Source organism: Paroedura picta, chromosome 3, assembly GCF_049243985.1.
Source record: "Paroedura picta isolate Pp20150507F chromosome 3, Ppicta_v3.0, whole genome shotgun sequence".
Lineage (NCBI taxonomy): Eukaryota > Metazoa > Chordata > Lepidosauria > Squamata > Gekkonidae > Paroedura > Paroedura picta.
This window is the reverse complement of record NC_135371.1, coordinates 64,308,521-64,568,197: the sequence shown is the minus strand read 5'-3', so window position 1 is coordinate 64,568,197 and position 259,677 is coordinate 64,308,521. Positions and strand designations below refer to the sequence as shown.

At 44.1% G+C, this 259,677-nt stretch overlaps 4 protein-coding genes, 1 long non-coding RNA gene and 1 pseudogene across 12 annotated transcripts in view; 2 read left to right on the top strand and 4 right to left on the bottom strand.

The window, feature by feature from the left end:
* GPX1 (glutathione peroxidase 1) overlaps nt 1-84 on the bottom strand; it is a 4,029-nt gene extending 3,945 nt beyond the window's left edge. Inside the window, exon 1 of the mRNA XM_077326052.1 lies at nt 1-84. This exon is cut by the window's left edge and continues 210 nt beyond it. Coding sequence (XP_077182167.1) covers nt 1-21 — 21 coding nt within the window. The 5' untranslated portion in view covers nt 22-84.
* Nucleotides 85-21,659: 21,575 nt separating this feature from the next.
* On the bottom strand, nt 21,660-57,466 carry RHOA (ras homolog family member A). Its single transcript, XM_077326051.1, has 5 exons — nt 57,288-57,466; nt 32,943-33,100; nt 28,354-28,474; nt 27,579-27,709; nt 21,660-22,900 (listed from the first exon to the last, which is right to left on the bottom strand). The coding sequence occupies exons 2-5, from the start codon at nt 33,096-33,098 to the stop codon at nt 22,727-22,729; spliced, it is 582 nt and encodes a 193-aa protein (XP_077182166.1). The 5' UTR covers nt 33,099-33,100; nt 57,288-57,466; the 3' UTR covers nt 21,660-22,726.
* On the top strand, nt 23,695-27,581 carry LOC143832144 (uncharacterized). Its single transcript, XR_013229111.1, has 4 exons — nt 23,695-24,422; nt 25,274-25,351; nt 25,992-26,116; nt 26,561-27,581. It is a non-coding gene; the product is annotated as an uncharacterized LOC143832144 (long non-coding RNA).
* A 288-nt stretch (nt 57,467-57,754) lies between the features above and the next one.
* TRAIP (TRAF interacting protein) lies at nt 57,755-115,589 on the bottom strand. Of its 7 annotated transcripts, none has more exons than XM_077326048.1 (16): nt 115,288-115,589; nt 114,044-114,150; nt 113,317-113,374; nt 110,197-110,280; nt 104,561-104,600; nt 102,447-102,574; nt 93,993-94,087; nt 90,298-90,411; nt 89,274-89,361; nt 88,071-88,160; nt 87,816-87,904; nt 86,813-86,968; nt 85,646-85,691; nt 83,210-83,335; nt 76,109-76,185; nt 57,755-57,806 (listed from the first exon to the last, which is right to left on the bottom strand). In XM_077326048.1, exons 2-16 carry the CDS (start codon nt 114,139-114,141, stop codon nt 57,770-57,772), a joined length of 1,326 nt encoding a protein of 441 aa, XP_077182163.1. In that variant the 5' UTR covers nt 114,142-114,150; nt 115,288-115,589; the 3' UTR covers nt 57,755-57,769. The 7 variants fall into 7 exon arrangements, with proteins under 7 accessions (XP_077182163.1, XP_077182165.1, XP_077182159.1 ...); XM_077326050.1 differs by lacking the exon at nt 57,755-57,806 and adding an exon at nt 74,539-75,071 and having other exon boundaries at nt 115,288-115,588; XM_077326044.1 differs by lacking the exons at nt 57,755-57,806; nt 76,109-76,185 and adding exons at nt 77,767-79,914; nt 80,956-81,006 and having other exon boundaries at nt 115,288-115,586.
* Nucleotides 115,590-120,697: 5,108 nt separating this feature from the next.
* Nucleotides 120,698-210,391, bottom strand: CAMKV (CaM kinase like vesicle associated). 2 transcript variants are annotated; one of them, XM_077326043.1, is made up of 12 exons: nt 210,055-210,391; nt 164,553-164,647; nt 144,094-144,201; nt 142,749-142,880; nt 141,456-141,530; nt 140,698-140,840; nt 140,236-140,352; nt 139,429-139,504; nt 139,068-139,204; nt 136,156-136,234; nt 128,761-128,848; nt 120,698-126,548 (listed from the first exon to the last, which is right to left on the bottom strand). In XM_077326043.1, the coding sequence occupies exons 3-12, from the start codon at nt 144,186-144,188 to the stop codon at nt 126,186-126,188; spliced, it is 1,305 nt and encodes a 434-aa protein (XP_077182158.1). In that variant the 5' UTR covers nt 144,189-144,201; nt 164,553-164,647; nt 210,055-210,391; the 3' UTR covers nt 120,698-126,185. The 2 variants fall into 2 exon arrangements, with proteins under 2 accessions (XP_077182158.1, XP_077182157.1); XM_077326042.1 differs by lacking the exon at nt 164,553-164,647 and having other exon boundaries at nt 210,055-210,390.
* LOC143834588 (U4 spliceosomal RNA) lies at nt 129,249-129,357 on the top strand (annotated as a pseudogene).
* Nucleotides 210,392-259,677: the final 49,286 nt, after the last annotated feature.

The following is a 259,677-nucleotide window of genomic DNA, read 5'->3' as shown; positions in this document are numbered from 1 at the left end:
AGACAGCGAAGAGACCGCCATCGTCCCGAACGAGAAGCAGAAAATGCGTAAGCAGCCGTACTCCGCCGCTTTTCAAGACGCCGAGCAAACTCCGCCCACTGCCCCCCCCCCGCCCTTTCTAGAAAGGGCTTCCAGGAAGCCCAGCTCTCCTGCTGCCTTCCGCCGGTTTGTGGTGTTTGGAGAGATTATCACGCGTCCCCCAACGACAGGCAGCTTGTATTGCAAACATGCAAATATCTGATCGCTATGGAGTCACCGGGTGAAAGCGGAACGGGCATTAACCAAACAAGAGTATCACACACACACACAAAACACAAGAACACAGTGGGATACATTACAAACACTTCAGAACAATATTTTAGAAATGAAAAGTTGGAAATCCCGCACTTTTATTAACTCTTACCAGGCCAAAAAGCCTCTGAACAGGCATTAAACAAGAGTATGGCAAAAAAACAACAACAGTGGGATGGATTACAGACACTGAAGAACAGTATTTTAGAAATAAAAAAGCTGAACTCTCACCCCTTTATTAACCTGTTCCAGGCCAAAATGCCTCCAGATCACCCAGAATGATAATTAATTAATGCCTCAAAAAACAGTGGAATGCATTACAGAGGCTTCAAAACAAGATTTTAGAAATGAAAAACTCAGAATTCTCACACCTTTCTTAACCCGTTCTGGTCCAAAATATCTCCAGAATAGGCTGGAACAGTACCCCAACAGTACAGCAAAAAACATCAGGATGCATTACAGACACTCAAGGACAATATTTTAGTAACTCCAACACGTTTATTAACCCTCTCCAGGCCAAAAAAGCCCTTAGAACACCCCAGAACAGACTGGCATGGGCATTAAACAAATCATGGCACCTCCAAAAAAACAAAACAAACAGTCCAGAACATATTGGAAATCGGAACATAGAAATATCATTCACATATTAACCTTTTCCAGGACAAAATGCCTCCAGAATGGGGGAAAAGGGAGGAAGTATTCCACAGTTAAGTGGCTGCACTCCAACCAGAGCAGAGGTTTCTGGAGAAGTGAGTAGTTGCTCATGGGCTCAGGAGAGGACAGAACAAACCCTGGGCCAACTAGAGGCTTCAGATTCATCGTGCCTCTCACTGACAAGCAAAGCCTCACAAAATTTGCTTGGCATGTAGGGAGGCATTCTGGGGAGAGATGCCACAACTAAGCATATGTTATGTTTGCCTTTAGAGTTCCAAAATATTGTTCAGCAGTACCTTTAACATGTTTCACTTTTTTTTGTTACTGTTGTTGTTGTTGTTAATGCCTGTTTCAAGGTGATCCTGAGGCATTTTAGCAGGATATAAAATGACCGGGTTCGGTAAACACAGACTCCAATTCTTCAAAACAGTTCTTTTTATTTAGCAACTCCAGCATAAAACTCCAAATACAGAACAGAGAAAAACAGGCATGCTCCAGCACTTTTATACACTTCAGACAGACTGCCAAAGCCCCTGATTGGTTCCAAGTGGAACAGTCTGATTGTACCTTAATAGGTCCACAGGACTGGTTAGTTTACAGTCTGGCAGAAGCCTTCGTTTTAATCTGCTGCCAAATGTCTACAGACATAACACAGCACTTCTGTTTTCATTTCTAAAATATTGTTCTCAAGTGTGTATAATTCATTCTGCTATTTTTGGTGGGACTAATTTGTTTAATCCCTGTTCTAAGGTGTTCTGGAGGTATTTTGGCTTTGAACGAGTTCATAAACATATGAGAGTTCTGCTTCTTCATGTCTAAAACATTGTTCTCAAATATTCAGCTCACTGGTTTTTATTATCTGTCTGTCTGTCATCACCCTCCCCGGAGGCTCAGGGCGGTTTACATGAAACAAACAATACAAGAAACAATCCATAATATATAAATACTATAACAATAATACTAATAACTGATAACTGTAATAGTGCAGTACTCTTGCTCGTTCAATGTTCATTCTAGCTGTTCCGTGGTGTTCTGGAGGCTTTTTGACCTGGTAATGGTTGATAAAGATGTGGGACTTCTGCCTTTTCATTTCTAAAGTATTGTTCTCAAGTGTCTGTAATGCATCCCATTGTTCTTTGTGGTACCCTTGTTTGCTTAATCCTTTTTCCGTACTGTTCTGGCTTTTACCCTGTTCTGAAATATTTTACAAATATTCCACTGAGGCGGTATCTCTCAGATTGTACAAGTGTCAGACAATTTTTTTTCCAGGAATAGTTTTGTCTTGGGATGGAGCAACATTTAGATTTATGGAATTTATTGTGCAATCCTAAGAACTGTTACACCACAATTGATTTAGACGATTGTAACTCAGTTTAAGATTGTGCTGTCAGACTCCAGACTTTCATATGTTGCCATTAGTCACATTTTAAGTATGTTAGTCTGGTTTATAGAGTATTTCAAAAATATGGTGTTTGAATCTTAATGTTAATCTTAATAAGATTGCACCATATTTACTTCAATTATTCCCCACTTTCCCCCAAGGGGAACCCCAAAGCAATTTACATCATTCTCTCCTCTGCCATTTTATCTTCACAACAACTCTGTGATATAGATTATGTCAAGAGAAAGTGTCCCAAGCTGCTTCCTTTTGGGAACTTCTCCCTGAGAAAAGTCTGTCCAAGTTTTAAAAATTGTATGGTAGCAATTTGCTCTGGTGAGTTGTGTGGAGAATGGCACTGAACCAAGGCAAACTGAGTTATATAGTGTCAAATCATAGCGACTGTGGCACCTGAGTGAGTTTCGCAAATTGCTTGGTAGCAAGTTTCCTGGTGGTTACTGAGGGGCTTCACTCCAATGAGTCACCTTCCCAAGGCAGGAGAGAGGGGAGTAAGGGTGGATTGAGAGGCCCTGTTCTTCCTTGTCATCTTGCATATTACTTAACAGAAACAATGTTGTACTTGCCTAACAATGGCCACTGAGATCTCAGAGGGTATGCATTTCTTAAAGGTACAGGCACTGCTTATATTATTTGGGGGAGATGCCCCCAGTGTACATTTTTTTAGCTTTCAAATTTTTCTGTCTGAGGCTCTGCTCAGTTTTGTAGAAAGAAATGTCTTTTCTATTATTAGATCCAGTATCTGGATTTAAGTAGCCACACATATGGCTGTGTGGGCAATTAGATATACCTACAAGGACTTTCAGAGGGGATCTCATTTCCCCTCCCTACTATTTCCTCTTTGCCTTCCCCGAAAACCCTTATAATCTCTCTCTTTTGTTTTATTTTCTCTTTCCCATCCACTTATCTTTATCCGTCTCACATTATTCAGCTTTTTATCGTTATCTTCTCTGGGAAAACTATGGTCTTGTTGCGTGGTGCTGACCACATCCCCACATTATGTCTTCTTTCCCTTCACCGGGCAACCTGCATATCCTCACCTTTACCTGTTTCCTTCTCTTCTTTTCACATACCAACCAACATACCTTTTATCTGCCTCCCATATTCAGCCACATTTATTTCATTCACATATACCCTGCTTTTCTTCACACTAGTGATTCAAAGTGATTTGCATCATTCTCTTCTCAATTTTTTCCTCACAGTAAATATGTGAGTAAGTTAGGGTAAGAGAGTGTGACCACTCCAAGTTCAGCTAGTGAGCTTCTGTGGCAGAATGATGAGTTTCTTTTAAACTAGTCTGAAACATTTATCCTTGTACAACACTGGATTTTGTGAGGTAGCTGCTGTTGCATTGTAATGATCAGCCAAGTCTTCATGAGTCATGGTAGGAAATTGCCTGATGATTGCTGCCAAGCCTAATGTCATGACTCCTCCCTCAAAGACCAAACTAGCTCTGGAAAAGGCCTTTTACAGACAGAAACCAAGGCTTCAGCTGGCAATACTGTTATGGATGCTTAACAATTGCCATGAAGATAATTTTTTCTTAAATCTACTGGTGTGGTGCTTCTATTTGGGGGGGGGGAGGTTTAAATTTCCAGTTATTTTTTTAGATGTCCAATTTTTCTAGAAACCTGGGTCATGCTTCAGGTTTGCAGAAATATCTGCATTGTCTTTTCATGGCTCCAGTATCTCAATTTAAGTATCTAGAGGTGTGGCCATGTTGAGAATTTGATATGTTGACTGATAATTTTTCAATATGTCACTTTTATGTATCTTTCAGCTTCTGCATGAAGATGAAATACTAAAATACTGAAATACTAAAAGCTGAGATCTGTGTGAATAATCTCTTCTTTTGAGATTGATTAGAATAGTCTATTCGCCACTTGATTACGTGTTTAAAATTATCCCTCATAATTATAAATTATACAAGTTAAGAATTTTTTAGGTATAACAGAAGAACATAAAGGAATCTTGTGGTACCTTAAAGACTAACATTTATTTGTCTGACCTCAAGCTCACCATGAGAGAATGGCAATACACAAATCCAGTAAATAAATAACAATTTTGTGGAATAGAGACTTCTTTAACAGAAAGCTGTCATTTATCGGTTATGTATGGCACCCATCTGTAACAGCGGGCTCGCTGTTATATAACAATTCGCTAAGGGCTAAGTGGGCAGAGAGTGGGCATGGCATGTCAGAGACAGGGCCCAGTGGGACGTGCTTAGCGCATTCTGATTGGGCCCTGCCTCAGACAGGTCATGCCCACTAGGGACTTTGGCCCAATCATTGGGTCAAAGTTCTCACCGGGCCTACCCACCCAGCCCAGCCAGGGGCAATCTGGAGACATCACTGCCAGTCTGCCCCTGACCACCTCAGGGAGAGGAGGTTGGTAGGGCTGCCGAGGGGGATGAAAACAGAGGCTTGGACAGGCTGCACGAACCCTTTTCGTCCCAAGGCTGTCCTAACTGTCACATCCAACTAACTTCTTTCCCTTTGCCTCAGAACCCTGATAGAGCTGGCAGGAGGCTGGTGAGTGCTCCCCCTCCCCCTCCCTTCAGGCCTGCTGCGAAGGAGCCTCTGACAGTCGATGACAGAGGGGAGGGAGGCGTTTCCGAGAGCAACGCAGGGGAGTCTGTGGGCAAGCGTGTGCTTTCCTTTGAGGGGGGGGAAGCTTTTCCCTTCTGCCAAACAGTTGGCTGACAGGGAGGCCACAGAAAAGCCCCTTCTCACTTAAAATACTGCTCTCTGCACATTTGAGACTTACTGCACAGTATTATTCTGCAGATGAAACTGCATGCTATTGTGGAGGTTATTTTGTCTCCTGTTACATCTGCACAACAACCCTGTGCAGTTGGCCTCAAGTCTTTCAATTCGACAACGACCTGTGTGGGAGGCCTTAAATGTTTCTTCTCCACAACAACCCTGTCCAAAGTAGACCTTTCTGCCTGGGGAACTGATCTTTATACTCTGCAGATGAGCTGTAATTCCAGGAGCTCTCCAGGCCCCGCCTGGTTGGCTACCCCTGGGTTGGAAATATTCCTGGAGGTTTGGAGGTGGGACTTCAAAATCATTCAGTGCCTCTGAGTCCGGCCTTCAAAGGAGCCATTTTTGCTTGCAGAGCTGATTATAATCTAGAGATGAGCAGCGATCTAGATACTATGGTAGAGGCTTGCAGACTGCAGTTGGGAAGGAGTGGTGTGGGTGTGTCCCTCCTGGGTTATGGGCTATGGCCAGCCCTTACCAGCAGCTGTTTGTATTCTGGGACGCAGACAGACAGACCAGTCCTGTGAGTCTGGAAAGTGCAGGAAGATCTAAATAAAGAATATTTACAGCTTGAAACTGTAAATAGTGAACAAGTCTGTGGTGCCAGACGATTGGAGGCGGGCAAATGTTGTCCCCATCTTCAAGAAAGGGAAAAAGGAGGATCCGGGTAATTATTGACCCGTCAGCTTGACATCTGTAGCTGGCAAAATTTTAGAACAAATAATCAAACACTCGGTCCTTGAGCAGCTGGAACTAAGAGCTGTGATCTCTAAGACTCAGCATGGGTTTGGCAAGATCAAGTCATGTCAGACCAACCTTATCTCTTTTTTTGAGAAAGTGACTACCTTGCTGGATCAGGGGAATGCCATAGTTTATCTGGATTTCAGTAAAGCTTTTGATAAGGTTCCACATTATATTCTTGTTCACAAGTTGGTAAAATGTGGTATGGGTCCTAATTCTGTCAGGTGGATCAATAACTGGTTAACAAATCGTACCCAGAGGGTACTTGTTGATGGTTCAGCATCTTCCTGGAAAAGAGTGACAAGTTGAGTACCCCAAGGATCTGTCCTGGGGCCTGTGTTGTTCAACATATTTATAAATGATTTGGATGAGGGATTAGAGGGGATACTTATTAAATATGCAGATGATACTGTCAGGGTTCGAGGGGTCCGCTCCTCTTCTTTGCTCCCCCACGGTGTCGGCAGACGGGAAGGCAGGTCAGAATAGCACTTGAGGCAGATAGTCGACGTCTCAGAATGGAGTCCACCGGGAAACCCGGGCTGAAACTCCCGGGCTCGTGATAGTTTCTTGCACTATCCCGAACCCCAGCTCACTGACGCCGACCTCTCCCATTAAGTAGCTTTCCTCCCTCGCATCCCCCGCCCATCGAACCCTTAAAGGAGAAGCTCTGGCGTCTTGCATCCATCGTTTCAATCTTGGGCGGCTCCTCGCTCCTCTCCGGTCCCCCAAGTGTAAACACTGCTCCTCGTTGGGGATTCCCCCCGCTGAGGACTCCCCTAGACCTGGCTCTGCAGGGTTGGATAAAGGTCCAGGTGATACGCCTCTCGTTGGTGAGTCCCCAGGTAGGAGCGGCGAAGTCGGAGAAACCCCGACAGATACTAAACTGGGAGGGGTAACAAACACAATTGAAGACAGCAACAGAATACAGGATGATCTTGATAGGCTCAAGAACTGGGCTAAACTGAATAAAATGAAGTTCAATAGGGACAAATGTAAAATTCTGCATTTAGGTAGTAAAAACCAAATACACCAATATAAGATGGGGGAGACTTGTCTTGGCAGTAGCATGTGCGAAAAGGATCTAGGAATCTTAGTAGACCATACATTGAACATGAGTCAGCAGTGTGACTCAGTGGCTAAAAAGGCAAATGGGATTTTGGGCTGTATCAAACGGAGTATCTATATATATGCTATACATGCTTAATTAGATTACAAAAATTGTCCCCACATTTTAGTTGGGTGAGCGTGGCCAATAGGAACTTCCATTGCACCTTGTCAAAAGCTTTTTCAGCGTCTAAAAACACAAAAGCCGCTTGGATATTCTTGGGATTTCTGTCCCTCCTTTCTTAATATCCTGATTATTCGACTCTTACCTAATAGCATGACCCAGGGCTTTTAGTTCAAGGTTAAATAAAAAGGGAGACTGAGGGAAAACTGCCTCCTTTAGGATGTAGAAAATGGTAGATGATTGGGCATTGTCAATTAGGGATAGCTCTGGATATTCAGATCTGACCCACAATAGAAATGCTGTTAAGAAATCCTTATCTATTGTTGTTCCTTTATATATTTCTGAAACAGCCTAGGAGGTGGGACGTGTGCAGCTGTCCAAGTTGGAATAGGACCAATCAGGGTGCAGCCAGCTTTGTCCTGGTTGGCCCAGCCCCTGCAGCTGCCACCCTCCGGCTCTGGACTCTAGCCTCTTTGCTCTCAGACGACTCAGTGTCTGGAGCCAGCAGCAGGTGAGAGGGCCCTGGGCAAAGGGTCGTGGTGGAGGGCTTGCTAACGAGGGCCTCCTGGCCTGCTGACAGCCTGCTAAGGAGCTCTGTTTTGGCCCTGCTAATGAGCTGCCCAGCCCCCGCCTGCCCCACTTGATTTGGCTGCAAGCTGCAGCCCAAAGCCATCTTAAGCTGCTTGGCCAGGGGCCAGGGGAGGGGGCCCTTTCAGGGCCCGTTATTAGGAATGGGCTTTGAAGCTAGTTATTATATATTTATTTATTTAATATATTTAAATTTTTTTAAAATGTCAGGTGATATGACCATATATAGTCATGTTGACCCCCCACCAGCTTGTTGTAGTGGTTGGAAGCATGAACTTCTAATACGGTGAGCTGGGTTTGATTCTTCACTCACCCACATGCAGCCAGCTGGATGACCTTGGACTCGCCACAGCACTGGCAAAGCTGTTCTGACCAAGCAGTAATATCAGGGCTCTCTTAGCCTAACCCACCTCACAGGGTGTCTGTTATGGAAAGAGGGAAAGGGAAGACAATTGTAAGCTGCTTTGAGACTCCTTCTGGTAAAGAAAAACGGCATATAAGAACCAACTCTTCTTCTTCCTCCCCAAAATGGTCAATGTTCAGCCTGGAGGGTGTGGGAAGGGGAGGAGCGCCAGCCGTACAAATCCTTGCCTGCTGAGGCTCATTGCTGTGGTAACAACTGGAGTCCAAAGAGGTAAGTACTCTAATTTTAACTTAACGGGGGGTGGGAGAGCACAGCCTGGCATAGGCCTGCTCTGGCCCATTTTCTGGAAATGGGGGGGGGAGAGTGATGGATTGGCATTGTCCTGTCTTGGCCCTGTTTCTGGCATTGGGGTGGGGGCAACTGAGTAGCATGGACCTGGCTCCAGCTCTGTTTCTGGCATTGGAGTGGATATGGACATGATAGAGGGGCACAGGCCTGCCCTGTTCCTGTTCCTGTTCCTGCAGGATCCCTTTTGGTGAAGAAGAGCAAACTGGTAGCCAGACCAGAGTGCAGGTATAGTTATGTTCAAATCATCTGATATATTTATGTGCTGTCATTTCCTGTGCTATGGAATGGCTTGATGATGCCACATCAGGTGGGAATATCTGGGTGATGTCACTTCTGGTGACATGTGACTTCTGTGGGCGTGGATTGTTGACATCTCTTCTGGGGCTTCTCAACAGTAAAGAGATTGAGAAAGGTTGTTAAGTGATATTAGGCTGGCAAGTCTTGGGGTTGCCATTAAACTCAAACTTCATTCCCCATTCTATTTGTTAACAAATCAGTATTTGTATACTGATTTACTGCCATTCACAGGTCTTGAAAATTGCGCTATAATCAGTTACATCACATCATGACTCTAAGTAGCCCTTCCTGGAAATTTACTCCCCACCCTTTATCTACCTATATGCAATGGTTGAGGAAATTACCTGAAGAAGTGTGTATACACAAAAAAGCTTATACCTTGAATAAAAATGTGTTGGTCTTAAAGGTGCCCCTGGACGCAAACATTAGATAACATTGTTAATTGCTAATATAATCACACACCTGGTTTGGTGACTCTAAGTGGAGGGGGGTTGAGGCCGAAAACCTAAGAAGATATTCCTGTTAATAACATTGATATGAAATATTGTATAGGATTGTTTTAATTTTGACCATTGTTTGTACAGCTATAAAACTCCAATAAAATCATCCATACTAAAATCCATACTAAAAATTAAAACAATGCCTTTGATCGCATTGGCTGAATTACATTTGAACTGCCTGGAGTGTTTTTGCAGCTTTGCTTTGATGTACACTTATGGGTCATGTGGAATTAATCCTGTTAGTGATTCACAAATGCAGAGTATAAAGAGGCGTAATCTTGTGCATGCAACCTTGAATGAGTAAGGCTGCCAAGTGGAAAAGGGAAGAAGTTTCAACACGTCAATTCCCTACTGTGCTGTTGTAACCATATTTGGCATGCCTTTCTCTTACGCCTGAAAAAAAAAGAGTGACGTTCCTGCTGTCATGACCTTTGCAAGCTGCTTGTTATATCAGCTTCTTCTCATGGAGTATGGCTGCCACACACCTTTCTTCCTGGTAGTACTCATGTAACTTTGACCCTAGCAATGCTCATGTAACTATGACAGCCATGTGACATGCAGAGGCTAAATGGTGAAACTTTTTGCTGCCATACAAGTTCTGTACCTTTTAAATGCCAGGTATACAGTCAGCAATGGACTTGTCAGGATAGTAACCTTGTTATATTTGAATGGCAAAGCACCTAAAACCTCTCAGGTATTTTGTTTTATTCCAGATATTGGTGGCCACAACTTCTCTTTCCACCTGTGTTGTTTACCGCCTAGCACTGACAATGGCTTTCTTCTCTGCCTGCAGCTTCCCTTGTGGCTAAAGAGGTTTGTTGTATAATTTAGCGATCCCCAACCTGTGGGCCGCGGACCACATGTGGTCCATCGACTAATTGGAGGTGGGCTGTGAAGGACGCCCTCTCCCCCCCCCCAGCCCTTTACTTCATCCCTTCCTGGCCCTTTACAACACACTTCGGGTGTCATTGTCTCCCATCACTCCCAGATGGGACTATCTCGTTGCAGAGAAACAAGCTCAGGGTTCCCATTGATTTGTCATTGTCATGAGTTAAAATTTCCATGAAAATAAAATGTTCCTTATATTCATTGTTGTGGCGTGACTGTATCTTACTTTGAAGGGATGTTTAAACATTATCATAGCGATCAGAGAGCGTTAGGGCAGTGGTTGAGAGTAGAGGAGTAAACTACCCCCCCCACCGGGCCTCAGTAAAATTGTCAAGCGTCGAGTGGTCCCCGGTGATAAAAAGGTTGGGGATCACTGGTGTAATTCACTAATGTGAAAGGTATTGTGTTCAAGTTCCAGACAAGGCCTATTCAGGGAAGGTCAGTTGCTGTACTTTTCTAATTAAACTTACTACCACTCGCTATGATGACAATCACTACCTTAGATAGCTTTAAATAAAGATCAGACAAAATCAAGAAAGTTTAATTTATCAATGGCTCCTTGTTACAGCAGATCAGGCTTTCTCAAATCTTGTGAAACCTTGGTGTTCTTGCCAGCCCTAAAAGGATTTCCTGAATGGGTGGGAGTTAATTAATTTTTATATATTTTTTAAAATTTGTTAAACATATATTGGATGATATGACCATATGTGGTCATGTTGACCCATTCTCCCCTTCCCAAAAGGCCAATGATAGGCCTAGAGGGGGTGGGAAGGGGAGGGGGACTGGGTGGACATGTATTCATCTATGCTTCCCAACCATATTCTGGACGATGGAACCACTTTTGGGGTTTCTTGAAGCCTGAAGAATGTTTCAGGGTTTCTGAATGGTAAAAACATTGAGAACAGCTGCACTAGATCAAGGACAATGGGGGACATTTAGTTTGGAGTTCAAGCTGCTGGGAAGCCTGATTTAAAAATGTGTTAATTTATTGGCATTTGATAGATTTCACAACTGACATCTCATCCTGTTTTGATGCCTTGCTACAGTGTCAGCATTTTTTTTTAAGTTATGGCTAAGGACCACAAAAGCTGGAAGTGACCTGAGTTGGTTTGGACCTCCAAGAGGGACTGCAATCTTAAAACCACCCGCGGCGCCGCGGGCACAGCGGACTAAATAAAGCAGTAAGGCCTTGGGGGGAGGAATTTCGCAACTCCTGATTCGCTCCTTCGAGTGTCAATCCTGGACCAAGGAGGCAATGGGGAGGCGCGCAAAGTGCGCCTCCCCATTGCCTCCTTTGCCGCCATTGCCTCCGCATTGATATGGCTGCCCTCGACCCTCACCCGCCGGTAAGCTCCCCTTGCCCGGCGAGGCCACTCTTCTTCTGTCTTTGGGGAGGGTGGGGGGGCGGAAGCTGGCCTTCTCTCGGCCTCGGGAGCGGCCTCACCCGGCGAGGCTGCTCCCGGGGCCAACAGAACGCCGTTTCTGTCTTTGGGGAGGGGGGGGCGGGAGCCGGTCTTCTGTCGGCCCCAGGAGCTGCCTCGCTGTAATAAAATGGGCTTTATTTCTAGTAGCTAAATAATGCCTCAGTGTGTCAGAATCCTCTGGTTTCTGCCATGATTGTAACAATTTGCTCTGAACATTTCTGTAACCATTTTGCTCTTTCAGTCTGGCTGTTAGATTTAGGCACTCACCTCAAGGTCACTGCTTGCTGCCCAGTTATCTCTCTTAGTGACGTTCCCAGACTGCACCTGGGCCTCTCGATATTATGACTTGCTTGCTTCTCTGAAACTAACGGTTGTGGAAGGGCGGGAAAACTGAGGGAATAAGCATGCTGGTTTGATTTGTAAGCACCAAAATTGTCTATGAACGTCCTGAGAGAACAGCTTGAATAAACAGCCATCTTGAAACACAGTGGTGTCTTATTTACAAGCTTGACACAGTGCCCAGTGTAGGAACAAGGGGGGGGGGTTGTTTCTGTATTTCCTGGAGGCCTCTGTCTGGCCCCCACTTAAAGTAAATGGGCTTTGATCTGACCCATGTAAACGCTGTGGTAAAAACGCATCTCTCTCTCTTAAGAAATAATTAGAATACTCCTTATCATTGCGGGTAATTTATATCTCCATTGGCAAAGTAAAGGTAAAGGTAAAGGTATCCCCTGTGCAAACACCGGATCATGTCTTATCCTTGGAGTGACGCCCTCCAGCGTTTTCATGGCAGACTCAATTCGGGGTGGTTTGCCAGTGCCTTCCCCAGTCATTACTGTTTGACCCCCCCAGCAAGCTGGATACTCATTTTATCAACCTTGGAAGGATGGAAGGCTGAGTCAACCTTGTGCCGGCTGCTGGGATCAAACTCCCAGCCTCATGGTCAGACAGCTTCAGACAGCATTTCTGCCGCTTACCACTCTGCACAAAGTATCTCAGTGCAATTTCTTAAACCTCTTTTTAAAAGTTTTAAGTTCTATCTAAATGAATATTGGATGTTTAAAAAATCAAAGCCATACAAAACAATTCCCATAATGTATCTTGTATACTGGAGCTGTGACTGAGTATCTCAGAATCCTGTTTATTCTACAACTAAATTTTCTTGCCATATTTTCTCTAGACAGTTGTATATGATGTTGGTTAGTTAGAGGAAGCTCTTTTTAAAAAAAACTACTTCCTCAGATCTAATTATTTCAGGCATAAAACCACTCTCTGCTAAGCCGTTGGTTAAATTGTTGCCCAAGAGTAAGTGGGAAGGTGGTGACACTGGTGCAACTGACTGAAGCTTTTCCAAGCAGGGTAAGGAACTTCACGCTGCAGATGTTTGTCTTCTCTTTCCTAACTGAGATGATATAATGTAACGTTGAAGGGTCCAAAAGGGAAAGAATTGAATCAAACAACTGCTTTTGAAAACCACGCATATTCATTATAGTGATGGGGAACCTTTTGTATTAGTATGATATGTACTGCCAATAGAAATTATTCTGTAAATCTCTTATAGACATGTTAAAATACTAGCCTTTGCAAGCACCAGTTAGAGATGCTTTGCTAGTAGGAATAGATGCTTTGTTAGCACATTCTTGTTCTGTTCAGCTTCTAGCTCAAGGGGCCTCTTTCTCTTTCTAAGACATAAGGCTGCAGGTGAACCGAGGGTCACTATCCTAGTGAGGGGCTCAATGTAAACATGAAGCCTCAGGCCTGGGAGTCTTCACAGAGAAGCTAATGGATAGATAAGCTAACAGCTCACCAGCTTATTAAAGACAAATAAACCCTCTTACTAAAAACAAGAGATGCCAACTTCACAAGAGACAGAAGACCCTCGGAGTGTCAGAATGGAATGCAGGTAGATTGATGATGCTGTATGGTATAGGAAAAGGTGTTGTTATAAGAAGACTAATGATGCCCTATGTTATGTTAAAAGGGTATATAAGATAAGGTAATTACATGTGTCAGTAGAAGATAGATACTAATGTCAATAGAAAATAGAAGATGGTAAGAGGCCTGGTATATGTCATGGCTCACTTTTGACTATGTGTTAATTATGTTAAGGTTTATGATTAATTAACAATGGATGGATTTTCTGTATAAATACAACTCATGGTAAATGCTCTGTACGGCATTCCATCTGAGCCCTTGGCAAAGACGGAACCCGTCCACATAGTTCTTGGCCCAATAAACTATGCTGTTTTTTTCTTTTGAGACCTTGCCTTTCTTCCTAATTGGGAACTGGGGAAGACAAAGGGGGCACAACAACGTCAGACAATGAAAAGACTATACTAATGAAGCATCTTTTGTTTTACCCTGTTGCCTCCACTGCTTGCACAATTCCAGGAGCTTCTGAAAAACCAAGACACACATTATAGTCTATCAATAGGTACCATGGCAGCTGTGGCAAGAATTGTTTGTGTTTATGTGCAGTTTAGCACAAAACATTTACTGGGGAGAGAGGAAAATCCCAATTAATTCAACTCTTAAATCAAGTTAGGCTTGCAGTCCTGAAAGTGGTATGTGGAAGTATTTGCTTAATGATTTTCAGTCTATGTGGCTTTCACCTTTAGAGCGTTATGAGTGGGAAAAGGTCTTTTTCATTGATACTTTGTGCATATTACCTGTAGTTTTGTACTCCCCTGCTTTCTGTTCCTTTGGCTTGTTTATCTCATTTACAGATGTATGCCCTGTTTTTCTTCAAAACAAAATGCCTTATAAATCAATATATCCAGTTCTGTATAACACTTGTAGAAAATATGATTGAGACAGGCAAAAAATGGAGTTGGGGACAGTTTTTTGTGGTTCTGGGATTTCTCTCCAGAGAAAGAAAAACAGAACATTGGGGGATTAATGCCCCCCCCCCATAACAATGTCAAAATATTTAAGACAAGAATGCCCATGGAACTTTCAGTGGCTTTTGGGCGTTGCTAGGCAGACACATCAATATCATCAAGTCCTCTAATCCTTTGTATTTGTAAAACAAAGCAAAGGAGAACAGAACAGGAATGAATTGGAAGGCTGAAAGGACTCTGGAAAATGTCCCACTCTCCTTCCATTATGTTGTAAAAATGTAAAAATTCTAGTAATGCTGAAACCACAGAGAAAAAAACATTGGGGAAAATTAAAATATATGCACTACTTAGTATCCTATCAAATCTAAACAAACTATACTGTTTTTACAACATAAAATGCATATTCTATGGTTGCCGCCTCTGGATTTGGAAATGCAAGGAGTTTTGGGGTGGAGTCTGAGGAGGGAAGGGACTCAGCAGGGTACAATAGACAGGAATCCACCTTCTAGAACAGCCATTTTCTCTTAGGCCGTTTCCACAATTTTGTTTTCTTAGAGTCTCCTTCATATTGTCTCTGGACATTGACTTCGCTTTTGCGCCTGACCACCTGCACATGTAGTTTCCAAATAGCAATACCAAGGGATTTGCTTTCTTTTCATGCTGTTCGCATTAACTTCGGAGCCACATGCTCCCATGTTTTTTTGGAGGTGTAGGGCGGGAAGCCCCACCCCCTTCCTTTTCCTCTCTTTTTGTTCTTTGCACAAGCATAATAATGCATATTCACTTTGTGATTTCTTTGTATCTGAGGAAGTGTAAATAAAACTTTGTTGGTCTTTCAGGTGCTACTAGAATATAAATTTGCACTTTAATGCTGAAATTATTGGGGGGAGGGGGAGAGCCTGCTAAGGAAGAAGGTGAAAAGGAGGTGGTGGGGAAATGAGCCAATTTCTGGCTTGCCCTATAAAAAGAAGGGCAGAAAAAAGGCAGGCTGAATTAAAAACTAGAACAAATGCCACAAATACTTGCAAGGAAGCCTGTGTGTGTGATAATCATAATTACGATCACGTGTCTTAACATAATCAGAAAGAAGGAAAAAACCCTACAAGAAATCGTGCCTTGGAAGCCCCACATCTAGTGCAATTATTGGGGGGGATTAGAGGGGTTCCTAAAAGTTCAAAACGCATATTAGGTGGTTATTCAAAGGTGATTTTAATCGCTAAATGGAGATAAGGGTTTTTATTTTGTGGACACATTAATTTCTAACTATCATGCATCTTAACGCAACCAGAAATAAATAAATAAAATGGTGGCAGGGTGCAGAGGGAATGAAACGGAAGCAGGTAGGTGGGTTCGCAAGTCCATAAAAGGGTGGTAAAAGAGGAGAGAAGCCATTTTGAATGCCAACCATTGGAACTCCAAAAAGCTTTCCTCTGGATCTGTGCCTGAGGAACCTGATTTTTGTGTGAAATCAATGAAATTCCATGCAGCTAGAGTGCTGCTGCAAAATTTTTGGTCACTGCAGAAATGACCCAAGGGAACAAGGGCTCCTTTTCTTTTCTGTGCCTACCCTCACAGAGGGAGAGAAGGTGGGAGAGTCAGCCAGCTCTGCACTTGTGAATTTTTTGCCAGGCCTGGGCACATCAATCTGCATGCCAACTCTAACAGGTGCATTTGTGCACATCTCAGTTGGGCCAAGCATCAATTTCCTTGGGTTATGTGACATCTTGCTTGTGCATGGCTTGTCTGGCCCAGGCATCACTCCCCCATGCTGCACCCAGGTTTTCTACACTATGCTGGACCAGCACAAAGTAGGGCAATTACCCACCAGGAAATTCCCCCGTCGCTATAAATTGCCAATTTACCCACAGAGCAGCCGCCAGGGGTAAGGAAGAAGGGAAAGTTGAACACACAGGAGCACATAAAGGTATGTTGGCTGGTGGTTGAAAAGGAGGAAAGAGGGCAGGAACAGAAATAGGCTAGGCTGCTAGGGGAATTGCCAGGGAAGGGAAAAACAGTTAGGAAAGGGTTTACAGTGATGGCTCCATAATGGTAAATTATATTAGGTTAATCTCAATATTGTAGTAGTATGACAGCAGTTCTGAAGTATATGATGAGAAATCCTAAAAATCTCAGAGGAACTATTTACATCAATTCTTTACCACCCCAAAGTTAATGTTTCTTTTCTATGGAACAATTTAATTTTTTTACTGGCAGGAAAACAGATGAGTCTAATAGTTCCTTCAAGACTAACAATACTTATTCCAGCTTAAGTTTTCATGGACTGGGGCCCAGTTCTTCAGGTGCAATGAGTGGGCCCTAATTAGACAGGCATTTTATGCAGATGTGGGGGGAAAAAACTGTCGGGCCCAGAGGTCATGAGATATTGAAAGCAGAGAGCAACATGTATCAAAACCATCTCACAATTCCCTATGTGGTAGGGGAAGATATGAACCTACCTGGCTTCCATCATCATCTTCCAAAGCCTTGGTTTGGCCACCCCACTTTCTGAGATGAGGCAGGTTGCAACCTGGGAGAGGGCTGTCTCAGTCACAGCACTGAAACAGCCTAGAGATTCACGTTCCCTTCTGTTGTGGTCTTCTACCAGGAGGTGGAGAGTTGTTTTGTGTGGCATCCCCTCAGTGCTCCTTCCTTTCTGACCTCTTTTTTAATTGTTTTGATACATATATTATTTTATTGTCCAGAATGTATATTTTAACTTGGCTTAATTTGAATAATGTGTTTGTGTTTGATTTCATTCCATTTTCATTAATGGTTTTTAAGATATAGCTGCCTTGGTGGCTGCGAGGCATGCAGCATGGGGCAGAGATACTGCCTTTGGCCACACCTAATTAATTTAGAACATCATTGGATTCTGACTTTAGCAGACAAGCTGGCCTGAATGAAGCCTGCAGGAGACAAAAAAGTAGCAAGTACGTAGCCTTCACATCAAGTTTGTTGGGTGATTACATCTTTCTGCCACAGGAGTGACAAGCTGCATTAGGTGGTGCAGATATGATGCTGCGTCATTTGTTTAGCGCACTGGAAACCTCAATATAGCATAGGACAGGAAGGAACAAGACAGAACTTAATCACATTCCAAAGTACATGGCTATAGTGATGCAACCAATAAGATACATTGGTTGCAAACTAGTGCCACCTTGCAAAAACTTAAATTACAAGAGCAGAAATATTATGCAACAGTTAACATACACTACTTCTAACGTATATAGCAAAATACTTCAAGAGCAGTACTTTTAAATAGCTTGATCAGTGTCCTTTTAGTTTCAGTGTATTCCTCCCTTTCTTTTTTGCACTTCAATCCGTAGTTGGTATCTACCATGATCAGAATCATCTACCATTCAAGACACTTGGCTAGCATTCTACTTGTTAACAAGTACTATATTATCTAAAGATGCTTTAGTATGCAGTCACGCATATGTACTAAATATTCCAAATCATATCTAACATTTAGACACCAGCTAGAGTGACAATGCTTTAGTAAGCAGTAATTATTTAATTAGCAAATGGGAAAGGCAATCTACTGCAACATTCTCAGTTCCAGAACTTGCCATTACAAATTATTATTAATTATTATTATTATTAATTAGTTTTATCTCCCGCCACTCCCCGTAGGCTCGTGGCGGGTCACAATAGTCTTATCCCCATTAAAATACCCATTAAAAGACTTTAAAACAATCCCAACATGGCGGACGCTCTCATTATTCCTATCCCCTGCTATCAGAGCGGCAGGGAGGGTGGGGAGGAGATCTAACTTACTAGGTCCGGGGAGTGGGGGAATGCTGGCACTCATTCGCTGACCCCAGCCTCAACCAAAAACCTGGTGGAAGAGCTCCGTCTTGCAGGCCCTGAGGAAAGCTGGTAAATCCCGCAGGGCCCGCAGCTCACCCGGGAGCTCATTCCACCAGGTAGGGGCCAGGACCGAAAAGGCCCTGGCCCTGGTTGAGGCCAGGCGCGCTTCTCTAGGGCCAGGAATCATCAGGAGGTTCTCCCCCGCTGAGCGTAAAGCCCTGCGGGGGATATAGGGTGGTAGGCGGTCCCTCAGGTATGTGGGTCCCAACCCGTGTATAGCCTTAAAGGTCTAAAGCAGTGGTCCCCAACCTTTATTAGGCTGGGGACCGGCAGGGCATCGGGCCGCGCCTGCGGGGACTGCGCCCGCACGGGCCACGCCCACGCTTCGGGCCGTGCCCGCGCATCGAGCCGCGCCCGGCCGCACCCGCGGATCGGGCCGCACCCGCGCAAGCTTGCGGCCTGGGAAGTTTTTTACTGCGGAGGGGGGGCGGGGAGAGAGAGCTGCGGCCCGGCGCCATGGCCTTTGCGGCCCGGCGGCGGGCCGCGGCCCGTAGGTTGGGGACCACTGGTCTAAAAGAGCTGGCATGCAATGACTTGGTCTATTGGAGGCACTTCAATAGAACAAGTCGAAACATTTAAGTATCTAGGTGTTACCTTCCAATATAACCAGAAATGGTGCTCCCACTGCCAACGAGCTATCAATCTGGCCAAATCCTCATCTTCCTTGATAAAACAGTTCTTTTTCTCTGCGAAAGGTAACCAATTTATTCCTGCAGCAATTAAAATTCTTAATGCCAAAGTAATGTCCCAGCTCCTGTTTGGATGCCCCTTATGGGTTCCTGCCTTTAACAAATCTATTGAGGGTGTTCAATCTGCTTTCTATAGGCAAATTGCAGGGGTTCCCAATTGTGTCTCCTACCATGCCATTTGCGCAGAATTTGGCCAAATTAGGGTAGAGACAAGGGCCTGGATAGCTACTTTTAAATTTTGGGTCAGACTATTTTTTAGAATATAAACTGGCAGCCTTTTAACTTGTCTAAAAAGTTACCCTCTTAAATTTCGATGGTTCCAAGCTATTGAACAAAAATTTGTCTCCCTTAGCATTGATCTGAACTCCCTACTACCTCTGGAAGAAAAAATTATCTTCCGGATTATTAAACAGAGAATACTAGACCATGAGCAGCAGGAACTCATAGCTACCCAGCCTCGAGTCTGCTCACCAGCATTCTTTGGCATCACTATGCAGAGAAATATTATGCCTACATATTTGCATCTTCTTGATGTCCCACCCCTGAGAAGAGCTTTTCTCCTGGCACGAGTGAATGCTTTCCCCTCAAAGGTCTTAGAGGGAAGATTCCACCGTATCCCATACCATGCGAGACTCTGTCCGTGTGGTTTTGGCTGCCCTGACTCTGTCTCACACATTGTGTTAGATTGCCCCTTATATGAGCAGTGTCGGGATGACAGCTTTGTTGCTTTGCTGGGAAACAAGCCTTCTGTAAGTAAATCTATGTCCTTGCAATTTCTGCTCTCTGACAAAGACCCAGAGATAACCATTTTAGTTGCCAGAGTTTTAACTAAGATGCTTTTATAATATGCTGCCTACCTTGTATTTTATCTTTTATAGTTTATTTAATCATGTTAAGATCTGTTTGGTTATATAACCCCATGGCCTATTTTATTATTTTGTTGACATTTTAAACCCTATTTTTATATGTCTTATACATATTTCATGCCAATAAAAGGTTACTGACTGACTGGCGTATAGCCGTAAAGGTCAAAACCAGAACCTTGAACCTGATCCGGGCAGCAAATGGCAACTAATGCAGCTGCCTCAGCACAGGCTGAATATGGGCCCTCCAAGGTGTACCAGTGAGGACCTGAGCAGCTGCGTTTTGCACTAGCTGGAGTTTCCGGATCAGAGACAAGGGTAGGCCGGCGTAGAGCGAGTTCAGAAATCTATTCTGGAGGTGACTGTCGCATGGATCACTGTAGCCAAGTGGTCAGGGGACAGGTAGGGCGTTAGTAGTCGGGCCTGGCGAAGATAGAAAAACACCTGACCCGCTACTCTCTTGACCTGAGCCTCCATAGTCAGGGAGGTATCGATGGTCACCCCCAGATTCCTGGCCTGGGGCGCAATGGTATTGATTTCCAAGGGGTCTAAGTGTGCAGTATCTCCCTCCCCTTATTGTTTGTTAAGCTTCATTCTAAAACAATCAGAACTGCTTCAACTGGAAATCCATCCCTGTCAAGTACGTATACCACAAACAACAGAACTCTTATTCATGTAGAAAGATGCCATAAGAAGCACCACATAGGCGCATGTAGTATTATAAACGGGTCACAAAGTTGCTCAACCAGTTGGACCAGCCCTTTCCCCACTTTGTTTGTGGAGGCAACACTAGGGATGTTGCAGGCATAAAAGAACAGTGCCATGATTACCTACTTGCCTTGTGGACTGTTTTATCAATTACATTTCTTCATGTACAAATAAGCGATTGTGTAACTGACAGCTTAGAGCTACATAGAACATAAAATGGGTAAGCAAGGTGAAATGTATCCTTATGGAGAGACGGAGTCATTATACATCAGAATAGAAGAAGCTGCACTTTACTCCCATGTGTTCAAAATCTTAAGTATAGGCTAGTCATTAGCAACCTTGTTCTTTTAAAGTGGAATGCCCAATAAGACGGGAACAGTACACCTTGTATTGAGCACCTGCAAATGGCTTTGAGTTATTCCAGCAGACACCTTGCCAATATCAATACAACCATAACATTCACTTTTTAAAATCCACATTTCTAGCTATAAAGGTAAAGGTATCCCCTGTACAAGCACCGAGTCATGTCTGACCCTTGGGGTGACGCCCTCTAGCGTTTTCTTGGCAGACTCAATTCGGGGTGGTTTGTCAGTGCCTTCCCCAGTCATGACCGTTTACCCCCCAGCAAGCTGGGTACTCATTTTACTGACCTCGGAAGGATGGAAGGCTGAGTCAACCTTGAGCCAGCTGCTGCGATTGAACTCCCAGCCTAATGGGCAGAGCTTTCAGACTGCATGTCTGCTGCCTTACCACTCTGTGCCACAAGAGGCTCTAGCTATAGGTTTAATTAATGCAAGTGGTTCATATGCATGAGTGAGCTTGATTCTCAAACTGACCTGTACTGTAACCCTGACTTTGTTTGGTACATTACTATTTTTCTGAAACTCTGCTGTGGTTATTCTTTTCTAGTAAAGGCAAAGCTTGGATCTTTTACCTTTGTTTGTTAGGCATCTTGCTAAGGAGGGCAACTGTTATGCTGTGAGCATTATTCTTTTTCTTTTAGACAAAAGGTCAGCCACTAGACATTGTGAGCAATTTACCTTTCTACATTTATTAGCTGAACTTTTTCACTCTGCAATTGTCACTGCTGGAACTTTGCTGTGATCAGATATACTGAAATGAACTGGACTGTTCTCAACCCTCAGAGCAGGTTTATAGTCTCAGAACCCTGCACAGTGAGGAACAAACACCAGAATACAGGGAACTTAGAAAACTGCCTTTATTCTATTAGTTGTTGGAAACAGGAAATACAGAAGAGAGTTTAGTTTGCTGCAGAACAGCAATAAGTTCACAGGATGGGAATTTGGCCAGCAGGTGGTAAGCAAGAGCTTGCATTATCAGACTGGAGCTGGGTCCAGCAAGGATTAATTTAAAGCTTCTGAAACATCCCCTTACAGTCAAGGTAACAGCTGCTTTCCCCTTGCTCCTGGAAGAGGTATAACATGAGGCTTCTGGGCATGGTTAGGTAATACAAATGAGCTGGACAAGTACAAATGGGAGGAGAGGGGACATCACTCTCCATTTGATTTTATTTGTAAATACACTCTTAAAAAACCCAGAACACCTTACGCAGAAGTTACAAGCAACAGTATTAGGAAATCCAATTATACAAAAAATACTACATCTAGGCTGGGGTATATAGATTTATTTTTGGTAACATACATTTAAGTGGCACTAATTACACAGTAACTATAAGGTAACTAACATGAAACCACAGAACTGTCACTTTCCATAGCTGGATGGGACTTTGGTCATTTCAGAGTCATCACATTTTTCAACTATCATTTTATACTTCAGAGCCTTGAAGCAGAAGGAAAATCAAACTTTCTGTTATGTGAAAACACTGAAGTTCCTCAGGGCCTCATCTGCAGCCATGTCTGTTGTACCTGAATAGGCTAGAACATGTTAGTTATGAAGTAGTTACAGCCCAATTCTCAGTGTTACCAGCTTTTTTCCCATTTCTAAAAAAGCAAGAAGTTAGAGAATTGTCTTGAATTAGCGCCTGGCATGTCCTGCAAGTGCAGAGAGAGATTTGTTAAAGGAATGTTGAAGTTAACTCTTGTGTGCACAGATGAACTTAATGTAGACCATTATAAAAAAGAAATCATGGTTGGTTTCTAAATACTGGTAGCAAGACTCGATTTTAAATCTCTTAAGTAAATTATAGATAAATGAAAAAAGGCTGGTAATCATACACTAAGATTAATAAACAGCACTTCAAAAATGTATTGAGTGTAGGGCGCTGCTTCAGCCGTCTTCCCCTGGCTGTGCTTTACAAGAGAAGGCAACCAGATTTTTTCTTGCCACGCCGGGCTTGTAAAGCAGCTCTAGTGGCCATTTCAAAAACTTCCCTCACACCGTCTTTGGTCTTTGCACTGCACTCCATGTATCCAAAAGCACCAATGCGGTTTGCCATATCCCTGCCCTCTTCAGGTTTGACTGGTTCCTGTACAAACACAAGAATAGCTCATTAACACAGCTGAACAGGAAATCAAACAGGGTAATTTCTTTTCTTTTTTCCCCATCTACTCTGTTCAGATACAAACTACTTATTCTGCTACAAATTTGAATGGAACAAGTTTTTAGCAAGGGAGTCCCTATAACTGAAGGATGTACACTTAACAGTAGTAGCTAGTAGGATTGAGTGTGTGGGCAACAACCGTCACCAACTGTTAAACCAACATTCTCTTTCCCTTTGTCACGTTAAAGAGAAAATACTAACATCCTTTTTTGTGGGAAAATAATGGAAAACACAGGAACAACTATTTACTGCCACGTTTATGGAGTTTACTGCTGATGCCGCTGTGCAGTTGTTAACAGAAGTATTATGTTGGTGATTTACATGAACTATTTTAATGGATTCTGTAAGTACAAAGATGGACATCAAACCTCATCACAAGTAGTGGGAAAGTCTAATTTTTCCATATTATAATGTTGCCTACCAAGGTTCCTCATGATAGGCAAGCCTACAAGTTTCCATATACAGTCAGTGGTGTCTGCCCAGTCTGTGAGATCCACTTGGAAGACTGAAAAGCTATGATCAGTTTTTTTCCAAGTACATATATAGTTAACTTCAGAGGCAATGAGAGTGGCTAGGAAATCCTATTTCCATTTAGGAAATCTCAAACCTGCCTTTTCAACAACAATATGAGAATGTACAGGGAACCCAGAATGGAGGCCAAATGAAACTAATTTATTATTCCCTGTGACTATTTCAATTTCAAAACATCAACATTTTATTATGCTATCAGCATAATTATGCTATATTATGCTATCTTAACACAGCCCGCGGCGCCGCGGACTGAATAAAGCTGTAAGGGCTTAGGAGGAGGAGTTAGGGCGGGCTCTGTCCAGGATGAGGAAGGGTGCCGATTGGCCCCTTCCTCCGGACAGACCATCGGCCAGGCCAATCGGCAGGTGCTTTTGGCCCGGCCGATTCCCGCCCTGCCGACAAGGGAGCAACTGTTGCTCCCTTGCCGGCGGCCTGACGCGGCGAGAGGCACGAAGCGCCTCCGCCGCGTCAGGCCGCCAGCCAGGGAGCCCCCGCAAGCCGCGCGCACCTGGACTTGCCGCTTCACTGGACTTGCCGCTTCACTCACCGCTGAGACGAGCGGCGGCCCCCCAGGCGACAGGATGCACCAGCGCGAAAACGCGTCCATGACAACCGGCAATCCCGGGTGGCGGCTGCCGCCCATAATTCTCACCGCCGGGGCCGCTGGCGCCCACTCGATGCCGACGCTGCCTCCACCGCTGGGGACGCAGCCAACATGCGCTGCGGCCCCACTGCCCGCCGCCATTTTTTCCCTCGCCGCGAAGACGAGCAGCGGCCCGCGGCGCTGAGAGGCGGCCGCGGCAACTGTAAGCACCAACCATGCGGGGAACACGCCGCGGGAAGATGCGCCGCAGCAAGACGCGGCGCCAGCCGCCGGCCAGCCGCTCCACCGACAACGGACCACCGCCTACCCATGGTACTGTGATCCCTACAACTGTGACCTGCCTCCCTCTGTCTTTTCTGTGCCAGGCCCCCCTCCCTTCCCCCAGGATCCCATGGCTGAGCACCATTACCCGCCCAAAGAGGAGCAAAGCTTGCCAAGTTCTTGGGGAACCCCCCCCCTTTCAGGCTATCACGGGCAGGTGGTCTGGCCAGAGGAGAAGCCGCCCAAGGTCCCTTCTCTAGGCAGGCGGTGTGGCATGGGAAGCCACCCTGTTGAACTTCTGCCTGCAAGTTGCTGCGGTAGGGATTCAAGCCGCACCGGGAACGGCCTGACGCCCGCTAGCGCCCGCTGTATTTCAAGTGCAGTGGGCTATATTACTAGTAAACATAATAAAGCATCAACTGCTCCTTTCTACAGCAAGCTGCAGAATGATGTGGGCTGATTATGCAAGGTCTACCTGATAATACCAATCCACAAGGGTAGCCTCTTCTTTGGCAGCAATTCTACCACTGTAGTTAACATGTGATGTTACTTTTAAACCAGAAGCGAGAGTGGCAGTTGTTATACCATAGTACACTGCTTTTCCTGTCTTCCATTACTGGGGGGTAGGGGAAGAAATCAGCCTTCTCCCACCAAAGGCAGAAAATTTCCCAAGGGTTCTAAGGTGTGGCAAGCAGGAGCCAAATAGCATCATATTTTCCAGGATGAGGAAATATACTATGACAGATGGGGTGTGGTGGCAAGGAAAGAAGAGGAAGGAAGGGCATGAGAAACAGAGTAGGAATAAACAGCCAGCCCTTAAAGCTGTCTTGTCAGTGTCATTCTAATTCAGTTGTCAAAAACATAACTTAAAGCTGTGAAATCTATTTCTGGTTTCTATTTAGGACGTCAGGTCAAAGTTCTCTTGCATTCTCTACCCATTTCCTGATAAGATGCAGCTGCAGAGAGATTCTCTCTTCAAGGTCTGGTATTATAGAGAAGATTCAACTAGATGTTTCAACACAGGTTACAAGAGTTTCACGGCACAGGTTTCTACTACCCTGATCTTTTAAGAGCCACAGTTCTTTACTTAGGTTAGACTAGATAATATATTTGAAAACACAGCACTGAAGGATAGCTTGGGAAGTGCTTCAACATGTAGTTATGGGGAAAATACTGTTAATTTTAACTTTAAAAGCTCACAAGAACAACCAGAGAAGGGTATATCATATAAAACATTATATTTGTAAGAAGAAACTTTTGTTTATAACCCACTTTTCACCATGAATCACAAGCACTGTATCCTGGGAAACATTACCAGTCTTTCTGACTCAAGGTAAAACAACTGAGTTAGAAATCTCTTTATGCTTTATTCTGCCCATAAAGCGAAGAATTAAGACACAGCTATCAAGCTTTAAAATTCTACCGTAAATGATCCTATCCCAAACCAACAGAATTTTAGCTTTGAATTCCAAAGACATTCTTCTGCTGATTTGAGATTCTGAAGAATCATAAAACAGTGCAGTTCTAAGCAAGTCTCTGTACACATAGTCATTGTATGTCATTATGCTACAAGTACAGTATAGACAAAGAGCACTCAAAAGAGGTTTTGAAACTTCTCAGGAATGCTGGACCTAAAAAACAATAGTCAGCATGGAAAGAAGAACCAGTGCAGATATTGGACCACTGGTAGAATGCCAGCTATTAACCGAAAAGACTGAAAACATTTCTACATACAGAACAAACTTGTAAGAATTTTTTACTACTGTAAAGACTGTAAAGCATCAAGACATGTTCATTTTTCAAGCAATTGAGAGCCAGTTTGGTGTAGTGGTTAGGAGTGTGGATTTCTAATCTGGCAAGCCAGGTTTGATTCCGCACTCCCTCACATGCAGCCAGCTGGGTGACCTTGGGCTCGCCATGGCACTGATAAAGCTGTTCTGACCGGGCAGTTATGTCAGGGCTCTCTCAACCTCACCCACCTCACAGGGTGTCTGTTATGGGGAGAGGAAAGGGAAGGCGACTGTAAGCCGCTTTGAGCCTCCTTCGGGTAGAGAAAAGCGGCATATAAGAACCAACTCTTCTTCTTCAATTAATATCTGAAGGCTTTTTTAGATACAAATATGTATACATTAAGTGGATCAGTGTTCTATGGAATGAATAAGATCTATGTTAATTTTTTTGGTGACCAGGTATCATGCCCTCACTGATGCCTCCTGGGCCCTCTGAGGCGTTGCCACACCAGAGTCAGCTGTTCCACATCCATCATCTGGGCAGCCAGTGTCGGCTGAAGATTCCTTCACACACACTGCAGAGCAAACAGGGAGTGAAAGGAAGGAGCTGGTCGTGTGCCCAGAGTCAGCCCCAGCACAGCCAGAGTCAGACAACAGCCCTGAGGAGTTGGTAGGGTGCTTGAGACAGAAGGGATGAGCAGTGGCCACGGAACGGTGAAGGAGCGCAAGGTTGCTGGCTCAATGCCAGTGTAGACCAGACACAGCAAATGCAGCTTCAGAGGTGAGTGATTGATGGTCCAGTTGGAATCACTCAGCTCATTAGCAGGGCTGCTTTTAGGCAGGGCTGCAGCAGTGTGTCGGTGTAGGTGCAATCTCTGCAGAAACCCTTCTGCTGGGCTTGGATTCCCTTGGATCTGCAAACTCCTGTGACTCCTATCGGCTTTCCTGACTTCTGGCATACGGTTCTTGACTACGTTCCCGGCAATTGGACTGGCTTTGACGAATATCTGCTTATCTGGATCCTGACCTGGGCTGTCCCTCGACTAATCTTCGCCTTGCCCCCGACTCTGTTTGCTTTGGTACGTAATGACCCGGACTGGACATTGACCTTGCTCTGGCATGGACTCAGGCTTGGCTCTGCAGCCCAGCCACCTCCCGCCCAGCTGCCACTGGGTGCGGCCAGATAGGGCAGCACACCAAGTTCCATCAGAAGACTCCCTCTTAAAAGCTGCTAAATCCTTATGTGACAATAAATCTCATTTCTAATAAAGATCAGCAAGAAATGCTCCAGAAATAAACATCTGTCTGAGATGAATAAATTAAGAAATATCTATTCATGATCTGGCCATAGTGAGTATGGCTAACAAAAATCCACATACTTAATAAGGTGCTGAGAGATTTTACCTTTCATAGGTATTTTCTTATAAGGAAAAAGAAGATTATGCAACAGACACAAAGTAAAATGTGTAAGACTTGCCTGCTTCATTTTGGCCAGTTCCCGTCTTGTGTGTTCATCATTTCTCAAATCCTTCTTATTGCCTACCAGGATGATGGGTACGTTGGGGCAAAAATGTTTTACCTCTGGAGTCCACTTTTCTGGAATGTTCTCTGAAGTACAATAAAATTAGATCATGACCAACATTCAACCAAAGCTTTTCAAACACACGTAATTACATTCTAGTAACAGAATCAAGAAATTTGCATCTGGAAACTTAACATTCCAACATAGTTAATATTAAGAAATGACACCTTAAAGAGCAGGATGAAGTATTATTTCACATTCTATGTGCTTAAGGTAAAGGTAAAGGTATCCCCTGTGCAAGCACTGGGTCATGTCTGACCCTTGGGGTGATGCCCTCTAGCATTTTCATGGCAGACTCAATACGGGGTGGTTTGCCAGTCCCCATTCTATGTGCTTACAACCACACAATTATTCTTAGTTCGAGGTCTAAAAATGCAGAATTATTTCTCATAGTGCAGACTTTATTATCTCTGTCACCTTCAGGAACAGGCTGGCTCCATGACAGAGGGTTTAGAACAAATATGTGGATATTTTCAGTAGGGTGGATACTGCTTGCTAGAGGCTGCACACTTTAAAAAGGAAATTTCCCATTAAAAATATGGTGTTCTGTCTCAATCAGGAACTAGTATTTCCACTGAAAAAGCATGTCTTGTGAAGTTGTAGCTTCCTGTAAGGTTTGGCTGACAACACAACAAGAAACATGGTATAGATTTAAGTTAAACCTACTTACCTAAACTATCAGGGCTATCAATTGAAAAACACATAAGTATAACATCAGTGTCTGGGTATGAAAGAGGCCTAAGTCGATCATAATCTTCTTGTCCTGCTGTATCCCATAAGGCCAACTCCACCTGCAGGAAGGGCAAGGGCAAGGGCAATAAGGCATCTGGATAAAGCTGTGCTGAACACACACAAATTTGGTCTGAAATGTGTACTTCCCCAAAGTCCTCCTTGCTTATGAATTATTTTGAGACCTGCTTTGTATGCCATCTTTCACAATGGCAGGAAGAACTGTGTGATGGAAAGGGCCTTTCCAGTAGAGGAAGCAAGCCCTTAGAATATCCTCTTTCAAGGGTATGAAAAACTCATTTTTACTGGTCTCCTGAAAGAATAATAAAACCTATTTGTTTAATACTTCATTGGTAAAAGTAACAAGTTTAAACATGTTATAGCTGGTCTGCTTTGAAAGCAACAAGCAATTGTTTCCCCCAAAGAACAGGAAATTATTGTTTGATGGTTTTAATACTGAATTGGAATAACATTATGGCAGTTTCCTCAAGTTAATAAATGTTGTAGATTTTTATATTTATATAAAAACAGCCATGGCAGTAACAGGATCACTGAAGGGCTCAGATGAAGACAGTCATTTGTGTCCTCTGGGTAGACTACCAAGAAGAAGATGAACAGCTTTATTATCAGCTCAGTTGAAAAGCTGTGTCCTAGTGAATGTTGACAACTACAGCAAGGTTACTCAGAAATGATGAGCAGCGTTATTTTCCCTCCCTCACCCCATACTTCCTGTGACATCTGAAGTGGGGGAATGTTTAGCTTTGTGTATGCCCTCCTTCACAATCCTCTAGAGGCACTGCAGAGAAAGGAATGGTTTGGTATCACACACGATATGGCAGAGTATAAATGGCATTATAAACCTAAACATAGAACAAAAGAAATTACAAGCTATCATTAAATTCGCTTTTTAAAGCTTCTAACTCCCTGTCCAAAAATTCAGTTTAACCAATTCCTGACATTCCTTTACGTACGATATTTAGGGCCACAAGCAACCTACTATAGATCATGTGCTTAGTAGAAATATCATTAAAAAAAAATTAATATGAAAGTGATCACTTTTTTGAAAGCAGAAAGGCAGAATAGTAACGTCAAATGTTCAGGTCTTAAATTTGAAAGGTGAAAGAAAACAGACTAAGACCAAGTTCAGGGCCACTTATTTCCAAGAAAAAATGAATATACCTCAGTAGTTCATAATAATATAAAGGTAAAGGTATCCCCTGTGCAAGCACCAGGTCATGTCTGACCCTTGGGGTGATATACAGACCATTAAATTGAAGTCATTCTTGACACATAAAAGTAGTGATTGGGGAAGAGTCCCCCATGGTTTGAGAAAACCAGCAAATATTTTGTATTTATACTCTTGTATTAAAAATTGGTATAGACGTTGCTAAATTGGCACTCCAGTAGAAGAAGAAGAAGAAGAAGAGTTGGTTCTTATATGCCTCTTTTCCCTACCCGAAGGAGGCTCAAAGCGTCTTACAGTCGCCTTCCCATTCCTCTCCCCACAACAGACACCCTGTGGGGTGGGTGAGGCTGAGAGAGCCCTGATATCACTGCTTGGTCAGACCAGTTTTATCAGTGCCATGGCGAGCCCAAGGTCACCCAGCTGGTTGCATGTGGGGGAGTGCAGAATCGAACCCGGCATGCCAGATTAGAAGGCCGCACTCCTAACCACTACACCAAACTGGCTCTCAACACGATATGGAAACATTTATTGTATATAGCCAAAGGCCATTTACATAGTACAATTAAAACAATATACTACAAATACGAATAAAATAATATTTCTCCAATAAAATTGTAAACATGGGCTACTGAGTTGCAATAAGAAACAAAATGGTGTATCAAGGTGGAGACTCCTGTAAAAATGCTCTGGCTCGGATCTTCCTGGCAGCCAAAGCGAAAAGTGCCACCCTATATGAGATATAGGGGTTGACATCTGATAACAGGTAACTTTGTTAAAATCAAAAATTGAATCTGAGTTTGGTAATAACTTGGCAAGGAATATGCCCCTGGGTTCGGAGTACAGGGGACAAGCCAAAACATAGTGGGGCAAGTCCTTCACAGATGGTTGTCCACATATACACAGGCATTGGGCTGTGAGTATTTGGAGATATCCCCCAGAGAACATGGCTGATGGCATCATTTCAAACCGCAAAGATGTTAGGGCCATTCTAAGTTTATGTGTTGTTATGTTTACTAAATATGATGCTCTAGAGTTGTCTTTTTAAATTGTTTTATACCATGAGGGGATAGTCACCGACCTGGAGCCAGACATCCTGGAATGTGAAGTCAAATGGGCCAGCATTCCAGTTGAACTATTCAAAATCTTAAAAGACGATGCAGTAAAAGTGCTACACTCAATATGCCAGCAAATCTGGAAAACTCAACAATGGCCACAGGATTGGAAAAGGTCAGTTTACATTCCAATTCCAAAGAAAGGCAATGCCAAATAATGTTCAAACTATCGCACCATTGCACTCATTTCTCATGCTAGCAAAGTTATGCTCAAAATCCTAGGCTCCAGCAATATGTGGACCGAGAATTTCCAGAAGTACAGGCAGGATTTCGAAGAGGCAGAGGAACTAGTGATCAAATTGCCAACATACGCTGGATCATGGAGAAAGCAAGGAAGTTCCAGAAGAACATCTACTTCTGCTTCATTGACTATGCTAAAGCCTTTGATTGTGTGGAGCACAACAAATTGTGGCAAGTTCTTAAAGAGATGGGAATACCAGAGCATCTTATCTGTCGCTTGAGAAACCTATATGCAGGTCAAGAAGCAACAGTGAGAACCGGGCATGGAACCACTGATTGGTTCAAAATTGAGAAAGAGTTCAGCAGGGCTGTATACTGTTGCCTTGCCTATTTAACTTGTATGCAGAACACATCATGAGAAAGGCGGGGTTAGAATTGGGATCAAGATTGCAGGGAGAAATATCAACAACCTCAGATATGCAGATGATACCACTCTAATGGCAGAAAGCGAAGAGGAACTAAAGAGCCTGTTGATGCGGGTTAAGGAGGAGAGTGTAAAAGTTGGCTTGAAACTCAACATCAAGAAAACTAAGATCATGGCATCCAGCCCTCTCAATTCCTGGCAAATAGATGGGGAAGAAATGGAGGTAGTGACAGATTTTATTTTCCTGGGCTCCAAGATCACTGCAGATGGGGATTGCAGCAAAGAAATTAAAAGACGCTTGCTCCTAGGGAGGAAAGCTATGGCAAACCTAGACAGCATCCTAAAAGCAGAGACATCACCCTGCCAACTAAAGTCCGTCTAGTCAAGGCTATGGTTTTCCCAGTTGCAATGTATGGCTGCGAAAGTTGGACCATAAGGAAGGCCGAGCGTCAAAAAATTGAGGCTTTTGAACTCTGGTGTTGGAGAAGACTCTTGCGAGTCCCTTGGACTGCAAGGTGAACAAACCGGTCAGTTCTAGGGATTAGCCCTGACTGCTCCTTAGAAGGCCAGATCCTGAAGATGAAACTCAAATACTTTAGCCACCTGATGAGAAGGAAGGACTCCCTGTAGAAGAGCCTAATGCTGGGAGTGATCGAGGGCAAAAGAAGAAGGGGACAACAGGGAATGAGGTGGCTGGATGGAGTCACTGAAGCAGTTGGTGCAAACTTAAATGGACTTTGAGGAGGGGTAGAGGACAGGAAGGCCTGGAGGATCATTGTTTGTGGGGTCGCGATGGTCGGACACGACTTCGCACCTAAAAACAACAACAATACCATGGGGCTGATTGTGATAGCAGAATTGAAGAGTGATCAATCAGTGAATCAGCTTTGAGCACCCAATCACATACATCAGAAATATTGGCTGATGTGTGCAGTAAGTCATCTGGTATGGTAAAGCGTGAAAGAATGGAGCTAAAAAAATCTGACCGAGTCCTGTCTTTGCTCAATAAGAGTTTAAAAGTTCGATGGATTAAAGAATCTGATTTGGTTGTTGTGTCTTTCTTCCAAGAATTCAGCTTAGCTAAGTGGGCACGGGCTTTGAGCAAGGGAAAACCAAACTCTGCCCTCATCAGGGCTGCAGGAGACCCTTTTGGAAGAGCCAGAATACGTCTGAAGAAAAAGTTCTGAATGGGCTCCAAGCTATTGATTATTTGTTCTTTCCAGTCCCAGATGTCGATACCATGTAATAGGTGAAGAATGACCTTGGCTACAAAGAGCTTTAGAGCTGCATCAACTAAAAACCTGAAACTCAACACAAATACTGGACACAATTACAGCGAGGAATGCTCAGATGGATTCTCTTGGGCAAGAGATGAGAGCATAGGGCTGTTTCTGGATTATTTTTTTCCATTTCTGCATCAGTTCCACATAATGTTTTATAGTGGTCACCTGTAGCTTTAAGATACTTCATTAGTATTAACATTCACTGCACTACAGAGACATGTAGCTTCTGAAAATTTCCCAAGCTACTTTGGTGAAGCAACTGCTCCATGCTGCTAACATTTTAAGTTAGGTTGTTCATAATACATCTAGCAGAAAAAAGTCAAGTGTATTAACAAGTTCACTCACCTGCTTCCCATCAACTTCAATATCTGCTACATAGTTTTCAAATACTGTGGGGACATAAACTTCAGGAAACTGGTCTTTACTAAATACAATGAGAAGACAAGTCTTGCCACAGGCACCATCACCCACTATGACCAGCTTTTTCCGAATGGCTGCCATAACTGCAAAAGAGAAAGTCTGATTAGCACATTTGGCTGCTTCACAATACATGATAAAGCTTGCAAATATAATTATGCAGCAATAAATCTGTCTAAATATAAGGAGTGACCTGCTTCCATTCATTAGAAATACTTTCTTCTGTCCATGACCATACAATGCAAGGTATACCCATATTTTAAAATGCTTCCTTACTCTTCACAATGTAAGTTAATCTCATGATCTTTGTAAGGCAGAGGTACATACAGAAGGCTGGCTCAATAAAACCAAGTGGTCAACTATGGGACAAATCTAGTCATGATTGTTGTAAGGTAAGTCCCCTTGAATAACCTGATATAGTTACCTCATCTGTATTCACAGGTTGAAAGAGACCAGACAGAACCATGATATTCAGTTATCATGGTATCATCAAGCAGCTTCTTGGCCATTATGTGGGGCACATTCCACATAATGGCCGAGGCAGCAGCTGGTGAGGGCTGGTGCCGAGCCCCACTGGCTGCCCTGCTACCACCACCCGTCTTCTGAGGCCATCCCCACTCTTCTGAGGGTGGGACCGGCCTTGCAAGATGGGTGGTGGCAGAGCACCGAGTGGGACTCAGTGTTGGGCCTCGCTGCTCTGCTGCTGCCCCCACTGCCACCCATATTCCAAGGCCATCCCCACTATCCTGAGGGTGGGGCTGGTTTTAGCACTGAGCAGGGCTCAGTGCTGGGCCTTGCTACTCTGCTGCCTCTGCCAGCTGTCTTTTGAGGTTCTCCAAGCTCTCCTGAGTGTGGGACTGGCGTTGAAAGATGGGCGGCAGCAGAAGATTGAGAGGGGCTCAGCACTGGTTCTTGCTGCTCTGCCGCCTCTGCTGGCCATTTCCTGAGGCCATCCCTGCTCTCCTGAGGCCTTGGAAGATGGGCAGCAGAACACCAAGCAGGGCTCAGTGCTGGCCTCCAAGGTACGCATGGCCACTACCTCCGCCTCCTCTGCCAGCCACCTCCCTGCCTCTTCTGGCATGCTCCCTGGGGCGGGAGTATGAATGTTACATCTGTAGCCATTTCCATTTCAGGCGGCATGCCAGAAGATGTGTTCCACATCAAGTAGTTACCAGAATTTCACATAGCATCGAATCTGGACATGACTGAGCTACAGGGAATATTTAGTAACAGAAAAAGTCTGAAGTACATAGATATGAACAGTCTTGGCTCCAAGTGCAGGCTAAGACAGCTCCTGGTTGTGACTGTATAAAAGCATAAACATTTAAAAGAGCTAACGGTTGCATTAGGCATACTCCTTAGCCATGCAGTAAGTAAAGGATAAATCAAGAGGAATACATTCCTATGTATTTGAATAACTATAGATATTCATGGGGTCTAAAGGTTTTTAAACAAGAGCTTTCCCTCTATCCCAGAAAAATAGAAATTTGGAAAAGAGGACTGAAGTTTGTTTAATCACATGTTAATTATGATTATATTTTATATAAAACATAGTACATTTAATAAAGTTTGGTAGAACTCAACAATTATAATCCTAACTATCCCAAATTCTATGTAAACTCAAATATAGGTCCAATTGGGCTCAAGACTCTCAACTGTGTAGAACGCCAGTGTAAGGTACCATTGATTTTATGTCTGGGAAAGATGTAAACCAGAAGAAATAACCAGCCTCCTGTGTGAACTAAAGTGTCTTATGTTTGCACATAAACTTGCACAAAATTACTGAATTCTCTCCTCAGGGAGATTACTCTTCCCCTCCTCCATCATTTTCTTCCTTCAGCGGGTACAGACTTAAAAGTTTCATCTGGTGTTTCTTTACTAACCTTCCTTCCCGTGTATATGTTTTGATTAGTTTATGTTTTTGTTTTTATATTACATATATATTCCAGAAACTTGTTTTAATGTTTTTGATTATTTGCTGGTTCGAAAATACTAAGATGGAAAAGCAGCTTAAAAATGTTCTGAATAAATAAAGTGTGTTGGATGCAGACTTCAATATGATCATTCAAGATATGAAAATATTTCTCCTAAGGACCAAGGGCTTGGCCAGCAACTTATGGAGGTCTTCCGCAGGCGGGCGGATGGGGCCGGAGTCACCCTGGATGGTGGGGCCAGAGGGTGGCTGGTTGGGCAAAGGTGGGTCACGGCATAGTGGCCACAGCGGTGGGTAGGAAGGGGTTGGCTAGGAGGTTTGTTGGGTGCCCTGTGGGCGGCCGAGCTGTTGGCGGAGCCTGAAGGCGCCCAGCGACATGCTGTCCTTGCAGGTGGCGGGGCTGAGGGCCCCGCAGCCATGCGGGCTGGAGCACGGCAGGGAAGGAGGCATGCGAGTGTGTTGCGGCCCATGACACAGCGAGTGTCATCGTTCTTCCTGTGGCTGCCGGGGCTGATGGCCCCATAACAGCGAGGGCTGGAGCATGACAGGAGGCATGGTGAGCGGGCATTGCACTCATGGCCCCAGACGTCACTGTGCAATCTGCTCTCTCCACACGCTGGCGGGCTGAGGGGTGCAAAGCTGTTTGGTCTGGGGCGAGGCGGGAGACGTCCTGACAGCCACGGAGATAGGGGGTCTTTGATGGTGGCGGGAGGTGGCCCTGTTTGTAAGGCAGGGCAGGGCAGGGCAGCAGTGGTGTTCCCGGCTGCCAGGCAGGGTCTGGGGGCGAGGGAGCCAGAGCACGTCGCAGTCAGCTTCTGGAGGCGGGTGCCACAGGGGCCGGCCCAATCCGTCCGTTCCCAGCTGGATTGGCCCATGCAGGCGGAAGCGCTGCTCGGACACCGGACGTGGTCCTAGACAGCGCTCCGCCCACATAGGCTTTTCACAAATATTAAGAGAACAATGACAAGGATTAGGTTACAATCCCACATTTTATAATCCAAGCAGATATGCTACACACTGTTCCTCTCACCCAAGATTTGATTACAACATGGATTTGTGATCACCTATAATATGAACAGACACTTCACCTGTTTCCCAATTCAAGTAACTATAATTCCTGGCAAAGCCACTATGGATCTGATTCTGAATTAGTAAGGTTGAAAAAATGGGTAGTTTGCATGAACTGAAACAAAACATTGGAACCTACCCTCAAGGTTTCTTTTCTTCAGTGGGACAAAGTCATCTAGAATAGTTAGCTCACACCTCCTCTAGCTCCAAGCAGGGCTGTGCAAATTTGATTGCAAGTCATTATTGGCTGAACTGAAGCTGATCACCCCAGTGATTGTATTGCCTAGCTCCAAAGTAATATTCTATTAATCTTGGTTGTTATTGGGAGGTTTTTTTTTGGGGGGGGGAGAAGAAGTGGATGACTTTGCCCCACTTAAGGGAAGAAGCCGGGGAGGTTCCAATGTTTCATTCTCCTTCAGTACAGAAAGTTTTCCAGAATGGTTATGTGCCCTAGCTGGATCCCTTGGTAGGAAAATGTTCTGCCTTATTATTCCAGGACCTGCAGAATCCATCTGGTCTATGTGATAGGGTTTGACAAAAGTTGAGAAGGTAGACCACATGGCAGTTCTACTAATTTCTTTCACTGGAGCCTTTGTAGAGAAGGCTCTTGAAGAGGCCACCACTTGGGTGGAACATGTAACAATGTTCTTAAAAGGTGGCAGCCCTGTGCTTCGTATCCCTTACTTATGCACAACCTGACTGAGAGTGCACTCATTGTCTTCAAGACTTTTCCCCCAGTGCTGAGCTGCTGTGAGACCAAAAAGAAAATCTATGAGTCTGAAGTTCTTTGCCCAATCCAAATAAACATAGAGCTCTGTGCACATTCAACTTATGCCAAGCCTTCTCCTTAGGATACACTGCTTTTGGACAGAATGATGGCAATATCAGATGCTGGTTAACGTGGAAAGCGGCATTTACTTTCAGTACAAAGGAAGGATCAGTCCTTAAAGCTACTGTGCCTTTGTAGAAAAATACATAGCTCCTTCCTCATTGACAAGGCTGCTAATCCTGAAACTCTTCTTGCTGATGTCATTGCACCAAGGTAGCAACTTTTCAAAACAGGAACCTCAGATATAATGATTTCAAGGGTTCAAACGATGCTTTTGTAAATGCTTGCTGCACCCTGGAAAGACTCTCAGTTTGGAAACCTGTGTCTGGCCAATGGGGCTGGCTTAGTCATGCCCCAGAGAAAATGCCTCACATGCCTGTTGGATGACAAATTTCACAGCCTCCATGTTGCTAGAGGTCAGGATAACAGACTGGACTCTGCACTAAGAGACCATGAACAACTGGAAGTCTCAATAGAGGAGATATGGACATTCCCACCAACTCCAAGAACCAACATTTCCTGATCAACATGGGGCTATAAAGATTATTTTGTTGATGACTGCTTATCAGAATTGACAGTAGAAAGATATATCACAGACCCCTTGGCCATGGATAATTTAGGGCAGAAATAATCCCAGGTCTTCTGTCCTGGGATCACAGAACCTCTACCAAACTGAGCCATCATCTGATGAAAAATACCTTGATTCAAGCTCTATTTCCCTGAGATCCCTTCTGCTTAACCAATCCTAGCCCACAGATGTAACAAATTTCCAGAGCAGTGAAATGACTCTTAATGATTGATTATATATATGCTGTTATCTTGTCATTCAAGGGGCTGGCAAGAGTGGGGGAGCCAGGGCAGATCATGCGTGCTCAATCTGCCATTTGCCGTGTTGGTGGGCAGGAGGCCAGTGAGTGGCAGGGCTGGCATGGAACATGTCTACCCAGCCTTTCCTGCCTTCCCTGTTAGGTTGGAGGCCAGCTAGCACAGCAGGGCCGCCATGCAGCACATCTGCTTACCATTGGCCAGGAGAACGGGGAGTGTGGGGCTGCAGTAGAGGGGGCATAGATGGCCATCCAGAGCTCCATCTCTTATCTCCTGCTGGCTCGTTTCCTTGGAAAGTGCTGAAGAGGAGGACATGGAGGCAAGGAAGAGTCACTGATTAGCCCTCAGTGGGGGAGAGTTCTCACCCCCATTAGGGGAATGCACCCTTGGTGAGGGCCAATCAGAGGCACATGTGATTGGAAGGATCTGATACTTTTTATGTGGTTTGATGTGTATGGATTCCCTCCTTGTGACTAGCACATTGGTAAATACCCTTGGTTAATTGGTAAAATTGGTAGATACCCAGTACAAGGAAGGCCTTGTACTGGAAGCGCTGATCCTGGAAGGCAAATTTGAGTATGAAACATGTATTGGGTTATCGACGTATGCTTCTCTGAGATCCAGGGATGTCAAGAAATCTTCTTGTATGAATTGTAAGGTAAACTGAAGCTATTCCACCAGGAATGTGTGCTTGTGAACACAACAATTTAGAGCAGCCTTTCTCAACTTTTTAACCTTTGAGGAATCCCTGAAGCATTCTTCAAGCTTTGAGAAACCCCAGAAAGTGGAGCGATTGTGCAGAATATGGTTGGGAATCATAGCTGTATAAATGCCCATCTGAGGTTCCTCCACTTCCCACTCCTCTCCAGGCCTTTCATTGGCCACTTTGGAGCCAGTCATATATGGTCATATCACCTGATAAATATTTAACAATTTTTTTAAAAATTCATTCCCGCCCATTCAGAAAACCCTTCTAGGGCCATCAAGAAATCACAGGATTTCATGAAACCCTAGTTAAGAAAACCTGATTTAGAGACTTTAAATTCAAAATCCCTATTCACTCCCCAGAACATAAAAAGGCCCAATTATCCACACTAGATATTGTTCTACTCTGGGAACCACAGGAGGAGAAAAATGATGGGGGGGGGGGAGAGGGAAGAAAACTATATGGTATCCATTCCTGATATCAAGAGAACCCATCGATCTGAAGTCAACCTGTCCCAGTTTTTGGAAAAGACTTGCAGACAGCTGAATGTCATAATCCTATGGTTCTGCCATGATTTATATTTGGAGTATGTCTGCCTAATCCTGCTTTGTTCACACTGGCATCTCTGTAACCATTTTTATGTAACCATTTTCTTGCTAGCTTTTAGAAGATAGGCGCTGTGGGAAACTACAAGGTCAGTCCCAGCCTGGGACTGTTATCTACATTCCTGGTTGGCCAAGTTCCCGGACCTTGCACCTGGGATGTCTCTTGTTATGTCTTAGCCTTGATACCCTGTTACCAACCACTCCTGGGGGGGGGGAGTCATGTGGGTCGTATAATGTATTATACAGGATAAGGCAGGTGGAGGTACTTGATCCAGATGCGGAGCCCCGCCGACAGGTGCGCCGTTTACAAGTGAGGTACGACGGCACCCCGGAGAAGCTGACCAATTTCATGATCCAGCTGCAGAGCTGCATGTTGGACTATGATTTTCTCTTTCGAGATGGGGCGGGCTGGGTTCATTTCGTTGGCGATGCCCTAGATGGGGTCGTGGTGGAGTGGTATGTGAGCCTCTTTGAGTACGTGGCCCCGGAAGTATGGGACTTAGATGTATTTCTCAAGGCTTTCTGGAAGCGTTTTGTGGATCCCTTGGCTGCAGATTTGGCTGTGGAAGAACTTCGTAATCTATACCAAGGGTCATTGATGGTGTCCAAGTACGCTGGGGAATTCAGACGCCTTGTGGCCCGAATCCCAGAATGGTTAGAAACGAATTGAGAGATCGAGGCAAGGATGTGAATTCTGGCGATGGTCGATGCCCGGGACGCTGGGGCAAAGGTGGCGAAGCACGCCAGCAGCCTGTGTAGGCGCCGAAGATGACTGGCCTGGATGTCACCGAGAGCACACCGCCAACAGAAAGGTCTGTGCCTGGGTTGTGGAGGCCAGGGGCATTTCTTGGTGGAATGTCCTTCACGGGTACAAGGAGTATTGGACTGTGGGTGTACCAAGACTTGGATAAATCCTCAAATGATATGGGCTTTAGAGGTGGGTTGGTACCATTGAAGCATCCCATCAGATTTGCCCAGATGGATGGGGAATTCTCCCTGGGAGGGGAGGCAATGGCTCGGATGGCTCCCATTCATTTGGAGATTGAAGAACACTGGGAGCGAATCCAGCCTGTGGTGGCCCCATGTCAATGGTATTGCCTTCTTTTTTTTCCTTAGTCTCCACCAGTACTTTATCTAGACCAGTGGTCCCCAACCTTTTCCAGGTTGAGGACCGCTTCTGGGGGTGGGGGAAAGCCGGCGGCTCCGCACATGCCCGTTTGCATCCGCCAGCATGCCGGCGGCCGCGCCTACCTCCCCCCCCCCCCACAGCAAGAAGTTAGCTGGGCTGCGAGCAAAGCAGGCGCTTTGGCGGCCGCTTCGCTCGTGACTTGGCGAACTTCTCGCTGCGGGGGGGGGGGGGAGGTAGGCGCAGCTGCTGGCAGCGCGGTACCAAGGCCTTTGCGGCCCGGCACCGGGCCATGGACCGGGGGGTTGGGGACCACTGATCTAGACTATCTTCATCAAATAGTAGTCTGCCTGAAAATAATTGTCAGTAGTCAGGGAAAGGACACACTGAAGACCCCCTGGATGGTCCTTTAAAAAGCCAGAATTAACAATCTGGGTGTTTGTACTGCCTCCAAGAGGTAGTTTAAAATATAGATCACATTTTGTAGCAGCTGCTATTAATATTCGGCTCCAAACAAACCTCAAAGAATTTTCTTGTAAGGAAGTGTCCTCTTCATACCACTCTCCTTCCTCCTTTTCAGATTCCATATAGATTTTCTCTTTCTCCCTTGCTGAGACGGAGCTCTTCCGCCAGGCGTTTGGTTGAGGACGGGGAAAGGGCACACCAAGTTTCAATCTGGGGTCCCACCCTATGGTTGGTTGCTATGGAAGATCTCACTACAAGAGAATTGTGGCTGGAGCGGCAGAGCAATGGGATTCTTTTGTGCTGTTCCTGTCATCTTGCTGGGGCTGGGGATGTTATATTGTTGATACTGATTCTTGTTTTTATTGTTTTATTGTGAGCGTCCTCGGGCTGGCAGTTGCCAAGAGAGGTGGGGTATAAATATTAAAATAAAGTGTATGAGGTAAGCTGCTGCCAGCTGCCAATGCTATGTTAGCATTCTAAATTAAAACCTAGTAAGCTTCTCACAGCAGTGCAATGTTCCAAATCTGAGTTTCCCAGATCCTAAGCTAAAAGTAATTACAACACTACACTGGCTTTCATGGGATGGCTGCTGTTGAACAAGAGCAAGTAGTTGGACATGGGTGAGTCTGACGGTTGATGTAATCTTCCTTCAAAGTCTGAAAGACTGGCTGTACTGTATAGTTGCTTAGGAATGGTCATTGAATGCATGAGTTTCTTAAAGCGGTTCATCCCTTTTTCCTTCTCTCTCCTGCTCTTCCACTAGGAAGGCTGCTAGCCATCAAATAATCAAAAGGAGGGGGAAAGGGCAAAATAAATAATAGGAAAGGGTATTTAGTGACAAAAGGGAACGAAAAGTTGTGCAAAGAATTAGAAAACTGAAAGCAGAATGATTCTCACCAGAGGATAGAAAGAGGAAGAAAAATTTGTTCACGCTTCACTGAATGAATGTTGAGAATCACCCCAACCAAGATATCCTCCATCTCAGAGGGAATCATAGAGTTGAAAGGGAAATCATGGGCCATCTAGTCCAACCCCCTGCACTATGCAGGACACTCACAACCCTTATCGCTCATCCACTGTACCTGCCACCCCCTTGAGCCTTCACAGAATCAGCCTCTCCGTCAGATGGCTATCCAGTCTCTGTTTAAAAATTTCCAAAGACTGAGAACCCACCACCTCCCAAGGAAGCCTGTTCCACTGAGAAACTGCTCTGTCAGGAACCTCTTGGTCTCCAAACCCCTCACCATCTTTGTTGCCCTCCTCTGGACACGCTCCAGTTTATCTACATCCCTCTTCAACTGGGGTGCCCAAAACTGAACACAGTACTCCAAGAGCAGAGTAAAGAAAAGCAAAGTACAGATTCCTAGTAAAAAAAATGATGCAACAAAATCTTATTCACTCTTTAAGGTGACTCAAGACTCCTATTTTATCTTAGCCTCCAAGTACGCCCCTGCACTTGTGTGCCACATCCCCCCAAAAACACCTATGGAAATCATATTTAATATATTTTAATAGTCATGAGTTTATAATTAATTTGGCTGCTTTAGTTTTGAAGTCACCAAAAGCCCTGATTTGTTTAAAGTAACTTTGAACTAACTACACATGAAGACAAGACCAGCTGATTAATACAGCAAAATGGTATTGAATTACCACTATGTACTCTGAAATGCTCAAGTAAATAGCAAAGGTTTTTATTTATTTCCAGCATTTATTCACTGCCTTTCTGCCCTCATCAGAGCTGCCAAGGTTGCTAACATTAGAAACTTTCATAAATTCTATTAGTATCATTGAAACCAAACCAAAACATATCATTAAAACCAAAGCAAAATACTCATACAAAAACATAAAACATACGGGTGCCAAAGACTTTATATCTAGTAGTTACCCACCTCACTTCAGAAAATAAGGGCATTTTGGAGCTAGGCTTCGAACAAAGAACTTAACTTTAAACAGTCCCATTTAATTTTTTCCCCTGAGCCTAAGAAGCTACCAGTCACAAAATGGGATTCATTGGGAAAAGCAAGGATTCCGAACCAGGGGTCCATAGACACCTTGGGGTCTGCAGGAGCTTTGGTGGGGGTCCATGGCCTTTCCCCTCTTGCCTTGATGGTTGTGGCCACAAACTAGGGAACCAGCCACTTACATTGCTCCCTGCTCCCAAATCTGAGCGAGTTCTCTCATGGTTTTTACACATGGGAGGGGGCAGAGCCTGCATGCTTACTCCTGCCTTAAACTGCCTTCTATATCCCCCCCAGAGCCTCTTGTGGCGCAGAGTGGTAAGGCAGCAGACATGCAGTCTGAAAGCTCTGCCCATGAGGCTGGGAGTTCAATCCCAGCAGCCGGCTCAAGGTTGACTCAGCCTTCCATCCTTCCAAGGTCGGTAAAATGAGTACCCAGCTTGCTGGGGGGTAAACGGTAATGACTGGGGAAGGCACTGGCAAGGCCACCCCATATTGAGTCTACCATGAAAACACTAGAGGGCATCACCCGAAGGGTCAGACATGACTCGGTGCTTGCACAGGGAATACCTTTACCTTATATCCCCCCCCCCCAGTGTGCTTGTTAAGATGGGTGGTGACATCACTTCAAGTGACACTGTCACGCGTGGCCAGTGACATCACTTCTGGGGCTCTTTGAAGCCTGAAAAGTTATTTCAGTGGCTCCCCCATGGTTGAAAGGTAGAAAAAGGCTGAATAAAGCCTTACAGAAAAGTCAGCTTGTACAAAATCCACAGTATTCCAGAGCAGGTTATAGTGTTTCAATGGGAAAATGCTTGTTTTGCTCTTTTCCCACCTCCAGCCCCATTCCATTGTAGCTTGCCCAGCAGGGGAGAAATATACAATTGCCTATGTATTTCTTGGAAGAGGTAAATAGCAGCTTTTATGTTTAGGGGAAGAACCAATAGCACTCTCTTCCTATCTAGAGCAAGGGTGTACGTCTGTAACACAGAGGAGAAGCAGATGGGAAATGGTTCTGGTACTGTTTTTGTTATGAGGAGCCAAGGGCATACATGCATGTACTGCTGCCACCTTCCCATAAAATTAAAAAAATACATGATAAGTGATTGAGGAAGGGATAGAGAGCCCTCTCCCATTGAAAAATGAGCCTTCGGGGAGGGCGGTATATAAATCTAAATAAATAAATAAATAAGGGACACACAGCTACTTTTGTTCACATATTAAGTGGCTGAGTGACTTTTTTTTTTTTAAGGGAGGAGAAAACTTCTTTTGCCTTAGCTCCCTGCAGTAAAAGCAACTACTGCAAGGGGACAACAAAAGTGGCAGAAGTCTCAAAATACAAGATCAGAGCAAAAAAAGTTCCACAATTAAACCAGATCTGACTAGGAATTGGTCTGGAAAACAGAGTTGCGTACCGGTTCCGGTAACTGTTGTTCACTGACGTCTTGTGTGCAGGCACACATTGGGACTGCGCACGTGCAGGACTGCCACTCGGATTAGTGGACGTCTTTTGCTAGTCTCCTCATATTTTCTTACTGCGGGGGGGATAGACCCGCAGTCTCTGGGGGATGCGTTCCAGATTACATGGACAGGGGTTCTTCATTACGCGTTTCCCCCGTTACCTCTTATCCCGAGGGTGTTGGCGAAAATGTCGGCGGACAACACGGACGCGATATTGATTGCCCCTTTTTGGCCCCGTCAGCCATGGTTTACCAGGCTGAATTTGATGGCCAACGGCATTCGGATCTGACTCCCGTTGGACCCTACCCTCCTGACTACTGGTTCCCAACCATGGCCAGATTTGTCCAGACTTCACCTCACGGCATGGAGGATCACACCATTAACGAGCCCCTCCCGGCTAGTGTGAGGGAGGTGTTGTTACAGTCCCGGAAAAGCTCTACTAGGTGTAGTTACGGGAATAAGTGGGCTAGGTTTGAACGTTGGTGTTTATCACGACATCTTTGCCCATTTACTTGTCCCTTGCCACAGGTCCTGTTGTACTTAAGGGAATTTAGCAAACTCTGGTCTGGCAGTTACTTTTGTCAAGACTCACTTGGCGGCGTTGGCTTCTTGCCATGTCGAGTTGCAGGGTACTTCATTATTTGCCCATAAATTATCCAAACATTTTCTCCGGGGTCTTACTAATTTGTTTCCTCCCCGTCGACCACCAATCCCGCAATGGTCTTTGGAGGTGGTCCTGCAGGCCTTAATGAGTCCTCCTTTTGAGCCTATGGGTTCCATCTCATTGGCTTTGCTATCCATGAAGGTAGCTTTTTTGATCAGGGTTACCTCCACAAGAAGAGTCAATGAACTAGCCTCGCTTAGGGTAGATTCCCCCTTCCTGAAGGTTTTCCCCTCCAGGGTTGTCCTCCATACAGATTGGCAGTTTTTACCTTATCTGGAAACATATTACACATCTGGGGCTCTTCCATGCTTCTGTATTCTACTATTCATTGTGGTCTGAAAGTAGCAGGTTCAGCAGACCTATTGCTTTAGGGCTGCAAATCCAAACTAATACACTGAAGAAAGGGGAGAAGGCAGCATTTCTTTACAGGACAGTATACTGTACAGTACTGTACACACAAAGAAGACCTCATGCTGCAGCTGTTGAAGTCTCACTTTCCGTTACCTAAGGCAGGCCTTCTCAACCTATCTTGATGGCCCTGGAAGGGTTTCCCAAATGGGTAGAAGTATTTAAAATTTATTAAAAATTTATCGTGTGATATGATAGAGGCATGGGTATGATAAAGGAATGGGTATGATAAAGGACCAAAATAGTAGGGACCTCACAGAAGCAAAAGAGATTTGAAAAAGGTGGCAAAATTATACAGAAGAACTATACAAGAGCAAACTTAACATCCCTGATAACCACGATGGGGTAGTTACTGACCTGGAGCCAGACATCCTGGAATGTGAAGTCAAATGGGCCTTAGGAAGTCTGAGCAACAATAAAGCTAGTGGTGGTGACAACATTCCAGTTGAACTATTCAAAATCTTAAAAGACGATGCAGTAAAAGTGCGACACTCAATATGCCAGCAAATTTGGAAAACTCAACAATGGCCACAGGATTGGAAAAGGTCAGTTTACATTCCAATCCCAAAGAGGGGCAATGCCAAATAATGTTCAAACTACCGCACCATTGCACTCATTTCTCATGCTAGCAAAGTTATGCTCAAAATCCTACAAGCTAGGCTCCAGCAATATGTGGACCGAGAACTTCCAGAAGTACAGGCAGGATTTCGAAGAGACAGAGGAACTAGAGATCAAATTGCCAACATACGCTGGATCATGGAGAAAGCTACGGAGTTCCAGAAGAACATCTACTTCTGCTTCATTGACTATGGTAAAACCTTTGATTGTGTGGAGCACCACAAATTGTGGCTAGTTCTTAAAGAGATGGGAATACTAGAGCATCTTATTAGTGTCTTGAGAAACCTATATGCAGGTTAAGAAGCAACAGTGAAAACCGGGCATGGAATCACTGATTGGTTCAAAATTGAGAAAGGAGTTCGGCAAGGCTGTATAATGTCACCTTGCCTATTTAACTTGTATGCGGAGCACATCATGAGAAAGGCGGGGTTAGATGAGTCACAAATTGGGATCAGGATTGCAGGGAGAAATATCAACAACCTCAGATATACAGATGATACCACTATAATGGCAGAACGTGAAGAGGAACTAAAGAGCCTTCTGATGCGGGTGAAGGAGGAGAGTGCAAAAGTTGGCTTGAAACTGAGCATCAAGAAAACAAAGATCATGGCATCCGGCACTCTCAATTCCTGGCAAATAGATGGGGAACAAATGTAGTGACAGATTTTATTTTCCTGGGCTCCAAGACGACTGCAGATGGGGACTGCGGCAAAGAAATTAAAAGACGCTTTCTCCTGGGGAGGAAAGCTATGGCAAATCTAGACAGCATGATAAAAAAAAAGGGAACAAATGGAGGTAGTGACAGATTTTAGGACAGCATGCTAAAAAGCAGAGACATCACCCTGCCAACAAAAGTGCGTCTAGTCAAGGCTATGGTATTCCCAGTTGCAATGTATGGCTGTGAAAGTTGGACCACAAGGAAGGCCGAGCGTCAAATAATTGAGGCTTTTGAACTCTGGTGCTGGAGAAGACTCTTGTGAGTCCCTTGGACGGCAAGGCGAACAAACCAGTCAATCCTAGAAGAGATCAGCCCTGACTGCTCCTTAGAAGGCCAGATCCTGAAGATGAAACACAAATACTTTGGCCACCTCAAAGGAAGGACTCCCTGGAGAAGAGCCTAATGCCGGGAGCAATTGAGGGCAAAAGAAGAAGGGGATGGCAGAGAATGAGGTGGCTGGATGGAATCACTGAACCAGTAGGTGCAAACTTAAATGGACTCTGGGGAATGGTAGAGGACAGGAAGGCCTGGAGGATCATTGTCCATGGGGTCGCGATGGGTCGGACACAACTTCGCACCTAGCAACAACAACAGACAGGGTCCCAAATCTACAGGGCTATGTGACTACATAGTAGCTTTTAAAGAATACTAGGAACATCAGATCACCTGCATCTAGGGATGATCCAGCATGCTTCACATTGGCTACATCTGTATGAAATTTTACTCACCATCTGTTCTCTCATCAGAAGCAATAAAGATAATCTCTTGTATTAACTCCAGGCAAGGGATTTCTTCACTTCATTTGGAGTCACATAAGGATATATCAATTTATTAGGAATAAGTCTTCCAGCACCAGCACCAATAAAGGACCATATATATGAGAATAACACCCAAAAAAGAGGAAAATGGGTATATTATACCCTAATTAAATCCTTTCAAATGCCCCACTTCCAGTACCACTGAATTTTATTAACCTTATCAAACCACTCCATGGTAATGAACTTTCAATGAACTGCAAGAACCCACATATTTTGTTTTGGTTTACCACATACTCCCATAGTTCAATTCTTCTGTGGAGCTCTTGTATTACAATGGGATACTGGATCAGGCAGTACAGAGTGCCGAGCAAAACCAATGTCACTGTGGCAATGCCAGTTCAACAAATCCAAGCCGAGGTTTTTTTGTTTGTTTGTTGCAAGCTTGCACAGCCAGTACATGTACTGAGTGCCCAGCTGAACAAGCGCCATTATTGCAATGCCAGTTCAATGAATTCAAGGTGTTTGTTTTCCAAACCCGGCATAACCAGTGCATGTACAGGGTGCTTAGATGTATCAGTGTAATGTAGTTGTTGTGTTGTTATGTGCGAAGTCGTGGGTGGCCCTGCACGGTATAGCTCATAGCTTCACTGAACTACGCAAGCCCCCTTGCCACAACAAGGCAGCGATCCTTGAAGGGGTAATGTAGTAGAGCCAAGCAAAACCCAGTGCCTTTCCTTAAATGAATTTTTCTCCAGTGAAAACAATGGAGGATGGAGACATCTTCTTTGGGCACTCTGTACATGCACTTACTGTACTAGGTTTGCAAAACACCCTTCCCCCAGGCTTGGATTTGTTGCACTGGCATTCCACAGTGGGACTGGTTCTGCTGGGCACTCTGTACATACACTGGTTTTGCTGGCCTTGGTACTCCCCCTTCAGTTTCTCTCGTTGGACATCAGTCTTTGGGTTTGGGGTTTTTTTTTGCTGTCCTCCCCCCACCCCCACGTCACTGGAAACATTGGAGGAGGTGGGCACCTTCTTTGGGGGTCCACAGAATTGGATCCCTTGGACTAATCTTTTTGAAACTTGAGGATCTTTTAAGGCAGTGGTCCCCAACCTGTGGGCCACGGCCCAGTGCCGGGCCGCGAAGGCCATGGCGCCGGGCCGTGGCTCCCTCTCCCCACCCCATCGCAGTAAAAAACTTCCCAGGCCGCAAGCTTGCGGCCCGGGAAGCCTCCTACTGCGGGAGGGCGGGGAGAGGGAATCAGGGCCAGGCCGCGCATCACGCATGCGCGGCCCGTGCAGGCACGGCCCGGGGGCGTGGCCCGTGCAGGTGCGGCCTGATGTGTGGGCGCGGCCCGCGCGCGGCCCGATGCCCTGCCAATCCCCAGCCTCAGAAAGGTTGGGGACCACTGTTTTAAGGAGCAGCACCAAAAGTTATGAAGAAATTTTGGTACCTCTGCCTCAAAAAATCCCCACCACCACCTCTGGATATTCCCAGATAAATTCTTCATCATTGAATATATTGGTAAAATAGGCTATAATGGAACTAGAAATTCCAATCAGATTGTCATAGATGATGTGGAACACATCATTTGTGACCAACTGGCCCTCGCTGGCCACTATGGCACCAAAGGCACATGAGGGATAGGCGGAGAAGCTGCTAGAGGGAAGGAGTGTCTGGTTCACAACCCCTGCCCCCTCTCCTGAGACGTTTAGGGCATGCACTTACCTGGCCAGAGAGCCTTGGAGCTGCCCGCTACCATGCACAACCTGTACGGGGCAGCCCTCCTCCACTGCCAATGCTGCCTCTCCACTGCCCTAGCTGGCGGCCAACTTTGCACCTCTGCTGGTGCTGCTATGGCCTCCAAGTAAACTTAGAAGCCTTTCTCCAACCTGTGGCTTTTCTACAGGAGGAAGACCAAATGAAATTGGAAGAAGTTTCTATTGGCTGGAGGATGCCTGAATTCTCCCTCTCACTGAACACAAGTAAGATGCCATATAAGAAAACGAGATATGTTTACTATGGAGATTACTGTTCAGAAATACCATTGTTAAAAGGTGTGTCACAGTGCCATCCAGGTTCAAGACACTAAAGCATATTAAACTACGCCAAGAAAAATGGGTTCAATACTGATGTGCAAATATATACATTATATAACAAAGCTAATAGCAGTGATTCTGGTACCCTTCCCTAGCAATACACCCTTCAAACAAACCACTGCTGATGGTCTGGGGCTACAGCAAGGGAGAATAAGCCAGAAGAAGGAATCAGCTCAACTACAGCCAATGGCTACAGAAAGAAAGGGGAATCAGAAAGTTCTCAATATACAAAAAGGGGATATAATGTAAGGCAATTCTGCCTTGTTGTTCCAGCCCCCATGTTATATGGCATATTGTTTTGGTGGGCTGCTTACTCTGAGCAGCAGCTTTCTGAGGAATAGGACAGTGCTAGGATAAAAAAGAAGCCTTGGGCCTGCCGTATTGTGCTTCAGGAAGTAGCAAGGCACTACACAGAGCTCTGCCCTTATTAACACTGAGCTCAATTTATGAGCTGGCGGTGGTGATTTTGCCAGCTATAACAAAGGGAGGGACCATGGCTCAGTGGCAGAACATCTCCTTAACATATAAGGTCCCAGGTTCAGTACCTAGAATCTTGATTTTAAAAGACTATGCAATAGGCATTGTGAAAGATCTCAGCCCAAGACCCTGAAGAGTTCTTGTTAGAGCAGACAACACTGATCTGACCCCCATAGAACTAGTTTTTTAATTTAAAGATTAATTCAGAATTACAAATTCTGTACACAATATAAGAATGTTCTTTCCCCCTGTTCTTGTACAGCATATACAGCAAACACAAATCATACCAACCCAATGTATGAAATTACGCTGGTAATTTCTTAAAAATGTGAGTAAATGGAAGAATGACTAGCAGAATCTTCTCAAGAGACATCTTCATAAGAAAAGTGTGTTCCAGTGATGTTTTCACAACCAGAAACTGTTCTGGGCTCTCTCAAAACATCTCAAGTTTAACTTGCAAAGAATAGAACAAAATTTGAGTACAGTGGCTTCTTTAAAACTAACAAAGTTTAATTCTAAATTATAAATTTCCATGTGCATGCACATGAACGCTTATACCCAGAATTAAGCTTTTTTGTTCTTAAGGTGTCATTGGACTCAAATTTTGTTCTACTGCTTTAGGTCAACATGACTACCCACCTGAATCTATCCTGCAAAGAATAAAACCAAGAAGCCATTTGTCAAACATCCAAAGAGTTTCCAACTCTGACAGAACACTGGAGCCATCCTTTTTCTAGCTGTGCAAGAAATATCACCTGTAACATCATCCTTGGAAATAGCAAAACACATTACCTGCATTACTTCCATACTCTGCATTTTCATTTCCATCCCATTAACTAACATTTTTCATTTACAGAGAAACTGTACTAATAATAAATGTAATAACTATTTTAAATGTCAACTGTTCAATTTTCTCCATTCAGCTCTGGAATGAAAACCTTTTCTGCAGTGAGGCACCCGGTATCAACGAGGGATCTCAGGCATGAAAAAGCAAAGAAGCATCAAATGCTGATTTTCCAAAATACTACAGGTAATTAATAAACACATCAATAACCATTTAAGAACTAATATTCAAAGCAGGAGTAAACCTGACCATTTTTACTAGCACTATCTGGGGGAAGCACGGGAGAGCTCCAAACAAAACATGGGATCTGTCACTTCAGTCACTTTCTTACCGGCACACCATACTGGCATATACCAGTTCACTTTCAGCCTGTTTGAAAGTATCTCAAAGCAGATCTCATTATGTGTGACATAGTCTACTAAACTACCACTACTGATTTAAATGCGGCTGCATGGGACCTCACTAGATCATCTTGGAGGGCCCATGTCCAGCCATTGCTGAGACAGCAGCATTGGTTGCTGGTTTGCTTCCGGGTCAAGTTCAAGGTATTGGTTTTGACCTTTAAGGCTATACGTGGCCTGAGTCCTATCTATCTGCAGGACTGCTAATCTCCTTATGTTTCCCACAGGGCACTTTGCTCTGAGGATATGAATTTGCTGATGGTCCCAGGCCCTCAGGAGGCACACCAGGCCTCAAACAGGGCTAGGGCCTTTTTGGTCCTGGCCCCCACCTGGTGGAATGAGCTCCTGGATGAGCTGAGGGCCCTGTCAGAGCTCTCTCAGTTCTGCAGGGCCTGCAAGACAGAACTCTTTCGCCAGGCTTTTGATTGAGGCCAGACTGCCTACCAGGTTAATAAGACCGGGTCCTCCCCCATCCTTGTGGAATCTGGATCCCCCCTGGGAGGCAATCATCGCCCCCCCCCCCCCCGATTTACATCTGACTAGATACACAAAAGGAAATAGATGAGTTGAGGAGTAGGGTCTAGAAAGGTTAGTTATTGTCACCATATTATGTTAGCAAGCTGACATAGCTTGCCATCTTATGGGGTTTTAGTGTTTTATTATGTCTGTAAACCACCACAAGCCGGCTGGTCCAGGAAGTGGCGGTATAGAAATCCAATAAATAAACAATTCAACAAGTAAGTAAATAAATGCCAAACAAATTTGGAATAAAAGCCTCACCAAAACAGGAGACAAAACAAGAAAGAAAAGTAAGTGCAAAAGGGAATCCAACCACAAACATATTACACTAGGGCAGCATTTTAAAACCATGGAGTAACCCCTGAAATATTTGTCAGACTTCGAGTAACCCCAGAAGTGAAGCCAGCTGACCATACTTCCCTGCCACACCCCTAGAAGTCCCATGCCTACAGGGTGCATAGCATCACTTAAGAAGTCAGTTTCATTTTTGTGTGTGCAGTGCATTGTCAGGGCAAAACAGGGAAACATTAATCTCAGCTGTCATAAAGCCCATCATACAATGCAACAATTCTCCTCAGGATAAATGATCTGAATAATTGATGCAGCGGTAAAAAAGGCGAATGCCATTTTGGGCTGTATCAACAGGGGCATCACATCAAAATCACAAGATGTCATAGTCCCATTGTATACGGCACTGGTCAGACCACACCTGGAGTACTGTGTGCAGTTCTGGAGGCCTCACTTCAAGAAGGATGTAGATAAAATTGAAAGGGTACAGAGGAGAGTGACGAAGATGATCTGGGGCCAAGGGAACAAGCCCTATGAAGATAGGTTGAGGGACTTGGGAATGTTCAGCCTGGAGAAAAGGAGGTTGAGAGGGGACATGATAGCCCTCTTTAAGTATTGTCACTTGGAGGAGGGCAGGATGCTGTTTCTGTTGGCTGCAGAGGAGAGGACACACAGTCATGGGTTTAAACTTCAAGCATAACGATATAGGCTAGATATCAGGAAAAAAAATTCACAGTCAGAGTAGTTCAGCAGTGGAATAGGCTGCCTAAGGAGGTGGTGAACTCCCCCTCACTGGCAGTCTTCAAGCAAAGGCTGGATACACACTTTTCTTGGATGCTTAGGGCTGATCCTGCGTTGAGCAGGGGGTTGGACTATATGGCCTGTATGACCCCTTCCAACTCTATGATTCTACTCTATGAATGGTTTGGAGCTCATTTGTAACTTTGGGAGATTCCCAGGCACCAACAGGAGGTTGTCAACCCTAGCAAGATCTCAGAATACCTTTTCCCAGGGTTGGAAATGGCTGCCAAGGCCAGGGGAAACCTGGGAAGGAATGTTTGTGCAGACTGTGCACAGTCCTTGCACTGAATCCACGTGTAGTATCTCTTGGCTAGGGATGCCAGCCTCCAGGTGGAACCTGTGGATTTTCTGGAATTACAGCCCATCTCCAGAGACCAGTTTCCCTGGAGAAAACGGCTGCTTTGGAGGGTAGACTCTGTGGTATTGGATGCAGTCCTGTATGAATATCTGAATCCCTTTGCTTGCAATAATCTTCCAGCCATTTTCTGCCAGCTATCTGAGAGGAAATTCTGGGAGGGAAGAAAAGGAACGAGCCAATGGAGATGTGTTTGCAGCAGATTCAGCTCTTCCTATTCATTTTCTATTGTGTGTAAATTCAACAAGGCTACCACAGACCAGACAGATGAGCAGAAAGCCACTCCGGTCTCCTGACTCCTCCCCAGGTTAGTTAATTTTCTAAATATATATATTCTTAATAAATTACCCCCCCCCCAAATGGAATAACCACTCTAGAGTAACTCTGGAGGTACTAGTAACCCAGGTTGTGTATGACTGCGCTAGGGAATGGAAGATCCAGGATACTAATACAGTATATTTAGCACATCACAGGGACACAGTGAAAGTCAAAATAGATTTAAACAAGACTGAACACTAAATGGAATTGGAACCTTACATGGAAATTTTTCAGGTCAAAGCCATTAGATTTTTAGCTACTTTTTAGAAAAACAGGAAAGGGCAAGTAATAACCCTACAGTACTCAATGCAAGACTGTGCCAAATACTGGAAATGAAACTGAGGGAGTTTAGCATGGTTTGTTAACAGCAAAAGAACAGCAACACAGTAGGTGAATAGTTGAGAAGAACTGCTACAGAGCAGGAAGTAAAATTTCATTTATTATCGTTGGCATTCTTATTTATTCAAAATCAGGACATACCACACTATGTGTAAAACATCCCATGTCGATTTACACTTAGTATCTACCGTATTTGCCGGCATATAAGACGACCCCCAACATTTCTACTCAAAATATAGAGTTTGTTATATACCCAGCCAGCCCCTGCATCTCCCTGTGACCGGCACTAGTGCGAGCTCTGTGTAGACAAGGGGCGGGCCGGAGCGCTGCTGCTTCCCGCTGAGCAGAACGGGCTGGTCACGCCGAAAAGGCTGGCACCCCTGTCTCGCTGCTGATGCTCGCTGCAGCAGTGCTGAATACCGCGCAATACTGGATGGTATGTAGAATGAGGTGGGCGGGCTTCGGGGGGCCACTATGGGCAGCTAAGTCTATCCCAACTGAAGTGCACCCGGCGTATAGGACGACCCCCCCACTTGGAGGCATGTTTTTCAGGGGGGGAAAGTAGTCTTATACGCCAGCAAATACAGTAAGCCACTAGACTTATTGTGAATTATCAAATCACTGGGAATTCCAGTTCATGAATAATCCCTACTGCAACATATCTGAAATTATGAATTTTAAAATGTAATGATGCCAATAAAGGTAACTGACTGAAGTGCAACTTCTTAATCTTTCCTATGTTTGAAACAATGTTTACACTGAATTTTGTACATATGCTGACTTTCTATCTGTGAGTGTGATGGGAGGGCAGGACTATAAGGCAGCAAACACAAAGCACTGCCATAGCAATTCCAGTCACAACAATATGGTTTGAGTTCTTCAGGAGTTTTGTTTGCTTGGAAAGCAAGATGGTAACAATAATAAAATCACATACAAGTTACCATTTTAAAAACATTTACAGTGATTACTAACACCCTCTATTAAAACCCAGACCGGGGTTGGTAAGGAGCCAGCTTTTCTCCTCTCCTTTGAGTGACAAGGCCAAACCATTCTTGGTGGATGTTATTTTAGGCCTTGACCACTGGCTTAGTGAAATAGATCCATTTTGCAGAGTCTGCAGAACCCAGGAGTGCATTCTACCAGGCTGGGACCAGGGCTGAAAAGGCCCTGGCCAAGGCCAATTTCACCTCCTGTTACTTCCTGTAGTGACATTTGACAATGCAGCCTTTCCCCTCCAACTTTAATGGATTTGGCCACAAGCTAGGGCAGTGGTCCCCAAACCCGCTGGGCCGCAGCTCCCTCTTCCCGCCCCCCCACAGCGAGAAGCTTGCCAGGCCGCGAGCAAATCGGCAAGCTTCTTGCTTGGGGGGGGGGGGAGAAGCTTGCCGGGCCGTAAGCTAATCAGCCGCTTTGCTTGCGGCCTGGAGGGGCGGGGAGAGGGAGCCGCGGCCGCCGGCTGCGTAAATGCACATGTGCGGATTTGCCGCGCCTGTGCGTTTGCACCCAGTGGGGGCGCAAACACGCACGCGCCCCTGCAGGACGCAAACGCGCATGCACGTTTGTGCCGGGGCTGCGTGTGCGCGCGGGGCCTGGGTCACCCTCTCTCCCCACCCCGTCACAGTGGTCCGCGGCCGCAGAAAGGTTGCGGACTGCTGAGCTAGGGAACTGGCCATCTCTGCCTAGAGGGGCTCCTCCACTGTCAAAAGGTTGAAAAAAGGCTGCTCAAGACTATTATTCCAGATATGATCCAGATGTGACCCAAACATCTTATGCCCAGACTATACCAGACAGGTACCAGCATGGATCTATTAATTTTTTATTAGCAAACATACCATAAGATACTTAAAAAGTATCACATAAAAAGGTCAACAATTCAACATTTTCATACTGCATTTATTATCTTCTATGACACCATTTCACAGTTTAATCCAAGCCACTTGTGAAGTAGGATGGTTAACTGGTCCAGGATATAGTAACTGGCCCGTAACAGTAGGCTTCCTAGATAATTCTGGATTGGAACTCAGGCTTTTACAATACTCTCTCAATTATCTCACACTAGTTCTCCATAAAAAAACATTTATTTAGAAGTTTCTGGCATATTTTAACCAGAGTCCTCACAAAGTCAAGATCATTCCAGGTGGCCTAATGTCATCCATTGTGCTCCAACCCTAATCTGGGTCACACACATACTTTTAGAAAGCCATTTAAACAAAAGTGTGTCCATAAATCACTTTACATTCTTACACTGAATGATATAAATGTAGCTATATAAATGTATAAATGTAGATCACCACCATCAGGAAATACTTAAAAAAGGATCCTCAAAACATGAATCATGATAAATAGTATGAATGTGACTAGTGCCTCTTTTAAGTCACTAAAGCAAAATAACCAGTTAGAAAGGGGGCTTTTTTTTAGTCATTTACCTTACAGTAATCTTTCAGTAACAACTGACTTCCGTCAGTCCTGCAGTGTTAGGTCAACTGGCTACCTCATAAGCACTTATCCTGAGAATGCTATTTCCAGGTCAGGTTTCTTCTTCAAATACACATGTCTCCACATTGACAAACAAAAAAATACAAGTGAGAGGATGGAAAATGAAACTTAAATCTGTAGCAGATTTAGGTTAGACAAGGGACTACTATTTAAAGTTATAACTATATAAATATATATATATAACTATATAATACTATATAAAGGTAAAGGTATCCCCTGTGCAAGCACCGGGTCATGTCTGACCCTTGGGATGAAGCCCTCTAGCGTTTTCATGGCAGAGTCAATACGGGGTGGTTTGCCAGTGCCTTCCCCAGTCATTACCATTTACCCCCCAGCAAGCTGGGTACTCATTTTACCGACCTCGGAAGGATGGAAGGCTGAGTCAACCTTGAGCCGGTTGCTGGGATTGAACTCCCAGCCTCATGGGCAGAGCTTTCAGACTGCATGTCTGTTGCCTTACCACTCTGCGCCACAAGAGGCTCTTATATAACTATATATAACTATAACTATAACTATATATATATATATATAAAACCCCAAAGCCATATATGAAACATTTTTAAAAGCGAAAGAACCAAGGATACACCACCACACTTGTGTGAAATATGTACATTTTACATTTATCTGCATATTTTTAAAAAACATTTTCCTATCCTCTCTTCTATTTTTTAAGAAATTACATGAGCAATAGGGGAGAAAAGAAACAGAACGAGCTCAAAGGCAGGGGAAAACTTCACTCGTCACTCGCCCCGATGAATGCAAGAAACTATATTTCAAACAAAATAACAGCTTAGAAAACAATGCCTTCCGAAGCCCAGGCCCACTTGGTGACCCACCTCTCTCTCCTCCCCATTACACCAGCAGCTCCTCAACTCCACCCAGAGGGTGCACAGGCGGCAGCCGAGGCACTTCCACGTTAGAGAAGCAGCAATATAACCCCCCGTCCACCGCTCACCAAGGCGAGGAAAGAAGGAGAACCTCCCCTCCCGCCGCCCACCCGCAGCTGAAGAACAGCGGAAAACTTCCATTCCCACCAGGAAGGGCCGCGGAGATTCCCGCTCCCTCAGCGGCCGCGGGCGGGCGGGGCAGGCCGCACAGGGAGCGGCCACGCAGGGCCAGACTCAGCCCCCCACCCTCCCCTCCGTCCTGCACGGGGCAGGGAAAGGGCCCCGACGGAGCTCGGCCGCTACCTGAAAGGGCTCCTTGCGCGTCTCCCTGGCGCCGCTTCCTTATTCTTCGACAGGCCCAAACTCCGGCAGCGGCTAAGAACGGAAACCGCTGAGGCGGGGCGGGAGGGGATGCGCGTTCACGCTCTCATACAAAACGCGACGTGCGCGTGCCCGCCCTCGCGTCCCAGCAGCCAATTGGCGCGCGGCGCGCGGAGGCCGCCGGGAAAGGGCGCTATAAAAGCCTGCAATCTATTTACGAACGAGCGCTGACTTTCCCCGGCAGTGCGGAGGCTGGGTGGGGCAGGCCGAGGGATGCGCGCGGGTAGCTGGACGCTCTCGGGCGGCTTGTGTGGCGGAGGCGCGGTGAGAGGCTCCCTGCCCCGCCCTGCCGGAGATCTTATGCGGCAGGTGGTCCTGAAAGGGCAGTGCCGGGTGCGCAGGGAGATGGCTGTCGCGGGCTGGCTAGAGGAACAAGCCGCGGTTCTTAAAAGGCTTCCAATGTTTCAGTCGCGTGAATTGTTGGTGTCAGGGAACCGACAGCTGCAGTGGGAAGATGAAGACTGATGATCACTCTCAGTGGACTTAAAAGTGGACGATCATATTCGGTTTTTTCGCTACAGTATTTAAGTGAATCGGTTGTGGGAACGCCGTAGAAATGTCGGCCGCGATGGTTATTTGATTACTGCAAACAGTGGTGGCATTGGCTTTATCCTATTGGCTGGGAGTATCTGGAAAGGAAGCTTAGCTTGCCTCCTGCCAAAATTAATCCCCAATTGAATATGTAGGAACAAGCCCAACTCTTTACATAAGTCTTTTTTATAAACTTCTAACATTATACTGAAATGATATATTCTCCCCACCTCTCAATGTCAAATTCAGTTTAACTGATGGACATACACAGGTTGCAGAACTAGTACTTAACAAGTATTCAAAAAATCATGGGATTGTTGGACAAATATGGCTTGAATAAATACAGGGAGGCAGAACAATGTTACAGAGGTCAAGGAGATGAAAAACAGATTTATTTCAAATGCTGATATAGTACTTCTGCACTACAGGTATCTAGGACATTTCACAACCATATAAAGTCCACATATCATAATCAAAGTACTAACAAATTAAAAAGCCAGTTGGGCACAAAAACAGCCAGCAGTACAGATGCCAATGTGGTATAGCAGTTCCCGTTTGGGAGATCCGGGTTTCAAATCGCCATAACTACCACAAGTAACAAAGTACCTTAAGTAACAAAATCAGTTAATTTGTTCTGTTTGCTTGCTAATTCTCCAGCTGTATTTTGGAGATTGTGACCTAGAAAAGATCATCATCACTTTAATATAGTTGACCATAAGGCCTTCTTGCCTACAGTTTTCAACTAAGCACTTTACCAATAGGTGCAACCCTAACACTGTCTTTGCGCACACTACTGTGTCATCAGCACAAAGTAGTATTGTTGTTGCTGATTCAGACAGGATTGCAGCATGGGAACATACCTTATTATTATCTATTTTTTAATATTTATATACCACCCTCCCTTATGAGAGGGTTTACAGCAGGGCCCTAAAATAATAATAAATTCTTCTGGGAGCTCATTCTACCAGGTGTGAGCCAGGATAGAAAAAGCCCTGGCTCTGGTCAAGGCCAGGCAAGCCTCCTTTCTTATTTAGAGGGATCATAAGTTCACATACATAAAAGTTAGATAACATTTGATATATGTCCTTAAAACTACATTGTAGTTGTGCTGTGGTGGGTTCATATAATTGGCAACTCAATCAGAGCAGCTTAGGGTCCATATCTAACTTATACCACAGGTAACTACAGAAATTGAATCAAAAGTTGCCTGCAAATCCATAGAAACACATGACCTTTAGGGACAGACATATATTTCTTTGCTAAATATTAAAGAACTACACAATATTGTAGATTTCTCATTCATAAATCCAGTTTGCTCTGGTCTATTTCCCTAAGCCCAATCTTTTAAGTCTCTGCAAAAGCCAGGATGCATATAATTGACATAGATAAAATGCTAATTTGATGTCTCCATTCTATTCTCTTTCTTATATTGCAGCTGTTTTCCAGGTCTCAGGAATTTTGCTCATCCAATTTATAACAGAAAACGTTGCTTCAAGCAATTTACTCCAAAGCCTTATTTATTTATTTATTTAAATTTATATACCGCCGTTCCCGATTGGGCTCACGGCGGTTCACATAATAAAAGAATAAAAACACAATAAAACCCATAAAAATCTGTAATTACAATTTCTAAAGGTGACAAGACGGCAAGCGAAAAACTAACTAAACTCACCTCTTGACCAGCTAGGGCCAGCCTTCTGACTGTCTTACTGGTGAGAGTGGGAAGACAGATCTATTTATTAACAGAAGGACATGGGGGATTTCAGACTGAATAGCGGGCCCTGCCCTGGCCTCAACCTTATGCCCGGCGGAAGAGTTCCGTCTTGCAGTCCCTGCCGAAAGTTGACAACTCCGACAGGGCCCTTAGCTCTTCTGGGAGCTCATTCCAGCAGGTTGGGGCCAGGACCAAAAAGACCCTGGCCCGGGTTGAGGCCAGGCAAGTGTCCCGAGGACCTGGGACTACCAGTAAGTTCATACCCGCAGAGCGAAGAGCCCTGCGGGGGGCATAAGCAACCAAGCAGTCCCGCAGGTAAACAGGACCCAGACCACATATAGCCTTAAAGGTCAAAAACAAGACCTTGAACTTGATCCGGGAACAAACTGGTAACCAGTGCAGATGTTGAAGCACGGGCTGAATATGGGCCCTCCATGATGTTCCAGTGAGGACCCTCGCAGCCACATTTTGTACCAGCTGTAACTTCCAGATCAAAGACAAGGGCAGGCCCACATATAGTGAGTTACAGTAGTCTAATCTGGAAGTGACTGTTGCATGGATCACTGTGGCCAAGTGGTCCGAGGGCCGGTAGGGCGCTAGTAGCCTAGCTCGGCGAAGATGGAAAAAAGCTGCCCGGGCTACTTTTGTGACCTGAGCCTCAATGGAAAGGGAGGCATCAAAGGTCACTCCCAAATTCCTGGCGACCAGTGCAGGTGTTAATTGCACCCCATCCAGGCATGGGAGATGCGCTTCCTGGTCCTGCCCTCTTCTCCCCAGCCATAGGACCTCCGTTTTGGAGGGGTTGAGTTTCAGGTGACTCTGCCTGAGCCATCCAGCCACTGCTTCCAAGCAACTGGCAAATGTTTTTTTGGGGGGGAGGGGGGGAATCCGGCCGTCCGGCCATCCATTAGGAAGTAGTGCTGGGGGTCATCCGCATATTGGTGGCATCCCAGCCCATAGCCCTGGACCAGCTGGGCTAGAGGTCACATATAGATGTTTAAAAAGTGTAGTGGAGAGTATTGCCCCCTGTGGAACCCCACATGGGAGCCCACAAGGGTCAGATAGCTGATCCCCTACTGCAACCCTCTGCGTCCGGTTCCGGAGAAAGGAGACCAGCCATTGCAGCGCAGTCCCCCTAATCCTGGTTCCGGCGAGGCGGTGAGCCAATATATCATGGCTGACCACATCAAATGCGGCTGACAGATCTAACAACACCGGTATGGTGGAGCCGTCCCAAACCAGCTAGCACAGGATATCATCCGTCTGGACGACCAGCGCAGTCTCCACCCTGTGGCCAGGACGGAAGCCAGACTGGTGGCAAGGGAGCAAAACTATCACAAGTAGTCAAAGTTACCTCATTTGGAGTTGATGAGGCAAAAAAATCTAGTGAAATACTGCTCCAAACTTGAGTAGAGATTTTTAAAAAGCTAATACTTTCCTAGAACTATCGCTTGTGACACTGACTGCCAAAATTCCTCTGAATTATTACTTTCAATGGCCATAATAACTGAACTCCAAGCTTTCTTTACAGCTTCACATTTTTTATTTAAAATACGGGCCTACATTTGGACTTTTAGATCACGATTCTTCCTATAATCCTGAATAATTTTTTGTTGTACCTTTTAAAATTGACTACATTCTTTATCGGACAAATAGTGTTTCTTTTTGTGATATTTAGTTTTATAGGACTTTGCCACAAAGGCAGATTTCAACAACAGCTGAAGTAATCACATTGGAAGTTAATCAAAACCTGTCAAATTTCAATACAAGAAAAATTATTAGACCTATAAGTTTATTAAATTTATTAGATACTTAGACTTAACTTGACTAGTCCAGGCAAGCCTGATACTGTCAGATCTTGGAAGCTAAGTAGGGTCAGACCTGATTAGCACCTTGGATGGGTGACTTCCAGGCAATATCAGGGTCATGACACAGGGTCACACAATAGGCAAAACCGCAACTGAACATGTCTTGCCTGGCTGCCAGACAATCTTGCATCTCATGGCTACATAACACACAATGCCATATATGATAAATAATACTAGACACTCTTTTTTTCACTACTGTGGACCAATGGGGCATGTAGTGCTTTTAGTATTTAAAGCACTTCACATGTTTTCTTTCTCTTGCAGACCAGTGTTATTATTTCCCCAAAGCTGTAGTCCTACAAGGAGCCACTGTATGGGACAATAATGTGAAAATTTTCTTCTAGCATATAATATTTTCTTTTCAAGGATTTTCTGTACTCTCCAAGGTTTAAAGTAGTCTGACCACCCCCATGTTTCCTTATTTTGCTACTTTCACCATTCTGGAACATTTTATTTACTACACTTCAACCGAACTTTCTTTCCAGGGAGATTCTGTGAATTAGAGAGAGGCAATTTTTGTCAAAACTGATTTCTGCCAAATATATATTTACATATTCTATCTTATACTTCCATAACAGCACAAAATTAGTACAAACCTAGAAAACAATTCATCCAGCTGATATAACAGGCTTGTGTAGATTTAAACAAAAAACCCAAGCATTTCATACAGATTCCCTGATGTCAAAAATTCAGTAATGAGGCATAAGGGAGGGAGTCAACAGCCTTAGCCCTACACATTTGCTGTACTTGATATAACAGACATATGACAACAGATTTTGGAGATGATCTAAGCAGGTTCATGCATTCAGGAGAGGGTGGTCTTCCAAGAAGACAAATTAGGTCCTTAAATTTAGCATCTTTAAAAGAATATCACTTCCACTAAGATTAGATTCATACCCTAAACACACAAAGATCCATAAAATTACTAACATTATTTTCTTCATCTTGATATTTTTTAAATAAGAGAATGACAAAGCTGTAACACCCTTAGGGTGTGATTCGGCATTCCTGACCTTTAGATTTTACAATTCTAATAGTAATTTTAAAAAAAGATGAAAGTGGTATATTAATACATCAGAACTTCAGAACTCATGAAGAAATGCATTGAGAGTTATTAAACTATTGAAAACTTCACCTAGTCTTGTCTTTCAGGACACTTTTAGGGACTTGAACTGGCCAATTACCTCAGTTTCCTTAGCTTTTAACCTTTAAGCTGTTCTTATTCTCATCCTTCTTCAATGGTGGTGCCCCAAACTGAACACAGTACTCTGAGGTCTAACTAGAGCAGAGTAAAGTGGTACCATCTCCTCACGCAATCTAGACACTATACTTAGAATAACAGAGTTGGAAGGGACCTCCTGGGTCATCATCTTTTGATACAGCCCAAAATTCCATTTGCCTTCTTAGCCACCAAGTCCCATAGCTGACTCATGTTCAGTGTATGGTCTATTAAGACCCCTAGATCCTTTCCCCCACATACTACTGCCAAGACAGGTCTCCCCCATCCTATAATGATGCATTTGATTTTGCTTCCTAAATGCAGTTCTTTACATTTATCACTATTGAAATTCATTTTAGCCCAATTTTCCAGCCTGTCAAGATCATCCTGTATCCTAATTCTGTCTTCTGTTCTGTTTGCTACCCCTGTTAGTTTAGTATTATCTGCAAATCTAATAAGCATCCCCTTTATTTCTTTATCAAAATCAATTATGAATATGTTGAAAAATACAGGGCCTAAGACAGAGCCTTGTCAGTCCTCTCCATTAGCAAGCACTCTCTGAGTATGATCTGCCAACGAGTTGATCTACCTAACAGTAATAGGATCCACATTTTACCAACTTGTCAACAAGAATATCATGTGAGAACTTATAAAAAGATTTACTGAAATAGAGATAAGCTATACCCAAAGCATTCCCCTGATCTAGAAAAGTAGTCACTTTCCCCAAAAAAAGAGTCTGACATTGTTCTTGAGAAAGCTGTGCTGACTCTTAATAATCACAGCCATCTGTTCTAGCTGCTCAAGGACTGACTGTTCAATGATTTGTTCTAAACTTTTGCCAGCTATAGTCATCAAGCTAACGGGTCAGTAGTTACCCGGATCCAACTTTTGCCCCTTCCTGAAGATGGGAACAACATTTGTCTATTTCCAGTTTTCTGACACTTCACTTGTTCTCCAAGAATTGTCAAAAGGTTCAGAAATTACATCCACAAGTTTTTTTAGCACCCTTAGATGCAATACATCAAGCCCAGAGGACTTAGTTTCATTTAAAGAAACTGTTTATAGACTACCCCTACAGTAATCCTAAGAGGAGGGTAGGAGACATCGATCTCCTTCTGTGTGTTGCCCCCCATTGTTCGTAGGGGTGGTTCGTGTGCCATGGGTTGTCGGTGTTCAGGTCCTGTCCATGAGTGCCTGCACACAGGTGATGTATGGCCTGGTTTGCTGGCAGGGCCATTCATCCCCAGGGTATGTTTTGCATGGCCTAGGAATAACAGCATCCAGGTGGAATGACAGTTCCTCTTCAGGCAACAGAGATCAGTTCCCCTGGAGAAAATGGCTGTATGGGTGGAGGACTCTGACATTGTACCCACTGGGGTCCAGGAGCCCCTTCTTGGCTATGGGATACTCTGCCAACAGGGAAAAGGCAGTCCAGTTTTGTCAGGACACTGAGCAGATGCCCTTGGACACCTCATAGAATCATATAGTTGGAAGAGACGTCCAAGGTCATCTAGTCCAACCCCCTGCACAATGCAGGAACTCACAACTATGTGCCTACCCACAGTGACCCCAAATGACCCCCCCAAACTCCGGATGGCAGCAGCGGGCTTTACGGCCTTCTGCCGGGCCCAGGGGCAGGTGGGCCTGGCAGAAGGCTCCGTGGGCAAGGGGAAGCCGGCTGGAGGACTTACCGCTAGGGAAGGCTTCTTCCTCTGAGCGGGGACTCCCCGGCCGGTCCGGGCGAGGCTGGGCCAACCAGCCAATGGGGAGCCGTGCGAATGCTTGCGCGTTCCAATTGGCCCCTCTGTCGTCAGTCTGGGGCCTGTCAGGATTTATGATCAATGATCCGTGTAACACCATGTTGGTTTATTGTGTGTTGTTTTAAGGATCTCTGTGTAACTCTGTTTATGCAACCCTAAGCTGCCTGCCTCAAGCTGTACTTTAGACTAGCAATTTCTGTTCTGTTCTGTGTTATCAGGAAGGTGTCAGGATCAGTCCCTCTGATCTCTGCCATGATTTGTGATTGACCTGAGAGACTCCATGTTGGTTTGCTGTGTGCTGTTTGAAGTAACCTTTTATAACCCTGAACTATTTTGTCACTGCCTTGTGTGTCCGCTTCACAACATGAAGCAGTGCTCCCATCTTGCAAATGTTTCTCTGTACTTTGTTATCAGGAAGGGAGGGCTGTTTGTCATCCAAGGCCAGACAGCTTGGCGAGGATCTGGAGGATGGCACCTGTGGGGAGGGGGGAACTTCTCTCCCTGGGAATGGGGGGGCATTTGGGCGGGAATGAACCATTGATAAGTGCTTGCTTTCCATGTATCAATCAGAATCGACTACTGACGTCGGAGTGTTCAGATCTACTTCCAATAAAGCTTTCTATTAATCCAGAAGCCTAGTTGTGAGTCTGTCTGCCTTTGACAGGGCCAAGGGGCCAATCGGAACGTGTGCTGTGCGCTCTTTCCGATTGGCCCCTTGGCCCCAGACTGACAATCAGAGGAGCCAATTGGAATGCGCAAATTGCCTTCCGATTGGTCCCTCCGCTTGTCAGTCTGGGGCCAAGGGGCCAATCATTTGCCCCTGTTTCCTATCCCGGACTAAGCCCAACCCACCCTCTCTTACTCGTTTATTTTTACCGTGGATCGGTATACAGATTTCTACCTGGACTCTGTCAAAACGGTCTCTAAATTATGTCTCCGTTTTCAATCCTTTCATCAGTGGCAAAAATGAGTCCCCCACAAAGTGGTATTAATAAATTCAGTATATTCAATGAGCTCGTATTGTTAATCTACTTGAAATATAATTAGGCGAAAAACGCTGTCATGGTGTGTGGAGAATCAAGCTCAGTCTCCAGAATCCAAAATTCTCTAAGTCCAGAATCCAGAGCTTACAGCCTTGACTGTCCACATCATGAGAGCATTTTTCACCAAATTATATTTCAAGTAGATTAACAATATGAGCACAGTGAGTGAATATATTTAATTTATCAATACCACTTTGTGGAGGACTCTTACCACTGATGAGAGGATTGAAAATGGAGAAATAATCTAGAGACTGTTTTGGCAGAGTCCAGGTGGAAATTATAACAATCAAGAGATAACAGAGACTCTTAAATTTTGATTAAGCCATTGAACAGATTCTTTTTTCCTTTATTGAGTTCACTAGTGAATAAGCCTGCTGCAGGCTTAATGCAGCGGGCGCTAGCCGGGCTGGCGAGGCGTACTGGGGTTGGGGCGGCTCGAGCTGCGGGGTGCGGTGCGGGGGCGCGGCCTACCTTGGCGGTGACCTCGCGGGGAGCGGAGGAGTTCTGTGGCCGGGTGGGGAGGCGTGGAGGCGGCCGGAGTGGCACAGGAGGGTGGGAGGGCGGGGCGCGGGGCAGCGGGCGGCGGCATAGCCGCGGCCGGCGTGGCTGCCGGCGTGACAGGGTGATGCCGGCAAGGGCCAGGCATGCTGGAGGCAGCGGCAGGGGTGCAGCAGCTGGCGGCTGGAGAGCGGGCCGCAAGGGAGCGGATGTCCAGGCCGCATGTCAGCGCGGGAATGGTGGCGGGCGGCATCAGGTAGGCAAGTGGGTCGGGAGGCGCTTTGCGCCTCCTGATTAGTGAGGGCAGCGGCAAGGGAGCAATTGCGAGCTGCGCTGTGCGCGGCTCCCAATTGGTCCCTTGGCGCCGGACTGACACTCGGAGGGGCCATTCGGCAGGCGCAAAGTGCCTGCAGTTTGGGCCCTCCGAGTGTCAGTCCGGGGGAAGGGGCCTATGGGCACCCTTCCTCATCATGGACAGGGGCCACCCTCAGGGCCCTTAACCGATCATTTAATCCGCTCCGCTAGGAGCGGGTTAAAGATAAAATCAACATTTCTGTCTGATGACTATCTGGCCTCTGCTTAAAAACTTCCAAGGAAGCCTGTTCCATTGAGGAACCGCTGTAACTGTCAAGAACTTCTTCAGGATGTTTAGTCCAGAATTCTTTTGCATTAATTTCAACCCATTGGTTCTGGTCCAAACCTCTGGGACAACAGAAAACAACTCTGCTCTCTCTTCTATATGACAGCCCTTCAAGTATTTGAAGATGGTTATCATATCACCTCTTAGTTGTTTTCTCTCCAGGCCAAACAGACCAGGCTCCCTAAACCTTTCCTCCTACAAGTTGGGCTCCAAACCCCTCACCATCTTCCTAGCCCTCCTCTGGACATGTTCCAGTTTCTCTAAATATTTCTTCAGTTTTGGTGCCCAAAACTGAACACAGTACTCCAAGTGAGGTCTTACCAGAGTGGAATGAAGTGGTAACATCACCTCACATGATCTGGACACTATATTTCTTTTAATACAGCCTCAAATTCCATTTCCCTTTTTAGCTACTGAGTCACACTGCTGACTCATGTTTAGTGTCTGTTCTACTAAGGACCCAGATTCTTTTCACATGTACTACTGCCAAGGCAAGTCTTGCCTGGCCTATAGTGATGCATTTGATTTTTCCTACCTAAAGAGAGCCAGTTTGGTGTAGTGATTAGGAGTGCGGACTTCTAATCTGGCATGCCAGGTTCGATTCTGCGCTCCCCCACATGCAGCCAGCTGGGTGACCTTGGGCTCGCCACAGCACTGATAAAACTGTTCTGACCAGGCAGTGATATCAGGGCTCTCTCAGCCTCACCCACCCCACAGGGTGTCTGTTGTGGGGACAGGAATGGGAAGGCGACTGTAAGCCGCTTTGAGCCTCCTTTGGGTAGGGAAAAGCGGCATATAAGAACCAACTCTTCTTCTATTGAAATTAATGTTAGCCCTGATTTCTAGCCTGTCCTGTCAAGATTATTTTGTATTCTGATTCTGTTTTCTGGTGTGTTTGCTACCTCTCCCAGTTTAGTGTAGCCTGTAAATTTAATAAGTGCCCCCTCTATTCCTTCATCCAAATAATTTATAAATATGTTTAACAAAGGGCCTAGGACAGATTCCCAAGACACTCCACTCGTTACTCCTCTCCAAGGAGATGACAAAGCATTTACATGCACCCTTTGGTTGCGATCTGTCAACCAGTTCTTGATCCACCTAGCAGTAATAGGATGCATGCTGCAATTTACCAACTGGTCAATCAGAATATCATGTGGAACCTTATCAAAAGCCTTACTGAAATCCAGGTAAACTATGTCCACAGCATTCCCTTGATCTAGCAAGGTAGTAACTTTCTAAAAAAAAAGAGATAAGGCTAGTCTGACATGGCTTGTTCTTGAGAAAGCCATGCTGACAATTAGTAATTACAGCCATCCGCTCTAGCTGCTAAAGGACCAACTGTTTGATGATGTGTTCTAAAATTTTACCATCTATAGATGTCAAGCTGATGGGTCAGTAATTACCTGGATCATCCTTTTTCCCCTTCTTAAAGATGGAGACAACCTTTGTCCAGCTCCAATCTTCTGGCACTTCACCTGTTCTCTTCCTATTGGTTGCATATCTCTCTCCCACTCAGAGCCAATCACCTCGTCTTAAAGTCATTGCGGGGCATAACATGGGTTTTACTATATGGAAAGTTTGGACGACTGAATGAGTTGTCTAGCTTTGAACTTGTAAAAGTATGAATGACTGATAGGAAACTTGAAGAAAACATGGTAGCCCACTACCACATGGTACAGCACCAAAGAAATAGTATAGAAAAACAAAAACTCCCATGGACAAGTAGATGAGATATGTGATTGGATCTCCTGACATCTTTAAATTTCTTCAAAAGCAATTGTGTGTGCCTATCCACTGTGTCACTCCCTTCCCCCTTTCTTTGCCAAGCAAGTTGTGAGTTAAATTTGCAGATGATATGAAACTGGGAGGGTAGCAAGCACACCAGAAGACAGAATCAGGATATAGGATGATCTTGACAGGCAGGAAAACGGGGCTAAAATGAAAAAAATGAATTCTAACAGTGAAAAATGTAAAATTCTACATTTAGGTAGAAAAAATCAAATGCATCACTATAAGATGGGTGAGACTATAAGATGGCATTAATATGTGTGAAAAGGATCTGGAGGTCAGTGGTTAGGAGTGCAGACTTCTAATCTGGCGAGCCAGGTTTGATTCCCCACTCCTCCACATGCAACCAGCTGGGTGACATTGGGCTCGCTAAGCACTGATAAAGCTCTTTCGATTTAGCAGTAATCTCAGGGCTTTCTCAGCTTCACCTACCTCACAGGTTGTCTGTTGTGGGGAGAGGATCAGGAAGGCGATTGTAAGCCACTTTGAGACTCCTTCGGGTTGAGAAAAATGGCATATAAGAACCAACTCTTCTTTCACTAAATTGGAAGTCACAATTAGTGCCAAGTTACAGGACTGAATCTCAATCTCTCACAATCTCCTTCTCCAGACATTTCATGCCATGCTATTATCAATCCTTAAAAGAAAGAAATCCTCATTTCTCAGTGTTCCTTCCGGTGCTTGTAACACAGGTAAACTATCTGGTTGACTTGTTGTCAGGCATGCACTTTTTCAAATAAAGAGAAAAGGCTGGATTGCCCCTTTCAGGATTGCCCCTCATTGAACTTAGCTGGGCTTACTTCTGAGTGAACACACTCCAAAAGCCATCTACCCACAAGGAAGCACTTGCTTCCCAAGTCTGGGATGCAGATTCTGCAAACAAGGTACAATTGCAGCTGAATGGAACTTGCTTTCAAGTGAGAGAGAATCTTTGTGGTTAACTTGAAAAGTTTGGAAGGTTTCTAAGACCAAAAAGGTTAAACAATCTCCCAATTCATATTGATTCAGGAGTAAATCCCACTTATCTTAATGTGGCTTACTCACAATAATCTGTCAAGGAGTGCTGGCCAAGCCCAGCACAAACACAAGCCCCAAATAAATCAGTGGGCCAAATCCAAGGAGGGAAAAAAGAAAAAGAAAAAGAAATGCTATATGTCCCAGATTGCTCTCTGTCTGTTTGTGTATATGTCCCAGATTGCTCTCTGTCTGTTTGTGTATATGTCCCAGATTGCTCTCTGTCTGTTTGTGTATATGTCCCAGATTGCTCTCTGTCTTTATTTCCTCCCTATCCCCCCAAGATATCAAGTTTGGTTTCCAAACAACAGAAATCTTCACTTATCAGTTAGTTTGAAAAAATCCATTGGGTATCTGGTATAAGGGGGAGAGGGTAGAAAAGAACTGAGAAAATAAATGCAGGGCCTTGAGAAGAAGATAAACAGAGGCTTTCTTGTAGCAATACAACAAAGTTTGAGTTCAGTGGCACCTTTAAGACCAATTTTTTAAAATTCAAGTTGTAAGCTTACATGTGCAGAGCATACTACTTCATTCAACCTGTTGGCTCATGATGGCTGACAATAAAATATGATGCAACAGATTAAAAAAACAATACATATAATATATATAAAAGCCTGTGATTCCCAAATCCCACAACAAATCCCACAACAAACCCCCCCACCTCCCCTGATTTGCCATGTATTTAGGGATCATAGTACAAGTAGGAGACACTAGAGGAGGACCAAGATCTTCTGCCCGCCTGGCCTCAACCAAATGCCTGGTAGAAAAGTTCTATCTTACAGGCCCCATGGAACTGGGTTAGTTCTGAAAGGGCCCTTAGCTCTTCTGAGAGCTCATTTCACCAGGCATGTTTGACACCAGGCAGATTTCATGTGGTCCAGGGATCACCAACCTATTTGAAACTGCACAGTGAAGAGCTGGGAGGAGGGGGGAATAGAGAGATAGGTGGTCCCTCAAATACACTAGCCCAGACTGTGAAAAGCCTTGAAGGTTAAAATCAAAACCTTGAACTTGACCTGGTATTCAATGGACAACAAATGCAGCTGCCTTAGCACTGGCTGGATATGGGCTCTCCAAGGTGTTCTAGTGAGAACCCTAGCAACTATATTTTGCACCAGCTGTAGTCTCCAAGTCAAGGCCAAGGGAAGGCCCGTGCAGGGTAAGGTGACCAGATTTTAACATTGGTAAAGCAGGACACCATTGACCGGGGGGGGGGTGTTTCTTGATTTAAAATTTGCTCTATATGGAATAACAAAAAGTTGCATAGAACGCAAAAATAGTACTGTAATATATATTTTTTAATTTCAACATAAGTACAATTTGCCAGGTACCAAAAGTGAGATTCCCAGCCAAGCGCGAGATTTCCAATTGCACTCCGTCCAGGCTGGGCAAATGAGCTTCCTGCTCTAGTTCTTTCCTACTGAACCACAGGAGTGGTGGTTTCCATTTCATTGTGTCTGAAGAGGTCTTCTGTGCACACAAAAGCTTAGACCTTGAATAAAACTTTGTTGGTTTTAAAAGTGCCACTGAACTCAAAACTTTGCTCTTTTGCTTCAGACCAACCCACCTGAATCTATCTTGGCATACTATTCAGCTATTTTCTAGATAGGCCACGAGATGGCACTAGGACCTCATTATCCAAAAGGGATATGGTACAATTTCTTATCCTCCTCCCCAACTGTGAATCCCTTTGAATGTGCTTGGTTTTATAATTCTCTGAACTGGATTTTTTAAAGGCCTATTCATAATTCACCACCATCTCCTTCTTAGTTCCTGTGGTCTTGCAGAGAACCATTTGCTATTCATTCATACCTCACATTTATAACCCTATCAAAGAACTGTACACATGTGGGTGTGTGTGTGTGCTATTTTCTTTTTTCCTCACAAACCTGGCTAAATTAGGTTAAGAGACAATGTCTGGCCAGGGCCTACCCAATGCATTTTATGGCCTCAAAAGAGCCCTACAGACAGTGGTCCTGACAAATGTGGCCATGAAATGCAGAATTACAACAAATAAATAGTAAATGTATTGTACACATACAATGGATATATGAAATTGTTACAAAAATTAAACTAGGGACTATAGAGCCAAGTAGAGTACAGAAAAACCAACGCACTAGTCAGAAATTGAGGTCACAGCAGATAGCCTTATCAAAATGGCAACTCTGTGTTGCATTGCAACACAGAAAGAGATTGGAAATAAAACTAGTATCATGCCTTTATACAGATCTATAGTGTAGCCACATTAGGAATGCTAGGTACAGTTCTTAATCAAATCACATTATTACAACACTGGCATGAGAGCTCAAAAAAAGCAGAGAACAATCAACCGTTACAGCTCCTTCCCCCCAAAGGCAGGTGAAAACATTTGGCAATTGTTAGTTTAGAATGTTTCCTTCCTGTATCTTTCATCTATGAGAGCAGCTTATACAATATAAGTAGCATTAAGAGCTCATAGAGCAATGCTTGTCTGCTCTTATAACTAGTATTCTACTAATTAAATTGACTGACAGGACAAATGGATTGATCCAGGGAATTCACTGCTTCAAGTTTGGTGATGGTTGCTGGTTAAAATTTATTTAAAAGGGAATTTGATAAATTCATGTAAGATAGAGCTATCTATGTCTGTAGGTAGACATGTAACCTTCATGTTCACGAGCAGTGTTATCTCTGAAAGTTACAAACAGGGAAGGATGCAGCTTTCATGCTCTGTAAACTTCTTAAAAAATTACCTCTTTCATTTTATTATATTTATATATCACTCTCCCCTGAGGCTCACAGCTGTTTACATAGAACGTAGAAACGATACAAGGAACTTAGATTTTCTAAATAGAATAGATAACCACAATAAACATTAATCACTGTAACAGAGGTAACTATAGCAGTACAAACAGGTCCCTAACCCTAACCCTCACAGCAACACCATAGAGGTCCCACATTTGGCCTATTCTCCATCAACTATAGTGGTTGCCAGGTGAATTCTGGATCAGGTTCTGGTAATTACCTTTAAGGCTATATGCAGTCAGGGCCCAGTGTACCTGAGGGACCGCCTCCCTGCCTAAGCCCCTCAAAGAGCTCTACACTCCGCCACCACCAACCAGCTAATAATCCCTGGCCCTAAAGAAGCCCGCCTCAACCAGGGCCAGAGCATTCTCTGTCCTGGCTCCACCTGGTGGAATGAGCTCCGGAAAGAGATCAGGACCCTGACAGAGCTAAAACCGTTCTGCAGGGCCTGAAAAAGGGAGCTCTTCCACCAACCAGAGGCAGGTTGAGGCAGAGCGGAACCGACAGCATCTACAGGGCCCCTGCTCCCTCCCTCCCAGAAACCCATTAATGCGTTTTATCTCTGGACCTGTTGCTGTGAGGACCCTGGCCGCTGCACTTTGGACCAGCTGTAGTTTCCAGATCAAGGCTAAGGGCAAGCCTACATAGAGTGAGGTGTAGAAGTACAGTCTGGAGGTGACCTTTCTGGGGCCAGGTAGGGCGCTAGTAGCCTGGCTTGGTGGAGATGGTAAAATGCCAGCTGTGCAACCTTTGTCACCTGGGCTTCTATTGTGAGGGAAGCATCCAGAATCACACTCAAGCTCCTGACAGAGTGAGCCATTGAGAGCTGCACCCCATCCATGGTAGGCAGACGCGCTTACTCACATGGGCCCTTCCCCCCCAGCCACAGCACCTCCATCTTTGAAGGATTGAGATTCAGACGACTCTGCTTGAAATGTCTCATCACTGCTTTCAGGCAGCTGGCTAATGCTTCTGGGGGAGAGTCAGGGCGGCCATCCATCAGGACAAGCTGGGTGTTATCTGTGTATTGATGACAACCCAGCCCAAACCTCCATACCAGTAGTGCAAGAAGGTGCATGAAGATGTTGAATAAGATAGGATAACTGCTCCGTGTGGGACTCCACAAGTAAGCTGTCGGCGGTCTGATGTTCTCTCTCCTATTACAACCCTCTGTCCACGACCCCGAAGGAAGGAGATCAGCCACTGAAGAGCTGTCCCTCGTATGCCGGTGTGGGTGAGGTGGCGAGCTAAGAGGTCATGGTCAACTGTGTCGAACGCTGCTGAGAGGTCTAGTAATAGCAGCAATGGAGGTCGTCCGTCAGGGCGACTAGCACTGTCTCTACCTCACGGCCAGGCTGGAAAGCTGACTGAGATGGGTCTAGGACCAAAGCTTCTTCCAGGAATGCTGTTAATTTATTTGCAACAGGCCTTTCTCCCACCTTCCCAAAAAACGCTAGGTGCAAGACGGGTTGGTAGTTGTCCGGCTCTTGTGGGTCTAAAGGTGTTTTTTTCAGTAGCGGGCATACTACTGCTTCTTTCAGTCCCTCTGGGAATTTTCCCATTGTGAAAGATAGGTTGATTATCTCCCAGGGAGCCCCTTGTATCAGATGTTTTTAGGAGCCACGATGGGCAGGGGTCTAAGTGGGCATGTGGTTGGCCTTGCTGCTGCTAGCATCCTGTCCACTTCTGTCAGTGTGAGCCATCTGAAGTCACTCAGTGTTTTCTCCAGAGATGGCCAAGGGGTGCAGGGAGGTCTCGGCAGAGTGTCGAGATTTTGTCTGTGAAATGACTCACAAATGCTGATATCCAATTGGCTACTGTTTTGCTGCCCTTCTACCAGGGCAGTTAGAGAGCAAACTATCCTAAACAATTGAACCAGGTGTAAGTCTGCAGACGTGATGGTAGCCGAGTAACAGCACAACTGGCAAAACTGTTTTAAAAAAAGAATATATGTACAAGGGTAGAGGGGAAGATGGGTGCCCTCCAAGATCTATGCCCCCCCCTCGGGATCTGGGATTTGGGACCTGAAGTAAACATCATCAGGACCTCCTCTCCACCCGCCAGTAGTAAGAGGGGGGGGGGGAAGTTGAGTTGCTGATCTCCACCATGTTGGTAATGCTGGTAATGTTATTGTTGTCTTTTAATGGTGTTTTAATGGGGATTTTAGGATGCTGTAACCCGCCACGAGCCGTAAGGGAGTGGCGGGAAACAAATATAATAATAACAAATAAATAATAATCATAATAATCATAATAATCATAATAATCATAATAATCATAATAATCATAATAATCATAATAATCATAATAATCATAATGAGAAAGTCCTGAAGGCTGAGTAGGCATAGTAGCAGCCAAAAAAGAAATTCAATCTTTTTTTACCTCCAATAACCAGATGCTACCGGAAGGAAAAAATCCTTGGGTGTGCATTGCAATAATAGTAAAATGTCCACCAATTGAAAGTATGTCCACCAAGTGGAAATCTAGTAATAAAGGCTCATACTGTAGAGGGTAGACTGAAGAGTGCCAGCTTCTCCTACCACCTTGATTTACACACCAATCCTTTCCAGTCTCTGCTTCTTCCAGCTTTCCTTTCTTGGGACATAGAATGATGCTTTCTCCCTCACTAGCGCCCTGCTTCGTTTGGACCTACCTTCTCCCATGCGTCCTTTCCCATGCTGGTATCGCCTAAGGAATCTCATGAATCTCCAATTTTTCTAGTGTTTTTAAAAAAACACCCTCTGTTTTAATCTTCTTGGGTAAAGTACTTTCTCAGTGGTATGAAACTGGTCACAGGATGCAGCAGGCAGTAGCTTGGCAACTGGTGGATTCAACCAAATTGTCAGCTCTTGGCACAGGATGAGGTGATGCACAAAAGGTATAATGGAGATAAAAACAGGTAGGCTGCCATGACTTTGGGAAAGGGTGGAGACACAGTATTGTTATGTCACAAAACCACTAGTGTCCCATCCACAGCCAATCAGAGTGGGGTGGGGAAGAGACAGTGCTAGTTACTTATAACTAGTCCTTAAGCAGAACCATATTTTTATACCCATTGAATCGTAAGAATTTAACTCTGCTTAGGACTCATCACAGATCAAACCTACAACGTTAACTTTCCTCTCCTGAGCTTTCTGACAGAACTCTCAGCCAGGTTGGTGGAACACACAGATAAATATATTCTAAGGTATTTTCGGGTTTGATAGGCAAGTTTATGGGAGAATTCTCCAACAGTCTAGGCTTGCTTAAAAGAAAGCAGAGCATTCGCTTCAACTTTTGAAACTTCATTTTTTCCTCTGATAAAGAAAAGTTAAACAATGCAATTTAGTGTGTCATTTGTCCCATGTTGGTAAGGGTTTCACCCCCTTGACCTCTCAGTGAAGCCTCAAAGACTGCAGGCAAATGCTCAAATACTCAGGTAAACAATATTAATGCTTCCCTCCCTCCTGAACCATGATTTCTCTCAGCTCTGTAAAAAATGGTTATTGCAAAATTTAAGGTTTGAGGCTAAATGGGAGTTGACAGTTTCCCCTTAGGAGAGATGAACCAATACTGAGGAAAACATGTAAGCCTGGGGGGGAAAAGGTAATGAAATTTTATTGGAAGTGAAATATGGGCCTGCCCTTGTCTCAGTAATTTCATTGCAACAGAAAATGCCTCTGGTTGTTGACTTAAGAATCAGCAGCAGATCCTGAATATCACATGCTTGTTTTATCTCAGTTCACCTTTATGCTACAATGCCACCTTATTACCCAATAAAAAAACAAAAGATAGGTGCAAAAGAGAGAAAAAAATGCAGAGGGTTTGTCCCAAAGCGATTCTTGCTCTGAACCACAAGAACCCAGGGAGGTACAGGATCAAAGATATAGGAATATGGCTCCTCACCAAAGCAGCTCTTTCAAATTGAGCTGTAGAAGAGGAACAGGCTTGCCTTTCTTTGGTCTCGACCTGCATGCAGTTTCCTACGGATCAAGCAAAAGGAAAGTATTTTAAGATTCAAAAGAAAGATCTAGAGAATGGGCAAATGTGAAACCCCAACCTATGAAATAATTAGAAATTAGTCTTAGAATATTTGGGGTGGGGCTGAGAGAAGACAATAACATCAGACTTAAGGCAACAGAAGTGTTCTGAAAGCACCAATTCATGTCTCAAACATGGTCCATTCTCTTAAGACATAGAAAGACAAATTCAGGATAGGATAGGCTACCCAGTGACACTGACAGCTCTTGCGGATTTAACTGCAGTGCCCAAGCATCCCACGTTACAAGCTCAGGTTTACAGAAGGCCTTTGAGGGGAAGGGAGCTTTTCATATGGATGTCCTTTTCCTCCTACTGAGCATGCTTAGGAGCATCTGGACATCAACTTGCAAACTCAGATTTAAGCCCATGTTCTGTAACAAAAACAGCTGAATTTGGCTTCTTGGCTTCCTACAGTAATTAATTCATTATCAAGAGTGGCAGAGGGGTAGATGGAGGGTTGATTTAGAATTGCCAATGAAACTGGGGTAAGATCCCATTATTCTGTTTCTAATTCCCTTGTAAAACTAAAATTGGTTAAGGGTCACCTTCCTTCAAGCAGCCGCATTCTTATAATTCCTGCCGCACCTGGATATGGCACAGACTGCACATGTACGACTATCAAGCTCATAGTAAGGATAGATACATCTTACTTATCTATTGGCATTCCTTGTACATAACCCTTGACTGAAAGATATTGATGTGACCATAGGTATGAATGGGTATTCTCAGGATAAGTTAACTGTTTTGTAGGATGAAAGTTTCAGAACTGGCCACCAGTTTCTCCCTGTTTCAAGGAAAGTCTAGGAATGCCACTGGAGTGCCAGGTTATCTCTGATTGTTCAGCTGTGTAGCTAAAATGGCATGAAACACATGTGTATTACAGCAAGCTCCTCAAGGAATTAATGGTAATGTAAACGGCTATTCCCATGTAGTACACGGTAAGAATTGCTTCTAAATGATTAGCAGGGAAAGGTGTCAAAACTACAAGTAAGTTGGTATTTTTATTTCAGGCTAACAGGATGCCACAGACTGTCCAATTGCTGATGGGAACACATTTTGTGATCTTTTAAGTCTTATAAATCTATTTTCCTGTCTGCCCCACCTAAACTTTTGGTAAGGGTTCTCTCAAGAAATATACCAGGTCATTTGATGAAAAACACAGATGCACCATTTGCTACTTCTAGTTGGTGTACAACAGCCAACTCTATTTCACCTTCAAGACCCAATGCAAGCAGATTTAGTGGGACCTGATTATCATTGGGAAGTAGACACATTAACAGACTGAGGTTTCTTCAAGGGGTTGCAAAATAAAATAATGGAATTTGCAGACTCCCAGGGGTTATAGCTATGGGAAGAGGGATTCTAGTTCCTCAGTACAACAGAAATCTTCCTTTGGAGGAAGGCTGCAAACCTTCTGTCACAGATGCTGATGCATATTTCACCATGTGTGCCTGTAAAGCCTCAGCATACAGCAATGCCTCGAAAGGCTTAAGTTTACATCCCTTCAATTTAACAAAAGAGGCAAAAATTATACAATATTTATTCAATGTGAGCAGACATGTTCAACTAGGAACTCTAAACAAAGCTTGCAAGATCTGTGACTAGTTTTTCATTTCATTGTAAAAACAGTGAATCTCTGGTTATAATGGGATGGCTTATAAAATTCCCGCAGGATGTGAAAGACTAAAGTCAGTATTACCTTCTGCCAAAATCTTTTAAGACAAAAAGAAAATATGAACAATGCCACAAACTAGACTTGCTTCAGACAGATAATATTTCTTCCAGGAAAACACACCCTCTCCATTATATGGAACAATCAAGCTGGGAACCTATTTGCTGTAGCTTAAAGCAAAGTCATAGCACTACGGTCCTATCATGGAGGAAAGATACTGAGTGTTATGCCCTAATTGTGAAGCACACCTGTCTATATTCTCTGATGGCAATGAAGCAAATAAGCAGAAAAAAGATACTTCCCTTATACTTTCACAGTGCTGTAACACAGGCAGAACACCAAGGACAAGAATCAATTGAAAAAATGGAACCAAGAGAGTAGGATGTTACGAGGTATAAGGGTATTTGTCTTTCAACAACCAGGTCACTGTTAATCTAAGGAGGGAAAAATATGGAGAGAAAAACTGCTGAATATCTGGAGCACTAGATGAGGTCTTCATGTTTGCTTCAGAAAGGATGGAGCAGGTTTGAGTTTAACCAAAAAACCTCCACAAAAAATAAAGATGTTTTCTCTCTTCACCTTAGGGGCAAGCTACCACTTGTCCTTGATTTATCTCTACATCCTAAAGGCTTCTTCTGCATTTGGGGGATTCCTTGTGACAGAAGTATATAAAGTCACTTGCAAAGAGGTCCACTCACCACTAACATTGGTTGGTGAGACAGGCAAGCTCACCCAGCTCACGTTAAATTTCAGCAGAGAAAACAGCCCAATTTTTTTCCGAGCAGGAAATCAAAGTTCTTGATGCCCTCAGAGGACCATGGCATATCTGATGTCACTGAGAATATCACAGAGTTCTATGTAATCCTCACCACAATTCCTACTTCATTTCACCTTACATGCCCTCCAGTCCATAGGAGACGCCATCCAACTCTGCCATGTGGTAGTGGGTTAGGGAAGCAAAGAGACAGAAAGGGACTGGAGGGCCACAAAATGAACCTCTGCTACAGCTGCTGCCACCACCATGCAAACTTAGCAGGACAACAGATAAAGTGCAGCGCGGGGGGGGGGGAATAGAAGCAGCAAGGATAGGGAAAATTCTTATCCTGCTCAGATTTCATATCCAAGCTAGTTAGGAGTTTTGTCTCATTTTGAAAACAGGCATACTGAGATACTTTCTGAAACACAAACCAGCATCAATATCTCAGATCACTGAGAGGAAGACAGAAATTCATTACTAATTATCAAGTAATCCCTCCAAAACAGCACAAAATGTGCTACAAATCTTGGCTACAGACCAGCTCAAGGAGATATGAAAGGTTTTGGCAGAAGGCATGATCTTGCACATGTATTGTTCGAAAAAGAACTACTCCAGTGTATGTCTGGAGCCACTTGTCAGATCACTCAAAGACTCCGTTTGATAGCTAAAGACAGAATTTCCTCCCCATAATGAAAGTTTGAAGGAATCCATGGAATAGATGCTCCTGTTGCAGGTGTGGTTTAAGGAAAGGATGACTCTAAGCCATCTCTGGGTCTTCAGTGGCGTGCTTTGGAGCTGATACTGCTGTTCAGGTTAAAGGAGCCAAATTCCCATAGTCCATCAGCTAGATAATACAAAATAGTCCTTCAGGATTCCATAGGATTCGGGAACCGAACTTTTTTAGCCTTTTCCCTGTAAACACTAGCAGCAAAGCAAGGCTGCTTTTCCATGCTCAATTTACAGGAAAATGTCACAAAAAACTCAAAGATGGGGGAGTGTAGTAGTTCTCAACATCCTGTGTTCTGTCCATTGTATTGGGGTCACCATGAGGCCTGCCTGCTGTGCTAGTTGATTCCAGGCTTCTGATCATTGTTTTTCTGCTAAAGAAATCCATGGTTACTTAAGGAAGTAGTCCAATTTTGCCTGACTAATGCCAGAAGCAGAAGCCGCTGCTATTGCTGGCTTAGAAACATTCTTTTTCTTGCCCTTCACAGGCAGGGGGCGAATCTCCGCATGGGTACTCTGAAACGAGATAGCTTAAGGAAACTAATGGCTGGATATTTCAGGAAAGCTGAAAGAGAACATTAACTGGAAACACCACCCCCATAACGCATCAAATACACAAATATGCATCTGAGCACTGACAACATTCTCTCCCTTATCCCAATCCTTCCTCTAAGGCCAAAGTGTTCAGCCCCCAGCTGGGGAAAAGAGACAAAACTTTTGTTGTTAATCTAGCCAAACATTCTTCAACCAGCCAGAGGCTCGCTGAGATATGTTAGAGGGCAAGTCCCTTGCCTAGTGTTATTTCTACCTGCCTGCAGCACCCTACAGCAGCGTCACCTCTGTGCAACCTTGCAGCTGCCAGCCCCACACATGGTCATCTTTAAACAGTTGCTGTCAACACTGCTCATTATGGGGAGAATAAGCCCTAAATGGCAATTATTCATTTCTGGCCTGTGCATTGAGGGAGGGGTGGAATCTTTACACATTAACATGGACACAGCTCTGTTGGAAAGAATATTTTCTGTGAAGCAAGTCTTCAATTGAAATTCTGCAGTCATGTTAAATATATATGCCTTTCTACAGAATTTGCTTCCAGTTCTCATAACAGGCTATTTGTTGTAAAAGCTGGGAGCTAGAACCAGCCTATGTCTATTTTTGATCAACTAGGAAATATATTTCCATAATTAAATAAGGGACTTCACAGTGGGAACAAGCTCATAACCTAATAATTCATTAGATAAAGTTGAAAGAATACACTGGTGTTGCAGGACGGTCTCCTCTCCATAACTACAGACCTTTTCAGCATGTTATAACATTTTGAATAAATATTGTTCCTTAGGGATTGTTGCAAACATTCATTTCTGCCCCCAGCTGTCCTTTACTGCCCAAATTCTAGCAATAAAAATCCCTTTATTGAAACTGGAATTTGTTTTAAGCAAATGCTACTTTCTGTCATTTATCCGTGTGAAAATATTGTTCAGCCTAGATTTAGCACCACTAAAAACTGCATTCAGATCAGTCTAGTTTTTTTCAGAATGGACTCTGGGAAAAGGATACAGGCTGTATGAATTTGGTTCTGCCTCCTAGGCCATCATAGCCCATTCTCACCTACAAAGCAAATAAATTCAGTAGCTATAAATGCAAACACGATCATGTCCTTTCTTGTAGAGAAAGTTATTCAGTGTAGAACACAGCACAAATGGTTAAATTGCTGATATGGGCAAACAAACAGTCAAAAGCCTGGTAGCCAGGATGATTTATATTAGCACTATCTTCAAAGCCTGTTCCTAAGAATGGGCCTTGAAAGGGTCCCCCCCCCCGGGCCCCCAGCTAGGCAGCTTAAGGTGGCTTTGGGCTGCAGCTTGCAGCCAGATCATGTGGGGCGGGGGCTGGCCAGCTCGTTGGCAGGCGTGGGACAGAGTTCATTAGCAGGCAGTCAGCAGGCTGGGAGGCCCTCGTTAGCAGGCTCTGCTTAGCAGGTCGGGAGGCCCTCATTAGTAGGTCCAGCCTAGTAGGCCCCCTCCACCACAACCCTTTACCCAGGGCCCTCTCCCTTTACCTGCTGCTGGCTCCAGGCACTGAGGTGCATCTGAGAGCAAATTGGCTAGAGTCCAGGGAAGGAGGGCGGGAGCTGCAGGGGTAGGGCTAAAACTGGCTGCACCCTGATTGGCTCTATTCCAACTTGGACAGCCGGACACGTTCCACCCCCCCCCCCCCAGGCTGCTTCACAAATATATAGAGAAACCATGGATAAGGATGGTCCAAAATCAGGCTTCTAAACTTTAAGCAGTAGAAGCACTGAGCTTCTCAGGTTACCTTCGAAAGTTCTGGCCATACTACCTGTGGGGATAGGGGGTGATCTATTCCTGGCCCTGCCCCCTTCAGCCATGTTGCTGGCTTGGTGCTCTGCCCTTCAACTGAAAAAAACACGCAGCTGCCTCTTCGTATAATGCAATCCATCTTTATTCTTTAGTTCTTCCAAACAGTTGGAATACACCAACTCTTGCCACCGGCTCCACTTCCAATTCACAACCCCCCCCCAGTGCTCTTCCATTTCCCTTTTATCTGTTCCTCACAACCCCACCCCTTGGTATTTAACCTGCGGGTCCCACCCCCTTCTCCAGCATCTTTCCTTTCAGGTTGCCACAACAAGTCGGAGATCCCGCAGGTGAAAAACCAAGGCTTTCTTTCCACGGGCACCGCCTACTCGTTTTCTCTATCTGGCCCTTCCCATGGGAGCTGGGCCTGGGGTGTCCTGCTTTAACCACCCCTCCCCACCTTACTTTCCACGGGCTGCCAGAGGCTGTCCTTCAAAAACGTCCTGCTGAATTCCAACAGACCTGCGTTTCAGGTAAGTGCCTTGCTCCTCTTCCCCATGTCGTCCCTGTGTTCCTGTCTTTTGCCTTATTTCCCACCCCCTCACCTGTATGCAATGGGGTTTTGTGTGGCGGTGCTTCTAAGTCTGGGCAGGGGTGCAGGTTAGGCATGATTCCTCTCCCCTGACCATCTGTGCTGGAGCCATTGTCCTTCTCTGTCTATTTTCCTTTCTTTTCGTTGGCCAGGCTCCAGCTCCGCCCCCACGTCACTGATCTTGCCGGCTCCTGGGAGCTGGACTAGAGTTGCTCCTGGCTTGAAGTCTCTCGGCTCGCCCTCCTGGGCCAGTCCCTTCTCCGCCTTGCCTGCTGTCTCAGCAACCCTGCCCGGACACTACCAAATTCTAATTGAAACCCACCAGCAATATGTCATAGCACTTCACTGAAGCTAAAATACTTGAAAATGGGGAACTCCCTGTACATCACCTTTTCCAGAAGTGAGGAAAAGACAAGAGCCAGCTTGGTGTAGTGGTTAGGAGCCGGGTTTGAATCTGCGCTTCCCCACATACTGTGTGACCTTGGGCTTGCCACAGCACTGAGAAAACTGCTTTTACCGAGCAGTAATATCCGGGCTCTCTCAGCCTCACCCACCTCACAGGGTATCTGTTGTGGGGAGAGGAATAGGAAGGAGATTGTAAGCCACTTTGAGACTCCTTTGGGTAGAGAAAAGTGGCATACAAGAACCAACTCTTCTTCTTCTGTTGCTGTAGCCCCTACAGAGCAGCCAGCTGATAAGTTATACACACCAAACGACAACACCATGAAAATAAACTGAAGCTCTGGTATACAAGAATTGTGCAAACAAAATAACCTGTTCTTCACAATACAGGTGATAGAGTTCCCCAAGGGAAAGATTCACATCTCTTAATCTAATTATATCATGTACACTACAGGAGTGGGTAGGGCTGCTGGTTATGATCAGACCCTTATCTACTTACTATTCCTATGTTCCTCGGTGGCATCAGCTGACTGGTCCCAGGTGGTCTCTTGGACAGAACTGAATTTCTGATGAAAGCAGGAAGGAAGTCTTCTAGATGCTCACCTTCTGCTTCAGCGGAACAGTTCTGAAAAGTTTAAAAGTTAGATCCATATTATTTCTTTTCTAACCATATGACAGAAAAATAGGGCCACCTAAAGACAAGGTAAGAGAGGGCTGCATACTCTGAGGACCCATTAAGTGTACACAAAAACAATTAGTCAATTACAAATTGTAATGGTACAAATGGTAAGCATGCACGGTCAAACCGAGAGAGTCAATGGGATTATAGAGCAGTACCTACGGTGCTATGTCTGTTATCAACAGGATGACTGGTCACGTTGGCTCCCATTGGCTGAATTCGCTTATAACAATGAGACCCATACATCTACCCAGATGACCCCGTTCCAAGCCGTCTATGGATATTGTGCCACCAACCGTTTCCCGGGTAGCCGCTGATCTAGACCAATTGCAAGTGCAACACCAGTTGTTGAGACACATGCTCCAGGAGGCACAAGACCGGTACAAGACCCAAGCAGATGCACACCGAATCACGGGGGCACCTATAGCTGTCGGTGACAAAGTTTGGCTGTCAACCCGGCACATCAAGACCAGTCGACCGTCCTAGATGCTCACTTCATAGGGCCATTTGAAGTGACCGAACAGGTCAACCCTGTGGCATTTCGTCTATGCCTACCCTGCACCTATCGTATGCACCCAGTGTTCCACCGCTCATTACTGCAACCCGCTCTGCCAGATAGCTCCCGGCCGGCCTTGTCAATCCCTCCTGCTCCTATGTTGGTTGAAGGAGCCGAGGAATATGAGGTCCGGCAAATCCTTGACTCCCGGCTGCGTCGGGGCGCCCTTCAGTATTTGGCAAACTGGGAGGGATACGGACCCGAAGAATGCACCTGGGAACCTGCTGACAGTGTACATGCTCCAGCATTGGTCAGGGACTTCCATTGCCACTACCCCGCCAAGCCAGGACCTGCCCCTGCGGAGAGGGGCCCTGGGAGGGGGGATGGGGTCATGGCCCCGTCTCCGGAGGGTGCCTCTGCACCAGCTCCCTCGGAGGAAGAAGTGGAGGAGCTGGAGCAAAGCAGCAGGGTGCTGCTTAGAGATGCAAGTCCTGATAGGGAGCCACAACCAGGTCCCAGCCAGACAAGTACCATCTCCTCTGCACCAGCATTACCTCAGCCTGCAGCAACACCCCTGAATAGCCCAGACTCATCTCCAGAGCGCAGGAGGGAATGCAGGAGGACAACGTTGGCAACACACAGGCAAAGTGCTCGGCTTAGACTAAAGCAACAGGCTAGGTTGGGCTCATTCATCGGAGGAAGGCTGAGTGCCAGGTGCAGCCACTTGGTGTGACAGCTCAGTTTGTTCTTAAGCATAGCAGAAGTGCTTCTTAGTGTGGATGCAACCTTGTGCACATGTCCATCCGTTGCCTTGACTGGTTCCCTGCTCACCAACACTTCGGCGAAGCTCTGTTTGACTGATTCCCGGCTTGACCCTTGCTTCACCCGACTATACTATGCTTTGATTGAATGCTCCACAGATTCCCGGCTTGACCATGGTAAAGATAAATGACAACTCTTTCGGTTCTCCTTTGGACTTCGTCATCTAACAATTCCCGATAAGACCCGGACTGGACTTTTGACTACTCTCTGGTACACGCTCTGAACTTGCTCGACTCGGTAACCGTGCTTGCCCTTGCACTAACCCTGCATGTGCCCGGCTAGGGCAGCACACAAGATAATTATGGGGTTGGAGCAGCTTTCCTATGAGGAAACACTGGAGAGCCTGGGAGTTTTCAGTCTATAAAAAAGATTACTGGAGACATGACAGAGGCTTATAACATTACAAATGGCATGAAGAAATTGGAGTTTTTTCTCCCTCTGCCGTTACACTAGAAATTGAGGGCACCCAATTAAATTCCTGGCAAAGTGGAGCAGAACAGACCAAATGGATACTGCTTCACTCAATAAGCAGTTAAACTGTGGAATTCACTGCCAGAGTGATGGCCAAGAGCATACATAGATTTAAAAAAGGATTACACAGATTCATGGAGAAGGGGCCCATCAATGGGTATCAGCCACTGCGACTGAAGGGAGTCTACATATCCAGCCCTGTAGACCAGAGGCAGGTGAGGGCTTTGGCTGCTGTATGAAATGTAATGCTGGACTATATGGACCATTAGTCTGATCCACCAGGCTCTTATGTTATGATAAAGGTAGGTTGGTTGGTGTGGTAGGGGGAGGAAAAAAGGCACCAGGAAAACAGGAGAGGCAGAGAGATTGGAGAAAGTGGAAGTCATGTGGGAAGGGAGATAAAGGAAAATCAGTAATCCCATAGAATCCTTATGGGTCCCCGGCTTGATTTTACTGAATTAGTATACCTCTGCTGTTGCTTTCAGAACTCTTGATAGATTTGTCACAGAGGCCCTGAAAAACACATACAAAAATGAATGCATCATCCCACCCACTTTTGAAAGTGTAATTTTTCTGTGAAAATTCAGGTATGAATTCAATATACCCTGGATTCTCAATTTTCACTTCTTAACCATGCAAATTTGGTTTTGTTCTGTACTCAGGGAAAACTGCTGCTCCCATCCTGTTTCTGATAGCCAGTGGAGTTGCCAGTTTGAATGACAAGCAAAAGAGGCAGTAGAGAGCTCCAGTGTTGTGTCCCAATAACACTGCTTGTCTATTTTTGAAGCTCTAATTACACTCCATTAATGAGATTAGTAAAGGCTCTCCCTTCATATTTTTGTACTCAGCTGGAACAGAGAAATAGCTTGTCAAAAGCAACATAAATTAGAAATGCTAGTTCAGCACAAGGCCGTAGGTTTAATATGCAACTAATACAACTTAAATGTTACTACCTTGTCCCTAATCAATACCATAAAAGGTACACCCAAAGAAAGAAAATACAAATTTCCATGGGGTGTATACAATAAACCATGAAAATTAACTGTCCAAATTGTTCAAAGCCAATTTTATTATTGCCCAAAGCATTCAAATGGGAAAAATCAAACTATGATCCAGCTGCAGTTCTGCTAGACAGACAGTCCTCCACTAAAATGGCCAGTTTCAATAGACCTTCATCTGTAGCGTGAACCAATAATAAGGACATTAGATTGAGCTCTGAAAAGCAATGAACTTCATAGCGCTCTGTCTCTAATCTGATAATGTGATCCTAAGTGGTACCCCTGTGAATGATTGCCCCTGCTATATACAGTTTTAAACTGGAATCCTACAGGTTGGGAATCATTTTAAAACATTTTTAAACATACTGGCATCTAATAATTTTAGCTAAATGATAATGAGATGGCAACCAAGTTGGGAGAAAGTTCAGCTTTTATGTACACCAGTCTTGGCATGTAGTAGCTTTTTTCACTCTTCTACAGCAATGAAAAAAACGTCTGGAGAAGATGTTCCAGCGGAAAGCAATGATCATAGAACAAGAAGTGGTTGGAAAATTGCTTGCAGCATGTGGGAAAACAGGAATGGTAGTCAGAAAAAGCACACTCCCAGGGCCAACAGAAGCAAAGAATATGACTCACGACTTTTTATCCAGCCTGAGCTTCTTGGCAGGAGCTGGAACTGTCTTATGAGGTTGGTGTTTTGGTGTCTCCACATCAAAGGTGGCATTCAGATTGATGTCATCACTGTGAGCTGGCCGATGGAGTCTTGGGTTGAGCAGATCCATAGGAGCTGGGCTGAAATGTTAAATTACACACAGACTACCACTAATGCATAGCACAAATAATTGGTACACTCTCAGGTGTGTTTATTTCAATGTCCAGATTAATTTGCATGCTCTACAACATTTAATTACATGCTCTACAACATAGCTCTGTATTGTGTCTTCTATTATCTGACAGCACAAAGACATACCTTTACATACCAATCTGTGTATAACTTGTGATGTTCAGTGACTGAGGGTCAGGGAAAATGGCAAATGCAATTGATTTGGTTATAGAGGATGGACTACTAAAACGTGATAAAAATTTTGAAACATTCACATCCCACCATTCAAGGTCATGTCAGTTACACTCAGCTTCTCAAGCCCAGAAGAAAACCATCATTTTGATCCTACACCGATCTGTACCACAGTAGAAAATGCTATTTGAGTCAAGGCTACCTTTGCCAAGACAAACCTTAAAGTTGCAATGAAGGATCCAGATTCACTTCAGTTGCCATGGCAACAAAAGTATTATCATGACTGACAAGGAGACAGAGCTGTCCAGCTACATCTTATTTGCCGAGGGGACTGCGGTGATGGGGATGGGGGAGAGAAGAATACTTCTTTCCTCTTGCTCATTGCAGTCCCTATGTGGCTGTTTGCCCATGTTGGTCCCACGGTTCTTTTCTTAGGTTTGGAAAGGATTGCTGAGAAAGAGGAATGCAGAAAAAACAACATCCATCAGCAACTTTCACTGATGGACCGCTGGATCTAACCCTCTACTTTTTGGGACTGCTCCGAAGCATTTAACCTACTGCTTCCACTGTACAGTACTGTTAATACAGTTTCTCTCTATTGCATCAATTCTTTGTAATGCAAACCTTTCAGAAACAAGCCGACTGAGTGCTTCACTGGTTACTGATGGAACTTTTAAGGTATCTTGCAGGATTTCCATCTTCTTCTTCAGACTCTAAAATAAAATTGAAAACCCCAATGATGGCATATGCTGAAACTCAGAAAAAGAGATTGCTCCCTCTCTCCATAATGAAGCAGATTAGAAAGTAAGCTGGACTCTGAGGTGGGAGAGCAAGGCAGGATAACTAAACACCTACTGCACTTTTAAGAAATGTTCTTACCATGATCTCTTTATCTGCATTTCGCAGATCTGCCTGGGTGCTTTTTAATTCCTCATTTGTTTTTTCTAACTCCAGAACAGTTTTCTGTAACTACAGATCAAATATTCAGTATCAGAAGACACAGTATGGGACACACTTATAACAAAGGTTTTACCCTCAATATTTGTAATGGATATGCTTAATAAAAGGATACTCTTACCTTTTATTAAGAGGTATTTTATTATTACTGTCACCTTTAAGTATTTGAAGGTAGATTTTTAAAAAGTTATTAAAGGCCTCTTAAGTACAGTATTTGCTGGTGTATAAGACTACTTTTCCCCCCTGAAAAACTTGCCTCCAAGTGGGGGGGTCGTCTTATACGCCGGGTGCACTTCAGTTGGGATAGACATAGAATCATAGAATCATATGGGAAGGGGCCATACAGACCATCTAGTCCAACCCCCTGCTCAACGCAGGATCAGCCCAAAGCATCCTAAAGCACCCAAGAAAAGTGTGTATCCAACCTTTGCTTGAAGACTGCCCGTGAGGGGGAGCTCACCACCTCCTTAGGCAGCCTATTCCACTGCTGAACTACTATACCTGCCCATAGTACTGTATTTTGAGTGGAAATGTTGGGGGGGTCATCTTATACGCCCAGTCGTCTTATACGCCGGCAAATACGGTAGTTAGCCTGACCAAGAACAGCTTCTTTGTGAAATATCTGTATTAGCTCCCATTCTCTCAAGCCACCTGCAGAAGGCTTTAAATCAACTCATCAATTTAGATGCCATGGAAGAGCTAATCAAAAGGATAATCCTTAAACTTTTACTCAGGCCTCGAAGATTCCTGCACTCACAGTACAATTTCCTGATACTAATACAGAATAATAAGTTCAACAGAAGAGATACAGATACTCTTTGATTTAGGATAATAAACTGCCCCTGGGCAATTCTCTGTGTATAATAATGTCCCCTTGGCTGTTTTGGTACTTATTATGGAGGAATCCATAAATCGCAAGCCGTGTTACTGCCTTACAGAACCAGATTTCTCAACATACTTTTTGTCACATATCAGTCCCAGGCAACTTCCCACTGGTTGCCCATATAGCTAATATAACTTTGGGCAACAACTCTGCTAAAAAGGATGTATTTAGGTGATGATTCTATATAAAAGTTCTACACAGGTGTTCCAGCAACTTATCTTCACAATAGCCACTCCCTTTACCTTGTGGTTTGCAGAAAACAACTCCCTTTTCAACTTCTCTATTTTCTCATTTGATGCTTTCCGAGACTCCTTTAGGTTCTCGTATTCCCTGGAAAGGACTCAAATTAGTCAACCTGTGAAACAGACTTCCAAGCAAGAAGTTCTTTGCTAGAGCTGGTAATCCAATTTAGAAGATGCTCAATTCACAGCTTAAGTGGTTGCAGAAGTTTCTATTACGCACACAAACATATTCAGAGTGAAAACCGCACCGAAGAAGCCAATACTGATTTGCACAGTGTTAGGAACACAGACACACTATAACGGAGGTGAAAAAAACATGTGTTTCGGGGGGAAGGGGGAAGAAGCAGAGCTTTGCCTTTTGGGGAGCAGTCACCAAAACAGCAGCAGTGATATTTTCATGTCAGAATGTAAAGAGTTTCAATGATGATCAGTCACATGCAATATTGTGCAGCCTTCTTACTGAAGTGATAGGCAATGCTCGCCTTAAAAAAAGGCTTCTGAAAATGTTTTACTGATGTTATAAAACAATACTCAAATTACTGATTGCCATGCAGGTACTTCATGCTGAAGCTCATTAATAAAAGTTGTGATTCCTCATTTGCTGTGAGATAACTGCCTGAACAAACTGTGAAATATACATGATATAAATAGAAAGACCTCTAACAAACACGGTAGGACTGGTGATTACACCACAGTTATTGCCACAGCTGCATGAAGACTCTGCTTTGCACAGGAGAAATATTCAGGGGCCACGCTACCAATCATGACAATCATCCGTCCCCTTGGTTTGCATCAAACAGTCACCTATTAAGTATGCCAGCAAAGCTCTGAAGGCTGTTTCCATAGCAATGAAGGTGTCAGTAGTGCAACAATCATAGACTTGTAGTGCTAAAATCTTCCATCTATGGCACTTTAATTATGTTTCATCATGCGTCAGTAACATAAACAACATGCCTTTTTCTGCCTTTTTCATTGGGGAAGTTCACATACAAACCCCCCTATCACCCCAGTTTTAAATACCTACTTTTTCAGTGAAATACAATAGACTGCAAGTTGCTCCACTGCTGCCTGCCCTGCTCCCATATCACGGATCATCTCCTCCACTTCTGGACGTTGGCCCTGCAGTAACAACTCAATCCTGGAAAGAAGAAAGAAAAATAAATTTAGGGATTTTTTATGGCACAGGGCAGTTGAATTCCACCAAACGCTAGAACAGTTTGATGTACATTGTGTATGAGAGGATAGTAAGGACTTTCCCTTCACTGCATCTGGGCTCAGATACACAGTAGTGTACTCCAGTTGTACAGAACTGGATTGCTCAAGTGGGCATTAAATAAAATCTCTGCAGCAAACAAAGTCAGGTGGGAGGCTGTTTGTAGCAAAGAGTATCAAGTACTCAGGTTTTGGGTTGGGAAGCAGACCTAATGGGCAACTGGAGCCACGATCCTGCCACTAACTGTTCTGTATGAATAGCATATATTTAGCTTGAAGACCAAGCAGAACATCAAAGGTTATGACATAAGGGGGCTCAACCGTATCCTATATATACTTGGATAATTCTCAGTCTATGGCATGCACAGAAACTGAGAAGGGGCTTAGAAGAAAGCATGGAGAGTCCCAAATCTATTTATGATCTTATCCTCCAGCTTCCTTTTTAAATGGTCATTATAAAATTATGGCAACTACTTTAGCATCAAGGTGACATGAAAATATATTAATATTGCTCAGACAAAATTTATTTTAAAGCACACCCATACTGAACGTTATTATGTTAACTAACATGAAATAGCAGCTAAAACAAAATTTGCAAATTTTCTTAGTTAAAAATATGTTTTTGTTAAAAGAACAAGAAAATAATATAAAAGGGACAAAAAGAAAAGGAGGGACTATGTAGCAAATCACCTCACCCCTACCAAAAAGCGTTGGGTATTACCTGATTACATGCTGGCCCTCTAATTGGCTCTCAGCGGGAGAGCCTTCCTCCACTGAGGGCCAATCAGAAGAAGAGTAGGGTTTTATATGCCACTTTTCTCTACCAGAAGTCTCAAAGCAGCTTACAATTGCCTTTCCTTTCTTCTCCCCACAATAGACACCCTGTGAGGTAGGTGAGGCTGAGAGAGCCCTGATATTACTGCTTGGTCAGCACAACTTTATCAGTGCTGTGATGAGCCCAAGGTCACCTGTATGTGGAGAAGCAGCAAATCAAACCTGGCTCACCGGATTAGAAGCCACTGCTTTTAACCAGCATACTAAGGTAGCTCAAGTATTATACATGAAAATTATTTAATCCTCCAGTTTCAAATCAGAGGCTCCTCTGCCCCCCTTCTCTGTGCCCATTCCAGAACCAGCCAGGAAAAGGGGGAACTGGCAGCAGGTAAGTGCCAAGCTGTGGCTGGCTGTCCACCCCCTCTGTGCTGCCCTCCTGGCTGCCAGGGGAGCCTGGGGCTGGCTGGCCACATACTCTGCTCCTCTTCCTGGCCCCAGGTAAAGGTAGGGAATCCCCTCTGCCCAGGCTCTGTGGCCAACCCCCTGGTTGCCAGGGGAAGGTGAAGAAGGCCTACTTCATATGCTTCTCAGTGGCTGCCCCACACTTTCTCACCTGCTCACTGCCAGCGAAGGGTGGAGAAGCCTGGATGTACGTGCTCTGCAGCACCTGCACAGCTCTTTCTGCCCTCCTGACTCCAAGGCCAGGGCGGCCAAGTCAGGAGACTTTTTTGGCTTATTCCACTTTTAAAGCAAGTTTTATTTTCTCCTTCTACCAACTGGGTGAAATTTTCCAATGAAGCTTGAATTGTTGGTGTTGTTAGGTGCGAAGTCATGTCCGACCCATCGCGACCCAATGGACAATGATCCTCCAGGTCTTCGTCCTCCACCATTCCCCAGAGTCCATTTAAGTTTGCACCGACTGCTTCAGTTTATCCATCCAGCCACCTCATTCTCTGTCATCCCCTTCTTCTTTTGCCAGCATTAGCCTCTTCTCCAGGAAGTCCTTCCTTCTCATGAGGTGGCCAAAGTATTTGAGTTTCAATCTTCAGGATCTGGCCTTCTAAGGAGCAGTCAGGGCTGATCTCCCCTAGGACTGACTGGTTTGTTCGCCTTGCAGTCCAAGGGACAATTCTTTGACGCTTGGCCTTCCTTATGGTCCAACTTTCGCAGCCACACGTTGCAACTGGGAATACCATAGCCTTGACTAGATGCATTTTTGTTGGCAGGGTAATGTCTCTGCTTTTTAGGATGCTGTCTAGATCTGCCATAGCTTTCCTCCCCAGGAGAAAGTGTCTTTTAATTTCTTCGCTGCAGTCCTCATCTGCAGTGATCCTGGAGCCCAGGAAAATAAAATCTGTCATTATCTCCATTTCTTCCCCATCTATTTGCCAGGAACTGAGAGGGCCGGGTGCCACGATCTTTGTTTTCTTGATGTTGAGTTTCAAGCCAACTTTTGCACTCTCCTCCTTCACCTGCATCAACAGGCTCTTTAGTTCCTCTTCACTTTCTGCCATTAGAGTGGTATCATCTGCATATCTGAGGTTGTTGATATTTCTCCCTGCAACTCTATAGACAGTGCCAAAAGAAGCTTGGCCACAAAGTATTTAACAATGCCATGTAAGGATGCGTACTTACCATTTTCATACTAGTGTTCTGGATTATCTGAAGATTTTTTTTGAGTCTGTTACTTCCTCTGCTGGAACTTGAATTGCTGTTTTTTCAAGGCAACGGCACCAAAACTGCAGGGAACCTAGTCCCTGCACTGAAGACTCCAGGAGTTTCAAGCAAATTGGATCAAAGAGTCCAATTATACCAGCCCTTGAACAAGGTGGACCGAAACCAGCCTACTTGTCTCTGTTATTTCCGGTGAGAAAGAAATCCATACTTTCCCCAAAACAAAGAAGCCAACAGCCAAATACACAAGAGCAACTACTGGCAAAAAACCTCCAAATGCAAACAGAAGCAACAGTCCCAACAGAACTTACATCAAACCAGAGAGTCCCAGTACAATCTCAACACAATGTGGCAAAGCCATCACAAGCAATGCCAAACAAGAGACTGGAAGCCAAAACAACTTCAGCGAGATACACTGTTGCAAGCCATCATGAATCATGAGGAAAGATGGGGTATAAATAAGGGACAATGCCAAACCACAGAAGCCAAACAGAACCTAGGGCTAGTATGGCAAGCCCAATACTACTTGCAAAATCTACCCCTCAAAGGACAAACCCTTTAGGAATTAACCTTTAGAAAGAAAAAATGCAAAGCAGTTAAAAGTTTTGAAACAAGCCAAGAAAAGGGAATCCAAACAAAACAGCACAAGACTTTAAAGCTCTTTTAAAACCAACACAAAATAAAACCAAGTATTAAAAAAATATTTAAAAATAATTCCTTGGAGAGATTTCCTATCTAGAGTAATTTTGGGATGAGGGCAGCAATATCTCTCCCATCATGGCACCGATTGGTTTAAATTCTTTGTCTGCATGTAGCACTTGCAGGATGTCAAGGAAGTAACATGCAGCAAGGGTAACATCTGACTTAAAATCATTAAGTGGTCACACATTGGTTCTTGACTTCCATTTACAGACATAGTAAATCCAAATATCAGTTTGAAAGTCATTTGTTAAAAGGCTTTAACTCTATTATAGTCCAGTCTTCCAGAAAGGTAAAAAGGTCACCAATGCAGTCAGCACACACACAAAAACAAAGGCAAGACAAAACCCATGTTCTAACCTCTCCATATTTTTCAGTTTATTTCGTAGTTTTCGAGCTTCTTCTTTTGCACTCTTAGTATCCTCTTGTTGCTGCTCCAGATACTTCATTTGTTTCTGAGAGAGAGAAGCACCATCAGTGCTTAGAAGGCAGCTCCATGGCAACCCGCTGCAGAACTCCAAACCATCCCCACCACTCTTGCTACTGGGATCAAGATAGTTTCAAAATCCCACACAGTTGAAATCATCCACCCCACTTTCCATATTGATACTGAAACTCCTCTGTGCTGATCATGAGACATGATCCATGACATCTTTATGGGAAATAATCAAAGTTACCATTCAAAAGTAAGGCAGGAAGCTCTTGGAAGAAAGGTCATAGTTTTTCTTTCCAGTAGCTGTTCTTTCTGATCCTATTTCTATCCCAATTTCTTTATTATTTATTTATTTATAAATGGATTTATATACCGCCATTCGCCAAAGGGTCTCATGGCGGTTCACAATAAAATATAAAATCAAAGTAAAATCACATAAAATCCCATAAATACCCCATTATTACAGTAAAAAGATGGCATTCCATTCTATAACTTTCCCAACTTGTTCAGAGAGAGATCGGATGTTAATTCTGTAAGAGAGAGAGGAGAGAAAGACTGGCCGATGGATTAGGGATCTTGGATGGAACCAGGGCTCTGCCCTGGCCTCAACCATATGCCTGGCGGAAAAGCTCTGTCTTACAGGCTCCGCGGAAAGATGGTAGTTCCCACAGGGCCCTTAGCTCCTCCGGGAGCTCATTCCAACAGGTTGGGGCCAGGTCTGAAAAGGCCCTGGCCGAGGCCAGGCGAAAGTCCTGGGGCCCCGGGACAGTCAGTAGATTCATACCCGCAGAGCGGAGAGCCCTGCGGGGGGCATAAGCAACCAAACGGTCCCGCAGGTAAGTAGGACCCAAGCCGCGTATGGCCTTAAAGGTTAATACCAACACCTTAAACTTGACCCGGAAAGAGACTGGTAACCAATGGAGATGACGGAGTACCGGCTGAATATGGCCCCACCAAGGTGTCCTAGTGAGGACCCTAGCTGCCGCATTTTGTACCAGCTGTAACTTCTGGATCAGAGTCAAGGGTAGGCCTGCGTAGAGCGAGTTACAGTAGTCTAGTCTGGAAGTGACCGTTGCATGGATCACAGTGGCTAGGTGTACCGAGGACAGGTAGGGCGCTAGTAGCCAGGCCTGGCGAAGATGAAAAAAAGCTGTCTGGGCTACTTTCATGACTTGAGCCTCCATAGACAGGGAGGCATCAAAAGTCACTCCCAAGTTCCTGACCACTGGTGTAGATGTTAATTGTCCACCATTTAGGCATGGGAGGCGTGCTTCCTGATCCTGCCCTATTAGTATATATAAAGTGATAAAAATACTTAAGGAACACCCACATTATCTACAAATGACTGCCGATGCAAGTGGCATAACCAACAGAAGCAGTGCAACATGGTAGGAATAAACATTAAAAAAATTATGTCTCCTCTTTTGCGAATGGGAAAATCACTCAAGTTCTCTTTACGCTGCTCATGAGTCACTCACTACCCTAATACAGTGTTTGAACAATTATTTGCAGATAACATGCCGTTCCTAGTCTTCATGAGGCAATTCCTTTAAATTATGCAATGGCAGCTTGCAGATACACGGAGACAAAAGAGTTTCCTTTATGGGACCTGCACAGATTCAACTGATCTGAAAGGGAGGGGGAAACCCACTTCAATAGGCTTGTGATTTCCTAGACTTTGATTGGGCTGGTCAGCTTAACACATACTTCAAAGGTTCATGACTACTTTCCCTCAGCACTGGAAACTAAGAAAGGAGCAATGCTGTTTGATCAGACTTCAGAGAAAAGACCTGTCAATAGCTGGAATATGTGCAAGAGGATATTAAAGCTCTACTCTGTACAGAAAGTGATGTATTCTAAACACATATCGCAACAGACCCTTCACCTTGTCACCTAAAATGTTTACAACCTGATGAGGGCTCAACCTTAGTGGCATTTGATGGTACCCTTTTTCTAATCATCCCCAGTTTTTACAGCTACTTTGCTTCTGCAAACTCAGTGGCAGCTAAACATTCAACACCTTGCAGTGAGATGCATCCCAAACATCCCATAATGCCATGGCAGCAGCGTAGTTTTAGCTTCTGTAATTGCTATAAATGTATAGCAAAAATCAAAAGTAAAAAATAAATCTATTAGTATATTTTATAGAATGACTGCAGGTATTAGAACTGATTTGATTAGTTCATATATAGGACAGAATAGTAATCATAGAAGCCATTTTAAGCAGAGAGGATTTGTCTCTGCTTAACAGGTATACCTCCCAGTGCCTTAGAAGAGCTGTGGCAGTATTTGCCGGATCTAGAAAAGTCTATGTGAAGAAGCACCGTTGGTTTCTTGTAAAAATACACTCAAAGCAAACAAAACCAATAGGCAAAAAGTTGTGTCTTTTTGAGATTTATTAAATGCAATCCTAAATAATTTTGCAACCAGAATGGAGTCCCAGGTATTCTATCCCGTTTTCCATTGCTTCTTCAGTGGTTGCAATTATAGCCTTAATATAACATCATATAACATCACCAGTATTACAGGTACAGGATATCATATAGGCAATAGCTCTTCAATAAAGGGGTCACTTCTTTAATCTTCAATTAATCTAGATTTCAGAAAGAAATATTAGAACAGGAGGGTAATGAAATTTCAAAAATCTACAAGCAGCTGTTAGAATGGAATATGGAAGACGAAAAAGTCAAAGAAGTAATGATTTCTTGGGCTAGGGATTTTGGCAACACGGTGAGTTTGGACACTTGGGAAAGGTTATGGAAGTTTGATATGCGATTCACCCCTTGTTACACTATTATAGAGAACATTTATAAAATGGTTTACTTTTGGCATCTTACTCCAGTTATATTAGCTAAATGGAATTAAAAAATAGGCGACAAATGTTGGAAATGTAAACAGGAGAGGGGTGACTTTTTTCACATATGGTGGGAATGTAAGAAAGCAAGATAGTATTGGGAGAATATACTTATGGAATTAAAAAAATGTTAAAATTTAATTTTGAAAAAGTTATTTCTATTGAACCTTTTGGAGGGCAGGGTCCACAAAGATCATAGTTTTATTTATGTACTAGTAATCAAGCCCGCTGTACTTAAAATACAGCAGGCGCTAAGCATGGGAGCCCCCGGCAGCCGAGCTCCGCACGACTGCCGGGGGCTCTCGTGGTTGGCGGCCTGACGGGGGAGAGGCGCAAAGCGCCTCTCGCTGCGTCAGGCCCCCGGGCAGGGAGCCCCTGCAGCCGCGCTCCACGCGACTGCTGGGGGCTCCCTTGGGCAGCGGCCTGGCGCGTCGGAGGCGCTTTGCACCTCCCGACGTGTCAGGCCGCCGGCAAAGGAGCAACTGCGAGCCGCGCTCTGCGCGGCTTGCACTTGCTTCCTTGTCAGCAGGGCGGGAATCGGCCGGGCCAATCGGCAGGTGCTTCGGGCCTGCCGATTGGCCCGGCCGATGGTCTGTCCGGAGGAAGGGGCCAATCGGCCGCCTTCCTCATCCCGGACCGAGCCCGCCCTAACTCCTCCCACAAAGCCTTTACGGCTTTATTCAGTCCGCGGCGCCACAGGCGCCGCGGACTGTGTTCAGACTAGGGGCAAAGCCCGTTGTCTCCAAGAATACAACGGGCGCTAGAGCATGGCAGTGGGAAGAGGAAGGGGAGGAGTTGTCCAGTCTGTAAGGGCATGGGGTTGAATGTGTGTTGTGTGGAAGGTTGTGGTGGCATGGTGGCAATTGAGGGCATGGGTGTGCAGATATGGGTGTCAAGAACCTGTGGTTTGGAATGTTCGTTGAATGTGGGAGAGGACTGACCTTTGGGAATTTTGGTATAGTGGTTACAGATGAGCTTTCCAGAGCCATGTCCTCAGATATGTGAAGGGAAAATCAGACTGGAGACTCTTCTTAGGGGAAGATTACATGGCAACCAATTCCTCCCAGTTCTGCGTAATTTCCCTTCTTGTGTGAATTAGGCCACATTCACCGAAATGCCCCTCTGCCCTAATACACATGGGGTAGTCACAGTATACAGGTGTCCACCCTGTTCCTTCTGTCTCCCATGTTTTCACTGTTGGTAAAATGTTATGTGCCCACATGCTTCTTTCATGGTTGGTCCTTAGAAGAATGGATTTTTGTACCTTATTGCTTACTACCCAAAGGAGTCTCAAAGCGGTTTACAAACACCTTTTCGATTCATCTCTCCACAATAGTCAACCTGTGAGGTATGTGGGGTTGTGAGAGATCTGAGAGAACTGGGAATGGGCCGCAGTGCCCCAGCAGGTCTCAGGTGTCTCAAAGCATTTTCCAATTGTCTTCCCTTTCTCTCCCCATAGCAGACTCCACATGAGGGAGGTGGGGTAGTGAGTCTCTCAGGGAAGCTGGCAACCCTAAGAGGAAGATTCTCTGTGCACAGCAGTCTTGACCTTAGTAAATTTTTTTATACTGTTTTTTTTAATTTGCCAGGCCAAGGTTATTTGCCAGGCCAATAAGTCATTTCAGTCACTATGTGTCCCCAGACATTTACTTGTTCTCTATTTACAGTGTCAGGCTGTAAATATTTATTTAGATCTTCCTGCACTTTCCAGACTCACAGGATTGATGCTGGTCTGCCTGTCTGCGCCCCAGAATACAAACAGTTGCTGGTAAGGGCTGGCCATAACCCATAGGCCAGGAGGGACACTCCTGCACCACTCCCTACCAACTGCAGGCAAAAATGGCTCATTTGAAGGCTGGACTCTGAGGCATTGTATGATTTTGAAGTCCCACCTCCTGAAACTCCAGGAATATTTCCAACCCAGGGGTAGCTAACCTACAGGTGTGGCCTGGAGAGCTCCTGGAATTACAACTCACCTGCAGAGTATAAAGATCAGCTCCCCATGCAGAAACTGCTACTTTGGACAGGGTTGTGGTAAAGAAGAAACATCTCAGGCTTCCCACACAGGTTGTTGTTGAATTGAAAGACTTGAGGCCTACTGCACAGGGTTGTTGTGCAGATAAACAGGAGACAAAAGAGCCAGTTTCCTCTGCAGAATAATGCTGTGCAGTGGCCTCAAATCTGCAGAGAGTTGCAAAGAAGAAAGACACGTGGCTTGGCTGTGTCTAACCTCCGGGCAGAGCAGTATTTTAAGCGAGAAGGGGATTTTCTGTGGCCTCCCTGTCAGCCAACTGTTTGGCAGAAGAGGAAAATCCCCCCCCCTCAAAAGGAAGGCCCTCAGGGCTCCCCTGCGTTGCTCTTGGAAAGGCCTCCTTCCCTCAGTCAGGGCCTGTCAGAGGTTCCTTCGCAGCAGGCCTGAAGGGGGGGAGGGGGAGCACACTGCAGCCTCCGGCCAGCTCTGTCAGGATTCTGAGGCCATTTGCAGTTGGACATGACAGTTAGGACAGCCTTGGAGTGAAAAGGGCTGGCGCAGCCTGTCCAAGCCTCTGTTCTCAACCCCTTGGCAGCCCTACTGACCTCCTCTCCCTGCAGTGGTCAGGAGCAGACTGGCAGCCAGACTGGACTGGGTGAATGGAATTTTGGTCTGCCCTGGTGAGGGGCCAATAGGAAGGTGCTTTGCGGCTCCTGATTGGGCTCTGAGTTTTTATTCTGGACAGGGCCCGCCCTAACTCCTCCCCAGGTGGCCTTACCCTTTTATTTAACTGCAGGAGCGGTTAAAGATGCTACTTCTGCAGCCAGAATTGTTTTTGCTTCTAAATGGAAGAGCCCTGATATTCCCTCAACTGAAGAGTGGTTAAGAAAACTGTCGGACTATGCTGAAGTTGCCAAATTGTCTGCCATCTACAAAGATCCCGATCTTGGAAAATATGCAAAGCAATGGACATTGTTTTGGAATTATATGAAAAAAAACTATCCAGACTTTGCGAAGATTTGTAAAATTTAACATAGCAACAGCAGGTTCTAAGCATAGTTATGTCACAGATTTAGGTTTACTATTTCATTTGTTAGGACTAGGAGAGAAGTCTTGAATGTATATTTGTATTTATTTGTGATTGAATGTTAGATTGATGAATTTATGGATTAGTGATGGGTATGGATATTTTGTTTGATATCACAATAAAATATTTGAATTGGGGAAAAAAATACCTAGGGCCCCTTTCTGGTTGCAAAATTATTCAGGATTGCATTTAATAAATCTCAAGAAGACACAACATTTTGCCTATTGATCTAGGAAAGTAGCAAATAAAATTCATTAAATTGCAGAATCCAACATCTGGGAAGGCTAGATTATAGAATCATAGAATAATAGAGTTTGAAGTGACCTCATGGGCCATCTAGTCCAACCCCCTGCATTATGCAGGAAGTAGAAATGAAGAGCACAAGTAACCTCTCCTTCTTCTAGCCTCCCTTCAAACTTGTATGCTAAAATGTCACATTGTTTAGGAGCCAACGCCGCGGGCGCCACGGACTAAATAAATCAATAAGGCGTTCTGGGGCGGGATGTGTCCGGGATGAGGAAGGGTCCGGATTGGACCCTTCCTCCGGACAGACAATCGGAGGGACAATCGGTTCCTCCGATTGCCAGCCCTGAGCAACTGCGAGCCGCGCTCAGCGCGGCTCGCAGTTGCTCCTTTGCCTCCCGACGCGTCAGGCCACCGGCAAAGGAGCACCCACCAGCCGCGCCTAGCGCGGCTGGCGGGTCCTCCCTCCACAGAGGCCTGGCCCGCCGGGAGGCACAAAGCGCTTCCCGGCGCGTCAGGCCGCCGCCTACCACTGCCGCCAACACTCCGCTCCCCCCCAACCAGCAAGCAGCCGCCGCAATAGGAACCTGGAGGACCGCCGCCTCAAGCTCCTCCATCGGGACTGCGAGATGCTTCAGGGTCGCCAGAAGAGCCTTGCTGCTGCGTCACATACACAGTGGCCCGGCTCCTGCGCCCAGCCTGAAGCCGGTGAGTTGGCCGCAAGGCCGGTGCGGCTGGGATAGCTTCCAGGCTGCCCGAAGTTCCCAGCGCTCTCTGTCCTCGCCACAGCTTTCCACAAGCGCCTGCTGCGCTCCGGCCGTGGCTGGACTACAAGTCCCAGCATGCATTGCGTCCCCGTGCAGTGCATGCCGGAAACAGGGAGGGGTGGGGGGACGAGCAGGGGGGAGGAAGGACCCAGCCATGTTGTCTGCAGCCCGGGAGCCCGGCCCTAGGTTGCCTGCGTGCCCTGTTGACCTTTTCCAGCTTTTGCGAAGCCGCCTGCTGAGGGTTTCCCGCAGCAGTCCCTGCCGCGACTCCTCCTCCTCCTCTGTGCATGCCTCCTGCCGCCAACACTCCGCCCCCCCCAACCAGCAAGCAGCCGCCGCAATAGGAACCTGGAGGATCGCCAACTCAACTCCATCGGGACTGCGAGTGCTCGCCACAGCTTTCCACAAGCGCCTGCTGCACTCCGGCGGTGGCTGGACTACCAGCCCCAGCATGCATTGCGTCCCCGTGCAATGCATGCCGGGAACAGGGAGGGGTGGGGGGATGAGCAGGGGGAAGGAAGCGCCCAGCCATGTTGTCTGCAGCCCGGGAGCCCGGCCCTAGGTTGCCTGCGCGCCCCGTTGACCTTTTCCAGCTTTTGCGAAGCTGCCTGCTGAGGGTTTCCCGCAGCAGTCCCTGCCGCGACTCCTCCTCCTCCTCTGTGCATGCCTCCTGCTCTATCGGCAGGTGAGCCCAGGCACACGAGGGGGACGGGGGGTGAGGCTCCTAGGGCCCGCTGTATTTAGCGTACAGCGGGCTTAACTTCTAGCTAAACAAATAAATCCTGACTCACTTGCCAATTCAGAAAATAGCATCTATATTTGTTTTTTGTTGACATCTAAGTGTAGAAACAAGCAGTTATGATCAACTTTTCATTCAAATTCCTTCCAATACATATATTAGTGGAGTAGTTTTCATGTAAATGTTTTCAACTTTCACACCAATAAATTATATTTTAGGTTCCCCTTTTCATGTACCATCATAACATTGTTCAGTGACATATCAACTGTCCTCCCATGAGGGTAGCTTGGTACTACATAGGTTGCATTTCAACTTAAGTTTTTAATTTCTTTATTTAGTTCTTAACTATGTCACTGAAAAGGTGACATTTGTTTCAACAGACCTCCAAGAACAGGAAAGTAGTACAGGGCATACTCTGCAGTTTTCAGGTTAGGTCAAGTTGGAGCAAATCCAGATGCACCTAGCGACTCTCTAAGAGGGAGGGTTTACTACCCTGGCTTCCAGTGGGTTTATACTTTGTATGCGCTACCAAATGTGAAGAGGCTTATTAGCCCTGGATGCTGATGTTGCAGATTAGAAGTGATATATACAAACTATTCAAGATATGAATGAACATATTATTTCTCACTTTGCTTTAGAAATATGGAAATAGTGATCTATTTACATCTGTACAGAAAACAAAACCCCAACTACTTTATTATAAGAAAAACTGGACATACCTTGAGAGTTGAACACAGCATTTCCATGTCAGATGCAGCTTTCTGAAGAGATTCAATGGTGGCATTCCGAAAATCCAGAGCTTCCCTCAATGAGTCCACAACAGACTGGCAATCCCGTTTCTCCTTTTCTGAAATAAAGCATCATACTTCTAATCTAACTGTCTGTAGGCCTGTGGATTAAGAGCAGGCATGCATTCCGAACTGTGAATGAAGCACACAGAACTTTCCAAGATTTAGTTTGGAACTCTGTCCAAGCCACTGGATCTGATCCATTAGAAAATCTTGTCACTAGCTCCACTAATCTTCAAGACTTCTTTTGGTTCCAGAGCAACTGTGTACTCTCTTTCAAAGTCAGTTCACTTGGCAGGACCAACTCTGAAAAACTAGCTGCCACTACTCTCTCAGTATCAAAACAAATTATTTTTTATTTTTATTTTAAATTCAGGCATATTGGGCTGGCTGTTCAGGGAGGCAGCATTATTCACAAGCTTAACATGCTTGGAAATCAAACTTTTGATGCCTGGCTTTGGAAGGTGCTATATTTTGTTCTTGCACTGTGAATTCCTGTGTGTCAAGTGCATACCTGGAAAAGCCTGTTGGGTGTTGCTGTGCACAGGAAGAGCACTGACAGGCTGAACCATTATTCTGCTATAGGGTTCTGCTTCTATTTTTGTCCCTTACTAGCACCACCACATTTGCTGCTGGGTGAAGTTCAAATAATCTTGGTTTAATCTCCGCAAAAAACACACTACTCCACAGTGTATGTATCTATAGCAGCCCTTTTCAACCTTTTTACAGAAGAGGAGTCCCTGAAATAATTTTTCAGGCTTCGAGACCCCTAGAAGTGATGTCCGCTGACCATGCCTTTGTGCTATGCCTCCTGGAAGTAGCATAACCACCCACACCCTTTGCCCTTCTTTTGTTCCCTCCCCCCATCTTTACTACTACTACAGTGGCTCTGCCTCGTGTAGGCTGGAAAGAATGGCCAGAACTGAGAAGACAGCCTGAACCCCGCATACTATGGCACAACCCACTCCCCCCCACCTTTGATTTTTACACCCACAGCCTATCCACTGAGCCCTCTGGGTGGCCTATTCTTTAGCTTGTGGCCAAGCCCATTTAGGCATAAGTGAAAAGGCCAAGGACCCCTGGGGTCCATAGGCCCCTGGTTGGGAATCCCTGATCTATAGTTTGATCAACCCTTTTCCAGCATTGCATGTAAGGTAAAATTAATGAGATACAACAATAAGCAAATACATTGTCCTTTGACCCTGACTAGGGCCCCCTAGAAACAAGTGTGAGGTTCAATGTGTTGCTTAATTGAGAATAGCACAACATTACTAATCACCGCTACTATTTCAAGGATGAACTAGAGCGAACACTTGGGGGCAAGTTAATCAAATTCCTCTTTGTTTTAGGTGGAATTTTTAAGCTTATTTTTGGTCCTTAATTCATACAGTTATGGAAAGGCAACAAAATCTTATCACGAACAAAGTTGTTCGGAAACAGAACCATCTCATGTTTTAATTTTTCTGTCATTCAAATGGAGTGACATTTTCTTTTCACTGCTTATGATCCAAATTTCAAGACAAGCTGCCTACAGACGCTGTTTTAATGCTATTAACAAAGTCTCCAGGGCTTTCTCACTTACCTGCTCCCATAAACCATTCCAAAAATTAAAGTTTACCATGCTCTTCACTGCAGTGGGACATTGGAAATATACGAGCAGTCAGACACATGGACTGTCATTTGCACATCTCGCCAAATCCCCTTCCCCTGTGCTTTCCAATATCCTGTTACTGCTTGGCTTCTCAATTGTATGCAACCCTGCGACAGTTTTCTACAACAGGACCACTGACATTAGGTAGATATGAATTTCTTAAGAGGCAGTAATTTTAAGCTTTCTGAATCTTCTAACCCAGCTCTTCATTGATCTCAACTTGCCACACAAAAGCCATATAGCTGAGCATAGCTATTTCACCCCTGATCAGCAAATGCCCCAAAACATTTCTGTCTGTGGGTGGAGCTTTATCTTCATTTCTCAATCTTAAACGTATCTAAAGAATAAAGCCACCAGACAAGCCTAGTCACTCCCAGAGCAAACTCCCACTCACCTTTCAAGGACAGCTGGGCTTTCACCCTGTCTAGTTTATTCTGAAATACAGCAGAGAACCAAATTAACTTGTACCGCAACTCAAATCTCCAGCATAATTCAGAAGTTCCACTAAATGACTCTCTGCAATCTTATACAAAAAGTCTTCACAGCCAGGAATGTCCAAATATGATAGACTATTAGCAGATGATCAACCAACAATAAATACAATGGTATTAATTTAGAACAGGATGTTTTTGCACACATACACAACAAATTTGGCAAAGCTTCAAAGCAGAACACTACAAGAGAAAATTCTGTTTTGTCTTACCCTTGTCATTCTTGTTTCTCACATTGTCATTTTGTTTTTGGTGAACAACTTTAGGAGTCTCACAGGGAAGACACTGTGGGAGAATTTCCATACCATTTTAACTTAACAAGGCAATAAAGCTGGGGATCCCGCCAGACAGAATTTAATTACCGATACTTCTCATTCATATTCGTAGCTAAAGAATAATGCAAAGGCATTCAATAGCATTACAAAATCAGCATTTGGATGGGTCATTTACACATGCTTTTGGACAAAGCAATAGTGAAAGGTTAGAGTCAGAATCAAACCAAAAGTTTTAGTAATCATTTAAATGATTTTGGATACAGATGTTTATTTGTAACAACAGCTGGTGAAAGGGCAATGATAAACAGATTAGAACCAAGCTGAGGAAAAGGTGCCAAGAAAGCACCTAAGGAATCTTAATAACAGCCGGCAATATTGAACACTGGAAAAGGGGAAAAAACAGCATACTAAAAGAAGAGATAGCATTTGTAGATACTAACAAGGACACAACATGGTAGATAGAGACTGGTAGAAAAAAGCTCTCTCTTTGGTAAAGTTCTGATTTATGTGGTGGGGAAAACATCCACTGCAGACTTGGTGAGAGAAGCATGAAAAAATCAAGGTCAGACAAGTTGGAAATCCACTAAAATTTAACATATGATCAAAAATGCTAATGGTGCTGAAGCTGTGCTAAGACATCATGACACCAAAACAGTGGCATTCACGAGAAACCCTAGAGCAATTGTGTAGATCTCTGGAATTTTACTGTCCTAAAGATGCTGACAAGCAAAAAAGTTCAGAAAACATGTATTCTGGAATTCCTTTATGGTAAATAAGGAATAGATGCCCAGTGAATGTAGAGTGAAATATAGCTGCAGAGATAGTTTGGCTATCTGTAGGGCTTGTATATTAAAACTGTTTTTTTTTTTAGGTCCCCTTTTTCTCTATATGACTGAAGAAGAGTCGGCTTTTATACCCTGCTTTTCACTACCAAAAGGAGCCTCAAAGCAGCTTATAATTGCCTTCCCGTCCTCCCCACAACAGATATTGAGAGTTCTGACAGAACCGCTTTGTGAGAACACTCTAACAGGACTGTGACTAGCCCAAGGTCACCCGGTTGGCTGCATGTGGAGGAGCCGAGAATCAAGCCTGGCTCTCCAGATTAGAGGCCACTGCTCTTAACCATGACACCACTGGCTCTCTTCTAATCCCAAGAATATCCACACATTCCCTCTCATTAAGGAAGGCAGTAGAGAGAGATGCGTTTTACAGGAATGCTAAAAATATAAAGCAGAGGAGAGTCCAAGCATTTACAGAAAGGGGAATACAAGACAGAGGGGAGCACAGCAGGCACCTGCCTCCATTTGTGTGCTTGGGTCAAGGATGAAGAATTGGAAGGGTTGATCCTGGAGTAAAATATGGCCAGGCTTTGGAATTACAGTAGCGTGGGAACAAAGTCTTTCTCAAGTCAATGCAGAGGTTGCAGCTACTGGGTACAGCCAAGGGTCTGAGAACCAAAAATAATGTCATGCCTGAATTAAGACTGGAGTCCAGTTTAGAAACTGGAATGGAACTAATGTTATGTAGGGCTGGCAGGAGGTCTGGGAAATACCAGCTTCCCCGCCGCTATTTGATGTCCATTGTCCTGTGTTCCTTGCAGGAAGTGAGGGATAAACATGCAGCAAATAAACCTATCACTCCTGTAGGACATGATATTTTACATGGGCAAAAAGTGGATAATGAAACGTTACTAGATATACTGATGGTTAGATGGATTCTTAGCATTCCTAATACCCTGCTGTAGGATGTTGCAACAGGAAACACACAGCATTTTCCAATATATTCTGGGGGGAAAAACGTGGTTTTCAACATTTGATATGTTAAAAGCTATTCTAGGTACCCTACATCCCTTTTCTTCAGTGTCCAGAAGTCTACTCATCAGCTACCCAAGTATACTAATGTTATCATTCAATTGTACAGACTTTCAACTTTCATTGTTAATACACTTCTCTTGTAGGCAAAGACCTGAAAAATCAAGAGCAAGTTTTTGCAGCAATGGGCTGGCATTTATCACTCCAAGATCTTTATCCACAATAGCTTTTCATTGGGGAATGTTTCAGCAACTGTTACAGGACTTCTTTGGAGGATTCGGCAGAAATAACAGGAGAACTACCACTGGAAAAAAGACTCTAATAGAATATAGGAAATGTGGAGGAAGAGCATTATTGACAAGATAATTGCTTTTTCCAGAGAGATCGTCTCTATACCTGGCCCACCGAAAGCTAATCTCTCTAACATGTTTAAAGCGATTCTTACACTAAGCAAAGCTTGGGTGCTTTGTGTTATTTTTTAAAGCCTCAAAGCTACCATGGCTATTCATGTATATAAGGATGGTTTTAGTTTCTTCTATATGAACATCAGTTTCATTTCTCATGGAACTATGACCAACATCACATAATTATGCATTTTATTTATATGTAAACACACACTCAAGAGGGATACCTGCAAGAATTAACGGAGGAAGGAAAACAGCATCCCTGCCAGCTCTCATTTCTTCTTCATGTACACCCCCCATCCTTTTTCTATCTCCTTCCCCCACATGTCCTGGCTACTGCTTCTTTCTCTTTACCCAGATGTCACCACTGCCTTAGGCTCCAATCCCCCAAAACCACTCTGCTGCTGGCTTTCCCTCTCTTCCTGTGAGCTGCTTCCCCCACCCACAGTACCTGGTTGCGTGGGGTTGCTAGGCAACTCTATAATGCCCAATATAATCTTGAAAGACCTCAACTCTGCTGGAAAATTTTCTGAAGTTGTGATTGTATGCTGAAGTCCACATACTACTACTTCTTTTGGAACAGTTATTCCGGAGAGTTTTCTGCAAACCTGGGGCTTCTCCCAGGTTTGTAAAAACATCTTTGCTTTCTGTACCTGGTTCCATTGTGCACACTTGTTTTGTCCTATATGCACATCCCCACTGTTGTCATGGCAATGCTAATAATGGCAACCACTGCAGGTACCTGCTTCCAACACAAGAGGGTAGAATTGTCCCATTACACTATGGGAAATTGAGTTCCTCCCTTGTAAGTGATTCTGACATAAAGGAAATAGCATTTTGCTAAGATTACATTATTGTCAAAAGAAGAGAACACATGTAGCTTTTCCACGCAGGATTTTTCATTGCCAGCTCATGGTACCAAATATTAACAGCCTGATTAAAAACATTCCTAGATTAAGTCTTTCTTAATTTCCACACAAAACTGTAACTGTAATTTTAAGGTACACATGTCTGCCATTTCTTCCTTTTAGAACCCACAGAGGTTCTTCCTGACATATTATACTTGCATTCATATACTCTACACTTCAGTTTGGGTATTTTGTTTAAATGCCTCTTCCTCTCTTTGAAGAGAAAAAGGCCTATAGTGGGAAATGGTGGATTAGACAAAATAATAGTAAAAGCATAACTAAATGCCAAGAGAAATGTAATGCAGAGTATGCTCTGTCAGCATATACTCTTAATAAATAGTAAGTGCAAAGATTACTTTCCCCCCTCTGAGTACAAATGAAAACATTTGATTCTCAGCAGAAAAAGTAAGTAATTTACTGGGGAACCCACAAACACCCCAATAAATGCATTCAAGGGATGCCATAAAGAGGAGGTGTGCGTAATTATCTTACATTTCCATATAAATTAGTTTTTTTTGTATATATAACACTTTTAGGAGAGGAGTCTTTTTCCTTAACAAGCAAATAAGGTAGTTTTTAGCACCCCTCCATACACACATCCTCAGCAGCTGAACAGAGCTATGCTCCATATCTCACTCTCCATTTGTATTTATTTTATTATATTTAAATGCTGCCCTCCCTTTTGCCTCAGGGCGGTTTACAGTGAAAACAGAGAATAGCAATGCAAGTATTGTATTGTATTTGCTTTGCTTCCTCTTCTTCTGTCCTGATTCTGCGAATCTCATTGAGGCACACCAGACCCTCGCCTCCTCCACTGCCCCATCCTACTAGCACCGCCACTGCCAGCTCTGTGAGGTGTGCCTCATTTGTGGCCTTCCAGACACACAGAAGTGACAGCAATTACCCTTTTCCCCTTTGCTCTTTCACTTGCTTCCAAGGCTCAGTTGCTTCCCAATTCACACACCGGCCTGCCTCCTCTCCCCCGCCAGCCTGTCCCTTCATCACCAATGCTTGCTGACCTGCAATCAAAGAAGGCAGGAGGGGACAAACACACCTCTCCTCTTTCTCCACCTTTGCTCTCATCTCCCCTACACTATTTAGCCCCACCCCAAGTCTTTTCCTTTCTGTTTCTAGATGGTTTCAACCACGTGTGCCCACCCATCCCTTCCCTAAGTAGCCTCCTGCCTTCCCTACCTCACACCAGTTGCTTGTGAGCTGAGTAAGAGCCCTGGACAGGTCAGTTTCTGCCTGTGGGCTGTCTAGGGTTGGGCACTTTGGTGTCCGAAGCGGCCGTTTGCGCCCGAAGCAACCAGCACCTCGGGGAGGAGGGGATGGCGGAACGCTGGTAGGTGCACACACGCACGCTCGCTGACATGCCACCTGTGCCTTCCCTCCCCTCCCCCCCGGTGGCGCTGGCTGCTTCAGGTGTGAACGGATGCTTCGGACACCGAAGCGCCCCACCCTAGGCTGTATGTTTGACACCCCTGTTAAAAAGCAACTGGAAATGAAAGGAATGCTATGAGAATTTTGAACAGCACCAGGACAACTGAACCTGTGTCATTGTCACAAGACACAGCAGCACCTGTTGGTTCTCACAAACCCTATGAGGGAGCGCTCTACTGAAGGCTTCCTCAGTAGTTGCTCTGGCCCTGAGAACACTCTTCCAAAACAAATTAGGGAGGCCCCCATCTCTCCTGTTTGTGACAGGAGAGAGGATTTAGAATCTCTTGATGGTTTCCACAGTCTGTTGGTTCTTAGGGGCAGGGCTCTTTTATGGATAGCACATGCAAGTTTTCTGCTGGAAGCTTCCATCATTTGATGTTTTAAACTTCATGATTCTTCTGGTTTGTAACCGGCTCTCTGCTTCTCATCCCAGTGGCTTGGAAGAAAGGTGAACTTCTAAATGGTCTCCATAAACAAATCAATGGTAGGTAGCTGCTTTCATTTCAGCCTATGTTTGTTTAAAACTGACAACACTGACCAGATCCATGGAGCCCACTCTCTGTGGGTTTACAGGAGATGGCCGACAAGGGCAGAATTAAGGAACACGTCAAGAAGCACCTTTGACCCCGCCTGAACCAACATCCCATATCTACTCGGAAGGGATGGTGATTAGTCCTAATTATGGCACTCAATTCTACCTGTAGACTTTCTGCATCGAGGCCTGACTGCTCCTCCAGGGCAACATCAAAGAACAGTTTGCTGATGATGTGTCTTTTGCCAACCTATGTGCAAAATGGAAAGAACAGGGGGATAAATGTGAGGAAAAACAAAACCTAAAAAAAACATGTAGCTAAGTGTGGAACTTTTCTCCAAGCACAAGGAACCTTCCTCCAGCTGAAAAGTTGCTGAACTTAAGTGAGCATAGTGAAAGCATAAAATTCAAAACATGCCACTATGTTGCAAGACAATGCAAATGCTGACTTTGCAGAAGATATGTCGAAACTGACATTCCTTAGACCTAAAACGGGGGAGCCTGATTTTACAGCAGAGGACTCAAAAGAAAGTCATTTGGTAGATCAGACGTATCCGGTCTAGCTCACTGAAGTGGCACACGATAGCAGACGATACCCTTCACATGGCTAATACCACTATGAAATCCTTTGGCTCATTATTCCACTAACAGACTTTCCAAATTTGCAGCCATCATTCCAACACTGAGCTTGGAATTCTGACAACAAAAAACCAACCAAGAGCACCTTGGAAATGAGTGCAGTTTGTTCTTTGGCAGCTTCAGCTCAGCAGCTGAGGCTGAGCTCATACTGTGCCAAATCCAACTATGTGCTGCTTACTTTATGGGGAAAAATCATTTAAAATTGAATTTGATCGTTCTTCCCACCTCCCCCATGCAGCCACAGCTTTGTGTTTTAAGTATTATATGCAGTCATGACACGAGCTAATTGCATAGTTACTGCTACGCAAGTTGTTATTTTGTGATAACTCCATGGTAACCCAGAGAAGCAAGAGGCTGTGAAGAATAGCAGGAATCAACAAGTCAGAAGAGCAATAAGGGGCAAGACCTGGCAGGGACTGGAAAAGACGGGAGCAAAATAATACAGCATCATGCAGCGTGGCACCTGCAAGCTGAGAATCCCTGGCAATTCAATATGGCAAATAAATCTTCAGAGGCTGACTGCAATTCTTACTGCATTAACACGATGACATGATCACTACCCCAAGAACCCGCTTAAGCAAGTCTGTCTTGTGAACAGTGGACATCGGACTTTCTCTAAGATTTGTAGATCCACAATCCTTACCTTCTACTGTATCACTGACTGCTTTTGAAAAAACAATTGCCTTGACACATGGAAGGTTGCTGCTGCCTAGGAAATTCATACTCAATACTAAGGAAAGCTAGCTTATGACTTGAATTCAATGATGAGGGTATGAACAGGACTTTGTATAATCCACACTGTGCCAAAGTCCTCAGAATTCTATAAGAAAAGTCTTTATTCTGCAGTTCCTTGTTCTCTTACATGATGCATTCTCACTTCTTTAGTGCTGAGGGTAAGCACAGAGCAGCATAGGGCACTAAAGTCCCATACTGAATCATGAGTAATCTTATATAGCTTCTACGATTTCAGCAAGTTTTGGTCACACATTTCTACCCAGAGCCAGTGTGGTGTAGCGGTTAGAGTTTAGGACTAGAGTCTGAGAGACCCAGGTTCAAATTCTACTACAGAAGCACGCTGGGTGACCTTGGGCCAGAAACACACTCTCAGCCTAATTGTGAGGGTAAAATGGAGGAGTGGAGAATGTTGTAAGATGCCTTCAGTTTCCATAGGGAGAAAAGTGGGCTATCTGTTCCACATAATATATTTCTGGTAAGGCCTTGGAGGAGAAGTGTGTCTCATGGCTTAAGTGCCACGCAGTGCTTAATATCCACTCAGGGCAGCTGTCCTGCCCTTAAGTACCTCCTCCTTTAACCGGCTTGCTTGTCTGTCTGTCCAGCAGCCAGCCAATCACCTTCCGTCCACCACTCCTGACCACCCCCCTCCTCCTTCTGCTTACCTCTGAAGCTCAGAGACTGCAGATCCCTGCTGCGTGAGTTGGTTCTTTTATGCCACTTTTCTCTACCTGGAGGAGTCTCAAAGTGGCTTACAGTCGCCTTCACTTTCCTCTCCCCACAACAGACACCCTGTGAGGCGGGTGAGGTTGAGAGAACCCTGATATCACTGCCCGGTCAGAACAGCTTTGTCAGTGCTGTGGTGAGCCGAAGGTCACCCAGCTGGTTGCATGTGGGGGAGCGCAGAATTGAACCCGGTTTGCCAGATTAGAAGTCTGCACTCCTAACCACTACACCAAACTGCATTAGACTTTTTAAAATCCTGAAACAACCCCGAAGTGATATTTTATATGGAACCACTACTAAAGTTATTCTGTAAGGTACAGGAAGAAAACGAAAAAAGGAATCAGTCGGCTTGGGGGTCAAGCACAAGCAAAAAAAAAAAAAAGCGGAAGGAAACAGCATGGGAGCAGGTATAAAAGCGGGGCTGAAAGGATAAAAGAGAAAAGTCTGAAGGAGAGCCCATTAGCATTAACCTTGACCATAGAGTAAGAAGACACAGAAGAGGAAAGGAAGATTAAGAAGGAAGCTGAACCAGCTCAGGCAAGTAAGTAGCAGAAGAACAACCCAGTCTATGGCCTATACACAGCATATGGCAAGATGTGATGACATTTGTGGGCTGTCAAAGATAATTGTTTTGCAGCAAAACACAAATTTGCTTTTTGGAAAAAATACACAGAATGTAACACAAAAACCAGACGCTTCAGTTTAAAAACTCCAAACTGAAATTAGACAATTCTTTAAAAAGTCCAAAGATTGGAACAAATGTGGAAAGCCAGAGTGTAGCAACAAATTTTAAAATGATCAAACGCAGCAGCTAACATAACAAAGCCACAACCTTACAGGGAAGATCCAAACATCAAGTCTGTAAAACTGAAACTGTGCTTAATTAAAATCAAAGGCTCCTTTAGCCAAGCAATCACCTAGCAAATACTCGCTAATATGTACCAATGAGAACCAATGGAAAAATCCCAGTTTAAGCCTTAATTTTAGTCACTAAGTGTATGACCCCAATAGACATGCTTGAGGGAGACAATTAGCAACCGATAAAATAAAATTATTAATGATTATTACAAATATGAATGATAATGTCACAATCTTATGATGCCCAGAACCTGCCTCTGTCCATTCAACTATACTAGCAATGTAACAACTGTAAAGCAGCTGATATGCTTACAATTATCTTCAGATTTACCTGAATTCTGCATTGTGGGCAAGTCCGATTTGGGGCAGTGTCAAACCACTGGAGGAGGCTAAGAGATCACAAGACCAGATATTGAGTTTAGATTAGGTATAAATAAATGTAAGGGTTTCTTAATTTAAGCCATAGATATCAAACAATAGACAACTAAATATATCACTCCAGCGCACAGTGCTTCATCTTTTTCCACATACACAATTTATAGATTAAAAAGTAGAATTATCCACCCTGCTCTAATAATTGCTTCCAGCAACTCAGAAAAACATCTTGAACAGACCCAACATAGACATCCCTAACAGAGCAACTTGAAAAACAAGGAGTGACTGACACAGTAAAGGAAGTTTTGGACTCCTTTCATAGAGACCAATATACCATCATAGCTAATATACCACCTCTTATAGTATTGATTCTACACAGACTTCATTTCTTATATTTATGTCTTAATGCAGAATTTTTTTCTTGTTTCAAGGTCCTAAAAAACTCCCTCTTATTAGGACTGGAATTCTAATCATCTTGTCATAATCCCAGAAGGCATATTCTTGCTTTCATGTTTATACTTTCTTGATCATCACTACTTCCCACAATGTCAGGCACTCAAACAGCATATATTAATAACTTTGATCATGCATAGTTTTGAGAAAGAGCAAGACCAAGTACAGTGGTACCAAGCCATTATTTCAAGGGCATTTCTTCAACACTGTTACCATCAATTTATACTCACCACAAATAGTGAAAAGTGTGTCCACAGTGAATTGCAGCCACATCCCTCTCATTGTCAAAGAAGTCAGAACAAATGGTACAATGGGCACGGATAGGCATCCTGTATAACTACAAAATCAAGAAAAACACCACAGTACAATGGTTGAACTCTTCTCTGTAAAAGGAAAAACAACCTTGAAATGGTTGCTAGTTAAAGAATGGATTCTAATCTGGAGAACTGGGTTTGATTCTCCATTCCTCCACATGCAGTCAGCTGGGTAACCTTGGGCTAGCCACAGTTCTCCTAGAAGTCTCTCAGTCCCACCTACCTTACAGGGTGTCTGTGTGGAGAAAAGTCTGTGTAAACTGCTTCGGGTAGGGAAAAGCAGGGTATAAAAAAACCCAACTCTTCTTCTTTAATATGGGAACAGAGGAACAACAGAATACCTGCATGCTAATCCTTCTCTTCCTTAGCATACTGACTGATATTTGATCAGTATACACAACAGAGTTTATACCAGCTTCAGAACTCTGCAGACCAGCTGGCTGGAGACTGGTGTCAAAATCACCGTAAGCAACATGCACAACCCTAGAAAATATATAATTGCTTTTCCCCAAAAGGATGCTCCAAAGGGATCAGAGCAGTGTACCTGTTAACTAAAGGCATGCCCAGGGATGACCAATAAGCTTCACAAGCTAGCCTGACACCACTACACCACCTAGTGCTCAAGCCACATGCAAAGGACACTCTCTACAAAAAGGATTTTTCTTCCCTAAAGAGAACAACCAGCCCTATGGCGGAGGGGGGAAGGGTCGGAAACCCTTCTCTCCCCAGAGTCATCCGTCGCCTTTGAAGCCCTTCCATCACCACAGCCACTCACCAGAGAGCGGGAAGCACTCACTAGCACTTTAAAATACACACCCCACAAACCCTCTCAGCATCGTGCACCTATTCACACACTCAGAACACATAAACTGCTCGCTGAGGACAAGGGGATCCCTGAACACCTACATGCGAGGAAGAAGTTAAGCATTTCCCATCAGCGCGCCTTCCCGCCTGGCTCGGCGTCCCCTGCCCACGTCTACCCGGCTAAGCCACTCCCCGAAGCACCGCGTCTCTGCTCCGCTTCCCGCCTTAGCCCATAGCCCAACCTTCTCCCAGTCTCAGGCGTAGCAGCAGGTAAGGACTAACCTCAGGTCCAATCCCATCGAGAAGTATAACCCCCCCCCCCCCCCCGGTCACTCAAGCCAGCCTCGCTAAATTACCGGATTCAAATTCGGTTCCTTTCGCAGCGCTTTCCGGTACAGACCGGAATTGACGTTCCCATGAAAAGCGCCCTAGCCGCGGGAGGAAAAGAAACTTCCGCCCGGCTATGTAGCTCGGGTCTTGTTTTGGGGACGGTGTTCGAAAGGGCTAGGCAAACATGCTGGCAGGGGCTCATAGTAGTTGCAGTTCATGGACGTCTGGCGAGGAACAGCTTGGCCAGCCCTGGGCTAGGCTGAAGAGAAGCAGGAGTGGTGCGCTCCGGCCCTCTGCCGGAATGTAAAAAGCAGTATTTGAATTACAATTATGTTTCCGTGCTTTGGAAATAAGTCTCCTTCCCCTTTGTGGGAGGGGAGCAGCCTGATTCACCCTGAAAGGATAGGTGATATTAGGAGGCAGGCATTTAAGAGTCAGTAACTTAAAGCCCAAGGGTCGGAAGAAGTTGTCGGGCAGAGGAGAGGCGGGAGAAAGTAACATTTACTGCAGTAGTCACGCGCGGGTGTAGTTGACGGTTCTTGCCGAATATTTCCCACTCTTTTCAGGGCACCTCTCCAGGAAACTTTTTTTTACTGAGTCTAGCGATAGCGATAGTATTTTCAGTGGGAGGGGGGAAGCGGGTCTGCTGAACGCCAAATGAAGGCGGTGGGGTGGAGATGCTCCTATTTGTGCCTCGTGTGTCAGTTGCCTGCCTGCCTCACAGAGGGTGAGCGGGGGGGGGGGGGGGGGTCGCTTGGTTTTTGTGTTTTAAAACCAACACCAAAAAAGCATATCCCTGTTCTTAGTCTGAGGAAGAATGAAAGCTCACGCTTTGAATAAATCTTTCTTGCTCTTAAAGATGCTACTGGACTCTGATTTTGTTGTCCCCTCCTTTCCTGTACTTGGCAGCAGCACTTTCTAGCCAGCTTTCAGGATGAGCAAGAAAAGAGACTGAGAGCTGACACTATTATAAAATTTGCACATGGGGTAGGAGACTAGCAGAACGTAGAGATGATTTTAAGGGCAGTGTGGGAAAGCATATCCATGGAAAAGGAGTATTTGTGGGCTTGCATGGCATATCACATTGGGATAAATTGGTACCAGGTGTGGAATTTTCCTTGTTAACATCAGGAGAGTCCTGCTGGATTGGACCAGTGCTTTATGCAGGGTGGCAAACAGGGCTGAGCCCTACACCCCACACCCTAATATTTCCTTCTGTCACTGGGGTGCAGATGTTTACTGCTTCTGACCATTTCTGCATGAGGAATCTGCCCCTGGACAGCCTTCAAATGTTGGCAGCTTTTAGAGCCCCCTCCACGTGATGTCACCTGCATCCTGTGGCTGTCCAGTAGCTGGGTCAAGTTTTGGCTATTTTAAATCACAATTAGGGGAATCACCAAAACTGGATTCACCACCCTAAATCCTGTGTATCATCGGTGAACAAACAGGGGCAAGCCCGTATGGAGAGGGAAAAGCACGATAGTCTCTGCAGTGTTGTCCTGCCCTCACACCTGCCCTCCCATCTCCATTTTCTGCTCAGAGTAATTTTATTTTAAATGGCACAGTCCACATTGCAGTGTGACCACAACCCTACATTTTCACAGGTGAAATGCAATCTTTAAAGAGTCCACAGTCTTTTTGGGATCAGGCAGGCAAAAACCACCCCATTTCTGTTTTCTGGAGGTAGGAAAGGGGTGGGGCGTGGGTGATCAAGCATTCTTCTCTTGATCGTACAGGGGTCTGAGCACCTTATTTTTAAGCCAAACATTAATACAAAGTATCATTTTGGGTGCCAGGGACCATGTTCAGTGTCTCAGAAATCCACCTGGACAGAAATAAAATCCAAAAGAACATGAATCCCAAAGGGGGGGGGCTGTTTTGTTCTGACATTTCTCCATAGCAATGCAGCAGTGTTGATTTTTTATTAGAAATGCATCTGGTTGTGGCATTACCACATAGCAATGTGGAAATGCCTTAAAAATAAATTTCAGGGCTTGGGGTGGGAGAGAACTGCTGTGCTATGATTTGTGGCTCGCTGTGGTTGACAAGCCAAGGAGCGAAGGGACAAGTTAGTGTTGCTTCCCCTTGCAACCTAGTCAGGAGGCAAAAAGCCACAATGGGGCAGAGGGAAAGTGTGGGAGGGGTTTCCTGTGAGGAGGACTGCAAATGCAAGGCTTACCATCCCGCATTTACAAGCAGGAGGCCACTCGTGTTTTAGCCCTATGTGTGGAAATAGTTGGAGGTTCCCTTTAATCACCATGACTAGCAGCCATTGCTGGACTTCTCCTCCATTAATCTATCTAAATCCCCCTTTCAAAGCCATCTGTATTTGTAGCCACTGGCATTTAATTCCACTAAATTGCTTGTTGGGTAAAAAGTATTTGTTTGTTTATTTCTCAGATTTTCTTTTTGTGTGCTTTATTGTCAGTTCACATATGTTTTGCCAGAACCAGTGCTCATTTCTGTGCACTTCATTTGGCAGGCCTTCCACTTTTCCAATGAAGCCTTTTTACTTTATATGGTTGGGTTGTTAACCTCACAGACATCCTTTTAGACTTGTGATTGCCTCGATTTGAGGAGTACATTCTATCAGTGGCTCAATTATTGTGGTCGTAAATAGTTTGTAGGCATCCTGGGGGAACTGACTTGCTTAACTGTCTTCTTATTAGTTTTCCATTTTGAAAAGTGATTGTTTTAGACTTTCGGAGTATCTTTCCACCGGTATGAATGTTGAACTCAATGCCATTGTGGGCATTATTCCCATTGGGTTCAATAACATCTAAATCTTGTGCTGGGATCTGACTATGTCTGGAAATACTACATCTCTGGCTGGTGCCATTTCCAGCTGCTCTAATGCTCAGTCAGTTATGGTACACAGAAACCCCCTTTCTATAGCATGACTGAAACACAGATTTGCCCAATCAATGTGAGAGTAGTTGTTAGACTTCAGAAAGCAGAAATGGAGAAAGACTTCAAATCATCTTGTTTTTAATACTTGGAAAGAGAGGGTGGGGTTCTTGTAAGTTTTAAAAGGATGCATGGACCAGAATGGTTGGGGTTCTTCCAGATTAATGCATTTTGACTATAGGGTGATATTGTGTATATTATATCAGTTTTGAAAGGTTAGGAAATCAAGGAGAATAATGGTTTGACGAGAATCACTACAAACCTTGGGTCTGAATGGAGGCTGCAGATATGGCTCATGTAGTGCAATTCAGGCTTTGGTCCCGAATGAAACATGCTATCCCTCCTTTCCATAATTAGAACCAAATTCTATATCTGTCTAGACCATTTTCAGTCATGTTTTTTGGGTTTCAGACAAAATATTTAGGAGAAGGAGGTGTCAATAATTATGGAAACATATAGCTATGTTTTTACTCAGCAGTTTCTCCAAAAGAACATTGCCTTGAACCAAATGAATTTGCTGTCTGCTTGAGCTGTTGCTTGTTTTCTAAATACAAAAGGTTCATGTCCCATTGGTATTATACCTGATGATATCATCGTGGCACATATCTTGGGGAAAATCTGCAATTTGACCTAGCAGGTTTTCACAGTGGAATAAAGTGATATTAATATGAATAGTAATGACATAATAAGTGTTAGGCTTTGTGAAATATAAGCAGGGGAAAGTGTATCCCTGCCCAAAGGATTGCAGATCAATATATGTGTCTGATGAGCTTTAACTACTGAACAAACTTCTGTGGGAATTTGAAGTTCGACACACTTCTCACTTCATCAACTTCAGTTGAAAACTGTCATGAATTGCAAAAAAGGTTGCAAAACCTGACAGTTTGGGTGTGAAACCTGAAGAGAAAGCAGTCTTGCTGGGCAACATTTGAATTTAGAGGGTGCAGAAATTGCAAATGGAAAACTTTCCAGCATTCTGCTATGCTCAAAATAAAGCCATTAATTCAGACTTACAGATAGATACAAAATATTCGCCATCTTGCCACACTCTTATGACCATTGGCATTGGGTTAGCTGTGGCAACCCAGCTGCATGTTTGACCTATACTTTGATTACTAGGGAAGGATCTTAGGTTTCACTTATGCTGCTTTTGATTCACTCTCCTGCTGCTACTATACATATGTGAAAGCAAAGTAATTTTAAATATGCTTGTATCCAGTTTTAACATTGGTTGGTCATACTGGAAGGGTAGCTTTATAACTTTCTCTGTGTTGCATGTCACCTAGGAATAAGTGCCTTCTAAACTGCCTTTTGAATCCTCCAACTCAACATTTCCCATTAGAATTTTTAGAATTCCATTAGCATATTTAGAAAATACTTTTTCACACTTAATCCTTTGGTGTTCATAAGTGTGTGCTTGTTGACTATTACCAGGTGTAGCTCCTTTATTCAGTTCCTTCTGCTTCTCCTTGATGGTGGGCATCTGTATCCTTCACAATTATCTCCCTGGTGAAACTGACACACGTGTGGGAAAGGCATATCTAGTTCATAGGCATGTTTTTCCTTTCAAAACAGCTGTGTTCTCTCTTCTCTAATTTAAATATTGCTGTAGTCATTGGTAAATCCAGAAGGCTTTTCTCTGACCTTGACACTGACTAAAGGAAATGGGAGTGGGGCGGGTAAAGCAGAAAGGGAAAGTCTACCGTCTTACTAACTTAGGGTGTTTTGTGTGCTAGCTGGAGGGGTGTACTTGTAATGAGGTGGGTAATGATTTCCAAGTAATCATTAAAGCCCTTACAATGCATGTGTGATGTTGGCCTTGGCCTTCTTTGATTAGCTTGTTCTTCCTCCATTTTTGTCTTATCCCTAATTAGGGGTAAAATAGGGTTATTTTCTTAGTGGCAAGGGGTATGCATCTGCTTGTTCCTTTCGTAGTGTTTCAAACTTGTATGGAATTAAGGAATTGTGGAAGGCTACTATGAAGGACAAATAGCAAAGAAAATACCTATATGCTGTTGCTGATTGGGTGGTTGGGTTTTCTTCCAGAAATGCACTTACTGGATCTTGAGCACTATCTTCCGTGTCTGAGTACAGACCCAGGGAGGAGGGATCCAGAAATGTGCTGTCTTTAGACACATCATACCATTAATTTTGAAGATCTTAGTCAAGGGGTCATTAAGAATAAAATTAATATAAGATGGTGTGATTGAAAATGGCTCATGCAGGAATTGAAAGTTAAAGCTACGAAGTTCATTGGAATGAAATGGGATTGCTGTTTGGCATATTTTTAAGAGATGTTTACTGTACAAAATTAAATTGACTTCAGACTAGTTTAACTCACAAGGCTTCCTCTTAGAGTTCAAGGTGGGGTAAAGCATCCATTAGTTTAAAATCAGATGTATGATCATGATGTATTTTAGATGTGTTCCTTTGAAAATTTGTTCTGGTCCTTTTTAATCTGGAAAACTTCTGAACAGGTTAGCAAGTCTAATAGTAATACAAATAGTCAGACAATGTACAAGCAGGTGATCTCGGTTTATCCTTAGTTAGGATTTTATTATTTTTTCCATGTGGTACAGTTTGGCAATTACACAGGAATTGCTAGGTGGCTGTCACTGAAATAAAACAGTTTCATAGACTGAACTCAAACTTACAAACATGCAGCTGCTTGTGAGGAAGGAGAAGGGGAAAGAAATTCCAAAGGTAATAACTGAGGCAGGCAGGTGGGTAAAAAAGCCTCATTAGAGGAGGCCTGTCATATAGACAAGAGCCAGACATCCTCTAGTGTGTATCGTGGGAGGCTAAGGCTGAGAGAACAAGACCCAGTGATTGAAGGTGAGGGGTCTAATTGTTCATGCTGAGGATTGCCCCTTACTTTCCTGACAGAGGGTTTATGTTTTAAAAGCAGTGCGATGGACAAATTCAATGGGTACATCTTTACTCAGCATTAACATGCTGAGGTAGGGGAAAGGTATAGCTATTGAATTTCTTCTGCTTATGTAGTTAAAAGGTAGTGCCCCTCTGTTGGCAAAGGAAAAGGCATCTCAAGTTGTGTCTAACCCTGGACCCCTCTCTCAGGAACTGTACTTAGCAAGTATATCTGGGGGGTTCTACAGATCTTGTCATGATGAGGCTAAAATACGCCTGAAACTATTGCCTGCTTGCCTTATGTGCCTGTTTCTAAAGTGAGTTGTGCACCTGCTTGAACTGTTGTCATACTATCAGCCAAGGCTCTTCTTACACATGGTTGAAAATAGCTTGCTTCTATGATCTGTCTATCCAGAAGCCACAACTTCCATTTGAAATGCAGTTTAAGCCAAGCTAGTTTCTAAAATTCCAAATGTGCTCAGTGCATCATTTAGAACTGATGAAATGGGGCTTTATTTTTGAATGAATAAATAAACTAAAATTCTAATGTTCAACATGAGCTTGCTTTGCAGGTCATTTACAGTGGAAACTTATAAAGAGTTATTCCATTCTAATGCCATTAAAATACATGGGCTTAGACTGGAGTGACTGGATTGCATGTTGGGATCCCCTTGGGAGGGAAGTGTTCACATCTTTACATTGGAAAAAGCTGCATCAGGTGAGAAGTTGGTCAGAAAATAAGGGGAACCCTCTAGCCTTCAAATATGCTCATATTTCACCAGCAGCTGTAATAAGTTATTCTGCCATTTGAATCTTCAGAACAATCAGACCCAGTACAGATTAGAAGCATTTTACTTTATGTGCCATTCTTGGTATAGTTGTGAAGTTTAGAGACCAGAATGGATCAGAATTAGGTATCCTAGTATAATTTATCCTGTCCTGTCCCCTCTGTTTAAGGGCAAGGGGCAACTCTGCAGCCTGAAGCACAGTACAATTGCTCTTCTGGAAACCCTGTCAATAAAGTACATTAGAACAATCCCCAATGCCACAAGAGCCTGATGCTTACTCTTAGCTGTTTTCTAAAGGAAACAATGACACATTTGTATGGTAGCATTATATGCTGTACATACAAAACATATGTGTTAATGCAAGACATGGACACAAAGCAAATGCTGCATGTGTACATACTACAAATGCAAGTGTGCCTTCTGTTTGTCACACAGATGTGCACCACAAATCTTGTTGGGGTGATGCGTTAACCTCATGTGTACCTACTTACTAAATGAAACAAACATTGAACATCTCTAATCCATAGTTTCCTTCAGCACAGCAAAGCTGTTCTGTTACCAAGAAGGAACCATTTTGGCTGTGTACATTTCTTTTGGACTCACACTTTTCTTTGGACAGACACCTACAGATAGGGGGCTCAGGAACAAACTTTCAGCAGGAACAATAGTTTCCAGCCCTTGACGAGTAGAGTGGGTGATGACAGAAAGCCTAACAGATGAAAATGAGCAAGACAATGCTTGGGGGCTGTTTCTTCCATTACATCCATCCCTGCTGGTCTTAGCAGGCCCCTTTTTGCTATGCAACTGTACCAATGGGAGACTGTATACAGCGAGGAATATTGCCCCAGATCTGGATGCTGTGACTGTAAGTAAAGATGCCAGTTTCTCCCCCCCCCCCTGTGGTGAGGATAGGGTTAGTAGAGAAGGTAGCCCATATTTCTTAGAGCTCCAAATAATTGACACAACAATATTCTCACTGACAGTGATACCATCAGGCTTTTGTAGCAGGGTCCACAAATCCTGTTCACACATGCTGTCAAAGCACACTACTGCTGCCTGAAAGCAACCATGCGGTGATTGTTTGTGCGAGGGGTTCTGTGCTTGTTTCTGATGATTTTTTACCATGCAGTGACAAATTGCAAAAATAGGATTGTTGTAGCATGATAAAAATAGCCAGACCCTCCATCACAGTACATATTCTTGACTGATTCATATATGCAGTAAGATCTACGTTAGGGGGGAAATGCTGGAAGTTAATTTTCTTTTTTTTACATAATTGAGGGCACATTCAAGAGGAATTTGCCATGTGAAATGGTCTTTGTAAGTCACATGATAACATTTAATGCATCAAAAAGTAACATGAGGACCTTGCCATGGTTTCTTTTCATAAGAAAGGCAAGATGATAGCTTCTGTCTCATTCCATTTATGTGCTTGGAATGAGGAAGGGGCTCATATTGGAGTGGTGTTATGCCCCTGCATAGCAGTTGAATTTTCTCCTAATCGATGAAGGCAGTGTTCCTGTTTGGGCTACAGTTTTATCAGCTGCTGCATGGAGGAACAGCTGTAATACAGTGATGACAGATATTTAACAGTGTGCTATAATTATAGCCCATGTAAGCTTGGCTTACGATGCAACTGTTCTTTGATGGAAGATGGTTTGAAATTGGGGTCACCTCCAAACCACCAAAACATGATGGGGAAAGTGGTGAAAGTGGTGGACTGTTCTTCTCCTGCCCCACCTTTCACCCAGCTGCTTTTCTCCCAGTTAAAAACATGTATGAAACTCCAGCTGGGGTGAAGTGGTTGGGGTACAGGAATAAAGGTTGTAGGTGGGGATTTAATAGTTGTCTACTGTGCTTTCCCTCCAAATAGCACCATCCCCAATTTTTCAGGTGTTCAGTGTTGAACCAGGCATGTAAGTTTAGTGCAGTTTCTGAGTAAACATGCCTAGGATTGAACCATTAGCTTTCATATTCCATATATATATTATAATAATATTGTTCTTGTTGGTCTCTTCTCTCATGGTTTCGCTTCCCACTCCTGCTAGGTCTCATCTTTGCTCACAGCCTAGATGAGTATCTCTTCCCTGAAGAGCTAGCCATTAATGTTTCATGTATGGCCTTATACCTCTTTCATAGCCTGTAATCCAAAGAACTATATTTCCTTCTGCATAAAACAAATTTATCTTCACAATATCTCTGTGAGGTAGAGGGGCATCTTCGCCTCCATTTTGCAAACAGGGGAATTGCAGCACAGAACAAGGACAAAATGAGATTTCCAGTATTTATTACAAAGGCAGAAGAGCTCTGGCTTTTGGAACACAGTGAGCAACTTTCAGAATGAAGGAGAATGTGCTGATACTCTCACCTTTGGTACCGCAGCTCTTGGGAGGCCTGTGATCTATTTCACAGTGTGTGGAAGCTTATGTTCCTTTTATACTATGCCAGTTTGTTTCCTTCTCTTATAGCTGCTGACTCTTGCAGATCAGTTTTCTGTTCATCTTCTTCCTGTCTCCTCTCTACTTTGCCAAGTATGTTTCCCCAACCTTTTTACTGTTATTGCTATTCTTACTCAGTGTGAAATCCGTTCTGTTACAAATGCCATATTTATTTCTACTGGTATACTTTTTAGTTGTTCTGGACAATTTTGGATGGTGCACTTTGTCATTCAGAGGTGAAAAATGGTGCAGGAATTCCTCCTTCAAAGCAATTATTAAAGGGACAGGAGCTTTTTCCTTTGCTGCTTCTGCTTATCCTATTTAACACAACTTTGTATAGTCACAAAAAAAACCCCTGAAACTCACCCCTCTGCTCTCACGGTTTGAATCATGTAGTGCCTTTATGAAATTTCATTTAATGGGTCCACTGGTAGACTCCACTAATAGGGTTTTCGGTTAGGTTCCATCAGTCTACAATGCTGATGTGGTGAAAATCGAACCTTTAGTTTCTTGAATGCACATATGAAGCTGTCATAGTGATTCAGACAGATTATCTATCAGGGTCTGTAGTGTTTGCTCTCCAGGGTCTTTCACACCCTCTGTTACTTAACCTTTTTAAACCAGAAGGATTGAATCTGGACCTTCTGCATACACTGCATACACATTATCACTGAGCTGTAGCCCCACCCACTTCTAGTAACAATTTCTTTTAACCCAGAACTCCCTCTCAGGTCTCCCATAACCCATCTTCATATTAATATATGTTGGCAAAACATGAAATATAAGGTAATCTCCCATTTGCCTCTAAACTGGTAAGCCAGCCAGTTAAATGAGGAAGGTTAGTTTCTCCCTATTCCCGGAAAGGATTATATCCATGCAGACAAGCACACGAACACACACCTCAGCTGTGTTCATGTACTGACCATTATATGGCAGATCCAGCACAGACAGACGCACAGACAGACATGTCATTTTTGTACACATACAACCACATGACAGACACTGAGGTAAGTTATTATGGAAAAACTCACCTGCATCTAAGCACATGGATTTCACCTGTGTCTTGAATTAGTATGTCTAATGTGACAGCCCCAAGATGGCAGTGTGCAGACCTCTGCACCATCCAAAACAGCCTTACCTGGACCTTTATCCCATTCCTTCATTCTCCCCTACCTCCAGGGTATAGCCGAGTAATCAGTGAAAGAATATGGCTCTGATTGGTTGCTCTTGCTTCTCACAGGTTGGCTCAGAAGGAAAGTGGTTGGGATGGTAAAGATCCATGGTTGGATGACCAGATGTCTCTAATTTTCTTTAAAAGCAGCTGCAAGGGGACCTCAATTTGAATTGATTGTGATAGAGGTAGTGGGGGCTTTTAACCCTTGCCTCAGGAGGTTTCTCCTTGGAAAATTCATGTAAGAAAGTTTCCCTCCCCTTCGGTGGCATCATAGTTCAGACTCAGATTAGGCCAGTGGCATCTGCTTATAAAGAAAAGATGTCTGGAGATCTGATCACAGGTCATCAGTGTCTTGTGACCCTGGCAGAGTGAGAAAGCTGGGTAGGAAGTGAAGGACTGACTGACAGAGAATGCCTTGGGGGCAGCTAGTAGTAAGGAAAGAAACTTAACAAAGGTTACCAAACATGAAAGAGAAAAGGAGAGCAACAGAGGAAAAGATAGAGAGCCTTTCATGCAGTGGGCTGGGTCTCTGGAACTACTTGTTTACTCGGGCCCATTAGGGCCATTCTGGACTCTGTCACATAAAAAATAGAAACTCTGCTGGTACCTAGCGGCAGACACATGAAGTCAGACAAACTGACAGCCACACGCAGAGGGGTTGGTTAGGAAGCCAGGAGAGGCTGGGGTACCATGCCAGTGATTATTTACAAAGAGAGGTGAAACCCCACCCTTGCCCTATGCCCCCCAACTCAGCCAGTCTCCTCATTCCAGGACTCTGGGGTGGCATTAGAAGCAGTGGTTTCTTCCCCATTACACGTAGTTGGTGCTGCCGATGTCATTGCTGAAATTTCTGCTGGAGTTGTTGCCGTTGGTTTTGGGCTTGCCGCTGCAGGATCTGGAGCCACTGCTGTTGTAGCCGGCACTGCTTCAGCGGTGGCGGTGGCGGTGGTTGGTGCTGTGCTGTCTGCTTCAGCTTTAGCCTGTGGGGCATTGGTGGTCTCTGTCGTGGCAGCACTGTCTGTGGTTGCAGTCGCAGGAGTGGCTGGTTTGGCTCCATCTGTGTGCTCTGATGCTCGGAGTCTCTTCATCATGGTAGTCACGCGAACAGCTTTCTGCAGTTGGAATGCAAAACAATGGTGGCTCGCTGGTAACACAACAGCTAAAGTCCTCTGCTCTATATTATAGGGGTGGAGGCTATGTCCTCCAGAGTTTGGCATTACCTGTTCAGCTTCTTACAAGTTTGTTTTTTAACCTCAGCATCAGATAATGTCAGTTTTATTTTAAGTGCCCTTTCTTTGCTTGTGATTGCAGACAAACACTTGAGAGAATGTCTATAATATATCCTCAAGGCTAAAACATCAGAAAGCAAGCGAAGGAGGAAAAATAACACCTTTGGTGCATTTTGTAATACACTTCATGATGATTAATCCAACTGCATGAATTTTGGAGCTCAACCTCCTCCTTGTATACTAGACTGACAGTCTCTAAAAAACTACAGTCTATACTCTAAAATCATCACCCATTTAAAAATGTTTTTAGACTGTTAATAGTCTGGCTTCTTATATTATATTAGTTATATTTAAATATTGTAAAGCCTTGTTTTAATCACTCTGAGGTAAAGTACAACTTTTTTTAATGAGGAAGATAACCTGTGACTGAATATTGTAAAAGCTACCATTTAACACCACATAATATAGCCATCTTCTGTGTTTCTTATCACATTTGGGGTATATCGAATATCATTATCATTCCAACATCATTATAGCTTCCAAGTCCCCTCCCCTTCCTGGCTTTAGTTCCCCCTCCATGGGCACTGTTGCAGATTCTGCTTTATATTAAATTAAATTTAAAGTGAAGGCAAGGAAGGATCCCATTGTGACTATCCTGGCTCCTCTCTCCATGTTGCTACCAGCAAGTCCAGTATGGGTCCTGGCCTCCACCATAAGGCTTGTCATACTCCTACCCATGACATCGATGCTGGGCTGCCCAGCAAAGCTCCCCAAACCCTTCCACACTCACATCTGGTGCCAGTGATCCCAGTGAAGCTCCCACCTCACCCTCCTTGCCTTTGCTACTGGGACCGCTGCAGCTCAGTTTCTGCAGGCAAGCCTGGCATGCCTCCAAGCCTTGTCCATGAGGACAGCTACAGTTCCTGCCTCCGCCAATATCACGGTCAAGACTACGCCCACAGAGGTAAGTATATCTTATCTGCCGACTATGTTCTTCTTTGGGGAGGATTTAATGCCCAAACGCATTTTCTGAAGTGTTAAGATTTTTCTGCAAGGTTGGTGGTGGTGATGGTGGGGGGCTTTTCCCTAGTTTGGAGAAAAACTGCCTTCCTTTTAGTATGGGCTAGACCTCTGGATTTAAATATCTACAGATTGGTCCACACTTGAGAAATAGATATACAGACTTCTTCCAGGCATGCTAATTTTGTGGAAAATCCAAAAACGTTTTTGCTTTACCTGCACTTTATCTATTTCAGTAGTCTATCCACCTTACCTACTTCAGTGGTATGTCTAGAAAGAAAGACAAAAGCTATCTTCTAGTTTCTTATAAACTGTAGTGCAGTCAGGAGGGGGCTGATGCCTGTTGGGAATTTGTTCAGATTTCCATTTCTCATCTCCATTTCCTTCAAGAGCTTTTTCCCCCTCATTTTTTAACTCCATTGGTTAATTGGTGGCAGGTTAATGTTTTTCTTCATTCACATTCCCAGAGAAACATTCAGCAAGAACTGAGAACATGCAACAAAATATGGATGGAATGGACTTTGTAGGCATAACCTCATGATTCCCAGCTCCACTGTAGGAGTCCAAGTTTAGACTCTGCAAAGGGCTTTGGAAAATAAACACAAACTCCCAACAGCTGTGAAAAGGCACCAACCCCACTTCAAATGAATCTGAGAAGTTTCCATTTGCACCTGATTCCTGTCTTGCCTCTGAGACAAAATAGCCTTGGGGCATGGTAAAATAATAACAACAGCCCTTCAAGGTATTAGATAGGTTGACAGATTTAACTTTCTTGAGGAGGCTTCGGATTTGAAGGAGATTTTAATCTAGGTTTCCCATAAACAGTCTAACTGTATTATTGATCATGCCTTGTGTTGTGGGGAATAGACAATGGTTTTTCCTTTGCTTAATGGTTGCAGTGAAGCAAGGCTTCATTTCTTGCAAATATTTTTAGCTTTTCAGAATAAAACTAACAGGCCTTGAAGGGATAGGGGAGAATCAGTGAGAAGGAGGTGTCTCCCCAAGCCTTGAGGTGATTATAGACTTTCTGTCTGCAAGCGGGAAACTATGCCAGTATCCTCAAGTGCAACGTTACCTTCCATTTTGCCCTGGCAAAATTTTTTTCAATCTGAGCACACACTCCATCTTTTATGTTCTTGTCTGAAGCAGCATTGCCAGAGATCCTGGGAACAGAAAACATGATAATAAAAAGCACGTCTTGGCAACAGCACCTCCTTAATCTTATATTCATGCTTAGTTTGACCCAGAAATGTAACATTTCTTGAAATTTTGAAGCCATGAGAAGAAAGTGTCAAAAAATAAAAGTCAAAAGGACAACAGAAGGCATGCAGTTATTGATATTGGATTGGATGAAATCTCTGCATTCTCCATGAAAATTCAGTACCTTCTGAATTTTGCAGACATGGATCTTTGGATTTCAGAACTGTATATGTCTATAACATGTCTACTTTGTCCTTAAAAACATTTCATGTATTCTAAAAGAGAAAATATTTAATAGGAGTTTTTTCATAGTACTCTCCAAAACTTCCAGTTTTTCTCTCAGAAAAACTGAGGGGGGAAAACGGCCATGGGAAAAAATGAATTATTGCTAATTGAAAACTTTTCCCAATACCCCGCCATGATGATTTGAAATATAGTCGGCATTGGCAATTTTTGACAGTCTCTACGGAGAGACTTCTTCCGGTGCCTTTCAGAAGATGGCAGCGGAGTGAGAGCAACTAATTAACGCTCCTCTGATAAGTCTCTACAAAGCCTCTAAAAACCTTTTTGCAGCTGTTTTGAAAGCAGCAAAATATCTTTTTGACCTTGGCTGTTGCCATACAGTGAATTTTGCTAATTGCAGTTATCTGCGCTGCTGGTTATATCACCAAACTGCTATGGCCTTATTGCTCTGCGGTCTGCGACACAGAGGACTTTCTCTGCTTGTTGAAACATCAGGACGCTGTTTTATTTGAGCCTACTTTGGTCATTTGTGGAGGAGTCATTGCTTCTTCTTTCTGTTCCTGCTGCCGGTGTTTGCTACCTTTGGGCTGCAAGTTGATGCTTAAAACTGCAGACTACAGACCAAACAGGCCTCATCCACTAAGGGAGCAGGTACTAGGATTACTGTGATTAGCTTGTTGCCAACTCTCCGTGATCCTGGCCCTCGCTTTACCCCTGCCGCTGCTGTTGCTGCTATCAACTGTGTGCTAAGAGAGTTGGAGCTGTGATCCAGAGGCGTGTTACTTGGCTGCTTGGTTGTTTTGCTACTTTGCTGTTCTATACTGTGGTGAGAACTCTACGAATTTAGAGGGGAACGGTAGAACGGACTCCCCCCCCCTTTTTGTCTCTGCCTCCAGCTCTCCATTTGGATTATTTGCTTTTGTTATTCCAACTCAACCCACGCAGAGAGGAACTTAATCTATTTTACCTCCATGGTACTTGGTATGTGGGAACAGTGACTACTATAATCATACCAACAGCCTACCATTTCAAGAACATTTTGTTATGGTGGAATCACTGTATTATTTGTGACATTGCATTTATCATCGGTCTAAGTTAAATTAAGTCAAATTATTAGGATTTAAGGCTAACATTTAGTGCAGTTCTTATCAAACACTGTTGTTTTATTCTCTCTTTAGGTACCTGATTTTTATAGGTTTAATTTCTTTTTTTTGCAGAATTGTCTTAAAAAAAATCATTCCTATTTTTACTTAACATTTATAGTGTAGACCAGGGGTCATCAACCCCCGGTCCGCGACCCGGTGGCGGGCCGCAAAGGCCACGGTACCGGGCCGCCGCCAGCCACGCCTGCCTTCCCCCGCCGGCAGCAAGAAGGAAGGGAAGAGGCAGGCGCAGCTGCTGGCATGGCGGTGACGCAAACGCGCATGCGCGCTGTTGCCGCGCATGCGCGTTAGCGCCCCCTAGTGGCAAAAACACGTGCGCCCAGTTGCCGCGCATGCGCGTTAGCGCCACCTGGTGGCGAAAACATGCATTCACGGCAATTGCGCGTGCACGTTTTCACAGCACCCGGGCCGTCGGCTCTTCCCTCACTCCGGAGGTGGTCCCTGACCTGAGAAAGGTTGGGGGCCGCTGGTGTAGACTGCTACTTTTGCTGTTCATCCCGAGTTCATTCTATGCTTACATGTTTCTATTAAACTGCATTTCTGCAGTTTAGTTTATGTAGGTAGTCCATTTAGGTAGTTAGCTAGCTAAGCTTGACCTGTAGCTTTTAGGGCTTATATCAATCATGATCAGCAGTTAGTATGGGCGGAGCTAAGGGTGCTAGAGATACAGAGGATTTGGACACCCAGCCTTCCCAGAAATAAACAAAAATGGATGATTTCGATTCTGTTCCAACGAAGAACAGATTTACCTATTTAGCACAAAAGACTGCAGTCTCATTGGATAGTTCGGTAAACCCTGGGTTAGATGGCACTGTCCCTGTAGAGTTGGATCCCAATGTCAAGGTCCCATCTGATAATTCCCTACTAGGTATTGAGCCTGTATCAGTAAATGATAATTGTGAATTGATTTTAAAGCTGGTGGCAAGAACTGTTGACTTAATTTTTACAGGGATGAAGGATATTGATGCAAAACTAGCGCAGATAAACAAAAACTTATTAACCACCCTTGAATCCTCTGACAGGAATGCTTCAGTTTGGAGTACGTTAATGCCACCACAAATCATTATAAGGAATCTGATACAAATGAGCAACAGCAAAAATTAGTTCTTCAATGGACTAAAATCTGTTTATCAATCTTTAAATACAGAAACATTTTCCCACCCTGGCTGTCAAGTCACCAAATTAAAAAACACCTGACCCTGTTGCTAGGATTAAATATTAATCAGATTGACTTGATCTCCTATGAAATTTTAAATATCTCTAAAACTCCACAAAGAGTAATTTTAAGCTTTAGGGGGACCAAACTCCCATCCCTACTGTTAAATCAGCGGAGCTACCTCCAATCCAAGGGAATAATTCTTTCAAGAGTATATTTAAACCTCTTTACTTTCCCACTGTTGACATCCTTTCAAAGGACAGATTACTTCAATAAGAAATCTAGGAACTTGAAGGAACCCAATGAACCCCGACATCAAAGCTCCCATCAGGAAAAAACAGCAAATACTAGGGAAGAAATGCCTAACCTTGAACAGAATCTTCTAAAAGTACTCTCGGATTCTGGAAATAAAGAACTCCATTTGCATGACAATTCCCTAGAGGAAAATGTGGTGTCCGCCTTTCCCCTGCTTTCTCCTGAACTCCAAATTAATATAATAACCGAACTAAACAATTTAAGTAACAAACTGTCAAAGCTAATAAAACCTCACTCACCTACGCCTTCCTTAACTCCATCAATTCAAATGGAGCAAGATCTCCCACTTATTGTGTTAATTGATCTAACTGACACACATAATAGTATAGAGGTGAGTGGAAATCCAAGTGCACCCCCATTCTAACACATTGACCCAGTGTAAACTAAATTCTGTCAAAAATGGATGTGTAGTTCTAGATACCACTCTCAATACTATTGAAACATTGGCAACAGATATTCAACCTGGAAACTCCTCTATTCACTCAATTATTCCAGTAACTGACTCAAACTGACTAGAATTCAGACCTTCATCCTCTACCCTCCAAATACTGGCATGGAACATTGCAGGATGGCATTGTAAGAGGGGAGACGCTGACTTTTGTTCATTCCTCCAATCCTATGATATAATTCTCCTCCAGGAAACTTGCGTTCTAGGTGAAGTCCATTTACAAGGATACTACAATTTTTGCACCCCAGCCCTGGCATCACAAGGAAGAGGCAGAAACCGAATGGGCCTCTGCTTCCTTGTAAAAACAAATCTTAAAGAAACAACATCATATTTAGGTGATACCCCCTTATATGCCCAAGCTCTCTTAATTAATGCCAATCCAAGTATTATCTTAGTTAACGTCTATATTCCCCCAATCTTGGAGGCTACTGAGGGATATTTAAACTGGGAAGAAGTGACACATTATATTGCAACCCTCAAAAGAGACCATCCACAGGCTGAATTAGCCCTTATCGGAGATTTCAATGCTAGACTAGGAACCAAGCACCAAACAAATTCAAATCTAATAGGAATCAATAATAGATGTCTTTATCATGGAATAGACCCAAAATCCAACAGGGCGAGCACAAATTTTATCAAATTGTACTCTGATATGAATTTAAAAATTCTAAATTGCTCTAAAAAATTCCCAAACTCAAATGAGTAAACTCATCTTTCAACTAGAGGTAATAGCGTCATCGATTTCGTTTGTGTCTCCTGGTCCCTTGTTAGTCGGATCAGCAACTTTGTAGTTGGCAGTCGAACAGAAAGTGACCACATGCCTCTAATTCTCTCAGTTAAGATAGACTTGATGGACTCCTGTTCAAAGGTAGACTCTGTAACTTTAGACCATCCCCTGAGTTTTAGAAAATTAACTTGGGCTCCAATCTTGATCCCTCAGATTGAGCAAGTGATAAATTCCCCCCAAATGCAAGATTTGAGACATAAGCTCCTTACAGCAGACTACGTTAACTCTATTTTGCAACTCCGAGGCAGTAATTGGGCTTTTTTAATCACCTATCAAAACCTCCCAATAAGAACATCCCAACCCCTACTTGGTTTGATAAAGAATGCTTATTGGAAAAGAAACTATTAAGGCACTATTGCAGGCTATTCAATAAATCAAGATCTCTCGATTACCAATCCCACTATCTCAGAGCTAAAGCCGAATACCAGTCTCTTGTTGCTAAAAAAAAACTGAGTTCCACAACAGAAACTGGGAATCATTAAACAAAGCACTAAATCATCTGATAACCGGATATTCTGGAGAACTGTGACTAATGCCTTAACAAACAAGTCAAATAAAACTGTATGTCCTATTCCAGCTTCCAAATGGGTGGACCATTTTTCCACATTGTTCACATTACCGTCTTCACTAGACCCTCAACTGTCCATTGGACAATCCTCTTCGTTTCCCTGTTGGCTAAATGTTGAACCTGCTGAGATTTCTCAATTGATAAAATCTCTAAAACCTCATAAGTCACCCGGTCCAGATGGGATCCCTCCAGACGATTATTCATTATGCTGACTGGTGGGCTGTGCCTCTAGCACATCTGTTTACAAAAATCAACCAAACAGGACTAATCCCAGATTCATGGCTAAATTCCATCATAACCCCAATATATAAAAAAGGAAAAATTGACCTTCCAGGTAACTACCGACCCATCAGTCTATTGTCAGCCGTTGGTAAGCTCTTTGCAAAATATCTGGCCACTAAACTTATAAACTGGACATCCAACAATTACATCATAGGGCCATAGCAAATAGGGTTTAGGAAGGGATACACTACCTTAGATCATTGTACTGTTTTAGCTTTTTAAAGTCAGAAATACACCAAACCTAAGAGGGGCAAATTATTTGTTGCCTTTATTGATTTAAAAGCAGCCTTTGACTCAGTTTCTAGAGAGAAACTCTGGATAAAATTAAACAATCTAGACATAGACCAGCGTCTACTCTTTCTATTAAAACAGCTCCATCATAACAACCACTGCCAAGTCAAATATTCTGCTGAGGGAAATTTAACACCAAAAATCCAAATAAACATAGGAGTGAAACAAGGTTGCATCCTTGCCCCTCAGTTATTTAACCTTTTCTTAAGTGACTTACCCTTCTATTTTAACAAAGTTAATAGTCATCCCCCCATTCTTGGCAAAAGACCCACTCCTCTTCTTTTATACGCAGATGACACAGTTATCTTATCTAGAACTCGAGTTGGCCTAATACGCTATCTCCGGTCATTCGGAGATTACTGTAGTGACAATCAACTAAAAATAAACTTTGAATAAACGAAGATCATGGTATTTGCAAAGACCCGATATAAGTTTCCCTGGATAATAAATGGTAAACATATAGAACAGGTCAATCACGACAAGTATTTAGGCATAAACTTTCCTTATAATAACAGTTGGGCCAACCATAGAGAAAAAACAATCAAATCTGCAAAAGGCCAGTTGTCCCTTTTAGCCAAGTTTTATCATCAAAAAGGCAACAAAAACCTTCAAGCAGCCATTAAAATCTACAATGCCAAAATAATTCCTCAGATACTCTATAGAATCCCAAGATGGATGGATGCATTTAATAACAAATTAGAGAACATCCAATCTTTCTTTTTCAGAAATCTGTTAGGAGTCCCAAATTGTGTGGCCAATCTTACACTTGTAGCAGAACTTGGCCAACAGAGTCTAGAAGCCCGGGCTTGGTCTCAGTCCTTTAAATACTGGTTAAAAATTCATTTCCATGCTCAAACAGGTAGTTTGTTAATTAACCTTTTGAGTGACCCTTATTCTTTCAGCTGGCTGGGCAAAATGTCAAAGAAACTTCAAATTATGGGTATGGACATCTCATCCCTTAGCATGCAAGACGAAAGGACGATACTAAAGCTAATATTTCAGAGACTAGAAGATCAGGATACACAGATTCTGGGCTCCTCTAACAACAGTGTATGTTCTCCCCGCTTCTGGGATATTCCGTTATCTTACAAATCCATGCCCATGTATCTCCGAATTTTGGAGACATACCAATTAAGAAGAGCATTTCTAGTAGCTCGCTTAAACATCTTTCCTTCAAATGTCACCCGAGGTAGATTTTTGAAGATCCCTCCTCAGGAGAGATATTGTTTACATGGATATAGTGTCCCTGACACATTGCACCATATACTTCTGGTGTGTCCTAAGTTTGAAGTATTTCCTCGCCCATTAGCTAATCATCTGAAGAAATTGAAATTCAGCTGTGTTAATGAGAAACACTGGATTAAAATGATACTAAATGTGAGGGACACAGCAACTATTATAAAAGTAGCAAAATTTTTACTGGCAATTTTAAATGAAAATCTTTTACGATAGATTTTACATCTGAAACTGTTTGAAATTTTCATTTTATGCTTTGCAATTTTATGCCAATAAAGGTACTCTGATTCTGATTCTGAAAGAGAAAATATTTAATACGAATTTTTTCATAGTACTCTCCAAAATTTCCAGTTTTTCTCTCAGAAAAACTGAGGGGGGGAAACGGCCATGGGAAAAATGAAAACAAACAAACAAAAAACCCCAACCACCACCAGTCCTCCTCTTCTGAATCGTCACACTTCTATTTAGGCTGTTGAGATCTAGATGGAAAGGTCCTGTTCCCACAGCCTGAAGTTACCACAATATTCTGTCTTCAACCCAAGACAGTTCAGATGATGAATGATGTAAAACACAGGAATTCCCTGTTCCTTTCTTCTTCATCAGTTTCACTCCATTACATTCTACAAGTAGGATCTGTAGCTGTCCTCTAGCATGAAAGAATATTACTATGCCACAACCTACTAATCTTATACTCTGCATTTCTGTTTTTCTTACCACTCTGGCTTATACTGTGAAAATAAAATTCTCTTCTGTTTTATTGGGAGCAGCTATGAAGGCTTACCACTCATGAGAGATAGCCTCCTCTGCTGTAATCCTCTGGTCTTGGTCCACCTCCATCAGACGGGCCACTAAGTCCTTGGCTGCAAGACCAAAAAATGAAATCTACTTGCTGGTTGCATAACATGGTGATGAATATCATGGCAGAAGGTGCTCTGGCTGCTAGGGTTGCTGGCTCTCGCCTATGAAATCCCTAGCAATGTGTGGGTCGTGTCTGAGGAGGGGAGGGAATTCAGCAGGAATGTGGTGCTATAGAGTCCATCCTTCCAAGCTGCCGTTACTTCTGCAGAAGTAATTTCAGAAAAACTCGAGACTCTACCTTGACGTTGGTACCATAAACCTGAAGCAACTAAGGTATAGTATCTTGGGGCTAATCTGCAGGAAAGTAGTGATTAACACTTTTGCCATGTGTTTTTAAATTAAGAAATAACTGTGGGAAGAAGCCAATTGGATTCAATGAATAGTGGAGGGAGAGCTGACTTAAACCTCTCATTTTCCCCCAAATCACCCTCCTCCCAAGCTTTTCTGTCTGCAGAGAATAGGGGGCTATAATGATCAACCTTCTGCCTCCAGGCTCCTGTTGCTGCTCAATGGATCGGTGTGAGCAAAATGGGATGAGTGGGAAGACCAGCATAATGCAAAACTATGACATTGCATTATGAACCTCTGTCAATTATTTTGACACTTATTGGAGAACAGGTGAGGTGCCAGATGATTGGGGGTGGGAACTGGATAACTGTCAACCTATCAGCTTGACATCTGTAGCTGGCAAAATTTTGAAACAAATAATCAAAAACTCGGTCCTTGAGCAGCTGGAACAGAGAGCTATGATTTCTAAGACTCAGCACTAGGCCCCCGATTCAGCAAGGGGCCCCCGATTCGAACCGTTTCGGATTCGGATCGGGCCGATTCGGATCGATCTGAATAGATCCGAATCGATTTGGAGCCGTCCGAATAGATTCGGAGCCAATGTGAATCAATTGACTTGCATTGGAAATCCTTCCCCCGCCTTTCCCAGGGGCTGGGGAGAGGGAGTGTAAGTTACACCACTGAAACGTCTTGGGGAGCTCAGGGAGGGTCTTCCCTGACTCCTTGGCAACTTTGAAGAAGATTGGACCAAGGGGTCCCATCCTAGGGGCTCCCAAAGAGGGTACCCTTATCCACTCCAATGGATAGAATGGAGGTTCGGAAATCTCTGGTTTTAACTTGATTTCCCATAGACTTCTATGGGAAAAGGTCTTTGGAAGCCTCTAGGATGGGACCCCCTGGTGCAATCTTCCTGAAACTTGCAGGTGACTCAGGCAAGACCCTCCCTGAGTTTACCTGCAAGTTTCAAGAAGATTGGATCAAGGGGATAGCTCCCAAAGAGGCTGACACCATTCCCCATAGACTTTAAAGGTGGGAAAAATTAATTTTAACATACACCAATATAGGATGGGGGAGACTTGTCTTGGCAGTAGCATGTGCAAAAAGGATCTAGGAGTCTTAGTAGATCAGACATTGAACATGAGTCAGCAGTGTGACTCAGTGGCTAAAAAGGCAAATGGGATTTTGGGCTGTCTCAAACGGAATATCGTGTCCAGATCACGGGAGGTGATGGTACCGCTTTACTCTGCTCTGGCCTCACTTGGAGTACTGTGTTCAGTTTTGGACACCCCAATTGAAGAGGGATGTTGACAAACTGGAACGTGTCCACAGGAAGGCAACAAAGATGGTGAGGGGTTTGGAGACCAAGACACATGAAGAAAGGTTGGGGGAGCTTGGTCTGTTTAGCCTGGAGAGGAGACGACTGAGAGGGGATTTGATAACCATCTTCAAATATTTAGAAAGCTGCCATATAGAGCAGTGGTCCCCAACCTTTTTATCACCGGGGACCACTCAACGCTTGACAATTTTACTGAGGCCCGGTGGGGGGGGGTAGTTTACTCCTCTACTCTCAACCACTGCCCTAACGCTCTCTGATCACTATGGTAATGTTTAAACATCCTTTCAAAATAAGATACAGACACGCCACAACAATGAACATAAGGAACATTTTATTTTCATGGACATTTTAACTCATGACAATGACAAATCAATGGGAACCCTGAGCTTGTTTCTCTGGGAGTGATGGGAGACAATGACACCCGAAATGTGTTGTAAAGGGCCCGGGGAGGATGAAGTAAAGGCCCTGGGGGGGGGGGGAGAAGGTGTCCTTCGTGGCCCACCTCCAATTAGTCGACGGACCACATGTGGTCTGCGGCCCACAGGTTGGGGATCGCTAATATAGAGGAAGCAGGACAGTTGTTCTCTCTTGCCCTGGAGGGACGGACCAGAACCAGTGGGATGAAATTAATTCAAAAGAAATTCCATCTCAACATCTGGAAGAAGTTCCTGACAGTTAGAGCGGTTTCTCAGTGGAATAGGTTTCCTCAGGAGGTGGTGGGTTCTCCATCTTTGGAAATTTTTAAACAGAGGCTAGATAGCCATCTGATGGAGAGGCTGATTCTGTGAAGGCTCAAGGGTGACAGTGGATGAGTGAAGGCAGGTGACAGTGGATGAGCGATAGGGTTGTGAGTGTCCTGCATAGTGCAGGGGGTTGGACTAGATGACCTATGAGGTCCCTTCCAACTTTATGATTCTACCCAGAAGGGGTGTTGTGAGATGCTCTTGGAGTTTTCTAGATCTCTAGCATAAAAAACAGATTTGGAAAATTCCTAGTGTTGTGTATTGTCATTTTCCAGTTAGACAACCAGAAGCAAAATCACAGTATTGCATTATGCTAATATCTCAATCTCCACACCTCTGAAGTTCCTAAGTGTTGTCAACCAATGGCAATCTAGCAGAACTGAAAATATTTTCCCCCACAAGTAAGAAATCCATTGTAGCAGCAGCATGCATTTTTCTTTCCCCTTCCTTCAGTTCAAGGAGCTTTACCTGCTTGTGAGATATCATCCCAATATGGTGGATCAAACTCATAGTCACCAGCCAAGATCTTGCGGAATAGGTTCTTGTCATGATTTTCATAATCATCTTCATCCATCTCCTCATAAAAGGGTGGGTTCCCTGACAAGCTAAAAGACAGAGATGGTGGGGGAAGGGGAGCATTGAAGGTTAAGGGGAGGGTGAAGCCACTAGCTATACAGCTTCCATTTCTGTTTCCCCCTTCTGAGGGATGATCATTGTTACAATTATTGGTCTCCCAAGATAGCTATGCCAGTTTTCTGGCCATTTTCCCTAGCCAAGCAACTATTTTGATAAGTTAAAAATCCTGATACTTTTCATAACTCTTACTTACAGAATATACATGATGACACCAATAGCCCAGCAGTCTACAGGCCGCCCATATCTTTGGCGGCCTACCACCTCAGGAGCTGCAGGGAGAGAAGTTGGGGGTGAATACTATTCCAATTGACAGATCTCTTTCTCACTAAAATATCACAATGAAATAAAATTCTCAGGCTTATGTGACCAAGAACTTTGCCTTGATCAAAATTTAATTGTGCATTTAGATAAGTCTCAGACCTATTTGAGACCCAGTACTATATCATTTCAAAGTACAGATTAGGAAATCCATATCTGAAGGGGTACAAACTCACTGCAAATAGAAAAGTAGGACATGCGGGAGAAGCCCAGCCTATAACACTTCCCCCTGACATACTAGCTTTCCATGTGCACAAAAATTTAGAAGAATGAATTCTTAATATTAGGGTGAACAGTTTACTTGCACAGTTTAACACCTATACTGTGAAATACTTCCAAGTGAAATTTTTCTTCACTTATTTTCATTATACAAATAGGCTGCATGTATTAGAGTGGCTATGAAGTGGCTCTTATATACTTTTGTATTTGAGAGCATGGAAGGGCAATTTTTTCCCCATTAGAATGTCTAAACCAGTGTTGATTTGTTCTGTTTTTCATCATGAAAGCCCACAGTCAGTCCTCAAAGATTCAGGTCTCCTGGAAAGACTGGTCCAGTTTATACCCATCTATGCTGGAAATGGGGAGGACGTGTAAGAAGCATAGTGGGACATCAATTCTTATTGCCTCGTGGTTCTTGCAATAAAGTATCACTCCAATAGAGCTCAACAAGACCATCTCTTACCTAGATACTCAGGAGTTCCACAGGGTTCCTTGATGAGTCCATTCTCCAACTTGGCCAAGTGAAAGTCACTGATTACAATCTTGGAGTTCTTTAGTCGGTTATAGTATACCAAGTTCTCTAACTGTGCAAACAGAGCAAGGAAGAAGAATGTAGATATGAAAGTACATGAGAAAGGGACCTAATTTCCCTACTCAAAAATTGATGAATGTAGACACAACTCCCTCATAATCACAATGAGTGACATACTGCCAGGCAGAGCAAAAGGTGGCATGTTGAGGAGAGGGTGCATAAGAATACATAGATGGGCTTCATAGATCTACAGAGAATACTGAAAGGGGAGGAGACAGGGCAGCTTTGTTGTATTTGTTCATGACCATTCTTAAGTGGAAGAAGAGCGGATGGTGGATGGGGAGGTGATTGGCTCAGGTGTCTGTGTAGAAAAGACGGATGGGTTTGACCAACTTGCCTTGAGGTTCCTATGTACGATCTTGAGTGTATGCAGGTATGCCACAGCCTCCAACACCTGCCGAATGACGTTACTGGTGTCACGCTCAGAGTAGTAACCTTGGTCCAAGATCCAATCAAATACCTCCCGTCCAGTGGCACTGCAGGTGAGAGAAGGGACAAAACTACAAATTGAGAAGGGAAATCGAGTATCCAGCATTTACATCAGGGCCTTGCAATGGAAACTTCCCAATTCCATGAAGATGCAGTTTTGTGTTTCCTGCAAATAGTGCTTGGAGTATAAGGTGAGCATAAAATCATGAATGGTATGTAGGGAAGTGGAGAGCAAAAAAGTATTCATGGGATGTGCCTGCAGAGGTATATAATTTCAGATGTGAATCTATTGTGGAAGTGTTCTCATTGCACTTGAGATGTTTGACCTACGCTCACTCCTTAACAGAACTTGGTTTTTTCAGCAAAAGCAGGACTTAAACAACTTTGACTAGTCTCTGTGTGTTTATATATAAATATATATTATCAGTTGGGAAGAAAAGTTGGGTGTAAGGAGAGCATGCTGCAGCAAATGACCTCAGCCTGTTTCTAAGTACATCTTTCTGCAGCCATGTTTTCATCCTGGATGAAATTCAAAGGTATTCCTGGGAGGTCAGACATGCTTCTGGCAAATTGTTTTGTAATGGCAACAAAACTTAGGGGCAGAGCAAGGAGTTAAAAATACCTATGAGACATTTTAGGAACTTTGGATAAAACCAACTTACAGCTCCAAGAAGAGGAAGTACTCTTTCTTGGTGACATACACATCCACCAACTGCAGAATATTGGGGTGTTTCACCCTGCAGAAAAAGGAAGGAAGAAAAGGAAACAGTTGCTTGCTGCTGGTGTGCCCGGCGGGGAGGGGCCTCTGTGCTGCCCCCGGGCCAGCTGAGTGGCCTCTGCGGGCCCAAGGGCGGCTCTCTGCTGGTGCACCTGCCGGGAAGGGGCCTCTCCACTGCCCCTGGGCCCGCCGAGGCCTTTCGCCATGCCGAGAGGCCTCTGTGGACCCTGGGGCGGCTCTCTGCCGGTGCACCCGGGAGGCTCTTCCCTAACCCCCCTCCAAATTTAGCACCAATTGGACCATGGGGTTCACCTCCAGGGGTTCTGAAAGAGGGTGCCCCCATCTCTCCATTCTATCTGGATGTGGGTTAGGGAAGAGCCTCCCAGAGCAAGGTTTGGAGGCTGTAACTGTAACCCCCCCCCCGAGGCCCCAGGAAGGGTAGGAATGCCAGACTTCCCATTAAAGTCAATGGTGCCATTGACTTTAATAGGTGCCAAAGCCGAATTGGTCTGGATCGGGCCCCTGGTGCACAAGCCTAGTCCCAAGCATTCACAGTTAAAAGGCCCTCAGGTAACAGGCCATCTGCTTCAGACTTTAGAGAGCCACTGTGAGTCTGAGTGGATAATGACATAGTCTAACTCCATATAAGCCAGCTTCAAGTATTGAGTAAACATAGACAGGATGAGCAATCAATCACAGAGTGAACGATCTGAGGTCACTTGGGTCATGTGATAAGCTAGTGTGCAATGCCAATCACTTTAGGAGATGTTCCAGGCTGCTGATCTTGGAATCAGGTGGAGAGCTCCAACAGAGCCATAATTACATATGATTTTTGACAATGTCACACTGCAGTGAGAGAACTGGTCTAGCAATGGGATCAGCAGTCGTGATTATCACTCTGTGAAGCAGAGGTGGCCTTTTCATCCCTGGCTTTTTACTGACCATAGCATACAGAGAATGAATGTGTGGGGAACAGAAGATGACTTTGTGGGAGCAGGCTCTGCCCCCCCCCCAGTTTGATTGAAGGTTGGATAATAAAGCCCCTCAGTGTCTTAATCTGATTAAGAATGCTGGAAAAGGAAATTGTTCATGCCTCTGCTGAGTTCCAGCCTGCAGCTGAATGTGTGGAGCACTCATGCTGTATGCTGGGTTGTCTACGGCTAAAGTGAAGATGGCAGTAGTGAGGCCAAAGAGGCTTGAATAAGGCTCACTGCCACTGTGGAGGTTCACAACTCACATTTTCAGGATAATGATCTCATTCTTGGCTGCCTTCCGTACTTTACGCCCATCCCTTTTCAGAAACTTCTTGCACGTGTAGAGCTTTCCTGTTGACTTCTCCTTGGCACGGAATATCTCGCAAAACTCTTCTCTGGGGAAAGAACACCCACCATATATTTGAATGGTTCTTGTACAAGAGACGAGACAGCCCAGTACTGAATAATAATAATAATTATTATTATTATTGGATTTGTTACTTGCCTCTCCCTAAGAGTCTTGAGGTGAGTTACAACAATAAAACCCCCAAATAAAACCCCATACATTAAAATCACAACAACAGTAAAACCATAATTAAACACAATAACCAAGATGCAGCAAAAACACATAACCTAAACTAACCCACCCCCTCTGGGCTGCTCTCCCAAGAAAAATACAAATATCTGTGTTCTTACTTTCAGAAGTTCCAATAAGTTTCTTGCCAAGTACATCAGTCCAGATCTCACCTAATTTAGGAAGCTTTGGGGAGGGTGGCAACATATGTTTGTGGTGTGTGTGGGGGAATTAGAGGATGAATCGCACCACCTCATATATTCCTTGTAGATCTGTGTCAGGAAAATAATTCCCCCAGTGGAATCAACACACCTTGTGTTTAATTTCCCACCAGTAGCTTACAGTAGGGGTTTCTAATCTTTTTGAGACTGCCAGTTCCTTTGGAAAATATAGCTACTGCAGGAGGCAGAGCCAACTGCAGAATGGCCTCACAGGAGGCGACACCAACAGCAATACGTCCAGGAGTGAAAGTATGCATAATTCTAATTGTAACTGTTTCAACATTAACAGGATGCCTCTTACAATGAAAATACTGTTTTAAAATATTTTCTTGCATATACACACAGCTGAAATCCAGTCACTTAGTAAAGATCCTTGTGCAGTGGTGGGACCTGCTCTCAAAGCTCTCTGTGTTGACCCCTGGTTTGCAGTGTATGCTGGAAATCTTTCCCAAATGCAGTTTCACTTCTTGTGATATGTTCACTCCTCGCAAGCAGCAGCTACGGATGTGGGGGATTCATAGCATGATGCCCAGCTACGGCTAAGTAAAATTTCGCATCATGGGAAGAACAGAGAGAATAATAACATGGAGAGGTCTTCTTTGGAGTCTCTCTCATCTCAACCATAACTTGGAGCCTTGCCTCGCTAAAACCCACTGCAGAATTCTCCCTATTATTGCATTAGCTCCCACCCCTACTACAGTGATTGCTACTCCGATTTCTACACTGCTTCACCAGAGCTGGCTTAATGTATGACACAGTAATGAGTGGGCTTCTCCAGCCTCTGACCAAACATACAACTAATAAAATACTTACGATTTGATGACCTGCCCCAGGTCATATCTGTCAGTTACCTCAGATGGCTGATTATAATCTTTTTTATCTCCCAGGGTAACACATCCAAACGGCATTGCCAACCCAGTACTGAAAAGTAAGACACAAAAAGGCTCTAGATCATTCGTCTTGGCATCAGGTGGTATTCCTACTGATTTTAATTAGAGAGGCCTACTCAGTGTATGATCGCTGAGCCGGCTGAAGTGAAAAGGAGCTGGCAGGCACAAAGTTTTGGCAACATCCTGTACTGTTACTGCTAGATTAGAAAAGGGAATTACAAATAAGGAGCCATAACCACCAGTCACAGGACAAAATACTGCTGCCAGTTCACCTCAACTGCAGCACTGAGAGCTGCTGTTACCTGACCTGCTTATAGCCAAGTGTTTTATACTCTGAAGATAGATTGGTCTGAAGCAGCAGGACAAAGTTTAAGTTCAGCAGCAAAGGTGCTACTAGACTCAAATGCACAAGGAGTTGCCTTTGGAAACTTATTTAAAATCACAGTTAAGACTATAGAACATATTGTAAGGGACACATTACAGTACTATTAAAATATCTTTGTTGGTTTACAGAGTGTTGTTTCAACATGATCCAATATGTGATTTTGACCACTTAAGCCTGAAAAAGATCTGGGGCCAGGGTACCTGAAAGAGTTCCTCTTTCTTTATGAATCTTCTCTCCCTGTTGAGGTAATCTTTGATGTTCCTTTTCTTAGTGCCCTCACTTTCTGATGTTAAATGGGAGACAGCCAAAAACCAAGCCTTTCTAAACGTGTGCCTGTTATTGATTTTATTTACCCCACTGATGTCTTGCATTTCTGTCCTTACAAGGACCGCCAAGGAAAAACTTATGAGATGAAATTACACTAAAAAACCATTAAAATCAACACTTAAAAAAAGAATTATAAGAACAGAGTTAAAATACATACAAAGCTTTAAAATATTGGTTAGGAAGAAAGGATCATTGAGGAAATGCTAAATGAGGCAAAAAAAATCTCATCTAAATAAGGCAAAAAGACAGAATGCTACAACAACCATGTGGGAGACACAGTGGGAAATAGGCTGGTGCGCTTCAGCTGCCGAAGCAGTTGTTCATGCCCAAAGCAGCCGGCACAGGGGGAAGGGGCAGCACCAGTGGCGATGCGTGACCCGGTGCCCACACGCAGGCGCACAGCTCTGCACCTGCGTGTGTGCGCTGACTGGTGTGCACTGCCACTGGCGCCACCCCTCCCCCCCGCAGCGCCAGCCACTTCAGCCATGAATGGCTGCTTCCACGGCCAAAGCACACAAGTCTAGTGGGAAATTACTAACATGGAAGGGGACAGACATATCTTCTTGGGGAGAGAGTTCCATAACTTTGGTGTTGCAACCAAGAGGGCCCTCTCCAGGGTTGGCACCCTCCTGATGGCAGAAGATGGTTATTAGGTTATGGCTAAACTAGGTTATGGCTGTTCTGTTGTTTATGGCATGATTTTAAGGTGGTCTTCAGTTTTATATTGTTTAAAATTGTTTTATTTTAAAAACTAGGGGCAAAGCCCGTTGTCTCCAAGAATACAATGGGCGCTAGAGCTTGGAACAGGAAGGGGAGGAGTTGTCCAGTCTGTAAGGGCATGAGGTTGAGTGTGTGTGTTGTGTGGGAGGTTGTGGTGGCATGGTGGCAAATGAGGGCATGGGTGTGGAGATATGGGTGTCAAGAACCTGTGGTGTGGAATGTTCGTTGAATGTGGGAGAGGATTGACCTTTGGGAATTTTGGCATAGTGGTTACAGATGAGCTTTCCTTTCCAGAGCCACGTCCTCAGATATGTGAAGGGAAAATCAGACTGGAGACTCTTCTTAGGGGAAGATTACATGGCAACCAATTCCACCCAGTTCTGCGTCATTTCCCTTCTTGTGTGAATTAGGCCACATTCATCGAAATGCCCCTCTGCCCTAATACACATGGGGTAGTCACAGTACACAGGTATCCACCCTGTTCCTTCTGTCTCCCATGTTTTCACTGTTGGTAAAATGTTATGTGCCCACATGCTTCTTTCATGGTTGCTCCTTAGAAGAACGGAATTTTATACCCTATTGCTTACTACCCAAAGGAGTCTCAAAGCGGTTTACAAACACCGTTTCCATTCATCTCTCCACAATAGTCAACCTGTAAGGTATGTGGGGTTGTGAGAGATCTGAGAGAACTGGGAATGGGCCGCAGTGACCCAGCAGGTCTCAGGTGTCTCAAAGCATTTTCCAATTGTCTTCCCTTTCTCTCCCCATAGCAGACTCCACATGAGGGAGGTGGGGTAGTGAGCCTCACAGGGAAGCTGGCAACCCTAAGCGGAAGACTCTATGTGCACAGCAGTCTTGACCTTAGTAAGGTTTTTATACTGTTTTTTTAATTTGCCAGGCCAAGGTTATTTGCCAGGCCAATAAGTCATTTCAGTTACTATATGTCTCCAGACATTTACTTGTTCTCTATTTACAGTTTCAGGCTGTAAATATTTATTTAGATCTTCCTGCACTTTCCAGACTCACAGGACTGATGCTGGTCTGCCTGTCTGCGCCCCAGAATACAAACAGTTGCTGGTAAGGGCTGGCCATAACACATAGGCCAGGAGGGACACTCCTGTACCACTCCCTACCAACTGCAGGCAAAAATGGCTCATTTGAAGGCTGGACTCTGAGGCATTGTACGATTTTGAAGTCCCACCTCCAAACCTCCAGGAATATTTCCAACCCAGGGGTAGCCAACCTACAGGTGTGGCCTGGAGAGCTCCTGGAATTACAGCTCACCTGCAGAGTATAAAGATCAGCTCCCCAGGCAGAAAGGGCTACTTTGGACAGGGTTGTGGTAGAGAAGAAACATGTAAAGCGTCCCACACAGGTTGTTGTTGAATTGAAAGACTTGAGGCCTACTGCACAGGGTTGTTGTACAGATGAAACAGGAGACAAAAGAGCCAGTTTCCTCTGCAGAATAACGCTATGCAGTGGCCTCAAATCTGCAGAGAGTTGCAAATAAGAAAGACACATGGCTTGGCTGTGTCTAACCTCCAGGCAGAGCAGTATTTTAAGTGAGAAGGGGCTTTTCTGTGGCCTCCCTGTCAGCCAACTGTTTGGCATAAGGGGATAGTCCCCCCCCCTCAAAAGGAAGGCCCTCAGGGCTCCCCTGCGTTGCTCTTGGAAAGGCCTCCTTCCCTCAGTCAGGGCCTGTCAGAGGCTCCTTCGTAGCAGGCCTGGAGGGGGGGAGGGGGAGCATTTTGCAGCCTCCTGCCAGCTCTGTCAGGATTCTGAGGCAATTTACAGTTGGACATGACAGGACAGCCTTGGGGCGAAAAGGGCCGGCACAGCCTGTGTTCTCATCCCCCTTGGCAGCCCTGTTGACCTCCTCTCCCTGCGGTGGTCAGGAGCAGACTGGCAGCCAGACTGGGCTGGGTGAATGGAATTTTGGTCTGTCCTGGTGAGGGCCAATAGGAAGGCGCTTAGCGTGCCTCCCCATTGGCTGCTTGGGGCTGGATGGACACTTGGAGGGCCCAATCAGGAGCCGCTTTGGGGCTCCTGATTGGGCCCTCTGAGTTTTTATCCTGGACAGGGCCCACCCTAACTCCTCCCCAGGTGGCCTTACCCTTTTATTTAACCGCAGGAGCGGTTAAAGATGATATCTTGTTCTGTTTTTATTGTCGATTTGTCATCTGCCTTGGATCATAATTATTGCACCATAACAATGCAAAATCAAGCATTTCTTGGAGCTCTTTCCCATGTGTTTCCCTGGTTCAGGATGGTGTTATGTCATGATAAATCTGAGCATCAGGCTGCAGTGGAGGTCTGTGGGGGTAAAAAGTCCCACGGATGTTAGGAACTCTCCATTGTTCTGTAGCTCCAGTACTGTGGAACAACTTACCATCTTGCTATTTCCTTTTTGGACCTGCTACAAAGCTTAGGGTTAAGCTTTTTTACTTATGTTACTCTACACAGTGCCAGAAACACTGGTGGCACTACAGAACAATACTAATAATCAGGATGCTAGTTGTCTTTGACTCTATATTGCCACATTTGTGCAGCTTCATACGAATGAGCTAAATAGGCATAATTATATAGAACAGGAAAATGCTTTTTCTCTTGCCAGCAAGAAATTAAGCTCTCTAAATTCTATACAACACTAGGGAAATAAGATTGCAGGCAAGCAGGATGGAAAGATTTAGTAGAACTGGGTCAGAAAAAACATGGAGACCGTATTCTGCATGCAAATGGCTGGTTCGTTATTGTAATTGTTTGGGTGGGACCAGTAACCTCATATATATGGGGACATTAAAATCTGCTATCTCCAAGCCCATGAACAAGCATTATGTAGGGAAGTAGATGACACCGAGGTAGCATGCTTTGTTCTAGAGCCTCTTTGTACTACAAATGAACTCTACTTACACTTGAAGTTAAAAATGCAGACCTCACATTTCTTAACAAGTCAGGTCTTCAAAGAAGCTTACAACATCTAGAATAAAAATAGACTGTCTCAAAAGTATTAGGACCCCAGCATAAGGTATGCTGCAGTAGTCCAGTCTGGAGGTTCTCCCTGTATAACTGTTGCTGGATTCTTCCTGCCAAGGGCAGGGTGTACTATTAAGTTAGTAGGTTTGTTTTAGTGTGGTGATGTACTACTTGTTGTCTGCTCCCTGGCCACATTTGAAATTATACTTTGTGTCCTTGTGAGATCAAGGGTCAAATTTGGTAGGCATTTATGAACCAAATCAAAGCAGAAATATTTTAAAAATTGGTTGTTCTTGGTGGGGTTTTTGGTACAATATGGGAAACTCCTTTCTCATGGAAATGGATATCAAGTGTCTTGAGGAAACAGTCAGTTTTCTCAACTTGAACTAGCATTTGGTGGCAAGAGGTTGTTTTAATTAGGTATATTTGACATTGGTAATTTCTAAAATCTGCTTTAAGAATTCTTCTACCGATTGAGGGATGCTTTGCACAAGATTTCCTACAGAGACATCATTACTTCCACATAGTAAAATCATATGCACATCACAGCACAGAAACTATTCATATTGACTGGTCAGCCAGTAAAGTTCACTGTTTGTCCTATACATTTGTGCACATTTTTAATGATCTTATGTAAATTTACTTAATCTCCACATAACCTCTACAGACTAATCTCCATGTTAGTCTGCAGTAGTAAAATAAAACTCAAGTCCAGTAGCACCTTAAAAAACAACAAAATGTTTCACAGTGTAAGCTTCCATGAATCTAACCTCATTTCATTAAATACCAGATATAAATTCTATTGATTTATGCATAGTCTTTCTTGAACTCAAATTAACTAGAATATATTAATATTCTCTTGATTTGTTTGAGAGCCAGCTTGGTGCAGTGGTTAAGAGTGGCAGCCACTAATCTGGAGCATTGGGTTTGATCTCCTGTTCCTCCTCCCCATGCAGCCAGCTGGGTGACCTTGGGCAGTCATGATTTTCTCAGAGCACCCTCAGCCTCACTTACCTCACAGCATGTCTGTTGTGGGGAAAGGAAGGGTAAACAATTGTAAACTCCTTTGAGACTCCTTTGGCTAGTAAACGGGGAACAAAAACTAGTTCTCTCATTCTCTATTGATGGATGGACATAAAGTCAGGTGCTACAAAAGTTATGTAGTTTTATGCTAACAATGTCTGTACACATGTTTTTGGTGCACTTTTATCCTGCTCTTCCTCCGCAGACTCCATTAGTGTTTCTTCCCTCCTTCATTGAATCCGCACAACAACCCTGGAAGTAAGACAGAATGAGAAGGAGACCATCTCAAGGTCACACACAGTGTAATCCTAAGAGTCACACCATTCTATCCCCATTGACTTCTGCGGGCTAAGAAGGGAATAGATGTTTAGGACTGTAGTACTTATGAGTTTCATAGCAAAACGTGGGTTTGAACTTCTGTCTGTTCAGGCCCAGATCAACCTTTTTACCATTATAGCACATGGAATTTCAGTGGCTATCTGCTATAGCAATGAGGGAAGTTGCAACCACACAGTGGTAGTGACTAAGTTGGCCATCAGGTCTGGAGAAAAATTGTCCTGTCCTTTTTATCTAGGCTTAGTATATGGAAATGGGCAGTTGAAGCTTTCTATTGTATGGAGATAAATAACACCACCTGGTAAATCACATCCTATTAAGGCTTTATTAAAGGGACAGGATGTGCTTCTCCAGGTCTATTGGCAACCCTAGGGAGGATCTGTTTCTACTTACAGTTTCCCATTATGTATATACATAGGAAGTGTTTCCGTGTGCTTTAGTAACATTTTGTAGGGGGCCAGGCTTTGTTCTCCATGTCAAGGATATGAAAGGGTAGGAATGTCAGAAACCAGGTTTGCAAAGTTTGAGCACAGGTCAGGGCTTGGATGAGTCAACCTCTTTGCCTGTCCTCTGTCACACAGTGATAGTGACCGGTGCATCATTAACACATCTTCAGAAAGTGTAATTATCTACCAAGTGCATTGAACAACACTAATAAACCCAGCAGCAGGAATGGCAGCAATCACAATTCTATTACAAATCAAGGATTACCATTGCTTTCTTATTTTGAAACAAGAGCTCAGTTCAAAAAGTACCTGAGAATCTCAGAATCCTTAGAAGAAAGCAAAATGAAATCTTTTTTGCTCTGTTAGGTAGCACAGAGACTAATAAAAATGCAATTCTTAAAATGTTTAGCCAAGCAAAACAAGGCAACATCTCTGTTACGATGAAAAAGATCTGACAAATAGAAATACTACATCCAAATGTGTGCTAGGACTTGTATTTAAGGTGGAAGGCTGCCCATACCTCAGGGGCTTTCCGCACTCCTTCAAAATCGCACAATGGTTGCCAATTGAAAACGCTACAGTTTTGCCATTATGCACAACGTCGTTGACAATCTGCCACACACCTGAAACCGATCCGCAAAAAGCGCTTCCTTGTAGCGCTTTCAGGGAAATCCCCAAAAGTGGATTCACCCTCCGGAAAGCGCTACACTCCTGCAACCAATCTGCAACACTAGCGGGAAAGTTCTGTGCGTTACCATTGTTGTGGTTTCTACAAAGTCCCTCCCCCTGGCTCTCTCCTCTGATCTTCCGGCGAAACGATCGCCATTTTTTTTTTCTCCGAGCGAGCAGAGATCAACGCACCGGCGAGCCTCTGTTTAGAGGCTTCTCCGGCTTCAGTCCCTCCCCAGAGCTGTTTAGTCACTAAGCACAAACAACAGAGAAGCCAGTTTGCTGATGTATTTTCCCTTTATTTTTCACACTGTTTTCGGCCGAAAATTGCGCCCGTGAGGGGGGGGGGATTTTTTTTTTCACTCGGGGGGAGCGTGGCAACGATGAAACGGCAGCTCAAACACACCTGCCAGCTGGATGGGTCTCTCCGTTGCAATGAATCAACGCATATTCGTTGCAACGGGTGTGTTTAAAAAAAAAAACCTTTCTTAAAGGGAAAGGGGCTGTTTGGGAGCATGCTAATGGCCGCCCATTGGCTGCTTGACGGCCAGGGGCAGGACGAGCTTGGCAATAGCGCTTCCTTTCTAGCGATTTTTGCTGAGACCGGAAGCCTGTGGGAAACGATAGAAACGCAACTGGATTCCACTACAAAGGCAGGTATGCATAACGACGAATTCCACTATTTTAAATGGCGATTTTTCGTTCAGCAAACAATTTGCTACAAGGATCCCGGTGCGGAAAGCCCCTCAGTAATACACCTTGATGTCTCCAGTGAAAAGACCTTAACTAGAGTGAAGACTGGCATTCCCCAGAAGTGGTGGTGCTCTAACTTCTTCATCTCCTCCATCTGCTGTATTCTTTTTGCAAATGCTCCCCGCTCTGAGGTACACTGGTATACATTGGTATGGTTTAAATGTACTACAGCCAATCTACACACTCTTTGGACAGCTTCAGCCAGAACAATAAGTAATGAACATGATGAACTAAATCGTTGGTCAGATCATTGGTATAAAAACCATTTGTCTATCAAGGACAGCAGTATCTACTCTGACTGGCAGTGGTGGTTCAGGATCTCATGCAGAGGTCTTTCACACCACTTACTCCGGATCCTTTTAACCAGAGTGACTGGGGATTGAACCTAGGATCTCCCTTATGCAAAGCAGATGCTCTATCACTGAACTGTGCCTCCTTCAGTCCAGATAATACGTTATACAAATAAATGACAGTTGCATTGCAAAACTTGCTGATAGAAGAAAGGTACCCAAAAGATGTGTGCTCATTTGTTGGAGAGGAAGGCAATTTCACATCTGCTTGGATCATGAGCAAATTCAATTTATCAACAAAGGTGTTTCTTTCTGACCTTTCCAATTTCCAAGCAGTAAGATGCATGTAACTGAGATTAAGCTGTAGTGTTTTGAGAGTAGAGTCTGCAGGTAAACATGTAAATATATTCAGGAGAAACTGGATAGGATATAATCTTTACACCGCCACGGGCGCCACGGACTAAATAAAGCCGTAAGGGCTGTGTAGGAGGAGTTAGGGCGGGCTCGGTCCGGGATGAGGAAGGGTGCCGATTGGCCCCTTCCTCTTGACGGACCATCGGCCGAGCCAATCGGCAGGCGTGAAGCGCCTCCGACGCGTCAGCCCGCTGGCCAGGGAACGCGTCAGCCCGCTGGCTTCGCGCGACTGCCGGGGGCTCCCTGCCCGGCGGCTTGGCGCGGTGAGAGGCGCAAAGCGCCTCTCGCTGCGTCAAGCCGCCGCTTAAGGAAGCAACTGCGAGCTGTGCGAAGCGCGGATCGCAGTTGCTTCCTTGCCGGCGGCTTGACGCGGCGAGAGGCGCAAAGCGCCTCTCCCCGCGTCAAGCCGCCGCTCAAGCCTTCGCTGTAAAGCCGCCTCCGCCCTCAAGCCTCTGCCGCCGCCGATCAAGCCCTCGCCTCCGCCGTTAAGCCGCCTCCACCGCCGCTGCTCAAGCCGCCACCGCCGCCATCAAGCCGCCGCAAAAAATGGCCGCCAGTCAGAAAACCCAGCGCCGGGTAAGAAATCTTTTACTCTCCCACTGCCTCCTAGCGCCCATTGTATTTAGGATACAATGGGCTTTTTTACTAGTTTGTATATAAATTTGATATCTAGAAAGGCTAGATGTACTTGGCATTCAAAATGAACACTATAAAATGAAATAAAAACATGTCTTACTTACACAGTCTTCCTGATGCTATGGGGCTATAGAAGAGGCACTACCTCTGTGGGAAAGAAAAGAGATAAGGTGCAAATAATCCTACAGGGATGATAGTTGTGCTACACTGTCTTCTGGTTATGTCAAAAACTAAGAGATTTGACCTCCAACAAAGACAAGAGCCCACTTCTTCAGATGCTAGGAGCAGGAAAAGGATGTGGGGAGTAAAAGTGGGGATGAAGAAAAAGGAAGTCACTTACATACAATTACTTGGAAGCAAAAGTGACTCTTATTTTTTTTTAAAGGAACGGGGCAACAGGAAATGCCTTGTTCTAGGATTTATTTTTAAATCTTATACTAGTCCTTAAGCAAAATAAGGGGGGTGGGGTAGAGGATGGAGAGCAGATTGGCCAGGCCTGAAATCCTCTGTGGGTGCCACTCCAGCTTTGGCACCCAAGATCATTACCTAGAAACATCTAGTAGCTAGGCCACCTCTGATAGAGTAAGGATATGTGCTGTTCTCCAACCTTCATGGGATAGGGTTGGTGGTGATTTGAGTTCCTTATTGGCCTCTGGGCCTGCCACATTTGGTTGCCCGATTCTATTGATGTTTATATCCCCAGACACTTTTAAATGAATATTGCTTTAAATCAGATAGATCTGGGTTCAAAATGCTGGAATTCTCTCCCCAGGGAGATATATTTCTATATGTCTGTTGCTATCTTTTGCCGGGGTTGTTTGGATTGGTGTTCCCTCAGTGATCCCTTCTTCTTGCCCAATGTTTTAACTTTTGTTTTCATGTTTTTGTACATATAATTTAGTTCTGATTTTCATTGTGTTTTTTAGGTGGTGGTGTTAAAAATGGTTTTATTATGTATGTTTTAAGTTGCTAGCCACCCTGGTGGCCTTTGTGAGGGCAGAAAACTGAGATATAAATTTTAAAATAAAAACATTTTAAAAATCTCTGCTTTGTCTTGAAGCTTGCTGCTGGTGGTGGTAGGGCCCTTGGTACAGTCACTCTTCCAGTCCAGCCCTTCTCCACAGGGTTGTTGTGCTAATGAAATAAAACAAGGGAGACCCACACATGCTGCTCTGAGCTCCTTGGCATAAGTAGAATACAGCAGCTACTTCCTGTTGTCTATTTTTCTCCTCAGTGATGGAAATCACAGCCATGACTGACATGCTCCACCTTTCCTGCTTCGATGTCATCTGAGGGTAAAGCAAAATCCTGACATGAGTAAATAAGCAGGCAAAAAAGATGCTTTTTCTGATCCATCCAAACTTCCCTTGGTAGTTGCCAGGACAGAAGTAGACAACGCAAACAGTCATGTGATTGCTTTATGTCAGGGATAGTCAACCTGTGGTCTTCCAGATGTTCATGGACTACAGCAAATACTGGCAGGGGGCTCATGGGAATTGTAGTCCATGAACATCTGGAGGACCACAGGTTGACTACCGCTGCTTTATGTCATTAGCCATAGTTTTAACAATATGCAGTGTAGGCAGCCTGGATTGTGAAAACCGAGCCCTGACAACCGTGGCAGTTGCCTTGCCTCCTGGTTCAGCTTGCAACACAGCTGTAGGGTTATCTTGAATCTCCACATGGGTGCCAAGACTTTTGCAACATACTGAGAACAGATTTCAGGCTTGCTGCTTACCCTTGCCAAAAAATGGGCTGCTCATCCAAAGTCTTATGGAGCCTAGCTGATGCCAATACTATCTCAAGATTAGTGGCATTTGCAGCTCAATATTCTGCCTGCACACGGTGGGCTGCGGAAATGGCCTCACTTTCAAAGGAAGAATGCAGGGCTCCACGCAGGACTTTTGTCTGTTAGTGCTGATGGATTTTGTAACAGAAGACAGCATGTACTTCCCAAGATGGAAAGGGGAAAGGATGCAGCTTAACATTAAAAGAGGGAAGGGGACAATTTCACTTGACAGCAGAGAATTGCCGTGGTTTCCAGTTTCCCTCCTCTTTTGGAAGAATGCATTAATGTTTTTTTGCTATGGAGCAGTACCACAGGGAACATCCTACCGCTGGAGATTTTTTAAAAGCATATAAATAGAACATTAATTTTAAAAAACAAGTTCACAAATAGGTTTGATCATGCTGTGGGAGTTGCTTGTATTCATCACCAGTGGTGTCAGAGGCACTGAGCACTGAGAGAAGAGAGTGTTGCATAGTAATTAGGATAGGGACTAGGAAGACTTCAGTTCAAAACTTATCTCTACTAGCAAATCTCACTAGGTAGCCTTACCAAGGCACTCTCTGTTAATCTTGGTTCCCCTATTGCAATGTGGGGATAAAATAATTAAATTATTTTGGAAAGTTAGGCTTACTGAGATAATTTGTATGGTGTGCAATGAAAATTCTAAACTGCTATGTAAATACTAATCATCATTAGGAATTACTTGCCCGTGACAATGCCAGGAACACATTACCCAATGCAGTAGACAGGCACTGAAGAGCTGGGAAATGTGTTTTGCTCTTCTTGTTTTCAAAATTTCAGTACTGCAATTGAGAAAATGAGATTCCCCCACAATTACATTCAACTTGAGAGCGTGGATTTTGGATCCCATAACAACCATCAACTGCACATTTGCTGTTCAATAAAATGGTAATCTAGTAGGGTGCTTGTTTTGACAAGGTGTCCCTGTTCCAGGGCACCATAACTTCTATTGAGCTGAAATGCATCAGTAATACAGAGAGGCATTTATGAAAAAAAATTGACCTCCTGACATGCCTCCCCTTTTAGCGTCCCACCCCCATATCATTGTAAAAGGGTCAGAAACTTTGGGGTGTAGGATTGGGGGATGTGCATGCACCCCCATCCATGGTCTGTTCCATCTAGTCACGCATAACAAAGCATTTCTAAAGATGGCCTTGCTTCAGGCAAAACAGCAGCCAGTGGAGAATAATAAGTTGGGCAATATTTATATTTATATTCATATTTATTTATATTTATATTGATTAACTGCCACTCCTGAACTCTACCGGCTCATGGTGGTTTACAATAAAATTAAAAATACCACATAAAATACATAACAAAACCATAAAACCATACTGGCAGCAAAAAACAATAACAACAAAAACAGTCTGTGGACTTCTCCCACCCATCCACATCCTATCATAACAGACACCACCACACCCACAGCCGGGGGGGAGGCATCTTCTGGTGGTGTCCGGCCTATGGTGGCCTGTACTGGAAGGGCATCACGTAGCAATTACACTGCCTTTCGAGGTATAAACAAACAAAAACACCCACACAGCGGACAATTTTTTTTTTAAAGGTCAGTTTTTCATCTCCCCTCTTTTGAGGTGGCAACTTTTGCATCAAAAACTGAACATCTGTGGGCCCTCTCTGATGTAACACCCCCACACAGACACATCTTAGTTAGGAAAAGAGCCACTGATAGTGACCAATCTCTGGGAAGTATGATAATAATTGACTATGCTACTGACTGCAAAATGTTTTAATTGTTAAATGTTGTATTATGTTACTGCTATTTTAATTATTGTTAACTATACATGTTGTTCTCCACTCTGAGCTGGTTTCGAGAGGGTAACTATAGACATTTAATAAATAATAATAATAGTTACAAAAATTTGGCACAGCTCCAATTACAATCTTATAGAACACCAATATGCATTCTATCACTAACGTACATGACGTATCCTTCAATTCCATGCCCCAGTCACAAGAACTCAACTGCACACAAAAAGCAGGAACCATGGTTCTTGTGTGTGTGTTCCCTCATTTTTCATTTTTGACATCCTAAACAGGTGCAACCAAAAAAAAAAAATTATGTGCTTATCATCATGGGGGATTGGAATGCTAAAGTAGGAAACCAAAAGATAACCGGGATAACAGGCAAGTTTGGCCTTGGAGTACAAAATAAAGCAGGGCACAGGCTGGTAGAATTTTGTCAAGAGAATACAATGGTCACAGCAAACACTCTTTTCCAACAACCCAAGAGACAACTCTACACATGGACATCACCAGACGGTCAACATAGAAATCAGATTGACTATGTGTTCTGCAGCCAAAGATGGAGGAGTTCTATACGGTCAGTAAAAACAAGACCAGGAGTTGATTGTGGTTCAGATCATCAGCTTAAATTGAAGAAAGTAGGGGAAAGCACTAGGCCACTCAGGTATGAACTAAATCATATAGGTCCTGAACAAATTGGCTTCACTAAAAACTGTTCCACCTTAGACCACTGCTTAACCCTCTACTCTCTTGCAGACAAATATCTTCATACAGGTAGGAGGAAACTCTATGTAGCTTTTGTGGACCTCAAGGGTGCATTCGATTCTATCTCCAGGTGTTTACTATGGAGAAAATTGCAAGACTTCAATATTGATCCACGCCTATTACTACTTCTAATGAACCTCCATTCCAACAATACCTGTCAGGTTAAACTTACTGAAAAGGGTCATTTAACTAATCAAATCCCCATCCTGAGAGGAGTTAAGCAAGGCTGCGTCCTTGCTCCTCACTTATTCAACCTCTTTTTACATGATCTTCCTAAAACCCTAAGACTCATAAATGGTCATCCACCCAAACTAGATAAACTGCCAATCCCACTTCTTCTGTATGCTGATGACACCGTTTTGCTTTCCCACTCCAGAATTGGTCTGAATAGATATCTAAATGCTTTCCACAAATATTGCCAACTCAATGACCTATTGATAAACGTCAAAAAAACCAAAGTGATGGTCTTTGCACAGAAGTGGTCTCCCTCAAACTGGCACATTGGTGGTCATAAAATCGAGCAGGTCAAATGTTTCAAATACTTAGGAATTACCTTCCAACATAATTTGCACTGGACCAAACATAGAAATAGGATTACTTTGCAGGCTAACTGTTCCATTACCCATCTAAACCGGTTTTTCTTCCTTAAAGGCAATCAGTTTGTCCCAGCTGTCTGTCATGTGTTTGCCTCTAAAATCCTTCCCCAAATTTTATATGGTATCCCTCTGTGGATCTCAGGTTTTAACAAAAACATGGAGAGGTTACAGTTTGCCTTCTTCCGGCAGATTTTGAGAACTCCAAATTGCGTCCCTTACTCCTCTTTATGTCTCGAAATTGGACACAATCTTCTTGAAACTAAGGCCTGGATTTTCACCTTTAAATATTGGCTAAAACTGCATTTTAGGGTTCGATCAGACAGTCTATTGGCCTGTTTACTGAGAGACACTTTTAAATTTAAATGGTTCTCTACCATCCTGACTACACTCCAACAAATTGGCATTGACTACGATTACATCTTATCTCTGAATGAATCTTCTATTATGTACCAAATCAAACAAAGGTTACTCAATCAGGAATTTCAAAAACTCCATCCCACTGTTCCAGCAATTTGCTCTCCCTGTGCTCTTGGTCTCCAAGTGAAGCACGGGATAATGCCGGCTTATTTCCATAACTTGGCAAATCCCGTCTATCGCAGAGCGTTTTCGCTTGCTCGGCTTAACGCCTTTCCATCTAAAGTATTACAAGGGAGATTTGCCAAGATCCCCTTCGAAAACAGACTATGTACCTGTGAATCAAATTCTCCTGACACCATCCAACACATTTTACTGGATTGTCCCTTGTTCACTGGACAGAGAAGGCATATTATACCCCTAATACCAAAACAAAGAAACCATTCAAGAGACCTGATTTGCCAATTTTTACTGAGTGATAAGGATGCCGAAGTCACCTTTATTATGAATTTCTGTCCTCAGTTCTTAAACTTAAACTGTCTGACGTATCTTGACTAACTTTGTTTATCCTCTTAATCTGCTTTATGCCAATAAAGGTATTGTATTGTAATATCCCCGACGAATATACAGTAGAGGTGACAAAAAGATTTAAGGAATTAGATCTGATAGACAGAGTGCCTGAAGAACTATGGATGGAGGTTCGCAACATTGTACAAGAGTTAGCAGCTAAAACCATCCCAAAGAAAAAGAAATGCAAGAAATCAAAATGGCTGTCTGAGGAAACTTTACAAATAGCTAAGGAGAGAAGGGAAGTGAAAGGCAAGGGAGAAAGAGAAAGATACACCCAATTGAATGCAGAATTCCAGTGAAAAGCTAGAAGAGATAAGAATGCCTTCTTAAATGAACAGTGCAAACAAACAGAAGAAAACAATAGAATGGGGAGGACCAGAGATCTTTTCAAGAAAATTGGAGATATGAAGAGAACGTTTCATGCAAAGATGGGTATGATAAAGGACCAAAATGGTGGGGACCTCACAGAAGCAGAAGAGATTAAAAAAAGGTGGCAAAATTATACAGAAGAACTATACAAGAGCGAGCTTAACATCCCTGATAACCACAAAGGGGTAGTTACTGACCTGGAGCCAGACATCCTGGAATGTGAAGCCAAATGGGCCTTAGGAAGTCGGAGCAACAATAAAGCTAGTAGTGGTGACAGCATTCCAGCTGAACTATTCAAAATCTTAAACGATGATGCAGTAAAAGTGCTATATTCAATATGCCAGCAAATTTGGAAAACTCAACAATGGCCACAGGATTGGAAAAGGTCAGTTTACATTCCAATCCCAAAGAAGGGCAATGCCAAAGAATGTTCAAACTACCGGACCATTGCACTCATTTCTCATGCTAGCAAAGTTATGCTCAAAATTTTACAAGCTAGGCTCCAGCAATATGTGGACCGAGAACTTCCAGAAGTACAGGCAGGATTTCGAAGAGGCAGAGGAACTAGAGATCAAATTGCCAACATACACTAGATAATGGAGAAAGCTAGGGAGTACCAGAAAAATGTCTACTTCTGCTTTATTGACTATGCTAAAGCCTTTGATTGTGTGGACACAACAAATTGTGGCAAGTTCTTAAAGAGATGGGAATGCCAGAGCATCTTATTTGTCTCTTGAGAAACTTATATGCAGGTCAAGAAGCAACAGTGAGAACCGAACATGGAATCACTGATTGGTTCAAAATTGAGAAAGGGGTTCGGCAAGGCTGTATACTGTCGCCTTGCCTATTTAACTTGTATGCAGAGCACATCATGAGAAAGGCGGGATTAGAGGAGTCACAAATTGGGATCAAGATTGCAGGGAGAAATATAAACAACCTCAGATATGCATATGATACCACTCTAATGGCAGAAAGTGAAGAGGAACTAAAGAGCCTGTTGATGCGGGTGAAGGAGGAGAGTGCAAAAGTTGGCTTGAAACTCAACATCAAGAAAACGAAGATCATGGCATCTGGCCCTCTCAATTCCTGGCAAATAGATGGGGAAGAAATTGAGATAGTGACAGATTTTATTTTCCTGGGCTCCAAGATTACTGCAGATGGGGACTGCAGCAAAGAAATTAAAAGACACTTGCTCCTGGGGAGGAAAGCTATGGCAAATCTAGACAGCATCCTAAAAAGCAGAGACATCACCCTGCCAACAAAAGTGCGTCTAGTCAAGGCTATGGTATTTCCAGTTGTAATGTATGGCTGCGAAAGTTGGACCATAAGGAAGGCTGAGCGTCAAAGAATTGAGGCTTTTAAACTCTGGTGCTGGAGTAAACTCTTGCGAGTCCCTTGGATTGCAAGGCGAACAAACTGGTCAGTCCTAGAGGAGATCAGCCCGGACTGCTCCTTAGAAGGTCAGATCCTGAAGATGAAACTCAAATACTTTGGCCACCTCATGAGAAGGAAGGACTCCCTGGAGAAGAGCCTAATGGTGGGAGCGATTGAGGGCAAAACAAGAAGGGGGCGACAGAGAATTAGGTGGCTGGATGGAGTCACTGAAGCAGTAGGTACAAACTTAAATGGACTCCAGGGAATGGTAGAGGACAGGAAGGCCTGGAAGATCATTGTCCGTGGGGTTGCGATGGGTCAGACACGACTTCGCACCTAACAACAACAACCTGTGCTGCAGGAATGGAGACATACTCCTTTGGTTATCTTCTTATAGATGATTTTCTGCTGATGTTCTCTGGTGGAATTCAGAGGAACCAGCTTTTCATTTCCCAGTCTTTGAACAGCATCACACCAGTGAACTGGCTATCTGAGTGACAGTGGAATACTAAGAGCATTTCTGCACCTGTTTTTTTAAAAAAGCAAGCTGCCTGGAGCAATGAATAGGTGTAGCAGCGTGCAGGAAAAGCCAAAAATAATTTTCTCCCAAAGTTGTAACACAAAGCATGCCTCTCTTAAATCCCCCCCCCCCCAAATTAGGAATGAGATTTTTTTTCAAGTATCAAGACTCATGATTGCATAATGGGTGGCATTTAAAAAAGCACTATGCATCTAGATGCACAGGTGTTTCAATGGAAACGGATTGAATAATAAAAAAAAATAGTGGGTTTTGCGGGCCCTTCAAAACTTTGAGAAAGGAGATTGATTGCCTGGCTTGACTGACAGATGGAAGAGAGTTGCGTGTAAAGCGCGTTGCTCTCTTCCGCCATTTCAAGCAGGCATGTGGAGGGTGAGAAGTGCAAAAAGGCAGCAGAGAAGAGCAAGACAGGAAAAAGGTGAAGAGGGGCCAGGAGGCACGATTATATTTAGTGTTATGCCATTTGGCTGGCGTAACCCTATTTTTACAGATGTACAGAAATGACCTAACTCTGAGAACTGCTGTTAACTTCACAAGTACTTGGCAGTCCACTTTTTGGAACACTGTTGTCCTCAATAACTCTTACCTTTGTGTAACTATACTTGATGATAGAGAAGGGCCCCTGTCATCATCAGGAGCTCTCACTTATTTTGGTTTCAATGGTAATACTTGATGACAAAAGACAAATATTGGTAAAGTTTGTTTTTGTGGAACAACTCATAACATTAGACCTTGTCTGAAGAAGAATTTGAAACAGAGAGCCACTTTGGAAACTGTCTTTCACGAGGTTTATCAGAATAAAAGAAAGAAGACGTTTTACACAAGTTTCTCTGCATTAACTTCATTTCATGTTGATGTTTAGAGCCAACACAGGTTCTTGTTTTGGTTGCTTTCTGCACTGTGTTCTCCAGTATCTTTTGCTTCTATTACATTATTGCCACAAGAAATACGTGACTCCATAGCTGGGAAGGAGATCCCTCTGCCCAGGTTAGAGTGGCTAGAGTGTCTTTCAAAGGAGTACTTCTCTTTGGAGGAGGAGGTATGGACAGATATTTGGTGGAGGACAAAGACAAGAAAAAATGGATTACAAGCCCAAGAAGTATTTTCAGTCATTTCACGGGCCCAAAGAGTCTTCAGGACTTCAACCACCTAAGTTGTTAGAAGGCAGATGGCAGCCTAAGCAGTCAGGCAGAAATTGTCCTTCCTTCCTTAGAAACACGAGACAGAGTTCCAAGACCACAAAAGGCCTTCTACAGCATGACTACAGTGAGGCTCAACCGGTTCTAAAGGCTGAGGACCAATTTCAAAAGTTTGCATACCAATGGAAGCACATAATTGGCAATCAATGGGTGATAGAGACTGTCTACTAGACCTACTCTCTGCAGGTTTCTGCAGGTACTAAAGTGCTGTTTTCCGCAGAAGCATCTTCTTACCAAGGTCATTCATTATCTGTTGGTCATTGTAACAATAGAGTTAGTTAGTACCAGAGGCTTATTGTCCCAAAAATGAAGGGATGTGATTCTAGATCTCAAATGACTAAATAGGAGAATAAAAAAAAATCAGAATAGGAACCCTAAAATCCATAGTTTCATTAATACAGAAGGGGAACTTTCTAGGTTCAATAAGTCCCTCAGAGGCTTACTTACACATGCTGATTTGGAATTCTCATCAGAGGTTCCTGTGCTTTGCTGTCACTTCCAATACAGGGCTTTCCCCTTCAGTCTCAAATCTGCTCCACGGGTATTCACCAAAATCTTGGTTTTTCTAAGGGCGCACATGAGAACTCAGGGCATGTAAATTTTTCCTTAACTATCTTGCCTTTGAGTGATGGAGGATGTTCAGTGGATAGTTCTTTCCTTCAATTCCATGCCCCATTCACAAGAGCTCAACTGCACACAAAAAGCAGGAACCATGGTTCTTGTGTGTGTGTTCTCTCATTTTTCATTTTTGACATCCTAAACAGGTGCTGCAGGAATGGAGACATACTCCTTTGGTTATCTTCTTATAGATGATTTTCTGCTGATGTTCTCTGGTGGAATTCAGAGGAACCAGCTTTTCATTTCCCGGTCTTTGAACAGCATCACACCAGTGAACTGGCCATCTGAAACACAGTTTCATGATCAACTGAAGAACAATCTAACCCTTTTTTCATATATGGTGGAGATGTGAGAAAATAAGAAAATTTTGGATAAAAGTTCATGCTATAAGAAGAGATGTTTAATGTTAAATGTTCTTTGTGAACAGAATATATGTTTGTGTCCTGAAAGTCCACCACTGCAAGCAAAAAACTTCTTTTTTTACGCAACAGCAGCGAGATTGGTGTTAGCCAAAGCCTGGAAATCACTGGAAATACCATCTATTCCTACTTGGCTTGATAAAATGGTTGAACTCTTGAAAATGGTGAAGAATACCAAGAACCCTTACAGGGGGAAGTGATGTTCATGGTGAGACAGCTGGGATAATGATATGATAAAGTGGTCCAGGTTTCATAAGCTGCTACAGAAGTTTTTCTTCTCTAGCAGTATGTCATAGGCAAGAAGAAGTTCAAACTTGTTCATCTGGTGACCTTGCTGATTCAAAATTATATTGGTGGATGGAGTCTTCCAGGTTTCTAGAAAGGGTTCCTTTACAGCAGTGGTCCCCAACCTTTTTGCGGTTGAGGACCGCCTCCAGGGGTGGGGGAGAGCCGGTGGCCCGGGCGCCGCGCACGCACAGCAGCTGCATGCAAACACGCATGTGCAGAGTTGCCGTACATGCACATTTGCGCCAGCAGGGGATACTAACGCGCGTGCGCGGCAGCTCCGCGCAGGCGTGTTTATGTCCACCAGCATGCCTGCGGCCGCGACTACCTCTTCCCCCCCTCTCGCAGCGAGAAGCTAGCAGGGCTGCAAGCAAAGTGGCCGCTTTGGCGGCCACTTCGCTCGCGGCCTAGCGAGCTTCTTGCTGTGGGGATGGGGGAGAGGTAGGCACGGCCGGCAGCGGCCTGGTACCGAGGCCTTCGCAGCCCGGTACCAGGCCACAGACCGGGGGTTGACGACCCCCACTTTACAGGATCCAACAAGATTGATATTGACATTGGATGTCAGCCTTTTGTGCTGAGGTGCTTATTCCCAGGGGAAAATGGCTCAGGGTCTCAGGACTTTGGAAGAGGCATCCCAAAGTATCAATCATTAAAAGTTTAGAGCCATAAGATTGGGGATGACATCCTTTCAGGATCTCCTTTCAGGTCAGAATATTTTGGTTCATATGGACAATGTGACTGCCAATACTTACGTCAGTCATCGGAACAGCACTGTCAGGAACCAAGCAGTTGAGAGTGACCCAGCAGATTCACACAACAGACACCACTCTCAGGCCTCGGGCTGAAGCTTTAAGGAAAAGTATTTGAGAATCAGGATATGGATCAGCACAGCACATAAGCTCATAGACAGGAACCTTGACAGAGACACAGAGAAGGGGGCTTGCACAGAAAATATACTTTGGCTTGGGGAGGGGGATCATGGAAGTAGCTTTTGGCGGGAACAGGGATTCACACGGAAAAGGGCAATATTGCTCTCAGATCTGAGAAGTGTCAAAACAGCCCATCCAGACATCTGGTGTTTTGGCAGCTAGGCCTCCTTGGGCGAGGAGATAAGGGGAAGGACTGCAGGATGAGCTTTTGAAATGCAAGAAGGATATGGGAGGGGACTGCTGAGAGGACCCAGGGAAGTGTCACAACTCAGCGGGAAATCTGGGAGCACGAAGGAATAAAGCAGCCTCAAAGAAAGTGGAAATCGCAGGTCAGGAACTGGGGTTCATGACAAGCGCAAAGTCTTGGGCTCTCAATGTAGGGAGAAGTTGTTGATGCAATGGGTGGAGACCCATCTCAGTTCAATCAAGTCTGTTCATGTGGTAGGAGAGAGAAACAGCTTAGTGGATTGGCTCAGAGGACTCTAAACCAATCAGAATGGATATTGAACAAAACAACTTTCCTTCAGATATGTTGCAAGTTTGGCAGAGTGGAAGTGAACCTCTTTGCATCGGATCAGAATTTTCAAGTACCAAGCTTCATTTCAGAATGTAACGGGGGTGGACACTTTAAGTTGTGAGCGACCACAGAAACTACTGTATGCCTTTCTTCCAATGCAGATAATTCAAAGAGTGATTCAGAGGGTGACTTAGAGGCAGAAGTAGTGTTAGTGGCTCCTTTCTGGTCACAGAATTCCAATCAGGCCAGACCATCTTCTTCACAGGCCTTGGCTCATTTTCAGCCAGAGTGTTAAAACTTACCGTCTGGAGGCTGAGTGGTCACAGTTTAGAGAGTTAGGTTATAAGGGCAAGGTTATTGACATCTTGATATTGCTTCCTGAAAGGGGTTCGTAAACTGGGTATATAATAATTACTGGCAGGTGTTTCAGTCATGGGTCAAATCTGTACTTTACTTTTTATCCTCTCCCAGGCCAAATACCCCCCAGCACTTCATTCAATTTCCATTTTGATTTGTGGCACTTTAAATTTTCCCTTTGCAATGTCCATAATCGAGTCCGTGGTTATGCTACCTTTTCTCTGCGATATCCAGGAGTGGATAAAACTCACTACATCTGAGAATAGCATTCTGAAAGCAAGTATAGATGTCAGTGTTTTGCTGGATTAACTTCCTTCCCCTTCTCTGCCATTCCAATGCTGTAGTGAAGCAGTCTGTCGTTGATTGGTCATGGCATCAATTCAAAGACTGCAGGAAAACTTGTTTCCAATTGTAATTCCCTCTCAGGATATATTTTGTCCTCATTTTGGGATCTGTTTTAAAGTGACTGTGCTCCAAAAGCCCATTTCTATGAGCAGAGACTTGCCTTTTAGATTTACTTTCCCCTCCTTGTTCTCTGTGAGGCTGCTGCCTCCCCTGCCCCCACCCTGCTTACACAAGAAAAGAAAGATAAAAAAGCACCCTTGTGCTCCACTTGCCCCTCCCCCAGCTTGCTCTGGCTGTATCATTGGGAGGCAAAAGGCAGGAAATAAAGCACTCTCCAGCCTTGTGCTCCTTCAATGCCAGCTGGAGCTTCACTCAACCCCTACATCAAGCAGGAAGGAGACAGAAAATTAGGACAATGCAAATGAAGACAGGTGACCTGTTTCAGGTTGGGGAAAAGGAAGGCTTTAGATCTGTTTTCAAATTGATCAGAGTTTGACAGGATTTACAGTGGAAAAAAAATTTAAGTGCAGATATGACCATGGTATTCTTTCAAGGGTTTAGTTCCCCTTTTCACTAAGGTAGGAGATATCCTTGCCTTTTTACAAGATGGTTTGGGCAAAGGCCTTAGCACTATCACCCTTAAAAGTCAGGTTGCACTTATTTCAGTTGTTAGAGGAAACAGGAGGGGAAAGTCTTTCTCCCAGCATCCACATGTTCAGTTTCGTAGGGGTGCCTCTTTGATTAATCCTCCCCAAGTACATTGTTTCCCCACTTGGAGCTTGAGCCTATGGCCACCTGTCCTCTTGTGGAATTAACTTTCAGATCAATTTTCCTAGTTGGTATCACTTTTGTTAGCAAGATTTTTTAACGTAGAGCCCTCTTAGCTGATAAGGAGTTTTGTGTTTTTCACAATGATAAAGTTGTGTTATGCCCAGACCTGGCCTTCATTCCAAAAGTAAATTCTATTTTCCAAAGAGTAGAAGATTTGGTTCTTCCTTCTTTTTGTCCCAATCCCTTATATCCTCAGGAGGAATGGCATTGTTTTGATGTGAAGAGGGCTTTGAGTTTATTTTTATTGATAGGACTAAGTCCTTCTGTATATCTGATTCTTTGTTTCAGGAAGGTTTCCTGAGGAAACAAGGTTTTTACAGCTTCTCTTAGCAGGTGGATTAGAGGCTGTGAAATTCTCATCTACATGTCTGGAGCCTCCTGCTGGAGTAACGGCTCATTATCTTGGGGGAGGGGGCTAATTTAGCTGTTTACTGGTCCTTTCATTAGAGACTATTTGTAAGGTGGCCACCTGGATATCAGTGCACTCCTTCATCAGGCATCTCAGAATTGACAAATTAGCCTCTGTTGAGGTTGCCTTTGGTAGAATGGCTTTGCGCAGCAGGGCACCTTTGTCTAAGGGCCAGAGTTTCTCCTTCCCAGGGATACACTGCTTTTTAATGTCCCATGAGTGGAGATGCCCTCTTTGAGACCACTGGAGAAAGATTTTTTTCATTTACTGTGAATCTTCCTTCTCAGTGGACCAGGTCCAGGGCAGTCTATTCCCACACAAGGTTTTCCCCACCCCTAATTCCAACTCCTGGAGCCCATGGAAGAAGCCCTTCTCCTACAGGAATTGCAAAGATTGGCAATCTTGCCAGCCAACTGGAGGATCTTCTTCCCATGAGACTACCCCACCCCTGTTCTACAGAGAAGGAAGATTCATGGTGAGAAAAATCTTCTGCTTGATCCAACTTCAGATAGGGAGGTGAGCTAGAAGTAGGTCAACATCTAGCTGTGAGAACGAGGAGGAAAGAACAGCATGATCAGTATCTTGCTATAGAAAAACTATTTTCATACATCTAACAGAGGCCAAGGCCAAGTTGAGATGCCCTGTTACAGGAGGAAATATAGATCTGAGAAGTACAAAGTGAGACAATATATTATATATAAAGACTGTAAAGTGACGAATTGATGGTTTGAGACCTTCTTGCTCCCGTTACTCCTTGAGTCTCAAAGCTGTTTACAATCCCGTTCCCTTCTCTTCCCCACAACAGGCACCTTATGAGGCAGGTGGTTCTGAGAGATTTCTGAGAGAACTGGGACTGTCCCAAGGCTGCCCAGCAGGAATCAAACCCAGTTGTCCAGATTATAGTCCACTGCTCTTAACGACACACCATGTTAGTTCCAAAAGTGACTCCTGATGCTTGCTAGACATGTGTTAAGTTTTCCTTTCAAATCTACATATCCTGTGGTAATCTCTCACCCATGCTGCACATGGAGTGAATACCAGTAGTGAAGGTTTGATGTGTGACTCAATGCATAAAATGTTATATGCTTTATGTAATGCTTAATTTGTGCCAGGGCTCACAAAGGGTCTATCTTGGTATTTGTTGTTAATGTCCTGAATATATGAAGACAAACAAGCCTTTGATCAGGGGCAGAGTGCATTTCTTTCTCTGTAGAGTGACTACACAGAGTCTCCAAACAGAGACTGTGGGCAAAGTTGGTGGAGTCTTTGGGAGACCGGCTTCTTGATCAGAGGGGAGTCAGGCAGACTATGGCCTCTATATCTCTTGCTAGACCTTAGGCCCTGGATATATGTAGACCACCAAATTATCAGTGTGGAAATAGTCTGTGTTGCACATCATACCCTTAACCTCAAGTTCCAGCCGTTGATGGATGGTGACATGTCTTACTGCAAGGATGGTGAATTTCTGGCTATGAATAGTATTTACAACAAGACTGAAAGTAAAGAGATGCTGCAAAGCTCTTTGTGACCCATGCACAGCTCTTGCACCTGATTCCTTGGCCACCTTGGACCTTCTGGTTGCCATTGGTTGCCACAGGAGATCTGCTGTGAGCTCCTTGTTACACATAGTCATCCAACTGCACACAACTTTGCCAAGATTAATATCCCCCCCCCGAACAACAACAAAAACAGTCCTACACTCTGAAAAGGAAGATTGCTGAATGGGGAGGGTTTTCTTAACTCATTTATAGCCAGTTTTCCACACACGAAAACTTTCTTTTAGACTAAGGTGACCAGATTTTAACATTGGTAAAGTGGGACACCATTGACCGGAGGGGGGTTCTTGATTTAAAAATTGGTCTATATGGAGCAACAAAAAGTTTCATAGAATGCATAGAATGCAAAAAATAGCATTGTAATATATATATTTTAATTTAAACATAAGTACAATTTGCCAGGTACCCCCAGATGTTCCTCCAAAAGTGGGACAATCTGGTCACCTTATTTTAGACCTGTAGAAGAAATTCTCTTGGGCAGAGTCAAGCAGAGGGGTCAGTTGGGCACCAGAGGGCGCTGCAATACAAATTACTGGCCATGCGATGAACCAGCTAGCAACAGCAGAGGTTTGGGCTGTATGTCTGTTTATGCTGCCTGTTTAGGGAATGAAGGGGATTGTTCCCATATGGGACCACCTTTGGGAATGCTAGGGCAGCGGCACAAAGGATGAGAAGAACACAAATAATCACTTTTAAGATGGCCACTCTGCCCTAAATTTAGAATTCCCAGCGCCCCGACACAGCCCCAGCCCACCCCTCCACCATGCATGCGTGGCCTCCCACACATGCGTTTTTGCCCTCCCCACAGCCGCGCAGCCCCCCCCACAGCTGCACCGCTTCCCCTGCAGGCCCACCGCCTCCATGATTCCACCTCCCCCTGCCTATGCGAGGGGAAGAGGACACCGCCCGATGCCCCAAATCGACTGCCTATGCAGCTGCTGCCCACAGCCCCACAGCCGTGCCGTTCCCAACGGGGAGGATTCATAGACTGTTGAGTGGCCTGCGTCTTCCGCTTTGCCTTGCTTTATGGCCATCCAGTTTCAGGGGGGGGGGTGGCTGTGAGAAATGGGGATGGGTGGGTGGGTGCGCCTCAGCGTCTCCCTTCCCCTTCCCCCTTCTCTCCTTTCAAAGCCCATTTTTATAAATGGGCTTTGAAACTAGTCTTCCATACTTTACATGGCAAGTCAAATCCTGTGAGCTTCCCATGGGTGTGTAGAAGGTTATGGAGATTGGGTGGAAGTGATTTTATTCATGTTCGCAACCTTTCATTTCCTCGATGGAAATGTTGTGATAGCAGGATTTGTGCAGATCTTATTGCCATGTGTTGGGACTTCAGTCTTTTGTTTGACAAACCAGTTGTAAAGATAGCAGCAGGGAAACTGCAGGAATTCCAAACAAGCTGAACACAAGTGAAGGTTTAGCTAGGCCATTACATTTGCTGAGATTAATTCCTTCATGTACTTCTGTCTATTCCAGTCCTATAAACTGCCTGGCTTCTGCTAAGTAGACTGGTCTGCATTACCTACATAGCTGTATGTAAGTACTTATGTAAGAATGAAAGAGATGCATCGTGACCAATATCATCTGAAGAGAAAGGGAAGGGTTTTTCAGAGCAGAGTTCTGACGTCCCAGTATTAAAACAAGAAAACAATAACTATATACCCAAAACAAGATCCATATACAACTTTAGAGCAATCCAGTCAGTTAAGCAATGTGGATCAATCCCTGGGTCTTGAAAGGGGGCAATTTCAATCCAAAACTACTGATAAAATGAGACAACCCCCCTCCTTTTCTTTAACTGGGTTACTGAGAATGAATGAGCAAAATATTATCTCCGTTGCTTGGAAGAGCCAACCTCTGCTGGAAAGTTTTTAACTCTGAATGGATTTTATTGTGTTGTTAGAGCTAGCATCTCATGAAAGTTAATTGATCACCACATTCCGATTCTGCCTAGATTTCTCTAGGCAGCATCACTGTTACCAGTGGGATTTTTCTCTACACTCCAACAGCCGGGGTGATATTATTGAATTTGGGGAGAGAACTTGGAAAACCACCAGCTGTCTCTGTGTTTGTGTTTCAATTTGATATTGCATTTGTTTCTTTGTGACTAAATAATAATTATTCAGAACTGACTTTGACTTTGCAAACAGACAGGTAACAAAATCTTATCAGGCAAGCTTAGAACCTGTGGAAAGAACAGTCATATCATTTCCTAGATCAAGACTTTGTTGAAAGGGAGGAAACGGTGTGGGGGTCAGGACTGACAAGCCATCCGTGATGACTGCAGAAAAAGAGTTAAGAGGAGGCCCCTGAAATCTGTGTGAAACTTTCTCTTTATAGCATAGTCATTAATGACCTGGCAAGAAGAATGAACAGTCAAGTGACTAAATTTTCAGCTGGTGCTAAATTATTCAACACAGTTAAGTCGAAAGCAGACTGTGAGGATTTACAGAAGACTTTTGCAGTGTTGGGAGAAAGGGCAATGGAAATGGCAGGTGAAATTAAATGTTTGTAAATGCAAAGCGAATCACACGTAGGAAAAATACAGCCGAGTTCTATGTCTACTTCACTGAATTCTAGCAACCAGCCTTCTAAAAACAGAGCATGCCATATATTCATTGAGGTTATCAAAAAGTGCAAATTGTGTTAGGGATGCTTTGGAAAATGAAGAAGATAAATAGAAAAGAGATAAAAATCTGAAACAAATGACAGAGAAAAATATAGGGGATTTGTTATAAAAGAGGCAGGTAGAATCATAAATGATTTGCACAAAGTGGATATTGTGTTTAATTAAAGTGTTCGTTCTGCAACCACCGCAAATAACCTTTGGAATCTTTTAGTGGGGAAGGTAGATGGTAATAGCCAATAGTGTGATTTGCTGAATAACAACAAATAGAAAGCACACGGGTGCACACTGATCAGTTGAGGCTGGAGTACTTTCATGAGACTTCCTGCTGCCATACAACTTCTCTACCCCTGCATTTATTGTATTTAATCTATGAGTATTTTATCCCATTGTTCCAAATCAGCTCAGACTGGCTGAAAGGATATGGTTAGATGAGTTACTTATTTTGATTTACCAAAGCTGTGCTTCAGGTATGTCTACAATAAATAAACATATCCATTTTTAAACTGTTATGTAAAAACATAAACCAAAGAATCCTGGCGATTATGTTGGGAATTGAGAAGGCAGTGAAAGTTCTTTTGGAGATCCATAGTCCCCAGCAAAGAAATATACCTCCAATTATTGCCTGAACAGATTTAAGGAGACACTGTAGTTACAACATCACAATTGCTATGGAGAAGTGGGCCACGTGAAAATACTTCCACTTCACAGGATTGGTTTTTTGTTAATTTGTATGACTGATAATATTCGGTTAAAGCTGAAACTGTTTTATTCATTAGCCATTTTGAGTCTTATTTGACTAGCTCGGTTTTATATTTTTTGTAGCACATGTATTCTTCTGCTTTAAAAATACTGTCCCAAAAAGGAGCATTATGTTATGATAATTTAAGATGCTTTAAAAAAGAAATTATATGATTTGGTAATCTTGATTGTTTTTAGCATTATCGCTTTTATTCTTGTTGTGAATTGCGATGGGCAGATTTCTGGAGATGGAGTTTGTAAGTAATCTTCTAAACAAATAATAACACTCCAGTTTAGGGGAACCATCAGATCAGTTCCTTGCAGATCTAACTTCCGAGACAGGCGAGATGTGATGCAACACCACCTCCATAGATCTAAGAGAATGGGAAGGGACGCATGGAAGGAACTATTCCTGTAGGTACATAGACCCTACATATCTGTATGTATCCTTAGCCATGTGCTTTTCTGTCCATGTGAGAGTTGTTCTGGTGGCTTTAAGAGCTAAATTAGCACGATTTCATCACACCACTAGAAGGCCTGGTTAGACAAACCAATTGAGATTTTTTGAGTCACACTCATCTATATTTTGATAGTTTGTGAATGCAAAGATCAATACTGACAATTCAACAACAACCTGTCATCAGTTCATCACTATTCATTGATTTGGCAGGAGTTTAGAGTATGCTAATTTTGGAGTAATAATGGAACAGTATTTACTATACACTGCCAAGATGGCAAAAAATATTTTCTAGTGGAATTGCCCCCAAAGGAGCATCAGTATATTAAATGCATCCTAGTGAATAAATCACTCGCTGAAGCATCTGAACAGCAATGACTTGCATGGCCACGGGTCTGTTGAACTAAAACCTTTAAAAAGATAGGCATAAAAATAGTGACTTCAATGTAGTGGATTCTGCTCCAAAAGGAAGCACAGTGAAGTCTCTGGGGCAGAATCTGGTGTCCTTCCTTGAAGCTACTAAGTGGGATTCTCTGCCTACATATCTGGTCATAAGATATATGTTCCAGGACACCATTGACTGATGCAATGAAATGATCCAGCTGAAGTGTTTAAGGAAATAGAACCAATGAAATGCTCTTTTTATTGTGTTTGCCAGGATATCTCTGGGGGAAAGCAAAAGCTCATTTTGGCAAAGTAGTATTTGGGCTTGATTTTGGAATTTCAGCCAATGGAATTTACTAGGTGGCTTATCTTGGGTTCGGGAGTCTCCTCCAGTGTACAGATATCTCATGATGAAGCCTCAGGGTGAAACTTGATATGGCAATTCTCCATGGTTTAGTTCCCTCCCAGAATTCCAGATGAAGAGATGAAAATTCTCAGACATCTGCCCCTGGATAAGAGGTGTGTGGATTTATACATGGATTTTCTTTTTCTGGTTTCACCCATTGCTGGCAAAGTGAAGAAAAATTGCAGAGCCAAGGAGTTCAAAATACATCCTAATAGGAATTTAGCCTTTCAACATTCCAGGGCTGGTAGCCACCTTTAAAATCACAGTTTACTGTGACATAAAACAGCCACAAAACGTTGCAAGCTAATACTCAGGGTTTTGGACTTTGAAATATTTCAGCTAATGCAGATTAAAAAAAAAGTGAAATTGACTACCTTGGGCATGCTTCATATTTGTAAGCAGTCACATGGGTAGCCACTGGAAGCAAATGTGCAGTGGCAGCTCTATGTGGCCAGCCAGTTGTATTTGCCATGCCAGCACATGACATTCTGGATCCGGGCAGCAATCAGTAACCAATGCAGCTGCCTCAGTACAGGCTGGATATGGGACCTCCAAGATGTACCTGTGAGTACCCTAGCAGCTGAATTTTGCATCAGCTGCAATTTCCGAATCAAGCCCAAGGGTAGGCCTGCATAGAGCGAATTACAGAAACCTATTATGGAGATGGCTGTCGGATGGATCACTGTGGCCAGGTGTTAGGAGGACAGGTAGGGCACTAATAGTTGAGCCTGGCAAAGGTGGAAAAATGCCTGGCTAGCTACCCTCTTGACCTGTGCCTCTAAAGTTAGAGAGGTATCAATGGTCACCCCCAAATTCCTAGCCTGGGATGCAGTGGCAAGTTGCATCCCTGCCAGGGTGGGTAAACACACTTCCTGGTCCACCCCCCTCCTTACCAGCCACAGGACCTCCGACTTAGAAGGGTTGAGTTTCAGGTGACTCTGCTCAAGTCATTTAGTCATGGCTTCCAAACATCTGGCAAATGGTTCTGGAGGAGAGTCCGGGTGGCCGTCCATGAGGAGATAGAGCTGAGTGTCATCAGCGTACTGATGACATCTCAGCCCAAAGCTCCGCACCAGTTGGGCCAGAGGGTGCATAATGATGTTGAGCAGCATGGGGGAGAGAACTGAGCCCTGATGGACTCCACAAGGGAGTCTGTAAGAGTGCAAAAACTTATCCCCTACAGCCACCCTCTGGATCTGTTTATGGAATAAGGAGCATGCCCGGCTAAGAGCTGTGCCTCATATTCCCATCCCGGTGGGGTGGTGTGCCAGCAGTTCATGGTCAACCACATCAAACATGGCCAACAGATCTAAGAGAACAAGCATGGCCAACCTGTCTCGATCCAACTGGTGACAGAGGTCTTCCATCAGGATGACCAACACCATCTCCATCCCGTGGCCAGGATGAAAGCCAGACTGATATGGGTCGAGGGTCAAAGTTTCTTTCAGGAACACCAAGGTCCACCATGGCCCTTTCAACCACCTTACCCAGGAATGCTAAATGCACAACTGGACAGTCATTGGCCGGATCCCGTGGGTCCAGAGATGGTTTCTTAAGGAGAGGGCAAACCAATGCCTCCTTTAGCAGCTCAGGGAACTCCCTGATCAACAGGAAGTAGTTGTACAAATGTCTACTGCGACAGTTCTGGTGGGATAGTTTTGAGTTTTCTTAGATATTGTCTGAAACTCTACAGATGCCTACCACACCAGTTGGATGACTTTGACCTTGTACCAAAGAGAGAAAGAGAAAGAATGTGTGCATCATGGTGAAATCCACTCTACAAATACCATTACACCTCTGAAACAGTATTCCCAGCCTATGTTTCCAAAGGGTGGATAAACTGAAGGGTGAAATTGCTTATCTTTTTGATGATGGAAGATTCTAGACAAACTATCCGGTCCTGGCATGACAGGATCAGCACCCTATGAAAAGACTACACAGAATGTAGGATTTGGATGTAGGAAAATCCACAGTTTATTCCAAAAGAGTTGAAGGATACAGAGGTAGCAAAACAGTGATCCTTTATGCTCATATTGTGTGACTAGAAGAGTTGGTTCTTATATGCTGCTTTTCTCTACCCAAAGGAGTCTCAAAGCGGCTTACAGTCGCCTTCCCTTTCCTCTTCCCACAACAGACACCCTGTGAGGTGGGTGAGGCTGAGAGAGCCCTGATATCACTGCTCAGTCAGAACAACTTTATCAGTGCTGTGGCAAGCCCAAGGTCACCCAGGTGGCTGCATGTGGAAAAGGAGCGGGGAATCAAACCCGGCTCACCAGATTAGAAGTCCGCACTCCTAACCACTACACCAAGCCGGCTGTCTTGTATCATCCACTTAACCTAAAGGAAGGATAGATTCAAGTGGGTAGCATGTTGGTTTAAAGTAGCAGAACAAAATTTGAGTCCAATAGCATCTTTAAGACCAACTAAGTTTTATTCAAGGTGTGACCATTGGTGTGCATGCAGTTGTCTGAGGAAGTGTACATGGACAGAAAAGCTCACACTTTGAATAAAACTTTGTTGGTCCTAAAGGTGCCATTGGACTCAGATTTTGTAAATGCAAAAGTGTTAACCTAAAGGACACTGAAAACATAAATCTTCTGGAATCTGTTAAGGAAAGCATCCATGAATTGTGCTCAGGCAGTGGAGTCTGTTGGAAGGCTGTGTTTCAAAGTGGCAGGGTGACTCAGGGATAGGGGGTGGGTAGGTGGAAGCATTTATAGTGGTTAGGTCATATCTGTGTTCAGAATACTATCTGACATTTTTTACTTCACAGTTATGTTGTATTAAGCACTCTGAATTGCTGTAGATGCTTTGTTCCCAAAACATTGCAGTGGGTTCAGTATGATACAAGGACAAGTATTTCAAAACATAATGGCTTTTAAACATTCAAACACCAGAGTTTTAACAGTTTGGAAACAAGGGGGAAAGTGCCACATTACATAGAGAAGAATGCATTTTCCTTGGAGGACTAAGCTAGTATTGCCTGGATCCATTTTGATCATTCCAAGATGAAAAGAGAAAAAACTCAGATATGATATGTCACTCTAAATTCAATTGCCTAATTCACTGAAGTAGGAGTTGCCAGCTCCAAGGTTGCTAAGAAGGATGTGTCCAATATATCTGGGAATCAAAACCACTAGTTATGTTTGAACTTGAACTATTAAAGCCTGATGAGATAAATGTACTCTTTTAAGCTGGTGTGGTTGAGATGTGTGTTGTAATGTGGAAGGTGCTGGGTTCAAATTCCATAGAGAGCTCATTAACACTGGGAAATATTTATTTCCCTCATCCCCAGTCTCTCTCTCTGTATATATATTTTTGGTCAAAATTAGTGGTTCTACCACTCCAGAGACTTCTTGGATGGAAAGAGCTGTACTTTCCAGCAACAGCAGAGAAACTGAACTGAGCGAAGTGGATGGAGAAATCCAGGCAGAAGATGACAACTGGCAGCAGCAGCAAATATATCTGTGAAGAAAGGAAGCCACAGAGACTCTGTGGTAAGCTGAACTGCAAAGCAGGTTCAGGGTGGACAGCAAATCAGGCAGAGGCTTGCACTGCTTGTAGAAATAATAGTGATTCACGGACAAGCCGTGAGGATTAATTAACGAATGTTTGCAGAAAACTTTGAAGGCGAAATGAATTTAGTGTATTAATGGGACTGGGCAGAAGAGAAGGAGAGTTGGGGGTGCATACATAACACTCTTAAAAGCCAGAGGTTGTGAGGGCACCGTGTCTAAGGAAGGCTTGGGTGGGTGGGTGGGTGTGGTCATTCTATGAAGGACTGTATTCACTCCCTGGGCTTGAAAGACTTTTTGAAACATTTAGGGCTGCTGCTGAGCCCAAATGCTGTGCTCACTTCACCATTCTGTTCACAGGATGAAAAATTAAGAAGTCCCAGTGAATTTCCCCCCCAGACAGGGAAGTACTGAACAGAAGCAAAGTCTTTTTTCCACTTATTAGTCATGGTGAGCATGTCCCATGCTCCTCCAATCCTGGCTACCATTTTTTAAAGTTGTTCAGAACAGGAAGCACAGCTGGTGACTTCTGGGTTAAAAAAAATGTTTTGTGGATATAATATCAGGTTACTTAATATGCCCTTTGTGGTTTCCTTTAAGACTGATAATTTTGTGGTTGTCCCATTAGTGTTTTTATTGTATTATTTCTCCTTTGTGAGCCACCTTGAGCAGGACTTTGGAGAAGTGGCATGGAAAGCAAGCAAGAATGCAAACAAGATGGTTAGCAAGCAACAAAACAAGCAACACACCCAGAAGTGGTGTGGAGTGTGATTGCTGCTGCTGCCAGAATGTGGGCTATGGCCAGGTGGGTGGTGGCACTGGAAAGGTTAACAGACAGCAGTGCTTTTGAGATTTTTTCCCCACCCTCCCCATTTTGGTTTAGCACATCTGGCTCTTGAATTGGACCAGATTAAATTAGCATTCTCCACCCCCTTCCTGCTGCAGTCCCTCAGGGAACATTAAGAGCATTTTGTGGAGATCAGTGGGTAGCTGTGTATGTGTGTGTTTGTGGGGGGGGGGGAGACAGGGAAATTCTGTTCCTCTGTTAGGAAACTTAGTCTGGAAGGACCCAATCCACTGTAGGAAGAGGGGATAACACATGGGATAAACTACTCAACTGATCCACTAGGGGGGTTATTATGTAATTGCTGCCTTCAGAATCAGGAGATCAGCACACTGAGAACTGCTGCCAGTTAACGTAGACCAAAGAGGCCATCAGTGTAAGGCAGCTTCGTGTGTCCAGCATGCCATCTGGTTCAGGTATGGTTGCCAGTGCCCGCAGCCTGCCTCTGACAAGTGCCCAATTCCCGATAAAGCTTCCCCCCTTCGTATCACACATACTGTTTACTTGTGAAGAATCTCTGCGCCTGTTGTGACAGTGAGTTCTTCATCTGGAAATGGTCATATAAAAGATTTCTGTGCCATCCGGACAGTGATTGCTTCATTATTGCAATGCCAAATCTTCAATTCATAGAAACAGATGCTGCCTGCCATGTGGGAAATGGTGGCAATTCATCATGGGTGGTTTGGGTAGGGAAGAGCACTAATTTAATGTTTTCCCAGTATTGCTGGCATAATCAAAGGCAACAGCTTCTCTCACACAACAGTATATGAATGCCAGCATCTGTCAATTACTGTAATCATTTCAGTAGAATAAGTTTGAATCTTAACAGCGTACAATGAGCATGGGCAACTTGCTTGTTACTGGCATAGCCATGCGGACTCTCTAAATTTTGGGGAAAAAAGAAGTGGCTAAAGGGTACAGGGGAGCAGAGCAAGAAGAGCTTGTCATAAATGGTATTTGGAGAGTCTCTATTATGTGGCACCTTCTTCCCCTTTGCAGCTGAAAGGGAAGAGTAGGGTGCCTTGACCAGACTGTGTCGCACACTCACTAGGCGTTTGATTTAACTGTGAGTGCTGTAAGACACATGACTAAATCGTGGCTATAAATAATGTCACTCTCAACTGCCTGCCATTCTCTTGTTTGCACCAGCAATGCGATCCCCATGGATTTTCCTTTCTGGATTGAGGAACATCAGTAAAATGACATTTTCAGATTTACTAATGATCTGCCGCACTCTATAACTGTAGCCCAAGTGCTTCTGTGTTCTCACATGCATGCCCAGGAGATCATGCAGTGTGACACCTTCTGAAAACAAATTGCTTTCTTCTAGCACCATTCCTAATTGAGCCTCCATTTATTCCTAAAGTTCTGCTGGGGCCAGTCTTTCTGATCTCACTGTTCAGTCTCTTAAACCACTGAGGAATGGATTCTTTCATCTTTAGAAACAGTCTGATACATAACGGAGCAAGGAGAGCAGCCATGGGGCCAGTAGGAGAGCATCTCTATCCCTGCAAGGCAAAGAACTTCCTGACGCATTGGAAAGGAACTGTATGGACAAGTTTTATGTCTGTGCAAAGCCCCATTGCTATTGTGATTGTTCTGGCCTTGGCCTACAGTGCTCTAGGCAAGCACTTAATGTACAATTGGTTTGTATATTGCAAATGATGTTATGGCTATGCTATACTGCATTTTGCACAAAACAAGGATGACTGGAAAGCAGGGTTAAGAGGTGCTGTTGGTGTTCATCATAAAAAAAAATGATTCAACCAGTAAATAGCAAGAACTAGAGAGTCCCAGACTGTAGCCAGTACAAGATTCCTGTGAGGCATGTACGAGGGAAGGAAGGAAGGAAGGAAGGAAGGAAGAAAGAAAGAAAGGATGCTTTCCATCACATGCAAGGATCTCCATGTCTCTGTCTTCTTGTCATTAGAAACAAGTCTGTTGTGGCCACTAATTGTACGATGTAGACAATAACTAGCAGTAATAATGAAAATGTGTGTCTTGTGGCTTGAAGGCTCAGGCTAAATATCTTTAGCCATGGAGATAAGATATGCACTGATCTATATAGTCATTAATTTTAGTGTTTTGGTTGACCAACCTTTTTATCACCGGGGACCACTCAACGCCTTTTACTGAGGCCCGGTGGGGGGGGGGGTTAGTTTACTCCTCTACTCTCAGCCACTGCCCTAACGCTCTCTGATCGCTATGGTAATGTTTAAACATCCCTTCAAAATAAGATACAGACACGCCACAACAATGAAGTGTGTTGTAAAAGGCTGGGGGGGATGAAGTAAAGGGCCGGGGGGGGGGAGAAGGCGTCCTTCGGGGCCCACCTCCAATTAGTCGAAGGACCACATGTGGTCCGCAGCCCACAGGTTGGGAATCGCTAGACCAAGGCACATCCATCTGCTGGCCCTCCCAGAAAATGTTAAGCTACTAGACCAAGATAATAAGCCTGAAGTGGGTGAGAGCCATCACAACTAGTCCATCAACAAAGTATTTCCTGTCAGGGAGAACGGGTGTTTGAATTTCTACTCTTTCCCTCCTTTCTTGCTTCAAGCCTACATGATAAATTAGGTTTATATCCAATATGAAAACTAACTTAAATTATTCTTGACTGGTTCAGACCCATCCAACTCATTCTGTTCCAGAAACTAATTTTACTCCAATGACATGCTAAGCTGCCTCAGGCAGAATGAGACCACTATCTACTCAGACTGGGAGCTGCTGTCCAGGGTCCTTTCACATAACCTGTGTGTAAACTGCACGGAGCTTTTATTCCAACCCCAGATCGATTCAGTCCCTGCCCTCTACACAGAATGTGATTTCTGTTTGGATTTTGGGTGATTTATATTTTCCTTCTGCAACAAGAAGGATTGATCCGTAGTGACCCTACCTTTATTGTGCCATATCTCAGAGTGCTGTTAATCCTCAGGGCCATTTCGCACGGCTTCAAAGTAGCACAATGGTTGCTATTTGGAAACGCTACTAATTTGCCATAACCCACGACGTCGTAGACAATCTGCAACAATCCTGAAACCAATCAGCAAAAAGCGCTTCGTTGTGGCGCTTTCAGGGGAATCCAGAAAAGTGGATTCACCCTCCGGATAGCGATACACTCCTGCAACCAATCTGCAACAGTAGCGCTAAAGACCTGTGCGTTACCATTGTTGCTGGTTCTTCAAAGTCCCTCCCCCTGGCTCTCTCCTCCAAACTTCCGGCGAAGCGATCGCCATTTTTTTTTCTCCGAGCGAGCGGGGATAAACGCACCGGCGAGCCTCTTTCTGTTTAGAGGCTTCCCTGGCTTCAGTCCTTCACCTTTAGTCACTAAGCACAAACCACTGAAAAGCCCGTTTGCTGAAATAAAGTCCCTTTATTTTTTACAAATAAATTCAGCCGAAAATCGGGCCCGTGAGGGGGGGGGGATTTTTTTTTATCACTCGAGGCAGCGTGCAAACGATCATACAATCAAGCGACAGCTCACATTAGGCAGCTGGATGGGTCTCTCCGTAGCAACGAATCTACCTAGATTCGTTGCTATGGGTCGTTTTTTTTTTTAAAAAACCTTTCTTAAAGGGAAAGGGGCTGTTTGGGAGCATGCTAACGGCTGCCCATTGGCTGCTTGACGGCCAGGGGCGGGACGAGCTTGGCAATAGCGCTTCCTTTCTAGCGATTTCTGCCAAGACCGGAAGCCTGTGGGAAATGCTAAAAAACGCAACTGATTCCACTACAAAGGCAGGTATGCATAACGACGAATTCCACTATTTTAAATGGCGATTTTTCATTCCGCATACAATTTGCAACAAAGATCCCTGTGCGAAAAGGCCCTCAATATCCATTTGGGAAAGAAAGCTCCGTGGTAGAAAACCTCTGATAGGCTACACCTGGTCATGGGACATGCTAGCCTTAAAGGAAAAGCCCCTAATTTCTTTCAACTTCTGTCGGTCCTGGATTTTTTCTCCTTTCTCTGCCTTTTTCGATCCTCTCCCCCACCCCCTCCAAGAAAAGAAAGAGTCTCCCTGCCTGGCTCCTCTCCCCCTCCCCTTCAAGAAAAGAAAGAAAGAGGCTTGCCTCCCTCCCCCCCCCTTCTGAGCCTCCCTAACCACGTGCAGAAGACTTTCCTGTTTCAATGGGAAGGGGGGGGGGAGAAGAAGACCCGAGTTCAAAGCGATCTGAATTCAACAGGATTGACAATGGAATAAACAAAGTAAGTGCAGACTCTGCCCTAGTCTCTTTAACTGGAGAGATGTTGGGAACTGGACCTAGAGCTTTTGGCATGCAAAGCCATCTTGGCATAGAAAATGCTGTCACCAGCTAAGACAAAGTTAGCAGGCTGTTACTGGTTCCATTTTCATATGAGCCAGCTTTTATTCTAGTTGGTATTCCTTAAGTAGACTGTTATTCTGTAAAGGTTTCTTATTTAGCTATGGATTATAGATAGCTGCAGGAGCTGGTGTATAGTTAAGGTACATTAAGCTTCTAATGTTCAACCACTAAAATGCCAGAAACTTCTATCATCATAAAATCCAGACAATTTGTTCTGTCAGTCTGAAATATGGCATAGTCTACCTGAAGCAATGTAATCTTGCTAAATTATTTATTATGTTACTATTTATATATACACACAGTAATGTAACAACAAAAATAACAACAGGAAGAAAGGCAAAGAGGATAAGCAAAAGGGATAAGTACAGTCAAAATTTTACAATTTAACATGATGTTCTCACAGTTCTAAATCCAACCTACAATGACTGTATTACAGAAGCTTAAAAATGTGCACTGGTCTTTTTAAAAATTTCACATTTTATTTAATTATATTTCATTTAATCTGAGTATAACATTTAACAATCTCAGAGAGTGTATTAATAAATTACTAAATTATATTTACAAATAATAACTTCCAACTGTACTTGTTGAAAAATACCTTAAAAAGTACAATAAATCCACTCAGAATATTTAAGCCAATCTCTTTTCCCTTTATAAATCATAAATCATAACCAATAGTCATAAATCCACAATTATACTTTTCCTAATATACTCTATCCAAAGATTCCATTTTGTCTAAAAGTTCAAGACTTGTCAACAGAACAAATTTCTTCTGCTGCTTCAGACCAACACAGCTACCCATTTGAATATGTCAGTTTCACCATCCAGGCAAGTTCTAAGATTTTCACCTGCCAATCGAATATAGTGGGTATCTCCTTAACTTCCATTTTATTGCCCATACAATCCTTGATGCCATCATCAGGTATCTAAAGATCTTTCCATATTTTTAAATCTTTTCCTCGTCCCAAAATCCTAAAACATAAGCTTCTGGATTTAATGTTTATGGTGTTCTTAAGGATTTTTGAAATTTCTTTATGGATATCCTGCCAGAATCGTCTTGCTTGTTTGCAGGTCTACCTCATGTGAAACACTGTCCCACTTGTTGTTTCCCCACATTTCCAAAATCTATCTGATATACTTTTATTAATTTTTGATTATTTATGTGGAATAATGTACCAACAATAATGCAGTTAATAATAATTTTCCTTAATATAATAGCTATTTATAAATTTCAAATCTTTACTCCACATTTTCACCAGGTTTCCAATGAAATATTATGTCCAAGATTCCTTGCCCAAGTAATCATAAAATCTTTGACCACCTCATCCATGATGTCCAATAGACATAATTCATGCAATTTCTTAATTAAATTATTGTCATCTTTACATAAATATATCTCTGTGACCTTTCCAATTCAAATTCCATACCCTTCCTATCTTTTTCGAATCTGTCCTTAATCAGTCTGTATAACAACCAATACAAACACTTATATTCTTGTACTAATTTCTCTTAAGGTTTAATTCTAAAGTGTATTATCCCTTCTTGTGTAAACGTTTCTATTATAACCCTATAATTTAACCAATTACTTTCTATTGCTGCTTACCCTCTAAATAAGGCTTCTTGTGGTGATAATCATAAAGGAATTTTAGAATATAATTTCATTTTGTATTTTAAAAGCAAATATTAAAACATGGTATAAAAATTGTTAATTGCTTTCTCCTTCTCATACCACAGGTATGTGTATCAGCCAAATTTCTAATATTAATAATCTGTGATCTTGTAGAGTTATCCTTTATCCAAACTAGACAACATGCATCAAAATACAACCTTAGATTTGGTAGTGGTTGTCCTCCCCCCTTTTTAGCATCACAAAGGATTTTCATTTTTATTCTGGATTTTCTCCCCCTCCAAACAAATCTCACCAAATTTCCTCTGCCAACTTCTAAATGGCTTATCCAATTTAATGATTGGAATATTTTGAAACAGATATAAAATTTTTGGTAATATGTCCATCTTTATGACAGATATTCTACCCATAAATGATAAATTTAGATCTTTTTAAAACCTCTCTCCAATGTTACTCATAGTTATCCTGAAATAAACTAAGGTCTGTACTAGCAATTATAATACTTAAGTATTTATACGTTTTAACAATTTGATATCCTGTTTTCCCTTCTAACCTTTCTGACTCTCCTTATCCATATTTTTCACAATTATTTTAAATTTGGTTTTATTTATTCTTAAGCCTGCTACCTCAATGTTTTTCGGCCTTCCTAAAACTACATCTATACAATGTAAAGGAGAGTTCATATTTCTGTGATAATTTTTTCAGTGCCTAAAATATATCTTCATTTTCTCTTTACTCAAGTGGGTAGCCATGTTGGTCTAAAGCAGCAGAACAAAGTTTGAGTCCAGTGGCACCTTTAAGATCAACAAAGTTTTATTCAAGGTATAAGCTTTATCTTTATGCTGATTTACATTCAACAGACTTTTAATCCATAATGGGACCTTTTGGACTCCCAAAAGGCTTTTTGATAAGGTACCTCGCCAAAGACTCCTGAGTAAACTTAGCAATTGTGGGATAAGAGGACAGATCCCCTTATGGATTAAAGGTTGTTTAAATGGGAAGAAGCAGACAGTAGGAATACATGAAAAAATTTCTCTGTGAAGGGAAGTGAGCAGTGGAGTCCCAGAAGGACAGGTATTAGGGCCAGTGGGATTTAATTTATCAGTAAAGGTTTGGAATTGGGTTTGAGCAGTGTAGTAGTTGACAGATGATACCAAGAAGGTGAAAACCAAGGTTGACTGTGAAGAGCTACAGGAGCATCTCTTTACAATGAGTAAGTCGGCAACAATACAACAAATGAAGTCCAGTGCTGATAAACATAAGGTGATGCATATTGGAGCAAAAAGTCCTAACAGTAAATATAGGCTCATGAGGCATGAGCTGGCTCAGACTGAGATTGAAACAGATTTTGGAGCTCCAGTGGAAAGCTGGATGAAAATGTGACCCAGTTCATGGAAGTGGTGAAAAAGGCAAACTCCATGCTAGGAATTATTAGGAAAGAGATTGAAAACAGAACAGCCAATATTGTAATGCCCTATAATGGGGCTTCATTTGGAAACCTCTGTGTAGTTCTGGTGGCTATATCTCAAAAAGGATATTGCAGAGTTGGAAAAAGTACAAAGGAGGGCAACTAATATGATTAGGGGATTGGGGCATCTTTCCTATGAAGAAAGGCTGAAGGGGCTAGGCCTTTTCAGTCTAGAAAAAAGAAGGCTAAAGGGAGACATGGTAAAGTTCATAAAAGTATGCATTGGGTGGAGAAAGTGGGCAAGGGGAGCTTTTTCTCTCTCTCCTATAATATTAGAACTAGAGGTAAAGTCCATTGTATTTTCTAATACAATGGGCGCTAGCCTGAGCACTGCTGGCCCCGGCGGCCTTGCTGGGCTCCTGGTGGGCCCCTTTTGCTGCGCCAGCCCCGCCGCCTCCCCCCCTCGAGGGGCTGGCATGAGTGCGGCGAAAGGAGCAGGCCTGACATGTCTCTGACACGGTGGGCCTGCTCCTTTTGCTGTGCCGAAGCCATTCCCCCCACCCAAGGTCCCGGCTTCAGCATGGTGAAAAGAGCAGGCCTGCCGCATCGAAGACACGTTGGCCCTGCTCCTTTCCCAGCGGTGAAGGCTCTTCACCCGGCCCCCTCACATCCCGGACTGACACTTGGAGAGGCCAATTGGGAACTGCTTCGCGGCTCCCAATTGGCCCCTTCTTTATCCCGGACTCGCCCCACCCCTTTCTCCTCCCACATTGCCCTTACTGCATTATTAGTACTGCTCCCGCGGAGCGGTTTACAGATTTGGGGGCACCCAATGAAACTCAAGGCAAAAAGGTTCAGGACAGAAAAAGGAAATAAGTCTTTACTCAAAGAGTAATTAAACTGTGGGACTCATTGCCAGTGTAGGGAGTGATGACATGAATATAGACAGCTTTTAAAAGGCAGAAGGGGGATAGACAGGCTCACGGAGAAGAGGTCAGTCAATGGCTACTGGCCATGGTGACAGAAGGGAGCCTCCATCTATAGAAATACCAGTGCTGGGAGGCAGAAGTAAGGGAAGGACTTCACTTCTGTGCCCTCAATGGCAACTGAAACGGTATACTGCCCTAGATGGACCATTGGTCTGATCCAGAAGGGCTCTTATTATGTTCTTACATTCTGTCAGAAATTCAAAAATGGTCCCTAATTTATTCATTCTAAAATTGGAACTGAAACATCATAACTTTATTAAATAGTGAGGTTCTTATTTCATTTTTAAAACAAACTATTTAAATAAAGGTAGATGATGAGTATACATATTATTAGTGAAGCAAGCTTTCTTTACAGAAGAGGAGCTGGATTTTATTCTCCACTTCCCTCTACCTCTTCCTATGCAGGTCAAGACCAACACACTGAAAAAGTGAGAGAAGAAAACTGTACTGCAGGAGCATAAAAATGCAATCATAAAAATACTTCTCTGTGAGTGAGATTTGAATTTGGGGGTCCATAAGTAGTAGCTGTCTTATAGCCTGAAACCCACTCTTTCCTTAAATAGTCAAGACTTTAACTGCAGAGCAACTGATAATTAGCAATGGTCCTTTTGTGATTGTTTATCTCCTGAGGAAATCTCCCAAATATATTCTGATTTGGATTTGGATGTTGGTTGTAATATAATTGAAACACCAGACATGCCCAGTATATTGTCTAGTCCATCTAGAAACGATTTTGTTTCAGGGAGGGCTGTGATTTAGTGGTGAAACATTTGCTTGGCATGAAGAAGTTCCCAGATTCAACCCCCGGACTCTCCAGTTAAAGGATCCGGGAGTAGATAATGGGAAAGGGCTCCTCACTAGACACTGCAGAACCACTAACAGTCTGAGGAGACAATATTAATGTGGACTACCTTTCTTGAAATCTTGGAAATTGGGATTAAGAGATTAAGAGATTGTGCAGGTTTTAGAGGGCTGCTGTCGGAGATGAATTAACTTTTTCTCTTTTTTCTCTTCCCCATGCCTACTGTCACTCCTCCATTCTCCTTCCCTTTTTCTCCATCCCTATATGCCCACTGTCACTCTTTCTTTTCCCCTGTCCTCAGATGTACATTCTCTTTTTTTGCTTTGTCTTTCTCCTTCCCCCATTGCCTATTTACTCTGTCTATCTCTCTCCCTCCCTCCTCCCTCCAAGTCTATTGCCATATTCTCTCTCTCTCTTTCCTAAAAGTCTACTGTAACACTTTAGGCCATTCCGCACCCAATTAAAAAATTGAGAGTCTTACCCTTTGCAAACACCATATTTTTTGCGTTTTGCACAATGTCATAAACATCCAGTGTTACATCTGCAAACCAGCAGCTACATCCTCCATTTTAAAGCGTTTGCAGGGGAATCCACAAAACTGGATTCCCCCTGTCATGTAGCGCTAGCAGGATGAGAGCAGCCAGCAAGACTCTTGCACAAGACACATGTGTTACCAAAATGGCTGAAGTAGCGAGATTTCCAGCTCCAGTGCCCATCCTCAAGCCTGCCTCCCTCTCTCTTAACCCAGAATGGGGATTTCTTTTTTTTTTTTTAACAAACTGCCTGGAGCAACAAATAGACACACAGTCTAGGCAGAGCACAAAAATAAACTTTTCCCCATCAGTTTGCCCATAAAGCATGCCTCTTCTCCAACAAGAACAAACAAACAAAAAACAAAAAAGAAAAACAAATTGCGCCCCCATTTTTTAAAGCTTCCAGGTTCCAGATTGCAAGAGGGATTGCATTGAAAGGAGCCCTAAGCATCTGTGAATAAATGCATATGCGTTTAAATGAATAAATCTCATAAAAAAAATAGCAGGTGTCGCGGTCTCTTTAAAAGAGGGAGAAAGGTGATTGGCCACCTGTCTTAATTGACAGGCGGAAGAGAGGAGTGTGTCTAGCGCATTCCCCTCTTTTGCCATCTCAATCAGGTGTGTGAAATGCCAGGAAGCATGAGACAGCAGCAGAGGGGCCAGCAGGTAAGGAATTTTGGGAGGTGCAGGGTTTTTTTTGCATTACGCCATTGCGCTGGTGTAAGGCTTTTTTTCCCTGTGTGGAATGGTCCTTTTTTTCTCTCTCTTTGTCCTTCCTTGTACCCCATGGCTACCCCTCTCTCTTTTCCTTCCCCATGTCTACTGACACTGCTTCTGTCTCTTCTAGTCCCTCCCTAACACCTTCTCTCTAACATTCTCTCTCTCTCTCTCGCTCGCCCTGTGCCCAGCAATAAAATTTGCACAAATCCTGCAATCATTACCTTTTGATTAAGAGAATGAATCGTTGCAAACATGGAAGAAACCATTTCCATTACACAACGAGAGGCCTGCAGAATTTGACTTGCCAGATAAAATATGGAAGATGGCTAATAGAACATGAACAGGCTTCGGTAGTTGTACAGACCTGTTGTTTAAATGGGGCAAAATACCAGGTCCGGAAGGTGATGGTGGTGCAGCCCACCAAACTATTTTCCATCTGTCACAGAAATGTGAGTGTCATGCTTTCCAGGGAGATGTTATGGTCTTTCCCCAGCTGGGACTGAGTGGATTGCAAATTTAGATATTAGTATTTAGGGGGATTGCCCTGTCTATATACCCATTGTATCGACTTGGTTACATATTTGATATTATTAACATGCTTCCTGTGTGTAACTGTCATATGATAAATAAATCTATCTCACATAATCCTAATAATTTCCATCGTTTCTTGATCTGGAATAAAATTGAAGGGGGCTTTGTGCAGAACATGTGAATTCAAGATATTCCTTACATAATGGATCAAAGTGAAATAGGATTGGTTTAGACAGAGGTGGATGATAGCTCCCCCAAGAGTTGAAGGCAGCTAGAAAGAGGGTTTACTGCCATCCCTCTTTTGGTCTTGTAAATCATGTTTTTACAGGATTTTGTATGGTTTTAAAACTTTGCTTGAACAGAATCAGCAGAGGAGAGAAAAAGACATCTGTCTACATGGTAGAATGGGTTGCATGTCTCTCAGGTCACTCTCAGTTCTCCCCTTTCAGAAACATTTTCTGCCTCCAGCTTTTCCCTCACATGTTACAAGCCATCCCAGGGCTGTGTCTGAATAAGAGAAATGTGCTGGTTCAACTGAACCAGGCCTTAGCTCCTGACTGATGCATGAATTTTTCTGCCTTGCAGTCTGTTGTTATGTATCCCTCAGGTGCTGTTGCACAATAATATCTGAGCATGCTGCCTGCCATTAGGATTCCCTTAATGAAATGCCCCACTAGTTTATAGACCTAATAAGGACACAAGGCAGCGAGGATTAACTCCTTGGCCTCACATGCTGACCTGGGAATGGGAGCAAATGACACCTGATATGAGATCCTACAGCTATTCCTTCTCGGTTTCCTCACTTCGGCAGATCAAACATGTCCGCAAGCACATCTTCACATTTAGTCTTTCTGAGGAGGTACAGGGTGCCAGAAGCAAGAATCCAATGCCAAAAGGTTAGAAACTGCTTAACAACATGCTGCAACAACTTGATCTTTTGAACTGATTCACACAGGAGCTTTGTTCGAGCAGCCAATTGAGAAGGCAGGAGCTAGAGAACCTCATGATAGCGTTTGTCTACCTCTGGCCTTGCCCTGTACTCCTGGCCAGGATGGATTAGTGAGATCTGCCGGTGTATATTGACTTTGACTTCTCACATTGTGGCTACAGTTCCTCCTTCTTGTGTATGTGTGTGGTAGATCCCTTCTCCATTCACCCATTTGTCCTGTGGAGGGAACCGTAGTTGGTCTTGAGGGAATGAAATTCTTTCTCTACTGAACAGGGTCAATATTGAAGTTGAGGACACATTATATCATGGTAGTTGTGAATTTCCTGAATTCTGCAGGGTATTGGGCTAGAGGGCCCTGGAGGCCCCTTCTGACAGTATGATTCAAGGTGTGGATATTTTTAAATCAAAGGAAAGATACTGGGGAACAGGCCTCTATCAGGGAACCTTCTCCTGATCATGAGTGGAAAACAATCTCCAGGGACTGGGTTTCCATCATCACCTACCCCTAGGAATGTTTTGTTCCTGATGGTCTCAGAGACTAACAACGCAATCCTAAAAACACTTCCCTGGGAGTAAGACCCACTGAATGAACCTGAGTAGGACTCTCAGTAGACCTATTTGGGATTGTTTTCTAAGAATTCTTCACCAGAAACCCCCTCCACCCAGATTCTGGTGCCCTGTCTTTACCACTACACCAGTCCTAGAGGCGGAAGAATGTATGAGAAGCATGCCTGTACATTTCAGAGCTGGAAATGGTATCCTCCAAGAAAGATGAGCCTAAAATATACCTCTTCCTGGAAGAGGAATGCGACTCTCACTGGGGTCCTGACCAGCTATAGCAGTATTCCAGGTTATTCTGCTTTATTTTAATATAATTTCATTATTATTTCTAATAACACGATTAGCTTTTTAGAAACTTTTACTACTCTGAACATGCTGTGTTGTACTGTAACCTCTTTCTGATACTAATCAGTTTGGTAATACTTTAGACCAGGGGTAGTCAACCTGTGGTCCTCCAGATGTCCATGGACTACAATTCCCATGAGCCCCTGCCAGCATTTGCTCATGGGAATTGCAGTCCATGAACAACTGGAGGATCACAGGTTGACTACCCCAGCTTTAGACCACTTCTTGCTTGATGGCATTTATCCCACCTCCTCACCCTCTTAATAGGGGAGCTAGAATTCTTGGGGCCATTTCGCACGGCTTCAAAGTAGCACAATGGTTGCTATTTGGAAACGCTACTAATTTGCCATAACCCACGACGTCGTAGACAATCTGCAACAATCCTGAAACCAATCAGCAAAAAGCGCTTCGTTGTGGCGCTTTCAGGGGAATCCAGAAAAGTGGATTCACCCTCCGGATAGCGATACACTCCTGCAACCAATCTGCAACAGTAGCGCTAAAGACCTGTGCGTTACCATTGTTGCTGGTTCTTCAAAGTCCCTCCCCCTGGCTCTCTCCTCCAAACTTCCGGCGAAGCGATCGCCATTTTTTTTTCTCCGAGCGAGCGGGGATAAACGCACCAGCGAGCCTCTTTCTGTTTAGAGGCTTCCCTGGCTTCAGTCCTTCACCTTTAGTCACTAAGCACAAACCACTGAAAAGCCCGTTTGCTGAAATAAAGTCCCTTTATTTTTTACAAATAAATTCAGCCAAAAATCGGGCCCGTGAGGGGGGGGGGATTTTTTTTTTATCACTCGAGGCAGCGTGCAAACGATCATACAATCAAACGACAGCTCACATTAGGCAGCTGGATGGGTCTCTCCGTAGCAAAGAATCTACCTAGATTCGTTGCTATGGGTCGTTTTTTTTTTTTTAAACCTTTCTTAAAGGGAAAGGGGCTGTTTGGGAGCATGCTAACGGCTGCCCATTGGCTGCTTGACGGCCAGGGGCGGGACGAGCTTGGCAATAGCGCTTCCTTTCTAGCGATTTCTGCCGAGACCGGAAGCCTGTGGGAAACGCTAAAAAACGCAACTGATTCCACTACAAAGGCAGGTATGCATAACGACGAATTCCACTATTTTAAATGGCGATTTTTCATTCCGCAAACAATTTGCAACAAAGATCCCTGTGCGAAAAGGCCCCAGATCTCTCCCATCATCTGTTATATGCAACAGCCCAATCCATTCCAGTCCCTTACAGAGAAGATCAACCTTATTTATAATACTAGGCCCATACCTGCCCCAGTTCCTCCCTCCCCTTCTGTAACTTTCCTGATCAAAATACAGGGAAAAGGATTGTCTTTTCATTGCATTTGAGGAAACAAATCTGGCTCATGAAAGCTCACACTGGAATAAATATTGTATTCTTTGAAGTGCCGGTGGACTTCTGTTTTATAACCTCCAGCGCTCTTTTCTGAGGTCTACTTTGACCTTTCCCGAAGTGTTTTGTCCAGGGTCCTGATGTTGTGTGGGAAGCTCAAATCCTGGCAAGCCAAGGAGAAATAATGAACAGGGAAAGTAGCTGGATGAAGGAAGCCTGCTCTCTTTTTTAAAAGGCAAAACGGTGGGCACTTGATTACAGATTTAATCACTAAGATTTGCAAGAAGAAGAATCCAGTAGGAAAGCTTTTCCTGCATTGCACTAATGCTTAGCTTGGTGTAGTGATTGGTGTAGTGGTTAACAGTGGTGGCTTCTAATCTCAGTTTGATTCCCCGCTCCTCCACATGCAGCCAGCTAGGTAACCTTGGGCTAATCATCCAGTTTGAGAGCCAGTTTGGTGTAGCGGTTAGGAGTGTGGACTTCTAATATGGCAAGCCGGGTTCGATTCTGCACTCCCCCCACATGCAGCCAGCTGGGTGACCTTGGGCTCGCCACGACACTGATAAAGCTGTGATATCAGGGCTCTCTCGGCCTCACCCACCTCACAGGGTGTCTGTTGTGGGGAGAGGAAAGGGAGGGCGACTGTAAGCCGCTTTGAGCCTCCTTCGGGTAGAGAAAAGTGGCATATAAGAATCAACTCTTCTTCTTCTTCTTCATAGTCCTGATACTTCATAGTCCTGATACTGCTGTTCTGCCTGAGCAGTCCTGTCAGAGCTCTCTCAGCCCCACCTCCTTCACAGAGGGGCTTTCCGCACTCCTTCAAAATCGCACAATGGTTGCCAATTGAAAACGCTACTGATTTGCCGTTATGCACAACGTCGTTGACAATCTGCCACACACCTGAAACTGATCCGCAAAAAGCGCTTCCTTGTAGCGCTTTCAGGGAAATCCCCAAAAGTGGATTCACCCTCCGGAAAGCGCTACACTCCTGCAACCAATCTGCAACACTAGCGGGAAAGTTCTGTGCGTTACCATTGTTGTGGTTTCTACAAAGTCCCTCCCCCTGGCTCTCTCCTCTGATCTTCTGGCGAAGCGATCGCCATTTTTTTTCTCTGAGTGAGCAGAGATCAACGCACCGGCGAGCCTCTGTTTAGCCAGTGAGGCTTCCCCGGCTGCAGTCCCTCCCCAGAGCTGTTTACAGTCACTAAGCACAAACAACAGAGAAGCCCGTTTGCTGGTTTATTTTCCCTTTATTTTTCACACTGTTTTCGGCCGAAAATTGCGACCGTGGGGGGGGATTTTTTTTTCACTTGGGGGGAGCGTCGCAACGATGAAACGGCAGCTCAAACACACCTGCCAGCTGGATGGGTCTCTCCGTTGCAACGAAGCAACGCATATTCGTTGCAACGGGTGTGTGGTTTTTTTTTAAAACCTTTCTTAAAGGGAAAGGGGCTGTTTGGGAGCATGCTAACAGCCGCCCATTGGCTGCTTGACGGCCAGGGGTGGGACGAGCTCGGCAATAGCGCTTCCTTTCTAGCGATTTTTGCCGAGATCGGAAGCCTGTGGGAAACGATGGAAACACAACTGGATTCCACTACAAAGGCAGGTAGGCATAACGACAAATTCCACTATTTTAAATGGCGATTTTTCATTCAGCAAACAATTTGCTACAAGGATCCCGGTGCGGAAAGCCCCAGAGTGTTTGTTGTGGGAAAGGAAGGTGATTGTAAGCCAATTTGAGACTCCTTCAGGTCGTGAAAAGTGGGTTGATGTGTGTATATGAGGGGGGATTGTTGAAAACCTATCCTGTAAAAAGGCTCCTTAACACATGAAAAAGCAGCAGACTGAAAGACTTATAAGCCCTTTGCTTCATGACATCGTCGTTTTATACCTGCAAGGGAGTTGCTTAGCCGTGTTTGGATGCTATGACATAGTTTACTAATGTAACAAGATTAACTTTTGCTTATATATTCCTACTGTTATGATGGTCAGTTCTTAGTCTGACGAAGAGTGCTTGCCCTCGAAAGCTCACGCCTTGAATAAATCTTTGTTGGTCTTAAAGGTGCCACTGGACTCTGATTTTATTGTGCTACTTCAGACCAACATGGCTACTCATTTGAATCTATCTTCATGCCGGAGCTAACTGGAAGGAAAAAAGCACCCTGGAGAAGGGGCCCTACTGTCCACATCCCCACCCCCCAAGAGAAGAATCATCTAGAAAGAAAGGGGTGCCATGACATCCTCCTTGCCTTGCCTTTTGCCTCCTTGACTTGGTCGGGTGCTGTCTTCTCGATACTGAGTGAGGCTTGGCTGGGCCGAGCAATGGCTTCCTGATGCAGTGTGTAGCTCAGATAGGCCATATGGTGACATTCCAGCATTGTGCTTGACATGACCAGGCCAGGCACCACCCTTCTTGCCATGGGGCTGGCCCAGTCTGTGTTGGAGGGGCAGGCAATCAGCCCCCCCCCAAAAAAGCCCATAATGGCCAATCTGTCCCGTATCCTTGTAAGCCTGAGCAGGACATGCTAATCATTTTAGAAGGGGGTTCCATGAATTACAGCAGATGCTTGAGCTGAAATGATGCATTCTGGATATTCTGTATGTAATGAAAGAGCTGCTGCTTCCTGGGAGGATGAATGTAACATGGTGTGCTTGTTTGACTGGAACAAAAAGGGTGCCATGAAGACTTGTGGTATATGGCAAATTTCATCCCCCATTTCCCTATGGCTTTGCCTCTGCTTTTTCTGCCTCCTGCTGGGTGCTTCCCCCTCCCCTCCCCTGGCTGAGGACTGTTCTTTGTTTTCCCCTAAACATGCTCCAGTAGCATTTTCCCTCCCACCCGCTCACCCACCCACATGCTGGTTCCTTCTCCTTGGATCTGGATCTGCTTCCTTCCCTGCTCTCCTACACCTCCTCTGTGTCCTCCCTCTTGTGGCTGGAATCAACCTCCAGAAAAAGCAAGAGATTTGTGGATGCCAGGCATCTTTTTTTCTGGAAGAAATAACATTTGTGGCAAGGGATTGCAGGGAATAGTTGGAAGCAACCTTGTTATTGCTGAGCAGATCTAGATCTGGCCAGATCAACAAATTGTATATGCTGAAAGTATCCTTCACAACCTCTAGGTCAGCCTTTATCAACTCTTTTACTATTGAGAAACCCCTGAAACATTCTCCAGGCTTTGAGAACCCCCAGAATTGGTGCAATTGTACAGAATATAGTTGGGAAGCACAGCTGTGTATATGCCCATCTAGGCCCCCTCCCCTTCCTATCCCTCCAGGCCCCCCATGGTCCATTTGGGGAATGGTGGGTAGGTTTAAATGACCATATATGGTCATATCACCCAATAAAGGTTTGACAATCTTTTGAAAATATAAAATTAATTAACTCCTACCCACCCATGAAACACTTCCAGGGTAGCCAAGAAACCCCAGGGTTTCATGAAGCCCTGGTTGAGAAAGCCTGCTCTAGGTGAACTAGTGAAGGCAGGTATTTGACAGCAGCATCTGTGTTCTCTTCTGTGTCCACATTCCAAGGAGAAGATGGCTCCTTAGAATGCCTGGTGGTACCTGAGGATACCCTGGAATTACAGCTCATCTCCAGCCTAAAAGGACCAGTTCCCCTAGAGAAAATGGCTGCTTTGGAGGGTGGTCTTCATAGCAATACACTCCACAGATGTCCTTCCTTGCCTCAAACCGCATGTACTCTTGGCTCCACCCGCAAAGTCTCCAGTTTTCTCCCAGCCTCATGGGAAGGGCAGGATAGAAAAATAAAGATTTATTTATTTAACCCAGATCTGGCAACCCTACCTGTATCAATAATAATTTCAGTGGTTTTTGCCACCTTTGCCGGACTAGCTGCTGTTCCCGAAATCCGTTTTTTAAAGGCAACCTTTGTGGCCCAGAAGCTCTGCTTTCAAGTTCAGTCCCTCTGATCTGCAGCAGAATTTTACTGGAATTTTAAAAATTGCGTACTGGTCATGATACCCTGGCGGGGGGGGGGAGGATTTTTCTTTTTCCTGCTTGAGCAAGGACAACAAAGCCTGATTTTAGTGGAGCTCCCACAGAGTTGGAGGGAACAGAGGCCTTTGCATGAAACAATCCTGCAAGCGAGCCAGAATTCTGGAAAGCTTTGAGAATAAACTGTGTGAATAACAAGAACGGTGGGAGGAAGTGCTAAACTGCAGTCTGTTCGTTCCTGGGAGCAGCCTCATTATGGTGCAGTGAGCTCAGATTCTTCCAAAGAGGAAAACCAAGACGGACAGATTGCATGGCTATACGGGGGCTGAGAACACCACCAGGGTTAGAAAGTGACATTGAAATGTGAGAGATGGGAAGTCAGGAGCAAAGTAAGGCTGCAGGACCAGTATGCAGTGCTCAGCACTGCATAGCAGAAGGCATTCGGGCAGAGACCTGAGGATCTAAGCAGCGTAAGTGCTAAGGAGGAGCCAAATATGCAAGAAGAAAAGAGAACAGGGATCTTCCATGAGTGTGTCAAGTAGCAATAATCCCTCCAAGTTAATATAATAGGGCCATTCTAGAGCTCACCCTCAAACATTGTGGCCCTGGAAATTGTCATCTGAATATGAAAATCATAAGGAAACCAGAAAAAATTAAAAGCAAAAGCCATACCATGCCTTTGATTAAAACCAACTCAAATAACACAAAACAGTATGCAAGCATACTCGAACTCTCCAACAGATTGGGTGTTAAAAAATAAAGAATGGAGGCAGGGGACGGACAGACAGACAGACAGACTGACTGACCCATTCAGCCTGGACCTTAGGGTCTCCATTCTGCATATAGTGTAGAACATCAGGAGGACTGAGGCAGAGATTAGGGCCTGATGCATTTTCTCTCCACTTTTGGTTTTAAATGTCCATCCTAATGAAGAGTTCTGGGGGACTCAAAAACGTGTACACTTTGATCAATCTTTATTAGCTGTATGACATACTTTTGATTTTGGATCTTGCTTTTAAACAACATGTCCATCTGCAACTTCTGAAAAAAATCACACACATTGTTAGGAGTTTTTGAGGAAGAGGTGCAGTTCTCTGGACACTCATATCTGCAGAATCTTTATTTCCAGGGGCCCACAGTAAACTAGTAACTACAGCTGGACTAAACATAGGATTGCCATCTGGTCCCTGTAGCTGTCCCTTTGATCTTCAGCAACTAGCAGGTGATGCTGTTTTGCTCCATGTCAAGAGAAGCTTTCCCTTCTGATTTGTGCCTATCCAACCTATATAAAACCACTGCAAAAGGAACAGAAGCGAGACTTTTCTAAACAACCATTTTGGAGCTACCACTGTATAGATCTGGAGATAGAATAATTAAGTGTATTGGACTAGGATTGGAGAGAGGCCTAAATCTGAATGGCCATCCCAACACAAACTTCATTTGTTGATCAAGTCACTCTCACACAACCTAATCTCATATAATCACTGTGAGAATAAAATTGGGGGGGAATCTAAAACCATGCCCTTTCCCCAAGCTCTCTAGTGGAAAGTTGTCATAGAAATGTAACAGTCAAAACACAAGAACGAGAATTATATGAAAACTCAGGACCCACCTATAAGCTGGTTGCCTGGCTGCCATTATTTCCCAAACCTTGAGTGAATTGGAAGCAAACATATGGGAGCAAGTTAGTTATGCTTGGAGACTATTGAAAGCAATGAGATATTGACTTTGGCCAACTTAAGTCCCATTGATTTCAACAGACTCATGACTAACCATCTGGAATGAGGTCAAAGCCACATTCCTAAGTGATCCCACGCACCTTGCTATGTCTTAGCCACCTTTTCCTGAGGAAAAACAAAGAGCTACTCTTTGAATCAGCAGCTGTCATTTTTGTTTCTCTTCATCTCAGGAATGTTCTATTTTCCTCTAAAGTCCCACTGAAATTTAAAATCACTGAAAATTTCATAGAGTACAGCAAGAAGATTGTGAATAGAAATGACTTAAAATATTGTGTACAAGTATAGAGCATCCAGGTCTAGGGGGGGTCTAGTTTTCTAAGAAAGAGCCTCTTGTGGCACAGAGTGGTAAGGCAGCAGACATGCAGTCTGAAGCTCTGCCCATGAGGCTGGGAGTTCAATCCCAGCAACCGGCTCAAGGTTGACTCAGCCTTCCATCCTTCAGAGGTCGGTAAAATGAGTACCCAGCCTGCTGGGGGGAGGGGGGTAAACGGTAATGACTGGGGAAGGCACTGGCAAACCAACCCGTATTGAGTCTGCCATGAAAACACTAGAGGGTGTCACCCCAAGGGTCAGACATGACCCAGTGCTTGCACAGGGGATAACTTTACCTTTACCTTTATTTTTCTAAGAAGGCAAAAATGTGAACATTTGAAGATGTATACTGTGGGTTGATTTGACATCACATGGAAATGGGAAATTCAAAAATAAATATGAGAAGCTGTTCTAAAAGGGACCAAAGCATTTCTAGTATGCAGCAGTGGGAGAAGGAGACAATGCAATTGGTTAAGAATTTCTGGAGACTTAAAATAAGGCACATGTCACAAATCATGCAGCTGTAAACCCAGGTTTGTCTTCAAGTGCCCAATGGCTGCTAGTCTAGGCTGCCTGATGAATTTACCCATATTAAGTCCATACAAGCATATACAACAAACTGACGTGTATTAAATACACAGTGTAGATGGAATGCATCTCCTGTGTACACATAGAAGACTGTGAAATCTGGCTCTGAGTTTTCAGTAGCTCAATATATACAACTCTGTACACATGGCTTTTGTTTTGCTACCTTGTGCATTCAACTGGCCAAAGTTTAAGCTGAATTCTTGGACGCAAATGAATATTGGATGTTCCCCTTTTTCTCCACTTACACCATCTTTCCTGGTTGCATTTCCACGCCTCCATGATACGTCAGAACCTTAGGTATCAGAAGAGAAATTGTATTACATTATGACACTGATGTATTAGTCAGGAAAATACTATTTCTCATGGGTCAAAATCCCTCCCAAAAAAAGCAAGAGTGTACTGGGGATCAGAAGACCAGATCTGAATAAGTAAGGTATTGATTTTCCAGCCAGGAATGGACAGTCATCCTTGACTATTGCTGCCCTGTAAATCTAATTCATTTGCTCTGCCCAGAAGCAGAGACAAGGAACCAGCTCCAAACTGTTAGAAGATAATAGAACCTTAAGCCAAAACTAGCACAAGGGGATTACTTGGGAATAAATCTTGCTAGAGAATTTGACAGCGTTTATTTTTCTGTAATTACAGAATTAGCAACTGAGTAGATGCTGGATAGAGTAATAGCCTGGGATTTTACTACAGCACTTTGAGAGCATACAAAGTGAATGTCATGGGTCAAATTAATCTGGGTTGGCTTGGAGAGTTCCTACTGTAGATGCAGCCTGTCATCTAAACTCATTTCTAATGAGAAATTAATGCCCCCTACTTCCCTGAACTCAAAAGTGCTCCCAGGGACAATCCCCTGGTTACAGGATAATGATTATCATTGATGCATTAGACAAAAGAAAAGGAATCTAACAGAGATCAGGGTTAGGTCCCAGCCTCATTTATATCTTCATTAAGTATCCAGAAGCAGATGCAAGTGGCAAGCTAATTACATTTGTGGCAAAGACCAAATATGAAGATGTGGGGAAATTTGAGAACAAAAGCTTGTTCTGGGGGCCAAAAGAGATGAGAAGCAAGTTGACAAGGATTCCAGAAAAGTCTCTCTTGGGGGAAAAAACGGGAAGGATAGCAAGGCTTCAAGGCAAATCCCTGCAGGGTGTTGAGAAAGGCAGTCAACACACTGGGTAATTGGACAAATGTTGTGTTGCTAGGGGAGGCAATAGAAAGGGCAATGAATATGCTTGAGGGGATCACACATGGCCTCATGTGCAAAGTACACTATCTCGTCTTCAGCAGTTTACCATTCTGTTGGGAACAAGACACAAGGAGCGAGCGTGACCGATAACGGCAGCAGAGTGGGAGGAATGATTGGTATGGCACAATGTAAATATTCTCATAGATCTTTTTAGTCTTTACATGAGTATCCTAAATTAGACTGGCCAAGTGTTCATTTCCTTCTCTCAACACCTGCACCTCACTAGCAGTGAACTGTTGCTAACTGCCCAACAAAGACTCGTTTTTGCCTTTGTTTTAAACCTTCTGCTAGCATTTCTAGGGACATGAGGAAGGGGGGGGGCACGACCACAACTGCCTGTGTAATTCTGCTAATTCAGAAGCATTTTATTATAAAATGTGACAACCTATAGCCCCCTCTATTCACAGGTCTAGTGCGATTGTAGCATCCAGCTGATGCTCAGGCTTGCCTCAGTTAAAAGACGCTGACAAATAGAAGGAGAAAAACAGCAAAAATGATCTGCGACACTGCAAATCTTACCTAAATATTTACAAAAGCAACTTTTATATAGTCCAAAAGACAGGATGGAAGAGAACATCTAATAAAACTACTTCTATGATACAAGAGAGCAAAATCTTTGTGATCACACACAGACTATACACACTAAGCAGCAAGACTGCTCTCCTAACAAGGACAGCAATTTTCAGGTGTTCGGAGCCTCCCAAGCCAAATCACAGACCATTTTTCAAAGTCTTAATTGGCTTTTAAACAAGATGGAGCACAGGACTTGTTGAACAGACCTTCAGACCTTGACCTTTATTTAATTCAAATTTACAAGATGTCTTGATTATTAGAAGTCAGGAGCAGGGAGGAGTCCCTTGCTTAATGCCATCAACAGGCTCTGTGGCAGAATTGGAAGGCTTTTTAATCCAGGTTCATAGTTAGCAAGACAGCCTGGAAGATGTTGGCTGTTCTTATGACATAACAGATGGCCCTTTCCCCAACTGAGTAGTTATTTGAAGCAGTGGCTTAAGGAGCAAAAGAACAACCATAGTGTTTCTACATCCCTGGAAAAATTTGGACTGGGGGGCAAAATAGAGATTGCTCAAATTCTAAGGCTATTGCTCATTCTGCATACATTGGATAAGGTACTTTCAATCCACTTTATAAGCAGATGTTCCTGTTTTGCAGATGAGAATCCAGCTGCAAAAGCATATTGAAAGTGCATTATCCAATATGTACAGAATGAGTCCTTTCCAATTATCAGTTCAAGGGTGTTCTGACTGTATTTTACTTCATCAGCAACAGTGAGTTATTCCATCTATACATAATAGACTAAGGGGGGAGGGGGTAGCCTTATTGCAGGAAACTGATGAGCTGAGGTTGCCCTCCCCTGAAAAGGTTAGCCCAGAGAAGAGAGGGAATGTACAGATTCCATTTTTGAAAACAGGGCAATTCTATGCTGGAATAAAAGTACCAGGTGTTGGGCTTTCCTGCTTGGGATAGGGAAATATGTTCTCTTCTTCCAGTGAGGAAAGCGAAGTCTCCAAAGAATAAGATATTTTTTTAAAAAGTCCAGAAATAACTAGTACTGGGAATTGGGAGGCAGAGTGGTATTATTGAGCGGTCCTATTCAGCACAAACAAAACAAAACAAAGAACAAAACCATCCAGGGGATGTTTGTGACACAGCAATCAGAAAAGCAATGAATATGCCATCTCAGGGCATGAAGGATTAGATGTTCTCCCAGAGACAAAAGATTGCCATTACAATGCTAGGGAAATGAAATATCCTGGAGAATATGGCTAATGCCAAGGGGAAGATGTGCAGATTATATAGATGAAGTGAGAGAGAATGTGTGCTTTTCAAAAAAATGTGTGTACACAAATGTGATCATGCTGGAAGGCCTTAGGTATCCTCAGATGAGCAGAAGCTATGAGTTTGGCATATATAGGTCAGGAGAGAGCGAGAGAGAGGGAGAGAGAGAGAAGGAGCATTGAAGCCCAGGATATGGATCAGCATAGGTCCTGTGTTAGTTTTTCCACTCTGCCCACATTGAATGGATGTTCCAGGCTGATTATTGTCCCGGGTCTTCCATGCCATGAGACTTAATGCCACTTTGCGTGCAAGTTTGGAGCAAAAGAAACCACAGAAGCCATGGCTATAGAAACAACCCCTGTAGTCCTTAACTGAATCTAATGGCATTGCTAACATCAAACAAAGCAGTACCAGCAGCAAAGGAAGTTGGATGCTGGACTGTTTTAAAGAGAATGATAGCAGAAAAGATGCTTCTTTATAAATCAGCAGCTTGTTCTTCATTTCAAATGCTGCATTCAGTTACTGTTCTCTTGGGCTAAGCAACGGGAGAACAGGCAGAGAAAAGGCAGCAGGCATGCTGAGAGTCATCAGGGCAATGTGGGTAGAAGATGGTTACATTCAGAAGATGAATACCAGTGTTCTAGGAAGGGCTGGCAGCTTATTTTGTTACTGTGCTATAGACAAAAACTAGCCCCATCTCAGAAGCATGGAAAGACAGCATGCATAGAGAATCTCACTAGAGTATTCTGTGTAAGGCCAGGGTAGTCTTCTACCCAGTTCATAATCGGTAGCCACAGATTGGTAGTGTTGCCATGCTATTCCATGCTCAAAGTATTGGAAGAAGATATTTCTCACGCAATAGCTCCTGGTCTTCATGGGTACTAAGAGAATTTTCTCTGAGCTTGGCCTTTCCCTCTTCTCCAGCACTGACAAAATGCAAAGACTAGGAAAAGGATGGAACAGCTAAGAGTCATCCGGGAAACAACTTTTTATCACAGAGAAAAAGTAAGCCTCACATATATTGTTTTAACCCCTCATTTACCAGCATTCTCCGCTTACTGGTTCAATATTGATGAGCTTTCCCTGAGAGCAAATTTCCAGTCTAAACCCAATAATTATGGATTTCAAGGACATTACTACTTCTACTTGGGCCTGTGCCCTGGAGGAATTTCCCATAATTCCACTGACAGAGTTACTTCTACCCCAGGAAACGTTAGCTGTTCACTCAGAGACTAATAACAGCTTTCTACTAATCCATCTTCCCCTGGAGGTTATGCCCCCCCCCCATTCTATTTTCACAGTAGTGAAGTACATCGGAAAGACAGAGCATACATACACTACCAATGTATATTAGTACTATTATGAATAGGGCTATTTTACTAGGGATTGCTAAGGGAATTTGCAACATCAGTAAACTATGAATTCCCTGTTTCTTTTAGGGATGATGCCTAAATTAATATGAAACAGATATGGGATATAGCATGTATAGTCATATTTTATCCCATCTTTTAGATTCCCTTCCTGTTTGTGATGTTTTTATGACCTACTTTGATTGTTTTAAACTGCTGAAATATTGTTGCCTTTATTGGCTGTGGTTTTTATGAGGAAAACACATGAGCAAACTGGGGTGGATTATATCGCTCAGGGTATTAGTTTTATTGAATAGTTTTCTTGATTCATTGTTTCAACTAGTATTTCCCATGACTTTCTTTCTTTTTCATGTTAGCTGCCTTCAGCAGTTCTCTTGGGAGGTAGTAGGGGAATTTTTTTATAAATTGTGTCTATTTCAAGGTTACCCAATGAGCTTCTAAGTCGAACAGGGATTTGAACCTGTGTCTCTGTGCTTCAAGTTAAAAAGAATCATGATGAAAAGAATCACAGTGGATTTCAATTCACATGCAAAATGAGTCAGCCTACCATTATTGTAGAATAAGAAAACTGGAAATGATGGCAATTCATTTCACAAAGCAGCTTACCAATAACAAATAATAGTAGCAAGTGGACAGCCCACCGAAGATCTCTACTGAAGTATACATCTGAATCACATATTATCATACAAGATAATTGAGTTTGAAGAACATGGTTGGCATTTGAACATAAAAAGAAATACAATCTCGATTTTCAGGAAATTAGTTTAATATAGTAGCGGAGCAAGCAACTGTGCTGAACAAATGGCTTGAAGACAGAAAATTTAGGGTGTGGGCAATTTTCTCTGATGGCAGCCCTCCTGCTACAGACCTATGACTCCCTCTCCCCTGTTCCAGCGGTCCCGTGTCCCCCAGGAGCTGCACTGTGGGTGGCATTTTGAACTAAAACAAGAGGGGAAGTCAAGGAAGTCCTGCTTCACTGATGGAGGTTTTCTGTGGTATTCAAGCCACTGAGTCCATCTTCCTCCAAAGCACACTAGAAGTCCTAATAGACGTTTTGTCATGGTATGTTGATCCTATCTGTTTCCTAGCCTTCTCACTGCTATTTTCTTAGTTGAAATGTAACTTTCTGTCTATACTGTGTATAATTATGTTATTTTAAAATGAATTTAATGTTGTTTCCTGATGTGGTTCTTAGAGGGATATTTTCTGGGAAATCAGATGCTGGTTGGCACGTTTGATCTTCAGCCCCACTGAACAATTATCTGCTCTCAAGAGAAAAGCCACTTTGATCATTTCTTTTCAAAAAGCAGCTTGTTCGTAGACCTGCAAATTCTCCTTTCTTGGACCACTTTGACCAGCCCTGCAGCCAGAATTCCTAGATTTACGATGTTTGCTGCTTTTAAACTATCCTAAGCAGTCTGACCTGCATTTGGGAATCCTTGGGAATATGGTTCAACTATGGATGATGTTTGCAACTCATTCAATAATTTTTCACTGTTATGCACTTGTAATGTAGGAAATGTTACGCTGGGTGGTTGCTGCATTGGAGAACTGGATTTATTGAGCCCCAGTGAGTAAAGCGGACTATAAAGAAAGTACATATAATGATGATGGTGATGATGATGTATAAATCCCCATCTCACTTCTATGGCATACCAGGTTCTTCCTTGTAGTATGTAGAATCCCACAGAACTTTCAGTTACCAAGTGACAAGTACATGGGATACATCCTCACAGGATTCCTTAATAGGTGATGCTTGTATATGCACATTTATTCTATCTAGCTGTTATTTCTGACCCAAATGCGTTATGCAGATTTTCAGATGAATATAAAACCTCCCCCCAAATCCTTGAAAAACCTGTTTCCAAATGTGAAAACTGTTTTCTAAAGGTGATGTGTCCACACCATGATCAGAGATCTCTCTTTCAAATTATCTTCAATGTCTGAGGCAGGGGAGAGGGAGGAATGGGATGGGACTATTTTCTGACTCTGCATAAATTATAGTTCCCAAGAGGCAGCTTTTCATCTGAACAGGGAACTGCAAATGTATGGAGAGACTACAGATTAAGTATTTGTCTAAGTGCCATAGGGAACGACCCCTCAGTGCCATGAAACATACCAAGATTTGTAAAACAGAATATAGCCTGAGGTCCTGACTTTAAGGGAATAGGAGGCAGAAGTTTTTCCCTGTAGTAACAGGTCATTCGGGATATAAAATACGCTTTTAGTTAAGGATGCTTTATGTTCATGAACGACAGTGCAATTCATCAGCATGAATAGCTCAACTGCTGTCCATAACAGGGGATGATGGAGAGCTCAGGACCAGGGGGCATGCAGCTGAACAATAGCAGAACCAATTCTGTTGAAGGTGGAACTTGATATTTGAAGCTGCTTGACATAAAGGGTCAAGGAAAAAGCAGGGTTTGTGTATGTAAATTCACAGCACAATCCAGACTTAAAGGTAAAGGTCAAGGTATCCCCTGTGCAAGCACCGGGTCATGTCTGACCCTTGGGGTGACGTCCTCTAGCGTTTTCTTGGCAGACTCAATACGGGTTGGTTTGCCATTCCCTTCCCCAGTCATTACCGTTTACCCCCCAGCAAGCTGGGTACTCATTTGACCGACCTCAGAAGGATGGAAGGCTGAGTCAACCTTGAGCCGGCTGCTGGGATTGAACTCCCAGCCTAATGGGCAGACAGCTTCAGACAGCATTTCTGCTGCCTTACCACTCTGCGCCTCAAGAAGCTCCAGACTTACGCTGGTCCTAAACCCATTGTTTTCGATGGGCTTAGACTGGAGCAACCTGTATGGGTTTGCACTGTCATATAACCTGACTGCAAAAGACCAGGAACAAACTATGCCTGGGTACCAAGTCTGGCCTACATGATATTGGTCTTTTGAGAGAGATTGTATGTGTGGAATATCAGCACTAAAGTAATATTCGTGCTATAATATTTCTCATACACGAAAATACATCTTTGAAATGAAGAATTGATATGGATTTTTTACAAGAAAGGCCCACAATCAGGAGACTAGATTTCTAGCTATAAAATTTTTATCCCACTCTTCCTCCAAGGGGCTCAGGGGAGTATGACTCACCCTTTCTATTTTATTCTCACAACTATACTGCAAGGTAGATGAGAGAGAGAGAGAGAGAGAGAGAGAGAAGGGACTATGTCACCCAGTGAAATTCAGTCAAATGGGGATTTCAAACCCAGTATCCCTGTCTGAATAATGTAAGTATTTTACCATTCTGACCATCAGCTCAAAAGTAACATTCAAGTTTGATTAATAATAAATAAATATATTCTTGCTCATGGGTCTTTTCTGCAAATACACATGGATCTTGCAATAGGAAAATTTGGATTTCCACTTACACGCCATTTCCTGTATTGATTTTGAGAGTGTAACCTGGGAGGCAGGTATGGAGAATTCTGGCTTGACTAATGGATGCTATTTGAACGGTCCAAAGAGAAGATTAAACCATATGCAGATCATTCCAGAGATGTTTGCAGGTGTGAGAAAGAAAACAAAATGGTGCTGTTATTGTTGTCTAAAGCACTTGCAAGAGATCTGTTTCTGTGGCTATAAAATTGTGGATTCCATATGACACAGAAAAGTTTTTCTTTTGACCTGAATAACTTCTTTTGACCTGAATTATTTGACCTGAATTATTCTTTTGACCTTAATAATTTTGTATGTACATAGATAACAATGCAAATAGCCACTTGAGATCTATGTACATACAAAATTAAAGACTCTTTCCTTTTAGAATGAGAGGCCCAGATTTAATTTTATAACTGTAATAATTTTAAATTTCTAAATTAACTGTTTTTGTCATTGTGATTTTATCGTATGTGTTGTAAACTACCCTGAGCCCATGAGGGAAAGGCGGCACAAAAATGAAAGAAAGAAAGAAAGAAAGAAAGAAAGAAAGAAAGAAAGAAAGAAAGAAAGAAAGAAAGAAAGAAAGAAAGAAAGAAAGAAAGAAAGAAAGAAAGAAAGAAAGAAAGGAAGGGCTTGACTCTTCCCATTGCTTTAAAACAAAGAAACATTCTCAGGGACGAAACTGGCAGATTTGTTAGAGGAAGAAATCCAGAGGAAGCATCGTGATCCATTATGCTGTTTTTTCAAGGAAGGCTTACTTCTCCAAGGACTTATCCACTTGCTACACAACACACCAGTAAGAGACTAACATTATAAGACTGGCTGTTTTAAAATCCTATACATGCTTATAAGGGACTATACACTGACATTTCTCAAAATGGGTCAGTTATCTATTACATTTTCATTATATTTCCTTCTAAGACCTCAGGTTCTCCTCCATTTTATCCTCAGAATCATCCTGTGAAATAGGCTAGGTCGAGAAATGCTAGCCCAAGGTAGTCAGTTGAGCTTCTTAACTGAGTAGATTTGAATACTGGCTTCTCTAGTCTGACATGCTTAACGTTATGCTACAGTAGCTTGCTCCAAGCGTGCTGTGTTTAAAAACGGCATTTAACATGAACATGCTAGGGGTGTTTCTAAGTTCATATCAGATTACAAAATTGATTTCTTCATAAAACTTTTACTTAAAAATAAAGCTTTTATTTTTACTGTTAAAGTATAATCCATATATACTGTAACAGTGAGTTTAATGGTTATTGAGATGGTCTAAGGTATGCATCATCATTTTGAAGGCAGCAAATCCCAAATATTCCTGGGAGCGACAGGATATAAGTGAGTGGACTTCTATGATCCAGGGAGCCCAAAGCGCGTAGAGTGGGCTTGCTGCTATTCCCATGTGAAACATGAAAATCAGGGTCACATGCTTTAATCTGTTTAATTGGTAGATCAATTGATTAATACTCTTAAGAAGTTATTGTTAATTAGCAAAGGCAATTGGTGGGTTAATTAGCAAAGGCATGTTAAGAGCATCCTTGTTTTTTTAAAGAATATGTCAGTGCTAGGAAATGAAAGTGAAAATATTAAACAGGGTCTTTCGTTCTAAACCTGAGAGGTAGATTTGCTTTTTACACTAGAAGACATCTTACACATCTTTTAAAAAAGCACCCATTATAATGTTTTGGCAGTATGTCAATTTATTTACATCGAACTGATTAATCACTTAATTAAAAAGCAGGTGATCAGTCAAGAAAAATGTCTTAATTGGTTCACAGTTCTAATGGGAAGGAAAGAAGCCTTTGCCGCTTGCAGCTGTGGGGATCTGTGGCCAGGTGAGCCAACGTGGAGCGCAAGAATGGCTGCAGCAGGGTCTGTTCAGGGTTCTCACACTGTGCAAATCTCTCTCCCTCCCTGCTCTCCAACCCAGTCAAAATATGCCCGATATACTGTCAAGAGTCCATGTGGGTTAGCAGAAGACACAAAAGTATTTTTCTGTAACAGGGATAGGAGTTTCCTAGTCCCTTGCTACCCAGCAGACATTATATTCCAAACAGCAGCAGTCTGTCTGACCCAACCCCCCCCCCAAAAAAAAAAAATTGGAGAAGAGATTTCAGTGGATGCCAACAGGTACTGAGAGAACCCAGAGGAGAAATGGAGTTATGAGCCCATGAAAGCCTTTGATATGGTAGTTAAATGATTATCTCGCCTTTGATTGCTGTGCAAACAACAGGCATCCAGGAGCTCAATCGGGTGGTGTTTTGAGCCTGGTTTCTGACTAACCAAGGGCATTCTATTACTGGGGAAGCCACAGATAGAAGTATCGGGATTTTGGAAGGCATCGTTCTGATGTACGTTTATAGACACCCGGCACGTGTTGCCTGAGGCCCGCTCCCCCCGGAGTCATTGTGGGAAGGCCAGGCTGTTCTTCAAAGCCACAGGTCAGGAGAGTTGAGGGCCGCCGCCGCCGCCGGGGTCGAGCGCCTTGCCCTGACTTTCCCTGCCGCCCGGGCGCGTCCGCTTGCCAGCCAGCCAGCCAGCCAGCCATCCTGCGGGCTCGCTTCGGGCCGGCCGCGGGCCTTGCGCCGAGGGAGAGGCACGCGGGGCGCCAGCTGGGCTCAGGCCGAAGTCTTTCGCCGCCGGCTCCTCGGCTGCCAGCCCTCCCGCGCACACTGGAGACCGGCGCCCCGGCGTTGTGCCAGGCGCCGTTGTCATGGAAATGAGCGCGCGAGTGCGAGATCAAGGGCGGGGAGAGGAAATCCAAATAGCAGGGGCGGCGGCGGTGGGGGCGGCCTTTGCCCTGCTTGCTGCTCAGCCCCCCTTCCTCTTCCCCCGCGGCTCGGGGCTCCGCGGCTCGTCCCGTCCAGGGCCACTGCGTTGCCGGGCTCTCGGGATGCGAAAGGCGGCTTTGGCCTCCTGCGCCGCTGGACGGAAGGCACGGCCGGGGCGCGGGCAGCCAGAAGGGAGCCCAAGCGGCCTGTGGGGGTGGGTGTGCTCGGCCAAGCCAGCCCGCAGGCCGCCCCAAAGCAGGGGAGCCCTCCCTCGATCGCCCCCTCCCGTTCCCGCCAAGGCAGCGCCGCCCCAGCGGCTCTCCGAGAGCGATGGATCCTCCCGCCCGGGAGGAAGCAACCCGCCCCCCTCTGCTCTCGCCAGCCCCTTGGCCAGCTGGGCGCCCGAGTGGCCGGGGCGGCGGGAGAGCGCCGCGGGAGGGAGGCGCATGGGGGGGGGAGGAGGGGGCGCACGTAGCCGCAAAGGAGCCGGGCGGTCCCTTCGGCGGTGGCTGAGCCGCAGCCCAAAGTTCCGTCGGGCTAGATCCGACTGTCTCGCGGCCCCGGCCAGCCCCTGCCTGTCACCGGCTCTCGAGAAGCGCCCCCGCCGGATGCCCGAAGTGGAGGCTCCGGAGCCCTCATGAGCGCCGGGGGACTGTCCCTACCGCGCGAGGCGGGGGACAGCAGCGACGATTCAGGGACACCATGGAAGGAAGCGACGCAGCCAGCCTCGTGGCCATCCACTGCAACGACCGACCGGAGCACACGCGCGCACACCCACAGGTTGCCTCGCAGCAGCAAAGGCGCTTTCTCCGAAAGTTCAGCGGGCCAGGCACCATCTCACGGCACCCCCCCCCCGCGCCCACTGCCCTAGCGTCACGTCTTCTCGAGGCATAAATAGTTTTGAGGCTCAAGGCACATGTCGATCCGACAGCCCACTCCTTCCACACCAGCTCCAGCAGCCCTCCTCCCTTCGCCACACTGCAGCAAGCATGTGCTCTTCGCGGCGCGCCACGACTCACCTGCAAATCTGCCCCGGCCGCTGGAAGAGATCAGTGGGGTGGGAGCCTTCGGGGGCTTTTCTCAGTCTCGGCTGCAGGGGGTACTGGCCCCCCTCCCTCAGGTGCTGGCGCCTTCCCGATGCCTATCCGGACGCTTCAATAGACCGTCCGGATGTTCTCGGGGCTCGGGCGGCAAGAATGCTGCAAGGGAAATTGCTGCGTACGAATCCACCGTAAGTTGCCGGCGCCGGAAGATGGAGCCGAGAGCGCTCGGTGCTCCGCGGCTCCTCGCAAGTTGAGCATCTCAGTTGAGTTCCAAGTGGGAAAGTTGCAAAGGATGAAACTGACGAGGACCCGCCCAGGAAGGGTAGGGCCACTGCCAGCTGACGTCACCCGGAAACTTTAAGCTCCTCCCCTGACTTTTGGAAACGGATAAAGCTTACCTTTTTCAGGTTCAGAACCAAATGATCTCTCTGAGATAAGCAGAGCTACCCCTAGGCTTAGGGAGAGGAAAAGAGGAGAAGATGGAAATGGTGAAGCATTCTTATTTGCCTTCGGAGGAATAAGGCTAGCTGTAAACTATTTGCATTGTTACTATTTGTGGAGTTCATTATTTCTGAGCAATTCAAGATAACCCACATCATCTACTGCTGATTATCATTTTTAGAACTCCAGAGCTGAATTACATATGCTTGCTGTATGTGCTTTTGTCACATGGCACTACAATGCACTTGCCTGTGGGGAAATATCCAATTGTGATAGAATACATCAGAAATAAAAGACTAAAACACAAATAAGGAAAAAAAGAGACCAGAGGTGTACTAGGTTTAGTGGCAAAACAGCTATTTTTAGTTACTGTGGTAAAAATATAAGGAAGTGCACACACTAGAAGAAAGAATAAGTATCTCACTGACAGCCAACTGTTGGTTAACTGACCAGGTGTCTAAAGCTTGAAGCAACTGCCAACAGAAAAGTGTGTCTCTTGGATATGATAGCATACAAAACATTTTATTGTGATGTGTTTCCTTTCCCACCATTTTATTCTCACAACATCCCTGCAAGGAAGGATAAGGCTGAGAGAAAGAGAGAGAATGTGACTGGTCCAGGTTAACCAGTGCGCTTGATGGCAGAGTGAAGAGTCAAACCTGGGTCTGCCTGGGATGAACTTCTAAGTCCTGCACCACATCATTTATCTTCCAATATCATGCCCTTCATGGGTGGCCAAACTGGCTCTCCAGATGCCCATGGGCTACAATTCTCAGAAGCCCCTGCCAGCACCATGCTGGCAGGGGCTCATGGGAATTGTAGTCCATGGGTATCTGAAGAGCCACAATGTGACCACCCCTGCCCTAGAGTATTCACGTAGAATATTCAGAAAAGAAATAAATTAATGCATTTCTTTTCCTGATAGAGTTTTACAATCAAGAAATAAATATGAAGCTAATGCTAGGAAGAGAGATTCCTTGATAGGGCTTCTAAAAGCTACTTCCACCCCCCAAAAATATTTCCTCTTGATTCCCCTCACACAACTTGGACACAATAGAAACTTCTCATACAATTCACATAGCTTGAATTGCTTCCATAGGAATTTTGTCCTTTTACTCTTTTTTTCCACCACCAGTAACCCTGACCCTTGAAAGTCAAAGACATTCCTCTTTTGTTATTTTAATACCAGTGCAAACAGCACCATGGACAGTGCCCTGGATAGATAGATGCTCACACTACCGTTTTGAACACTGCAGAGATTTGGCTTGAAAACCAGCAAGGTTCTTTGCATCTGTAAATAAATCTGAAATTACCTATGTCCTTGAATACAAACCTCCCTTATTACTGTCAGGTCACTGATTTCACAGGTGTGATATTTGTGGGTCTCTCCAGACATGACAATTTGGGATTCTTCATATTTGTGTGTGCAAGCCGCATCATTTTCATAGTTATTTTATAAAGCTTTATTTATATCACCGAGTTCCGAGCCTTGTTATTATGGATGTAGATCTTTCCTTTTATTATTGTGCATATTCTGGATGAGTCACCATCACTGACATCAGCTCATATTTAGGCATGCCTTACCCTTACTATGTGTTTATAGGCCTGGGACTTGGGAGCAGTCAGCTTTGTAATGGAAAATTAGCATTCAAGGAAATGAAACATTAGAAACAGGACCTGCGTTGATGGTTAAAGAAAGTCTTTTTTTATGGTTAAAGAAAGTCTATGAGGCACACCAGTGTGAACTATATGTTATAAAGTAAGAAATCAAGGAACAGAAGTGCCATGGATCACCTGGGGGCAACACATTAAGCTTTACAATTTATAACCTGAGAAGATGGAATTGTACCTGGAAGTGCTTGTGAGCCAATTACTAAATTATACCATCCCCTGGCTCTTAAATCAGGGCCTGTAAGTAATCACATTTTGCAGTTCTGTAGAAAGGGCATTTTGTTAATAATTCTACCTCAGTAGCATCAAGGGATTTGCACAGTAGCTGTAGCCCTGCTTACATGTGCCACAAATGGATGTCTGTCAGAGGAATACCCTTGTCTGAATAACAGACTTTATGCTGTGCTGCAAATTAAAGTATACCCAGTGAGACTGGGTCTAGTCATGGCAGAATCCATCTCTGCAAGGGGACTGCCTGGGTGGCAATGCTGTCCTTATTTGTGCTGCTGAGAGGGATGCTTGGGTACTAGAGGGTAGCACTAGCACTACTTCTTTGCAAATGGAGCCTCATCAGCAGTCCAGGAGAAATCCTGCTACTTATACTATGAATCCTAAGGACTATGAATCCTAAGGCACAGCTATAACATCTCCATCATATACTACATGCTGCCACAGCATCAAATGAAATGTCTTGCCCTGTGCTTTATCATCTTCATCATCATCATCATCATCATCATCATCATCATCATCATCATCATCATCATCATTGCCCAGCCTACTCAGTTGTCTGGAACAGTTTATAGCAAGCCCCACTGACATCCACTCATGTTTATGCCATCTTGTCAAATATTTCAAGGGGTGGAACTTTCTTTTAAATGAGTGGGGAAGTCCCAGGATGAGTGGGATGGCACCTGGAAGTCGAGACTTCTGTAGATCACTAACAGTTTCTAAATTTCTTCATCCCGCAAAAGGCTTGGAGATTCTTATCCAAGCTTGGTATAGATCCAGCATCTCATATGTTTGAAATATCAAAATAATTTGATTAAAATATCAAAAATGTATGGGATAAATACATAAAAAGTTATATTACAATATATATCGCAGTATCTTTAACCGCTCCTGCAGAGTGGATAAAATAAAGCCCTAAGGGCTAATGGGGAGGAGTTAGGGCAGGCTCTGTCCGTGATAAAAACTCGGAGGGGCGAATCAGGAGCCGTGAAGCGGCTCCTGATTCGCCCCTCAGAGAGCCACTCGAGGACCAAGCAGGCAATCGCGTGGCTCCCCATTGCCTGCTTGGCCCAGCCTCGCCCACCAGGGGACTCGCTGTGCAGAAAGACAAGCAGCCTTCCTACACGGTGAGCCCTCCCGGCACCTTCCCCTTGCCCTCGGGACAGGAGCATGGACTCCGCGTCGAAGACGCGGCGTCTCTACTCCTGTCCCGCCCGCCCCAAGGCTCAGACATGGCTACAGCTACTCCCTCTCCCTCAAGCCCCTGCCCATGACGCCGCACCTCCCTACGAGACACACACGCACCCACACACACATTCACGCTCCCACCCACAGTGAAAGACCCACCTCCCCACACAGAACCCTTTCCACGCCGCCACTGCGTCCACTCCTACACACACGCACCCACACACACACATGCAAACACCCACCCACCCCTCAATTACCCCCCTTGCCCCCAAGAACCCCTTCCCCTCCATTACCCCCTTGCCCCCAAGAACCCTGCCCCCGCTTCCACCATGACACACACGCACCCACACACATGCCCGCACCCACCCACCGCTACATGCCCCATCGCTACCAACACCCCTTCTGATCCCGCTGCCACACCCAGCGCCTGCCGCCATCCCCGCCTTTTCCACCCCCACTCCGCCTGTCCCTTTCCCCGCCTGAACAACACTCGCCCTGCGCGGCCTTACCTTTCCCCCGTCCTCCACCTCCAACCCCTTTCCTGCCATTCCAGTGGTGCTGTGGCTAGGCCATGCGTCACGCGTGGCCGCCGCCATAGCACTAGACTGAACCAGGCATGCGCTGACTCCGGCGCATGCCTGGTTGCCTTTCCCAATGCAGCCCCACCCCACCCCTCTACCACGTGTGCGCACCATCCCGCTGCTGCACCGGCCTCCCCGTCGCCATGCTGCCCACCACCCCTCAGCCGCGCTACTTGCCCCCCAGGCCCGCCATGGCCACAGGACCACGCCCGATGCCCCAACTCGACTGCCTACACTGTCTCTCCCGCCCTTCTGCCGCCCACAGCCCCACGGCCGCACCGTCCCCAGCACCCAGGATTCCTGCCAGGTGAGTGGCCGGCTCCTTCCGCCTCCCCTTCCTTACGAGGCCCGCCTAGACCACTCCCGCTAGGGTGCCTGCCATAGATCGGGGTGGGTGGCTGCCTGCGCCCGCCCGTCTCCCTTCCCCGTACTCCCCTTTCAAAGCCCATTTTTACAGATGGGCTTTGAAACTAGTATTACATATTAGCATTATGTTTAATTTTACTGTCTTTTTACTGTCCCATTGCACTTAGAGAATTTTTTTTCCAAGCAAGCATGCATAGGATCAGTTATTTGTTGCGTTTTATGAACATGGACTTCTCTCATAGGTAACAATTATCTCCTTCATGCTCTTGAGCCTAAGTGCACTATAAGAACAGGAACAACCATGCAATAATAATCTATGCATAGCTTTTATGGTGTTGTCTCTTGATTCCTGCCTGTAGTCATGTGATTTACACAAGAACCTGGGTTTCATTTTAAATTCAAAGTTAAAATATTTCTGTCATATAGAATTGTAAACCTCTAACACATTAAGTGCTGAGCAGCAAAGAAAAAAGGGAAGCATTTGCTGAAAGGATTTTGATTTACAATGGAGAAGGAGAAGCACACTTAGATACATAAAAAGTTGGCCATTAGTAATATCAGTGTCGTATCCTCTCTGATACTATCCCAGAATAACTGCTTTATGATCGTCAACTTCTGGGAAAGGTAAATGTGCCTTGATAAACTCAGGTTCAAAGCACTTCCCAGGAGCAAGACACCTTCTTCTCTCGCTCTTTTATGGAGGAAAAGAGGCCAAACTGCTTATTTTTAGAATTATTACAAAAACAAAGACTCAGAGCTCCTCAGGCCACACAGCTTAAAAGAGCTGTGCATCAACTATTAAAAACCTTTCCATCTCTTTGTAGGTAACGATCAACCATGGTTTCTACTGTGGCTTGCATTTGGAAGAATTATAACTCAGCTGCCCCATGGGGGCACCTCAGCCTCTAACTCATGGAAGCGCAAAAGAACTTACTCCCTGGATGCAGTTTGGCTCAAAGAAGTCAACTCGGCAATGTTGCTGCCTCGTCTATTTTTTAAATTAAAAAAAATAAGCTGGATGAATGTGAGGGGTATTGACTGAGGCACTTTAATTTGATGTTTCAGCTAAAGCCTAAGATGCTGTATTTTATTTATGATCTGTCAAAGATGACCACCACTGGAGATGAGATATCCGGCAGAGTGAACCTGGAATATTTTCTCTTTGATGCATAAGATTTTGCTTGCAGACTTATGTCATGAAGGTCCAGATAAGTTCACTGAAAGACAACAGAGAATTTTCTGTTTAAACCTTTCCATCTTATTTGTCATCTCTTTGTGGGAGGTGATGATTTGCTTACCTAAGTGATCAGGAATGTCTTATTGAGCAGGTTCTTTGCATGGGCAGTTTCTAATTAACTAATTAATTAATTTTTAGGTTTTTACCCCAAAATTCCTCAGGCAGCTTCCAAAATGATTTAAAATACACATTTATTAAATAAAATATTGATTTTGAAATGTAAAATTCAGTTTAAAAATCAATTGGTTCACATATAAAATTCTCTTCTTGCATAGAGCATTAGGATGGATGACTGGGGGCTAAATGGAGAATTTGGAGTGGTTCCTACAGGTGAACTTTTGAACAGGGAGGTCAGCATCTTCTTGATGTTCTCTGGCCTCAGCTATAGGCCTGGTGGCACAGCTCTGTCTTATAGGCCCTGCAGAACTGATTAAGGTCCCACGGGACAAGTTGTTCAACCAGGGCAGGGCAGGGCGGGCCAGGGCTGAAAATGCCGTGGTCCTGTTTGAGGCCAGTTTCACCTCATTGGGGTAGGAACCCTGAGCATATTTCAGTTGTTACGTCTTAGTGCTCTTTGGGGGGTATAATGGAAGAGATGGTCCCAAATCAGTAATAAGCGGCTAACGGCTCCTGGGGAGGAGCTGGGGCGGGCCCTGTCTGAGATAAAAACTCCGAGTGCCACTCGGGGGCCAAGCGGCCAATGGGGAGCCACGCAAAGCGCGGCTCTCCATTGGTTGCTTGGCCTGGCCTTGCCTCGGCCGCCAGGGGAGTTGTCGCTCAGACAAAGAAGACCTCTGAGCCGGTGAGCCCTCCCAGCCCACCTCTCCTCCCAGTTGGGAAAGGAGCAGGGACGCTGCAGCGTCCCTGTTCCTTTCTGCCCACCCTCCCAACTACACTACCGCAAACCGCCCCTCCATCCTTCTGTCCTGCCGCCACTTCTCCGCCACCAAACACACACACACACATGCACCCGACCAACGCCTACTCCCCCCTCGCCCCCCAGACCACTTCCCACGCCCCTGCCGATTGCTACACTTCCAACACGCACACACACACACACGCACCCAGCTACCCACCCAGAACTAACCCCCCTCGCCCCCCAGGCCGCTTCCCACCATGCCCCGCCGCCAATTTACACGAACCCCACATGCACACACACACATACACACACACACACACTCTTCCCGCGCCGCCACCCAAGCTCCATGACCTGACGCCCACCAGCCGCCTATCGCCCTGCCGCCCTCCTGCCCCTTCCCACCCCCACCCCAATCGCTCCTTTCCCCGGCCCCTCGCTGCTGCCCTCCTTACCGTTACGGCGTCCTCCAGCTGCCACGCTGCTGCACTGAACCACGCATGCGTGGACTCCCGCGCATGCCTGGTTGCCTGCGCCACCTGCAGCTCCTGTACGGTAGGTGGGGGGAAACCCCCAGGTCGCTGCCTCCTGGCCGCCTGGCTGCCTGGCCGCCACCCTTCCCATGGTCCCAGAAACAGCCTTGCGGCGTCGCGGATGCAGCGAGGCTGCTCCTGGGACTGGGAGAAGGCCCCACATCATTCCCGGGTGGGTGGGTGCCCGGAGCCCTTCTCCCGCGCCTGAAAACAGCCTCGCCGCGTCTGTAACACAGGGGCCTAGTGCCCATATTATTCCTGTATAAAATGGGCTTCCTTTCTAGTCAGTAATAAAGTCACAACTTGTAACTTGCTAAAGCAAGGACAAATGGCCTGATTCTCCAGTCCCAGATAGGCTAGAAGCTCATCATGCCTGTGGTGGCCCACCATACATGGCTGCATTTGGTTTGGTGGATTACAAGTTGTTTCGGCTTGCCCTCATGTATACATTCAACGCTGGTTTCAGATCAGTGTCTGACTGCAGGTTGTTTGGCTGACTTCAGATTTCTTTGGGCTGTTTGCTGTGTGATTCTGTAAAGCACTTGATCCTGATCAATATCAGGAACTAGAAGCTTCTGGAAGGACCAAATGATATAAGCAGCCAACAGGACCTATCTAGAACCTGCTTCATTCTGCTTTGCCTTCAGAACAGCCATGCCATATGCCAGAAGAGCAAAATAGATGCTATGGTACCCTTTCCTTCCCTCTATTTATGCCCTTAGTAGTAGTAGTAGTAGTAGTAGTAGTAGAAGAAGAAGAAGACTTGGTTTTTATAACCCAATTTTCTCTACCTTAAGGAGTCTCATACAACTGCCTTCCCTTCCCCTCCTACACCACACACCCTGTGAGGTAGGTCTGACTGAGAGAGCTCTGAAAGAGCTGTTACTGACCAAAGGTCACTCAGCTGACTGTATATGGGAGAGAGCGGAATCATACCCTGTTCTCCAGATTAGAGTCTGCTACTTTTAACCAACTTTTAAAATAAAAAACACAAGGAAAAGGTTTTGTCCCAGGCGGAAAGAAAACACTGCCTGTGTGGTTTGCATTGATTGCCCAAGAATCGTTCTAACAGGACTTGATAAACCTGGGGAAATATGAATGATTTCCTTCATAGCCTGCCATTTCCCCTAACCTCTTATAAACATACCAGTGGAGCTTATAGCAGGATTTCCTGGCCCTGGTATGGTTTTGTATCCTACTCTCTTCTTTTCACATAAAGCAGGGTTAGTCAACCTGTGGTCCTCCAGATGTCCATAGACTACAATTCTCATGAGCCCCTGCCAGCAAATGCATCTGGAGGACCACAGGTTGACTACCCCTGATGTAAAGTACTGAATAGTACGCAGAAAGTAATCTATATTGTTAATTCATTTTATAGATAGATGGGGAATGGAGACTGTGGAGATGACTGATTTGTCTAAGGTTGTTTGGCACATCATATTTAAAATTTGCCTGTTACTACTTGAGTGGAAGCTATTTTAACTAGAAATGTTGGCTTCTAAAAACTACTTACGTGCATAGATTTCTGTGCATTTAAACTTTGAAAACTCCCACAAACTTCCCTTGAAGTAACAAAAGGTTTCCTGTACTCTAATTAATTACATTAAAACATACTGTATTTTAAATAAATGAATCCTGATGCTTTGTACTAAAAATAAAGTTCTATTCATCATTTTGGCTACAAAAAGTGCCATTTTCCGAGCAAATATGTAGCAGTTATTTTTGTGCTGATTAATTAAGCCCAGCAGTGCAATAATCTGCTTTCCCTTTATCTGTTCCTTTGTTTCTTTATAAAAATTGATGCATGAGTAAAGGAATGATTAAGTGAAATATTTTTCAAAAATAAATTAACATCTCTGCATGCCTATATTTTATTATTTCTTAACAAGAGGGTAATAGTGAATAGCCATGATGGTCAGTCTGTCTTCCCCTCAGATGAAATAACACTCCGAAGTTCTAGTGCCTCCATAATATCTGTTTACTTACAAATCACTATGGGGAGCCTATTAGAAGAAAGCAGATTCCTAAAAACACAAGCAGCAAAACTGTCAATCCTATTCAAGATCCTCTAAAGATACAGCAAGAATGACCATAACCCCCCAGGTGCACTCAGTACAGCAAACTGAAGCTAAAACTCTTGGTTCTCTCTCCTCTTCCTGAATCCAAATTAAAGCTGACACTGCTTCTAGCTGTCTCTCTGTTTGTGCCTCTAGTCTGCTGGTACCACACTCCAAAGGCAGGGGAGAAAGATATTTCCAGGTCATGATAAGGACCATTAAAACTCTTTCATTACATCCCAGATCATCCATCTAGTTGGTCTGGTAAATCCATGCCCGTTTTGCACAGAGGTTAAGAAGGAAGCTGTTATCCAGCTTCTGTAGATGATGTAAAGCCTTCCCTTTAAAGCATGCTTTTAATTTGTAAATGGATAATATGATGTTTGTGATGTTTGGCGTTATTTTACTATTTCAAATTCCCCACTCCAATCTCTGAATGGTTTTTATAAATTATGATTTTTACTGGATTTTATTTATTGCTTGATGCAGAGTGCAGGAGAAGGGGATGCAAATCTTCCAATACATAAAAAAACCTAAAATAAAGAAAAAAGTAACCATATTACAATTTGCTAAAAATGAAACATATTGCTGTATTCAGCAGTATCATCAAGTTATTTATGCCACTGAAGACTTCCAGTTGGTGGTGGTGGTGGTGGTGGGGGGGGGGAATGATTCACAACACACCTCCAAAGTAAGGAATGGGATGCTTTATTTAACACAAAAATCATCAGAGGTAATTAATAGAAAATAAGCCACTCCCCTTTCTGATTACTGGTGAACTACAGACCCCAAGAAAATATGATTTTTCTCTTGCCTCAGTTCCCAGGTCCAGTATGGTCCAGTATCCTGCTTGCTTTTGAAATGTTATGCTGGCATCTCACAGCAATTGCAGTTTGGAGGACTGTTCTCCTGTACAGAGGAGTAGAGAAGTCATTGTAGCAACAGAGAAAAGCTAAAGGTTTGATTTGGAGCAGTTTAACTAATATGTTTTGTGGGTCCCTTCATTTTTGGAAAGGAAGAAAGAATGGAATGATAAAGAACCCCTATTGATGGTCACATGTACCCCATACTCTATCTGCGCCACATGAAACTGCTCCCCCCCCACGCCCCATGCCACTCTGCATAGGCCGTTCCTATTGTAGAGGTATATCAGCACATGACTGAACAGTTTGGTGCTCTGATCCAGATGCTAGTTTCTCAACAATGAAGAAGGGCCTGCTACTTAACTGCTGTGCCTGTCGCCATGTTAACGCTTCCTTGAGAGGAGCTGTTGGAGACAAGCTGTCAAAGGCAAGGTTTATTTCTGTTTGTTCTTATACTTGGTGCTGCATCCACTAGAAAAAAGCAGAGCTCCTATTACCTCTCTGTGACAGGCACTGTTATTTTCAAAAGGATTTAAGCTTCTCTTGGCATTTTTAAAGCATCAGAACAATAACATTGGTTTAAATGACAGCAAAGTTGCACAAAGTGGGAAATGGGCTTACAAATGGTCACTGATTTTGGAAGAGCAGCACAAATGACTAATTGTATTAACTGATTTCTTGTTTCTTGTTGGCAAGTGACTTCCAGTCCACTTTCTGATTGTTGCTATTTAACTCATACTTTTCCTGACCCCAAGGCAAGAGTGACATTTCAGGCTTTGTTGGAAGGAGGGATGTTTCCCCGCCTCGGTAGTGGTCAACAGTCTGCCTTCAGATATAGTAAGATATAATTTCATAGGTCCTCCCATATGAACCATATGAACCAGTATGTCTCGTGAAAATTGTTTCAGCAGCCTCTGCTCTATTAGTAATGCACATAAGAATGTATTTACCGAGATAAAAATAACCCCACATAGTTAAGACAAATTGCCATACCAAATCTTTTGAGCATACTTCTGAAGATTCGCATAAATCAGATGTAGCAGAGTATTGCTGTGAGCTTGCAAGTAATAATATGCAAGACCATTGTCATGTACCGATGCAGCTGTAGACTTAACAGCTTAATATATTTTTGTCCTGAAACAGAAGATCTAGTGTTTTTTTTACAGGAACTTCCATTCATTCATGGATACCTAACAAGCCAATCCTAGCCAGGTACTAAAAGCAGGAGGGAAGCAAGATATATATGCATTAAAAAAATGTTCATCTCTATATTCTGCGTCAACAATGCATGGCATCTGTGGGCTATAATCTGAAATCTAGCTCCATATGTCACAGACAGATTTCTCTAATTACACTATTTAAAAATCTGTATAGATCATCCAATGTGAACGTTTGACTAAATTCCCAATTTATGCTGAATCTTTTACAATATGGCTGGTCTGTAAACTGCTTTGGATAGCAATTAAGTCTCACAGTGGCACAATAGAGTCCTGCTGTAGATGTGGTGTTTTTGTTGCTAGGCCAGCATAAGGGTTAGTTTGTGTTGCACAAGGGGCATGCCAAGTGAGGAATGAGGCTTACATGATATTCTGTGCCCTTCAGCACACATTTCTTCCATAGCTCTGTTTGTAACAGAGTGCTTAAAAGCTGGTTTATGCATAAATAAAGTTCCATCCCCTGCCTCCTGCCATGCCCACCCAGTCACGGCACAGATTAAAATGCCAACTAAGTACACAGTCAATCATTGCTCTCCTAGGCACAGCAACCATAGCTCAGATGATAGGGCGTGTAATGAGGCTACAAGTCTTTGGCCTTATGTCTCACATATTTAGGACTCATATGAAAGTATTTGGGTGGTGGGAGATACATTTCTATCCTGCCATTCTGCACCAAAGTGCTAATTAAAACAAGCATAATAAAAATACGTAATAAAAGCATATATATATATATATATATATATATATATATATATATATATATATATATATATATATATATATATATATATTTATTTATTTATTTATTTATTTAAATAAAGCAGCAAGGGCTGGTGGGGAGGAGTTAGGGCGGGCTCTGTCTGGGATAAAAACTCGGAGGAGCGAATCAGGAGCCGCGAAACGGCTCCTGATTCGCTCCTCCGAGTGTCGATCCTGGACCAAGGAGGCAATGGGGAGGCGCGCAATTGGGAGGCGCCTCAATGTGGGGAAAGGAGCAGGGCCGCCATGTCGAAGACGCGGCGGCCCTGCTCCTTTCCCCCCATCGAGCTGGAGGCAATGGCAGCCAAGGAGGCAATGGCTGCCTCCTTGGCCGCCATTGCCTCCGCCTTGTTGCGGGGAAAAGAGCAGGGCCGCCGCTTCGAAGACGTGGCACCCTTGCTCCTTTCCACCCACACACTCGCCCAACTATGCCTTCTCCCGGCTGCAGGAGCGGCCACGCCGCATTGCAGACGCGGCGAGGCAGCTCCAGTGCCTGGGAGAAGGCTGCCGCTAACTTGCCGTCGCCGTCGGGGCCCACCGCCTTCTCCTCGCCATCGCCGCCGGGGCCCGCCGCCTTGGCCGCCACTCCCATGACGCGCCATGTGGCCAGCTGCCTCAGGCCTGCCCGCAACCAGCGTCCCCGCAGCTCCCGGCCCATAAGGACACGACGCCACCGGAGACAGGTAGGCCGCTTCCCCCCCGCTTCAGCCTTCTGTCATCCGCTGGGGGGGGAGCATTAAGACTTCTGCGGCCCCACGGACCCAGTCCAGGCCTACGCAGAAGCCTTTGGGAGTTGCGCCCGGGTCCTATGGCATCTAGCGCCCATTTTATTTTCAATTAAAATGGGCTTTAAATCTAGTATATATATAAAACATAAGGCAACAAAATATAAATAATAAATAAGGCAATAAAACATAGAAAAGGAGACCTGATTTTTATACCCTGCTTTTTACCCAAAGAAGTCCCAGGGTGGTTTACAAACACCTTTATTTTCCTGTTCCTGCAACAGTTATGTGATGTCCATCATCTTCGGGACCTCTTTAAGGACTGGAGATGTCCCGGAGGACTGAAAGAGAGCAAACGTTATTCCGATCTTCAAAAAAGGGAGGAAGGATGACCCGGGAAACTACAGACCAGTGAGTCTGACCTCTGTTGTGGGGAAGATAATGGAGCAGATATTAAAGGGAACGATCTGCAAACATCTGGAGGACAATTTGGTGATCCAAGGAAGTCAGCATGGATTTGTCTCCAACAGGTCCTGCCAGACCAGCCTGGTTTCCTTTTTTGACCAAGTAACAGGTTTGCTGGATCATGAAAATTCGGTTGATGTCATTTATTTGGATTTTAGTAAAGCTTTTGACAAGGTTCCCCATGATGTTCTGATGGATAAGTTGAAGGACTGCAATCTGGATTTTCAGATAGTTAAGTGGATAGAGAATTGGTTAGAGAACCGCACTCAGAGTTGTTGTCAATGGTGTTTCATCAGACTGGAGAGAGGTGAGTAGCGGGGTACCTCAGGGCTCGGTGCTCGGCTCGGTACTTTTTAACATATTTATTAATGATCTAGATGAGGGGGTGGAGGGACTACTCATCAAGTTTGCAGATGACACCAAATTGGGAGGACTGGCAAATACTCCGGAAGATAGAGACAGAGTTCAACGAGATCTGAACACAATGGAAAAATGGGCAAATGAGAACAAGATGCAATTTAATAAAGATAAGTGTAAAGTTCTGCATCTGGGTCAGAAAAATGAAAAGCATGCCTAATGGATGTGGGATACGCTTCTAGGTAACACTGTGTGTGAATGAGACCTTGGGGTACTTGTGGATTGTAAACTAAACATGAGCAGGCAGTGTGATGCAGCAGTAAAAAAGGCGAATGCCATTTTGGGCTGTATCAACAGGGGCATCACATCAAAATCACAAGATGTCATAGTCCCATTGTATACGGCACTGGTCAGACCACACCTGGAGTACTGTGTGCAGTTCTGGAGGCCTCACTTCAAGAAGGACGTAGATAAAATTGAAAGGGTACAGAGGAGAGCGACGAAGATGATCCGGGGTGAAGATAGGTTGAGGGACTTGGGAATGTTCAGCCTGGAGAAAAGGAGGTTGAGAGGGGACATGATAGCCCTCTTTAAGTATTTGAAAGGTTGTCACTTGGAGGAGGGCAGGATGCTGTTTCTGTTGGCTGCAGAGGAGAGGACACGCAGTCATGGGTTTAAACTTCAAGTACAACGATATAGGCTAGATATCAGGAAAAAATGTTTCACAGTCAGAGTAGTTCAGCAGTGGAATAGGCTGCCTAAGGAGGTGGTGAACTCCCCCTCGCTGGCAGTCTTCAAGCAAAGGTTGGATACTCACTTTTCTTGGATGCTTTAGGATGCTTAGGGCTGATCCTGCATTGAGCAAGGGGTTGGACTAGATGGCCTGTATGGCCCCTTCCAACTCTATGATTCTATGATCCTATGATTCTATGAAAAGTCAAATTAGAAGAAAGGAAACTGTTTTGTTATCAATCGGAAGGGCAGTAATTGAACAAAATAGGTCCTCACTAGCTTGCTTTAATTTCATTGACTTCATTTTCATATAAACACATTGTCCAGGACGTTTACCCAGAAATGTCAGCAAGGAATGGGTGATTGAGGCTGTTGAACCATACAGGCAAATGAGGCAATGACCTCAGGGTGCCAAATCCAGGGGCTCGATTCCTCAACTGAATGTTCAAGAGAAAAAGAGCCATTGTTTATATCTTGCACAAAAACTTGGCAGCATTGCCTACCAGTGGACCTGACAGAATCACCTATCACCTTCTAACTTTCACTGACCAAGGCATAGACATGGTTGGAAAAGGGAGGAAGAAACATAACAGACATAAAAGTGACAGAAAGACTATTCCAGCCATTTATTGATTTAGTAATGTCCTATTGCTATGATGCTCATCATGCAGGGTGACACACAATGTTTACTGGTATATTGATACACAGATACATTGCAAGCTCTTCCCCTCTGGTTTTTCTTTTCCTAATTGGCTATTCATTTCTGGTTTATTTTTACTTTCTGTCATTTTTATACATTTTATAAGAAAAAACAACAACTGTGTATTTAAAACAGAAACAAACACAATTTTCATGCGTCCAGGGCAGCAAAATCCTTGGGCCAGCCTTTTCAGCCTTGAGTTTCTATAAAACAAAACTGTAATGACTTTAAAAAGTTGGAGCATAATTATATGACTCAAGGCTGGCTCAGGTGGTAAGATCTATGCGAGAAGATTCAGTTTTGCTAAACTGTGACTCTTCCTTGCTGCAATGCAAACATAATAATGAAATGCAAACAGGCAATGTGTCACAGCAGGAAATGTATAGACTACAAAAGCCTACAGCACAAAATAATTGGACATTTTCAGACAAACGTCTGAATTGGAACAAGTAAGAAAACACTGTAATACAAACCCTTTCCATGTTTTTAATTTCCTTGAGATTGCATTTGAATGGCCTGTGCTGCAGTCTCTAACTCTGTTAGAGTCAATGCTTGCTGCTCAGGAGAGATTATGAAATAAATAATGTTTGTCACAGCTTGGGTTTTTTAAATGTGCAATTCATCAGTGTTCCAGTTTACATAGGGCAAGGAAGGAAAGGGAACAGAATAGAAGGAAAAAGCAAGCAGTATCTCAATTTATATTTTCTCAAGTAATCCAAACCTTACCACTGTCATATGATCAAAACCCATTGCTTTCCATTCTGAGAGATGCACCAGCTGACACTGTTCTAATCTTCCGGCATGACCTGCTGCATAACCCGTATTAGACATATTTTCTCAGTCATGCTGTCTTGGAGACATAAGTTGTGAATGTGATCTATAGCATTATTCCCTTTGAATCTAAATATTTCATTCATTACTGAGTGCACTTGTCCCCAGTAATTTGTTCTGATAGAGAGATAAGTCATTGCTGTCAAAAGCATTTATGTCAGGGATGTTGGCCATGGGAGACTCAACCCTCTGGCCTTTCAGGAACTGGCCTGGAATTTTGCATCTTGAGTTGCTGTGTTCTACTGAAGGAAAAATATGATTTTCAAATAAGACTGTTCTTATTGCTAGGTAATATTTCCCAATTTGCCTTCCATAGACATTTAACCTAGTGCAACACCTTACATTAATTTCTAGCTTTGTTAATAGCTCCACATTTTTCTTTTGCTCTCGGACTTACTAGGGACCCATGGCTTTCATTTAATGCTGGAGACAGATTTTACTAACTTCTGCCTTATATAGTCACAGGAGGAGAAAGCCTACAGCTTTTCATGGAACTAGAGAACTTGCTTTGCCCTAGCACCATCGAATGCAATCACTTGTCTAGGTTTTCAACAGTTGAAATCAAAATCATAAGCAGGAACTCTCAAGAGCATTCTGTTGGAGGGAGGTGGGTTCAGTGCTGGTCTGAAAATGGAGACTAGGGTAGAACCCAGCTGTTTTTCACAGGTCTTAATGTTTTTCACAGCCAAGGCTATCTGTGGTAGACTTGGAAAAGTCCAGCAGCTGTTTGGTGGCTCAGGACAGTGGGCTTTTCTGAATAGTTTTCCCATCGGTTCTGACCTATGCTAATTTGGTTGATCCCCTGATTTCTGCCTGCATTTCTGGTTGTTCAAGTTTAACTTTCAATTCTTTTGAGACTACTTTTATCCCAATGTTTTTCTGGAATCCGATTTTGTGTTCCTTTCCTTATGGGTAGTGTTAGCTTTCTTTGTCCTGTCACACTCACCTCCAGCCAGCCCACTGTTTGTTAATTAGACTGTTGGGTTCAAACCACTTCCTTTTCTCTCTGCACTCTGAAGACAAGTGATTTCTTTTTTTTTAAAGCACTAAAATATCAATATATCACTGGAACATTGTAAGAACTGGATATTTTCTGAATTCACAGTTTTCATTTTTTAACAAAAGTAGGCCCAGCCTTTTTCAACCTTTTGACTATGGAGGAACTCCTGAAATAATTTTTCAGGCTTTGAAGAACCCGGGAAGGGACATGTTGCCAGGAATGACACCACTATCCACATAAGAGGCAGGCTCATGAAGGACTGAGGTGGGTAGCGACAGTAGGCATACAGTCTCTGCCTCCTCCCAGACACAGAAACCACAAGAAAACTCATTCATGTTCGAGAGGGAGGGGAAGGGGAGCAAAGTGGCTGTACCCTAGCTTGTGGCTGAGTTCATTAAGGAAGGAGGGGGAAGGCTGTGGACTCCCTCCAGAGCTCTTATGAACCCCTGGTTAGGAATCCCTGCTCCAGCCTCTTCCCACATGGAGATATAAGGAAAAAGGCATATCTTCATCAGGAAAAGGGCTAGATATTTTCTTTTTGTTTAATATGATAGCAGGGAATTCAGACAACATCCTAAGTGTATTGTTACAATGCTACAGCACTATATCAATATTTTAGTGCTTTTAAAAAAATAAAGGGTATGTGTGCTGTGACACCACTGATGATGACAGCACCTTTCCTTGAAAATCCTCGATATTTTAGGCTTGTGTGGAATACAATTAACTGATGCCACAACTGGGAAAATGCAGAGGAAAGGCAGATATGCAAAAGAATTGTACACAAACTAATTCCAGTGCTTGTGGATTGTAATCCATTGTAATTGCTGGAGAACTCCAGGCCCCACCTGGAGGCTGGCAACCTAACTTTGAATATATTTAAGTCTTGGCGCATTTGCAATTATGCCTGTATGTGGCCCCTTAGGCCTGGTTCACACATGCAGGGGAATGAAGATGCAATAAGGTTGTAGAGAGTGGAGGTGGTATATGAACAGCAATTTGGGGAAAAATGACACTTCTGAATGCTGTCCTGTGTTAAAACATTCTGCAAGCAAGCCTTTCTCATTGCTGCACCCGTTTTTGATCTGCTGTAGAGTGCATATGAAAAAACACTGAAATGGTGAGGGGATTCCATCTGCAGTCTGAACTAGAGCAATCTTGCTTGCCATCCAAAGCCTTGAGCACCTCATTTCTGGCCTATTCTGCCTCATGTGTGAACCAGACCCTATTGACTTGTGTGTGGTCATTGGGTTGGTCTCCTTGAAACTGAAATAGCCATCATAAACATTCTGTAATTAAAAACCTTTAGGTTGATCACTTCAAAATTAAGAATGAGGATATGTTTGTGTGTTTGTGTGTTTGTGTTTGTGTGTGTGTGTGTGTGTGTGTGTGTGTGAGAGAGAGAGAGATGGTGTCCTTTCATTTTGTTTGAAAAGTTGATCCATTAAGTTGCATCAACACAATAGAGGTTTATACTGTGATGTATAGCTAGAGAAATTAGCTAGAGAGAACTTTTCTCCTTTCCCATGACACTAAAATTTGGGTGAACATTCGATCAACGGATTGTAGATTCAGGACAGACAAAAGGAGGTGCTTCTCCATACAGGTCTATGGTTGAGGCTGGGGCTGCTGTGGTACATCGACTGCTCTCCCCCGGGCTTCTTCCTGAACACCGTTGACCTCCTTCTCCTCCGCCCCCCCTTTTTAGGAAGTGGGGTAGGAAGGGGATTTTATTATTGCACCGCTATGCTGTGATGGTTTTATAGTCTTTTGATGGGAGTTTTAGGGGGGTTTTAAGACACTGTAACCCGCCACAAGCCATTTGGGAGTGGTGGGAAATAAATTGAAATAATAATAATAATAATAATAATAATAATAATAATAATAATAATAATAATAATAATAATAATAATAATAATAATAAGGCTTTGATGACTTTAAAAGTGGATTAGACAAATTTAGGATATATGAACGACTATTAGCTATGGTGGTGACATGGAACCTCCAAGATTATAGGCAGAAAATACTAGTTTCTGAAGGGCAGTCAAATGGAACATCTTGGGTCTCTATTCCATGCCTTGGGAAAGATGAAGGATGCTGTATGGACAGTCTGTATGGACAGTCTGAGAAGCTTAGTTGATGATCCCCAGCCTACCCCACTTTCTGTGCCGATACCAGTCCGTAGATCAGTTGGTACTGGGCCATGGCTCCTCCTTGTCCTCCTCCCCGACTGCTGCCTCAGGGGCTGCCCTGCCACTCTGCCACCAGCTCACCTTTGGTGCTCTCCAGTGACCACCATGGCTGGGGCTCCCCCTTGTTGTGGCACTGCGCAGATGCTGCTGGCAGCGCCCCCCAGCGGGCGACAGGAGGTCAGGGGTGCCAGCGGGAAAGCAAGTGGAGCAGGGGTTCAGGCAGCAGTGATGTCCCTCAGCAAAAGACTACCCCCCTGGGCCACAGTAAAATTGTCAAGCATTGACCGGTCCTCGGTGATAAAAAGGTTGGGGACCACTGCTCTAAGGAATATCAGGATTGTGACATGGAGACAGGCAGTTTTTGACATGATGTATACCAGATGCTAATCAGCATGTCTTCACAGTTCCTGGCACGTTGGGAAATAGACTATAGATGCTGGATAATTTGTGTGTCCAATCAAGATACCATGAATGACAAAGAACGATCCGGTTAAAAAGAATGAAAATAGCTCTCCATAACAAGCACATCTGTTAATGTTGTCACTCATTTACTGATAATTAATGAACAGTAAAAAATGACAAATCAGGCTTCATTTTAGATATAAATATGAGTTCATTCTATGATAAAAATAATTTCAAAAACTGCTAGAAAAGTGGTATTGTTAATATCACGATGTTCTAAAATTTAAAATTAAGGCTGATTAATAATGAAAAAGCTGTGTCCTGGCTAGCCTGAACTTGTCAGATCCTGAAAGATAAGCAGGATCAGTTCTGGGCAGTAGCTGCATGGGAAACCTCCAAGGAATATCAGGATCATGATGAAGACACACAATGGCAAACCACCCCAGAACATCTCTTGCCTGAAAACCTCAATGGGTCACTATAAGTCAGCTGTGTCTTGATGGCACTTTCCATTACCGATAATGAAAAAGCCCATTAAGAGAGAAAACTTGTACCACAATCCATTTAAACCATAATCCTGTTTCTGGTATTGGTCATCAGATAATGTTTCTGAAGAATGGGCATAACCCCCTATAACCTTCCAGTACAGGCCAGAATGCCTCCCCCCCCCAATATTTTGAAATTATCTGGAAAACTTTGTGGGTTTCTGGAGTCAACATCAAATTCTTATTCATATAGACTGCTTTCATAGCTGTTGGATAATTAGCAGTCATTGGCAAGTGGATTTTCCTGTGTGAAATGATTATTCAAGTGCACTGAAAGTGCATTATCCAGCAAATGTGAAAGGAGTCTTCAGTATGTTCCAGCTGGGAGTTAAAAGGTGAGTTCAGAAGAGAAGAATATACACTTTTGAGAAGCATTTACCCCATTTATGTTCTATGTTAAACATTTGTAATCAATAACATGATGAAGATCAAGTCAAGAACTTTCTCCCTACCTGATTGGCCCTCCCTAGGGTGTGCCAGTAATAGCCCCCTCTGCTAATGAGTGGCAATCAGTTCAAATGGCACTCTGCCAACGAGGTTCAATAAGCTCAAATTGCATGCAGACAATTCACTCTCTACCTGATAGCCCCTCCTGGAAATATTCCCCCAATAAGAGATGGCCCTCAGCTAGGAATAGCCTGCCCTGGTAGTTTAGCCCCAATCAGGAGGGAGCCCATGGCCAGGAAGGGCTAATAAGGAATCAGCTCTCCGCCTCCAACTTCCTGCTGATTTCAGACGTTTGCTGGATGGAAGAAATGTGGGCCAAGAGGCTCAGCAGGACATTCACTGGTTAATTAGGTGGTCAATACACCAGTCATATGGCCAGACTCTTTTCTCTGTCCCATACCAGGCCTCCAGTATCTGGGATTGTTGGGCCTCTACTTGGAAAATCATTTGCTATAGTAAAGAAATTCTAAAAACATGGCTGCTTATTGATTTTTATTTTTAAGGGATTGATTTGGAATGATGAAATGATATAGAAGAGAACAAGTAACCCTTTTCACTTGACTTTCCCCATTTTCAGTGATAATGGATCATAAAAAACAGACCAGACCAGACCAAACTAAATAAATCAGTAAATCAGTAAATATTAAAGTTTCATAAAACACTGAATTCTGAATGAAGGCCAATGCATTTATTTATCACATTTCTGTCTTGTCCTTCCCACAAGTCACTAAAGGTTGTATACATGGGGTTATCCCATTTTAATTTCACAATGCTGTGAAGTAGGTAAGGGTAAAATATAAGGGGTTGGATCCAGACTAAATTCCCCAATTCCCCCTTCCCACTGTGGACCTCTCCCCATGCCCTTCCTATGGGTCCCTTTTCTTACAGGAGCAGGATTCCACAGAGATCTGTGGGCTTCAGTCAGAAAATGCAGCAGGAAAATTCTGCTCTTCTAATAGAATGTGTAATCTGGATAGATATATATTAGAACTGCTTCATGAAGCTGCCATAAAATCTAAAGTATCCTTACTCCATCTACTGGCCCATAAACAAGCCCTGAGGTAGAAATTGCCTTGGTGCGCTAATACTGCTTGCATATAGGTCAGTGCAAATGGTAAGCATCTTTAAACATTTCAACAGCTGAATGGATTATCTCTGTGGATAAATGTTTTAGAGTAGCACGGCAGATGGGTGTGCCAGTGACCTCTGTGGCCCACAGCAGAGGAACAAGATGCATTGTACTGGGGTTCCAATACCTTCCCATCTTAAAATATAACAAAACAAAAACAGCCAGCAGTAGACTGTAAATAGGCCTTTGAGAAGGAACCATATAGTTCAGAGTCACAGCACACACATCACATGTACATATATTTCAGGTTCGGTCATGAGCATTTGCATTTTTTTAAAACTAAAGACCAGTTAAAACACTCATGACTTATGCTATTAAGGCATGGCCTACCTATTGCATTTTTATTTTACTCTTACTCGAAGGAGCTCCAGGTGGTGCATCTGGGTCCCTTTTCTTTCATCTTAAAACAAGAAAAAGGTTAGCCTGAAATCCCAAGCAAAGTCCATTGTAGTCAATGGGCTTAGAAGGGCATAACTGTGTTTAGGATTGTGTTGTCAGTGACCTTGTTAGGCCAAAGTAGGACTGAAACTGCTTTTTATGTAGTGGTGTATTTTTTTTTAAAGGTTAACAATCTCCAAAAATGTTCCTCAATACCCTCTTAGCTTGATGCAGTTGATCCTCCTGGAAATGCAAAACCTTATAAAAAGCCTTGGTACAATATTATGAAACCAAACAGTACATCATGAATGGCAATGACCTTTCCTACAGATGCCAGGGAATAGTTACTGCAGTAAAGAGGATGAAGTGGACTTTGAAGTTTGGGATATGCTAGAATAACTCATATGACACATGCCTAGGAACTGCAACATTGTGAGGCACAGCATGCACTCTGAATATCTTATACGGAGGTTCCCATGACACATTGATGCACAGAGGTTTATTTTGTATAAATACTTTTATTTACATCTCAGAGCCTTGTCAGGGGCAATGTGTGAGCTTTGGTTTTAAATAGTCTATGAGTTCTCTTTCTCTACATTCTTCAGTAGAAAAAAAAATCTCCTTGGCAACCAGCCATATCTACCTCTTCACTTTCCTATTGAAGACTCTGAGGAAAGGTCTGGCAAATCATTTCATTTGTTTTTGTTTTTTTTCTCCCCCTGCCCTTTCTTTATTGTGAAGGTACTTTATTGTGAAGGAAAAGTACTCTGGTACTTTTCCAATGGCAAAACATGAAATATTCACTTTCGGACTCAGATCACTTTGATTCTACTCTTTTTTTCATGATTCCCCTCCCTCCCCCATGAAGTGCCATTGTGATAGGGGACTTTAAAAAGGCAATTTGGGTCTCCTAGCCCCTCTCTGCTTTCTTGGGAACTATCTCAAGTTGGGACAAGACAATTGAGAGGCTGCTTCTGAAAACATTTGTTTTGTCAAACATGATAAAGCATGCTATGACACCATTGGGTTGTGAGTTTTTTCACTGTGACCTCATTTTCTTAGGTACTCCTTGCAAGGACAAGGAGTCCAGAAATGTGATGGTCCTGTTTTTCTAGGCTTTACTGGGAAAAAGAAGAGCAGCAATTGTGTGTGTGCGGGGGGGGGGCTGTTTTGGGCAACAACTATGTATTCACCATATTGATTAGGTCCTCCTGTAGACTTTGAGAGAAACGGTAAAAGCTGCAGAGCATGTAAATGTTGTACTGAAAATAGCATTAATGGTCCAGGGGTGGATCTAGTCTGAAAATGTGGGTTGGTGTCATAGAACAAACCCAATGATCAGAGTGTATGAATAGATCACACTTTAGCTGAGATTTTATACAGGAATAGGAGATGAAAGCAATTTGTATATTCAGTACAGCATATTATCTACAGAGCATAAAGGTAAAGGTATCCCCTGTGCAAGCACCGGGTCATGTCTGACCCTTGGGGTGACACCCTCTTCTATCTACAGAGCATACAATAAGCAAAATAATAAAACTAACTCGCAGTCTGAAACTATTCACTCTTAATTCTGGCATTGCCTCCAGCACAGTCCTTAGATGTTAGTCAAGTTAGGATTTAAGCTGGCCTCCTCTATCTACATAAAGGTAAAGGTAAAGGTATCCCCTTTGCAAGCACCTGGTTATGTCTGACCCTTGGGGTGACGCCCTCTAGCGTTTTCATGGCAGACTCAATATGGGGTGGTTTGCCAGTGCCTTCCCCAGTCATTACCGTTTACCCCCCAAGCAAGCTGGGTACTCATTTTACCGACCTCAGAAAGATGGAAGGCTGAGTCAACCTTGAGCCGGCTGCTGGGACTGAACTCCCAGCCTCATGGGCAGAGCTTTCAGACTGCATTTCTGCTGACTTACCACTCTGCGCCACAAGAGGCTCTTCTATCTACATAGACACTCACTTTTAACCCATGCTATCAGGACAAACAGGAATGTTTCTGACAGAACACTACAAAGGAATAGCTTCATCTTTTTGCATTCAGCCCCCTCTCAACCACAAACTCTCATGCATCTTCTCATCAACATACACCTGAGAAAGCAAATGGATTAGAAAGGAGACAACAGATCATTCAGAGCTTGGCGTAGATTTACAGTCAGCAGGACATTTCACAGACTAGGCAATAAATCTCAGAGGAATGAGGGGGCTTCCATCATGCTTCCCTGACATCATTTAGAATTGCTTAGGAATGTTTACAGCTCTTCATATTGCCATCCCTATAGCTTATAGAGGAAACTTTACCCAATATATATTTTAAAATGCAAATATTCTTAATTGTGCTCCTCAATTTTGAGAACTGCCTGAAAAACCTTTGGTCACCAAGGCAACCAAGATGACATCCAGAATTTCAGAGGGCTATCTCAAGAGAGCTTGGCAGCCATCAACAGTTTTCAAGGAAACACCCTAGAATTCTGTTTCAGGAAATGACCTTAAGAGTTTGGTACAATATCCCAAGCTTAAGACAAACCACTTGATACCATTGGGAGATAGTATCAACCTGAAACATGGCAAGAAGCAGATAGCTCCAGTTGCTAAGGGTTTCTTCTGGCAACCAATATCAGCATCCAGAGTCTACAAGTGCCTGTAGCATCGAGTCATAAAGAAGAAACTCATTGGATATATATAAGGGGGTGTTGATAGGTCATTGAAGTGCTGGAGGGAATGGGATGAAAGCTAGGGGAAGGAACAAGAGGTATTAAGATCTTAGTAGAACGTTTTCCCACCTTTATCTTGTCTAAGCTCTAGTCCTGCTTAAGCATTTAATTTTTTGTGTCCCCTTTAAGACTAGTGAGAATCAGGCAACCCGGAAGTGAAAGCATCTTTAAGAATCTTTCCTTACAATTTCAAAAGGCACCCCCTGCCTGAAACAGACTAGGGATCAGAGACCAACTTCTGGCACAAAAAAGAAGACAAAAACCTCAGCAATCCAGTTTTTCTCATTAGTATGCAGAGTTATAGTCTGTGATTTGGAGGAGGAAAATTAGAGAAAGAAAAAATATGCATAGTGTAAGAACAGGATGTGAACAGGATGCAAATTAAAGGGATACTAGCTTCAATTCAGTGATAATCAGAATCAAGCTGGGCATGCAGAAAGGGCCCAGGAATTGTACAAAAAAAGGATCCACAACAAATTAAAAATTAACTGAGCCCTAAAGGGAGCTAAATCCACACAGAAGCAAGATGAAATCCCAGCCCACCTACAAAGTGAAAGTGAGTTGGTATGCAGAAGAGAAAAATACACACCATAAAGAAATTATGAAAAGACTAGGGGGAAAGCCCATTTTATTTAATACTAAAATGGGCGCAAGGGTCCATCCCCTGGGGAAGCGTTTGTGAGGCGAAGGTTTCCTGGGGGCTGGGGCGTCCCCCCGTGTGGTGGGTGTTCCCGGCAGCCCCCCTCCCTCTGGGGCTGGGCTGAGTGCAGCGTGGCCAGGAGAGCAGGGCCGCCACGTCTGTGACGTGGCGGCCCTGCTCTTGTGGGCACGTCGAAGTGCTCGCATCCCTGGCCTCCCCACCCATGTTGGCTGCCTCATGGGCGGGAAAGGAGCAGGGCTGCCGCATCTTCAACACGGTGGCCCTGCTCCTTTCCTGGCCCCCCCCTTCCTGGCCAAGGTGGCTGCCTGGTGGCTGGGAAAGGAGCAGGGCTGCCGCGTCCTTGACGTGGTGCCCCTGCTTCTTTTCTGCATTCCCCTCCCTGCAGAAGGCAGTGGCGTCGCCGGTGGGAAAGGAGCAGGGCCGCCGCGTCTTTGATGTGGCGGCCCTGCTCCTTTCCCACTGGCGAAGTTTGTTGGGCGGGGGGACTCACCAGCGGCGGCTCGTCTTACTGCGGTGACTCCCCAGACGGCCTGGCCAAGGATGGGCCAAGTAGCCAATGGAGAGCCATGCGCAATTGGCCACTTGGCCCTGGAGTGACACTCGGAGGGGACAATCAGGAACTGCTTCGTGGTTCCTGATTGACCCCTCCGAGTTTTTATCACAGACTCGGCCCGCCCCTTTTTCCTCCCCTTTAGCCCTTACTGTTTTTTTTAGACTGCTCCATCTGTCCCCTGGGGTCCTGGCGAACAAATGAGATATGCCTATAAACAGCTTCAACTTTCAGAGCTTGATAAAATTGGAAACCCTGGGGTGGCAAGCCCAAGGTCACCCAGCGGGATGCATGTGGGGGAGCATGGAATCAAACCCGGCTCACCAAATTAGAAGTCCGCACTCCTAACCACTATACCAAGCTGGCTCTCTTACTCACCTGAGTCTTAACGCAGCACAGATTTAAAAACATAGAGTTCCAGAACAAATATCTTCTTGGCAGCAAGGAGAGGTGGGGATAATGATACTTATAGAATATAGTAGGAGCCAAGCCTGTTGCATTCAGGAATACAACAGAAGCTAGATTGGGGAGGTGGGTGAGGTGGAGGAACTCTGTGGATGGCCTCCCCCCCCCCACCAAAACCTGGAAAGTCTGCAGGCTGGAGGACCCTGGGGAGGGAACTCACCAGCAGGGGCAGCTCTCACGCAGCAGGGATCTGCAGCCTCTGACCCTCGGAGGGAAGTGGAAGAGGGGGTGGTCAGGAGTGGGGCACGGAAGGCAATTGGCTGGCTGCTGGACAGACAGGCAAGCCAGTTGGAGGAGGAGGAACTCAGGGGTGGGACAGCTGCCCTGAGTGGGTGTTAAGCACTGAGTGACACTTAAGCTATGAGACACGTTCCTCCTCCAGGGCCTTACCAGAAATATATTATGTGGAACAGATTTTTAGAAAAATTCTGGCCATAATATCCTGACCTCAACCAATCACTGGGCAGTATTCATGGAACTTTCCAAATTAGAGTGTGTTCCTCTTCCCATATCAGATTCACAGCTTTACTGTGAAGGCTAATTAACAGGACCTGGTCTGGATGAATAACAACGGTGGAGGGAGAAGGGCCCTGTTGCTGGTAACAAAGGGCTGCTGTGCTTGAGTCTCCTCATTCACCTGTTTATAACTTCACTCCCTAGTGACTGCAGTCATAGAATCATAGAATCATAGAGTTGGAAGGGGCCATACAGGCCATCTAGTCCAACCCCCTGCTCAACGCAGGATTAGCCCTAAGCATGCTAAAGCAGTCCTGCAGCTTCTGAGAGGGACACCAAGGCCTGTTTCTTGCTGGGGAGCCTAGGGTGTTCTATGGCATCCATGCTGCATCTTCCTCCATGGCCAGGATCTTTGTCCAGGAGTAGAGAGGAGGGAAGGCTTGTGCAGTGTTGGATGTGGTAGCAGTGTTATCTATCTTGACTGTGTGGATACTGGACAAGGTGTGGAAACTGCTGGGAGGAAGGGAGAGGCCAAGTCAAGTGCCACTTACCCTGGACAAGTGAATCCCAAGGAGGCTTTATAAATTCTGAACTGGTGCGTAGAGATCAATTTGAGGGTTAACAAACTGAACTTGATCCAGACAAGATGGAAGTGCTGTTTGTGAGATGAAGGCTTAGCTCAGGGTTCTTGATAAAATCGTACTTCCCCTGGAACAGGTCCACAGCTTTGGAGTATTCCTCAGCATTTGCCTACTGCAAGATAAGCAGGTGACCACAGTGGCAAGGGTTATTTCTTACCGGCTTTGACTGGTTAACCAGCCATGGCCTTTCTTGCAGATAAAAGATCAGGATGTTGGGTGCATGCCATGGTAACATCTAGCTTGGATGAGTGCAATATGCTCTATGGGAGGATACCTTCAAAAGTGCTGGGAAATGTCAATTGATATAGAATATTGCAGCCAGGATGTCAACTGGAGTGGATCATAGTGACCACATCACTCTTGGCTCATCTCCACTGCTGCTGTTGAACTTTAAAGCCCTTTACAGCTTGGGACCAGTGTATCTGAAGGCAAATATATCCATGAAAATCTCCTCTGCCAATGAGCTCATTTTCCAGTGCTCTGCTTTGAGTGACCTCACCTCCTATAGGGATTCCAGACCAGTAACCAACACTCCTGGTAGTGGGAAGGTAAGGGGATGGAAAAAGCATGACATGATGTGTGATGTCACATTTGCCCCAAACAGTAGAGTTATTTGGGATAGCCAGAATTATCCCCTGAGAAGCTGATGTCACATCCAATATTTCATTTCTGCTCCTGGACCTTTTGCTCACTGGTCTGGTGAGCAAGTGCAAAAAGTGGGTCCACCAGTAGGAGCTCTCTTGCTAGAAATGGGGCAACTGGTAAACATAGCCTTCCTAGTTTATGCAGATGGTAACCTGAGAGGGCTTTCATAGTCATGGCTCTAGAACAATGGAAGTATTTTCACAAGAATTGTCATATGTACCTTTCTGTCACTGTCTTCTGCCAGCAAGTTTTCTGTTTCATCTGATGTCCCCTCAGTGACTCAGTGGGCGGAGCGCTGTCTGGGACACGTCTGGTTTCTGTCCCACACTTCCACCTGCACGGGCCAATCCAGGTGCGGCCAGCTGGGCCACCCCCTGGAGCGCCTGCCTCTAGAAGCTAGCCTCACACCCAGATGCTGTCTGGCCGCTGAGGAAGGTGCTCCCGTGGCACTCTGCCTCAGCCTTCGATTGACCAGGCTGCCAGCTCACGTGGCAGCCTGGCCAGCTGCGGGGCCATCGCCTTGCCGGTACTGGCCGCTTGGGCACGGTACGGCACAGCACAGCAACTGGCTCTAGGGCGGTTGGCCCCTCAGCCAGCAGGAGCACCAGGTAAGGTGGCAGCACCGCCATCATGGGGGGCCCGCCGCTAGCGGCCATTGCATTCCTGGATGCAATGGGCTTACAGTCTAGTAAAAAAAATAAAATGGGGATGCCCAGATTTTAAGAATGACAGGGACAAGTACATGGAGGAAGCTGAACTTCCAGTTGTCTTGCAATTTACTTCCTAGCAGCGTCATCTCCTCTGAGGCACTTCCCTGCTAGTTGGGCTCACCTATAGTACTAAAGCTCAACTGGGAGTTTGGTGCTGGACTGCAGGGAGGCAAGCCCTGGAACTCCCTTATTCCTGCATGCTTCTTTTGTTCTTAAACTTAGCCTGCCACATCCTTCTGGAGAATATTGGGCACAAAAATAACACATGTTACATATACTAAGTCCTATATGGAGGTCATTCAACACCCTTTTATAGCTTTGTTAGTGTTCTAGTAGCTTTTACATTAAAAAAATTATTACCTTGATGAAATCGGGTTGCTCAAAACAATTCACAGTTCTTGAGAGGTGATTTCCATAGAGACATAACATATTGCTGTTCCATCCCTTTCACATCATTTTGAACATGTTTTTTTTCCAACTTTGTCAAGGTCTTCCTTTTGAGTGGAAGCAGCTAATTTACAATCTGACTCCGCTGCACCAGAAGAGAAACCCAATTGATGTGAATAGAATCCAAAATGAAATCATCAATCTTTTTCTCCAAAAACAATTTTTATTAGAGATTTTAATACAGATTAAAAGAGAAAAAAACACAAAAGAAAAAAAGAACAGACAGAACAACTTCATTGCAATAAGTTTCTGAATCTCTAGCCGACAGACCATAAAACATAATCTATACTTCAGATTTATCAATTTATACCAATTACTTCTTGAAATTGAAATTGAAATTAATTCTACATTTATTTTCTTTAGTCTCTAAAGCCCCAAGTTATCAAATCATTTTTTCTTTTTCTTGCAAGAAGTCTATAAGATGTTTCCAATTAATCACAGAGGAAGTTATTACCTTTGCTCTAATCAGTGATGCAAGTTTAGCTATTTCAGCATATTCTAACTTCTTCAACAGCCAGTCCTCTGTTGTGGGTAGTTTTATGGTTTTCCAAGCATATAAGAGTCTTGCAGCTGTTATCGTATACAAAAACAAAGTCACATGGCTATTTTCCAAGTTTTTATCCATCAATCTGAAAATAAATGCTTCTGGCTGCATTTACCTTCACATTTTTTGCAAGTATGCTTTGATACATTTCTTTGCTTTACAATGTCCACTGCATATGGTAAAAAGTTCCTATCAACTGTTCATATTTCCAGCATTTATTTGATGTACTTTATACATTTTATCCAATTTCTCTGGATTCATATACCATCTATACAGCATTATATAAAAGTATTATTTAGAGTTAGAACTTACTGTAAATTTGATCCCCTTCAGCCACATTCCATTATGCCAGAAAATGGAATTATCTTTTTAGGTTTTGGCCTACTGGTATCGGTGCATAATAAAGATTATTTTCCTACTGCAAATCAATTTTGCATTGATCAAATATTAATTTCATTTTAATGCTCATTCAACTAGTCTTTCATAATTATCCTGCAACTAGTTGCTGTCTACTTTGGACAACTATCCTGGATTATTTTCGATGAAATTGTTTTTGAGTAAACTGAGAAAAAAACATAAATGGACAGGACAAATGATTCAGATGTAGACACAAGGTTACTCCATAGCCAAAGTACTGAGAACAATTCTGCACAATGGTCAAAATACCGTGATGCCGATTGTAAGCCGTGACTTCTTCGGGTAGTAAAATAGTGTGATGCCCACTGCATGCTCATTCATGATAGTTTGTAGTGACTTACCGGCATTTTACACGTGAGAGCTGTCTCACTTCTTCCTTCCTGCTTACTTTCATTCCTCACCTGCTTCCAGTTAAGCCTGAGGAGAGAGCACCATGCATTAAGCTTGTCGCACTTCTCCCTGCTTGTTACAACCAATCACCTTCCTGCATAGCTTCTAGGCTTGAAATTCCCACAGTTTGCTGGGAATAATAAAGATTTAAAAAGATTTAACGTTTTGCAAATTGTCACGCGCACATGACACTCCTACAGAACACTTAAATAAAGCTTCCCGAAAGCAAACCTTCCCTCCATTGTTCTTTGTCTGCCTTGTTTGGGTGGCTGCTCTTGGATCAACTCGGCAATGGAGAATCTCCTACTTGCACTGATTTCTCAGATCTACATTCTGCTAGAACATGTTTATTCCACCCTTCTGAAAAGAAGAAGGAGAAGATGCTGAGGATAAGGAGAAGGTTTCATTGTAGATGTGCCCTCACCAGCTTGTCCTGTAAAGCCAGGCCATGAGTGCCTCTAGGAGGGCTCGCATGGCAGTCAGGAAAAGGTGTTATGTTCTGCCCAAGGTGCATTTCCTCAAGCAGATGTGGGTGGACAAGAGAACCATGGTGTCACGCCCCCGCTGCCTCCTCCCGAGTGGCCAGAGCAATCAGACCCAGCAGCTGACCCAGATCAGGCTGAAGACTCAGGGGAGTCTGACGAGGACCCTGGGGAGGGCTGCTCTAGGCAGCCAGAGAGATCAAGGACACTGGCCTGGCAACAGCAGGCTGGATCGGATTCCGATGATTGGCTCGAAAGGCGCAGGCGACAACATAGGGTGAGGTCGGCTGGAGGCAAGCTGTCAACTTAGATGGGGCCCAGCTGAAAGCACTTTGGGGAGGACGGAGTGAGTCATCCCCCAGGTGCAGGGAATTAGCTGGGCTGCATTTAGCTGAAACGACAAGAGGCTTCTTTGTGGAAGCAATATTATGCAGACACCCTTCGGACCAGCTCTGAATTCCTGCACTTCGTTTTGACTTCCTCTGGCTCCTGTGACCCTGGCACCGGCTTGACTACTCTTCTTGGACATCAGACTGACTATTGCTGGCTTCCCTCGGCTTCTCTGACCCTGGCACCGGATTTTGACAACGCACTCGGTAAAGTGGACTGGCTTTGTGTAACTATCTAATAACTGGACTCCGACCTTGGCTTGTTTTGACTACTCCCTGTATTGCCCCTGCACTGTGCTGATTTACCTCCTGGCAACACGGACTGGACTTGACCTTGCTCCGGCGAGGCTTTGCAGCTCTGGCTCCTCTGGCACAGCAGCCACAGGACTTGGCCGGCTAGGGCAGCATACATGGACTGGTGAGATAATTTTGTGCTTGCCAACTGGAGTGATGATCAATGGATCCTCAACTTCAGAATGTCTAGGGGAACCTTCAATGAGATTGTGAACATGCTTTGGGGGAGGCTGGAGCGCCAGGCAACATGTACGAGGCTGCCCATCATGGTGGAGAAGTGTGTGGCTGCTTGCTAGACCTACATATTATAGGCTAGTCTCGCAGCAGTTCAGCATAGGAATGTCCACCATGGGTGAGATAGTGCTGGAGTTCTACTTTGCCATGGAGGCAGAGCTCTCTAGCAAGGAGGTGTTCCTTGGAAAGGTAGGTAGCCTGTGAACCTCTTTAAATGGCTACAATGTAGTTTTTTTTCATTGGAAGTCTTGCAGCAACGAGTAGCCCCCAGCCCTGCAGGCGACAGGAAAGATGGCAAAGAATCTTACTTGTCAATCTTGAATGGATCATTTCTGATTTGTGGTGTTTTCATTTTAATGCAGAGTATAGACAGCTTTGGAAGGCTGGGTTCCCACGTTGTTTTGCTGCAGTGGATGGGAGCTACATCCCCATAAGAGCTCCAGAGGATTGCATTAAGGAGTTTGGAAACAGAAAGGATTTCTGCTCTGTGCTCCTACAGGGGATCATGGACCACTCTGGATATTTTATTGATGCAGAGGTGGGCTGGAGTGGGAGAAGACACGATTAATACATTTAATACATGTCTCACTTGACATTCTGACAATGACAGGGAGGACATCAGGTGTATTTTTTTAAACGTTTAATTTTACTAGAAATACATAATGAATAAATGGTGGAATTCAGTGCCAGTGGACACAGAGATAGCCACAAACATAAATGGTTTTAAAAAGGGATTAGATAGGTTAATGGAGTTCATTAATAACTAGTCTCCATGGTGACTAAAGGGAACCTCCATCTATAGAGGCTCCAAATCTCTGAATTACAGTGCTAGGAGGCAACTTCAGGGGAAAGCCTTGGCCTCTGTGCTTTTTTGTTGGCCTTCCTGCGTCCATTCCATGTGGGTCCATTGTGCGACTCCACTCTGAAAAGTATTTAAAGCCAAAATTTAAAAATTATCAGCCTCGGTTTCTAAAAAATGTTGGCCAAGCTCAGCACACAGCACACTATAGGGTACACACATGGGAGCATCAAGAATTTGGCGAAAGAAGGTTCCCTTCTGTCTTCCTATTGAAAGCCTTTGCCCTAATTGGAATTCCATAAAACAACTGGGATAAAGTTTTAGCATTAAAGATTCTTATGGCGGCTGGGACAAATTGGTTGCCTTCCAAAAAATAAAAACGTTTAATTTGAGCTGAGGAACACTTAGCTAAATTCAAAGACCCGTCCTGGTGGGTAGACCATTTAAGATTATAATTGAATGTAATGCCTAAGTAACTAAATTTTTTTACTTGGTCAATCGTCTTGCTACCCAACATCAATTTCCTTGGAGTCCAACTCTTGGAAAAAACTAGAATTTTAGATTTCGAGAAATTGATCAGTAAAGAGTTGCGCTGACAATATGAGTAAAAACACTTAAGAGATCTTATAAGACCAACTCTTGAGTACGAGAGGATGGCTGTGTCATCTGCATATAATAACAGGGGTATTGCATGGGAGCCAGCCTTTGGAGGGTGCCCATTGATCTGATCAAAATTCTGGACGAAGTCAGACAAATTCAAATAAAAAAGATGTGGGACAAGAACACAGCCTTGTTTCACTCCTTTCATAACAGGCACTTTGGCAGTTAAGTGGCCCTGAGCAGAATATTTAACTTGACATGCAGTGCCAGTATGGAGTTTCCTGAGTAGAAACAGTATGCGTGGGTCAATATTAAGATGCTTCAGTTTTTCCCAAAGGGCCGCCCTTGGGACTGAGTCAAAGGCATTTTTCAGATCCATTAATGCAACGAATAGTTTTTTTGTTCAGAAACTCATGTATTTTGTGGCTAAAGAAGCTAAAAGCAAACAATGAGTGGATTTTCCCTTGGAAAAATCAATTTGTCCTGGGCCAATAATTCCCGAAGAATGCATCCATGTACTAAGCTGCTGTTCGAGGTGTTTTGCATAAAGTTTGCCTCCTATAGAAAGTAGACTAATTGGGCAAAAATTTTCAGGAAGGTTTGGATTACCTTTTTTAAAAATTGGAATGATGATTGAATTGAGCCATGAATCTGGAATTATTCCAACGTGATCTATAAGAGTAAACAGGTTGGCAAGGAGGAGGGACCACCAGGAAGAGAAATTTTTCAGGATCTCAACAGAAAGGCCATCAGGTCCAGGGGATTTACGTACTTTTAATTCATCAATTAACTCCAGGATTTCATTGGAACTCACCGGAGGCCAGTTGGGGATACTAGATGGTTCTGTATCCGAATTCTTAGTTAGGGCTGTGGATGGTACATTAAAGATAGCACAATAATGGTCAGTCCAGATTTGGGGTGAGATATTAGAAGAAGGACAATCAGACTTAGAGCCAAACCGACCAGCAATCGAATTCCAAAAAGTTTTGGAGTTGTTAGATTTTAGGGCTAATAACAGGTGTTCCCATTTATTTTCAAAAAATGCCTTTTTTTGGTCTCAGTAATAACTTGAAAATACTTTTTTCTGTGCAAAATAATTTTTCAACAGGTCTGAGTCATTAGAGATGCGGAATTCTCTAAAAAGTGACCTTAATCTTTTATTCTCCTTATGACATTCTGGGTCAAACCAAGATGAAAGTCTAGAACAGGAGGAGGAAACAGGCTTAGCCAAGGGGCCAAACAAATCAATCAACTGTGTGTACACCAAGATGGGCTCCTCATATGAGTGTGCATTAGCCAGCTTTGTTCTGAGTCTTGAAAAATGTTCTGTATCTAGAGCCAGAAGAAGATTCTCCTCAATTTGGCAGGACCATCTAATTCTTTTTAATATAATCCCAGACTCCTGGTCAATTTGACTGAGGCCACTGGCAAAGTGACCTTCTTGATGATATAATACCAATTCTAGTGGGAGGTGGTCACTTTCTGTTCGCATGCCAATGACAAAGGACTTAACATTGGCTAATACCGCAGGTGAACACATGCAATACTTGATTACACTACAGCCCCAAGCGGAAACAAAAGTGAATTCATTGGCAAAAGCAAAAGAGGAAAGTCCTTTTAACAATACTATATTATGCATAATGCAAAATTCCATTGTAGTAAAAAGTTCCAGCTCTTCAATTGTCCTCATATCAGTAGTTAATGAACAGAGATTCCATGCTTCCACTTTTGAAATAGACTGGGTTCCAAAGAAGGAAGTGATGAAAAACTGATGCTGCTTCTGGAGATGGGTATAGTAAACGAGGTTGCAACTGAAATGATATCTTTGATTGAGGTCCATGAAGGAGAAAAGAATAAGAAGTATCTGATGCTAAAATGGGAAATTTAGGTTACTTTAGGTGGGAAGAAACAGAGCGAATAAGGATCTCATTCTATTGTTTGAGATTGCCCTCTGATCGCGGCTGGCTGTCTTTGGCCTGCTTCCCACCCTATGCTCCAGCTTCCACTCTTGCTCTATAGAGCAGTGAGAGGGGAAAGTGGTGGGGACAGTGGGTGTGAATGTCATGATGACACTTTTGGTTGAGCTGGAGGAAGTGGCAATGCTGCTTCTGTGATGCTCTACACATCCCCCAAATCTCTGTGATTTGATGTTATGGTGTTCATTATGCAACCCCTCCCCAGGATCCTCCCACAAAAGGCTCCTGGGTATCACAAGCAGAAGGTTGGTAACCTCTTGTTTATGTGATAAAACATCTTAACATCTTCCAGACATCTTCTCAAGTGCCCCTCATAGCTTGGAAGAGAGGGAGCTTCCATTTAGTTGGAAGAAGGAGCAGAGGGGTATGTTTCTTTTTTATAAAAAGGTCACTTATGATGCTGGGGAGACAGGCAGAGGAGAGAGGCACTGCTATAAATTGGTTGAGGCAGGATCTTTCTCTGGTTCTGATTATTGAGATGTTTGAACAATAAATAGCAAAACTTTGTCCAGTCAGCCAAATGTGTTATTGAATGCAGTAAAGACATCTCTGAAAAAGTATCTTTTTTTGCAATATAAACTTACTAGATATTAAGCCCACTGAGCCAAAATACAGCGGGCCCTAGCATGGTGGGTGGGTGGAGGGATGGGATGAAGGAAGGAGGAAAAGGAGAAAGAGAGACTGAAAGACAGAAAGAAAGGGAGGAAGATAGAGACAGAAGAAGAGGGAGAGAAACAGGTAGCCAGAAAGAGGCAGATGGAAGAGATAGAGGAAGGGAGAAAGGGAAAAACAAAGGGAATGCTGGGAGGAAGGGAGGAACAGAGTAAAGTAGGTGGCCTTGGGACCTTCTGCTGGGCCCAGGGGCAGGCTCGGCTGCCCCAGGGCCCTGCAGAAGGCTCGGGATGGCGGGAGTGGGCTTTGTGGCCTTCTGCCGGGCCCAAGGCAGAAGGCTCCCTGCGTGAGGGGAAGCCGGCTGGAGGACTTACCGCTGGGGAAGGCTTCTTCCTCTGAGCAGCGACTCCCTGGGCGGCCTAGGCAAAGCTGGGCCAACCAGCTTTGCACGGCTCCCCATTGGCTGCTTGGCCCTCGAGTGACGGAGCGCCCAATCAGGAGCCGCTTTGCGGCTCCTGATTGGGTCCTCAGAGTTTTTATCCCAGACAGGGCCCGCCCTAACTCCTCCCCACTTGCCCTTACTCCTTTATTCCTCCTGCTCCTCCGGAGCGGGGGGGGGGGTTAAAGATACTTATTCAAATAGATCCAGTTCACATTCAGGTTGCATTTGAAAGGAAGAGAAAGAAGCATAATCTAAAGTACTTTCGCTAGCACAAATGGCCAGTTTGTCTTGCATCATGTGTGTGGGAGTATGAGGGCATTGTATCTACAGGACAGACCTGCAGAGACATGTGCCTCCATGGAAGGCCATATGCAAAGTGAATGAGAGGAGATAGAGAGATGGGGCAGCTGCCAGGTTAAAACAAGGAGAGGCATCTAATTCAAGGAGATAACAGCTTTACATGTTTAGAGTAATATACTGCCCCCCAATGTCCAGGCATGCTGAGTGGCTCACTCCAACACTGTTGTAGCATAGTAGATCTGCTACATTGTAGGCACTTGTGTGCCTCTATTTGTGCTCTATCTGTATACTTGTAAATAAAGCAAATAATACCAAAAATACCATAAATCTCTAGTGTTCTATCCTTTGAAGGGATAGGTAAATTCATGCCCAAGGAACGTCTCACCACTTGGGGAGGTGGGACATTCATAGCAATATTTAGCCAGCAGCGATGCTGTTTATGAAACTTTTTTTTTTCTGGAAGAAGAGGATTGCATCTTACCAGCTGCCCCCTCATTAGGTCCCTGTTCCCTGAGTGTACAGCCCTTCAACTCCCATCCAAGATTTCTTTGGTCTCAGTCCTGACTCCTCACCCCAGTATAAATAGCTGTGCTTGCTGCAACTTGCTGTGGCACAGTGCTCAATGGAAAGGAGGAACTGCCAGTAAAGTCTTGCACTCTGTAAATAACTGGGTGATGACTCCCTGCTGTGAAAATCACACTCTCTGAGGAGCTGGGAAACGGCTGCAGCCTGGGTGTGAAAGGCAGGAAAACAGGAGTCAGCCTGCAGCTGGTCCGTGTCTGCAATTGTGCAGGGGGAATGGCAGAAGTGGCAGGGAAGAGGAGCAGCAGGGAAAGGAGGAGGGTGGAGAGGCTTCTAGCCACTTTTGGTTCACTTGTTTAGTCTTTTTTGCCAGTAGGTCTAGGAATTATCACTGCTAATAATAGAAGTCAGTACTTGGATTTCTTTTGTCACACACTATCTGATCCATCTGCATGCTCCATTTCACAAAGGTGAGCATATTGCCAGGATCATCTAAAGGTCTCTAGCTTCATTTAATAACTCCAAACTGGCATGACTTTATTTAACTTCTGTATATATTTGGCGAAACTCAAGCTAAATCATGATTATTGGCCATATTCACTTGGCAGCTTCCAGCATTGGTCGTGGGCATCACATTGTGGAAAGTACTCAAAATAAATTGGGTTTGCTTTTCCCTTATCACTGGAAGTCGGCTGTTTGGACTGTGCATTCCCTCTCAAACGAGTTACAATAGGGGATGGACTATGTTGTTGTTGTTGTTAGGTGCGAAGTCGTGTCCGACCCATCGCGACCCCATGGACAATGATTCTCCAGGCCTTCCTGTCTTCTACCATTCCCCGGAGTCCATTTAAGTTTGCACCTACTGCTTCAGTGACTCCATCCAGCCACCTCATTCTCTGTCGTCCCCTTCTTCTTTTGCCCTCGATCGCTCCCAGCATTAGGCTCTTCTCCAGGGAGTCCTTCCTTCTCATGAGGTGGCCAAAGTATTTGAGTTTCATCTTCAGGATCTGGCCTTCTAAAGAGCACTCAGGGTTGATCTCCTTTAGGACTGACCGGTTTGTTCACCTTGCAGTCCAAGGGACTCGCAAGAGTCTTCTCCAGCACCAGAGTTCAAAAGCCTCAATTCTTTGACGCTCGGCCTTCCTTATGGTCCAACTTTCGCAGCCATACATTGCAACTGGGAATACCATAGCACTAGACGCACTTTTGTTGGCAGATTGATGTCTCTGCTTTTTAGGATGCTGTCTAGATTTGCCATAGCTTTCCTCCCCAGGAGCAAGCGTCTTTTAATTTCTTTGCTGCAGTCCCCATCTGCAGTAATCTCGGAGCCCAGGAAAATAAAATCTGTCACTATCTCCATTTCTTCCCCATCTATTTGCCAGGAATTGAGAGGACCAGATGCCATGATCTTTGTTTTCTTGATGTTGAGTTTCAAGCCAACTTTTGCACTCTCCTCCTTCACCCGCATCAACAGGCTCTTTAGTTCCTCTTCACTTTCTGCCATTAGAGTGGTATCATCTGCATATCTGAGGTTGTTGATATTTCTCCCTGCAATCTTGATCCCAATTTGTGACTCCTCTAATTCTGCCTTTCTCATGATGTGCTCTGCATACAAGTTAAATAGGCAAGGTGACAGTATACAGCCTTGCCGAACCCCTTTCTCAATTTTGAACCAATCAGTGATTCCGTGTTCGGTTCTCACTGTTGCTTCTTGACCTGCATATAAGTTTCTCAAGAGACACATACGATGCTCTGGTATTCCCATCTCTTTAAGAACCTGCCACAATTTGTTGTGCTCCACACAAAGCCTTTAGCATAGTCAATAAAGCAGAAGTAGACATTTTTCTGGTACTCCCTAGCTTTCTCCATGATCTAGTGTATGTTGGCAATTTGATCTCTAGTTCCTCTGCCTCTTCGAAATCCTGCCTGTACTTCTGGAAGTTCTCGGTCCACATATTGCTGGAGCCTAGCTTGTAAAATTTTGAGCATAACTTTGCTAGCATGAGAAATGAGTGCAATGGTGCGGTAGTTTGAACATTCTTTGGCATTGCCCTTCTTTGGGATTGGAATGTAAACTGACCTTTTCCAATCCTGTGGCCATTGTTGAGTTTTCCAAATTTGCTGGCATATTGAGTGTAGCCCTTTTACTGCATCATCGTTTAAGATTTTGAATAGTTCAGCTGGAATGCTGTCACCACCACTAGCTTTATTGTTGCTCAGACTTCCTAAGTCCCATTTGACTTCAGATTCCAGGATGTCTGGCTCCAGGTCAGTAACTACCCCATTGTGGTTATCAGGGATGTTAAGTTCGCTCTTGTATAGTTCTTCTGTATAATTTTGCCACCTTTTTAAAATCTCTTCTGCTTCTGTGAGGTCCCTACCATTTTGGTCCCCTATCATACCCATCTTTGCATGAAACGTTCTCTTCATATCTCCAATTTCTTGAAAAGATCTCTGGTCCTCCCAATTCTATTGTTTTCTTCTATTTGTTTGCACTGTTAATTTAAGAAGGCATTCTTATCTCTTCTAGCTTTTCTCTGGAATTCTGCATTCAATTGGGTGTATCTTTCTCTTTCTCCCTTGCCTTTCACTTCCCTTCTCTCCTTAGCTATTTGTAAAGCTTCTTCAGACAGCCATTTTGATTTCTTGCATTTCTTTTTCTTTGGGATGGTTTTAGTTGCTACCTCTTGTACAATGTTGCGAACCTCCGTCCATAGTTCTTCAGGCACTCTGTCTATCAGATCTAATTCCTTAAATCTATTTGTCACCTCTACTGTGTATTCGTTGGGGATATGATTTAGTTCATACCGCCTAGTGCCCTATGCCCCCCGCAGGGCTCTGCGCTCTGTGAGTGAGAATCTTCTGGTCGTTCCCGGCCCTAGGGAAGCACGCCTAGCCTCGACCAGGGCCAGGGCCTTTTCGGTCCTGGCCCCCACCTGGTGGAATGAGCTCCCGGGTGAGCTGCGGGCCCTGAGGGACCCTTCAACGTTCCGCAGGGCCTGCAAGACGGAGCTCTTCCGCCAGGTCTATGGTTGAGGCTGGGGCTGTTGGGGTACATCGACTGCTCTCCCCCGGGCTTCTTGACATCGTTGACCTCCTTCTCCTCCACCCCCCCTTTTTTTTAGGAATGGGGGTAGGAAGGGGATCTTATTATTGTGCTGCCATGTTGTGACATTTTAAAGTCTTTTAATGGGAGTTTTAATGGGTTTTTTAAGACATTGTAACCCGCCGTGAGCCATTTGGGAGTGGCGGGAAATAAATCAAAATAATAATAATAATAATAATAATAATAATAATAATAATAATAATAATACCTGAGTGTCCTAGTGCTTTTCCCTACTTTCTTCAATTTAAGCCTAAATTTTGCAATAAGAAGCTGATGATCTGAACCACAATCGGTTCCTGGTCTTGTTTTTATTGACTGTATAGAACTCCTCCATCTTTGGCTGCAGAGCACATAGTCAATCTGATTTCTGTGTTGACCGTCTGGTGATGTCCATGTGTAGAGTCGTCTCTTGGGTTGTTGGAAAAGTTTGTTTGCTATGACCATTGTATTCTCTTGACAAAATTCCACCAGCGCGTGCCCTGCTTCATTTTGTACTCCAAGGCCAAACTTGCCTGTTATCCCGGTTATCTTTTGGCTTCCTACTTTAGCATTCCAATCCCCCATGATGATAAGCACATCATAAATAGGCCATCTTCAACTCAGAATTGTTGAAACAGTGCAACCAACTAGTGATGTGTCCTAAAGTCTCTATGTACTGCAAAAAGCAGAGAAGTATTACTTAGGATTTTGATCCAGGTATCCATAACAATCTGTTGAAGTCCAGACATATCGAATTTATTAGTGTCACATTGTCTACTGGTGTGAGGCTATATTAACTTACTGGTGTTGCGATGACTTAATTTCAGAGCGGTTTCAGTGGAACAGGTTTCTTCGGGAGGTGGTGGGTTCTCCATCTTTGGAAATTTTTAAACAGAGGCTGGATAACCATCTGATGGAGTGGCTGATTCTGTGAAGGCTCAAGGGGGTGGCAGGTTACAGTGGATGAGCGATTGAGATGTGAGTGTCCTGCATAGTGCAGGGGGTTGGACTAGATGACCCATGTGGTCCCTTCCAACTCTATTATTCTATGATTCTATGATTCATAATGAATACATAATTCATATTCAGGCATAAATGTATAGAGCTCACAAATGGCCAAAGGGTCTCCATGGTGTTGCATCTCTTTCAGTGCGTAGGAGCTTGTACAAGTTCTAAATATGTCCACCTGTGTAGAGACTATTTGCCATATTTGGTCCCTGCTCTTTGCTGTTGGACACATCCAGGCGAGGAGCGGGCCAAAAGGTCAGTCTCTGGAAAATCACCAGAAAAACATGTTTTTCTGCAATGGGCTGATCACCAGGAAATTCGGTGTAAAGACCTGTACTACACAGCATCTTACAATCTGATAGCAATGTAATGTGTACATAGCTATATGCTTTGGCAAACTGCTATGTCCTTCAACATGTGTGGTAAAGTTTCTATTGATCTGTAAACTGAATAAAAGCTACCTGCTCAAGGAAAGGAGCTGAGACCTTGCACTGAGACCAAAGCTTCATGTCCATCATTACTTCACACCTGAAGCAAAACTGGAAGTCTACAGTGTGAGGAAAAAGGGGGCACATGGAACTGAATATTAATGGATGGAATTCTTGAAAAAGAGATACCTGAGGCTGAAAGTGACTCTTCAGCCAGCACTCCATGATAAGACAAGCAGATGAAAGCTTCCCAAAGGTGCCCTTGTGGCAACTATTGGTGTGAAAGAGATCCTTGAAATCCATCAGGAATTGCTATTCTATCAAAATAGGTGATTGGAAAAGTCAGAAAGCCACAATCCCAACAGGTGAGTAGAAACTGAGGGTATTTGGCTCACCTCTCTTACCCTAGGGGAAGAGCCTAAGCTCAAATTACCCGTTCTGTGGGTCCCACAGGATGTTGAGAGCCGAAAGAATCAAAGGCACCTGTTCTCACGGCGGGACCCGACATTCCAGAAAGCCCTCGATGAGGCACTCATGGCCGAGGCAGTCGCTCCAGAACTGAGGCGCTCCTGCAGGCAACATATTGTACCTAAATACCTGAGGGACTTTGTCTGTAACTTGGTGGGTCTCTGTCTTAGTGGGGATGGGTGTTATGCCTTGGACATTTGTCTGCTGAGGCAAATGAGGGCTTCTGCCAGTCAAGGAACTAACCAATCAAAGGAACCTGTTAAGGTCCAATGTGATCGCTCTGCTTAAAGCCAATCAGATTGCTCTGCTTAGGGCCAATTGAATTGCTCTGCTTAAAGCCAATCGGATTGCTCTGCTTAGGGCCAATTGAATTGCTCTGCTTAGGGCCAATTGGATTTCCCTGCTTAGGGCCAATTGAATTGCTCTGGTTAGGGCCAATTGGATTGCCCTGCTTAGGGCCAAACAGAGGCAGCAGCAGGCTGCCTGAAAAGTATAAAAGTGCATGAGTTTGCCTGTTTTCCTCTGTTCAGTATTTGGAGTTTGTTGCTGGAGTTGCTAAATAAAAAGAGCTGTTCTGAAGAATCGGAGCCTGTGTTCACTGAACCTGCAGACTTAATAGTGAACATAGTCCAAAAGCACTATTCTCTCTAGAAAATTATCTTACCCTCATGCACAAATTTAGAGTCTAAAACCACAGAGTCCTTACGGAGGAGAGGAAGACCCGCATGGAGGCCTCCACACAAGGAAACACACCCCAACGCTGGGGCAATTAAGATGATCTGACAAGCTAGCGAAGACCAAATGGCCACTATTATACTCAGGTGAGAAAAAGTCAAGGCAAAATGTTATTAGAAATCCAGCCAGTGATGTCACTGGGCACTTTGGTTAAAGATATATTGTTAGGAGTTGCCACCTTCCCCTGACCTTTGATGTGCTTGTGTAGTTGCAAGGCAGCGTACTGTCCTCACACTGGTGGGCTATGCCAGGTGTACTAGCTGGTGACGAGACTAGTGAGCAATCCAGGTCTCAGTACCTTGTAAATGGCGTCACCTGTTCATCAGCTTGTTGGCCTCATTAAACTATTCTGCCCTTTAGAAGCTTTGAAGGAATGTAGGGGGAAAGTGTCTAGAAGGGGGGAGGAATATGCGGGGCACCATTGGCTATGCTATGTTAGAGGCTGTTATAGCAGACCCCCCTCCCCTGGCATCCAAAAGTGCTGGGATGGCTCTGGCAACCTTGACTGAGATTACAGCAGCCTATTTATTGATAGTGTCTCCTTTCCTCTGTCTCAAAACATTCCTTGTGATTAAGTTCAGGTTTTAACTTGTACACTGTTTAATTAGCTGTCTTTCACCTCATGCTGCCCACATGACACACTTGTCCCAGGTGGCTCTTTAATAGTTGCAGTCTAAGTAGCAAAGAGTTCACTGTCAAGGTGACTTGTAATCCATTTTTTAAAGGTTTGTTGGTCAGCCAGCTTTTTCATCCCATGAAATGCTAAAGGAATTAATTCTCTAGTGCTGTAGAGAATGAAGTGAAAGGCATCCCCATTAGAACTGCGGAATATATACCCATAACATGCCTTGCTCTGAATAGCCCAAGCTAACCTGATCTTGTCAGATCTCAGAAGCTAAACAGGACTGACCCTACTGAGTATTTGGTTGGGAGACCATCAAGGAATGCTAGAGCCACATTGCAGAGGCAAGCAGTGTGCCTTGAAAACTGTATGGGGCTGCCATAAGTCACCTGTGGCACCAACAATCATGACAGGTTGCCATGGTGATGTCATGAACCCTCTACCTCTTCCAACATAATGCATGAACATGTTCCCAGGAACTCCCAGTGCTTTCATAATCTGAATATCCCATGACTCACTGGTTACCCAGGTCTGAGTCCTCTCTTTGTCATGGAACCTTAGGCCCGTCAGGCCCTTTCAGTGCAGCCTACCTCACAGGGATGTTGCCAGGATAAAATGGAGGAGGAGAGAATGATGTGGTTAGCTGCTTTGAGATATCTAAAACAAATAAATATTCATTTAAAGCTTGAGCCCCTGGCAGCCCAAAGACAGCTAGCAGCAGACTGTGCTCAGTGCCTTTGAAACAGCCAGGAACCAGTAGGGGATAAAGATTTCAGTAACCATCCCAGTAGGTGGGAGGTTTGCAAGCATTGCTTACAGGTTCTAGGACTTGAATGCCACCATGTCGCTATCAGTAATTCCATTCAGAATAATGCAACCAATGGAGGTATTCTGGCACCTAAGGGAGAGAGAGGGAAACTATTTAGGAGCCAATGTGATGCAGTGGTTCAGAGTGATGGCCTCTAATCTGGAGAATCGTGTTTGATTCTGCACTCCTCCCCCACAAGCAGCCCATTGGGTGACCTTAGGCCAATCACAGAGCCCTCTCAGCCTCACAGATTGTCAGTTGTGGGGAGAGGAAGGGTAGGTGCTTATAAGTTCCTTTGGACTTCTTTGGGTAGTAGACATTATATCAGCAAGCAGCCTGGTATCTAAATGTTTGTGTTGGGAAGCAACACTGGGAAGCAGGAGATATGGATTTGATACTTATCCCCAAGATATGAGATCATAGTTTCCATAAGCCACTTCTTACAGTTTGAAAGTCTTGATAGCAGCAAAATGGAACAGGCCAAAGGCAGCAACACTTAAATCCAGGCTCTATCCTTCATAGTAGACCTGCCTTGGGCAGTCACAGAAACAGACAGAGAAGAGGCTCATGGTGGAGCCTTCAGAGTGCCCCAGGGCCTAGCCCAATTCACACCTCTTTCCCTTTCCCTCTCCCTCTCCCACCAGACCCCGGGAATTATTAGAGGTCCCCTGTCTGATTGCATAACACAGGTTCCCAGGCTGAGGAGGGCCACAGCACCTGAGATTGCATCTTCCACAGCTAGGTAACTCTGACTCAAAGGAGGCTCACCGCTGAGAGAGGAGAACTGATGTTGCTTCTTCTATTTCTGCCAGCAAATTAGGATTTTGTATTGACCCTACCTCTGTACTATGGCCACACACATTGGGGTTGGGGATAGGATAATTGTATTAACTTGCCATCTCATCATTCATTGGAGAACAATGCCCACTATAGTGACAGCTGTGTGTAGAGGACTGTAGCAGCTGCTCTTGATGCTGATTTTGATAAATTTACACTCATAAATGTAGGGTGTTGTTGTTAGTTGCGAAGTTGTGTCTGACCCATCGCGACCCCATGGACAATGATCCTCCAGGCCTTCCTGTCCTCTACCATTCCTCGAAGTACATTTAAGTTTGCACCGACTGCTTCAGTGACTCCATCCAGCCACCTCATTCTCTGTCGTCCCCTTCTTCTTTTGCCCTCGATCGCTCCCAGCATTAGGCTCTTCTCCAGGGAGTCCTTCCTTCTCATGAGGTGGCCAAAGTATTTGAGTTTCATCTTCAGGATCTGGCCTTCTAAGGAGCAGTCAGGGCTGGGTAATCGTTAATAAATATCCAAGAAGACTCTTGCGACCATCCTGATACCTGTGACAGAAGATGTCATCCCCATCTCTTTTCTTCTAGTGGAAGGGAAAAATAGAGCAGCTTTTCAATAATTCTTCAAAAGAAAAGCAAAAAGAAGGTAAGGTCCCAAAACACAGAGGGTGAGTCCAAACTAGGAGTATCTTTTGGCCCCCAATGGATCCCAGGTGTCCTCCTGGAAAGCAGTGCTACAGCCCAACCAACTCCTGGTCACTCTTCCTGCTGCTTATTTGCCTGTTGTCTGTGAGGAAGATATGACAGCTAGATCAGTTTCTCCCCTTCACATGTCATACGCGGTGGCTGCTGTCAGCATGAATAACCAAGGCTGTCAATAAGCTTACAGGGCAGATGACGGGGAATTTGTGGAGTAATCTGATGGGTCCTATAAAATTAGCTGATTCTGTAATGGGCAGCTGTGGCCTGTTCAAATGGGAAAATAATTTCAATGTGAAAACATTAGCCAAGGAACAAAATGCACCCATAATTGCAGAGTAGAAGAAAAAAGAGCAAAGCTGGGATAGCTGGTACTTCTATTTTATCAAGTTAACTTGATAATAAACAGTCATACTTCTTCCAGCTCACTGGAATATTGCCATTATCAAAAGAATAACCGGGTCATACTAGGTAGTAACAACAACACATTCCTTGACGTGTCGACGGGCGAACTAGCCTATTGCAAAGGTACGATGATGGGTCTATACTAGATACTACAGGGCAGCCTTTTTCAACCTTTTGACTGTGGAGGAGCCCCTGAAATTGTTGTTCAGACGTCGAGGGCCCCCAGAAGTGATGTCAGCTGGTCACAACCCCTGATATGCCTCCAGAAGTGACATAACTAAACACACCATTAGCCCTTCTTTTATCCCTCCCCCTGCCCTTATTACTATTATGGGGGCTCCGTGACATGTAGGCTGGAAAGAAGAATAGGAGCTGTGTAGACAGCTTGGACCTCCCCATACTACACCACTTCAGAATTTCTGGGGACCCACTTCAGGGCTCCTGAAGTGGGTTGGGAATCCCTGCTGTAGGGAAACATTTTATGGTGGTCTCCTTTTCTTTAATGAAAAGCAGCCATAGGAGGCTGAAATTGGGAGCTGAGGACTGTGTGGAGAAGAGGATGAATGGCACTTTCCCATCTCCTGTAGGTAGAAAAGCAGCTAGGGGGGAGGGTGAATGTAAATATCTTCAAAGAAGAAAATCATCCCCTGACTTAGTGTGGGTAGTTTTCTTTTTAAGGAAAACTGAGAGAGCCATCTTGGTGTAGTGGTTAGGAGTGCGGACTTCTAATCTGGTGAGCGGGTTTGATTCCCGCTCCCCCACATGCAGCCAGCTGGGTGACCTTGGACTCGCCACGGCACTGATAAAGCTGTTCTGACCGAGCAGTGATATCAGGGCTCTCTCAGCCTCACCCACCTCACAGGGTATCTGTTGTGGGGAGAGGAAAGGGAAGGTAAATGTAAGCTGCTTTGAGCCTCCTTCGGGTAGAGAAAAGCAGCATATAAGAACCAACTCTTATTCAACTCTTCTTCTTCTTCTAGATGTCTCCAAGTAACATGAGGTTTGGCACTGTCCAAGAATTCTCAACACCCCAATTCCCGGAATTCCTTTGAAGTCATGATAGTAGCTAACTAAAACTCTTACAAATCAGAGTGTGAGCTGGTTGATCTCATGTTTTGTGAGTTTCCTGCTTATTGATCTAAGAAACTTCTGGTGTTCCTCAGAGGCTACCCAGGAATGTATTAGATCAATAATCAGGAATTAGTTTGGATCAGCAGGGGGGTCCATTTTGCCTTATTACTTCTAGCTTGCATCTGGTGGCATGAAGGCTCGCAATTTGCATCCTAAGTTTGTCTCCATTTTTGCAAAAAGATCATGTGGTCACATTTAAAAGGGCAGGCTTAGTCCCTGCATTCCATAAACTGATCCATGCTAATGGTTTGCATTCATAGGCAACACTTACCACATTGACACACCCACCATGTAACTGGAGCAAGTTCTAGTGAGTTGTTTATGAAAGACACAAACTGAGTTTGTTGGGTCTTGCCATTGCCTTGAGAACAGAGGTTACTTTGTCAAAAGCGAAATGGCTGGTATTGTTCTGTTATCCTAGGCAAGCCATTTTTTAGTACCTGCCTAATTATGCCCCATTACATATTGTTGCAAGCCTCTTGTGACGCAGAGTGGTAAGGCAGCAGACATGCAGTCTGAAGCTCTTCCCATGAGGCTGCGAGTTCAATCCCAGCACCCGGCTCAAGGTTGACTCAGCCTTCCATCTTTCCGAGGTTGGTAAAATCAGTACCCAGCTTGCTTGGGGGGTAAACAGTAATAACTGGGGAAGGCACTGGCAAACCACCCCGTATTGAGTCTGCCATGAAAACGCTAGAGGGCGTCACCCCAAGGGTCAGACATGACCGAGTCCTTGCACAGAGGATACCTTTACCTTTACATATGGTTGTGCTAACAGTCAGTGGGGATTCAGAATTCTTTTAAATCACTGATTCTCAACCTTGGGGTCAAACGACCCTTTCACAGGTGTTGTGGCAGGGCAAGCAGCTTGGCCGGGGGGGGGGGGAGGACCATCCACACAATAGCCTTGCGGGGTAGATCGAGATAGAGTGTTCGTCTGTCTGGAGCAATGGAAAAGAGCAAGATCGGCATGGTGGGACAAGAGGCAAAACTGAACTGAGAAACCCCGGATAAAAAAATTTATATACCATAATGAACAATAGATCTTCACATCATTGGTCAGTTTCGGTTTAATTTCTGTGAAAGAACACTTGCATGATTTTATGGATGGGGGTCATCACAACATGAGGAACTGTATTAAAGGGTCGCAGCATTAGGAAGGTTGAGAACCACTGTTTTAAATCCATTATCCTACCAGATAAGCAGTGTTTAAAAGACGATGAAATTGCAGATCTCAAATGACCAACTAATTCATGCATGTGAGCTGAGGGTAAACCTGCCTTTCATGTGCACTCTTGATTTTACCTTGCTCTTCAAAGCATGACGTTGTTGTTGTTGTTTCCACAAGGAAACAGAAAGTATAGTCACCTGTTAATCTGATGTTTTTCAAGTATTAGGTGAGGACCTTCCTGAATCATCTTGCACAACTGAGAATATTCCAGCAGTTGAAGAAAATGAATGTTTGATTTATTGTGCTGCACCAGTTGAATTCAGCCTGGGTGCTTGGAGTAGACACAACCAGAGTGTCCTCCTCTGCTATCTTGTGCTAGGCACCTGGTAAACAGCCTGTGTTCTAAGGCCAGCTTCTTATCCTGCAAGTGTGTCTATATGGGTCTTGTTAGAAGCCTCCCTTCTCCAGCAATGTTTCTAGTCTTACCAGAATTCTTTTAACTCTCTTCAATTGTTTCACCTGAGTGTTTCCTAGTATTTTTCTAGCCATAACTGTCACCAGCTTTAGCTAGTCACCTTTTTTCCATCTTACGGTACTGTCCAAAAGGGGCCCTGAGTGTCAACAGATACACATTGTTTCTCCTGGAGAAGAAACTAGCAAATAAAGGAATCAAAGTCAAGCTAGTGTATATAAATCAGCCTTTCTCAATTGTTTTTACGATTGAAGAACCCCTGAAACATTCTGCAGGCTCTGAGAAACTGCAGAAATTGTGCAACAGTGCAGACTATAGTTGGGAAGTGTAGCTGTGCACATGCCCACCAAGGGCCCTTCCCCTTCCAACCCCCTCCAGGCCCATCATTGGCCATTTTGGGAAGGGTGGGTAGATTGACATGACCATAAATATTTATCAACCAATAAATGTTTAACAAATTTAAAATATATATTAAAAATTAATTAATTCTCACCCATTTGGGAAACCCAGGGCCCTCAAGACACTCCTGAGAAAACCTGATATAAATATACATGTAGAGATAAGAATGATCCATTTAGCTCAGCATTCTCTATGG

What these genes read in the sequence shown, in the direction of transcription:
- RHOA (XM_077326051.1), bottom strand. Translation starts at nt 33,098, where the DNA reads ATGGCAGCCATTCGGAAAAAGCTGGTCATAGTGGGTGATGGTGCCTGT. An exon ending in TTGAAGTTGATGGGAAGCAG is followed by an intron (nt 28,475 to 32,942) that starts GTGAGTGAACTT and finishes CCCTTCCTGCAG; the next exon opens with GTGGAGTTGGCCTTATGGGA. An exon ending in TGATAGCCCTGATAGTTTAG is followed by an intron (nt 27,710 to 28,353) that starts GTAAGTAGGTTT and finishes ATTGTACTTCAG; the next exon opens with AGAACATTCCAGAAAAGTGG.
- TRAIP (XM_077326044.1), bottom strand. Translation starts at nt 114,141, where the DNA reads ATGCCTATCCGTGCCCATTGTACCATTTGTTCTGACTTCTTTGACAAT. An exon ending in TGCTGTGTTCAACTCTCAAG is followed by an intron (nt 94,088 to 102,446) that starts GTATGTCCAGTT and finishes TCTCTCTCTCAG; the next exon opens with AAACAAATGAAGTATCTGGA. An exon ending in CACCGAGGAACATAGGAATA is followed by an intron (nt 81,007 to 83,209) that starts GTAAGTAGATAA and finishes TTTGCTTTGTAG; the next exon opens with GTGAGAATGGGCTATGATGG.
- CAMKV (XM_077326043.1), bottom strand. Translation starts at nt 144,188, where the DNA reads ATGCCGTTTGGATGTGTTACCCTGGGAGATAAAAAAGATTATAATCAG. An exon ending in TACTTCCTCTTCTTGGAGCT is followed by an intron (nt 140,841 to 141,455) that starts GTAAGTTGGTTT and finishes TCTCACCTGCAG; the next exon opens with TGCCACTGGACGGGAGGTAT. An exon ending in GGTGTCATCATGTATATTCT is followed by an intron (nt 139,205 to 139,428) that starts GTAAGTAAGAGT and finishes TCTGTCTTTTAG; the next exon opens with CTTGTCAGGGAACCCACCCT.